This window comes from Ixodes scapularis, unplaced genomic scaffold (assembly GCF_016920785.2).
Source record: "Ixodes scapularis isolate PalLabHiFi unplaced genomic scaffold, ASM1692078v2 PGA_scaffold7__128_contigs__length_106722199, whole genome shotgun sequence".
Classification (NCBI taxonomy): Eukaryota; Metazoa; Arthropoda; class Arachnida; order Ixodida; family Ixodidae; genus Ixodes; species Ixodes scapularis.
In genome coordinates this window covers 48329510-48617867 of record NW_024609882.1, presented here as the reverse complement: position 1 = coordinate 48617867, position 288358 = coordinate 48329510, and the positions used below count along the sequence as shown (strand labels likewise).

General features: G+C 43.3%; 1 protein-coding gene across 1 annotated transcript; it reads left to right on the top strand.

The window, feature by feature from the left end:
- Positions 1–50135: 50135 nt before the first annotated feature.
- Positions 50136–282870, top strand: LOC8027808 (Down syndrome cell adhesion molecule homolog). The gene is made up of 27 exons (XM_042286222.1): positions 50136–50140; positions 50172–50221; positions 50280–50441; positions 122676–122822; positions 123370–123490; positions 140978–141153; positions 142840–143112; positions 145483–145583; positions 150336–150642; positions 153911–154066; positions 166176–166463; positions 185123–185242; positions 218259–218432; positions 226050–226197; positions 229378–229526; positions 230028–230159; positions 236038–236211; positions 237913–237983; positions 242327–242582; positions 244606–244701; positions 251696–251881; positions 257947–258243; positions 260139–260339; positions 269365–269550; positions 279091–279203; positions 281223–281298; positions 282860–282870. Exons 1-27 carry the CDS (start codon positions 50136–50138, stop codon positions 282868–282870), a joined length of 4176 nt encoding a protein of 1391 aa, XP_042142156.1.
- Positions 282871–288358: the final 5488 nt, after the last annotated feature.

Below are 288358 nucleotides of genomic sequence, written 5' to 3'. Positions count from 1 at the left end.
TACAGCTTCAAATAGCCGTTTTCACAATTCGTTTTATACGAGACCCAGTAGGGGACAACTGTCGGCATTCGTATCCCGGGTTATTTTGCCGGCTGCCGGCAAAATATCCACTACCGCGAGAAAATTTCCTTGCAGCGTGAAATTCGCGTAACGAGTGTCAGCGGTATGTTATTTTTGAAGAAACTTGTCCATGAAATGTGTGTCCACGAAAAGTTGTCAATGAAACGTGTTTCCACGAACAGCCGGGAGAACAAGAAAGTGAGTATTCTACCGGGAGTTGCATGATTCCAGGCAGCTAAAGGGAGGTGACTCTCTGTAGAATTTTGGAAAAATGATTGTCCCGGCTGGCCGGGAGAATAGGCACTGCCTAATTCTATAGATAATCTGAGAGAGTACCCGTAGAACAGCGGTCACTCGTTGCCAACAAGCAGGTTGCAGTGCACTTACCAAACAATGAGCGGACTTGGAGGATGTACTCCGAGAAATATGTGGATACGAGAACTGCAGAACAACCACTTACACACAGAAACAAGATGTTAGGGCTCCGTGAAGATTCAACACGGTGCGGTGCAAGCTGTCATTTGCCAAACCAAACCACACCACGAGAATTTGTGTGACTTCTTCGAAGAAATCGCTTATTGCCGATATACGCGTAGGACTTTTCAAACACTGAGCCACACAGGCCGCAGGAGGGTGCCTTCATGTGCGCTTTGCTAGGGTGATGCCATTCTTTGTAGTACCACTCGCCGACACACCAGCAGCCATCTTGGTTCTCGGCGATGATCCGTGGGGCTTATAACCCTCCCGGAAACAAGCACCTTATCTCACAAGTTCGGAGCAGCGTTGTGGAACCCACGGAGGGAGGATTAGCATTTTCCCCCTCGGATGGGAAGACCAATGGACACAAAGCCCACTTTCCAGCGCACGGCGAAACAATAAAAAATCAAAATGGCGCTGGGAGAGGGACTGGGAAAGGGAAACGGGCAGTTGGCATCACCCTATGCGAAGCGCACATGAAGGCACCCTAGGCCGCAGCTAAGAGTTCAGGGCCAAGGAAAGGAATGCTGGGAGGAGGAAGCAGAGGCGTTGCTGGAGAGGTGAGGAGGAAACGTTCCCCTCCCTCCAGCATTTCGCCTGCATCCTGCTTCTTCAAGGTCCCCAGGTGTGTGCGCCCACAAAAGGCTTATGTTCGACGGTCATCCGAACAATGAACAGAGCGAGAGGATTCGTCAGTGGATACTTTTGTCAGTTCGTCCCAAAGTTGATAGTGCAGTGGATGCTAGGTGAGTGGTGTACCAAGCAGCTTCCTTCAGGCAGGTGCCGTGCTCTGCCTTGTGACGCGCGTGGAGACTAGTTACGTGAGCGTAACCGGAGACACGCTTGGCCTAAGATACGCATAGCGTCTACTCTGCTGTCAATGCCGAGTAAAGAGGACAGCAGCAGGAAGGCTACTCGGCGACAACTTTTCTTGGCAATGCAGTGGAAAGTACAGGCCCGTGCTTCCTCTCCCATTTTGAGCGCTGAATAAAGCTGTGCGCGGGCTCTCCTCCTTTCCACTGCATTGCCAAGAAAAGTTCTCGCCGAGATAGTTTTTGGAGTCCCAAAGGAACTGCCCTTTCCAAATGGTAACCAGAAACGGGAGGTATGAAGATGCTATGTTTTGCGCCGTAAAACCCACACTCTAAATTAAAAGGCAAAAATAACCGCGTATTCTTTCTGCGCGTGATGTCCAGAAATGAACTGAAATTACAAGGAAAAAAATATTACTCCAAACTAAGCTGAACCGTACATTTCGCAGCACGCTAATAACAGATTTTTCGTTTCGCGAGGGTTGTGTAAATCTAACAAAAACTTTACCATTTTTTATACCATGTAGTCATAAATGCAACAAAGATGCAAGGATATTTGAAGCTGAAGTTAAAAAAAAAAACGCGAATCTAACAAAACGATGTCAACACATGGAGGGGTTCTGGGCTCGAAAGTGCTAATGACTTATTATATCGCATAATAATAATTTTAAAAAATCAGCAATAGCGTTTGCTTATTTGAGGAATTCGCAGAACAGTGAGGTAATAGGACGTCCCTAAGGTGGCGCAAAATTCGCGATTAAGTAATTAAACATTTGTTTCGGGTGATAAAGTGTTTTTATTGTATATTTCGTCGTTCTCGACGTGGACGTCGACGGACATAACGCCGCTGCTTGCGCCCCTGTCGAGGTGAGTACTACTTTTTACACGTTGTAACGACACTTATATCGCGCTATAGACTCGTATATTTGGCCCGCATGTAGCCTCGAGCGAGCTGTTTCGAATGCCGGTGCAAGGCCGAGCGACAGCGTAGCAATCGCGACATGAGAGCCGACCGCGACTCGATCTGGCCGATCGCGCCCGCTCTGCTGAAATGTGAGAGGGAATTCCGAGCACCGTTAGCTCACTGGTATTAACGTTGAGACCTTGCAAACGCCCGGGGGGCGTTCCAGTGCTTGGCGCATCTTCCGCGCAGCATCGCAACGTTTTTGGCGCCTGATAGGCCAAGAGAGGCCGTAGCATGTGTTGTGGTTCAGTCTAAGGTGAAGCAAGGTAGCCGCGAAGTACGTGGACCGTTGCGACGATGCGCGATGTTGAAAAATAAAAAAAATAAAAACTATCTCTCAGGTTTTTTCAATTTCAGATATGGCAAATTGAGACATGAATGCTCTAAATGGTCATAGAGGGATCAATTTGTTGACACTATTATTGTGTTGATTCGACTCGCTCTCTACACTAATGAACTGATCTTTTGATTTTCGAGACTTTCGCTTTTCTAAAGAGCTTCGTGACAACACCAGTCGTTCCTTGACGCACTGAATCTCGCAAAGCCAATAAACTACACCTAAAACCACTCTGCTGTAGTTCCGTGGAATCCTGGGGCCAGTGAATACAGTGAAGCGCCACAAATGTCTTAAATGTTGGTGGCCGCCTGCCTGTCAACCCTGGTCGGCTTGGACCAAAAAGAGACAAGGGGCGCCAAGAAAATCCGTTCCCTGGCAGTTTCGTGTAATTCCGGTGCCAGGGAAATATAGCGAGACGCCATATGCTGGCAGTTCACCGAATTCCCTGGGCGGTCCCGGTCCAGTCTACTTCGGCCAGGGCCCAAGCTTGGCCCCATAGCTAGCCTAAGCGAGTGTGTTGCCTGGGGTGTACCATGTTGTAAACTCCTTCATCAAGAATTTTTTCAAAATACAACTTTCCAATTGACGCCTTTGCCCTCAAATGAGTATTTATTAAAGTTTGCCAAATAGTTTTAATTAATGAATAGTTTATTTATTTACAGCATCTTCCTAGCAGCCTTGTTATCACGACGCCTTCATACAACAGTGATTTTAATTCCCTAGAGTACTTCATTCGTTTTTAAAGCTTGCTTCTAGAAAACGAGGCACGCTGATATCTTGCGCCAACATATTTTAAAGGTTGGTAACCCATTGGCTAAGACCGGCCAACGTTGGTCAGCCTGAGCCAATCGATTGCCACTGAGGGTAAGCCATTGGCTAAGACAGGCCGCTGTTGGCCAGTCTAAGCCAATCAATCGCAAACGTTGGTAGGCCACTGGCCAAGAGAGGGAAATGGTGGCCAGCTTAAACCAATCGATTGCCAACGTTGGTAACCCATTGGCTGTATTACAGTTTATGTTTCTGCGGTCGTTGTCACGACTGTGGTCATTACTGCAGTTTTCGTATTTTGTAGCACTTTGAAGTCATTTTTGGGAAAGCACACATAGTGACCCAGCTTCCTCTGCTTATGTATTGCGTGAGAACCTTTGTTTGCAAACTGAAATGCGCATAAACTTATGTCAACTCTACCTCAAACATACGGTGTTCAACGTGATTTTTTATTCGTGAAGACATGTAATGCTTAGTCAATCGCTAGATATCGGTTTAAGTTTTACTTTTTAGAGCGCAGCTCTTAGGCGCCCGTTTCCGGCTTGAGCGGCGTCGCCGTCGCCGTTGGCGTCGCCGTCGGCGTCGCCGTCGGCGTAACCGCGAGGTGCATTATGGGCAAATTTCCCCGCTAAATCTAGCGGAAAATTTCCCCGCTAAATCTAGCGGAAAATTTCCCCGCTAAATCTAGCGGAAAACCCCGCTAAATCTAGCGGAAAAATTTCCCCGCTAAATCTAGTGGAAAATATTTCCCCGCTAAATCTAGCGGAAAAAATTTCCCCGCTAAATCTAGCGGAAAAACTTTTCCCGCTAAATCTAGCGGAAAAAATGTCCCCGCTAAATAGCGGAAAAAATTTCCCCGCTAAATCTAGCGGAAAAATTTACCCGCTAAATCTAGCGGAAAAAATTTCCCCGCTAAATCTAGCGGAAAAAATTTTCCTGCTAAATCTAGCGGAAAAAGTTTCCCGCTAAATCTAGCGGAAAAAATTTCCCCGCTAAACCTAGCGGAAAAAATTTCCCCGCTAAATCTAGTGGAAAATTTTTGGTCACGTGACCCCGAGGGTCACGTGACCTGGGGAGTCACGTGACACCCCGAGGTCACGTGACCCCCTCCCGAGGTCACGTGACCTCTGAGGGGGCACGTGTTTGCCCCCACGTGACCCCACCAAGGTCACGTGCCCTCGGGGGGGGGTCACGTGACCCCCCCCCCCCCGAGAACACGTGGCCCTCAGTACCCTCCCCTCCTCCTCCTCAAGAGCTGCGCTCCAATTCGGCGTTACAGGGAGTAGTAAACGACTTTCACTTTTTTTACTAAAAAAATATAAGTGTTTTTTATATATTTTAATTTTGCCCGGTTGGGTCTGAATTATAGGCCGTGTTTTGCGGCTCAGCAACGCGGGTTGCTTTGAGATTTTCAAGATCCCATACAGCTGACAATACACGAGTGTCGTAGGTACTGGGGAGGTGGGTGGAGCATTGAGGGTTGAACCCTGCCACCCCCCCCCCCCCCCCACCCTCCCCTTGGAAACGTTGCCTGGCTGCGACGCTAAATGGGGATAAGAAATGAGGCACTATACTTTTTGCCTCATAAACATACACATAAATCGAAGGAAGCGTGCATTTTGTATTTCGTGTGGAATTCACTGAGCCTAACTACCATTTTTGGGATGATGCGCGTTAGTTGTAGTCGGTGACAGGTGGTAAATGCTCCTCCCATCTCTTTCAACTTTTGCAGAACGAGAGATCGGGAGGAGGCCACCTCATCCCCACCATTTACTTTTAACCCGTCACCGACTACGGCGTTTTTTTCGTGGACGTTCAAAATTGCTAGAGCTCGCAATGCATAGTGTTCTAATTCTGTTGCTAACTTCCTGTGCGTGTGAAAAGAAAAAAAACCATTCCCCTCCGGAGTCATAGCTACAGACCGTTCTCAGCGTGCGCGATCAGCACATTCAGAAAACTAAGCCCATTAATTTCAACGTTGGTAAGCCACTGGCTAAGACAGGCCATTCTTGGCCAGCCTAACTCGATCGATCACCCATGTTGGTAACCCATTGGCTAAGACAGGACAATGTTGGCCAGCCTAAGCCAACCAATTGCCAACGTTGGTAAGCCATTGACTGAAATCGGCCATGTTGGCCAGCCTAAGCCAGTCGAGTGCCAACCTTAGTAAGCCATTGGCTGAGATAGGCCAATGTTGGCCAGCCTAAGACAATCGATTGCCAACGTTGGTAGGCCATTAGTCAAGACAGGCCAATGGTGGGCAGTATATGCCAGGGTATCACCATTATTGGTAGCATGTTGGCCATACTGGCCCAATATTGGACCGTTATTTGCCAATTAAATAGCAATGTTGGCCGAATGTCGTGTGCTGCCTCTGGACAGTGTAAAGAACTTGAGTGGAAAAAAATGGTACGCCTCTGGTTGTTAAATTTCCTCATACTATGGGTCTGTATTGGGCAATACTTTTTTTTTGCACAAGTATCTCAGAGATCTAACCCGTTGCATAAATGATAAATTTATCTCTGTATCTGTATTCCGGGCTTTGAAATACTTGCATTTGTATTGCCGAATATGTTTTGGAGAATCTTTGCTAAGCCCTGGCCAGCAGTGGCTTTTCTTTTTTCTTTTTTTTGGCACACATTATATTACTTACGGTGTATAGTGACAAGATGATAAACTAAATGTACCTAACGATAACCTCAGAGATTTAAGTACTCGTTTCTTAGTATTTATTACAAATATAATATAAGGTCATGCTATGAAAATATATTTTTTTGTGTATCACTATACACACTGTTTAAGCAACTTCTGCAATTAATTAGTTTGCGGGGCTTAATCCTGAACCCTCAATTTATATCCCTTCATTAATTAACAAAATTGAGACTTACCAGAATTGAAAGTAAAATTGCATTATATGTCCTACGGTTGTTTATTCTAAAACAAACACTGGAGAGTTGAGGCCCTTGCAGCAACTACCTTTTTTCTTTGGTGGCAATCTGACCACACAAACAAAATGATCCAAAGGCAGCGCCGACTCATAAAACCACCGATGTAGGAGAGCGAATTTACACTTTAGTGAAGGCCAAAGGTGTAGCTGTTGAATTGGTCCTCATGTTTTTCTGGCATAACACGATTGGTGTTCATAGAGGTATGAATAATTGCTAGTTATTTTTATGTAAGAGAGACGGACACAGCAAACTCTGCCTGCTCTAACTATATCCCGAATTGGTATCGTGGCATAAATATTTCTATTAGAGGGGAGGGCCCATGTTCAGGAATACCAATATTTTATTAATCACGTGACGAGTCTACTGGAGCGTCAGTGGTTCTAAATATTTAGTTTAATATTTTATTTATTGTGTGGGATCTCTTATCTTCAAATTTTGCCTGGTATCAGAGCCCCTTCTTAGTTCTCGGTGTCTCCTACTAAAAGAACTTCTCTTTTTTTCTTTTATCAGATCCAAAATTTAGCAAGGTATTAAATTTTCAAGTACGCTTTTATTCTATTGTCGACAAAAACAATCGCCTTCTTTGCTAAGAATTCAAGAAATAAAACAAACATATGATCATTAAAACCACTTGTTTTGAAAATGTTCGCATCGTATGTCTTCGAAAATGCCGGAGACATTTATTCTAACGTTCCTCGTGGAATAATCAGAATTGAAGAGCAATCGGACGCAGGGCCATAATGGTAGCGGTACACTTCGAGCGATTTCATTGAGGGCACGCGTGCGTAGGATTACAGAGCGCGCAAACATAGGCAGCTGCTTGGAACAATTGTGAAGGTGAAGCGCACGTAATGGAAGAACGGAACACTTTTTTCTAGAGAGAACGGCGAGAATTCAATAATGTTTGCTCTTTTTTTTTTCATTCCTCAATCTCAAATAGCATTTGGCGCAAAGTGGGGAATTCTCAAAGACGAGCTGCTTCGAAGCCATCAAAGGTGAATGCAAAAAACTAAAAAATATGGGAGCCGCAAAAAAAAATACATGTTTTGAGGACAATCACAGAATTTGAAGACAACGCAAGAACAGATTTAGATGAACTCAACTGTTATGAAAAATGTGCGAGTCCCGTCTCCCTCTGGGTGGAACTCGAAGCGCGAGATTGTGCGATTTAAAGCGTGAAAAATATTTCTTTTTTTGCTTTTTATTAGTCATGTTTGTAAAAGCGGGTGTTTTTTTTTCTATCTTTTTCCTTTACTGTGCCGGAGCTTTTATCGCGTGAATAAACGCGCGCTACGGATGAAATCATTTGTCCGCTTCCCGCGGCGTCTAGCCGGACGGAGATAATCATGACGAAATGGAAAGCAGAAAACACAAAAAGGAAGAGCTAGAAACAAAATAAAATATTCGCAGCGTTATTCTTGACGACAAGAAGGTTTTCCGCACGCTCGTCTAAATTCTTTCATATTTCAGATGGCGATATCATTTCATTTTTTTTACAAGGAAAACTAACAGCATTGCTCGAAGCCTCGAAGCAGCCTTTCTTGTTGCTTGCAAAGTGAGCGCCATTATTATAAAGTTCGACGTTGAAATGATTGCTGAAGCGATAACGAGATATAATAAGGCGAAGAACCCCGTGTAATAATCAAAAGGACCATTTTACGGACAAAAAGAAAAAGGCTTTAACGCACGGCCTGTTTAACTTAGTGATTAGAATTTTATGCAAAAGCGTCTGATAATTGTGCGATCTTAATTGTATGCAAACTACGTATTTACGATCACTCTTGCAACGGCATCACTACAAATTTAGCACTTTTTTGTGCGTGATGCAGTGTGAAGTGCACTGAAAATGTTTTAACGCAATCTCGCTAAAAACTCATTATTGCTAGGTTTACGTGTGACCGCACTCTAATAAATTGAACCATACGAAGTCAATATACATCTACTACAAAACAAAATATATGAACTGGGGTTTATATTTTGCGAAATGCTAACCACATGCCTAATGCCCTGCAACAAAGAGTTCAGATGTGCCAGGCAATTATAAGGATACTGAGTGCCAATTGACTTTTTTGTAAATAGCATTGATAATATACATTTCTCATAAAGGGACGTTCACGCCTAAAACAATAGCTCTGCGTTTACGTCGCAGCACATATTGTTACTAAGGAACGATTCTAATATTTCGGGACGTCGACACGAAATAAAACAAAACATGCATCGAAACGCACCTAGAGACACCGGAGGCACTAAAATATACCAAAATGCCTTCATTCCGTACATAGCGCGAAAGACGATCAACATTCACCGTAAGTAATTAGCGCTCTTTTTATGGCGTCTAATTTGCTTTTAGTGAGGAGTGATCTTGTGACGTTTTTTTCTGTTTAAGGGTGGCGGACATGGACTACCTTGATAAAGGTTGTGCGGCGAAAAATTTTATAATATTTGCAATTTTACTTTATAATAAAACTTTTTAAAACCGCATGCTTAGATTTCAGCCTGTTCAGTACTGTACGTCTTAAATTGCCTAACGTCCAGCCTAAGGGCTAGAGCGACTATGAATTCTAATATTTGGTGGTAGTCTATTTAGCCCTGAGAGTTGTTAACTATTTCAGTCGACAAAACAATATTGCCAGTTCTTCCCGTGATTTGTGAAAGGATATATATATATATATATATACATGGGTGACTCAGCGAAAACTGGGAAAAAATCCTTAAATCAGTGTATTCCAGGTAAAAAGGTAGCTTCATAGGCCTTGCATCACTCGTGGTGGCGGATGTACCCTATTGAAAATTCCATCAAGATACGTAATTTGGGACACTGACTGCCAGTCAGCAGCCTTGGTGGAACGTGCCCTGATGGTCCATCAGATGTCGTCTGACTGCCACTGCGAAGGGAATTTCATCAGCAAGGGCAGCATTTATATAAGAGTAAAGTTATACGCACTCATAAAAATCGCCAAATGCCTCGACAAAACAAAATATTCGAGAAAAAAAACACAAAAAAGCAGGCCCGCCGCGGAATGAACCCGCGTCCACTTGCGTACAAATCGGACACCTTAACCCCTATGCTGTACCATCGCTTAGGAAACTCGATTTGACCATTCGTTTTATACGAGCTTAGCGGAGCGCGTATAGCTACTTCCGTCCGAAGTGCACTCGGGAGTGCTTATAGCTTTACTCTTTATATAAAGCTCGAATTCCGAGGTGGCAATCTTAAATGGCTATGAAACGGTTCACAAGCCGAGGTGGCCATTTTGCATGGCTGTGAAACGGTTCACAAATCCTTAAAATGAATGTAATTCATGACATCAAAAATCAGGAAAAGTGTGTACCCGTCCATTGTTTTTTTTTTTTTTTCCCTTTTGAAATTTGCGTTTTTCGGGCAGAAGGGAAATTCGTTAAAAAACGGGACCACATGCACCGTAGGCATGTTTCAAAGAAACGCCCTCGATGTCTGAACCTTTCGGGACGACCGTATGCACTTTAATTCGCAAAACCTATGCGACTCCGTTGAAGCTAGAGAGCAAGCATGCATGCTACGACTGACAGCCCTGGCTTCCACGGACGAACGCGAGCAGCTCCGACAAAGCGGTAAGGCCAATAGGCCATGGCAGATAGAAAGGTATGAACTTTCTAGCCCAAACCTCTCGGACCGAGTGAGGAGCATTTTAATATTGCAGCGGGAGATTCCGACAATGAGCGCATCGCTCTAAAGAATGGTTCGGCTGCATATGCAATTAAGCCCTCAGCATGTTATGCAAAGCACTCGTACATCACTCGCCGAACTTCAGTTATACTCACCTGCCATGTAGAGTACTTTCGCGTCGTAGAACGATCCTTTTGTTCGCGCGTCTCCGGCCCAGTAGACCTGGTACACCTTGTCGTCTTCAACTACACCGCTAAAGTCCCTTACATCGTCGGAATTCACAACAGGCTGGGTCTTGTCGAGCAAAATTTCTACTAAAACATAAGACATTGTAAAGCCCGGGCAGGATCGACAGGTTGGAGCAAGCGGGCAAACAAAACGAGTCGAGAGCGATCGTTCATGAAAGCTCGGCGAAACCTTTATGGGCGAAGCGAAGTGGCGTGTTCGGCGTTTCGGCGGGCTTCTATCAAGGTTGTCGGTCGGTTGCGTGTCATATCTCTAACATCAGCGGTTTTATGGGCTCACTTCCCGAAATCGTTTTCTCGTGCATAGATTATTTTTCGTATTCATAGATTTCACGAAATAGTGGTATCCGAACAAACTTTCCGTCCTTTGACCGTACGTCTGTCTGCACGTCAAACCTTTTTGACGTACAGTCAGAGACAATCGATGTACAATCAGAATCGCCACCAAGACATCTTGATGGCATTTCGCGGCGGCCGACTTCCACCAGGAAACCATCAGAAAGCCTACAAGCGGAGTCTGACTGGAGTTTGACTGTCGGTCAGAGTAACTTGTTGGCCAATCAGACATGCTCGACGTACAGTCAGGCACAGTCAGCGGTCCACTAGAAAACATTGACTGCCAAACAGGGTTACATTGATGGATTTTTCATTCGGGTAGGAACATACACTATATTTACTGATTAGTTGGTTAACTAATAAAAAGGACAAATTAACTTTTTAATTAGTCATAAACATATGGTTTCAATTAGAGACCTGCTGAACGTCATCGAAAACATCTAAATCAACAATTTTCAGAAAGACTTTGAGCACGTGCGAAGCGTAATAGTGCGCTAACGTTTCTACTCGACGAGTGTGGTACAAGGCTGGGGCTTTGATAAGAGAGGGGAAAATCGCGCGGGCGCCTTATCGTATCCACTCGCCTTATACATGCTTCTCACGCGCTTAAAATGCTTTTTGATAATGACTGATTTTGTAGCTTTCAAACTCACTCAGCAAGTTTGTAATTGGAGCCATATGTCTATTTTCATTAATTAAAAAGTGTATTAGTCAATTTGACTTGATTATCGAAGTAATTAGTGGGTATTGCGCACTTTCTCACGTCCTTCACTCCAGAGAAAATTATATTTCGTACCGGAATACACTAATTTTAGAAATATTTGTAAGACTTCGCTGAAACTCCCGGTATATGTACAGTGGCCCAAGTTTTTTTTTTTTTATAATCTCTCGCGAGCGTCGACCGCCGGGCCGGACAGCGCCGTGCCGCGGAGAGGTGCGGTGATACGGGAGAGATTAGGCGCGTGCGCACAAAGATCTTTCCGGTGCGAGCGTCGTCTACTAGGCTATTCCGTTTGCCGCACACAACCCCTCCTCCTTATCTGCTGGCAGAGCTAACCGATCCGAACAGCGCGCAATAGAGAGAGAGAGAGTGAGGGAAGTGGGCGTTAGATAAACAATTATGCCAGTCAGCACCCTGCGCTCCTTTGCTGCGGAGCAGGGATTGTGCGTAATTAACGGAATAGCCAAGCAGACGACGCTCGCACCGGAAAGAGCTTTGTGCGCACGTGCCTAATCTTTCCCGTATCGCCGCACCTCTCCGCGGCACGGCGCTTGCCGGTCCGGTGGCCGACGCTCGCTTGATATTATTAATAATTTGGGCCACTGTACATATATGTATATATGTATATATGTAACAGTTGTCACTTTCAGAACTTAAGATTTAGTTAACTACTTCTCGTTCTAAATAAGACAAGCAAAATGTTCTCTTGAGCATGCCCTCTCTACCAACACTTCTGCTTCCGTCCAGCGCTCGGATCCCTGAATACGGCTTATCCTCTTGCACCATGAGAGAACTCATACATCTAATAAACGCCGATTCCTCCAAAAGCACAACATTTCACTATCATGAATGACCCTCTTTACCGACTCCACTACATATCTGAAGGCCGGTGATGGCTCCTTAATTGCTGTCCCGTCCAAACTCCGTCACGTATTTCTCAGATTGTTGCACTACGATCCCACTGTGGGTCATTTAGGCCCCTTCAAGTGTTACGCTGAAATTCGCAACCATGTTTGTTGCTGTTTTTGTTTTCTGCCAGGCTTGTGTTGCAGTGTGTTGTTCAAATACCTTCGCTTGTGTCCACAGTGCCAATTACGCAAATTGTCCTCAACCTTTCCCACCGGGTAACTATAACACGTTACCCGCATCTCCACCTTTTATGAAGGTGTTTTAGACAGGAAGACAAGAGGTGGTGCTTCCTCCAAAAGAATGTATTCCGTGGAAACAACGCGCCGCCTTGCGGCTCAAGCTACGAACTCAGAAGCACGCCGGCTGCGTCATGCCACGTGCCGCGATTACGCTTTCATTTCAACACGAAGGCTTTCCTACGCGCGTGCAATGAAAAGCATGGCATGATTCCTCTTTACTACCCTCAGACCAACGGCCATACTGAGTTCTTTAAGCAGACACTTCCGTGCGTGATTTTTATGTTTGTTAACTCAAAACACTCGGAGTGAGACGAAATACTACTGTTCGTCACATTTCCCAATGATGCGGCAATTCAATCCACCAATGGCATCTCTCCATTTCATCTAGCGTACGGTCGAGACGCGGCGTCCACCATTGGACACTATCTTTTCCTCCCCAACTTGATACGACCAAGACGCGTATTTTGCTCAAATCGCCTAACGTTCCGAAACCTGTCGTCGACTTGCACGCGCCTGAACGCTGCAACATCAACAAGCCGTTAACATTCGTTTTGACGCACACCAGAAAGAGGCCCAGTTCTCGACCAACCACCTTGTCCTTTTATCCGCTCTACAGCGCCAAGCTGATCCTTGTAAAAAAATTTCTCCGCAAATACGAAGGAGCGTATCGCGTTATACAACAGACTTCACCGGTTAACTACATGGTTAATTCGACTACCCCTTCCCCCTATCACCGATCCCAGGGCCCGCGTATTGTGCACGTAAACCGAATCAAGCTATTTCACCCGTGCACACCTCTCCAGTAGCCATCTTGGGGCAGGATGGCCTTCTTCAGCGGAGCGGAACGTGTGGCAATGGAAGTGTCATCGCCGCACCTTACATGGCGCAGCTGAGGTGCTTTTAAGCTCAACGCTCAAAACGACCTTGTCCAAAACGACCAGGGGCGTTTATATATATATATATAATAGAATATTTCGAGTAAGCCGTACCTCTTCTCTTCCTGACTAAAACAACCTCACAATATTATCGTTATAATGGTGGTTTCATCGTTGATATTTTGAAGTATGTATGTTGCCTGCACAGCCAATTTCACAAGGCATGAAAGGAAGTCGGATTCGAAGCTGTGATAATGGATTATTTCGGAGTGCCGTGTTCTGGGTGTTTGTAAGCTCTCACACACGAGTTCTCTGGATTGAAAAAGAAACAAATAAGCCCAAATGTCAGTTGGTAGTTAATATCAGTTTTATTGCATATGACATTCACGGCTTTCAAATGCATAGAAATAATAGGGTCAACTCTGAGCACTCTCAGATCTGGGGCACGAAGCCTCAATGGTGACGTTATGCTGATGGCGCGACGGTGTTCACGTGACGTGATTAGCATTTTAAAAGGTTCGCCATGGCGCCGTCATGTGAGCACCGTGATGACGTCACGGTGTTCTTGTAACGTAATCCGCTTTCCAAAAGATTCACCGTGACGTAATTAGCATGACGATCGTGACTTAACGCTAATATCACGTGAAACCATGATGTCACGTGATTCTTAGCATCATAGTAGCACGTAACCTGGTGTGACGTTACGTGGTCGCATTACGTAACGCTATGTGATACCGAGACTAAAGGTGAAACCATGACGTCACAGAAGATCTTCAAAGCACTCTGCATTTAAATCACCTTTGTAATGCTCCAAATATATACGTTTTTTTTTTTTTTTTTTTAAATTGTGCTCGAGCTTTTTTTTTGTTTTCATTTATTGTTTATAAGCCTTACCTAAACAGTCTGTCCCCTTTCTTTGGCAGTTTTTTTTTAGTAGACTAGAGTTTTTCTAGTTTTGCTTCCTTGGCGCTATCCCGGCGATTTATGCTCCCGTGTTTGCAAACTTTCAGCCTCTTTACCAGGCCCCAACGACTTCCTCCCTAAACATAATGGTGATGGCTCAACCTTAGGTACTGGCGAGAAGGCAGTTTAAGCTTCCATTAGGCAAGCACCCGGAACAATGCAAATAGTATAACAAAACTCGTGCAAATAAGAAAAGAAAAATAAGGGAAAAAAATTACCTATGTATTTTCGAGCGTTCTAAGCACGTTGTTCTATACGGAACAACGTAAGAGGAGCTGCGAACGTTGTTGCGGTGCTACCATTAAAACAATTTTATGATTGTGAGTGGTTGAGGGCTAAATTGGCGCGAATAAAGAAAAACATATAACAATACAATACAGTATGCAATGCCATACGATATTTATTTTATGTACCTTTTATATATAACACAAATAAAAGTCCACATACGTCAACAATTTATGAGGGTGGAAATAAGTAGCCGCTACGGCTTCCTTACCAAGCTTAATATATAATAATTATCGTGATAATAGGAGAAAAAAGCATAAAAAACGTACTACTCGTCATGCAATTGGTATACATTACATAACTGCTGCTACGATATTTATAACATTCGGGTTTATTTTAATTTTACAAATAGCATGTTCAAAACAAGCTGAGTTTGTCTTATACGCATCTACATAACGAAAACGGCGGCACTGTTACAAATATTTCAGCAATGGCGAAAATGTGGGAAAATGTGCACTCGTGGCATACCATAAGTTTGAGAAGCAACAAGTGATTGCATTTGTTTTTATTTTTTACAGGTTTCTATTTTTAGCAATTACTGAACATAACTCTTTTTCATTGACCTTCAATTTATACAACGTGTTATGAGAAAGATGCGAAATTACTCTACATAGATAGTTCACAAACAAAACTGAATTTCGCCCACAAAAACCCACAAAAACATGTTTAACCAAACGTGGGATGTCTTCTTTTTTTTTTTTACAATATGGTTGGCGGCAGTTGGGATGTTTTCCTTGCATCAGACTGTAGTTGCATTGGAAGTACAGCGGAATATTTTTTTTTAATTTTATAATGTGTTAACATTTGAAACGTGGTTATAATCTTGTAAACCTCTTTTTTCCTTAGAGTTGAGTTTATCTTATTCATCCTAAAGCTAACAAAAGAGAAATTAATTTTAACTTCGAGTGGTGAATATTACTTTACACTATAACTAAAGATGTTGTCGCAAAAGAAGGGATACACAAAACGCAATTTGAAAGCTAGCCAACATAGTGCTGCATTGCGACTTCGGGAAAGCATCAGCTTGTTCGTCTCCTCATGTAAAAAATAGGGCGATATAATAAAAATAGGAGAACTACAGTCAACTAGTTTAGCGAAGTTTCCTTTCGCAAGCTGCGGCAACGAGCCACAGAACTTTTGATAATTTTCATGTTGTCTTGATGCGTTCTTTCTTTGGAGATGATGTTGATCGTGTTGATCGTTAAATTTCACTCCATGAAAGTGCAATATGCTTGGCTCAAGCTGTTTCATACAATTTATCCCTATATTGCATATATTAAACCGTGAAAAGCATTGCTTTGATTCGTGCAAAATATCTAATGGTAATCTCCGTTGCGATGCGAGTATTTTAAAACTTTGTTTTTTCCTTTAGCATAACGGGCTTAATGTTGCATTCAAAATAACCTATCGTTTGCAAATCATTGAAATGTTTGTTCCCAGCTTACATTAAACGAGGGCGTATCTATTTGACGTTTAAAATAACGGGTTTATATTGTAGCTACCCTTTTTTACGCTGTATAAGTCACGTTTTTTTTTTTAAATAGTTTCTATTGTACGACTTTCTATATGCAATTTTTTGTCTGAACTACGGAAATTTTTCATATAGGTTATACTATTTTTTTTTTCGATCCGTTCACGAGAATATTAAATCCTGATCTCAATTTCGCATATATTGTGATTGTTTAATACACATTGTGAGGACTTTTTAATGCAGTTTTGGTGCCTCCCCGCACAAATGTAATAAGGGGACTTATAAAAAAGATCGACCTGTTTGTGCACTTTCTCTTTAATAACAGCCATTTATAGCGGTGTAATTTTACACAAACGTTCGACATAATGAATAAGGAACGCGGCATCTTATTTTTCTTTTTTCTTGGCTGGCTCGCATTTTATTGCATTGCATTTAAAAGGAAGCTAATGTAGATTATGTTTTCGTCCGGGGCGTGCGTGTCCCATTTTGTTACCTGACAGCGGGTGACCTCATGACTCACGGTGCGAAATCTTTACATTACATAACATGTAAACAATGTTACTTCATCTAGTAACGTTGAGTGCCAGCGGTGGCCTGACGTGACGTCACGTATCGTTACGCCATGTTTTGACACCGTGACTAAATATGACCCAATCAAGTGACGGCAGGACACGTGAAGCCACGCAAGGTCATGATATTAAGATGACTGCGCCATCGAAAATAAGCTCATCAGAAACCGCCGTATTTCACGTAGTTCTTCTGCATATGACGGTTTTATTTGAAAATCACGATGCTGCTGCCCATTTTAGCAGCAGTTAATTTCTAATATTCCTCTATTTTTTTTTTTTTGCTTCAATTTAGTTACGGATTGTAAAATATGCATAAACCTTCTGCGTACTTACATCTCCTCCTCTTCCTCTTGCATATGTGTCGTGCTGTTGTTTTGCATTTGCGCATTACTAATATTGTTTTTCCTTGCTTTCTGCCAGGAAACGTTTGCTACATCTGTGCCGTTTTAGGGTATCGATGATTTATACTTTCCAATGTCTCGTCGCATTTGTTGTTCATCCCTTTCTCCGAATAATGTCCAGATCTCCTGCTAACAGATTGTTTGTTTTTATTTTTCTATGGTCATTAAGAAAATAAAAACGAAAGGAAAGTCCTTCAGTTGTTCTGCTTTTAGCGATTGCTTCCAACTTTTGATATCACATCGGCGTCTCTCCCCCTCCCCCTCATACAGCATGTTGTCATGGGCGGGCCCCCCTCCCGCCCCCCCGGAAACAAGATCCTGGCTACGTGCGCGATAGGAGCTACGGTTCAGACCAGCGTTACAACATGAGTATCCGCAGGCCGATCGATTGCACCTTAATCCCTCAAGTGGTCTTAAACTCTTTAATGTAAAGCGGAATGTGAACCTGTGACACCCGCTCCCCCCAATCACTGCCCCACCGGAGGCATTAATGCCCAACCGTTTACGCGATCTCATCTTGTTGTTACACCACTGATACGGAACACACGATCGCATCGGCGATAGTTCCAGTTTTCTGTTCACAACGCAACCCACTGCGATCCCGATGTTCCTGGTATGTTGCTTAGACGCAGAAATGGAGAACGGCGTTGATATTCGGTTGGCACTCGGCATCCGAAAACAGAACCAAACTCAGCACAGAAGGCACCCGGCAGCAAATTCTGCCTGTCTTGGACGCAGTTTCCGGGATTTCCATAGCGTCGTCAACGTCGGCACGTCGTTCCGCGTGGTTCCGCAATCCGGAGACGGCCATTTTAGCCCCGTGTACGCAGCGCTCCTGGCATTTCTCGGGAACTTCGTAGTTTCTAGCGGCTTTTTTTGCTCGTTTGACAAAATTAGTGGTAAAAATGAAAGATTACAAATCTCTGTAATGTGAAACTAGAGCGCAGTTCTTGAGGAGTAGGAGGGGAGTGTGTGGAGGGGAGGGTATACCCTCCTTTTCCGTACCCTCCCCTCGTCGTCCTCCTCCTCTCCCCTTATCTTCTGCCCTCTCCTCCCATCCTCTCCTACCTCCTATTGTCCTCCTCCTTCCATCCCCCTCCTCCTTTCCGACTCTCTCCTCCCACGCCTGAATTTGTTCATGGGTGACGTGACACGAAGTCGTGACGTCATTTTCCCAGCTAAATATAGGGTGAAACTGATTTGGTGTTAAGGTCACGTGACGTCAATTTCCCCGCTAAATTTAGCGGGGAAGCTTAAATCACTAAATTTGAAGGCGATTTTTTTTTCGCTACATTTAGCTTGAAAATTTTCCGAGTACATATAGCGGGAACATTCTCCCGCTAGAACTAACGAGAAAATTTCCAGCTAGAATTAACGAGAAAATTTCCAGCTAAAATATGACGGAACTTTAGCGGGAAAACGTTTCGTAATGCAACGCGCGCGGCTACGCCGACTCCGCTCAACCCGGGAACGGGCGCCTAAGAGTCGCGCTCTAAAATGTCATGGAACCGACATGTCCTGCACGTTTGGACTCGGAGACGGAATTACAGGCGGCCTTCGTTGCCGCTGAAGCTCGATCAACTCAGAAACATTTATTAAACAACGCGCGCGACGTGCTCGAAAACAGAAACCGAAAGAAGAGGAGGCGGGAAGGCGGAACCTTTCTCCCGTCTGCCAGGAGAAAGAGGAATGCGTGTTGTTCCACCCTTATCGTGTCTGCTTAAAGGGCGCGTCAGTAGAAGAGAGGGAAAACGTGTAGGAAACGCACTCAGGCGACAAGTTTCATGATGATGCACTTTTTGTGTTTCTTGATTTGCTCCATCGTAGTGTAGTCCGCTAAGTTTTACTTAAATTGAAACAGAGCGTATAAATGTCGGTTACGTGAATACACCTTACAATGATCTTAAAGGAGTCGGCGCGAATTCTGTATGTGATCACCGTTAGAATGAGGTCAGCGATAAAGTAAAACCTGCTACTTAATTTGTTTAATTTAAAGGCTTATGGGTCGCGTTATTGTTGTCTTGGCGGTAGTGATTATGACAGGTTAAACGAATTCATTGAATTTGAGGCAGGCGTTCGTCCATCTTTTTTTTTAAATATTTATTTGATCGGTGATGCGCAGAAACATGACGTACGCGTGATATGGCTATGATGTCATTTCCTGGAAAGAGTGGCGTTTGTAGAAACCCAAACGACACTCTGCCAAGTCAAACACGAGGTGTCGGTGGGGGTACCTTCATCTCCTATGCAAGATATTTGCAAAGGTTGCAGTGCAGCGCTTTCCTTGACCCCGAAAACATGAAAAAAACGCGACATTATTGATGAATGATTGGGTGAAGTTCCGTTGCATTTTTCATTGTTCACTTCAAGTTCATCTGCGTTCACGATAACTGTTTGGAAAACTTCTATTTCAACACGACAAACGAACCCACTTGTCGAAAAATGAATTAGCCAATAAACTCGACGGCCTGCCTCCATATACCGTCCACGGACTCTGATTAAGTGTTGGGTAATATCGTGTTTTAAATATATCGAGGTAGTATATCAGTTTTACCTGTAGCACTTATAGTTCGGTAATGCAGTGCAGGTTTTTGCTTTATCATGTACTACAAAAATACCGTATTGGGGGGGGGGGGGGGGGGGGGGGTATACTGCTGGCAACGCGATACTATTAGAGACCGATTACTAAACTGTCTGCTTTCCTTACCACTACCCAAAGTATGAGATGCTGAATTTCGCGGTAAGCTTCTTAGGATAACAGGAAACACATAGTGTTTATATAAAGCAATGTATTTCTTTTTATTTATTTTTTTCTATCAAAATGTATTCCGGCATTTGTATTTCCAAATAAATTTTCTTTTCGAATGGATTCGTGATGCGTATCCTGATACACTTTTTTAAATGTATAGAAGTGTATGTAATTTTGCAGACTTTGCCATGTATCCCAGCACCAGTATTTCCAATTAATTTTGACAATATTTCTGTCCAACCTTGCCGCGATAAACAAAACATAAAGACCGCACACCTCTTTGTTAAAAAAAAATCCGTCGATAAAGCAATTATCTTGAGAATAATGTTGAAATGAAAGATTTGGACACCACTACGGGTGAGAGCGGTTACATAATGGTGTATCAACACTGCCCCTGTCGATCGCATTTTTAATGGGCTTCGCTGTATATAATAAATGTTATCTTCATTAAAGTGACTTTCCATTTCAGTTGGAAGCGACGCTTCCATAAAAGTTGCATCTGCGTCGGTGTTTAAAGATGTTAACAATAGTATACTAAAGATAATATTAAGGTCATATCTTCATATGTGTTCTCATACTTAAAAGTGTAACAGTATTTTTTTTTAATTTAAATTTGCCGTATATAGATATTGATTACAAGCGTTGCCCCAATACGGCAGGATTTTAATCGAGCTTTCACCGTTCTGCAATACCAATCTGTTCAATCCCCGCCAAATGAAAATTGCACTAATAAAAGGTTAAATGTATCTGGATGGTTGCCTTTGAAAGTGAAGCGCCTGTCCTGTCGTCCGTGTTTATTTATTGTCCCCGTTTGTTCGCGTTTTTATACTTTTATTCGGCAAACAAAATTTATTTGTACAGAACTCTTCAGCCCCAGACAGTTGAGTAAAGAAGGCGGGCGTCGCACGACGGTTACCAGAGCAATTGCTCTGGTAACCGTCGTGCGACGGTTACCAGAGCAAAAAAAATAAAATGGAAAAACCATCATGCGACAGTTAACTGTCGCATGATGGCTCTTCCATTTTATTTTTTATCCCTTATGTGTTGGCGCTTCAGTTGTGTGTGTGTGTGTGTGCGTGTGTGCGTGCGTGTGTGTGCGTGTGTGTGTTTGTGTGTGTGCGTGTGCCTGTGTGTGTATGTGTGTGTATGTATGTGTGTGTGTGTGTGTGTGTGTGTGTGTGTGTGTGTGTGTGTGCGTGTGTGTGTGTGTGTGTGTGTGTTTAACGTACCACTTCTTTGGGTATGGCACTCTACGAGGTATATTTTAGTGTAATATATCGAGCTGATCGCCATTTCTCCGACAGCATTCTGAAACGCTAATGCCCAAGTCCCACTAGAGCAACAAACAGACACAAACAACAGCGACAAGGTTAAAACTAACCACAGTATTTCGCAATTTGACAGATATTGCAGAATAAAGGAGGTTATGCTCTAACACGGGCACCATGCAGGCGGGAGTAATATCGGCAGGCTTACAGTCACTCCTGCTTACTTCACGAGTACCGAACGACTAAACGCCTGCCAAAGGTACCATCGCGAGCATGCTGCATGCATGCGTTGGATGGAGGCTTGTCGATTTCGTTTTTTTTCTGTTTGTCGCTCTAGTGCCACTCGGCCATAAAGACAATTTAGAGCGACATTGATATTACGTTTCGCTTCATGTCAGCCCGAAGCTCACGCTACGAGTCCATGGAGCCAATCCAAGAAGCGCTGAACGTGGATCGTCACGGCACTGATTGTTTTAGTGTTTGCTATCACCGCCTAGACCAGGGGTCCCCAAACCACGGCCCGAAGGTCATACCCGGCCCGCGGAGTAGTCCTGGCTGGCACACGGATGGCCGCGGTTCGTTCCAGTGGCGCCCGACCCACCGCTCTTTGCTACCCCAAGGCGCTCAAGAAATGCGTGTATTACAAAGGCATCGTTATTTGCATTATAAGCGCTAACGAAAATATCAGAAAGAATGAGAAAAAACTGCATCGAAACGTGGGTTATATCGCCATAGTATGTCGCCTACTTCGCCATCGTCAGCGTTACTATTCGTAGTTCCCTCCTTCGTGTCTGTGTAACTATCATAAAATGCCCTCGCGTCCTCGGGTGTATCGTGCTTAAGTGTTCCGCGTAATAACTGTTGCAGATTGTGGTCATCGGATGTACCATTCTCGTTGGACTTGTTCCCTCTGTGGGGGTTCCAAAGTTCCTGTGAGCTTTGATTAATGCCTAACAAATTCTCGATGTCAGAATTTTCTTCTTTTTTTGTGCTGTTCATATAAAAACAGGGTACACGTATCGATTGACGTAACAGGTATTCTTGTCTCTTTGACCTAGTTTAATGTTCCGTTTGAAGCGCGTATTTCGGTTTCTTGAATTTAGTATTTCCTCATTAGTGTGCTCGTATCACTTTTCCGGCCCTCAAGGCAGAAACAGTTCCCCAATGCAGCACCTTGGCCTGAAACGAAGTTCGGAGAACCCCGACCTAGACCAAAGAGGCACAATAAATGCACCACTGTCCTGCAGCTTTTTTTTCTTTTTTTTTTTTTGTGCGGGACTTGTATAGTTATGGATGGCGTACCCACAAAGATAACTTGCGCCACGACGATGCAGTTTTGATATGTTTGATTGGTCCAGTCGAGCCGTAGCGTCGGCTCCGGTCGTACTTAAAGTATAACGGAGTATAAAAGAAAATAATTTACTTTGTGCGCTAGACTTTAGCAGCGCTCATCAACGGGAGAAAGCATACTGATCTGTGCAAGCATGCGCCACGTTTGAGATAACGCACATACAAAGCTACAGCATACGCTCAGAATGCGTTTTTGGAAACGTGGAGGCGCCCGTTTCCGGGTTGAGCGGCGTCGGCTTCGCCGTCGGCGTCGGCGCCACCGTCGGCGTCAGCGTCGGCGTCGCCGTCGGCGTCGGCGTAACCGCGTGCGTTGCATTGGGACGTTTCCCCGCTAAAGTTAGCGACAGGCATTTTTCCACTAAATTTAGCGGGAAACTTTTTCCCCTAAATTTATCCGGAGATTTTCCCCACTAACTTAGCGGAAAAAATCTTCCTCTAAATTCATCGGAAAAATGTCCCCGCTAAATTTAGCGAGGAAATTACCTTCACGTGACCTCAATATTAATTCAGTTTCCCCGCTTATTTTTTGCGGGGAAAATGACTTCACGGCATCGTGTCACGCCACACATGAACAAATTGAGCAGCAGGATAGAGGAGGAGGAAATGAGGAGGAAGAGGGAAGGAGCAGAAGGAGGAGGGGAGAAATAGGGAAGAGGAGGAGAAGGAGAGAACGAGTGGAGGTTACGAAGGAGGAGGAGAGACATACCAACCCCCCCCCCCCCCCTTCCCCGCAGCTTTCCCTCCTCCTTATAAAGAGCTGCGCTCTAGTTTCGCAATGCAGAGATTTGTAAACTTTTTCATTTTTTTTTAAGAAATCAAAATTACTTTCTTCTGAATTTCGCACATTCGTTTAGGTCTTCCTGGCGTTCCAGCTCCATTCTGCATAATTTTTATGAAGAACATCCTCATGTTTTCTGTAGAACGCTCCATAAATACAATAGACAGATAACCTTAAGGTTGATATTGGGCATACACGAAGAGAAAAAGCATTATTATTAATATGTTTCTCCATAAATTTCTGTGACGAAAACAAACGCCTCAAGTCCAATATGTTTCGTTGAGAGATCCCTACATTCTTCTCGCGAGTTTCATCTTAGATTAGGGTTGTGGACATAGCAAATTACGAGCGCCAATCACAGCTGTTATTTTCCCTCCACTTTGTCTTAACGACGAAAGAAATATGTCGACAAGCGTTAGTGTCTTTGGTTTTTATGTTTGTGCTTCCACAAAATCACTTCTGTGTGACACATAGGTTCTAATAATGAATGGAGCTGCAACGTTGTTGTTTCTAGCCTGTTGACGTAGTGGCCTTCTCAGAAGCAAAAATCAATTTGGCGTTTCTTTCGCCTTTGCTTAATGCCCTCATGTCCATTCTTTTTATATCACCCTCGCTATACTTTTTTTTCACTTTGTGGTGTACCACGGCGCACGGTACAAGTCGTCTGAGCCAATACAACGCTCCACGCTGCACCTTCTGCCGAGCCTGAATGGCACAAGACAACGGTCTGTTGAGCTATGGATTGGTTGCGGTGTTCCATAGAATCCGCGCCAGTACATCATAAGATGGAACAAAGTACACACTTCATTCAGTTGGGAAATGTTCGCCTAAAAGGTGGACCCAACAACTAATAGGAAACTGAACCAGAAAATCTGCCAGCGCCGCACTTTATCTTCGCTACGCTCACGCGACCAATATGTCTAGTTCCCCGAGTTGCGACTGAGGTAAAAACAGCGGCGCTGTAATCTGATATTTCTTGAATACCTCGGTGCTGGACTATGGGTCTGATCAACTTCGCTACTGCAGGCTGGTGGGAGAGTTTCTTAACCATGTTTTTCTTATGAAGTTTATTTAAATGAAGAGCTTCATTAAAGACGTGCATGGAGATCTTAATCACTATTACATTTTCCCTTTCATTAACAAAGAAAAAAGGCTCATCAGTATTCATGAATTAGCGCAAAGAAGCAGGCCAGTGCTAAGGAGGTATAGAAAATTGTTTTTCATGATGACTAATACCACACAATTCGGGATACGTTTGCAACAAATACGCTGTGAGACAAGATCCTCTAAATATTTATTTTAAAAAAGACACCAGGAAATTTCGCTATATATAGAAGAATCACCATTGGAACTCGAAACTAGTACGCTGCGTTTCTTCTCCAAAATCGAGTTCAAGCAAAATTAACTTATACTATAGAGGAAGACGTAAATATCAGAAATTAAGTTACAATAGACATAAAGTTAAAACTAGCAAAACAACATTTTCATAGTGTTACAATGTCCACCTCTTGCGCGTCAAGGCAGAATAAGGTTGCACTCGTAAAATAATGTAACCTCTAATGTAATCGAAGCATAGGTGTACATCAATAATGACATAAGTGACAAAGCGCTCTTAACTGCTAGACTGGACGTTCATTTCACTGGACAATATTTATAAAACACGCTGGTTTTCTATTACTACCGTCCCCAGAAATGTGCGCCATCGTATGCTTGCGCCATCTCTTGGCGGGTTACGGCAGCGCTCCCATAGAATCCCACGTCCCTTACCAAAATTATCAATGCGTTTCAATTGAGTATGTAACGTATCCTTTTAGAGTACGTTAGAAGCGCAAATTAAACAGCGACGGTTTTTGTAAAGGGTATCTGATATACAAACATGACCATATTTCTGAAACGTTACGTCTTGAACAATTTGCCATAATTGTTCAACTCCATTTTATCATCTACTGCTACTCTTGCGCCTAAACTTCAAGATTATGGCTTATAAAATGCAGGTTCCTCAGCAGAATGAACTTTTGGACGGATTTTCACTACGGATAGTACTGAAGTTAATCGAAGTGTGCAGTTCGTTCTAGGGTTTAGAAACCGCTTATGTTGCATAAATTAAGCATATCCTTTTTTTTTTTAGAAACTGTAAAGTTCAAGCAAGTACAATTTAAAAATACCGAAGATCCAAGATTTCCCTGACGACTGCAGTTAGCCATAAGAATTGATAATGTACTCGGGACATTTTGTTCCTTCTTCAAATTATTTTTTGGGCTCTACGACCGATTTGTCAAAAGTGGATTTGTCCTCTTTTACAAGTTGACGATTATTTCCAGTATTTTGTTACTGACATTAATAAACTAGCAAACAAACACAACTGTTTTATATTACGATTATCTAAAATTATATGAAATAAAGTTTGAAAGATTCTACCTCATTAATAATGTTTTATGATTACAATAAACCGATTTTTATTGAAAGAAATGGGAGTACTTCGGCGAATGAGCGAATAATGAGATTAAGATTGGTCACGTGAACTTAATGTTACCATGTTAAAATCTTTACCATATATTAATTATCACATTCTCACTGTACACAAACGGGGGAAAAATCAAAAGAGCGTTTTCAAATATCCGACCCCATATCACATTTCTCGAAGAGGGCTGAAGCTCAAGTTTTCGTAATGTCACCAGCTTGTAGTTGGCGGCCTTCATTTTTATATTTAGTCCACAGTTGATAACTTGGTGATGTCAAAACATTCGCGCACAAGGAGCGGGTCCGTGAATTCGAAATGATGAACTCATGCCTGAAAATAGCCGAACCATATCCACTCTGGGACAAGTTTTCTCGAAGATTGCTCATTTTAGAGCATTTGCCATATCGCAAGTTCGTATTCGAGGAAACATAAAGTTTGTATTTTGTCTCCAGTTAATAACTCCGCCGATCACGAAAATTTCCTGCGAGGCGCGAATGCTTGAAGTTTAAATGATGACCGAATGCCTGCAAACAGTCGACCCATGAAAACTTTAGGTCAAGTTTACTCAAAGATGGCTCATTTTAGAGGATATGTCATAACAGCAGCTCGCAGACGAGGGCCCGACATTTTGTATTTCCTGTCAAGTTTACGTCTCGATTGACCTAAAAAGTTTCTGGATAAGACAAATGTTCCCGAATGTCAAATAATGAACGAATGCGTAATAACGACCCGAACCATCCCCTATTTAAGGCCGTTTCTTTTGTTTTAAAGATTGCATTTGGAAGTATTTCAATATTACCAGGACGTGCTCTAGCGCAATAAGTTTTATATTCCGCCTTTACTGAAAAAGTGCGTTGCCCTAAAAACATTTCTGGCCAGCCGAGTGTGCCCAAATTTCAAAAGATGAACAATGCGTAAAAACGGCAAAACCAGAACAACTTTGAGACAGATTTTCTAACAAAAAAAAAACAAACAAAAAAACAAGGACTGATTTAGTAGTATCTGCTATAGTGCAAGGGTGGGTTCGAGAGTTCTACATTTTATATTCTGCCTTTAGGTATAGACTGAGTTGTCCTCAAAACGTTCCCTGGCGAGACGCGTGTGCCCAAATTTCAAAAGATGAACAAACGCGATAAAAACGGCCGAACCATCCCCGTTTTCAAATCGTTTTTTTGCTAAAAAAATATTCATTTTGAAGTCTTTACCGTAGTTTCAGAATGTGGTGGAGGGTTTTACACCTTATATGCCGCCCTTAGTTGAGGACTGGGTTGTCTTCAGAAAGTTCCGTGCCGAGGCACGGGTGCACTAATCTAGAAAGATGAACGAGTGCGTAAAAACGGCCGAATTATACCCACTTTTAGATAATGCAACTCGGCATGTGTTGATTTTTGATGATTAGGCATGAAGGACACGTACTATAAAATTTTCATTCGCGTTTTCTCGCTGCCAGCCTTGCGCCTTCTGCAGCTGTGGTACATTTCTCGCACTACCGCGTTTCCCATTCGCCGCAACTCTTTCCAAAATTTACTGATTTTAGTCTTTCAATGACGCCCAGTTGCAACCCTATGATCATTTTTACTAACTGAAAATAATTTGACACCATTTTAGAAAATTATTCAATTTATGGTAATGATTTGCCCCACATAGGTCTTCACTGGCCGTATAAAATTACGTCAATATACTGCATGAATGTAGACTTAAAGGGGCACTGAAATTAAAGACGAGAGGTTTTTTTTAAGGGCATAAATTAGACACGTATTTCCTTTAGTAATTTATACTCGGCAAATATTTTGTTTCCGCGCATATTCACTATATTACATAAACTTTAGGTGGTGATCACGGCCAGCTCTAGGCCCCGCACACATATCAAATGCCCCACCCGTTACTACGGCATTGGCGTGGATGCTCGGCCTCACACTCTAACAAACCTGAAGTACCCCTTTCGCAACATCCGGTGCGTCGCCTGGCGTCCATGCTGGTGTCGGACACCCCGGATATATTTTGCAGTAGGCTGGATCGCGGATGGGGAGTTCGTCGTTGGCACAACCGGCTGCCTTTGCTCAACGCCAGGGCCCAAATCTGGACACTTCGCGAAAAAAGCAGCGATGAATTCGGTGGCCAATAATGGCCGCCGAATTTCTCGTCGACTTTGTGGCCAAGTGTCCAGGCTGAAACCCCAGCAAATACACAAAAGTAGGAATATTGAAGTCTGTACGCCGTGCTTGAAGGCAAGTATGTTAGGACGTGCTGCAATCATTATATTGTGTGTTTGGAGATCAAATCGATAATTTTCAAGCGTCGGAACGCCAATTAGAAAGATCGACTATGCCGGAGCCCCACCGATAGTCCCGGCGTCTCTTGCTTCAGTTGCTAAATAAATGAGACGTTCAAAAAATTAACAACACGCTCCGAGTTTTGGTTCGTCACCGAAATCAAAGTCAAATTTGGGGGTTTTACGTGCCAAACCTACGAGGGCATCTGGCACGCCCCAGCGGAGGACTGAGGATTAATTTGGACCACCTGGGGATCTTTTCACGTGCAACCGAAAGCTCGGTTACCACGGCGCCTTCTCCGCAATAAGCCTCCGTCAGATTGCGGACACCTCGGTCGGGATTCGAACCCGCCACCTGGGGATCCGTAGGCCGGCGTTTTTGCCTCGGAGCCACCGAGGCGGCTCGTCACAGAAATCCCCACTGCAGTACAAACCAAAGGCTTGCACGACAAGTACTCTGTACAAGGGCTTGAGACGACGCGAATGTCCCCAGCAAATGCCTTTGATTTTATCGTCTGCTAAGGTCTGATGACTTCGCGATAACGAACGACTCCACATTGACCTTCGGCAACCCTTGTCTCATTGAACCGCATCACAGTATTCGCCCGAAAAATGGCCACTCTCGATTCTCGACCTAATACATATATTTAAACAAATTGATATTCGAATATTTTTGGTATCTCCGACCAGAATATTAACTGTAATTCTTGGAACAACACAATAAAAAATTCATCGTCGAGAATAACCTACTAAGGTAAGAAATTGTAGTTTTCTCCGTTTCTGGCATAGAGCCCAGTGCTCTATGCTCGTGTCAACCGATGGCTGCCAGCGGTGCCGCTCGACCCCAGCATCCCAGCGATTCAGCCTACTACAATAGAGATCCTGCGAGTCGTGCCAGCAGACGTCTGGCAGCTTCCGGCATCATCTGCTATTACTCAACCGTCTCTTCTTGTCTGGAGTGTCTGTAAGACGCGGACATGAAAGCTCTGCGTCGGCGTCCGTTTTCTCTTTCGTCCGTCTGCTATTCCGCCCCGTCTAAAAGCTTCTGCGATTCTCCCTAGACGGGACTATGAAAGCGGCGTTTTAGCGTTCCATCATGCAGGAGCCGCGGTCCAATACAATCGTTTGTCAGCGTCTGTCAATATATGCATGATGAAAGGCGACCGAAAGGACAAAAAGGTGAACAAAATAAATATAGAAATCATCCAGCTGTACACTTCTTTGATAGGTTCGTGTTATTTGTTCCCATGGCATCCGGGAGCAAGGAGGGTGAGCCTCATGACGAACAATTAAAACGTGACGTGAAAGTTCGCTTTGGCGAGACAGGTGAGCTTCTCCAAATTCGAGAGCAAATTGCCTTCAGAAGTGAAATGACGGAAACACACATGGACAAGCAGGACGCAACGCGAACAACGTTCGATTACCCCAAGCCAAATTGCTCGCAAGTTCGTACTTGTGTAGGTATCGCAATCACGACGCTTGCACACATCACATAGCAACGGGGCCGCTTTTTCATGAGGCGCGAAAGAAGAAATCCAGCCATATCAATCAAAAGAGTTCATTTAGGACGCTAGGCGTAAGCCCGTCCCACTACGAAAAAAGCACACGCACAGCGCTTCCGAAGGTGCTTACTTGCGATAGTTGTCTGCTGCAAACTGTGTCGGTTGAGGAGATCTTTCTCTACACACCTGTGTGAACTCAAAAGGGCTAGCACTCATGAAAATATAGCTACGCTCGTTCAGCTCGTCTATTTGATATCTATCTAGATTATTTGTTCCTCATACACACAAAAAAAAGACTGAACTGTCGATTAATATACTATTACTGCACGAAGATACACACTTTGTCAACCAACCTTTCCCACGTGAATCAACTCTCCATCCAGTGAGAGATATATACAAGGTGTAAGCACGGGGCGGGCCTTAACAGGCTGCGACGTCCACCTTCTGCACTTAAATTGCGTCTAACGGCGTAAATAGTGCTAAAAAAGTAGTTCTTTTATATCAGTGTTTCTTGAACGCATCTTTAAGAACGACGTGTAAAGCCTAAAATAAACACCCTGTATACTTGATATCAATGTAATGAATTCAATATTGTAGTACATAGGAACATGGTGTAAATGAACTATAAGAGACAGTTTCTATATAACACAGCCGACGCTACGAACTAATGAGACCAATCGTGATGCTCTATAACGCATCACGATTGGTCCCATTAGGTTGTACCGTCGGCTACGAGCCAATGCTCGCATGGTAACCGTGGAGACGGGGAAACGAAGGGACGTAGAACAGGCACAAAACTCCAAACACAGCGAAAGTTTTTATTTCGTCGTCACGTCCTTAAATAGACTTACGACCAACCGACACACACATAAAATATTTTGCAACAAAGCACCTACGTACGCAACGCGAAGCAGACACAAAAGGTTCCGCAACAAAGACCCACAGAACGATGACACATGATATCAGCAGGCATCTTCTAACAAAGAACCAGCGGAGGGAGGGTGCAAGAGATCACCAGCCATATCTCTAGAAAGACCACGCGACGCAGACACAAAAGGTTTGACTACGAAGACCCCCAGAACGAAGACACATGATATCAATAAGCATACTTCTAACAAAGAACCATGGAAGGAGGGTGCAAGCAAACCCTAAACACATCAAACAAAAAAAAAAAAACATAAAAAAACAGAACTGTTAAAACACGTTTAAAAAGGCAAAAAAATTAAGAATTTAGAAACGTTTCAACCGGATAACTCAGAATAAGAGGCACACAGCTAACACAACCATCATTAGTTCATTACTAATTACTATCAACGACTCTCTCACCAGACGTTTATCTTGCTCCATATTCAGGACTTTTGTCTCCCCCCAGTGAATGTTTCCATCAACACACCGGAAAACATGCTTAGCTAACTCTGAAAACTCATTATTGTTTTTAACCGCTCTCTTATGTTCACATAGTCGATCAATAATACGCCTCGCAGTCTGACCTACGTAACTAGCACCGCAACTCACAGGGACTTCGTACTGACACCCCAACCTATTTGAGAATAAGGGCGTTAATCTATCCAAACGAAAGTCAAATTTTAAAACCACGGTCGCTCCGAATCTTCGCGCAATCGCCTTCAGATTATGCGAAATATTGTGAAAAGAGGGCAAACAGACAAGCATTTCCTGTCTACTCGCACAACCTCCCACACGGTAGCACTATTCAGTAGCCGAAAGACCACAGCCAACAGAAACTCCTTATTATAGTTCGCCAAATTAATCCTTTGAAATTGTTTCTCCAGGCCAAAACATAAGCGGTGTGTACAAGAAAATATTAGAGCATTCACTTGACCACACCACTCTATAATTTTTTAGTGACAACTAAACCTAGAAAACAGAGGTTTCGATCTAACCTTTCCAGATTCCCAACAAAGGCCATTTTCAGCAACGAACCGTATACCCAAAAACTCCAACCACCCATCCTAAATACCTTCGTCTGAAAAGGATAGCTCTGGAGCTCCCTCGAAAAACCCAACCCTGACTCGAAGCCGACGATGATACAGCAAGTACAGAAACCTTACCACCCATGCAAAAATTCCCTGTGGTCGGCTATAGAAAATTCTTTGTATGGTCGGCTTTAGCTATTTGGCCCAATTATCTAAACAATTTTCTATGCCTGTCTCTAGCATATTTATGGTCGTCTCTATAGGCCTCTTTAGCTTTGTCTATGGCCCTATTACTGCCCAGCCAAAGCGCTCTCTAGCTTTTCTGATGGCTGGCTTTCTATAGCCAGTATATGCTATAGCTGCCCATGGATTTTCCTTTGGTGTCAACTCTCCTTAGCCAGCACACTCTAAAAAAATAAATTTCTTGACAAGGTTCCCTCGAGCTTGGGACCAATCATTTTGGACGCACATAGTGGAACATATACATACATCACTGAACACACAAAATACACAGAACACAAGCAGAACCACACACCCACACGACATCAATATCGCAGCCCCCCGACACCGGTCCCCCACCCCTCTTTTTTTTTTTCTTTATTGCCCCCCATCCCTCTCTACGTACGCCAAGTTCGCACTATCTCTATATATTACCGCGAGCGCAGCTGTCTAAGTAAGCAGCGCGATCGTGGCCCATTCCACTTCTGGCTTTCACCGAGTGCGGACGTGGGATGGCAGGCTCCGCCGGAGTAGCGATAGCGGCCCAGTCGGGCCGCGGTGACAGGAATGACTCTGCGTCTTCGGAGTATCAGATAATTTTGCCGCCTCTGCCAACTGGACCTACGGTGCTCAACACCGTGTTTCTTCACGCCGATGTCCGGGGACGCCCGTACCGTGTGGAGGACTTCCGCGACACCCTGAGTCGTCTGGCACTGCTCCCCGAGGTTCTTACCTTAGGGGCATACCAGATGAACCACGTCTGGGCTGTGACCTTCAGGTCACCCGAGGGTAAACGGAAAATCATCGCTGCGGGCGACCTCGTTGTCAAGGGACGGCGATGCGTCGTCGTGGACCCGGCGAATAGGGACGTCCGAGTCAAGATTCATTGGCTGCTTCATTACGTTCCCGACGACGAGGTGAGGGTGGCACTTGCACCGTATGGCCAGGTGTTTGACGTTGGAACTGAGAAGTGGCGGGTTGAAGGAGTCATGGGCTGCGGGTCGATGACACGCACGGCTGTTATCCGGCTCAAGCCAGGGATAGCGTTGGAAGACCTGCCCCACCAGCTGCGTATAGCCGGAGGACCGGCTCTCGTCGTGGTGCCGGGCAGACCCCCGCTTTGCCTGCGCTGTCAGCGGACCGGGCACATCCGCCGGGACTGCCGTGTGCCGAAGTGCGCAACCTGCCACCGGTTCGGCCATGACGCGGATCACTGCATCAAGACCTACGCAACGGCCACATGTTCGAGTGGACAAGACGCCAACGCCGAGCATGTCATGGATGAAGCAGACGCGCAGGAAGCACTGGAAGGGACGGGCCCCGCCACCAAGTCACCGGGAAGCACAGGCACGCAGGTCGACCGGGCCGCGTCTGAGCATTCGTTGAAGGTGGTCGCTGCTTCATCGGTCGACGCACCCACGGGAAACCGGGAAGAGGCGCCGACCAATAAAGACGAGACAGCGACAGGAAATAAACCATCGACGTCGAAGAATGAAGGGCCTGAGTTAAACACTGCGGTCCCACCGGTTAACGAGGTTCACATGGTCGACGCCAGCGGACTGGCTACGAAACGCCCGCATCCCGAAGACTCCGACTCTAAGCAAGTTGACGGCAGACCGACCCTGGCGGAGGCACCGGTGAAGGCGGCACCGCCTAAAAGGAAGCCGCTTCGACCCTCTCCGAAACCTGCACCCGAACCCAGGGAACCGGACAAACAGGCCGGTTGAAGCGTCCCCGGGCCAGCTCCTGGTGAGGATACGCAAGTCACTGACACGCGGGGACGTCTAGCCTTAGCGACAGCCTGAAAGTAGCGACGTTAAATGTTGGCGGGTTTGCCTCGCGTCGCAAGCAGTACCAGGTTAGAAGGCTGCTAATCGATAATGGCATAGACGTCCTAGCGATTCAGGAGACAAAGGTTGAAAGCGATGAGGCAACCGCTTCCCTGCTGGCCCCTTTTTTACATTACTTTGAGGTTTGCGTCTCTCGTGCCAACGGACTGTCCGGAGGATGTATGTTGTTTTTAAAAAAGTCTTTAAACGCGCGTGACCTCTCCCTCACTGTTGATAGCGAGGGCAGATTTGTTATTTGTGATTGCAGCTTGAGCAATGTTGAATACAGAATAATAAATTTGTACGCGCCAAACGATGTTAATTCTAAGAAAATATTTTTTGAAAGGATTTATACGTATCTAGACTGCCAAAGGAAAATCATTATGTTGGGTGATTTTAATTGCGTTTGTGACGTAAGAGATCGCTCTTGTAAAACACGGCAACGTGATATTAGCACGGGTATTTTAAATGAGATGATTTCCGAATTCACTTTATATGATGTTGCGAATTACCAAAGAAATGACCTGGCGTTGCGGTACACGCATTTTCAGGGCACAAGTCATGCCCGTCTCGACAGAGCGTACGTGTCGATTGAACTTTTAACTGGTTTCGATGACTACAGTGTGTCACCCGTTTATTTCTCCGACCATGCGCTGGTTTCTTTCTTTGTCGGGGGAAAGCAGAAAAATACCGGCTTCCAATGGGAATTGTGGAAACCTAATAATAGCCTGCTCAAGGATGACGTGTTTAATGAGTCTATAGATGCATTACTAGTGAGGCTGCATGACCGTACAGAGAGCCCCAGTACGAAGTGGGAATGGTTTAAACGGGAGGTCAAGCTAACTGCTATAGAACGCGCTAGTACGCTCTCATACTGGAAGAAAGCAGAAGAAAAGCTGCTGCTAGATGATCTTCACCGCATTTCTAAACTAGAATGTGAACATCCCGGACAATTTACAGATCAGCTGAGTTATGTGAAACAAAAAATAGCTGAATTTGAAACAGAAAAGTACAAAGGAGCACTCGTAAGAGCTCGAGCGGAGAAATACACTCTGGGTGAACAGCCAACCAAACGGGCACTATAAGTGCAGAAGCCAAATATGCAAAAACAAAAAATATCACAATGATAGAATACAATGGCCTATCGACTAGTCGCCCTGCAGTTATTGAAAAGTCTTTTATCGAATATTATAGCAGTCTGTTTCGGCGACGGCAGCACGGCAGTGACTCGCAGCTTAAAGATTATCTAGCGGCGATGCCCCGTCTAAGCGATGAGATAAAGGAATGGCTGGAAGCTCCGATAAGTGTGGAAGAAATCGTGCGTGCAATCAATGACCTTCCGTCGAAAAAGTCTCCTGGGCCCGACGGTCTGACGGCGGCTTTTTATAAAAAGTACAAAGACGTAATTTCAGGCCCCCTTCATGCAGTAATAATTGAAGCTTGTGACACAAATACGATACCACCGTCTTTCTTAAACACACACACTGTTCTCATACCCAAAGTTGATGATGAAGAGAATTTTAAAAATATAAAAAATTACAGGCCAATAGCCCTTGGTAATGTTGATTACAAGGTTCTAATGAAAGTTTTAGCCCGGCGGTTGCAGAACGTTATTTGTAAGATTGTGGGTGAGCATCAGACTTGTGGTATCAAAGGTCGTTCAATTCTGACAAATGTTCACATTGCGCGAAGTATATTAGAGGTATGTGACGAGGAATTAGATCAAGTTGCCATGATTCAGATCGACCTAGAGAAGGCCTTCGATCGTGTACAGCACAGTGTATTGTATAAAATATTACATCACGTTAGAGTAGGCAAAATAATATTGAATTTCGTTCGCTTGGCATATACAGGATGTACTACCCAGCTAATAATTAACGGGAAGCTTACAACGCGTATTAGTGTAGGGTCATCCGTCAAGCAAGGTTGCCCACTGTCCCCGCTGCTATTCAGTTTATTTCTCGAGCCTTTTTGTAGAAACATAATTAAAAATAGACTTATAAATGGGTTTTCTCTCCAAGATATAGAAGTAAAACTTCTAGCTTATGCCGATGATGTTGCTGTTTTTTGCAAAGATAAGAAAAGTATTGTCGAAGCGGTGCGTGAAGTAAAGTCCTACTGCGAGTTAACCGGCGCTGCCGTTAATTGGCAGAAATGCTGCGGCCTCTGGCATGGGACATGGGCCACGAAGCCCGAAGTCTTTGAAGATATCTGTTTTATGTCAACGCCAACTGAGTATCTTGGTGTTCCATCGCAACATTATAAACGATCAAATGAATACTGGTCAACGGTGATTCAAGAGACGCGAGAGAAAGCGGGTAAATGGGGTGGGTGGGATATGTCAAATTTTACGCGTGCCACTGTCTGCAACATTTTCTTAATTGCAAAATTTTGGTATGTACTTCAAGTTTTGGCTTGCGCTAGAGTAAATGTACAAAAATTACACCGTGTTTTTGCTGTATTCATTTGGCGGTCTGGGTGGGAAAGAGTATGTCGCGATAATCTGTTTCGCTGCGTCAAGAAAGGCGGGCTGTCCCTATCAAATATATTTGTTAAGCAAGTTGTATCGCGGTTTTTGTTTTTTAGAGAGCAAACTAATCCTTTTCTTCGTGCTATCATTCAGACTAGACTCGCGGAGGAAATTCCTTCGTTCGTTGTTTTTACGTGTTACAAAAGGCAAAGGCGTATTGGTAGTTTTCTTCGCGAGGTGATTGACGCTTGCCGGTTTTTGACTGTACGGTTCTCTTTTGAATACTTGTCAGCTGTCACCCGAAAACGCCTTACGCGAGATATTATAGATGCTGTCTTTCCTGTTCCTGTCTACCGTTCTATGTTTCATGCTGGCCCAGGGCAGGACGTGTTATCAAGAGTTAAGAAAATGTCTATCCCACCTTCTGTTAAAACCTTCTTCTTTAAGTTACACACAAACACTCTCCCAGTAAAAACTTGGCTTCATGAGAAAAAACTGTTCGTCCCTTGGGGCGTTGACTGTCTGCTGTGCAAAAAGCCCGAAACTACAGAACATGTATTTTTAGACTGCTGGGACGCCTTTCTTTTTTGGGATGTTCTCCAGAGAACTATTAAAAAAGATTTTACTTTAACACCGTATGGTATCAGGTTCCTTCCTGTTCACAAAGACAGCGAAATTCCGGTTGACCTTCTTATGCTTCTGGGCCTGCATGCAATATGGTGCAGCAGAATGGCTGTAAGGCATGCTGATGTGGACGCGCGTCCCGTTCGATTGTATTTTACGGAATCTGTTAGCCGCCTGAAATCTGTGTACGCCACGTTAGAGTGTCCGCCCGACTGGGTGCCAATATTGGACGCTCTAGAGAACCTGAAAGAATTTTAACAATCATGCTCGAGCCTTATGTGTTGTGCACGCGTTTTTATCATTGTAATTATCATTGATTGTTGAGTTTGTGTTCACTGTCAAAATCGGCAATAAAAAAAAAAAAAAGCGCGATCGTGGCCTAACGGTTATCGCGCGTGCCTTTCACGCAGAAAGCCAGGGTTCGATTCCAGGCCGCGGGTACGCGTTTTTGTTGACTCTAAGGTAATGTTCTGGTAAATTGGAGAACCGTGTTTGGGCTGATTCGAGGTTAGAATGTTCTACGCGCCGAACTTTGCACGCCCATTATTCCAGAACCCCACGCGTGTACAAAAGGGGCTCCGCGTGGCCAGCCGGACTCAGTCTCCCCCCAATGCTCGATCCTGCGGTTTCGCCGACACCGACGCCCGCGACGCTCTATTGTTTTCCTCTGTTCCCTTTTTGTTTTGTTTGTTTAGGCACAAACAAGTTCGTCCCATTAAACGTTTAGTTTCTTCAGTTATCAGCGCCTCATCGATTGTCATTCGTGACATTATGGTGGAGGTGCGGGGTAACGCATGTCTTTGCAGCGTACCCCTACGAGAGCCCGCAGCCCAAGTCCGATTCCGAGCCCGTCTAGAAGACCGCTTTACGAGGAACGTGAAACTCGGTCCAGCCGCCGCATCCAGGGACAGGCTGCTGAATTTGGTTTGCGGTTTGCTGCCGGAGAAGCCCAAGCCGAAGAAGACGACGATGGCCAACCAGCCGCAGACCCTGGCCGCTTCTGCCGTCGTTTTCCTGCCTGTCGTACCACGGACGGCTGCTCCATTCCACGGCGAACAATAAGAAGACGTCGAGGACTGGATTAACCAGTATGAACGCGTTGCCCGCCATACTGGCGGGACCGACGAGCAGTGCCTGCACAATGTCTATTTTTCACTTGAGGGGACCGCCAAGCACTGGTACAAGAACCATGAGTCCTGTTTGACGTCGTGGGACATTTTCAAGATCGCTCTGAAGGCTACATTCATCAACCACCACCGCCGAGAGACAGCCGAGGACCTAGTGCGAACCAGAGCCCAGGGCCCCAATAAGATCGTCACCGGCTTCGTAGAGGACGTTCTGTGCCTGAGCGCCCGCGCCGACCCTCGGGCTACAGGAGGGAAGAAGCTACGAATCCTCATGCGCGGGGTGAGAGTCGACATCTTCGAAGGCCTTGTCCTTAACCCGCCATCAACCGTCGACGCCTTCGTCACCGAGGCAACCAACATCGAGCGCACCCTCCAAGCGCGCGCTTCCCACTACCAGAGGCATCCAAGCGTCACTGCAACCGCTCTGCCTAGCGGCGAAAACACTCCTGGTACGGACATCCGCGAAATTATCCGGGAGGTCGTCCGGGAGGAAATCCGCCGGTTGCTGCCAGCCGCAAGCCGTCCAGCGACACTCTCCATCACCGAGGCCGTGCGCGAGGAAGTACAACAAGTGGTCCACTCCGCAGTTCCCATCAATACGGCGACACCGGAAGAACCGACGTTAAGCTACGCCGCTATGGTTCGACGAACCCCACCAGTCCCGCGTCCGCACATAACGCCCCCCCCCCCCCCCCCCCCCGAAGTGTGCCTCCAGAGCCACAGCATTCCCGGCGCCAGGAAGATCGGGTGCACGTTCGTCCAAAACAAGTTGTGCCAAGAAAGACCGACGTCTGCAAGATGGCCGACCGACGTCCATTGTTTTCCGCTTCTCTGCGTTGAAGCGGACATCTACCGACGATGCCCCTACCGCCAGCTGGGTCTACGAGGGTTTGCACCCAACGACCGTCGACCACGTCTTGGAGTGTGACCTCGGGACATCGAGGACTACCCCCGCCGCTCTTCATCTCCTGAGTCGTCTCCCCGCCGAGGATTCCGTTCACCGCCCCCCCGACGCTCGCCATCACCCTTCCGCCGGTCTCGCCGAGACAGCCTCTCACCCATCGCTTCCCGTCGGGAAAACTAGGCGCGGTAATGTCGGGAGGTGGTGTTGCCAAAGACGAACGATGCCAAGATCCTCCAAGATCGTCGGAGCACTCCCACTCTAACGCCGCAACGCCCCGAAACGACGTTTCTGCAAGAGTGTCGAATAACCTCAACGTTATCATCGACGGCCACGACGCGACGGCACTCGTCGACACCGGAGCAGACTGCTCTTTTGTTTTGAGTGGGAGGCTCTCTCGCTGCCTTCGGAAAGTTGCGACGTCGTTGGACGAACCGCAGATACGAACCGCCGGCGGACATCTCATCACACCGGTTGGCAGGTGGACCGCTCGCGCTGAAATCCACTGTGAAACCTGCTTTGTGTAGTTCATCGTTCTGCAAGACTGTTCGAGGGACGTCATTCTCGGAATGAACTTCTTGTGTGAATACGGCGCCATCACCGACCTTGCGGAGAACAAGTTGACTCTTCGGAAACTTGTCCCATCGGCGGAAAATTCCAATGCGATGTTAGCTACAGTGCGAGTCCTTACCAGCCACGTAAACCTGCCGCCGCTGTCGAGTGTCCTTGTGCCCCTCGGGACCGAAGAAGCCACCTGCGGTGTAGCACTGTTAGAAGGAAGCGTCCAACTTCTCCTTGGACGAGGAATTGGCATTACAAGAGGCGTAGCCGAGCTCCAGGACGGGCGTACCGTAGCCCTTGTCCCCAACTTCCGGCAAGAGTCGCAGCACCTTACAAAGGGTACAGCTGTGGGATACGTCGAGGGAATTCAGGACTCAGCCGCAATCGCCGCGATCTCAGAAGGCGTCTCTCCGACGAAGCACAAGAACCGCGCCGTCAGAGCTCGACATCGACCCGTCCCTCCCAGCCCCACAACAACGACAGCTCAGTGACCTTCTCGACGAGTTCAGTGAGTGCTCCTCCACGTCGTCAAAGGTGCGCCAAACGACGGTTGCGAAACATCGAATAATTACTGATGACGACGGAATCCCTGTGTATCGGCCAGCGTACCGAGTCTCTGTGAAAGAAAGGGAAATTATCCAGAAGCAAGTACAATAAATGCTTGATGACAACATCGTCCAGCCCTCAAACAGTCCCTGGGCTTCCCAAGTAGTCCTAGTGAAAAAAAACAAAAAACCTCAGGTTCTGCGTGGACTGCCGTCGGCTGAATGCAGTAACAGAAAAGGCCGTCCATGTGCTGCCCCGCATCGACGACTCCCTTGACCGGCTGCGCGACGCCCGATGCTTTTCTTCGATGGACTTGAAAAGTGGGTGCTGACAGATTGAGGTCGATGAACGAGATCGAGAGAAGACGGCTTTCGTCACACCGGACGCACTGTATGAATTTAAAGTAATGCCTTTCGGGCTGTGCACAGCGCCGGCAACCTTCCAGCGTCTTATGGGCACCGCTTTTTTCCGGCTTGAAAGGGCAGAGCTGTCTCGTCTACCTCGACGACATTGTCGTGTTCGCAAGCGAATTCGACGGGCACCTCAAACGACTGCGAGCCCTGCCACGGGCCTTCAAGGCTGCTGGGCTGACACTCAAGCCTTCGAAGTGTGGGTTCGTCTATGATGAGTTGAAATTCTTGGGCCACGTCGTGAGTGCTCAGGGTGTAAGCCCTGATCCTGAAAAGACGTCCGCTGTCGCCGAATTCGCTAAGCCATCGGACAAGAAGGACGTCCAAAGATTCCTTGGGCTGTGCGTTTACTATTGACGTTTCGTGTGAGACCTCGCATAGATCTCTGCACCGCTGACGCATCCGACGAAGGACGACGTGCAGTTCCAGTGGGGAGAAGAGCAAGAACAAGCGTTCGACGAACTAGATCGAAGGCAGCAGTCGCCCCCTATCCTCGGACATTTTGATCAGTCGGCGGAGACAGAAATGCACACGGACGCCAGCAATACCGGTCTCGGTGCGGTACTCGCTCAGCGACAAGAAGGGGCAGAGAGAGTAATCGCTTACGCAAGCCGGGAGCTGTCTAAGGCAGAACAAAATTATTCAACGACCGACAAAGAATGTCTCGCTGTCGTCTGGGCGATAAGCAAGTTCCGTCCGTACTTGTACGGAATCCCGTTCCGCGTGGTTGCAGACCAATACGCCCACTGCTGGCTCGCAAACCTCAAGGACCCGTCAGGACGCCTCGCTCGCTGGAGTCTTCGACTGCAAGAATTTGGCGTAACCATTGTGCACAAGTCTGGCCGCAAGCATAATGACGCCGACTGCTTGTCTAGGGCCCCAGTCGAATCTCCTCCCGACAGCACTGACGACGACGATGACGCCCGTTTTCTCGGAGCAATTACAGATACCGACATGGGTGCGCTTCAACGAAACGACCCGGAACTTCGCGCCGTGATTGACCACCTCGAAGGTCTAGGAAGTTCCGTTCCGTGAGTCTTGGCACGAGACTTGTCAAGCTTGGTTCTGCCAGGACGCCCCGACAGCTGGACACCTTGGCTACAGCAGGACGCTTGCCCGGATTTGTGACAAGTACTACTGGCCGAGACTCCCAAAAACCGTCCATCTTTACACACGGTCGTACCACGAGTACCAACTACTTAAGAAGCCTCCGGCAACGCCAGCAGGACTCCTGCATCCGATATCTGCCCTGACTACGCCCTTCCAGCAGGTCGGGATGGATTTGCTTGGGCCGTTCCCAACATCGACGCAGGGAAAGCGGTGGATTATTGTTGCCACCGATTTCTTACACGATATTCCGAGACGAAAGCCCTTCCATCGGGAACAGCGGTGGAAGTCGCCAAGTTTTTCGTCGAGTCCATTCTCTTTCGACACGGCGCACCTGAAATGCTGATCACAGATCGAGGGTCATCTATCCTGGCACTGCTGACTCAAGAGGTGCTTCGGCTCAGTCACACCAGCCATTGACGAACCACCGCTTATCACCCGCAGACCAACGGGCTAACAGAGCGGCTGAACGGTACCATCGTCGACATGATATCCATGTACGTCGACGTAGAGCACAAGACGTGGTCGAGGTGTTGCCGTACGTTACATTTGCGTACAACATACCGGTACAAGAAACCACAGGAATGACGCCGTTCCAATTGGTACACGGCCGGACGTTTACCACAATGCTGGACGCCATACTGCCTCACGTGCCAACCGACGATGGCAACGACGACGCTCAGCTGATCTCTCAACGCGCGGAGGAAGCTCGTCAAATGGCAAAAATCAAGATTCAAGAGCAACAGCAAGTCGGCGCACTCTAGTATAACCTTCGTCGCAGGGACGTCCACTTCTAACCCGAAGACCGGGTACAGGTGTAGACACCAATACGGCGCTGCGGTCTCAGCGAGAAGCTTCTCAAACGCTATTTGGGGCCCTACAAAATCCTCCGACGCTTCGGCGACCTTTACTACGAAGTTCTACCCGACGGAACGCGCCCATCTGCAATACACGAGCCACGACCCGAGGTGCTGCACGTCGTCCGGCTCAAGCCGTATTACGAACGATAGAACTTTGGGCTCTCGTCAACGAGTGAGCTGTGAACTGTGGAATGTGACTCGTGACTCTGCTATCTTTTTGTTGTGTACTTTTGGTTTAGCTTTATGCTGCATCGGGACGATGCACTTTTTTAAAGAGGGGAATAATTCCGCGATCGCAGGAGGGGGGCTGGCTAAGCATGCAGCGCGCTCGTGGTCCTAGCGGTTATCGCGCGTGCCTTCCACGCAGAAAGCCAGTGTTCGATTCCTGGCCGCGGGTACGCATTTTTGTTGACTCTAATGTAATCTTCTGATAAATTCGAGAAGCGTGTTGCTGATTCGAGCTTAGAATGTTATACTCGCCGAACCTCCACGCCGATTGCTCCAAAAGCCCACGCGTGTACAAAAGGGGCTCCGCGTGGCCAGCCGGACTCAGTCTCGCCCCAGCGCTCGATCCTGCGGTTTCGCCGACATCGAAGCACGCGACGCTCTGCTGTTTTCTTCTGTTCTCTTATTGTTTTGTTTGTATTGAGCACAAGTTCGCCCCATCAAGCGTTTAGTTTCTTCAGTTATCATCACCTCATCAATTGTCATTCGTGACAATATTTTTTTTTTATATTCTTATTATTAATCCGTCTTGGCCGGTGACTGCCGTCATTTGTCGCATAAACACGGAGAGGAAGAGAAAATATTACTCGCACTTTCTACATTATTTGAATTGTTTCTTGGAATAGCCCCCATCTCTTAATTCAACACCCTGAAAAAAGCAAATATAGATTATTAGGCTAATTACCTAAATTTTAACAATTATATTTTTAATAAATTTATGTGTCATGTTGACAATGCAGCGATGAAATGCAGTACACTGGTGCTGAAGATTGCAATCAAGCGCTATTGCTTGATTGCAGTGTTCGGTGCCGATTTACTCTATTTTCACTTTTGGGGAAGGGGGGGGGGTAATAATTAATTTTAATTGTTGCAGAATTATTTCATTGTATTTTTCAAACAAATTATATTACTGGTTTTCTCGACTCATAGCAAAAGCAGGAAACATATTTTGGGTCACGCTTTATCACCGGTATTACAGAAATTCAGTATTGCCTTAACTTTCTAACCTGGAGCGTTTTACCTAAAATGTAATTGCCGGTAGCGATTTTCTATAGGCGTAAAAAGAAAATGTATTGGTCCCTAGTCTTTAGGCTCGGGACCATAAATCTCTCTATAGACGGGTGAAGACAATTTATTGCGTCGCGGTATTTAGACTCTAAGCCATAGAATTTTCTATTGACGAGTAAAAAAAATTTAATGCCTTCAAATCTTTAGACACTGGGCCATATAATTTTCTGTAGGCGGGTAAAAAAATTTTAAGTTTTACCAAGCTTTAGACTCAGGGCCATAAAAATTTCTATAGGTGGGTAAAGACAATTTATTGGTTTCTATTTTTTAGACTTGTGGCCATAGAATTTTCCAGAGACGGGTGAAGAAAATGTATCGGTTCCCAGTCTTTAGACACAGCGACATAGATTTTTCTACAGCTGGCTGTAGCTGTATTTATGGATTTCTATGGCCGACACCAGAGGGCCATACGGGGTGATAGCCTGCCATATAATTTTCCATAGACGAACATAGATCATTTTTGTAAGGGCAGCACCATGATGATGTGCTTTTGACACTCTCTGATAGGTCCTATCAGCTCGCTGTTTGGTCTGCGCTTAAACTAAATGCCATAAAACATTTGTCAAGAATTATATAAGACACGTACTTTAAAAAAGATATACGAGAACGTTGTTTTTTTTTTTCGAGCAATACTTACTCCGTTACACGCAATCGAAGTTTATGAGGTAGAGCCTGCATCCCGCTAAGCCCCACCCCGTGCTCACTGGCTGAAGAGACGATTAACGTGTGAAGTCTTGGTTTTAAAATTTGATACCCGTGCCGTAATAGTATTTTGATCGGCAATGCTTTTTTTTTAGCTTGTAAAACGAATGATCTTGATAGAGTGATCGTTGTTTTCAGAAGTACCCTAATGTCGCCGTTTCCATATTCGTGTGGAGCGATGTAAGAAAAATGGGTACTGATGTCTGCGCAGTGCGAGCTCAACGAACGCAGCTCGTTGAGCTCGTCTATTTTTACAAGTGCGTTTGTTTGCATTTACCCAAGCGTTCAGAGGAAGGTCTCCTCAACCGGCGAAGTTTACAATAAACAGCTATCACAAGTACGGGCCTTCGAAAGACCCATACGGCTGCATATTTTCGTAGCGCGACTGCCCTAAGCCAAGCGTTTCACGTCTACTATGTTGCTCCATGTGGCTTAATTTGTTCGTTTGCGCGTATTGATGGTGAATCAGTATGTTGGTTCCTATAAGAGGGACCCCGCTGCCCTGTAAATTGTGCAACCGTCGTGATTGCAACCACGGTTTCATTGCCGAGACGACACCGACACAGGTAAGAATTGGCGGGCCATTTGGCTGGCAGCAATAAGGCGCTCGGCTCTTATTAGGTTAGTCCAGGTATGTTCGCGTCATTCCGCAACGAGGAACAAATTGGTCGCAAGGTTTGCAGTGCACCTAGCTTGCCAAAGTGAATATTTTTAGATCACGTTTTAACTGTGCGTCGTGGCGCTCACTTGTTTGCGGATACCATGCGAAAACAAATAATAACAAGAACATAAAAGCTGAAATGACTGCATAATTATTTTGTTACTTTTTTCACATCTCGGGTCGTTCTTTACCGCACATCGACGTACGCCGACTGATGCTTGCATTGGACCATCGCTCCCGCATGATGGAACGCTAGTACGCCGCTTTTATGCTAGAGCCTTGCAAATGTTGTAGTTTTTTTTTTTTAATTCGGGGGTGTAGTAAGTAGCAGGTGGACGAAGTCGAAAACGAACCCCAACGCGCAGCCTTCATGTCCACGTCTACAGGCATTGCAGACGCCGATAGTCTGTGGTGAAATAGCAGGCAATGCCGGAGGCTGCCGCGCGTCTGCTCGCATGATAGCAGGTGGTGTGAAACGCCAGACTAGACGCACAAGATATCGTGAAAGGGAGACACTAGACTTCCGAGCGTGTTCAGTCAGGCAGCGAAGACAATCCAGTAGAGGTCGGCATTTTAGGTCGCCTTCACGCCCCCTCCCCCTCACAGCCACACTCACGTAAGCCCCTCACTCACCCTCACCCTCCCAGTCACACTCACCTTCAGCTCTTCACTCACCCTCACTGAACCTCACGGCCCTCACGCTCTCTCGCCCCTCATTCCACTAACGCACTCACCGCGCTCACGCCCCTCACGCAACCAAGGCCCTTACGCCCCTCAGGCGCTCACCGCCCTCACGCACTTATGCCCCTCACGCCCCTGACGTCCCTCGCACCCCTCATGCACTCACCGCCATCACGCCCGTCACACACTCAAGGCCCTCACACCACTCGCGCACTCACCGCCCTCAGGCACTCACCGTCCTCACGCCCCTCATGGACTTATAGCCCTCACGCCCCTTTGGCCGCTCAGGCACTCACCGCCCTAACGGCCCTAGCGCGCTCACACCCCTCACGCACCCATGGCCCTAACGCCCCTCACGCCACTCACCGCCGTCACGCCCCTAACGCTGTTATGACCCTCACGCCCCTCATGCTCCTCACGCACTCACTATCCTCATAACCCTAACGCACTCATACCCCTCACGCACTCACGGTCCCCACAGCCCTCACGGCCCTCACTCACCCTTGCACACAAGAATTCTGGTACAGAAAATCACCAACCCTCAAATCACCTGTTAAGATAAGGGTGAATGTGGGTGACTGAGGGCCCTCATCAGTGAGGTTGGCGGAGGTATGCAATCCAGTAGTAATGGGTGGGGCCATTGATATTTGGGCGGGGCTTAGAGTGGTCCGTGACCCCCACCTAAATTCTGCCTGACTGCTTGAATATTGCATGATTTTTGAGTGTTTTCATGGAAAATTAATATAAAATATGTGCCCAACTATGTTTTAATTTTTTTTTCATTGCAGTGTCTCTTTAAGGTGAAAGACGTGTATGCAATATTGTTAAGTGCGTGGCGGATTTGACAAAACATGCGGCTGTCACGCACAGAAATGGGGTTTGAATTCCGCTCTGCCCGGATTACTACTTTATTAAATCTGCACTTTTCTAAGAAATTCTGGCCCATATTCTTCTGCCATCGAGTTTTTTAGAGCGCAACTCTTATGCGCCCGTTTCCGGGTTGAGCGGCGAAGCCATCGCTGTCGGCGTCGCCGTCGCTGTCGCCGTCGGCGTAATTGCGAGTTGCATTATGAGACGTTTCCCCGATAAAGTTAGCGGAGGCATTTCACCGCTAAATTTAGCGGAGAAGATTTTTCCACTAAATTTCTTGGAAACATTTCCCGCTATACACGGTGGGAAAATTTTCCCGCTGAATTTCGCGGGAATATTTAACGTTACGTGACCTCAACACCAACTCGCTAATTTCCCTGCCAGATTTATGTAAACTTAGCGAGGAAATTGACGTCACCTGACGTCAACACAAATTAAGTTTGACCGCTAAATTTAGCGGGAAACTTTCCCCATTAAATATAGCGGGAAAATACTCGCTCAATTTCCCGCTAAATTTTTCGAATATTTTCTTGCCCAATTTAGCTGGGAAATATACCCCGCTAAATTGAGGAGCAGTAGCAAAAGAGGAGGAGGAGGGGAAGGAAGGGCATACCCTCCTCTCCGTACCTTCACCTCCTCCTCCTCAGGAGCTGCGCTCTAATTCGGCATTACAAAGAATTGTAAACATATTTCTTTTTTTTTAGAACATTACTGGGCTTGTCGCGTGTATGAAAGTAGCGATAACGTGCTGCCTCGAGTAAGTCACCCATCCTATTGCCGACGAAAAATACGTGGAACATTTATCTTTAAGTCTGTAAGCACACCTTCGCCTCATTAAACGTTTATTTATTGTTCTTAATTTGTTTTGTTCTTTCCATTGGTGAAAACCTTACACCAGGCGGAAAGCGAATATAAATCAATACGTAGCAAAATTATGTGTCTGAAATGCCTAAGCTGGCTGTCAATCCTTAGATACGTCCCGCACGGAATCAAGCTCTAATATTAACATATGATCGATGCCTCAAACTCACTCACAACACAGTTATCTCTGAAAGTACCTAACTATAACTAACTCTAAGACAACTATAAGAAATATAGAAATGCGTACGATGACTTCTGCGAAATTTTTTTAGAAGTTCCGATGTTTTCTCCTTTATCTCAGTATCGCCATGAAATGAAAACGTAGAATGATAAAGTTATCAGTATATTGCAAACGCAACACACGAATTTTGCCATCTTTCCTTTTATCTTTGAACTTACCGCTGCTTTTTCACTCCCCACAAACACCGATTTGGCGGGGATTATTACACACGTAAATGTTAATTGTGAATTAGCCACTTGGGGACATACAAGTCAGCTAAAAACGCGTGTCGCATATTTCTGGCCATGATTACATATTGGAGCATTCTAGGAGTTTAATTATAATGGCCTACAAACCACATAGAGTTTTTTTTTTAACTAAGAGAAAACAAAATTAAATTTGTGGTATCAGCTGAATCAAGCTTGGACTTTAATGGCTATTGAGCTCATCAACAAGATATGATCTGCAACGCTAAAAGAACGACATTTCATTGTCACTTCTATATATGTAATATTGCACAGAAAAGCGGTATCTTAACTTCTTTCATATTAATTTATATTTTTTTTTCAAGATAACTTATAGAACATATTCTTACTTACAAAGGTAGCCCTATATTTAATGTTTATGAATATATATAGAAATGAATAGCTTTCCATTTATACATCTTTCTAGCTTATTTAAATAACCGTAAAACTATATTATTCCTCAAGTAGGATGTTAAGACTATCCCGGTCATGAAACAAAAAGCTTTATATTCAATGCAAGCCCGTAATTTTAATCAACACTGTTTTTATTTTAAAGAAGAAACTGATGATTAAAATTCTCTATGAAGTTTTATTTATGCCGTTTTAATAGGCCGCTACTAAGGAAAAGTGGCAAAATTGTACGCAAAAGGTAAAAACGCCAAAAGCTGTTATGCACCAAAAGCGTTTCGAAGATTGATCGCAATGTCACAATTTATACAGTCGGGATTTAACAATTTGTCTAATTTATGTGAGTGTGTTGAAGCTAAAAAAAACATTTTATATTGTTTATTGTTTCTATACAAAATACTCATGCGTAAATTAATTTTTATATGTTTGTATTTTCAGCAATCGGCCGTTTCTTATGAAGCAGTGTATCAATTCAATTTTTACTACCAAAATAAAAGCGTCACGACAGAAAGTGCAGAAAGTATACATATTGAGGTCACCCGTATTAAAAGTACGCAAGTGAGAAATATAGTGGCATAATGTAGTTCATTTGTTTTTACACCTTTTAAGAAAAACAACAAAAAAATAAAAATAGGTAAAAAAATAAGACTCACGTTTCGAAAGGCGGAAACTGATTAGTCATTTCTGAGCAAAGCCTGATCGAGAAAAACAGCCATAACGAGAACGTACCTAAAACTGCTGTGAAACTATAATACGTAAACCTAAATATTAGAAAAAAAAAGGTATTTCTTTATATTTTCATTCAGTTCCCTACAGCGCCCTTGCTAGTCCATTATTGTAGGGGGAAGACAGAACCAAATTTTCAAATGCAAAGTATATACGTATCGAAAAACAGAGGGCTCTGTGATGCGCGAGGATTCACAATGACAGCAACAGCAAAATATGTGGATGATAACACGACAGAAATTTTACAACAGAAACACCATGAAAAGTCGATAACGAAAAATTAACACCAAACAAAGACAACTAATTTAACAGAACATTTTGTAGACATGTAGAAAAAGAGAAACGGGGAGCAGAGATAATTTCAGCAGGTATGTTGCTTTAGTCATGTATTGTACGGGGAAATGAACTATAATTATATGTGTTAATTCTGCACCTGTATTTGCGGACTTTCATAGGGTGTTCTGTACGGCGAGACACGTTGGCTGGTTCGTTTATGTATTGCACTTTTTCAATGCCATTTCTGCGATTGATTACGCTATAAAATAAGGAGTCTAAGATATTTTGGGCGGTCTGCAAGTGAAGGCCACCCTAGTTTATTAGATATAACAAACGAGCTAATCTAGAAATCATAGTCGCCTGACACAAACCGGGCTGCACATTTCTGTATACGTTCTAGCTCAGCTATACTTGTCTTGGTGTAAAGATCGCACGCTGTGCAAGTATATTCGAAAATCGGACGCACGTTCACCATATATAAAGTTTCTTTGAATTTTGTAGGTGCCTGACTAAAGTCATGTTTAAGAAAGCTGAACGTGCGGCTAGCCTCAGAGGACAGATAACTAACATGAACATTCCAGGATAGTGCGCTGGAAAACAGAACCCCTAAATACTTATATTCTGGAGAAACAGAAAAGCTTGTGACGCCAAGGGGATATCATGTGAGCAGAGATCCTCGCTTCTTAGTAAACCTGACTAGATGGCATTTGTTTAAGTTTAGAGTCATTGTCCATGCTTGGCACCACAATCAAAAAGGGTTAAGGTCACTCTGCAAAAGCTCAGAGCCCGTTTCACACATGAAGTCATGGTAAACACGGCAATCATCGGCATATAGTCAGACGCGACTATAAATATTCACTGCTAAATAATTTATGTATATTAAAACGAGAATGGGACCGAAGACAGATTATTGAGAGACACCCGACACAACGGTTACATTTGACGAACTCAAACCGTCGAGGACCACATTTTGCTTGCTTCCAACTAGATAAGCTTGAAGCCATTTATCAAGTGCATCTGAAATATGAATGGTAGATGACTTTTGCAGCAAGAAAGTGTGTGATACTGAATGAAATGCATTTATAAAGTCTAAAAAGACACATCGCTGCATCAATAAACTATATATAGTTTATTGATGCAGCGATATCATGGGTAAATCTACTAATAGTGTATCACAAGAAAATCTCGTTCCTAAACCATGTTGCATTAGGTGAAAACAAAATGTCCTTTAAAGGGTTTATCAACCGATTAAACATATAAATCCCAACGCAAAGAAATTGCCTTGTTAAAGACACTGAACAGGTCAGGACGAGTCACTGATTGTGGTTTTTCTTTTTTCCAGTGGTCCACCACGTTTACAAGCCACAGGTGTACGACGAGTTTGTGATCTCGGGCAACGTCGCAGTGCTTCGGTGCAGCGTCCCGAGCTTTGTACGAGAGTTCGTAGATTTTGTCTCGTGGCACCGGGACGACGGTCTGGCCATCACGCGAACATCAAACAGAGGTAAGCGACGAGGCCTATGTCAATATCATCTGTAGACACTCAGAGTGAGAACGGCAGGAAACCTCTTTTGTTTTCCAGCCTTGAGAACCAGCTTCCTACCTTCGAAAACGCTTAAGAGACTTTTTAACCTCGAGCGCACGCGATATTACGGCGGAAGACGCTCAGTCATTGTTGTTCTGTGAATGACTGCAATTCAAGAGCTGTGCCTTTCTCACCGCCCCCCCCCCCCCTCCGCCTTCACCCCCATTTTCCCCTCCCACAAGCGTCCTTGCTATACACTATTTCACTCTAAGTCTGATGTCAACAGACGTTAACATCAGATGAAGACAAGTTAGCCGCACCGAAACTACAACGTTATGCCGCTAGTCCTCTCTGTGCCTTTTCTCCCTCCAGCTAAATGAACCACGCAAAGCGAATGCGCTATGGTCCTGCGCGTTTTTCTGTTTGGCATTGGTTTCCTGCTTTAGCCAAGAGGCGCAGCGGAAAAACCGGCTTGTAGCGCCCTCTACGATTTGTTTATCGCTATTGGGTAGTACAAACTAGCGCATTTGAATTTGTTCCTCGTTAAAACGTTAGCCGGCGGCATGAATTGCCCCATTTGATTGTTTTACTGCACAGAGTCGAGCCAATTTTTAACGAAGAAGGCTCCTTTCGTTCCTCAACACCTAAGCGAAGAAACTCGTGATGCGTGCTATAGCAAGCTGCGCCTACGCCGTACAAGAAGCCGCAAATTTGGTGTAGGCGCAATGTCACTCACCAAGAAAGCGAGCTTCCTGTGATCTCGAGCTTGAGGTGAGCGTTATGAGACACGTTAACGTGTTTTGCCAGCAAAACCATTTCAAATTGTAGTCCCTCCCTACAGCTTACGCGAACAGCTGATGTCCAATCTCAAAAATGTGCGAAAGCAGACGGAAGCGATCGAGCGGCGACTGACCGTCTGTCGGCCCCGAGCAGGACATTCCTACTGCACGCTGCGTCTTGAGCTCTTGCAACTTTTCTTGCTTATTTGCGCTGTAAGCTTGACGCAGTGTAAGATCAGCAGTTGGAGCTCCGCCTTTAGCACATGCTTCTTGCCCAATTAAGTGCGTTGGTGCGCGCGCACGCTTGTCCTTTCAAAGGAAAGCTTTTGCTGGAGGCGGGGTTTTTGCTGCCGATCTCACGTTGCAAAACATGTAGTTCAATCGGATCGCTCCACTGGTCGGAGTGTATAGCGTGTTCCTCTTCGTAAAATTCGCATGACACACGTTTTGATGCGTGACATGGCCAATTGATCGTGTGGCCGTGCTTAGCAGAACAACCTGGCGGGCGAGAAAAAAATCGTATCTCTTACTCAGTGCCCCGGGCGGCCCTAGTATCGTTCTCTCCGCCCGACTTCGTACGGTTTCAATGGAAATCCTTGGAAGTTTGCGACGGGGTTAAGCCCTTCTTGCTCTTGACACTTGACGACGCAAAAGCACCGTCGATTGCAACGTTTCGATCGAGGGCGCGCTTGTTTTTTCCCGGTTTCGGCATGCTTGTATGAAGGAAAAATTACTAGCTTGCGGCGAGTTCAGGTCCTTGGGGTAAAGTGCGGTAACGACTATGAGTGACACATTTTGAGTCGTGACCACACGAACGCACAAATAACAGTGGCGTGCAGAAGTAAACAGCTGCCCGAACAGATTTTTTTTTCTTTTTTTTTTGTGGGGCGGCGGGATTTGTACTACTCAGACACTCAATTACCCGCCACCGGAGGGCGCCAGGATACGTTCGAGGCTTCAACGCACGAGACCTATTGGTTTAGCGGGTCCTAGCAAACGTACCAGTGCCGTGACAGACCCTTTTGTCGCTAACTGATTAAATCAAACGAATCGTACACTCTTAGAAAAAAAGGGTATATTTCACACCCTTGTCCTATATACGATACCCAATACTTCAGTACGACGTACAGCTCGCTAACGTCGAACCGACGGTCCTAACTTTCACGAGTGGCTTCGTAGCCGAGTGGTACAACTTATAAAAATAGCTAATGTACCGGTTACTGAATACAAAAAAGTAATGGGTGTTTTCTTGGCCCTACTGCAAGACCTCGGTGTTTTTGTTTGTTTTTTCTACTGTAATCATTTATACGTACTTTAGCTGTTTAATGAGTTATATATAACCGTCCTCAAGCCCCTCCTAAACGTTGGGGCCGTCTGTTCGGTGTCAGTGCCCTGTACGTCGAGCTGAAATTGTTCGGTGTCGTACATGAGACAAGGGGTGTACGAATATACCTTTTTTTTTTTCTGAGTGTGTAGCATCGGTCGAGTATAGGGGATCTCCGCAGTTCTAGCTACGTTCAGTCAGCATCGCCATGAGCCAACGTTCCTCAACTGAGCTAATCTAGTAACATTGCCATCAGCGTCTCATAATGAGCGCGACTCTAACCCGCGTCGACGAGTCTGCCCCCGTACGGCAATTCTAGTCGAGCTTTGGTGTGCTGGCCGCTTGGGGCGACTTGTTAATGCATTAAAGATGACGTCATATGCAGTACTTGTCTTATAAGGTGGATTTCCTATGTATCTAGCATAGGGTCCTTGCGCGAGAACATGATGCAACACTACTTCTGGCTGGAAATCTCAGCGGAATCTATATCCTTGACTTTCATGTGCCATTTTCCCAAGAGATTTTTTTTTACCTTCATAGCAAAAGTAAATTGAGCTGTGTCGAACACTTAACCTTATCTCAAAATTAGTGCTAGCGGTTCGTACTAAATGCCAAATTTGCAGAGCTCGTCAATTCCTGTATAAAATGTGCAAGCGATTTTTGAAAACAACTAACGGGAAAGCGGTGATCGACAAAGCACAGGGATATTAATGAACTTGAATGGGAGTGAGGTAGACACTGTGAACGGGCCCTATCTCCTGTTGTTACTTCTAGAGCCTCGCTTGGAACGTTCGAGTAACTTCGGTACCTATTCCAAAACACTAGCGCCATATCTAGGTGGAAACCCTTAAATTTATTTTTGCGGTAAAAAAAAATACTGTTTTTTTACGCAAACGTTGTATTTCTATGTGCGCAGGTAGAATTCTCCCAATCATCCGAGCTCTTTCGCGCCGTATTTGATTCATGCAGCTAGAGCAGTCTGGAAGAAAAGGAAGCACCGGGCGGTACTTGACTTTAATTTGTACCAATATTTAGTTGCACGAGCCTGGGCTCAAAAACTCACGTCATCCCTTAGAAAAACTATGAATTTCCGTTGATTTTCTAATTTACTCTATGAGAATACATCAGAAACTCATATGTAATTTGTGTATGGGATGCGCGTTCAAAGTGGCCTCGGAGAACACCGCACACAATTCCAGAGAGGATAAAAACGGGTAAGCTTAGATTTCACCATCCTAGATAACTCCGCCCTCGTTCTCGAGCTCCGTCGTAGACGAAAACGAATGCCTGCTTTGCATTTTACCGACATCAAAGAATACGCTATAAAAAAATCCCTTGCGTTCGAACGAACAGCAAGAATCGCGGAAGGTGCCACCGGCAATACCGCAGTCGGCTTCTTGGAATTGGATTTTGTAGTCTTCGAGCATGCTGCTACGACATTGAACTAAAAGTGGCGTCATGTACAGGGATTCAATTGGGTGGTGTACGGTGACTTACTTTCGGCTTAAAATGTCGCGAGAAGCAATGTTTGTTATCTCTCGGCGTATGTCTTTGTATGTGCGAAAGCAGTTTTGAAGCTCGGTTAAGTTACTTTGCCTCACGATCCATCGCTTCCTCTGAAGTAGTCAGCGACACGAAGGAGCGTCATCTGGCGCCCTTTTGTTTGCATACCTGTCTTTATTCGCACATACGTGGACCGAGAAGGCGACTGTCGGCGATCTTAGTGATCCCTGTAGATACGCCCGTGCTAATTCGAAAGGAAACCTATCGGAGTAGGTTTGGGTTTAAGCGGTCAAAATATGTTCCCGATTGTACTCATTGAGTTGTGCCGTTGACAGAACCACTCGCCATGCTTAGGCTTCTGACGAACACCAAGAACGAGGCAAATAAATAAGCGTGTGCTGGTAATAAAATCGCAAAAGGCGCGGACGCTGTTTGTTGACATGGAGAAATGCGGCTTACAAAAAGGAAAAAAAAAAAAGAGCGTTTCTTCAGACCAATTTATAAGTGCGAATGATTTACAAATACTTAGGCTTAAACGCGATACCTGCGCAGCATGCCCACAAGTTCGCGGAAATGCATTGAAAACAACAATCGCACGTAATCGACCCTTTCATTATATTCCATCATATCGCTGTTGTAGCGAAGCTTTTTTTTTTTTTTTGTAATTTTTAGTCAGCCGTCATTGATATGGGCCAGCGGAACTGCGAGAAACCAGCCTCGAAATCAAGAAGTTCATGCCTATCACGAGTGAAACTGCTTTATAATAGGTCGATCACAGCAGTTATCCGTGTCTTTAAGTCAGCTAATATGAGAAAGCAAAAACAGTTAGGAATGCAGAATTGCCATATTACTGGAAGCTAACTTCTATCTAGCGTTGCAAAAAGGGATTTAATCATGGCCCACCGCTGAAAACTTGCGCTGTGAACCCCGCCGGGCACACTACACAAATGTAAAGCAGAAACAAAAAAAAGCAGCAGCCAAGTCGTCGTGATTCTTCGAGAATGGTTCGCAATCTGTAAAAATTTTGAAAAACATGAGATGAGAAAAAAAATATACAGAGGCAGGACGCATTTACGCTGGAAGGCTTAGGCTGGAGGTAGTGTCCGATACGTTCCTCATAAAACGCATTCCTGCATATGTCGGTTTGACCGAAAAATATAAACAAAATTTCACTTTTTCACATCGACACCTGCACGTGAGAAAATTTCTGGTGAATCATACAGCCGCCATCCGCTAAAACTCCCGCTGACGTCATTAATCACACTATCGCTCCAACCGCCGTCACTACGGCTAAGTTCATAAAGAAAAAAAAAAGTTTCGTTCGCTGAACTAGATTTGGAAAACTGCAATATTTCCCTCTACTGCAAACGTCTTTACCAACAGTGCCCTAAACTCGTCAAACACAAAGTTGGAGCCGAAGATGATGGAGCGCACCGATTGGTGCTCTCCGTCAGCTTCGTTCCGTCCAATACTCTGTCAACTTAGTTACGCTTCAAAGTAACGACACTTACCGATCTTGCAGCCTAAATCATGTTTGCCAGTTATCTGAAGCTTGACCCGCAATCACGGGAAACGGTCATCCGTCCTCCGCAAATGTTCAAACAGTTAGTCACGGAGTAAATCACTATTAGACGAGCTTCCTGAGCACCGAATCCAATGCTGAGGATGTTGTCCTCTTGAGCCATGACGATCGGCAGATGCGTCTGCTCTGCACATGCATCAAAATGGCGGCGCCCACAACAATACCGAGAAACGGAGTGCCGATACTCTAAGCGTAGTTCATTTAGTGCCTCTAGATTGGACAATCACGACTATGATTTTTCGTTTTTGTCGCCGACATGCAGTCTGCGCGCTCCGCGAACTTTCGGCTCCAAAACTTTGTGTTTGACAAGTTTAGGGCCCCAGAGCTTTTGAATGGACAGTGACTAGCGTGATACTCGTTGTGGTGAGACGGTGGAAGACGCTAGGCGGCTCTGCGTAGTACCACTAGTGAGGAAGTTTGTGGACCTTGTCTTCTAGGGGGTATTGTATACATTCCATATCGTTCTACCTTCGATAACGCTTCGGCGTCTCGTAACACTCGAGTGTGCATACGACAATAGAAGACGACAAAGTGCAGGGAGTGCCTTGCTTGGGGGGAAACGAGGGGGGGGGGGGTTGAAAGAGATGGTGTCCAGAACCAATACCACCTAATACACAAGGATGGCGAACTACGTCATCGTTGTTGGTAAATCTGCGACCCGCTCCATGCGGCAAACATACTAGAGTTCGACCAGAGTGCCCGCAAATTAGTGGACGTGTCCATCTTGGTGTCGCCGCCGCTTGCATAGCGTTTCTCGTGAGACGCTGCAAGAGGGAAAGACTGAGACACTGACGCAGGACAGGCAACGCTGCGTGTGGATATTTATTTATTTTTGTTTTGACGGGGGGGGGGGGGGGGGGAGCTACGCTTCGTCAGGTATTGGCCGGACACCCCGTTTTTCCGGCGCATGCGCAGGACCATCCGAGCAGTGGAACTTGCACTCTGTGAGGCTAGAACTCGAAAATTGTAAGACAAGGTACGGATGATACATTGGAGCGAACTCGAGAGCGAAAGGGAAAACGGCGCATCAATCTTTGAGGCGCGCTCAGGATGCGGCTCATGAACGACAACGGCGCCAGAATATTTGACAATTACGCCAGCGCCGAGCTACTGTCACTGTGACACACGTTACGCGGTAGCATCTTTTTTTTTCCCGTTTTTTTTTTGTCTTGTGTGATGGGTCTTGACAAGACTTTGAAGCCCGCACATCCCGTTTTCAGTGCAATGTAATCCTGCGGCGAAAATCGAAGTATCGATGGAGCCGCCGACGACGATGTCACGGCGGCCGCAGTAGTGGGAGCCGTCATTTCTCACTTGGCCTCCAGCTTCGAACGCACCTCGCCTTGGCTTTAGTCCTTTCACTGCATCCCGTGCCTCGTAGCAGAAACGGATAAGCTTTTGGGCCAGCTTGTTTATCCATACTTTGTAGTCTTGTGCGAATAGTGGTTTTTGAGTTCGAAGTGAATTCGAAGCGAATAGTGGTTTTGGCCGACTATTTTCGAATCGAATATCGAATAGTTTTTCCACGCCTTTCACTACCATAACCTAATGCTTAGACAAAGTTCCGGCGAAGCTTGTGAAAGTTGTTCCATCTGTTCATTTATGAGCCAAGTTTAATCTATTTATATTTATGAACTGTGACCTCAGAAGGTCTGATATCTTGGGATGGTAAGTAAACAACAAGTTTGACATAAAATGAATTCGATGGAAATGGCCAACTATTCCCAATTGAGGGAATTTACAAATCTTAAATACTCTTTCTTTAATTTCGAGTCAAGAAAGAATAACTCGCGCATGATGAACGCAGGTTGTAACGGCATCTCTGCCCAACATATACTCTTGCAAAACAGTCAGTTTAATTTTAAAACTTTTACTACAATGTAGATAGTTATACACATTATCAAAGTTTCCATTTATTTTCATATACAGCCGACACGCGTGCATCATTTTGCTTTGAATGTATGGTTTTCGTCCAAGCACGCAACTGCGATATTCATACTTTTCCAAGTGTTTATCGCGGCGGGTTACTCCGTTGAGTGCGCTTCTTACCGAGCGTCGATGTAATGCGGAGAAGCAACACCCGCAAAGCTTGCTTCCGCGGGTATTGCTTCTCCGCAGTGCACCGGTGCTCGGTAAGAAGCGCACTCAACGGGGCTAACCCACCGCAATCAACACTTCGAAAAACGCGAATAGTAAAGTTTTTCCCGAAACGAATATCGATTAGTGTATTACTCGGAACTACTATTCGAAATTTCGAATATTCGCACAACCCTAATCATTTGTTTTCCTAAAAATAGCACGCGTTACAGAAGTGTCATAACGCGATTCTCATTTCGCCTAGACTCTCGAAAAATCTTTGTTCGTCTAGTTTCCCGCAGAGCACATGGAAAAACCATGGGGGAAACCTACTGAGAGTGCTCAATAAATGACATGGCCGAAAATTGGTTCAGACCAAAAACAGTCAGTCTGCGCAGTGACACTAAGCGTGACGTTGCCCCTTCTTACGTCGCGCTCCCATGAAACGTCGGATTTCTGTATTTTTACACCTAAACACATTATCAGCCTGTTTATTCTCCGAGCTTCCTTCATACATTGTAGCGATTGGATTTCTCAAGTGTTTTGGGGCGCGTACTAAATTTAATGGAGTCAGTTCAGGCACTGCGGCCGCCGCGTTATTCTTTTGGGAAAATTGTATCTAAACAAGTTACCACAACATAAAAATATGTTAAAAGGTCGATACTTAAGCAATTGGCAATTTCAACTTTAAAAAAAGAACTTAATTTCGCAAAAATGAGAAATAAAGCGGAAATCATAATGCATGCAAGGAGCAGACGGGTTTCATCCAGTTCAGGTCATTCCGAGGATTCAGAGCATTTAGGTATCGTCTCCAGTCTGAGGGTCGTAATGTAGCGATAGTGGTTTCAGAGTGAGGGCGGTTTGGGATTCCTCTCGGTTCTGAATCGAAATGAAGTTCTGTAGGTCGCCGAAGACTTGACTCCGGGAACACTCTTCAGGAGGATAGCGTGGAAAAAAAACGGCACCATTCTAGCGTACGACCTGGCAGCCCAGTCCTGCTTTGGAATATGTCTCAAGCGCCCGGTCCTGGCAGCCAGTCGCTGACTGTTCCGTCCTGACTTTTCCCCCGTGCCCTCGTTCACGTCATTTTCTCCTTCCTTCCGTATTCTTCTTCTTAAAATGTCCACATAATCAGAGGTGTGCAGAGCGCTTATGTGCGCCATTTTAATACTTCCTAGTAGTTGCCAAAGCATTTTGTGCCATTACATAAAAAAATCAATTTAAATATTCCTTAAAAATACGAATAAAACAAGGAATGTTATATTAATTTGGTGAATAAATTTATATTCCTTAAGAGCATTTAAAACTGAACGCGTTTTACTCATCGCTATCTTTTCATTAGTATAGCAGCGTTTTGTTCTTGACACACAAACTTTTAGTTGGTTTTGTGTATTTCTGTAAAGCGGTGCGAAGGATGATGCTCAGACTTGCTTGGTATAGTCTACGTCTACCAAATTGTTGTATAAACCGATAAAGTGTCTTCGCTAGTTCAAATACTTACCTTTTTCTTACATTGTTATTGGGCATCTCCGTAACACGATTTGATAGGTAAAGCGCTTCAGAATCTCTAGAAATTGGATAACATATGGTGCAAAGCGCGCTCATACTTGTTTATTTGTTTCAGCTACAAGCCACACACACATATATATATATACATATATATATATATATATATATATATATATATATATATATCACTGGGCTTGGCAGCAGCAAACCAACATGACGCCTAAACTGTTCTTCGTTCTCGTGCAGCTGCTGATCATGGCATCCCCGTGGCCAGTCGACTACCATTCTACAAGTCACTTCGTCCAAGGAAACAACCACGCTACAGCGCTGATTGTAAACGTACACTTGCCGCGTGTGAACTTGCTGTCCTTAAACTTCACGTCGTATCGACAACCACTCCGCGTGAGCCCCAGAGTTGCATCGTCACAAGTCACCAGACCATCTTCGACTACAGCGCCAGCGCCTCCGGGGTATAAAAGAGCGACTGAGGCCAGCATCCACCACTGGGCTTGGCAGCAGCAAACCAACATGACGCCTAAACTGTTCTTCGTTCTCGTGCAGCTGCTGATCATGGCATCCCCGTGGCCAGTCGACTACCATTCTACAAGTCACTTCGTCCAAGGAAACAACCACGCTACAGCGCTGATTGTAAACGTACACTTGCCGCGTGTGAACTTGCTGTCCTTAAACTTCACGTCGTATCGACAACCACTCCGCGTGAGCCCCAGAGTTGCATCGTCACAAGTCACCAGACCATCTTCGACTACAGCGCCAGCGCCTCCGGGGTATAAAAGAGCGACTGAGGCCAGCATCCACCACTGGGCTTGGCAGCAGCAAACCAACATGACGCCTAAACTGTTCTTCGTTCTCGTGCAGGTTGGTCAAATTGATTCTGACTCTCACAAAAGCAATAACATCTGTCTTTTACTGCTGCCAAGCCCCCAGGCATGTTCTGATTTCATATCCGCTATAAACTCCATAATCAAGTTGGCCTTGTCGGGCGATGTAGAACTGAACCCTGGGCCTACAACTCAGGAATTGCTTGCGCAGATTCTCGAGAGTCAAAACAAGATGGCTCAAGACGTAGCGGACATCAAAACGTGGAAATCGTCATTCGATCAAGCGCTTGCAAAACTTGATAATCGCTTAGATTCTATCGAACGGACGATTGAAAACCTGAGCATGGAAGTAAAGAAAATACAAGATTGCGAGGAGAAAATAACAGGTCTAACATCTTCCGTATCGCATATTGAACTGAAACTGGACGATCTTGAAAACAGATCGCGACGCAACAACCTAATAATTTATGGTATTCCTGAGGTAGCTCAAGAGACCTTTTACGGTTTAAAAGAGTATGTAAGTGTGAACATCTTCGAAAGCATGCTAGGCGTCACGGTAACTTCCATCGAACGCATGCATAGGCTAGGGAAAAATCAAAGAAACAAAGTGCGACCAGTTATAGTACGGTTTTTTGACTACAATGATAAGATGGCCCTCTTGAAAAATGTTACGAAGCTAAAAGGTACTAATATCGCTATTGGCGAAGATTACTCTGTTCGTGTACAGTCATTGCGTCGTAACTTATGGGAGAGCTCCCAAGCCGAGAGAGCTAACAAACAAAAGGTTAAACTCGTCTATGATAAGCTCCTTATCAACGGTGACGCCTATGTTTGGAACTGTGATACTGCTCAGCGTGAAAGGCTGCATGCAGCTTCTTCATTTTCCCAACCTTGACGTCAACTTACAGGGCCAAGTAGTTTTAAGCTGATTAACGTAAATGCTCGTAGCCTTTTGAACAAGCTTGACGATCTTGACATTTTGTTAGCTGACCATGACCCCGATGTACTGGTCATCACTGAAACATGGCTTCATAGCTCTATCAGTGACTCTGAAATTGTTCCCAGCGGATTTAAAATCATTCGAAAAGACCGGTGCTCTCGAGGTGGAGGGGTCGCAATAATGTTAAAAGATACGCTGAACTTTACGGTTATGAATGATGTTGATGGAACCAAGTCTTGTTGGGCTAGAATAAACTCATTTTCTCCTCCCATTATTGTTGGTGGTGTTTATCGTCCCCCTAATGCTGACTTGTCGTTTTTAGAAAATTTATACTCACACCTCACGCCCATTGTAAAAAAAAATAAGCACGTTATTATTGCAGGTGACTTTAACCTTCCCAATATTAGCTGGGAAAATCTTTCTCCTTTGAACCACAACTGTACTGATTCTGTCTTGTTAACTGAAATGTCGTTCAATCTAAACCTGTATCAAACCGTCACTACAGCCACACGTGTTCAGGGTTCATCGTCAAATACTCTTGATCTCGTGTTTGTTTCAAGTGATGTCGCGAAGCGCACCTTTTCATGTGAGGTCTCGGAAGGCATCTCAGATCATCGCATTGTTGTTTTTGAATATAATCCCTCTAGTGTAGGTCGTGCTAGTCCTGCTCGTAGGAGCACACGCAGAGTGTACGATATTAAGAACGCGCTCGACGAAAGTGTTATTGACCAATTTGCAATTAAACATGACGTTTTTCTTAGTCTGTACTCTTCGCCAGAAAATAATGTTAACGAAATGTGGCTGTATTTCAAAAACCTAGTTCATTGGTGTTTGAATCTTTATGTGCCTAAAAGAACTCTCCGCTCCAAAAATCATAACAAACCGTGGTTAACGCGTAATATTATTCACTTAAAACGCAGAATTCATAGACTGCGCAAAAATAAACACAATCTTCTACTAGGAGAATATACTGACAAGATGAGGGAGCAAAAGCAGGTGTTAAACAATTCTATACGCAAATCCAAGTATAACTTTTTTAACGTCTCACTACCTCGTTTTTTAATAACAGACCCAAGGAAATTCTGGCGATACATTTCTCCCAAGAAGGAACAGCTAGATAAAATAATTGTTGACGGAGTAGACGTAACTGCGGGGAAAGAAATGTCCACCGCCTTTAACCAGTACTTTTCCAGTGTGTTTTCGCAAGACAACGGTGTCGAACCGAGCTCGCCAGATTTTCAGTTTGCACAGTCACTGCCTGATATTGCCGTCTCTGAGGAAGGAGTGTTCGCTTCTCTGCTCAGTCTAGATACTAAAAAAAGTTCTGGACCCGACGATATACCGAATGAATTTTTAATGAGATACGCGGAATGGTGTTCTAAATATTTATACTGTTTATTCGAAAAATCGCTACGAGAAGGTTCAGTGCCAGATCATTGGAAATGCGCAAGAGTCGTTCCCATCCACAAATCGGGGAGCACCGATGACACTACTAATTATAGACCAATTTCTTTGCTCTGCACGGTCAACAAACTGCTTGAGCATATAGTACATAATCATATTTCTTCTTTTCTCGAAACAACCAACGTTATTTGTTCTGAACAACATGGATTCAGGCGTAAGCTCTCTACGACTACGCAACTTACGGAAACGGTTCATTATTTTTCGGAAATTATTAACAAAAGGGGGCAAACGGATGTAATATTTTTAGATTTTTCGAAGGCCTTCGACCGTGTGTCACACCCCAAACTTCTTGTAAAACTATCTAAATTATTACCAAATGGCAAAGTGCTTCGGTGGATTAAAGACTACCTATGCAATAGGAAACAGCTTGTTGAGGTAAAGAAGGAACGATCATCATTACTGCCGGTGCATTCAGGTGTTCCCCAGGGATCCGTGTTAGGCCCTCTCCTTTTCCTCGTTTATATAAACGACGTAGTAAAAGATAACATAAACATAAATTTTCGCCTATTTGCCGACGATCTGGTTATATTTTCTGAAATTAAAAATGGCGCAGATCAAGCTAATCTCAATTCGAGCCTGAAAAAAATCAGTGACTGGTGCCAGACATGGCAAATGCAGTTAAACCTTGAAAAATGTGTTTCGATGACAATAACGCGTAAAAAGTCTCCGTTGGTCTTTTCATACAGTTTAAATAACTCTGCTCTGCAACAAGTTTCTTCATTCAAATATCTTGGAGTCACTATATCTTCTGATCTCAGATGGAATGCCCAGATTGACTCGCTGTGTCAGAAGGCGATGTTCAAACTGTGGTATCTGAAACGGAACTTACGACACTCTACATCTGCAACAAAATTAATAGCCTACAAATCTCTCATCAGGCCACTTTTAGAATATGCTGACATTATTTGGGATCCACACACATTATCGAACATAAATAAACTCGAAAGAATACAAAAGAGGGCACTAAGATTCATTTACAACAAATACAAAAGATTAGATTCTGTGAGTGCCCTATACAGCATAGCCGGTATCCAGCCCCTCCAAACGCGTAGGAAAATTAACAGACTCACTTTCCTATACACACTGATAAACGATGGGTTTAGAATAGACAGGTCACGCTATGTCACTCTAAAATCTGCGAGAAGCACACTTAGCTATCATGCCTTATCACTTACAGACTATCAATGCCATACCGACTGCTTCAAGTTTTCTTTTTTTCCTAAAACCATTACTGAATGGAATGAGCTGCCTTTTGACATCGTAAACACGACTTCCATCCAATCATTTAAAGCCTCGCTCTTTTCATTATTTAAATAACCTCGAGGCTACTTATTGCTTATTGTTTTGATTTTGTTGTGACTGCTGTCTGTTAGCCAATTTTTCAATGCACTGCTCCTGAAATAGTTTGGCAGCTATATATCTCGAACTAAGTTGTGTTGGTCGTTTGTGTATATAACATCGTTCAATGTCTTGTTCGCTTTCTAGCGTAAATGCTAAAATGTACATGGCAAAGTGTAATGATGCTCACTGTTTCGTTTCATTGTTGTGCAGTATTTCGGTTGTCGGTTTCACGGTTTCTGCTCTTTAATATGTTCGTTGCACTGGCCTTGTCCCATATTGTACGTTTCAGTCATTGTTTAGAAGCCCGTCCTACAACGCCCTCCTTGAGAAGGCAGTAGTATCTGTAAATAAATAAATAAATAAATAAAAATATATATATATATATATATATATAACACTTCTACAGGGGTAGCGAGCCGCTAAGGAAAAGGTATGTGTACCTAATGTACCACAATAAAAATGTTTAGCTCGAGCAAACGAACACCAAACGTTCGTAGTAAAATACAGCTACGGGTTCCGTTTTATCACGACGCCGGTTTCGTTGTTCGTTAAGGCTAGAAAGAAACAGAAATAAAAATAATGACCAGCTCGGTCCTCTTTAAAAAAAAATACAAAAAAAACAACGCGCATAGTGCGCTAGCATCGATGTTTCAGAAATATGTATACTTGAAATAGACCAATTAAAGAAAAAACACCTTTTAGTATTTTTTTTAATCTACATCGATATCAATTTGGTTCCCTCTAAGTACACAAAAAATAGGCTTTTTTGTTGCTTATGAACAAGCCGGGCTCCGTGATAAATGAAGGCGGGTGGCACTCTGAATGCGGTAATAACCAACTGCGCACAGAAACGTTACAAATGACCTAATTTTTCCTGTTACATTTTTGTTCATTGTGCACTGCGTCGTTTAACACCATTCGAGCGTGATAATGCTCAGTTGGCTGAACGAGCAACCAAAAAAATCTGCTCATATTCTTGTGTTAATAACACGTTTTCCTTTTCCATTATTTGTTTTTAGTGTTATGCAGGAAGTATATTATTAATTTTGGTGTTGCTTTAGAGTTACACTGAGAAGCAGGAACGAAACTAAGAGATGGTCACGAATACGGCTGAAAAAACAGCTATTATGGATCGCCAAAATTTCTTAAAATGAAACATTTACTGCTACATTAATTCTGACACATCTCGTTCTTTTTAACGTAATACAATTTAAAAAGAAGGACGCTGTATTTTGTTTTTAAGTGGTGGTTTAAAAGAGTTCCAACATACGTAGAAAATAAAAGAAAACTTAGATAATTATAGACGGAAATCAAATTACCAAACGTAACAACACAAAAAAAGAAACCAATCGAGGAAATTGCGTGAGGCTAAGTTAAACCGTACTCATAATGTGAACATGTAGATTCACATTCTTCTTTCTTTCCAAACTTAATACGCCTGCTCACTCTGTACTGGACTTTGGTGTCTCCGTTCATTGGAACATTTATGGGAAAGCCTCTCAGGTAATTAATATCTCTGCTTTGACATTTTTTTTTTTGATAATAAATGTTGTTTTTTCTAATATGCTGTAAAAATATGTGAGCGTACAATGCGAACTCTATAACGTCAATGCATAAATGTGTGGATCATGACATTGTAAAAGACGTAGAAATAACACTGTTTTTAAAAATCATACCTCCCTCCTTTTTTTTTTTGTTCCTGGAGAGTATTCTAGCGACCATGTCTTAAAAATGCGAAATGAAGATCAGATCGGGATATAATGCGAATCTATGCAATTGGTTACACAACGTCTCAATTAAGCGTATCAATGAGAATTAATAAAAATAGCTGCCTCGCGAAACCTTTTGTATTTCCCAATAATTTGATAGAGAAAAGAAATCCGAAAATTCGGCTCTGTATCTTTCAGTCATTGATTTATTATACTGCACTTTTGAGTCATTTTGTCCGAACATTTTTGTTGTTGAACAACATCTTCGCTAAGATTAGCGGTCATCTCCACCAATATAATCTTTACGTAAATATGTTTTTATATATTTAAAAAAAACCTGCCGACCATGTTTAATTCTTTTTTAGAAGAACAAAATCTAGTAAATTTAACGCCACCGCTGAGGAAGACCTTAACGTTCTGAGATGGGCTATTGCTGTCAGGTTGATAATCCCAAGAAACTTTGCAAGGACATGTTAGCACGTGTCCAAGAAGGGAATCAAGGGATTTTCCGCCGCCCTGCAAGAGCTCCGATGTCTATCTGGGACCTGATATTAGCGCAGAACTGGCGAAATTAGTCAAAATGTGCACCAAGTGCGCGGAATTCAGAGTTCGGTTTCGCGAGCCTATGCTTAAGACGCATGCGCCCGAAAGTTCGTGGCAGGAAGTTGGCATTGACCTGTTTGGAACTGAAGGGATCTCAATCCCTGCTCGCAGTTGACTGCTGTTCTAGGTATCCTGAGACAACTCTACAAGATCCAGACTCAACATCTGCAAGAGTCATCAAGCGCCTGAAAAGTGTTTCTTTTTTTTTTTGTGCTAGGAGTGAATTACAAGAGATTGTTAGGTCTGACAACGGCCCTTAAGTCAGCTCGTCGGCGTTCAAGGAGTTTTATAAAGCTTACGACTTCCAACAGGTCACAAGCAATCCTCGCTACTCGCAGTCCGGCGTGGAGGCAGAGCGCACGGTAAGGACGCTTAAAACTTTACTAAAGAAGACTGACGGTCTTTACCTTGCTCTATATCTCTATCAGAGCACTCCTGGCCCTTCACGATACGGTTCAGCCCAATTGTTGGTGGGTCGACGTCTACGCTGCAGAGTACCCTGCCTCCCGAAATTACTGGAGCGCCAGACAGTGAACCACGCGGGGTGGAGACAGCGTGATGAAGGATGTCGAATGAGGCAGAAAGCTAACTTTGATCAACGTCATCCAGCAATGCCTCTTCCTACTCTCTCCGAAGGTCAGCGAGTCTGGCTGCAGGGAACGAGCTCCGAGGCCAGGGATCTCCAGCCGCCTTCAACACCGAGACCCTACCGTGTCTAGGAGGGCGGCAACGGTCTACGCAGAAACAGACGGCAGCCGGTTGCGGTACCTGGTCCAACAGCGAAGCCAAAAGTCTCCAAACAAGAGAGTCCCGTCACATCCCCATCTCGTGACCGAGCCCGAGGTCTCCCTTCGGCTTTATCGGAAGATAAAGACTCACACCGATTTGAAGACCAAGCAGCCAGAGGACTTCGCCATCCAGAAGCTCGGGACAGAACAGTACTATCATAACCAACACGACACCGTCTCGCCAGAAGCGACGATCTCGCTTCGTTCGCGTAGTTAGAACTCCAAAAAGACTTAGAGTTAATGACTCAGCGTTCTTATAAGTAAGACAATCTTTAATGTGAACGAGTTTTTGTGGAATAAGTTGTAGTATCATCCTACGAACCGTGTTTCGTGGCCCTGATATCATCAACACGGTACGATTGAGGCTGCATTTGTTTTCTTTCTTTTCGTTGGCACTGGAATGTCTAGAAGGATGGGGTCACTGAATAAAAAGATTTTTTTTATTCGCTTCTAAACAAAACACTTGTACGAAGAAACACCGTAACATGCTTTACAAAATACGCCCCAGGAGATATATATGAGATTTCCATGTTTCGCGGAATATTTTATATCGGCTAGACGGGCTGATGTTTTGAGGATCGTGCATGGGAACACGCAGCGACTACAGGATTACCCCGTCAGAATGCCTTGCTGCAGACATTACGGCCACCTTATATGTACACCTTCATTTGGTGTACACGAGATATTTGCCTAGGTCTCTTGATCGTGCATCTAGGGAGTTACGCCAAGTGTTTGATACTGAAAACAGACGTGGATTGTATAGCGACACGCTTGTTTCACTAACGTCAAAAAAGTTCGCTTTTCAGTTTTCTTTTTTTTTTTCTTGCTAAAGGGGTTTGCGTTGGGTGTAGCAGTAACTACGTATTTTACCACGAGTATACAAAAGGCCGGTTCCCAGTAGATATTATTTGCGAGTGCAGCCTGTTTTCGCCCCCTTTCCTCTTGATCTTGTGTAATTTAGACGCTTTGAACGTGATATTGTGTGTTGAATGGTTTAAGTTGGCTCTATCAGCACCTTGCGTCGTAGCGTCGTCTTAGCGTAACGGCCGCGAATGCGAACGCTGGGCATGGCGACGTTATGTAGGCGAGAGCCAGACACCCCAGAGTCGAGCGTCGACCTGGCACAGCCTACGTGACCGGCGCGAGATGGGTCTAGATTAAAGGGTGGATAATAAAAATTATTTTGATTTGAATCGTCATTTAAATCTGAAATTTTTAACGCGATGATTTATATCAAATCTTTTCTGCAAAAATAATCACTTAACTACTTTTTTGTTTGTGTATCATTTGCCATTTGATTGACTTTTTTTAGGTGCATTTGTGCTGTATGTAAGTCGAAGAAGTTTTAGCAATTGTACTAAGAAAATGAACACAAGCAAAAAAAAAAGTTTTCTTTCCCGAGCAATTCGGGGTGTTAGGCTTGAATTCTTGCTTCCACTTCGTTCGGAGGGTTATCTAATGTCCTTCTAAAACAAAATCAAAACGCAAAAAACATCAAAACGCACAAAATATATTCTTATTTTGTGACAATAAGAGTATACCTTATTGTCACAAAATATAAATGAAAAATATTAATAATCATTTTAACTTACCGAATGTCACGCTGTTTTTTTTTTCCAGTAAGGTAGTTTTTACATCAATAGAAAGGTTGTTAATTAAACTGAACACAACATTTACAGTATCTTTCTTCCGCATTTTTATATGCGTTCGGACGCATTGATAAATAAATCTGCCACAGTTAAAAATGCATCTAGTACTAACCAGTCAATATCTTCTAGCTAGAGCGATTTAAATCAACTTAATCTTATTCGATTCAAAATAAATGTGATTTAAATAAAGAAGGTGGATGACCAGCGAATTCGTGTAGCACACGACACAGACGTGACGCAGAATTTCGACAAAGGTACGAACATATTTACTTTCTTTATCGGGAGAGCAAAAGGAAAGGAAACTAGACACGCAAGCGCTTGGAACGACCACAAAGAGTGGGCGGTGTGAGCGTAGACATGGCCGACGAGGGTTTCGCAGCGGCAAATCTTAGAGAAACCTCTTTCTACCGGGATGTCTACTCATCTTGAATATGGTGCCTATTGATTACTAATCTACTGAAAATGAATATCCAACTGAGGAGGCGTATGAATTTTTTTAAGGATGATGGGATTTTGCATCAAATTTTTTGCCTGAGTTTTTGTTGACGCACACAGAAAATCAACGGAACCCTAGCCGTAAACCGCTTCATTGTAATAAATATAATTTACGCGATATTTTTCTCGAAATATTTATTTTCTTCCGATCTGGACTGTAGCCATTTCGCGATGGTCGCGCCGAAAACTCCGCACCACTCTCGCATTGCGCGCGCTTATTATAAAAAAAAACAAAAACAATAAAAACAAAAAAACAACAACTTCGCAAACGAAATTAAAAGAAAAAATCGCGCCCTTGAGGTGGCGTTTTGCGCTTACGCCCCGGTGTGAGCCCACATTTGTTGGAAAATTTGACGCAGGTTGAAGTGTAGACGGGAGCGTTTTTTGACGTGCGCGGCGTAATTGGCGTGAAGCAGCCGACTTCAGCCAGCGTTCACTTGCGCGCGGGAGACGCTGAAGTGAAACTTGAAATGGAGTATAGAGGGCAACCCAAGAAAGCTCCACGCAATATTTTTTTTTCCAGCTTAGACTTTTTCAGTGTTAATATTTCAGTGATGCCTTCCGTGCCGTTTCGTTCAGACTCGATCGATCCGACCAAATTACCCAGCTGGACGTCACGCAAGATGTCTGAGTTCACGGTAAACAACTGCCACAAGACATGAAGCAAAGCAACAAAATACGTCTCGGAAGATAACTAGCCAATTGTGAAGTACACAATACACGCCTTTCGCTGGAAATAACAATCCAATGGCCAATTCGTTTGGGCCCGCACCGCACCGGTGCAGTGCGGTTCGTGGTACACGAAAGGCTAGAGGGAAGAAAGGAGCTACCTTCTCTCCCCGCCAGTCTTTCGTAGACTAATGTGGAAAGAGTTTACTGCACTGGACGGATGCAGTCTGCCCCAAACAAATAAACAATAACGACATATACACTGTTAAGTGTGTTCTCAATTCAAAATGCGAATAAATTTTTTTCATAATTTTTTTACTCCGTCGTAACCCAGCAAACGTTGTGTCTCGCTGTGTTTTAGTGAAAGAACACGTAAAGGGGGAAATTAAAATCTTAACGAGATTTTTATCTTCTATTTAATTATATTATAAGCCAAAGCCTATTAATTAACCATTTGAGCAAAATGAACTATCACACAAACCGCGGGCCAAATAGACGACGAGAATATAGTTATCAAAATATAAATCTAAACATTCCAGTCACGTATGCATAATTTACAACAAAGATCGCTCAATTTCTGACAAAAATGCTATATTAGCCTTATGTCGATTTCGCATTTAAATATTTGCATACCTCTTCGAAATATAAAAGTATTTATACCCAAATTTCTTTTTTTTTTTTTTGCAATATGAAATGCGAGACGATTAGCGGTAATCTAAGAAACCTAAACTGAAACTTGTCATATACCTCTCGAGATCTATCGACATCCGTCAACCTCATCGCAGACCATTACGGAAGCCGTAGAGATCCGGTGCGCGTTGTCAGTTTGCCTCGTATTCGCACAAGGCGCCACTGCTAAGGTCGGCTAATGCACTCTACTACAGAGGTGGCCAAATTACTCATTTATTGTAATTAAACTATATTACTAATTACTATTCTAAAAACGACTGAACTGTACTTAAATTTCATTACAAATTACTACCACACGAAAGTAATGAATACAAAAAAATATCATCGCATAAAAGTAATGGAATTACTTTCCAATTACTGTTTCATATTAATTGACGGAGGAGCTAGACAAAAAGAAGGAACACACTCTGCTCTGCATTTGCAAAGTAACAACCGTCAAGCCCACACCAAGCCAGTGTGCAACACCAAATACAGATAAGGCGTACTAACATGCCCTCCCATACCGAATCGACTGCGTCTGACCTTGGGTCTGTCTGTGTTGTGGGTTCACGTTTTTTCGAAATACCTACTGCGCACCCTGTCGATCCCCGGATGCGTCTGGGTTCAGATTGCCTCGCCATTGATAATTCATGTGGGCTGTGTCTTTGTGTAAGTTTCGGGGCAAGATAATTTTCAATGGGGACAAAAACCATGTTTGGGAAGCCTATTCTTGGTCACAGCAAAACAAACCCAGCAGGAGTTTGGTGGCATGACCCTCTAGTCCGACCTAAAGTGCCTTGAAGCAACGCGCACATAAAGGCACCAAGTCCGCCCATCACTCGGGCCAGCGGCCAGAAATGAAAACCCCATTTGTAGTTTTATTTTTGGTTTTTTTTAAGCTTTATACTTTTTTTTCCTAACGCAAGAACTTTCTTTTTTGTTCATTTCCAGCAAAAAAAAAGCATGCCTGAAATATTTTATAAATAATTACGATTTGAATTAGAATTACCGCCACTCGGGTAATTCATTACCTCACTAAATTACCTGCATTAAAAAGTCATGCGATACGTTACGGTTTACTCTCGAAAGTAATTTAATTACTGTAATTTAATTACAGCAATTTTATTACTGCCACCTCTGCTCTACGATTCATTTTTCATCACGGATGTCTACGTCAAATATAAAATGTTTTAAACCATATGTCTACAACACCTTTCATTGATTCAGTCAAACGCTCCATCTTAAAACGTTACTTTACCGCTTTCACGACAAAGTTTATGTTCGCTGCGTTTCCTGGAACGTAGCTTCGACGGCGTGTTTAGTGTCCCATCCCACCCATACCTCAAAAATATTCCCAAGGGGACAAAAGAAAAAAAAAAAACAGAAACCACCGTACCATTCTGTTCGATGTCACGATCCCGGCGTTTCATGCTAGAAGTCCTGGCAAAAAAGTGCGAGTGAACGCGAGTGTCGTTCTCGTCGCGGCGTCCCAATAGGGAGCCTGGATTGCAGAGAAGATCCAACTCGAACCGGGGGGAGCGTTTGCAGTTTAATGGCGATCGCCTCTTGCGGAGATTGATCGCGAGTACGCGAGGACGGCGTTGTCGCTTGGTGAGGAGGACAGCAGGCGGAAAGGTGGTAGCGTTTGCAGACGGCCAACACTTTTGGCACGTCCTCGTCGCTCGTATTGCAAACGCGGCCCGTAAACCCCGTGACGCCGATCGAGGAGTTGGAAACTCTGTATAATACAGGCTCTATACGTCCCAACTGGCGGCTACTGAAGCTTCCGCGGTCTGTCATGCTGGGGAAAGCGACCAGCTGCAGAACAGGCGTCGGCCATATCCACCACCGCTGCTGCGAAGCCGCCAGAATCGCGGTCAGCGACAGCGTGATACTTCGATGACCGGCAATAGTTTTTTTTTTTTTTTCAAAACTTCAACGCACAACCGTCAGGAGTGCGACGTTATCCGGCATGACACTCCGGTCATAGCCTCCCTTATCTTGAAAAACCTGCCCAAAGGTAACTGAATCGGCGTCCGCTCTTTCATTCTCTCTCTGGCTATTTTTATAAGTGTCTTCGGGAGGCAGCGCCACCAGCCCGGTGTTTAGGGGTGGCCGGCTCGGCGTGGCGGCGTAGAATGGCTTGACGGCTTGACTAGCTTCATAACAGGCCAACGCGTAGCAAAGCCTGCGTGATGCTCTGTTCTCAATAAAGCATCGAAGTTTTCTACGCGGTTGACACTGTGCCATCGTCTACTATTGTGAGCCGAAATGTCAGTCCGATGCCAAACGGAAAGTTCAAGGCGTCTGGTTTCACGAGATTCCGAGCGACAACGCGCTGAACGAGACGTCGTTGAAAGCGATCGCCAGGAAGGGCTGGGTACCAAACACGACGTCGCGGGTACTCTGTTGTTTGCAGCCGATCCTTCTAAAGAACAGAATTTAAGGAAGGATGCAAGATGCGCAAGTCTGCGTTCTCCTTTTTTCTGAAAGTAAAGTTATGGCACGAACAAACAGTCCTTCTGAGTTCTCTTTGATTGCAGATTGCATCAAACTGATTAATTTGTTATGGGAGAATGCATGAAAAGGCATCAAAATCATCTGATGGGCAGGTTGTTGCACACTATAAAGTAAAGAAATACCATGAAAGACGAGGACAAGAGGAACACAGGGCCAACATCTGTCTTATTTCCCTCTTCTCGTACTGCGCTCTTCTTTTAATTTTACAGCGAGGCTAGATGCATGTATTTCAAAAGGCTGCTTTATGCGAGCCTCGGACCGGCAGCCAGCATTTCGCCAAAAGGCTTAGATCAGCTGCTGTTTTCAGATGTACTTTGTATTTTATTCTCAGGTCGATAACGTGTGCACGTGAGTGGTCTATACCGGGACATTCGTCTGTTATATGACTGAGGGAAGGGGACGAGATAAAGCGCTTATATTTGTGTCCGCGATAGTCGCATTACCGAGTCAACTGAGCATCTGATACTGTTATTGGACTTTTGCATGAATACGGAAGAGTTTAAACGCATCGTGAATCACTCTTTTCGCACCTCGTAGCGTGCGGCGGTACGCGCTATAGCCGTGGCGTCGTCTGCTGCTTCGAGGGCTGGTGGCGCCTCGTAGGGGCGCGCCTTGGAAGTAGCCCTGACGCCGCCAAAGGCTGGCGTGGCGCGCGGTCGACAATGCATTCCACTATAAAGGAAGCAATAGACCCTTTTAGAAATTCAGCGCCATCTACCGGAACGGTTGCAAAGCTTGGCAGGTGAGCGTGGCACGGCGTGTCTCCGCTATAAGCATGTATGGTCGCATCGGCGCTTGCTCAACCTGCGCTACACCACCGACACCACTGCGGCCACTGCGGCCACAGAAGCTGTTGCGCGGCTGATACTTCGCCACACGCTGCTTCTGCGATGCCTTTTCATTGCTGTGTGCCGCTGTGTAAGCAAAAAGGACTTGAGGATGCCTCTGGCTCGCGGTTGGGCGGTGCGCTCGCGGTTGGGTGGTGCACGCACGCGACCGCTGCGACAATCAAAACGGAAGAGATCCCGCCAGATTAGTAGCATGGAATGATATAAGCCGTCTCGTGCTGCTTCTCAAGTGCTAGCCTGACGGAAGGGAGCATGCACCTGCACCCTTTTCTTTTTGTAAAGAGAAGCGGTGTTGCTGGGCTTGGGGTATCGAGATAACGTTAACATTCGGGCATTTCGTGTGACCTTTCAAGACTTTTTATACATTTTTCTTCGCGGGTATCTTTGTTCGCCATCCCATCCGACCCCGCTCTCCGAAAAAAAAAATGGATTGTTGCGATAAGACGTGACGAAGGCAAGCACTTCTCCATTACGAAGTACACTAAGATTTGCTGAGGGCACTTTCGAGAGGGTGACTACATTCCGAACGGCGCTAGTCAACGTCGCTACCTCAGACAGGAAGCAGTGCCAAGCATCTTCGCCTTCAACCTCGCGAAAAGGCCGCCCAGAAAGAAACCACGAGTACGACAGGCGCCGCCGTCAACGCCGAAGTTTTGCGCCGCTGATGCCGGAGTGACGAATGACGCAATCGCCGATCCGAGCAGTCAAAATTCTCAAGACGCGGTGAGCGAACCCGCTAGTGAAGAGGCAAGCTAGTCATTCGCCGATCTGACCGGTGGACACACGGCACCTGGGGCGTCGAGCCAGAAGAATGCAAGCGGTGGAATCGTGACTGTCAACGCTATGGAAGACTTCACCGCTGACTTCGTCTGCCACGCAGTCGCAACTGAAGAACGCGTAGTGAACGATTGTAACATCGACGACTGCGTTATTGCTGCCACAGGCGCAGTCCTCGACCGGGCTGAAAGTCTGAAATGGGCGACAAACGTGTGGTCCACGAGACTGTTAGACTGCCAGCAGCAGCAGTGCTCGTACTCGCGATGCCGTACTACATGCTCATGGCGGCGTTGGCGGCGTCTCCCTCGTACAATGTGGCCAGCCGCACTTTTGAGCACCGTCAAGATGACAATGATGATAGCTATTGAAGTGGCCAGACTGAATTTCGGAAAGGGTCTATTCTCCGGCTTTTGTGACGTTATTCGTTAGAGCTTCGGCACACCTTGATACATGGAAGGAATGGTACGTTAAACACACCAGTCGGAGATGTGTTGCAGGCACCGTAGTAATGTTAACCCTTTCGTCCAACATTCACATATCCCCCTTTTTTCTTTCTTGTGTCACCCGTTTAAACACTTAAAATGTATCAATAACGCCCACGCTTCTGGGATATTATTACATGAATGTCATGGGTTTTTCTGTGCGTTTCTTTTTTTGTTTCGTTTGGTTCAGTCAAAATGGGAGCCTAAAGGGAGGAGCAGATAGAGCCTAAGCAGCCCAAACAGATCAATTGGACGGCGCCGTCTCGTGTAGCAACGTTGTCCTGTCGTTGTAGCATGTTTGAAAACTGCGCTATCGATCCCGTCATATCTGCCGCTAAATAGCGTGCGATGCTTAGAACAAAACTAACTTGCCTCATGAATCATTCGTTACATGCACGACGAACAAGAGGTTTGATTAACCACCGCATGATATCTGGCGTCACGTGCGCACTCGGAGAACGCTTAAACGCACACTACAGCACAGTGCACTCTCAGCAACAGTTACAGCTCTTCCTCCAACGAAACACTGAACTCCCGTGAAGAAAAAAGCAAAAAAATTATGTACACAGATAAGACGCGTATGTAACTCCATTACATATTCTAAAGCATAGGTTTTGGGGCAGTATTTACGTCGTGAAATAAGTTTTTGGATAGTAGGTTTTTCGAAGCATGCTTCTATTTGGAGCACTTTGATATAGAATCCTGCTTCAGTGTAACTCCTGTTTACGCTTAAATAAACGTTAAAAGAAGTTTTAAGTGTCTGGTAAATTGAGCCTACGCTACAAAATACACATTCATAATAGCAAAAAGTTTTTTATGTTGCGAGATTTATTTGAGCGATTACTAGTCATTTTTTCATTCTGGAATGTAAACCCGATCTAGAAGTATTCCGGCGGAGGAAGTGTTTTATGAAGGATTACCCAATATGTTTGGAAAGTCTATCCTGAAGACGACCGTGCAAGCGTGTGGTGGTAAAAATGATTCGAAATTGCCATAAAAATAAAAAAAAGTGGATATATTTATTGTTTCTATACCTGTCACGCGTGTCATGTAGTGATAAAAAAAGTTTTCCAGTTTAGAGTCATTTTAGTATCTTGAGCAAGATAAGGGAATATCACTAGAATCCTGTAACATCCATGCCGTCTCAGTTGCAAAGGGTAACAATGTTTAGCAGCAAAGTGAATCGCTATCGCAATGGAATTTAGCCTTGCCTTCTCATTGGCGAAAACAAAACAAAACAAAAAAAAAGTTATTTTTATTGTTTTATTAGTGAGTTGAAGCAAGACATGTAGGAGGGGTATTTTGCACTGCGTACACTTTGCTGCATCACAAGTAATAACGCAGACACAAACACGCATGATAAAAGCGCAAGGTGACGGTGCATGGACTACACGTAGCTAGTTCTAACCAATTAAAGCAGTCGCAAAACTACATGAGAAATGCTGTGGCGTTGCACTTTTGGCATTCCTTGATTGGTTACATCGGCTGATAGCGACGACAGCACTCTGACCTAAGGCGAACCGAAACACTTGGCTATAAACAAGCGTGCGCTTCGACCGTTCTTCACAAGTGGAAAGTCATTCACTGAGCACTCCGAGTGCAGACGACGCTAAGGCAGTCTTTCGTTCTTAAAATTTTAATTTAATATAAGGCACGAAATGCAATATCTTACATTACGGGCCTACCAGGCTGGATTTCGCTTCAATGTCACTAAGTTTGTGTGTGTTTCCTCCACGGTATAGACCTCCGTGTGTGTGTGCGTGCGTGAGTGCTGGCGTGCGTGCGTGCGTGCCTGCGTGTGTGTGCGTATGCGTGCGTGTGCGTGCGAGCTTGTACGTGCCCTTGTGCGTGCGAGTGTGTGTGTGTGTGCGCGCGTATATCTGTGCGTGTGTGCGTGCGTGCGTGTTGCGTGTGTATATGTGCGTGTTCGTGCGTGCGTGCGTGCATATGTGCTGGCATGCGCGCGTGTGCGAGCGCGTATATGCGTGTGTGCGTGCGTGGGTCCACGTGTGCCTGTGTGCGCATGCGAGCGCGTGTGTGCGTGCGTGCGTGTGTGCGTGCGTGCTGGCGTGCATGCGCGCGTGCGTGCGCGCGTGTGCGCGCGTGTGTGTGTGGGCGCGACCGTGTGTGTGCGTGTATGCGTGCATGTGTGTGTGTGTGCGCGTGTGAGTGCGTGCGTACGTGCGTGCGTGTGTGTGCGCGCGCGTGTGTGTGTGTAAATGTGTGTATGTGTTTCTATGTTCATTCCGCAATAATGTCTTTAGTTAAGAGCTTCCTCCAAGTGGCGACATTCTTTGAAGCGCCAACTGCGCGACGGTGCAGGTTTTAGGAAGCGAATGGACGGCGCACAGCAGAGGTTTGAACTGAATGCCGCCATTTTGCTCCAGCGGATTGTGCTTTGTCCTTTGTATTGGTTGTCGTTTCTTCTAAAAGAAGTTTCAAGCGACTCTATTCCACAAGTGGTGGAAGCTCCTCTGGCGAGCAAAATCGAGTATTTTTCAGTTGCGTTTCGGTTGCTCGTCATTACACGTTTTTACGTACATCGCTGTTGCTGTAGGCATAATTTTAGTGATGAATATAAATTTGTAAAAGAAAACAGAGTAAACAAGAACACTGCAAGAAAAGCATTCTTATCGGTTTGCTGGGACTCCAAAAACCCGAGATGCATGTGTTCACTATCTATGCTTTTTTTAGTTACTTTGGACACTCTGTTACAGCGCGTAGCGAAATCCTGGCACACGACTGTAAACAACCGTGGTTCATGCATATTCAAATGCCGCAATGCTGTTTTACTTAAAGCCTCTTTATATGGAAAAGTAGCCACATCCATTGAAGAATGTCGCCTGCTATCTTGGTCTGATCCAGGCGACGCTACCGTCGATACGCTAGAGAGCGTATCGACGGTACGCTCTCTGGCGTACCGTCGATACGCTTTTATTTCTTATATTTGTGCTTGTTCTATCTCTCGGTGAGTATTTACTCGTCCTTCCTTAGACATCTGAGGGCCAAACTTTTCAGTTGCTCAATGGAGCACCTGCTTTGCTGACGGGAGTGTAAACTAGGTTTCGAGCTAATTGCAAGACCAAAGAGAAGCGCAATATTAGATTAGGCTTAGGTGCACAAGTTTCCGGCAGAGCGTCTTTGAATCTTGGCTAATTGGAATGTAGCGTTTGAAGCGTTCACTGTTGCCTGTCCTTCCGATGAAAGGCGGATATCAAATCAGGTGAAGCGATGCTGAATTCATTATAAAATTACTAATTAACCTCAAAGAGGTGCGACAGTCTAGGTCACAATGCGGTACACCAGATTTGATATATAAGAAATGGTGAACGGAAAACTCTAAAAACTTGTGTGAGGCTACAAATATTGAGTGTAAGATGTATTTCCTTCGAAACATGTAGAGGCAAACACTGCTTCCATTAATTTTTTTTTCAAATCTCGGAGATTCAACACAGCTCTTTCCTGTTCTATTCATAAACAATTGGTTTGTACTACCCTTTTAAATTAAAATATGGCTACGGTGCTCTCGTAGTCTGTAATCTGTTATTTACGCCCGAGTTAATTATATTTTTGGGGGTATTTTTCAACGCCCGAACGCCGCTTTAGATTCATTGTACTTTACACGTGTTCATTGAAACCTCAGGATCGGTGGTTTGGTTTACAAATTTTCATCAGTATTATAATTATGTCACATTTAGTTAAACACAAAAAAGGTGGTGTTGGCTGCCTGCAATGCATCCCAAAACATTCTGGTTCTCAGTATGGCCCGATTATATTTATATACATAAAATTAATATAACCAACTGCAGTGTCCCTGGTGCACCATGAATAGCTACGGAGAACTTTAAATGCTTCTTAGAGGGAAGGTAATATATTATAAGAATTGTTGAAAATACACATTTTAAATGTTGAGCGACGTAAGTTATTAGGTTCGAAGAACTCAGTGTTTTCCCTAAGGAGCTAAATATCGACCTTGTGTTGGTTTGTACGTGCGTATAGGAACGCCTTTGAAGACCACAGAAACGGCAAGTTCCCAGTTATTATTTCATTAACAAGGAAACATGGTACATAAGTCCAATTTTGCTGCAAACCAAAAAAGTCTAAGTATGAGCGGAGATGTTACGCGTATGCACCTCCGTATTTAATTTTTTTTTTACTAAACGACAACAAACCTCACGATATTTTTTTTTCAATTAGAAAACATATTTAACGTCTCGCTGTTCGTCGACTTCATTTAAATTATTAAACTTAATTGTACACAATATTTAGTAAAATCATTTTTTTATTTGTTAGCGAGAATTGAAGAGAAATGCGTTTTTACGTCAGAAATCACAAGAAATTTGTCAGATTCAAGTCAACATTTATTAGATAAGTCTTCATTATTTAATACGGGTGGCTACTATGCAAGATAACATGTTACAATAATGTAAGTCGTTCAAAATTCAAATGCATATTAAGCGAATTAATTTGATGTATACACTCGAATAATCCTGTAGAAAGAGTTTTGCCTCTGTGCAGCATGCAAGAAAAGCAGTTCGTGAAGAATACTTTTATTTTTGCAGTTCTAGAAGGTTTAGCTTTGAATTTCTCTAATATTGAGACTAAAGCGACAAATGGCACGAAGACGAACATTTGGTACATGCTGTGAACTTGTGATGATTCGCATGATTTTATTTTTATGCTTACTCAAGGATTGCCATCATTAATAGAGATCTACATAGTATATATCTTTGTCGTTGATATCAGTGTTGTGGAATGGGCACCCGCATTAAACTCGAACTCTATTCCGGGAAATTAGAGTTTCTGACAATTTTATTCCTTTCGTCTCCCAGGAATGAATACACTGGGCCTGTTCCCACCACTGGAATGGCTGAACTCTGTCCATTTCGTCCCTCTGACTCCTAAACGTGAAAAATAGTTCTTGATAAAGCTACATTCTGCTACAGAAAAAAAATCTGACGGCGTAAAACGCAGAGGAAACGCCAACATTCTGCAAGATGCCTGTCCAAACCACTCGTTCCAACGAGCAAAGCGGTGGACGCACAAACGGTTTCGTGGCACTTGGCGTCCTTGCAGACATCGATCACGCGGTCATGCTACAAAGCTTGCGACACTCAAGTAAAACTTTTTTTTTTTTTATTCGCAAACGAACCGTATACCTTTCAGAGATACACGGTGAGCATGAAGTCCTTAAGAATGTCAAGTATGTGTATAAAGCAAGAAGAAGCGTTATGGCTCCCTGTTTCAAATACCTGTACAACAGCACCGCTTGTGGGGTGTCAGAAGCGACGGCACGTATAGCCATGTACCTGCCCCGAATCTGTTTGCAACTTCTTCAAGCCCAAACAAACACTGATAATGTGGAGTCAGTACAGTATAACGAGGGATTGTCCGACTATATTACGAGCCTGCCTTGAAAAGTAAACTTTTACTTTGCTGTACGAGGGTCGCGCTTTCCTATCATATAGAGTACTTTTTTTTTTTGTTTTTTTAGACACACACTAGAAGATCTGATGGCTTAAAACTGCATGCTAGTTGCGCGTGCTTGAAACAGCAGCCTTGTCGCATATCGCGGCACCAAGAATGACACCGATCCGTCTAAAACGTTTCAGTTTCAGTCGCTTCACTGGAAGCGCGCCACTTCCATCCTTGAAGGTGGATGTGTCGGGAAGACAATGAGGTCGTGAAGCCGTCCCTTATGTTTAGTGCCATTAAGCTGTTTCTATAGGCAGTTTTCCGATGTGCTAGCATTAGGCCAGCAGCCCTCCTAGCTGAAAGTGGACACAGACCGCTCAAGCACCGAGCCCATTCCATTTCGATCCTATTCCGGTGTCGCGAAAGTGCGGAATGATGCCGGAATGATTCCAACTCTGGAACTGCAACTACGCTACACTAGATGATAGAGTATTCCTTTTCTTTGTATGTTATGCCACATCAAGGGCAACGTGGGGTTTTGGATATACATTGCTCAGAAAATTCAGACTGATGTAAATTCAGACATATATAAATATTTTATTGTTGTTTCGGGCACCATGAAGTATAGTTTAGTGATTGATAAAATAATTTTTCAATTTGGATTTTTAGGTTCTTTTTTTACAAATATGTCTGAGAAACTATATTGAGAAATTCGATTTTCTGCCAGGGAATCTAAGAACTCCAAGAAAAACCTCTATATATTCATACGTCTTGTCATGTGACGAACGCCATTTAATGGGATGAAATAACTCGTTTTTGCTTTGCCTTTATTTATTTAGGATATCACCAATAATAACCTCATTTGCGTCAATTTTCGATTGTCAATCAGGTCACACTTACTTTTTGTTATATATGCAACGAATCAATATATACTATAACTTTTACTTTTGCCCTTTTTGGGACCCAATTCGATTTACTTTCTTTTTTAGATTCCAAAGCAAAATCTATTTTATTACTATAGAAGTATTTATTTCTGAAAATTTTATCCCTTGAATAATTTTAATCGATCGTATTAAATTATCACCGTAGAGATGTCACGTTCCTCCAAGACTCCATAATCCAAGATATAGTTAAACTGGCTTAGAGAAATGTTCCTTTGAAACAATCAACAACGCCAGTCCCTTATTGTCTCTTTATGTAAAGGAAATGGTAGTTCAACAACGATATGCTTATATCTAAACTCAGTGTTAACCAGGCACCTAGGGTCGCAGACACCATGTTAGGTGGCGTTTTAATACTAGGGGAATTTTTTTAGTCACATTTGGGTTATGACTTGTTCGGGCCCATCAGTATCAATCATTTATGAAGACAAACGGAAGAATAAGTGCAAACGTATTGTCTGACACTAAAATAAAACTCGTTCAAAGCATAGACTATTTATTTATGAAGTCGCCTAAACAGTGTACATTTTGTTAGCTCCCTGCAGCTGAAAATGTCAGACCCTTAACTGTGGTAAAAACCTCAATGTACGGCTACACGTTCTTTATGTTCATAAATGTATATCGCACACATCAGCTAAAACAAAAGTAGTATTTCCTTAAGTAACATGTTTTTAACGAAACTTCAGGCGACAGTGTTTACGGAAATCATAAAAACGAAGCACCCTGGTGAGAAGAGAGATGGCGTCTCCATATAACCAACTTTCGCCACTGAAAATGTCAAAAGTAAAAAAAAAACACAAGTCTCCGTTATTGATCAGTATTAAACTAAACTTATGGTATGTAGAAAACACGGAATTCGCATATGGTTTACCTCATTTTGAGCACGTGCTATTAGTTGCCTTAAAATGGTGCAAACATCACGTAAATGTCAGAACGTTCTTGTGGGAAAGCGGTGGTACGTTTCCACGCCAACTGTTATAGAATCGATGCCCTTAGTTGATTTCAATGGCTCCCAACGTCGGTTTTCTGAAATTAACAACATATCAATAGGATTGTGGAGATGTTTCATGTTCGCCGTAGTAGTAAACACGCATATCATACCCTATGCAGAAAGCAGGCGTAGTTGTGGACAGGCTTATTATTCTCAGATTCAAAAATATTTTTGGGGCCGATTTATTTCAGCTTTAGAGTGGTTAACACTTAGGCCTGTGCGTGTTTGCGGCACGATACCTTTTGTTTAGCCAATGGAGCTACTGCTCAATGCTTAGAGCATTAAGCAGTGCATTAAGTAAACCGCTAAAGCAGCAATACTGCCTATTGCTGCTTTAGCCGATTACTTAGCTTTCATATTGAATAATATGCACGAGCGATTAATGTGATTGCGTGGTTCAGCATCATTGGAAAATGGCGTAAATAGCTATGCACAGAGCATACTTTTCAATTTAGCATAGAGGCATATATCTGAAAAACAATTGCAGATAAGTACAGAAAAATATTTAAACATTCTATTAAAATAACCAACTCGCCCATGCGTCCATCCTTTCATTACGGCAATAAATACCAAAAGTACAACGAAGAGGAAAGGGTTCGACCCTCTAATAGAAACGCCTCTGATAGGAGGTCTGAAATGCCTAGTAAAAATAATTTCAATCACGATGTTTAGGAGCCTCTGTAAAATATTTATCGACCCAACTTTACTTGTTCGTGTGACGAATTTTGCACTGCAACTATGCTTTCTTGGCTTTCGTTCCAAATCAATCCCCAACACCTTTGTTTCTGCTGATGACAAGATAAAATTAGAATTTAATTTTCAAACATCTGTGCAAAAACTTTATAAGACTTACCAAACAACCGTTTTCAATCCTATTAGGCCATATAATGTTCACAATATACACACGACATAATTGCAAACTTAAAAAAAAAGGTTTATATTTCCACACAAAACAACTTTTATATATAAGGGTGTGCGAATAATATTATTTTTGAATACGAATCGAATACGAATAGTTCCATTCGAATATTGAATCGAATGTCGAATAGTCCAAGGCAGATGCATTTATTCACAGCATTTTTATCTTCACGTGTCAGAACTGCAATTACGTTGTTCTTTTTTGAATTGCAGAACTGCAGTTGATTTTTCTGCATGACAACTTGTAATCTTAACGAGAATAAAAACACAAAAAACAAAAAAAAATCTAGTTGTAGGGAAGATTGCGAGTTGTCATGCAGAAAAATCAACTGCTGCACATGGTCGGGTAGGAGGCGCTTTCTTCGAGCCGAAACGACACAGCCTGCCACAGAAAAAAACGCTCTCACTCGGCCCTGAAGTGGCAGGAGTTGCCAGGTATTTGATGCAAAGCATCGCCAGACTCAAATGTCTTAAGCACCCGACAGTTCGCCACCACTCACACGGGTCACCCTCTCTCTCCGTCTCTTTAGCACTTCCTCCTCCTCATACGCTACAACTTCCCATTTTGAAGCTGAAAGCACATTGCTTTCCATTGCACTTTTGGCTAAGTGGTCAAATGCTTGCCGAACATCTGCTGACGGCGTTGAGCCTTGCTCTTGTGACTGTGTTGCAGTTTCCGGCTGGTTTTCTTCAGTGGCATCACATGAGGCTAGCTCTTGCAGCACCAGAGCTTTTAGCCATAACAAATTTTTCCTTTTCGGCTTTAAAAACAGTGGACTTGAAGCGTGGGTCCAAGAACATAGCAAGGCATGCTTCCTTGTCTTCCTCATACAGAGTGAACCTTGCCTTGATTGATCGTATCAGTTCTGCGGGAAATTATGATGCCCCTGTACAGTTATTTAGACAGCGGCGCATACCAAAAATCATAGTACCTTGGGGAGACAAACACGGATACTTCTCGGCAGTGGCAATAACAGTGGCATCAAACGATGGCTTAAATGCTTGTACATATTCAGAAGCATATTTCAATTCTAATGAACCGAGTCCATCGATGTCACAGTCCGAGGTAGCAAGCTCCACGGTGACCTCTTCTTTGAGTTCCAGAAGGCGAGACAACATAAGATACTGGATATTCCATCTCGTCTCCATGTCTTGCAGCAGGCGTAGTGCGTCCTTTCACATCTTCTCTTGGCACGCCTCTACCGTTTTCTGAGCTCATGAACTGCACCTTGTGATGTCCCACAATATTCCTCACTTTCTTGCACAGGCGATCAATGGCCGACGAACGGGATCTCATGTCACTAATTGCCAGTTGAAGCGTATGCGCGAAGCACTCTCTTTCGGTCCACGGAAGTCTAATATCCGCAGCACGGATGTTGCGCCCGTTATCCGTCACGATGAACTTCGCACATCATCGGGTATCTTCCAGTCATGGCACATATCGTTCGGAATAGTTGCGATGTTCACAGTACACTCTAAAAAAAAGGGAGTAGTACTTCCTTTCTTAAAGGAGGAACTCGCGTGTCTCATATATTGCTCTACAAAGGGAGGAAAGTTGCCGCCTATTTTTGCTCGAACACGTTCCTCACCTAAGAAGGGAGGAAAATTGCCACCTTCAAGACCGCGGATCCGGCCTCCCTCCCCCACTTCGCCCCGCAAACAGAATGGAATGTCTGTACTACCCTTTCTTCCAAGTGGACTCTTACCGAATGAATAGTTGACCCTGTCTGCCGGATCCGTTGCTTCGTTCCTTCGCCGAATCGTCATTTCAGTGTAATTTCTTGTGCAAAGCTTTGGTTTAAAAAAAAAAAAAAAAAAAACGCGTGTTCCCCAAGCCGGTCGTGGTCCCGATGTTCACGGACTACAGCGTGTGTCGGACGCAGACGCTCGCCACAACGCAGTGCTCGTTCCTATCGACTGGATATGCTATTCTGTTTTACACAGAACTGCAATAAACGCCGGATGGATTACCTTTCGCTTTAGGGTACGTACGCTTTATATCAAGAGTATATGTTTATCCTGGAGGTGACGGGGGCTAGGAATCTATAGACGTGTCGACTCGAATAGAGCAGTGATCTTAGCAGCTATGTGATCAAGCAAAAAAAAAGAAAGAACATTCACGATTATGACGATTATTTCTTGTGCGACCTACTTGTTCCTAAAGTTAAAGCAAATTGGCAGGGGAGCTGGTTAAGGATAGATAGATATAGTTTTGTGTCTGTCCGTCCTTTTTTTGTTCCCTCGCTCCAGGGTAACTATGTCTACTTGGCATGTAGCAAGTAACGCGACGACAGCGGTCGTACTTGCCATGCCAATGATAAGTCGCCACCTGTACTTATCGCTTCTGCAAGGTTTCATCCACAATGAATAAGTGCGATCCCGAAGCGGACACATACGGCGTGATTCTTGCGAGACACACGCCGCGCTACGCGCTTCTCTTTTTTATTTTTATTTTGCTAGATTAGTGTACCTCTGCTATACTTCGTTTCAGCTTAGGTCCAAGCGCGGCCGATGTTATGAGCCGAAGGGCCAATCAAACAGCGAAAGAGGCACAACATCATGGAGTGCTCTCTGCAGTTTATAGGACCAGCCGGTATTCGCCGTCTCTCTGTGCGTCCTCCTACGCCGGCTATAGTCCCATCAAGCGCAGATAGCACGCCATGACGTTGCGCTTTTTGCGCTGTTTGATTGGACCTTCGGATCATAACATCGGCCGCGCTCGGACCTAAGATGAAACGAAGTATAGCCCCCGCAGCTCCGCTTTTTCTCTCCTCTCACAGCGCATGGCAGTACTGGGATTGCTCTAGGTGACGGTAACCAAGCCACCATTGAACATGTTCGCGGCGGCAGCGGCGGTTCGACCGCTGCTGCCGCCGCGAACATGGGGGAGGAATTTTCGTCCCTTTTTCAAACGCCACCAGGTGGCGCTGCATCTAAATCGGTGAAATGGAGGAACGGGTGCGATTTCCTCCCTTCCGTAGGCGACAGGGAGGAACATCGCTTTTTTCTCCATTTCTCCTTTCTTTTTTTTAGAGTGTACTGTGACTGGCAGCCATGTGTTGATTGTTCAATATGAACCGCTTCAACGTGAATTTTGGAGTGAGAAGATGCCAGGTGAAACTCACGTAACTTTCGTTAGCGCGCGATGTCCACATGTCGCTTGTGAAGGAAACAACGGTAGTGCCGCTTTCAAAGGCACTGTTGAGCTCTGCTTTCACCTTCTTTCGAGTGTCGTCATACATCCGTGGCACAAGCACGCGCGAGAGTGTAGAGTGGAATGGTAGGAGATAGTTGGGAACGGCTTCTGTCAAAAGTCTTTGAAGCCGCGCGGTCTTCCACAATGCTGTAAGGCTGTAAATCAAGCACCACCATGGCGGCCACCTTGTTATTTAGTGCTCGCACCCTCTTTTGTGGCAGAGGCTCCGTGCGGCGCACGAAGTCCGTCAGCGTCGGTTGATCTTTTCTTGGCGTATACCAGCGGTATTCCCATGATACTCTTTGAACAACGCAGCATGTACTTTGAGATGGTAGACAAAGGGCGTTGTCGTACCTGTGGGCGTTTTAAGCGTTGACTCGCATGCCGTACATTGCGCAATCGATGCCTTCATTCTAGCAAAATATTTCCAAATAGCACTCATCTCTCTTTGTTTTGGTGCCGTTTCCCCCTTCGTTCCTCCGCTTCGCAGACGGTTCTCTCAAACACCTCCATCCACCATAACAAGGGTGGGCGAACGCGAAGTGAGCACAGTTTAAAGGGGCCCTGCAATAACTATTTAACTAATTTTTAATTTGCACCCAACCTGAGCGCACTGAACGTAGTAACGTTGTGAAACTTTTCTTTTCTTGAAATTCCCATTATCTTAAAAGTTATAGGCAAATTAAAATTACAAAAACAAGCAAAAAATAACCTCCCTCATGGCGTCCTTCGTTGCTACAGAGTGGCCGAGAACTAGAGGAGAAGTAGTGAGCTCATCGAGCGCTCACCGCTGCCGCACTCCGTGTCGACGGCGCGAGAGGGCGCCATTAAAGCGTGTTCTGGATAGGCTGTAGGCAGCGGGCAGCCAGAGCGGCTCTCATTGCATTTTCTGCGCGATTAAATACTAATTCGGCATGACACTTCACCGGCCATAAACGACAGCGAAAACGGGGTAAAGATTAGTTCAGAATGGGAGCAACTTTGCGCTGCCAAACCGCGAAACGGCCAAACTGCAAGACAAAGCTTCTCGCCGAAGGCCTTTGGAACGCTCGGAGCCGGTCGGATCCTCCTGCCCATACGACCGCAGCGCCGCCGCGTACATCCGGGACTTTTCCGTGTCGGCGCCTGATCCCACTACTCCTTCCTAGTACGCGCCGCCATTTCCACCGCTTGGTGGCGGGTATGTCACCGGGTCATTTCTTGTTTCCGTACTTTGTGAACTGCATTCGTTTCTTTTTTATCTAAAATACTGAACAAAAACTACTTTTATAAATAATTGAAACGGTTCGCGCCACTTATATTTTATATTTCGACCAAAAAGAAGCCTTTAGTGGCTCTGACCAGTAGTAAGCCCAGGACCAAAGACGTCACATTTTGTGCGCTTTCGGTACCGCGGGTCGCCCTCGTCGGTGGAGGAGGTTTCCGCGTCGTCCGGTTAAAATATGACGCACTGATATTTAGTTACTCTCTCCGTGCCCGCTGGCTTGCCCGAACCCCAAGAGACGTGGAAGCCGCAAAGAAGGTAGACGCTTAAATATGATTGCAGGGCCCCTTTAAGAAGTCAGGAGTCACATGGGAACAGAAACTCGCAGATTACCGCTACCGACGCCAACAGTTTAGTTTGAAGCCGCCATGCAGCTATGTCGCTGTCAATGGGCCTTGCTTACCGAAATTGTAACCGAAAGCAAAACTTACGCATGCGAATACGTTCTTGAATATTCGAATAATTTCGAATATTCGTGTTATGACGACTGTTCGAAAAATACCAAAGACTTAGTTTACGAATCGAATAGGAATAATAAATATATAATATTGGATTCGTATTCGAAATTTCGAATATTCGCCCCCCCTCCTATTTATATAGTAATAAACTTTTTTTGTGTCCAAGATAACTGCTGTCTAAATTTAGATTTAGCAAATGGTTTTCGTAAAATACAAAAAAGGTGTATATTGGTAAACCGTTATATATTTGTATTTTATACGCGTTTGCTAGGTTTTTGTGTTTTGGGGACTGGGACAATTACCAATATCTTTATGTCCCATATTGCAGACTTGCCCCAGTAATAATACATATAGTCTTAAGGTGTTGCTCGTTGCAAATTTGAGTAGATCTACCATGTTTAATAACATGATATATTATTTTGTACTTCTAAGAACGTCTCACGTTTAATGTTAACTGTGTGTTGCTAAAACATGTTTATTTAAATTATCTTTTATTAATATAAATACTAAATATAAGCCGTAATCATCAAATAGAAAAGCTTGATTTTCGTTTGGGTAGTTTCAATTGAAATCTATCATGCGTGTCGGTTTGGGAATTTTTCTCTGCCTAAACAAATATACATAGCAAGGCCGGTTCCGCAATGGAGAAAACCGTTGTTCAAAACGGTGGCTGATATTTGGGAGTGATCAGGCATATAAGGCGTAAATGATTACAGCCCTTTGTACTTTTCACACGCTTTAAACGTCTCCGACAATCCAACTTGGAATAGCATCTGTGGTTTTGAACGGGCTGGTGAGATCTAATAAAGCTTTACTTGACCGCGTCACAAAAAGCCTATATGCATAAGTTCAGATAGTTAATGAGCGAGCCATACACTTATTACAGCGCATATAGCTACTACAATATAGATTATATATTACCGGGTGCCCACTGCTGATATTTTGTTTCTCTGCAAATATTTGCACAAAAGTATTGAGTATCCTCAGCATTTATGCTTGATTTTGTAATGCGTGCCACGCCACAGAACTGTCTACTAGCGCATTTTACCCACATAAGTTAAATAAGTCTAATCCTGGCACCCGATCTCAACTATACTCCGTTTCACCTTCCGTCCGAGCACAGCGGACGCTAGGAGCCATCCCAGCCAATGCGGCGTTGAGGAAGTGTCATGCGACCTTGAGCTCCCTGTGTCGCCCCGCCCCACCGGCAGGTCACGCGACTTTCTCCCGGCGCTGGATCGGCTGGGATGGCTCGTGGCGTCCACTGCGCTCGGACTGAAGGTGAAACGGAGTATAATCTATAATGATTTTGTCGAAAAACCTGATATATTCGGCGACAGCAATTCAGGGATTTGCGCGCCATGAAAATTACTGGAACACAGTTGACTGTGGTATTGTTACTTATATTATAATGATTGTGCTACGGTTGCACCAACAATAAATGGGTAAATGTATTTCGTTTGAGTGACAGACAGACATACAGACACAGACAGACATACAGGCAAACAGACAGACCGAACGAGGGACAGACACATACAAACAGAAATTCACAGACAGACAGACAGACAGACGCAGACGGAAAGACATACACAGACAGACGGAGACAGACACAAGTAGGCACAGACAGACATACACAGACAGACAGACACAGACACAGATAGACACAGAAAGACAAATACATACGATACCGAAAGACACAGACCGGCAAAAATGTTATTGAGTGCCTGCCAACTGCCTAGTGGCTTCGGCAGCAGTACGGTATCAGAAAGTAAAAATGCGTACAGTGAATTCAAACAAAAAATATCATCGTCAACGAAAAAGACATCATGTGTTTGTTGCAGGCGGTTTATAGAGAGATCGACTGAACATCGGGATAAAAAGTGTCTCGGCTCTTGGATGTCCGCCCGAATGGTTCTCGAAACATCAAGGCCATCAACAGCTGCGCAATCAACAGAACCACGCATAACTTAATGCAGACATTGCATGTCTTTCTAATCCTTCTGTCATGTGGTGGATCCATAACGAGGTCAACAAGGAGACAATTATAGTTGTAAAAACGACGGCCGTAGAAATTTCCGCTGGGCGCTTTCAATTAGGTTGCTCTCTGACATCGCAATAGAGACTTATCACAGACGCGAAGCCAAGACGCCATCTTACAAGTGCACAATACAGGGTTTACAAACATTCAAAGCAGCAAATGTTCTAGTCACTCTCGAGCTTGCGCCCAGAGGGCGCAGTCCCTGACCAACAATTCGGGAAACATGCGTGCAAGCATTGAAACTGGAATGTGCAAGAACACAAAAATCGCACATTATTTTCTAACCGTGTATGTTCACTATACAGAGTATACTTTAAAACTATGGTCACCCTCTCCTTATCAAAGATATTACTACCGTATGTTTTTATATTTAATTGTAGTCTATGTATCAAACACCATTTCCCAAAAGAGCGGATGTCACTTTGCATATGAATACAGTCATTCACAGTGTCAACCCCACGGAACAATTTTAAATGATCGGCGAACATTCAGTATTTTTTAGATTTTTACAGGACGGTAAATCATTAACAACCAACAAAAAAAAATGAATGGTTCTAAACTAAACCATTGTGGCACTTCATATGAGAATGCAAATTGCTCGGATACACTATCGAAAAATCTAACGTGATGGTGTGTATACTTATGTGCATTAATGTTTGCCTTTACTAATTGAGCGATATTGTCTTTGCGTCACCTTTTTAGCAGTTTTACGCCTTTTGACGCATTTATTTCGCTCCTTTTTTATGGCATATAAGTGTTTTTATTGTGTTTCAACAAAGAGGTTATCGACTATTCCTGAATACGCAATAACCACGGAATCATTATTATTATTATTATTATTATGATTTCGTAAGATGAAGACGAAACCACCCTTATACGCTATATTTCAAAATAAAAAGGCGTATAACTTTGCTTCGGAATTGTTACCGTCCAATACTTTGGATTAAAATTAACCTACCATAGCGAGTGGAGTTAAACAAACTGATAGACTCAAGTAACTACTTTTATAAACCGTGGTCATAAACCCTATGATCTCTGTTTTTTGTACACTCCTCATGGACCGATGCGCGAATGCCTAAAACTAAATTCGCTTTAGACAGCAGTTTCATTCCTTCTAATGCAATACCTCAAGTTGCTGCACAGAATGCAAATTATTTCCTGTTTTCTATATTTTTTTTAAGGACTGCAGAGATAAAATCCTTAAGTGTGCTTTAAAGATTTAATGAAACCTTGACGGTCACCTTTCGTTTCTGCGTCGAAAGTTTTTGCGTTTTTGAGAACTAGTCTTTTACAGTCCTAATATATATATATATATATTTATATATATATATATATATATCTATATATATATATATATGGAGAGGAAGAGAGAGAGGGAGAGGGAAAACGTAGCGCAGTATGCCGAAAAGTATAAACGACAGAAACACGTACTTGAGACGGTTGTTTAGAGTGTTAAAGCTCTAAATAGCCATCTCAAGTACGTTTTTCTGCCGTATATATACATATATATATACGTCCTGAGGCTGGACACAATGAATATACCGCGCTATCTTGAAAGACCGGCTGCCTAGGAGTTGGAAGAACTTCACAAATATCTCTTATAGATGCTCTTTTGGAATATAAAGGGCACAATGGTTGCTTTTTTCATACGCAGTTTTTTATTTAATAAATAAAGCTGCCGGGTAAAGCTGCAGAGTAAATTAAGAGTAAAGAAGTAACATATAAAATGAGCACAATTAAATTGTAAATGAGGTTAATATTCAGCTGTATTTTTTAAATTAATATTTTGTAGGAACAAACCCAACTTTACTTTTCAATGGTGTTCAGTTACCTTCATAACGCAACGTGATTAAAACGAGAAGCGGCAGGATTGTAAATATTCGTTCCCCTTTAATCTAGTCTAGTGTTATTTAGTTAGTGTTGTTAGGATTCCAACTTCAGACTTTGAATTAAAAAAAAGAACGTTTCTGCCTGAAAGGCTTGGCAACTATTAGGGGTAACCTGGCAAGCATGCAACACATTGCTTTCTTCTAAGACTAGATACCAAACTCACAGTTTTCTTTTCTTTTTTTGATAGGAAACGAAAAGTTTTCAAACTTGTATTCAGTTCAGTCATCTCTTGCCTGGGAAACATGAAAAACGCCTTAATTTAATTTAAAAAAAAACAACGTGAAGACACATTTTTTTTTGTTAAATACCTACAAGGCCTGAAAGGGCATTAGAGTAGGGAGGGGGGGGGGGGCACGCAAAAAACAGTATACTAACAAAAAAAATTATAACATGCAAAAACGTCGTGATATACCAATTATAAAAAAACACAACGTATTCGAATCTTAGAGTCACTTGAATATGAGATTTACACATACAACTGGATTTTGTCAAAACAGCTCTGGCATTCTACAAGCTCATTGGATAATTTATTCCTGACATGAATTGACCGCGGAAAAAAGGAAACATTTAAAAACATCAGTTCTACGTTTATATGGAGGAATTTTCGTTAAATTCTCTTATCTGAGAGACACATAAGCATGCTGTAGGAGGTATGTTGATTTAAAGGTACAAGCATTTTCGTGAAAAACTGTTAAATAAACATTTTAAACGAAGACATTGACGTCTCTCCGCGCCTAGTTGCGCCAAAAACGCGAAATCGGTCGAAATTACGCCATACTGAGCCAAAGTAACTTAAAAACTAAAGAGAAGTTTTCTCTGACGCTAGATTTAGCGGGAAACGAGAGCTTGGTTGGCAACATTCCATCTCGTCGTAGTACAGTACACGGCACGGATATAGGGTGCACACTAAACATTGTAACCCCCATAATCGCGTACAAAGGGTGTAAGAAGGGTGTAAGTGAGATAAAAACACATTTTTACACCCTTTTTACACGATTTATAAATATCGGTGGGTGTAAAACGGGTGAGCTGACGTTTTACACCTTTTACACGCCCTTTTTACGCCCCACTTGTAGCGAGGGTGGTTGAAATCGTGCAAAAAGGGTGTATGGGCGAATTGTACGCCCTTCATTCACACGGTGTCAAAGGGGTGTAATGGTGATGCTGTCAAATGCACCCACGATTTCATAGCCGTTCACGTTTATTGCTTTGGTGAAACTGTTGCTGATGTACGGCTGTACAAATATGGAGTATAATTAATCGCCACACGAAGTCACGTACCATTAGGAAGTGATAGATAATAGTTTTTTGCAATTTCGATTGAACTCTCCGTCCGACACGAGCCAAAGATAACGTGTCGAGCGTGCATCACTTTCATCAGTACAACTTTGATTTTTAAAAGGAAATAATCCCCGCTTGCAAAAAATGAACGAAGACGTGTAAATATACAACCCAGGCAGCACACAGTACCGCGCCGTTATGGAATTAAATCGAAAAGATTGTGCAGATACGATTTTGGTCTAGCCGATATCTGTGAAAAATGAAATGTGTCGCGCCGACGCCATCCCGGCATACGTCACGGGGCGCCGTTCTTGGTTAAGTGTCAAGAGCGTCCTGCGTGAATCGGCTATGCTGGCGAGGTATTTCTATTTCTTGACTGCCTAAAATTCGACTTTAAAAAGCAAAACAAAACAAGATTAAGGAAAACGGAATCTGCTTACTTTTAACCTAAGAAAAACGTCCTGCGCTGAAGCCTTGAACAAACTGTGGCGCCCTCATTTCGGGTGTTACAAAATCACCTAAATGGGTATCGCACCACTGAGATTTTATTTTTGTCTGTAGTGCTGAAGAAACATTGTCGCAAGACAATCGAAAGTGCCGGATTCATGACACCCCCCCTATGGTACGTGATTCTTCTCTCTGTGTGTTGACATCAAATATCTAGCGTCCCGACGTTCCTTTTTTTTTTTTTTTTTTTGTTTGGTACACGTGAAACCCAGTATCTTATTCTTTCATGTTCTCAGCGTCTTAGCTTTGACCCGTGCTTCGAAAGCGTTCAAATTTGTTCTTTTTTTGTATTTATTTTGTGACCTCGCAGTTCGCATCAGAACATGCGCTTTTACATGAGTGGCAGTTAGATACGCCCAAGGTTGTACTACGCAAAGCAAGTCTTGACGAGTCCAATTTCGCGTCCTTCCCTGGGCGGTGCAGGTGGAAATACAAAGCAGCGGAGGAAGATTAGCTGCTTTGTCCAACCCTCTTTGACCTCGCCTTCTGATAAGCCTATACGCCTTCTTTTGTGTCTTCTTGGGGCTGTGAGCGAGTGTGAAGGCCGCTTCTAGCAAAATAAGAGAGGTGGCGCGATACACGTAGGACAAAAACGCTTGGACGAAAATTTGTCACATGACTCGCTCTGACGCGGTGATGGGCTGCTGGGGCAGTATTTTTTGCCGTATTCCAAATTATGGTGAGTTGTAGGGGCTACTAAGGTCCGGTTTGCAAAAAGCGCCCATTAAGCGTCAGTGTTCTCCTGTTTGTTGTGCGTTGCAGTCGCAGCCGTGATTTTTTGTCTTGAATGGTGGGATACGTCAATGGTAACTTTTTGGTAATGGTCGTTTATTTTGTCGGAGTCCCCGTAATTATTATGCTGTGTTTCTTTGACGCGTTTTGACAAAGAGCTGCTCATCGGCGGCCGCCAGATTTCTGTTGAATGTGATCGTCCGCCTTCAACCTGTGTTTGCGTTGTTTTGTGCTGCCCGAAACGAATTACGCACTTATCACGACAGAGAGCTGCTCATCGGCGACCGCGAGACTTCCGTTGAATGTGAGCGACCGCTTTCATCATCGACATTGTGTTTGCGAATTGTTCTTTGCTGCCCGAATCGGATTATGCATCTATCACGGATTACATGAGATTGCTGTTTTATTTGTAAGTATTCTGCAAGCATGCTTCTGATAGTAGTCCAAGGGGGCTATGTTCGACAAATGTTTCATTTCTCCTAAAAAGAAACGGAAGCGGCGGAAGCGACGATATCGCGTTTGATTGGTTAGAAGGTCAAATGGCGAAAATAGGTAACTTTCGTCATTTGAACTTCTAACCAATCAAGCGCGATATCGTCACTTCCGTCACTTCCGTTTATTTTTAGGAGGAACAAAACATTTGTCGAACATAGCCTCCCTGCTTCTGTTTCAATAGACCATTTTACGGCTTACAAACATGAACTGCCGCTTACGTCCCAAGCAACTCCCGTTCGTACCGTCTTTGCAAGCCTGTCAGTTTTGCTTACGTCACCAGTGCTAGAAAGCATAAATACCGCAAGAAATGTAAAGTTCGAGATTTAACTACGGCCTTCGGTTGTACAATTTAAAGAGGTTATGAAACAGTATCCGGTTGGAATGTTCATGACCTTACATGCACGGAGCGCCACTGGTTCAGAAGCGTCTTAGTCGTGATAAAATTTTGAGAATAAAAGGGAACTATTTCTTTCAGTCTTTCCTTCGCTAAGTTTGATGACGTGCGCGCGAAAGTAAGTTTGCCCTTTGGCAAGCTTGTAATTGTACGCGCTTGCCCGCATAAGCAGAGACATGGCTGCGGCCAGATGACCTGCTTGCAATCGTGTATAGAGAATTTAGTAGAACCTGGTAGAACCTTGATCGAAAAATAAAAAGTGAACTACGTGTGTTTCGACTTATTTACAGTGTATCTTCATGCACACTTTTGCTTCCCTTTTTGGCGGTGGTACACCCAATTTAGAGGGCGTACTGCGCAGTCATAACACCCTAATAAAAAGGAGTACAGTGGAATCGCATTCTAATTTAAGGGTGTTCGGAATAACACCGTCCTTTAGGGGTGTCAGGAATAACGCCCTTTTATTATGGCGTTTTGCTGCACCAACATGGTTGTTAGGTATAGCCTAGGGCTCCATGTTTTCGGAGTTTATTTTTCGTGAAATTCGGAGGTGGTTTTTCGGAGTTTATTTTTTAGCAAAAATTCGGTGTTTATCGGGGTTCATTTTTCATAAATCCCCAATTCTCCGAAATTTGGATATTCATTTCGCAGTGTTTCCTATTAAAAATAATAAATAATAACCGGATGCAAACGTGTGCCAGATTAAAAATAAAACGCGCTTGTATCAATTAAGATTTCTTCAGTTGAATTTGTCGTTGGTGTCATTGGCAATACTAATTTGTCCCACGACGAAAGTCGCACACAAATGTGGCTTCGATAAACGTCGATACCTTAAAATCAATTAACTGACTGAGATAGCCGCAAGGAAGCTCGTAGTCATCCCATCAATCTATCCCGCTGCCGCGCGAGTGGATGTAATAGAGAAATTTCAACTGCCCCTCTTCCCTATTTTACACAATCTCTATGGTCCATAGCTTTCACTGTTGCCCCCAGAAACACACCCTCTCCTTTTCTAAATCCCAAATCCCATGGCCCAAACTGGAAACCAAAAGATTGGCTTTTGTCGTGACACAGATGGTACGATGACCTGTTTCCCTGAACCATCCTTGACGAGACAAGCCGTAAGACCCCCTTTTGACAACGGTTCGAGGCTTGAAAGATAAGTATGGTGTTATTTTCCCAGGACCATCAAACCTGCGCTGCCGAAAATGTAAAAAAAAAACAGAAAAAAAACTTCTAATTTTTGTTGTTTGGGGGGGAGGTGGGGGGGGGGGTGGCATGGGCACATAACAATTCGGAGTTTATCGGATAAATCCGAATTGCCAAAAATTTTACGGGCGGGTGTTTTTCGGAGTTTTTCGGATTTTTCCGAAAACACGGAGCCCTAGGTATAGGAAAAGCCATTTACACCCTCAAGGGCGTCTAGATGTTTAGTGTGTAGCGCAAGCAACCGCCGGATTCGAATTTTTCAGCTGTAGTACCCTTCTATACTTATGATACGTGGTCGTTCCCGTCTTTCCGCTGTCATTTGTGACTGCCTGCTACTGGCGCGCTGTCACGCGGTCTCGATGTCCGACCGCGGCAGGTACGACGCACAGTCTATCAAGATGAGCAAACGGAAGTATTTCTCTCGTTTTGACAGTAAACCTTTTCCTAAAAGTGTTAGTGAGCGCCTGCCTTGTGTAATTGTTCATTTTTTTCCGTAATTTTCTCGTCAAAATGGACGGCGCCGTCGCCGTGTGTACTTTCGTTCATCACACGTATGCTTTCAGTGCGCGAACAATCAAATGAGTCGGTCACATACCCGCATTTAGCGTGCTCGTGCTGCTCATAGTTTTTCTACAAATTCACAAATTACCTTGTGACTCAGTTTTGCGGGGAGTTTTTTTCTATCTGCACGTGCTTTCTACGAGCGTCCGATCGACGTCTGGTTGTAGTAAACCGTATTACCCGGTTCATGCTCTCGAATCACGGCTTTAAAAAGTTTTGCACTACAACTGCGCTTTGGCACTAGTTCGGATAAGCTTGAGGTACCTGGTGCCCACCTAACTTTACAGCAAGACTGCGTTTCTTGTCCTCATCCATGCGCATTAAACTCGCGTTTGCCTTTTCCGTTTTTTTTTTTTTTTCTTGTTATATTTTTTTCAGGTGCGTATCGGCGCTGATGATTTATTGGAACCAGAACCAGGGTGGAAAAAAGCGATTAAAAAGAAAAATCAGATTTGTGATTTAAATGAAATTTTTATGATATACATTGCTGATAAACTGCTCTAGCAATTTCTCCTCCTAAGCTGCTGCAAACTGTAGACTTCTTTACTCCGAGGTTGCTCTAAAATGCATAAACCGCTGCTCCAATACGAAAATTTTGTGCGCTTATGCTGCTCCAAAATCCAGATTTGTCTGCTCCAAAAATTGCTCCAAAACCTGTTTCACCTGCCTCACCCCTGTAAGTTGCTTTGGAGAGCAAACATGGCAGTGTTTGCCATCCAAAACATAAAAACTTATGTTAGAGGAAGCGTTTTTATCTATATCTTTAATATAAATTAAACACAAGTGTGGTCCTAGCACCGATTACTGAGGGACACCAGAACTAACATTTACATACAGGGACTGGGTTCCATTAATTACCGCGGACTATCTCTTGGAATTAAAGTAATCACCTATCCAACAAATAACGTTAGCATCAATATTAAGCTTCTTAAGATTAAACATGACGAGAGCATGAGGAACTATATCGAAAGCTTTTAAAATAAAGAAATAAAAATGCAGTTGACCTGCTTGCTTTTATCGAATGATAGTGCTATATCAAGATAGAATTGCGTTAACTACGTGGTGCAATGAAATCCAGAGTGGAAATCAGGCCCAGCCGGATTAAAAAATTAATTAGTGCTAGGTGATTCATGAGATTGCTGCAAATTATGTGTTCTATTGTTTTACAGGATTTGCTCGTGAGAGAGATAGGCCTATAGTTCTAAACCAGATTCTTGGGACGAAACATGTGAGACGAGACAGCAATCGCAGACTTCCAGTCAAGTGGAAAAGAACCAGAGTTTGAGGATACAGTAAATATAATGACCAAGTAAAAATAGATAATACCAGCACAATATTTTAAAATAGTGTTTGGAATACCATAGGGACCAGTCGCTGAACCGTGTTTTATTTTGGTTAGCAATTGAAGAGTACCTTGCACATAAAATGAAATTTCAAACATGTATACCATAAGATTAGCAGCAACATCCATATAAGTATAGTGACAAGTAGGGATGTCAACAGATACAGACCTAAAGTGAACATTGAAGGTGATAGCCTTTTTTTGTTACCTGATACAAGGTTACCATCAACGATCTCAGACGGAACACCTACAGTATTCTTGCGATTAGACTTAATGAACTTCCGGAACTCCTTAGGGTTCTGTTTGAGCTCGGCATTCAGCGCCGCGAAATAATTTGCTCGGGGGGAATTTATTGCACGTTTAAGAATCGATCCTACCTCTATTAGTTAATTAAATTATGCGCAGTCATTGCGTCTGCGGTATTGTTTCAGTGCACGTTTCTTTTTATTTGCAAGGTTCCGCTGCTCAGAATTAAACCATGGTTTGTCACGACGTCGCTTGGACGTAAGAACTCTAGGTGGGACAAAATTTTCAAGAAGAGTTGTTAATCTGACTTTGAAAACGTTCCATAATAAATTAGCACCACCCACTGTACCGATTTCTTCAAAGAGAGGAAGGAAGGAACTGAGGTTTTCAGATACGCCAGTATAATCACCTCCATCAAATAAATACACTCTTTTGGACTAAGCAAAATGGTCACTTAGACCGGGGATGACTGTTACAGAAAAAATCGCTGTATCAAGGTTGATAAAAGAAGGTCGAGCATGCTCGTTTGGCTGGCACAGATCCTTGTGCGCTCCTGTACAAACTGCTTCAGGCCGTAGTCGTTGATAAGATTAATAATGGCGGAATATCCACCAGAAGAGCGAACAGTCAAGATAATGATCTAACCATTGAACGTCGGGTAAATTTAAGTCACATCCGACCACAACAAAACCATTACCGACATTAGATAAAGCATTATACCAAAACAAGATTGGGTTAACGTCACTTGCCGGCTGTCAATAGAAACAGCCTATAGTGAGATAATCGCCATTTTCAAGATAGACACGGCCCCAGAGAGTTTCACATGATAAGCCACTGAAATCATTCTTGCAGCTTTTGAAACTTTCATGAATGAGCAAAAAGACACCACCAACGAAACCATATCTATCTTTACGATTGATGCACAGTAAAATTGGACGGAAAAACCTCTAGATTTGAGATAGATTTTTCGAGCCAGCATTCAGTCCCAATGACAATACTAGCATTAGTGATATAGACGAAAGCAACTAGGTCGTCTGCTTTGACTATTGACGTTTAGAATTACAAGTTTAATAAAAGCTGAAGTGGGGTAAAATCCAGATCTCTGTGATTATTAAATAGCGTTACTTTTTCCAAACTGAGTAATTTCATCAGCATATTAGGTCTGATCACCAATATGTAGACGATTATGCCTAAGCCGAAACTTGGCATTTTTGGCCTTTGCAAATTGAAAAGAAATTTGACATTCATTGTGTACCTTAGGTGAGAAATCTTCACTAAGTGAGAAACCAGTGTCCTTAATCCTGGACTCTAGGACTAAAATGTCCTGTTTCACCTTAAACGACACAAGCTTCGCAATTAAAGGCCTGTTTTGGTTTAGCCTAGAAACACACAGCCTAAGAGCACGTGCCAAGCACGAAGAATTCATTTCCACTCCTATAACCTCCACGCAAAATGAGACAACTGTAGCCTCAATAATTTTCGTTTACAGCTCTGAGAAATGTTTTGGTGTCGGAAAGCTAGAAATTGATTCAATGCTTCTCATTCTGACGCGCACAGAGCATCAAGAGCAGACCAACATTGTGTTCGTCATGTTTTTTATGTCTTTTATTTTCGCTGGACCTTCTATGAACCTTTTAGGCACAGCGAAGACCAAGTGATCTGCGCTTCCCTTGTGAAAAATCTTAAATGTATAGGCATATTTGTCCAATATTATCTTATAATCTAATGAGATCATATTAGAGCAAAAAAGAACCTTAGAACATAAACAGTATAAGAATATATATAAAGTTATAAAGAATTGATTGTTTTTTATAACTTCTTTTGTAACCTTATAATGTTTTATGTGTGCTGGTGTGCTTTTATATGATCTTATCGATAGCACTTATCAAAACAAGACATTTCTTAAACATATAAGAATTTCTACTTGCGCACAGTTCGATTGGTCCCATCGTCTCGTAGCGTCGGCTGCATCCGGGCGTATCCTGAAACAAAGCATAAGATTAAAAAATAGAAAAGGCTCCAAGATAGCATGCTGCTATTTCATAGTATTAATTTTTTTTAGCAGAAATGCATCTGGTAATGCTTGACATGAGGGCAAGCGAGGCACTGGACAAAGTAATGATATACCATACAAACATAAAAAAATTATGACCTGCGGTGAACCATGTATGGTTCTTAGATGTCTATTAAATCATGATGATGATGATAGTAATAGGATGTCATGATGCATAGGTATATCTATAAACAAAAATGATTACCCGTGAGCCATTCTTTAAAGAAATAAAACGACATTACAGCACACGATGAACAAGAAACTAAAGATAAACAAGTAATTAATTCCAAGGATGTAATAAAACCAATAACGTTATAAAAGCACATTATAAGTCAGCTCTTCACACCTTTCTTTAGGCGCCAGTTGTGTGAAAGGTTGGCACCATGATATAAGAAGCTATTCCGTTTAATGGGCAAGGCGAGCGAAAAGAACAGGCACATGTTGCACTCATCGACATCGTTTAGTAAGCTGTCAACGACTGTAGTTGGGATTGGATAGGTTCACATTGCATTAAAGGGCAACCCTGGCAATCTTGAACCGATCTGATAAAAAAAAAAATGTTGTCTATTTTTTAATGTGATTTGCTTTAATAAATCTCGCAAACAAAAAGAGCGAGCAATTTTTTTATTGTTTTTTTAATGAAATTATTTCGAAGTAGTTTTTTTTCAGATATCGCATACGTATCTATGAGAGTACTAGCGAACAAAATATTCACTCCGTGGTTTTGCATTAAAGATCTTGAAATGGGGACTCGATATTCTGGAGTCATAGTATAGTCTACGAAATATATTTTTTTATAACAAAGTAGTTTTGGTAAACCAATAGCGGAATTAGTGTTTCGTTAGAAGATACCAGTTTCCAAGACACATAACGGAACAAGCGCAGAACGCCGATTTTTCATGCCAAATTTATGTTGAAATGGGCTCTTAGCTAAATCAAAAAGGCGCCTGAATCTCTAAATCTCGCAAAGAGAGTCAGACGCCAGCATGTGCTTTTGAGAATGACTAAAACAATTGACTCTCACAGTCAGCGCACTGTTGAAGTCGACGTATAATACACTAGCAACCCTATGGTTACGTATGAGGGGTACATCCCAGTGTTGTACACGTTCCTCAAACAAAGGAACGAAAGCTCGTTCCTCGTTCCTTCTGATTTTTGGAACGCGTTCCCGTTACAAGTTACATCTGTGAAAAAGGAACTCGTTCCCGTTACAGTTTAAAAAATGGAACGTATCGTTACGTATACGTTACATTCGTATATTGCTAATTACTATATTTAGTTTAATCAAGCAGATTTGTTTTATCTATCCCTTTAGTAGTCAACATACGAGTTTGTATGTCGTCATGGAAGGGCAACAGGAGAAGAGAACAAGCGGAAGCACGGTTTCATTTGTTGATATATTCAAGTTAAAAATCTCAGCTTGTAACCATATTCATGGTTGTAGTGGAAGATTCAGACGAGCCGAATGTACTTTTACCCAACATTGTACGAGCGTTTTACAGCAACCTCACATGTTTCAATAGACCAAAGTCCCTTGTTTGAACTTAACAACAGTTGCTTCTCGATGTTGCTGTCCGCAAGACGAGCAAGTCGAGGAGATGGTAGGGTTTTTGGAAGGTCAGTCTTAAAAACTACAAATACTTCTTTGTAAGGTTGGCTTTGTTGTTCATTTTGAAGGTGGGGGCGACAAGAGAAGAAATAATGGCTATTTTCTTTTGTATATCTTTTAAGTGACCAATGTTCGGGATACAAGGGTGCGTTCGATCTCTGGCAGTTTGTGATCTTGTTGGAACTGTAGGTCTCGTTATGGAAGTTCACAAGTGGCTGTAGTCGGCCTTAGATTTCTGGGTGTATGAGGATACGTGGAACCAAAGAAAGTAGCTGAGCTTGAAACAACCCTCTTTCTTTGTCTTTTCCTACGACTAAAAGCCTTGCTTTTTGAACCGCAGTTTCGGGCGCTCAAAAAAGAATCGATGTCCACCAGCTCTTTTGCACGCAAAACTGTTAGCAAGCGAGGACCACACAAAATAATCCATAAGATTAGTAGCCAAAAAGGTAACAAGATCCTGCACTTCGTAAAGATATTGTTTTTGTACTTTCAAAATTCCCCTGTTCGAAACAAAATAAAAATTACCCCACTGGACGAAAAAAAGGAACGCCGTTACACTTTCCGTTCCAGTAAAAATGTAACGCGTTCCCGTTCCAGTTCCAGCGATACAAAATGGAACGGCGGCGTTCCTTCGTTCCTCCTAAAAGGAACGCGTTCCAGGAACGCCGTTCCTTGGAACGCCGTTCCGTACAACACTGGTACGTCCCAGCTACGATTTGAATGTCCGTTTTTTTTTTTTTGAGCGAGTTGGATTGTAAAGGAACCTTTCATGGTAATATTGTTCAATAACAAAAATGTAAGCTATTTTCAAGTTGAAATAATCGTTAACCCTCTAAAGACACATCATATCTTTTTTTTATTATTAACGAATGCAATTTCTTACAGAAGTGGCTGAAAACGGTTGTCCTTTCGCACCAAGGATTCGCCAGAAAAATACATCTCTCCATTGATTAGACTATTAAGAGCCTGGTTGTAAAGCCAGCGATGTCTGTCTGATAACAAAGCCGACTAATTGACGCAACAACCGACAGACGGAGGCTGGTAAGAGCGAGGGCGCAGGCACTGATTTCAATCGCAGGTAATGAGCATTAGTATAAAGCAGAGCGGCCTTTTTGACGTGTGCGTGACGTTGTCACTTTTCCCAAGAAAAAACGTTGAAAAGCAGAAAAACAAAAAAATATTTATTTTTGCGACATAGACCCATCTTGAAAGTTACGTACCGATTATTACAAGGTCGGAACCACTGCCCTATGGCCGAACAACTGTATCGAGGAACGTGCAAGTCATTCCTTAATATAGCAAACGTCGGAGCGCGGCCAACACTACGAGCCGACGAGATAATAATACAGAATCGAAAGTACAACGTCACTACCCCCATCACCTTTTTATGTGTGTGTGTGTGTTCCAGTGTGGCCGTGACATTGAGGGTTTAGTCCGCCATTGTGCGGGAATTTCACAGCTGCCAACATAGGGCAATATTTTGAAAGGGGTCCATTACAGCTATATTTCAACATCTCAAATCTAGAGTCAGCCACACGAGATTAATTTGCCTACGGCCGGAGCAGGTAGCAAATGCACGTCCTTAATTATTTACCATGTTACTTAATATATGTGACTCAAGTAAGCTGGGTGTTTGTTTTCTACACAAACAAAACCATGTTCGGCAACCTCTGTACAAAATTTCCACTCGATACGTTGAGCAACCGAATTATGAGGCCCCTTCGAAGTGCCAATCATTCATTCGAATCATACGGAATATTTCAATTTTACTAAGAAACTGAAAACCTCAAATGGGCTCCGGGACGATCAAAGGCGAAGGATGCTAATTTGATCGGGGGTCAAACTAGCAGGTTTTTGAAAATTCCCGGTGTTAGGACTGCTTCTAAGCCCCTTGTCATTACACAAGGAGAGAAAGGTGTTTGTGACGTGGGTCTGTAAAATAAGCTGCTACACAGAGATTATAAACCACATATGGTGTAATAAAAAATAGAGTTTCATTACACACTCATTATCAATCGCTCTTTCTAAAGGAAGGCTAGCATTGCCATATCACTGAGTAAATGAACGAACATATAGAGGCATCAGCCTTTTTTTTCTTTTTTGTAGTGCTTGTCATTTTTTGTTACAAAAGGTTCTGTAGGTCGGTTCTTATCTTTCCTTGCTTTGCCACTTAAGACGGAAAGCTGTAGGTTTATGAGAATTTTTGTTGAAATCAAATAGCTTTGCGTCATCCACAGTCTTGACAAGGCAAAGGAAAAACGAAGACGGCCAGGTCTTTTAAAAGTGCAGAAGCTAGGTATGACGCCGCGCTATTCGATTCGAACTACTATTCGCACACCCCTAGAAAGCAGCGTTCTTTAAGGGCGAAAATCCAGGTATTTCCTCGAGGTAGTACGTGAGGGCCGTTCCGATAACTTTCCGTGTATCTGCGCTTTCCCTTTCTTTTCTTTTTTTAATGCGAAACCATTAAATGTCCCACGGAGCAAAGCCCGCGTTGCCTGAAACATCGAAACGAGCAATGAATTCCCATTGGCTGCCACGCGTCATATCAGACGCTTCGTCAGGGAAGTCGGCGGGGCACCCCAGTTCAAAGCGGACGCGCCTCAGAAACAAAACACAAAGAAAAGCACGGAAACGCAGATTCATCGTTATGGAAGCCGTAGATGCGGAAGGGGCGACGTGCCTGCGCAGTGGGGAAGCGCGATGTCATCGCCGGAGCGCCTTGTGAGAAAGGAAGACGTGGCGCACTGCTTGTAGGAATGCGCTGCGTGTAAGAATGTTTTCGTGTTCTTACACGAAAGCAGTCTTAAGCGTATTTGACTAACTTTTTTTTTTTTTGCGAGCCAATCATTTTTGCGTGCCTGGCAACTAGGTAGAACACCCCCGTAATAGTGAAAACAGAAATTCCCAAGGTTCACAATGTGTTGCACCTTGCAACTATTCCGCGAAGTAACTGTGAACATAAATACAGTTCAATCTTGGTTGCGAAGATTGGATTGTACCAATCAGCAATTTTATGTGTTTTCACCGAGTGCACGCCGAGCACGCGAAACCTTTCCATTGCAAGACACCTACGTCTCGAAAAAAACTGGCAGTTTCTCTTTCTATATCTTTGTGTTTTTTTATTTTTTTGTATATATCAACTGCTGAAAAAGAAAACGAGCAGAGCCAACTCGGGAAGTATGGCCAAAAAACCTAACTGCATCGATCTCCGGGTTTGCGCCAGTCCGGGAAGGAAATAGTGGCCTTAGAGTTCGACGTTAACGGTGCGCCGGCCGTAACGGCTTCTCGAACCGAAAAAGATTATATTCGCCCGTGTCCCGCGGCCATCAGCATGCATAAGAGATGCCGGCCGGGTTTCACTCGGAGACTTCCCTTTTTGCCGCTATAGAATATATTTCACGCGCTGGACGGCGCTTTCGCTTCATGCGCCTGGGTCCGCGTGATGGACAAGAAAGGTGAGATTGAATGCGTGAATAGAACTTGCCCTGTGCACCTTGTGCGCAAAGTCCTCGCAGGCAAAGTTATTGCGATAACTAGAACCTGCGATCTGTATACCATAAAAAGGACAATCAAGTGCCCCGGACAGTTTTTAACTGCAAAAAGAATTTACGTAAATCACAATACAAATTTACCATAAAATATTTTTCAGTGTGATATTTACTTTTCCTGTCTCTTGTCGTATTGAATGCGATTTCAAAACGTGCTTAAATTTTAAAACGTTAACCTCGAAAAAAAAAAAAAATAGTTTTGTAAGTGTTGCAAGGGACTGAGAACTCCTCAAAAATATTTTTGGAGATCTGAATAAAGCACTTCTGTGACAAAAAATAAAAAGCTATTATGAGGAAAACATTTTCGCGTACTTTCCTCATCGTGACACTCGTTTTGAATTATTTGACAGGTTCTTTAATAATCGCAAAAAAAAAAAAAATACAAGACATTGGCGCCGCTTTAGCGCCGCTGGCTGCTCCTGATTTAGAATATTGTTAGTTAGAAGTTAGGTACAATCTGGAAAATTGCTCATTTCTTGAAACTGCGCCCCTGAAATAGAACTTTATTTTGGAATCCCTCAAATGAGTCTTGCAACTTAAACATGGCGCTAAAAAGGTTTTTTGAAGTAATATTATCTAACGTTATGCCTCTCCTACCGAGCCTTGGAATATATTTTGTTTCTTTAGTGTCATTTTAAGTTCTCACTGAACATATTTGTTTGTCCTGTACATGCGAATAAAATAATTACAAAACATTGGAATATATGGATCCGAAGCAAACCAATGCGTTCCAATGCAAACCAATGGAATGGGTTAAACCATCCATAAGAGGACAGGTTAATAAAAGAAAGGTCCGGTTCGAGCGGCGTTCGAACCCTCATTCCACCTCGTGGCAGCATCGCGCGCTGCACACTCTGGTAAGCTTGCGGCATTACGCATCCTCTGATAAACAATGACCGGCTGCTATTTCAAAGAGAAGCAAAATAGAAAGGCAATTAACCCCATAACAAACTGTTGACATTCTCACATTTCATCACAGTCAGAGTTCTGTCGGGCACTTGTCGTGGGAAGTTCGTTCTTGTTGCCGTTCGCAGTCAGCTGTGGTTGTCAGGAGGTACAAGAAGATAAAAATAATGTATTCGATTAAACAGCGAGTACATCCAACCGAAATAAGGTAGTTAATTTGATGTCAAACTTTTCTCTTTAAGTTTTGCCACACAAGTTGGCCCCATTTAACGTTTAGTTTTAGTTTTAAATTCGGTCAATATTTTCTACCCGTGATAATATTGAGCCGGTTAAAATTACCAATAGATACGCTTAACCTTATGAATGAGCAGGAAGAATAAACACAAAACAAAATTGAGAAGGGTGAACTTAAGATCTCACTTCTGGCCATTCCGTGCGATTTTTGATCAAGCACGTTGATTCACGGGGAGGGAAAACCATACTTAGTGATAACTTGTGTGGTCTATAGTGATAGTGGCAATGCTGTTTTACATGCTGACGTATTTTTGTTTCCGTATTACGAAGCAGACAATATTTTGAGGTGCAAACGTATATCTGCCTTTTTAATTCACCTACCTCCTTTCGTGAAGTGATCTGATTGACTTTCTAAACGCTATATGTCAAATCAGATGTACATAAACGATCAGTAAGTCCGCAAATTGCCTGGAGTAAATTTATCATATTGACGAAAAACCAAGAGACGAGGATAACATTAGAGACAAAGCGAACAAACAATTTAAGGTTCTTTCTATAGTTTCATTTTAATCTAATTTTAGCAAGTGTAGTGTTCTTCGTAAATATATAGACTCACATGCATTTTATACTGGACTTGGCCTATCTTTTGCTCTAAACAAAGCTCAATACAAGCAAAGTAGGTAGGAAGTGTTTGAAAATGCAATGATGCCGAAATTACTGCTGTCGTTACGCTGATTCTCTACGATATACGTTAACCTTTAAAGAAGGGGTTCCGACTCGACGAAAAATGCTAATTCCAACCTCGCCACAGTCTACGTTTTGTTGTCTTCGAAGATTTAGTCTGTTCCCCCTGGCATCGGCGTCTTCGAATGCAGTCTCCACAGCTTCCCGCTATCGCCGCCTACGGTCAGCACCTTCTAGATAAGAAAGCCTAAGTGCTGGCTTGTTCTTCGTCACTGAAGAAACCCGCCGTAGGCCTGAGATTGGAGACGACAACGGCGCAAGCGCTGGATTAAAACCATAGAGAACACGACTTCTAGCCGAACGCTGACGACGTAGCCGTATTTCATCTGTGCCTAGAGTGGCCTTATTTAGTGACGCCGGAAAACTCAGTCCTTGGTCATTTTGATCTTGGGGGTGTTGCTATGTTCCGCATACTGTTGTAATCGAAGAGCCACTCTCTCCTTACGGGTGCCGGCGGCTTTGCGCAAACGCCTTGATCGCTGTGCCTCGGTTTTACGTTTTCGCGTACGTTGTGGCAACCCCACTTCTCGATCACCTGCTCTCCCGCTTCCGCGGTGAGTCATTAGAAGCGCGCCAGAAGACTCCATCGTGCAAGAAAGAAAGTAGACGTGGCGACCGAAAGAACGGAGCGAAAGAGTACCGCGGATATCCAGCAGCGGAATGACGAAACCAGTCCAATCCAGTCCAGTCTTACCGGGACCACGACCGCCCAAACGAAAGACGGCTGCATGGTTGCCAACGTTTCTCCGAGAGTGCTAATGTACTGAAAGCGCAGCTGCTAGAAGAAGCAAAACATAACTGCCTGAGTGACCGAGCGTGCAGGCGCGCTTTCATTCTGTTTTTTCTCCTGCAGCTACGTTTCACAAAAGTTCAACACTTTTCGAAACCCTTACATAAATACCGCGCATGTGAGGCGTAAGGAAGAACACGAAATTAGTATTGAAGTAAACTATCATAAATGTAAGTAGGAAACGTTGTGCGGTCATATGTTTGTAATATTCGTGGTTTATTGACGTTCCATGGTACATGCGATGTCGACGCCTGCCCGGGCCACACCCGTGTCACGTGATCGTTCCCGTCGTCGCTCTCCGACGTTCCCTGCTTAGTGGCGCCCCCTAAGGGTACAATATTACATCTCTCTTTTCTCTTCTTTCTTTTAAGTCGTGAAGTTTTGGTCTGTGTACCGCGCAGGAGGTTTTGCTCTTCTAGTACTCTGTCTTAGCACAACCCTATTCCTCTGATGTGACAGTCCCTCCTCGTCCTGCACAATGTATGAGCGAGGTTGTTTTCTTGCGAGATCGATGGCTGGTGCCCACTGGTGGCTTTCCTGATTTCTGACGTACACAGGTTTTCCTGGTTTGAGATCAGGCAGTGGTACGGTTCCCCTGTTGTAGTGCTTTGCTTGTTTCTTTTTGTGGTCGAGTAGTTTCTCTGTTACTGTTCCTTGATCCGGTGAGTTCTTCTGCAAGAAGCTTGGATGTGCGGGAACTTGTGCTCGCATGTGGCGGTTCACGAGGCGCTGTACCGGAGATTTTAGAATTCCGTCCCTTGGCGTATTGCGCCACTCCAGCAGTGCGTCACAGCACTCCTGAGTCGCAAAACGATGCATGTTCATCAACTTCTTTGCTTTCTGCACTCCCCTCTCCGCCATCCCATTTGATCTTGGGTAGTATGGGCTTGACGTCACATGAGCGATACTGTGTTGTTCACAATAGCTGGCGGAGACGGAACTGTTGAACGGAGGACCGTTGTCCGTGATGATTTGTAGTGGCAGCCCATGTAGGGAAAAAGTAGCTGCACAGCTGTTGAGTACACTTAGTGCATTCGTCTTGTTCATGAGGTGGACTTCGTAGAAAAAGGAATAATAGTCCACTACTATCACGTAGTGCTTCCCTTGATGTTGAAATATATCCCCAACAATGCTCTGCCAGGGTCCCGTTGGGGCTGGATGACTCCGTAGGGGCTCGCGAGGTTGTTGGTGCTGGTACTGCATGCAGACTTTGCAATGTTGTACCGTTTCCTCAATGTCACGGTCCAGTCCTGGCCAATACAGCACCTCTCGGGCTCTGTGTTTGGTCTTCTCGATGCCCCCATCTGATACGTGCAGAAGGCAGAGCACCTCTGGTCGAAGTTTTCTTGGGACTATTAGCCGGTTGGAACGAAGCAGAAGTCCTTTCTCAGCATGAACCTCGTCTCGATAGGGCCAGTAGGATCGAAAACTCTCCCGAACAGGCATCTTGTCGTTTGGCCACTCCGCCTCTACGTACTGTAGCAGTATCTTCATGTCTTCATCTTCCACGATGGCCCCACAGAACTCCTCCAGCTTCTTGTCCGTGACTGGGAGGACTTCCAGCGTGTTCATCTCATAGTCTTCGTTGTACATGCCACTTGATGGATATCCCGATAGGGTGTCAGCTACGTAGAGTTCCTTGCCAGGTTTGTACTTCACCTGGATGTCATACTTCTGCAAGGTCATCCGCATCTTTTGCAGTCGAAGAGGGCACTGGTTCAGTGGTTTCTGGAAGATTGCTTCTAGTGGCTTGTGGTCACTTTCAACTTGGACGGTTCGTCCGAACATGTAATCGTGGAAACGTGTGCATCCGTGAATGATGGCAAGGAGTTCCTTTTCAATTTGCGCATAACGCACTTGAGTCTCCGTTAGAGACCGTGACGAGTAGGCCACAGGTTGACCTCTTTGTAGTAGCACCGCTCCTAGTCCATGAGAGCTGGCATCAACTGAAAGGGTGAGAGGCTCCTGCTTGTCATAAAATCGCAACACTGGGGCCTTTATCAACGCTTCCCGCAGTGCCTGGAAACTGCTCTCGTGGTGCTCGTCCCAGCTCCACGACACGTCCTTCTTCAAGAGTTCTCGTAGTGGAGCACCGAGTTCCGCGATGTGCGGAATGAACCTGTTCACATAGGCGATGACTCCGAAAAATTTTGAAGTCTTTGGTGTTTTGTGGCCTTGTGATGCTGAGGACGTCGCTCACTGGCTCTGGGTCCACCTGTAGGCCCTTGTCTGAAAAGATGTGACCCAGGTATCTTATTTCGGTCTGCAGGAACTTGCATTTTGCCTTGTTCAACGTCAAGTTGACGTTGTCAAGTTCAAGTCAAGTTCTGCAACGCTGCAGAACTGCCTGCAGTCTCTTATCATGCTGTTGTACAGTTTCTCCCCATGCCAAAATGTCGTCTACCATTACCTCAACGCCCTCAAGTCCTTCGAGAACGTGAAACATTGTCTTCTGAAAAATTTCAGGTGCAGCTGAGATGCCGAAGGGCATCATTGAGGAAACGGTAGCGTCCAAAAGGGTTTGCAAAGGTGCACAGGTAGGAGCTCTTCGTATCCAGCTGAATTTGCCAAAACCTTGTAGAGGCATCCAGAGCTGAGAAATACCTCGCCTTATGCACGCGTGTTGCGATGTCTTCTAAGGTTGGCATGCAGAAATGCTCCCGTAGTAGGACCTTGTTGAGTGTTTGGGGATCCATGCAAACACGCACCTTGCCGTTGCTTTTTCTTACCACTACGATTGGGTGAACCCATTCCGTAGGTTCCGACACTGGTGTGATGATTTTCTCTTCGAGCATTCGATCCAACATTTTTTTTAGATCATCCCTGATCGCTGCCGGTACATTTCTTGGCTGGTGAACTGCACCTTACGCGTCTGGCTTTAGCTTCATACTGTATTTCACGCCTTTGATTGTTCCCAGTTCCTCAACCACATCTTCATACTTCTTAGGAAGATCAGTTTTCTTTGGTTGGAGGGATGCGACTTTTCGAAGGAGCTGTAGTTCTTCCGATACCACTCCGTTCAGAGTCGTAGGCACGTCCTGTTTTACAACGTAGAAGTCGACGTCCGAGACACACCCCTTGTGCTGCACGTGCAAAGTGCTCTTGCCATTTGCAGTCTGCACATGCCCGAAGAAAGAACTAAGGCGTACACTGCATTCTCGAGCTGGGCGTTTGGTTAGAGTACGAAGCAGCCTCTCAGAGATTACACAACAGTCTGCCCTTGTGTCAAGCCGGCAGTTCACAGGCTGACCTTCAGTGGACACTTCCGCTTCCGAGGCTTTTCTTGAGTGTGCTACAGCACTAATCACGAAGGTGTCATCATCGTCACTGTCCTGTTCATGCAGCTGCCTGACATTCTGGTTAGCAGTTTTCTGTTTAGACTCTCGGAAACCTTGTTTCTTTGTGGTACGGCACACCCGCGCGAAATGTCCCTTGCGTCCACATAGCTTGCATGTGGCTGTTTTCGCTGGGCATGTTCCACTTGTGTGAGGGGTGTACCCGCACTGAGAACACTGCTTTCGTCCTAAAAGCCCGCACACTTCTGGCGTCGCTGTTGCAGCCTTGGCCGCTTGTATCTCTCGAAACTGTTCAGCTCCTTTTTCTGCCGTTCTGCATTGCTGGATCACTTTTTCCAACGTTGGATCTTCGTTGATGAGTTTTTGCTGTAATTTCTTGTTCTGTGTTCCAAGGATGATTCGACTGCGCAACATCCTGTCGTGCGTTGACCCGAAGTCGCAGTCCGCGGCAAGCGTGCCAAGCTCCGTCAGCCAGTCGTCGAACTTCTCTCCTGGTTTCTGATTTTGCATTCCAAAAACGAACTCGCATGTACCATGGAACGTCGATAAACCACGAATATTACATGGTGCCAGAAGTGGGATGAACCCACGCCCACATTCGTGGTTTATTGACGTTCCATGGCACATGCGATGTCGGCGCCTACCCGGGCCACACCCGCGTCACGTGATCGTTCCCGTCGTCGCTCTCCGACTTTGCCTGCTTAGTGGCGCCCCCTAAGGGCGCCACTAAGCATACCTTCCCAATTTTTCATCACAGGTCTGTGGAATTCTACAGAATGCCAATGGGGCAGAGTTTGGCTAGAGAGCTAATTGCCAATATAAAACTAATTATCCCTCGAGCAATATATATGGGAATTAACTATTCTAAGCAAAAAAATTAGATATACCTATCTCAACATGATTAGAGCATGAACGTGTCTGCGCTTTGCGATTCACCAATCGAAAGTTTTCACCCTCACGTTTTAGTGATGCCAGTACCGTTACTGCCATTCTGGTAGTGGACAGATAACTCAGTGCTCTGAAAACATATTAGATTGTCACGATTCTATACCGCGCCGTCAGGAAAAAGAAAAATAAACCCATGTGGCGGGTTCGAATCTCGGCCGAGCTGCCCGCAATCTGACGGAGGCTTATTGCGGAGAAGGCGCCGTGTAACCGAGATTTCGGTTGCATGTCAAAAGATCCCCAGGTGGTCGAAATTAATCCTCAGTCCTTCGCTGGGGCGTGTCAGATGCCCGTCGTTGGTTTGGCACGTCAAACCCCCAAATTTGACTTTTTTAGGAAACAATAAAGCAGCTGCTCCTATAGAAAATGCCGCTTTTACTTCGCCTGCCTAAAGGCTTGAAGCAGCCGAAGCTAGGAGCTTATGAATCAAATCAGACAGCGCCAAAATCACCCAATCGTGGTTTTCACCATATTTCCGTACGTGTTCTGTTATCGCTGAACCAATTAAAAGCAGTAAAGACCCAGTGACTTGCGATTTTGACACTACTTTATTGATCCCACTAGCTCGTAGCGTAGGTTGCGTCTAAACGTAAGCTGAGAAAAAGTACAGTTGGAACATTTTTGGAGCAAACGCAAGTGCTGTGCGTTTCCGAGAGCGTTTCGTACACCACACAGCGCATGCCCATCGTCGCCTTGCGCCAGTTCAAGACGCAGTTTGGACACCGCAGACGCACAGTGGTGACGAGGCTGTATCCTTGCTTACTGCAACATATTCGCATACGCTATTTGTAAACTCATGAATGATGCACGTTTGTCATAGGCTAAGCTATCTAACGTCATTTAACTGGGATTCGTGACCGTTTCTCCGCGTGTCCTCCACAATGTTCTAGTCTTCTTTGCACAGAAACTCACCATTAAGTTCACCTGGAGTCGATTAACATTTGTAATAAAGCGTATTTTTGGCTCTGAAGTCCGTACTGTACGCAGATTTTTGTTCTAATGCCTGATAAATGCAAAGTGGCAAAGTGGGAAACGTTCACCTTAGCTGCATATTATATTGCATTACGGCATTTGGAGCAACTGCATTACGATGTGTTTTTTTTTAATTATTTTTCTCTGCTGAAGCAAAGCGCGTTTAGAAGCTAGATGGGAAAAATTGACTCATAGTGTCTAAAAATTTAAACACAGGACCACGTTACCCAATGTAACAATTAAGCCCGAGCTTGTTGTTTTAAGGTTTCCATCGTATATCATTAAAGGGACGCTGACAGGGTATTTCCGCTCGCCAAATTTTTTATTTATACTTGACATATGAGAGCCCAAATTTTCAGTACACAATTTTCTGCTCCAAACCCTTTTTCTTTCCGCCCGAAAACCGCCGATTGAGAACTGGCCGATTTATGTCGCGCAAACTTTATTCTCCTTGGTCACGTGCCGTTTACTATTTATAGACGCGCACACCAAATATAATCAAAGTCGTGGGTCCTTAAAGGCACACACTCTGTACTAAAAATTGAAAAAAATATGACGCCAACATTTGTCGCTTCTTAAAAACTACAAATACGCTGACTAAAAAAATAAATAAATAAACAAAGTTTCACGGAGAGCCGGGAGCACTCTGTGCATTCTTAACATGGTGTCGTATCGCGGGGGTCACGGACTCGATAGGTGAACGAAGCGGACAAAGCGATGGCGGCGGAGGACGCGCTTCGAAAATCTACGTCAGAAATGTTGTTCACGGCACCGGCGAATCTGTCTAGCTTCAAAAAAAGAACTCGCTTAGCGATCAAAACAACTTACTAACACGAATTGGTAGAAGCGTAAAAAACGCGCAAAGGTCAGCACGAACTGTTTGACTTTTGCGTTCTTCGTGTGACGTGCGACGTGCGCGAGTTCCGCTTGCTACGCACTGCCGAAAAAAAAAAAAAAACGCGTTCGGGTGTAGTTATGTGAGTTCCGGCCAACTCTCTCCCTCTTATACATTTCTTCTTTCTTCCCAATTCGGTTTTGGTTTTGAGCAGTTGCGTTTTTGAACTTTAATAAAAATATACGTGAGGCTGTAGAAAATATCGATTGAGTATTCTTTTCAGACCATATTAACAAGCATAACAAAACTAAATATAAAAAATTTCGGCGTGTCAGTGTAATCTAAGAAAAAAACTCGCCATTCAACCACACAAATGTGTACTGCAACTTAGCCTAGAGATCTGTGTAATAGAAACACGAATAAAAAATGAAAAGACGTTTATGTGAAACTAGAGGGCAGCCCTCGAGGAGGAGGAGGGGAAGGTACGAAGGGGACGGTACGCCCCTCCTCCTCCCCTTCTCCTCCTCCTCTTCGCTCCTTCCCTCCACTTCCTACTTTCCTCCTTCTCTCCTCCGGCCGCCGGATTTGTTCGTGGGTGACGTGACAGGAAGTCATGATGTCAGTCTCCCGCTAAATTTAGCGAGGAAACTGAATTGTTTTTTCAGCTCACGTGACGATTGCCCCGCTAAAGTTTGCGGCAAAATGTCCCTGCTAAATTTAGCGTGAAAATTTTTCCGCTAACTTTAGCGGGCAAACGTCCCATAATGCAAGGTGCGCAATTACGCCGACGGCGACGTCGACGGCGACGCCGACGATAACGCCGACTCCGCTCAAACCGGAAACAGGCGCCTAAGAGCTGCGCTCTAAAATGAGAGAAAAATTTGAACTACACGAAGTATTGCGAATATTCCATTTGTATTGTTGGTAATAGGGGATTGGTGGCCGAGTGGACTAGCACACACACACCAGCTCGGAGCACGTGGAGTGAAAGCTCGCGCAGCAGAATCGAGGGATTCTTGGTTCAATCCCCTCCCCTGCCTGGTTCAATCTGGATGAGCATCGTACCGGTGTGTGGTCGTGTATCACTACTGTGTGATGCACTTTAAAGACCCCAAGCTAGCGGCTGTAGTGAACTGATTAAATTCATCACCTATAGTTGAGAGACAAGTCGCCCGTTGAGGCAGACTAATTTCAGGCTGTTTAAACATACACACACCACAATTTGTTTCTGTCTTTTATAGATGGGTAAAAATACAACCGATTACGGCGTAGGTTGAAACAAACTGGGTAACCTTATCCCGGAAAGACTGGCAGTGAGAAGTCGTGTCACTATGAAGCCCGTTGTTCTCGACGTGATCCGTCACGCTTTACATATACAGCTGTTTCAATTAGCCGGTGTGTTGCACTCATGAATTCTCCAATCCCTCAGTTGCGTGTTTTTTTTTTTTTTAATTTTATTTGGTTGCGTTTCTTTTCTCGAGAAACAGTTAAATGTCGCCTCTCTTGGTTGAGCATTCCTTTAAATTTTTTTTTCTATTTCTCCGTGTGGCGGAACGACTCTTGTCCAAGTGTTAGGTATGGAAAAAGTTTGAAACCCACCTTCTGCTATTGACGGGAACCACTTCCACATGGTGACATGCACAAGCAAGGAGATTCGGCTAGGTTTTAGCAGGACCAGAAATGTATCGCAGTAATTCCGAGTTTATACTTTTATTATTTGAATAAACTAGCATGTTCGCCTAATCTTGGTAGTAAGAAGGAAACAATGAGGAATAATTAATCAAGCAAAGGAGACCAATTTTGAATTTATAGTTTCTTTTCATTGCACACTTCTAAAAAATATTTCACTTATACTGCAAAGTGTTTTATTAAGCTGTATCGGCAATGCCTGCATAATTTAATTTCTCTATGATCTTCATCTTGGACCTCATATTTCAGCCGATTATGAGATTTCGCATAACTGGTGTACGACGTGAATATTGGAATTAATCGCTCTGAAAGTGCATGGGAACCATTTATCAAAGATATATAAAAAATAGAACCAGTTCGGAGGGCGGGCAGTCAGTTTTATTTGTGATAAATTCAAACAATCCTACTCTTCCTCCTCACTAATGCAGAGAAACAAAATTGACTTGTTACAGGAAAGAAGAAAAAATGCTAGACTCAAGTTTTTTTAATCTTCGTGCACATGATAGGCTTTCTATTAATCGAGACTGATATATACAACCCGTTAATACGAAACAAATCATTCATTATCAGCCACACTTACTGCCTCCTTACTTTGCTCGCCCCAACCTATTTAAATGTACTTCTTTCCCCAGAACAATTAGTGACTGGAATTCTCTGCCCAATGAATTAACCGCTTTCTCCCACTTCACGACTGCATAAGTTTTCACTGCTACATTACCTTTTGCTGTGGTGGCTACTTATGCTTCGTGTAAACGTCCTTTATTTGTATTTCCTGTTGAATTTATTGCTTGAATATTGTCGAATGCTCAATGTAGTTTACTATCTTGTATTCACTCCTGCTTGGACATTTTTTTGTCTGCAGTATGTTTTAAATAAATAAAAAATAAATAAATAAAATTAATTATACATTACAGCGCAGAGCGATGATAGAAGCCATTGTGAAACGATAACAAAAAGTGAACCTATAATTAACTTTTTATAATTTCTCGTAATCATCAAAACAGTGGTAATTATATGTAAACATTTAGAGGGTCTCCAGCCGCGACGTAGCCAGTGAGCAACAATAGCCGATTCTTCCTTTTGACTGGTTCGGGCTGAAACGACTTTCAGATATCATTGCCGATTTACGAATGTCGCTGCAATTCATCAAATACTCTCAAATTGAAGATGAATTTTGTCTATCTCGGCAGTCTAATATTTCAAGTTAACTTGCTTGAATTATTAGACAACAGAAGTTCAGTCGCTCATGGGATTGTGGCAAAACATTCCTCTCTAGATTGGTAAGTTAACAAGCACATAACGACCGCTAAAGTGTTTTATGTTGTTTACTTGAATCCTCCAGTATTAACAAAGATGAGCGATGGTCATCCAGATTTAAAAAAGAGCGAGTGGAGGGAGAAGGAAGGACATTTAATGAAACCCTAAATTAATCATAAAGTTCTACAATCGATGCTTTGGCTAAACGAGCTACGAGTGGAGGTGCGCGAAAATATTTTATTTTCACTGTTGTTCATCTCATTTCTTGCAGAACATAATTAATCGCAGCGGAGTTACTACATCCTGGTACACGGACCGTACATTGAAACACCTCTGAATTTGCGACTACCTTAGTGTTTAGCTGGCCAAATTTTAAAACAATTCCTATATTTGTTGCCAGCATAAGAAACTCAGGGCCTGTATTATTATCGTAAGGTTTTTTTGTTTTTTTTTAAGTGATCTGTGTTTCAGCGTTTCTATCACTTAGTGTGGCAACTCCCCTGGCTGTGCATCAAATACAATAATCGGGGCTCGCCAAAACCTGTATTTCTTAATTTGTCTGTGAATAGAATACTATAACTTGAAGATACGTTGTATTATTGGTGTTGAATCTCATTTTCAGTTGCAGAGGGATAGAGGCAGCGTTCGGGGGCGCAGATCTTTTTAGTCTAAGTTTCGCTGGCCCTGCTCAGCGTAGGGCAATTTATCTTACGAATGATTACTTGTTTGACCTCGTTTTAAATTCACCATAGACGCGCATTCGCATTCGTGGAAAACGAAAGTATGTCACGCAGGTCGGACGTTTGATTTGGCAAGTCAGGTTTGCATTGCTCGTTATCATACTTAAAAAATTAAAACAGCGCAAAAAACCCTTTTAACTTTTTAAGTATGTCATACCAACTCGCCCAGGCTTCAAATTTAGCGCTCGTTATCACTTTTGTATATGCAGTTTATGGTACATAAATGCCAAAACGTATGAATGTTGTGCTGTCTCACTCAAAAATAGTGTAAAAAGAAAGAGGAAGAGGTATCGGTCTGCTTCCAACACTGACGTCATGTTTGCTCTTAATTGAAGACGTCAAGTCGCATAACAAAAGTTAATTATCAAATATGTCAAATTAGCAGTGACCGATGAAAAAGTCTAGATATCATGCAAATAAAATGGAGCTTTGGTTGACTCTTAATACTCAAAAAAAGTTTCCTATTGTATTTTAATCAGCTGGCTTGAAGCGCACAAAAAATAAGGCAATGTAATAATGGTCAACATTCCGACAATCTGGAGCACGTTACATCATGATGGTAAAATCTGGATTCTAGTAGGATACGAAATTGCGCGGTTACAGTTTTTTTTTCAACTGGTGTATTGTATTAACACCAAGACAACGGCCATATACATTTTATGAACGAGGAGTGGGCATGATATAGATAGGCGTCTGCTTACCAAAACATTTAAAAAATATTTTGAAAGCACTGGAACGATAGTGCTGGGCAGTTGCAAAAAGGACTTGAATTCATCAGTTCTACACAACGTTTAATATTCAAAATATATTACACGACTTTTGAACGTGAAGGTTATTTAAATTCTTGTGTCGGTTTCATGCATCTTTCTTAAGATGTCTTGGCGCACTATATTCACTGACGGCGTAAAAAATGCAAGGCCTGGAAAAATTCTGAGCATCATAAAGGGAAGCTGAAGAGGTTCAGAAGAATACGAGTTATCGTATTTGTGTTTCGCTAAACTGTTTCTAAAGAACGTGCTGGAAATTCACAATTTTAGCGTATTTGTGCCCTTGAGCCCTTTTTACCACTAGAATAATGTTGAGATCTCTGTAGAATACGTCACGATTCCCTCCATGCACCGAACGCGACGAGAAGGAGAGCTTCAACGCTATTTTGAAAAGCACTGCTGTGGCTGCTTGGCGCATAAAACTGAAGTATAATGTTGATATTCGCAAGCCTAGAGGCCGAATAAACACGATTAAAGAGATTGAAGATAATTTTTTTTCTCAAAATAGAATTGTTTTAGATTTCACTAACGATCTGTAGCCGATAAAATTTCCGCATTAGTATTACATTAGTATTACAAAGGAAGGAGCCTGAAGATAGAAGCCGCGCTCTGCGTTTCTTTAGTTGTCAGCGGTAATATAGTTATTAGTCAGTGAGAACTTTGAAAACTAAAACATAGACTATAGTGAACGCGCTACTTGCTTTGCGATTAATGTTTTCAAGCCTGCATTCATGTATGTGTCCGTAACTACAACGTTGTATACGTTTGGCATCATGCTCCAGCATACCTCTTTATCAGGCAATAAAATCTTCAAATTCTGAACAATCGCTTCCGCCGTGTCGATCGATCCGAAACCGCTACCGCGTACACGATGCAGACGCTAAGCCAGCACCAAAGTCAAACCTCGGCAAACGACCAAACACGATCTCCCTCTCAACTTCCACGGCTCACCGAAGCCACCCCCCAACTCCACATCAACGCCCGCGTACGGACATCCATCATAGAAGCCGCGACGCTTGATAAATGGCCGAGTACGATGACCGTGTTTGAATAAATCATAGGGCCATTAAGGCGTCAGCGGCCCGACGCCACGTAGACCTTGCAAACGTCGGTCGAGGGGATGTCCTGCGTTGACTTCTTTGAGGAACGTGGTCCTCTGCCCGACGATATCATTTTTCTCTTGCGAGTTGTTCGCGGCGTGTCTGGCCAATGTTTCGCTGAACTGTTTCTAAAGAATGTGCTGGAAATGCACGATGGACCAGTTTTCAAGAACCACTGTCGATGTTTGCCGGAGGTAATCGAAATTGCGAGGTTTATTCACAGAAGACTGAACTACATTAATGGTGGAAAGTTTACTACTTATCAAGTAAGAAAATTAACTTAAATATAGGGTTTTCTAGTTTTGCAGATAAGACAGGACATACAGAAGGCGCACCGCGTTTTGACCTTGGCTCGGTGCTTGTGTGAATGTTTCCGGCAGTCACGCTAAGTTCTGCAAACCTTAGCTGGGGCACTTCCCTGTAAATAAAGAGGGAAGATAAATTTATGGAGACTCCTTCACAAATGCGGGTTTTTCAGCTAAATCTAGCCAGGAATCAAGCATGTCAACTTTGAATTTGCTTTCATGGGTTTGTCATGCACACTCATTGAACTTACGTTTCTATGCTGTAGAATTGAAATTCAGGTTTCTACAGATTTGACCTGTGTCTTACATGTCAGTGCGTTCGTGGAGAAAGCAAAAATAAGTATCTTATCTATTTGGTTGTGTTAAGTGTTCCGAAGGTGACGTGCGCAAAATGGGTAGTGGAGTAAACTGCATGTTCTGTGTTTTTTGTCTTTTTTGTTCTTTCTTGTCTCCGAGCTCAGGCTTTTTTTAAGATTACTCTTTTGTCAAATACATTTCCAGCTGTTGTGCAAACTTCGTTTTTGCACTTTTTTTTAATCTTATTCGTCGCTGTTTTTTTTTTACTCACATTCACTTTGTATCAACTTCTTTCTGCACTTACCTTTCTTTGATAGAGGTATTTTGCTGTGATACACATTTTGTAGAATTTATTTTTATGAAACCTTAGCCCTAAACAAGAGGAGCTGGATGAAAAAACCGATGCTTGTGTATGGAACCAAGAAAAGAACAAAAAAGGGGCACTCAAATTGTTAATTTTTTTATGTCCCTCCTTCTCCCTCGCTTTTGCGCGAGAAATTAATAAAAGTTCGCTAAAAGGTTTGTTGGGGCTAGCTGAATATTTGACATTTTGAAATGAAAACAGCGCAGCTGGACAAAGACGGAGAACAAGAACAGACGGGTCTAAACGGTGACGATAAACTGATAGTTTCATTTCGTTTCGCCCATTATATATGCACTTAAAACGCGCCAAAACAATCCACTCTTTTATTGCGTCGCTTACGTGTATATATGTTAATTGAAAACAAAACAAACAATCGGTTGGCAATCTGTGCTGAGTCTTGTCTGTTGTTCTCCGTCCTTGCCCAGTTGCGCTGTTTTTACCTCAGTAATTTATATTAATTTTGATGCGTTCATAATGGTCTACTGGGGTAAGTGTAGAGCCCGTCATGGACAAACCTAACACGGGTGTTACTGGTTTTTTTATCTTCTCTTGTTCCTGAAAGAGTTTCAGCAAAATTAAAGAAACCGAATGTGCGCAAGTGAGGCACAACATTAAGTGTCAATATATGTCGTTCTGCCCCGATCGGCGTAATTGAAAACCTTAAAATATTGAGCTTTATTCTGTTTCACAAATCTGAGCGCATCGGCCGCTGCGTTCCGATGGAACAAATAAAGCACTGCCAAAAACAAAACGCCACGGTGTTCCATATGTTTCTTTGCACGTGTTCTATTATTGAACAAACCAATGACGTACTGTGAGGTGCAGTGCTGCGTTTTGTTCTGTGGTTGATTGGTCTAGCCGTAGATAAGAAACTCACAAAGAAAATGAGCGCTGCTTAATTTGCTCCATCGGACTGTAGCCTCACCAATGGCCATGTTAAATTTAAACGGAATATAGTACCTCATATAAGGAAAAACGAGCTTAGCCACTAATTACGTATTCAAAAACAGCGCGAATAACACACGGACAAGGAGGAGAGAACACACAGGACGAGGCGTGTGTTCTCTCCTCCTTGTCCGTGTGTTATTCGCGCTGTTTTCAATATGGATTCCTACCAACTAGCCCAACTTTCCATTCTACTAATTACGTGTTTTACAAATTAGGTGCTGTTTTTGGTTGCTTCTTTGCTGATGAATTAAAAGAAAGGCTACAAAGGCTGAGTGAGCAAAACTGTGCAGCTGATAGACTGAACATCTGCTTCCACACTAGCAATTATAGAAAGCATATTACATTTATGATTTGTTTGTTGTTGCAGGGAAATACAGCGTTCTTCCTACAGGCGAACTGTATATTAGGAATGCTGGACCCAGCGACAGGCTAGGAAGCTACCACTGCAAAACGAAGCACCGCCTCACCGGTGAAGTGGTCACCAGTGCCTCGTCAGGAAGGCTCATCATTCAAGGTATCATCGCTATCATCTATGGCTATTGTGTTTGCTATGGCCAATACGATTGAAGCATTAACAATTTCAAAAGCCGTAGGCAAGACGCCGCTCGAACTAACATTTAATATAATGTGCAAGCGTCAATAAAAATCAGCTTTTATTGGTGTTTTTTAAGCAATAATGTATTGCTTAAATTTGAGTTCACGTCGTAAGTGACATTGGTTACTTGACAGTTGGTAGTCACGGCGCTAGAAGAGAAAAAAGTAATATAATAAGTGAGCTGGCACATAAATTTTGAATTAATAAAGCTGAAAAATGGTAAACTCTCTCAATTATATACGACTCTCTGCGAGAGTTATCTGCAGTTACAGACGCATGCTGCTATAGATTAATGCTGCCCCTCAGTGGAAAAAAACTGGGCAATTAGATACAAATGTTTAGAATGTTTTAATGAAAAAGAAAAAAAAAAAGCTCCTACTTCTCAAGTTTAATATTTCAACAACAGTAAAGAGCATACAAGTACAATCTTGCTTTACGGCGCTATTTGATTGCATCTTTTCCACAGCTCCTCAAGGCGCCGTCGCCCCCAGGATGACGGACACTCACCCAGTTGTCCTTGCTGTTGAAGGACAGGATATTGTTGAACTTGCGTGCGCTGCACAAGGATTTCCTGTACCTTCCTACCGGTGAGTTTGCTCGCCATACTGCGCTTATTTTTAAGTAATGGCTATTCACTTTTGTCACCTTTTATTTCTTTCTGATTCAGTGATTTGGCCATGTCATTTGCTTTAAAGTGATTGCTCTCTCTGGGAGCCCTGTACGGATCTTTCTTGCTCGTATTCTGTTCACAATAGAAATCAATCAATCACTTCATTTTCTTGAAGAACAGGAAGGCATTACATAAAGGGTGGATATGAGACGAGAAATGTCGTCCATGCCACATATTGTTTTATTTATTATGTGGTGGGTGTCGTGTTCAATAAACGTTGATGGGAAGGTGATGGCAGCAATCTGATGAAAAAAGACGTTCCGATCCGAACCTGTGCAGGGAAGAAATTTGGTGAGCGAGGTAGTGGTTCGGCGGCGTGGACGAGGAATTTGAAGTGCACGATCTTTACTTTGTGGTATGTGAGCAGGGGCTGTAATGCCCGGTGCATGGGCGAGCGAAGAATAACAAAACTTATGAAATAAACAGGCTGACGGTGTGGTTACGACATGAAATATTTGATAGGCCAAGGTGTCCCACGTTTCGATGATGATGCGCTGAATTGTAGGAAAAGGATGAATGCATGTATTATGTGGCGCAATTAAGTAGGGCTTTGACTGCGTTACTAAGATAGACTTGATATGGGCTCTAAATAGAATACGCGTATTCTAGCTTTAACCGTACGAGTTATTTTTTGGGCCAGTAGTTTTACGTGTTAAGGGGTGTGGTCGCGATGCTTCCGGAATCCCAGTGCTCTGTTTTCAAATGCGGTAATGTTGGTGATATGCGTGTGCCCCGATAAGTTGCTGCAATGTGTGTCACCAAAGTATTTATAGGATGCCACTAGTTCATCAGAGATGTTGGCGATGGCATATACGAACACATGGAGGTGGCGGCGGCGAAAGAAACAACAACCTGATTCGTTAGAATTAAGTTTCATTAGCCAATGTAAGAACCACTGTTGTTATTTGTTAAAATCATATTGGTGGTAGTCTGGTCAAACGCGTTAGTGACTGAGCGGTAAATAACACATGAATAGTAAATACAATATTAATAACAAGTTTATACAGCAAATAGGGCAAAACAAAAAAGCAGGTGTGCCTAAGCCAATGTAATGCTTGTGTGGCGTGTACCGGGCGGTGGAAGCACATACTTCACTTTAGTAACAATAAAGCATCAAGTGAACTGATGGCGCTAAACTTATGAAATGTTTTCCCGAACATTCTACAATTTCTTCAAGTGTTTTTGGAGTGCAATTTAGACTTCGATAGAAACGTGTAATCTGGAAAGGCGTTCAAATCCTTGTAACAAAAAAAAAAAAAAACACCTCATCACAAGTTTTATGTGGCGAGTACATATTATTCGTGAAATTAAAAAAAAAAAAAAACGTTTTGCTTATTTATGCACGGGGGGCAATACTCTCCGTCTTAAAATCACTATTTCAAAAGTTACGCTGCACTAGGGTGTGTAAAAAATTATGTCGAAAACAGAAAATGATCCTAAAGTATTTAATTGAAGGAACATACTGACTGATAGATATAGCTATGTGGGTGACAGTTAGAGTCGCGCAGAAATAACTGTTAAACACTGGATTTTTTTCAGGGGCTACGAATGCAAACAAGCTCAGTTGAAGATTTCACACTTTTAAAATTTTCTTTAAAACAGTTCATGAACGCGATTGCATAAGTTTTTAGCATTTAGTTGGCAATTTCAATATTAGTGTAACTGGTAAATAACAGTGTTGCTTTCATATTGTAATATTTTAGTATTGGCAACTGCCGAGATGCCGTTCACATAAATACGGAATGAGATACGGGACAGGATAGAGCCCTGCCGGACTCGAAAGTTCAGAGGGACGTTTGAACTACGAACGCCTCAGAACTACACAAATTGCGGACGTGATAGTAACCAATCTTTAAGAAATATGAAAATAAGGACCTCTGAATCCGACATGGTGCAGACTGTTAATCTGCGTTCTCTTTTTTTATTAACGGAGTTAAATGAATTTGCACTATTAACAATCAGGACGCAAATAGGACCAAAAGACGCAAGACGAAAGCAAATAGAACGCGTCTTCTAGGGACGTTTTCCCTCGCCCAACAACACGACCGTACTGCGAAGAAAAGATCCAGTGTTTCTCAAGAAAACGTCTCATGCATGCTAAAACTTGTTTTTTCTAGAATTTGCGATATACATGGTAGAATCTAAATTGGGCGGAATCAGGACAACAGATGACGATAGACTCGGTTGCAAACCGGTGCTATTATCGTTGTCTTCAAACCCTCGGATTGGCATCCAGTTTGAATTTTCTGTTAATAAGTGTTACTGGGCTTCTTTTTTTCTATCGGTAGCTTCTCAGATTTCTTCGAGCGATACCACCCGATATCATTTGAGTAAGGTTAAAGTTGAGGCAAGACTCAATTTTCTCTCTTATTTCTCCGTTATATATAGTTAAAGGTGTCGGGCTTGTCCAGTCGATAATCGGGTTATTAAAGTCTCCGACATTAAAGGATCTGCGCGTCGGGGTTTTCCATGGTGAGTTGGGTTAAGGTGTAGTTAAGCTTAAGTGAAAAATCGCAATAGCCGTGTTTGGGTTTATAGGAGACACTCAGCATCACAGGATGGAGGAGTCATATTATTTTGTGGTTTAATGCAATGTTGATCAGAGAGCACGAAATGTTCTTGCTCAATGAAAATACCTTCCGTTTGCGCGCCTTTACAATCGTTTCGGAAAATAATAAAATTTGAAAAGCAATTTAAGACCTCAGCACCAGTGAGGTCGCCAGTCAGCCGTGTTTCAGTTAGTGTCAGTATATTGCTATCTGATAATAACATGAGGTTTTACACAATTTCTCGTTCCGAAAAAAAACTGCGTATATTATACTTCATTTTAGCTTAAGTCCGGACGCAACGGGCGCTACGAGGGAACGGTTCCAATCAGGCAGCGCCAAAAGCGCAAGTCACTTGAGCTTTCCTGTTTCCGACTGGTTCAGAGATAATAGAACACGTACAGAAATGAGACCAACACCATGATGGTGCACTTTTCATGCCTTCTGATTGGTCCCATCAGCTCGTAGCAGCGGCTGCGTCAAAACGTAAGGTGAAACGAAGTACAGTGGATATTACTGAGAGCGAAACACTTGATACAGAGCGAGAATGTGGGTGGTTTTTGTTCATTGTTTTTGAGGATGCAAATGCTATGCCTGTTTTTTAACAATTGTGAGATCTCATAGATTATGTGGTGTTCTTGGTTAATGATTAGTGTCTTAAAGTGCAATGAAAATGGTGATGATTTAGTTCTATCAAAATCAACTGGATGATTCCTTACTTTCTGAACAGGTAGTCTTCACAATTGCTGGAATTATTCGCTTTATTTACCAAACTTTTTGAAGAATGGAAAATTTACAAACATTCGACGGCAGCGGTTAGGTGTGTTGCGCCCGAGACGGTGTCCACGCTTTATTTTCGAAGGGCTCCAGTAACGTTCAACATATCAGAGCAATGTTGAAGTATTCTTTGTTCCGATTGGGCAAAGGTGTCAGATGAGGAAAGATCAGGAAACTCTAAGATATCAAGTTATTGCGGCGCAAACAATTCCCGGCATCGTCCAGACGCGCCTCCAGATCGTTGACCTGACCACCCGTCTGGGCGGTGTCGGCTCAAATGGTGTCAAGATATGTTCGCAATTTCGCAAGGTTTTCACAATGGCTCTCTAGTATTGACATCTTTTGATGAGATCAGATGGGTATTTTTTTTTGCCGGTTTCATGTTGACTTTCGAGCCCTATCAAATCAAAAATTAGTTGGATTTGTACTGTTGTTAGCTTCTGCAGCTATGCCAGCAAATCCCCTGAAGTGAGACATCCTGAGGTAGCTTCAACGTCGCCCGTCAACGAGAGCAAGGAAAGAATGAGAATAACACATTCGGTGGAGATGGAAACGAAACACTGCGTGCTCGGCAGCTGCACTGAAAGAAGCAATTCATGGAATTTTGAATAAAATGTCCATATCATTTAGAAACATGCATGGCGAGGACAAACGGATTAGTGAAATCCGCTGATGCACAGACACCGAGCCCCCAGAGTTCCGCGAAAGTTGGGTTGCCTGCATACTTAGGCAGCCTTGATGATAGTATGCCCCAACGGGTGGCTTGTCTCTTAGCTGTAGATAACGAATTTAGCCAGTGCAGTACAACCGCTAACCAGGGGTCTTTAACGTGCACCAAGCAGTAGTGATTACCGGAACGCGTGTCGGCACGAAACTCATCCACGTCGAAACGGACAGGGAGTGGGGATCAAACTCAGAGGGTTCTGCAGCGAAAGCTTTCCAACTTGTTTCCAAGGTCCAGTAGCACAGTGATCACGTGTTGAATGGTGGTAAATTGCAACCTCATACGTTTTTTTCGGGGGCATCAAAGTGAAAGCCGTGGAGTTATGATCAACGAATCAGACAGCAGAGAAGAGAACAGCTCATGGGTGATGACAGAGGCCAAAACCTGCATAGCGCGGACAAGCGGATTAGCAAACTGCGCTGATGCACAGCCACCATCTCACCGCCCACAGCCACCGAGTGCACTGTTGCAATATCATGGGAGGCAGTGTCAGGAACTGGGCGCAGCTTTGGTCTAATGCTATTTCGCGGGCGACCAATGGCGTAGCCCCGCGCAAAGCTTGAAGAGTGGGCGGGGGAAGCGATGTCCTACTTCTTTTCACCTCCACTGCTCGTTAAATTGGTTTAATTTAGACAATAGTTCTAGGGTAACAGGGCAAAAGGCAGATTAACTCTGCTTGACGTGGCCCTATCAACCGTTTACAATGCTTGGCAGGCGAAAACAAAAAAAAAAAAAAAAAACATTAAGGGATTACAAGAAGATACAATAGCACATCAGCCACAATCAACACCGCCTGTCTGTACAGAGCTTATACAATTGTTAGTGCACTTAACACTTTGGAAATAAATCAGGCGGGTAATTCAGCTCATACCTAATGAAAATATAATATAAAAGTATTTACTCAACGTGACGTGACATGCTTTATACTAATTTTAAAGCTCTGTTTTGATGCACAATCTGAGATTGTTTCTCGAACGGCTGGATGTGTATTTAAGAAATCAGCTGTCAAGTTTGCTAATTGGTGATGTCCATAAATCGTCCTAGACCAAGGTATTCAAAGGAGCTGTGTCGAAGGCTGAATCGTGTATTACTAGGAAGAGTTACGTCAAAAAAACGTGTTGGACACTGGGTATTTGGTTATAGATATGAATTGAAAGCTTAAGAATAGTTGACTAATGACAGAAAACTGTGTTTAAAAAAGCAATGTGCTGCGTGGTCAGACTCAGTACGCTGAAGGTCTTCGATACAACATACTGCTATTTTGCAAAAAAAAAGAAAAAAAATCAATATTTGTTTTCGTCGTCAAACCCCAAACTAATAAACAGTAATGAACGAGAGATTCGCACAAAGTAGGAACTGCGTATTAGAGCTGAAGCATTTTTGTTTCATTGAGCGAAATACCGAATCCACAGAATTTTTTCGTGTTTTACTGACATTGCCAAGGCCTCTGATGTCATCTTTCCTATGGACCATTCTGCTTCGCTCATCTCAAAAAGAATGCTACAAGCGTATCTTCTTGAAGTAAACACCCCCCCCCCCCCCCCTCCCCTATTTTTTTTCCAAAGCATGTTAGAAGCAAAGTGAGTGATAAGCTTTGTGATGAAGGGAATTAAACTAAAGCAGAAATCCCGTTGCTCTTTTTTTTTAACCCACTAATATTTTGGAGTTCTAAAAACGCGAGTCCAGGAAAGCAGCAAATCTGTATATGTTGAGTACAGAAGTCATCGCCAAATCCTTATTTTTATTTCTCCCGACTTGATAACCCGATTCCAAAGAATGCGCCAAAAATCAGTTGGTAGAGCGTTTTAGTCCAAACACAATAAAGTCGTGCATTTCAATTTTTTTGACATTTCAAGCAGCCGCCTGACCGTAGGGCGATGCTTCTTGAGTGAAATGTGCTACTTCCGGAATCACCCCAAGGTTTTTTCACTTAAAACATAGTTTCAAGAAAATTCACTAGGAAGATCACGTGGACGCAACCGTGAACATGTATCTTGAACACTATTCTTTTTTACGTGTAGAAATCTTTCCGTATCAAACCTTATATTTAGAGGTCCGATTGTTTCAGTAAGTGCCGGTAAACCCCGGAAATCAAACCCCGAGATCGTTTTATTATAATCGAGGAAAAACAGCAAAAGCCATTTTTTGCAGCGGACCTAGAGCAAGAAAGATGTGAGCTTTACGTAAGAAAAATGTTTATCTACTGCCTCATTTTATTTTAACCAAAAATTCAGTGCCCATTAAAGTGTCTGCCAGGCTTTTTTAAGTTTAACCACACAGATTATCTTGATATCTTACCTTATGAGTGCGGAGACGTTTTCCCAGTATTAAGGTCATGCGTATGTTCCGGGGAGGTTGAGGAGTACCCATGACCCTATACAATACTCTTAAACATGATCCCGAAAAACTATGATGTTTTGTCCGACGCCGAGTTTAGATACCAGAAACCACCCAATTTAAGAAAAATTTAAAAATAAAAGCTACCTTTGAAAGCGAAACCAAACATTTCGAGAACATGGAAACGTACCTCCAATATCCGCCATTCAAAAGACGTCCACATCAAAGCTTTTACAAATAATGTCCCAGCCAAAATCACTCAAATCGTAGTACAATTAAAATATGTTGCCACGAATGAAATCATAAACCGTAGGCTGCGCATTTGAGCATCAAATAGAAAGAAATGAAACCGTTAGTTAAGCAATGGGGACTTGTTTTTTAACGGGAATAGCAGGATCATTAATGAAGCTCGGACGTTCGTCAAAGAGAAAGTGAGGACGATTTGAGCAACATTTACCGCGCAGCTAAGTTGATGAACAAAGCTGACAATAGACATATCGACTAACCGACGTTCACATCCAGCAATCAGTTTGTCATTCGACGTGTTTTAATCCGAGTTGACTACGCTTTATTTATATTTACCAACAATAAAAACTCTTAGACTAAGAACAAAATCACCGTTTTCTCAATCTAAGAAGTGTGATTTAAAGAATGACAACGTAACATTTGCAGACCGAAGAGCTGTGAGCATAGTAGCCGATTAGGAACTTGAACTTCAATTTAAGCAGGTTCATTTACTCCTCCATCGGATCACCAAAACCATAATAAAGCCTCAAGCGCCATTGGGTATTGCCTGTATCCTGTATCCTGTATTGTATCCTCTAAAGACAGAGAGCGCCGAATCGCCCTTGCATCTCAAAGCTCCATTGATGAGAGGCAAATCATACCGAACTAGATCTAGAACGAATCAGAAACGGTTATGTCATGAATTAAACAAATTCTGCGATCGGAGCAGATGAAAACGATATGAAAACGATTAGTTCGAGCATTTCGATATCACATTTGAATAATTATAATTGTACATTTGTTTATTCGTATACCTTTTTGTTGTAAGTCGTACCCACAGAGTTCTTCAATAAAGCAAGCAACCATGCATGTTTTACTTCGCGTCATATTTCTTAAAGAAGGCTTAGTGGCACAAAATTAGAAATAAACATTTCATGTTATTTCAAGCGTATTATGCCCGTTTCTCTGCAAATCGCACTTCTTTAAAATCGGTCTGACTGAAGTCATGCGGGCTAACGCACGCTCTGATAAAAATTATTCTCGCATAAGCCGAAGCTCGCTCCGTATGCTCCGAAGAATAAATCCCCTGGAAGGTTATTTCGGACTCGGGAGTTCCCATCCAAAAGTATTTCGGCACGACACTTTGCCACTAATCTCTTTCCAAAACCTCTTTCATTTCGAAAGAGGAGAGCAGCAATAAAAGTTTTGGTTCGAGTGGAAAAATAAAAACAAAAGCTACTCTTGAAATAAGTTCCTCGTCTCTTTAATCGCTGAGAAGAAAAAAATAATCACCTTTGAACCGGACCGCAAGTGCTTTCATCAAGTTAAACCCTCGTGGACTTTTGCTTTCGGCGTTAGCGTTGGAACTTTTCCTGGTCTCGGGTTACCGCTGTATCAGGTTCCCAAGCGCGCTCGCAGGTTTCTGCCAGCTTTCTATCTGACTTTGTCCTGTCGTCGATGCTATATTACCAGCGTCTTTTCATTAGTGCTGGGTGACGAACTCCGCAAGATGTCGGGTTTCCGCGAGGCGCTGAGTTGAAAATGTGTGGGTCTTCAAAACGACGCTCGATGTAAGTTGTGTTACTGTAAACTTAAATTGAACATTTTAGCATAGTTTCAGCTTACTTTGAAAAGTAAATGACGTTACGACCTACTACTTCATGGCAGTTTTGTGCTCAGCGTAAAATGAAACTAAACAAGATGTTGATAGATTGATCCGAACGTTTTTGAACTTTTAGGAAAACACTGTTTAATTATTATTGTTTATTGCAAAGAAAAAAAAAAAAAAACTCAACGGCGAAAAGTGCGGAACGCGACACCAAGGCATTGTTTCTGTTCTTTATTCAAATGTTTTTCTTGACAGGGAGAATATTATTGAACGACGAACCTTAAAGCGTAAATTAACTAATTCTAGTCTCCCTCAACATTGCTTTTTATTCGCAATTTTACAAGTTGCACGCGTGCTCGCGTTACAGATCCTTGTTAAAGTTTTTTGCCATACACCTATCCTCTTTAAGTCAGAAAGTAGCCGTCGCAAAAATCCGATGGAGTCAATCAAGCGTATCCAAAAGTGCATCCTCATTGCTCTCATCGTCTCTGGGCATTTGCTATTACCAACTAAATTAATCAAGTATACAGTAATTGCGGAACAACTGGGCATTTTCTTTAAGGCGAAGGCATTAACTGTCCCCTGAAGCAAATCGTCGTTATCAGCTTTTGAAGTCGCGCAAAAAGGCACCTAAAGTCCCCTGTCCGATGGAGCGAAGCCTCTAGTCTGGAGCAGAAAATTGATGAAAGGACTCCCTTTCGCTGGCGCACGGCATAGTTCCAAGGAACGCCACCCCACTGCCTTGGCGCAGCGGCCCGGCCGCCGGTAAGAGGGAGAGGGTGTCCGGGCTCTGTAGAGCGTCCCGCCGCAGAGCCCGCCCGGGCAGCATCCGCACGGGTCACCCGGCCGGGCTCAGTTCGGCGCGCAGCTTGGAGGAATACGCTGGGCATACGAATGCTTTCGCATTTCGTGTGCGCGTTTATGTGCCTGGCTGGTTTAGGTGGTAATTGGCAATCCACAAGGACATGATGATGCACCTTTGCCGCTACTTGATATGCTCCATCGGATCCTAGCAACAGCTGCGTTTTGGACTTAAAGTGCAATCGAGTTATACGGAGAACTAGTATTTTCAAACGGATATTCGGTGCACCGGAAGGTCAAAAAAAGGGAAACACCCAAGCGCGCAAAGAGGCAGCAAGCGCGCGCTGCCGTTACTAAAGGTCGGGGGAAACCTAAGCGCGTGAGACCATGTGAAGGTTAAAGAAACGCACGACTTGCGCTGCGATCATAAGGATCTTGCACGCTGTGGCTTTTTTTTTTATATGCTCCGCTCGTCGTCTTGTGTAGACCACTGATTGAAGAGCTTCTTGGTTCTAACGATTTATTTATTTGTCAGTCAGAGAACTTTCGCGGGGCCTATGAAGACATCCCTTTTGGTCGAGAGATTGGCTCTCAGTCATCCGTATCCTTTGTCGCTGCGACGTCGGAGGCTGACCGAACGTAAGGGAATGACCAGCATGGCTGAACACGGCTCTCCGAAAAGGATCCTGAACTCACCACATATTTTAAGTGCTCGGAGAGGACACATATCTCATAATGTTGACTCCCCTTAACCCTCCCCTCAGCCTTAAAAAAAGTATTTTTTAATAGTAATTGCTCAACGTTTCGATTTCAAGACACTATTAGAGCGGGAATGAGTTTGATATTTCGGTGCGTCGACATGGAGTAGAAGCATATTTAAAAATTCCTTTCCAGGATACTAAGAGCAGTAAAAATATTTGTAAGTGTCCAAATCTCAGATTTATATCCGAAAATTACGTTTTCCAGCAGGAAATAGAATTAGCTGAACATTTATGCCACGAGACTCATCTTGAGGAAGGAACAAATCCTCAAAGTGCTTCTTGCTTTTCCTGCCGTCCCGAAATAGACGCAGAAAATAGAAGCATGTTGCGAGTCACAAAATGAGTCTCGCAACATAAATGCTGCGCAAAAAAGGTTTTTACTATTACTTGGGGTTGGGGAACAAGAACGTTTTGGGAGTTACGTGTTCCACTGAAGCAACGTTTTTTAAACCGTTCAGTTATTCTTTAAGAGGTAACCGCCTACACCCTAAACAATCCAGTGGCGTTCAAGTACGTAACTCGCCAATTCACTCCTAAAAACGTCTTGATTCCAGCGAACCAATAAGTATATAATATAACTATACAAACTCGTCGGAATCACTTATTGTCCCGAGCATATAGCAGGATATTAAAAGAAAAGGAAAAAGACGCGAACGCAGTTTTTCAAGTGAACGTCGTCATGTGTGCATGTAACGATGTATTGAAGGCAAAACTAAAATTATCTATATGAGCATTCAATTATAGTGTCACGTCTAGTAGACACCTTAACGTGTCAAAATGGAAGCTGCATGTTTCCTGGCAAAAAATCTTGGTCACTAATTGAATCTCAGAAAACCGGTTCGCAGTGTGTGAAGCCTGATATTGCAGATGCTCCACTCCTCAAACTGAAGTAACCGTACCAACAATAGATTACACACCTCTGATGGAGTTTCACGTAGGAACATTTATGTATTTATTTATTCATTTGAAAATAATGTCAACCCACTGCTGAGGGCAAATACAGAGAGTGAGCAGGTTACAAAAATACAATGTTTTCTGCCGTCCTCTGTCTTTATATATAAAAATCTTTCTAAAGTTACATCATTACCACCGCGCTCACCAGCAAGTATACAAAATACAATGCGGGAAACAGTCGACAAATAACATATATTTGCAAGCAGTACAAGGAATTTCGAAATACGCAGTTTAAAATCAATTCGTCAACAATAAAAACCTATTTGATACGTCCGTCTTTTCAGTAATCTCCAGCACAATTCATTCTAGCTAAGCGGCGATTATAAAAATATCATAGACACCAAAGGTACAGCGTGTTTTGAGCTGTGGCCTGCTGTTTTGACACAGAAACGGTGTCAGGGGGCGCGCTGTCACGTGATGCAACAAGCAATCACGTGATCATGTCACGCGACATTGTGTCACGTATCGTTGAGCCACGTGACGTCAGGTAACGGGACGTCTCTGCATCGCGAGACTTTATGGTCTCACATTTTTCGAGGATCCTAGTCATTAAATAGATTATGTATCAAAAGAAAATGTCGAGTATTTTGTTTTCTCATTCAATGCTTCACCCGCCCTTAATCATTGCCTTTAGACACTTTCTATTCAATGCCTCACGGGCAGCACAATGAGGCAGAAGCTTTCAATCAGTCTTTTTTTACAAAACTGGCCTTGGACACGTGATTAGTTGCAGCACGGGCAACCTTCTCTGTTACCGGAAGGAGCAGGATCCTCAATGATTGGCTCTTTCATCTCTCGTTTGTCACTGGGAACATCCGAATGTCTTTACGTTCTAGCTGTGAAAAGGGGGACACGCTCAAGTAGAAAAAAGAGGCAACTTCTCAAAATCTAATCTGAACATAAACACACATACACAAAAACATTAACAAAAACTAAAGTGTGAAGATAGGAAGACCGCCCGGAGCCTGCTGAAAAGTTCAATTAATTATTCCTCCATTCTGCGGATGTGACGGCTGCCTTAACGAGGTTCGTGCCGTGGTTGGAGCTGGGGTTGTAATGAAAACGGGAAAGGGAAAAGAGGAGGCGAGAAAAGAGGAGGATAGGGATGCGTCCAGAGTGTGATTTATGAAAGGTTGGTGGGGGAAAGAGAGAAGCCCCTGCCTGGCTTTGCAAATGGAGGCACTCAGAATATCTATATTGGAAGCCTGTGTGGATATATCGGGAGACTGCGTGCTCGATTTCGATTTATCACTCGTGAGCGCGGCCGCAGTCGTCGTGGTAGTTCCCTGTTCCCCTTCCCTCCTCCTCCCCCTTTTTTTCCCCACTGGGGATTTTGGGATCCCAATTCCAATTTCCTTTCCAGTCGAGGTGCCAGTACCATTGATAGCTGAGGTGGCTACTTCAAAAAAAGTGTATATCCTCTGCGGCTTGTGTCATTGTATAACGCGGCTGCATTTGCTCTTTTTTGTTGCTGTCCGATTCTTTACACTCAAATTTTAAAACGGGTGTTGTTGTTTTGATGTGTTCTTTTTTTTTTTTTTTGAGGGGCAAATTGTGAGCTTGACCGGAAGTATCGGGTGAGAAACCGTTTTTATGGAGGAATTTCTAGCGCGTTGCGTCAAATGTCCCCGCCAAATACGTCGCTCTCTCGGGAAAATTCGGAGAAAAACGATCTGAAGTTGATCCCGGCAGTATTCTTCTAGGATATTACTCGAATTCCACGGAATCTAGAACGCGTTGAATATTGTACGGGCTTCCCATCACTCATTATGTGAGCCTTACATCCTTTAGGACATTAATCTGTGAGTGATATTTTCTTAAACACGTGTTGCCAGCAACGACATCATAGTTTCTAAGTATTAGGGTGAATACTAAGATAAAATGAACTGCTTTGGATTTGAAAAACATAATAGAATTAGGAATCAAATCTGTCTTTTTTTTAAGCGTGTTTGCCACATCATGGCATATTTAGGAGTAGTTAACGGAGTTAATTTTGGTATTCGAATAACGATATCTAAGTAGCGCGAGGCGTATAATAAATATGTATAAATAATGTATTGCACTTCGCCGAAAAAAATATTTGATTCTAGTGCATTCACGTAAACATAATGAATCATTTTATACTTTTAACTTAGTTACTCTCTGCAAAGCCATGAATAGGTACTTACAATACCGAGGTGCAAAAAAACACAACAGAATACGCATCACTCAAACTGACTCGAACAAATACACAGGTTCACTAAATACACAAACACACTACCTGGAAAATTTGCCAATTTAAATTAGCATTATTTTTTTTAATTTTAATAAATTGATTAAGGCTTGTTATGTAGGCAACCTCAGAAGACACCTCTATTTACTCCTCTTCTTACGGGCTAAAGATGTATTGCTGACAGGCGGTTGAAGTTATTTTATTTATTTATTTCTTTACAAATACTGCCAATCCCTATCAGGGATCGTATCAGGGTGCAAAGTAACACACAACGAAGCGTTAAAGTACCGAAAAGTTACTCATTCAAAACACAAAGCGGAAATAGATGCACTTACAGTCTTGGTTAATAACTTCGTAAGGAAGCCCATTCTATTCTAAAATCGTTCGAGGAAAACGTGAGAATTTGAAACTATTGATATGCGATTGGTAAGGTGAAATGATAAGTGGGGTTCTTCCTCGGGTACCGTTACCAGTAGAGGAAGTGATATATTCGTAAACGTTAATTTTATACTGCCCCTTAATTAATTGAAATAAAAAAAAACGAAGTCTGCATATACGGTTTCGTTCTTGAACCGGGACAAACTCCAATTTTTTTTTTAAGCTCGTGAATTTCGATGACGGTATTATTAGTCTAAACTTTCTGCCAGAACAAATTACGTCGCAAATTTCTTAATTTTGTTTGTCATTGAAAAACGTTACTCAGGGTATCCGATACCTATATCAGCCGTCACTCCAGAATTAAATAGGGTAGAGTACAAGAAAGGCTAACGGATCAGCAGCACTACTTTCCGAGTTTTTATCATGTACTTTGTACGCATTGGTTTCTGTGAGCACAAGAGTTTCATGTACGGCCTATTTTGATTAACTCTGTCTAGAAATTCTCTTCAATGTTATGTTTTTTTATGTTGTTGTTTTCGCGGTTTTTTTTTTGTAAGTTCTGCGCAGACTGTGGTTTTCTTCAGAAAATAACAGAATGAAGAATTTGTATTTTGATCTTTAAAGTGTTTATATACCTAGGTATATGTATACATTTGACAAGCCGCCCCCGGCAAGAAAATGCGGCAAACGAATTTTCGGCAGACTGGGCCACTATACCCTCCTCTTTTCCCGGATTTTGCTGCATATACAATCGTAATAAATGCACGTATTTACATAGCAGCACAATATAAAATCCCTTTTGTGTATATCCAATATTGATATTGCAGAAGCAACATGATATTATGCAAATGTGCCCTAGCAATTTTGAAAGGTCACTAGCATTATTTGATACAACAGTGGGAGGCAAAATCACCATGCACAATAATTATGGTACTCACGTGGTTGCCTATATCAAGAAAGTACAGAAAAGAGGTGTTAAAGTGCGCACAAATACTACTATGTAAAGATTTAAATACAGCTCAATTTCTGCAACACGCCATATATCTCGAAGGTCTTCAAACCTTGCTTTTATAGTTGTGAAAAATTAATCTGGAATCACTCTAGGATTTGAAAATACGGAATCATGCAGGAATCCCACTAATTTAATTCCGCGTTCGTTTAGAGCAAATGCATCCTTCCTCATTTCATTAATTAATTCATTAAGTTTTCATTTTAAAGATATGATTTCATTCTAGGGCATAAGACTCACCCTATTATTTCCCGAACATCTCTAACCTAAAAATCGCATTATATGTAAACAGTGAAAACGTTTGCTACAAATAGCATATTTTGCGCGGTCATGTTGCATTCTTGCAGAATAAATACCGGCAGATGGTTATGCTTTTTTTTTGTATAAAAAAAAGCCGCTTTTTTTTTTTAACTTACGAATTATTGATATTTTCTACACAAATAATTAAAAGTTGTACATTTTATACAGTCATAGTTGAGCTCGAATAAACATGAAACCTGTTATGCTAATAAATAGGGGTTACTTTAATGAGCCTCGCGAATGAGTACAACCAGGATAACCACACGTAAACAGTCCCACAGTGCCAGTGCGTAAATCTGGCCACACAAAACACGAAATAAAAAACGATCACACAAAGCGTACGGCGATTGACAGCGATAGCTGCTGCGTTGCGAAAAGACAAGTTGAAAATTTGCTTCAGTCACTGTGCTGCATAGTGTTTTCAAAGGGTTCCTTGCTTTCAGTGAAATTGATGTAGCAGACGTGTGTGAGGAGATGTGTGTTTTGGTGGAACGATTGGGAGAGCTGTGTGTGCTAACAAAAAACACGAAGTTCTTTTATGCTTATTTATAGAGCCCTGCATATCCGCGGATTATCTGCAGATATCCGCGGATATCTCCAGTAAGCGGGCGGATGCGAATAAAAATTGGACAAATTTTGGCGGATTGCTAATCGAATGCGGATGTCAGGGGCTGCAGATGCGGATATCCGTGGATCCGGATCTAAATTTTTGCCCGGTGGCATTCAGTTCGTCGACTGACGTTTGGTCTACAGATCGTTTCATAGACATGCGACGTTTGATTGAAAGGCTTCTCGTGTTCGTCTCATCGAAAAACCTGAAACGTTTTGTGGCACACAACCCTGCTATTTTCGTAACAAACTTTTCGCGTCTCGCCTGGATTACAGGGGGGAGGGGGGTATGGTTTGGTTAAGCACGACTTAGTGAATCGCGCGGTAGCTTTTTGCGGCTTAGTGAAGAAATGCGTTGTTAACAAAACGTCCCAGAGGCATGCGCCCACAAAACGTACAGCGTCGACGAACCGTGTGTCCACGAAACATGTTTTTCCACAAAACGCGGTTCGAAGAAACATCAGGGATCCTAAGAAAGATCTGATTCTCACTGAAGATCACTTCAGTTTGTGCGTTTCCTCTCGTCAAAAATGCTATCTATAGAAAAAGTAAAGAATGCAGGGCTTCAATCGTCCCGATAAAGCTAGTACATTGGCAGAGAAAGAGCGCAAACTTTCCCCGGGCAAAGAAAACCTCAAACGTACAAGTCACAAGAAAGTAGAAGGAACGTCCCCCTCTCCGCAAAGAGCAATTTGGTCATGATTTCCAAAAACAAAAGAAGTGTCTCAACATCCTTTTTGTGCACTTCCTCTGGGCAGTGTGTCGCGTACTCCTAGGGCGATCACCGTAACTCAGATCATCTTTCCTTAGACGCGCAGTGTCTCGGGAAGGCTGATCGCCTTTAATATAAGTACGATGAAACTGATAGCGATAAAATGACATCTCGTTTGAATGGTGACCCAACGATTTCTTTGTACAAAGATAAGCAAACAACTTGAAAAGTGCTTTTTGTATATTTTCTTTTCAATCTCGCTTGATGTTATGATATACAATTAATGCCTGGATTGTGAGTCGGATCTGGTTTCACATTTTGCGGATGCGGTTCGGATACAGATACAAAGTATGCGGATGCGGATCGGATATGAATACAATAGTGTGAAAAGTTCGCGTATGCGGTTCGGAAGCGGATAAAAAGTCAGCGGATGCGGATAATCAAACTGTTATCCGCGACGGGTATTTAGAACGGACGGGCCCTTTTCCGCGCCTGCGGCGTAGGAAGCGAAAGTAAGTTCACGAGTTATTCTGTTGAGGCACGGAAAGCACACGGGAACGGAACCTGGGCGACGGGAGTGAAGAAGCGAGGGAGCGTGTCCGCACAGCTACGACCACGTGGGTATTTCGCAACCGCGGCTGCCGGAGGGGTGAGGAGGAGGAGGTTAGGGGAAGTGGGAGTGTCGCCGGATCACGAACAATGGCGGCCTGCAGGAGGGAAGGGACGGGGTAGCGAAAGAGTGCCTTGCCGCGTGTGAGAAACGACGGGGGGAGGAAGGGAAGTGCCAATGCTGTAGAGCGAAACTTTGCGTTCGTGCAAGAGCTTTTTATCTTTTTTTTTCTTTTTTTGACGGGAAATGGTATTAATAGCACAGCTGCGAATTATGTAAGAAAGCAAATGCAATGAGAAGCTCGTGTCGTCCCTTAACTTGTAGCTTAGTAATTCGCTTGTTTCATCACTTCCGCCAAAATGCTTATCAGTTCCTTGAAACAAATGTATCACTCTTCTTGATTTTACAGCCTTCTTGACCAGGGTAGCTCACTCTCCTCATCCCCTGAGCTGGTATAAACAATAGCACCTCGAAAACAAGTACTGCGAGTTACGTCATCATTAGTGGATCCCCGTCCCACCCCAAGCGAGAAATGTGCTGAACCTTGACGAGAGTACGCCGTAAAGCGCTGGACGCGTGCGTCTTGGCTTCTCTATGTGCTAGCATCTCGTTTTTAGACGCTTCAAGACGCACTGCCGGTGACGCGGACATGAGACAGACGGCGCCGCCTGAATGCAGTGGTGACGACATTTTTTGGCGGAAGTGGTGGTAGTTGAACACAGACCAGTGTTACGTCTGCGTTGATGGTTACAGTCCGAATGCAGGTGTTCTTAGTTATTAGTTGTATACGAACATCACCACAGTTGGACTAACAATCCCTTTTTTTTTTCCCGCCTTCAGCTGGTATCGGGAGCTTGACGGGCGGCTGTCGGACCTAACGCGGGATCCGAGGACGGCCCAAGTGGAAGGATCTCTGTTTCTGTCCGGCCTGGAGGTGAAGGACAGCGGGAAGTACTTCTGCCTAGTCAACAACACCGTCGGCGAAGAACAGGTCCAGACAACGCTTTCCGTGACAGGTGGGGCGAGCGCTGTCGTTCCTTTTGGCGTCTAGTTTGATGTACTCAGAGCCACTTTGTGTTGGGGGTCTACATAAATGTGTATTTATTTTGGCTTGTACCGCTGTCAGGGGCATCAAGAGATGTCTGCAAGAAGAAAAAAAAAAAGAAAGAAAGCGGTCCTGACATGCTTTTAATAAAAAAGCATATATATCAAAAATATTTATAGTAAAGGTAGAAAATAGACACACGGAAGAACGCCAACATCCAACGGATTTAATGTAACATCAAACATCGTCAGACTGTCGATCAACAATTTCTATAGACACCCCCAAGCAATAAGATGAAGGCTCCAATCACTAATCAGACGCAGTCATCAAGAAACACTTCTTTGTTCTGCAGATAAAGGGATGGCATGCTTACGGATGCCATCGTTTTATGCAGGTAGTAGATAGCGGCCATTTTTTTTTTAAATTGTGGGACACCTTGTGCAAATATGGAACCACCTACACTGGCACTTCGCCTGTTTTTTTCTTTTTTTGCGAAATTCGTCGTCGCCCTCGGGTTTATTTTTTATGGGAGCCTTTCACACACACTCGACACTAAGCACTTCGGGTAACCGGCGCACTTGAGGAGTGCCGGTTTCCCGAAGTGCTAAGTATCGAGTGTGTGTGAAAGGCTCACACAAAAAATTGAACGACAGGGCGTCTGGAAGCTACTTCGCGCCACAATACCCCTCAAATGTCAATGACAGACGCCTTTCTGGGAGGGAAATGAGACAAGTTCACACTTTCGGTGAAGGCAGGTCTCGCACTTGTCACACTGCAAAGCAGCGACGGTGTCGTAAAGAGCTCGGCTGCTACGGGGGCACGCAGGACGTGAGCCAGAGAAGGACGACATCTCGAAAGCAAAAAGCAGCAGCAGTAAAATCTCTGGCTGGTAGATGAGGGCGGATCGATTCAGAGTTTCTTTAGACTTAGGGCACAGCCTGCGGCCAAGCTAGTCGAAAGAATGAGAAGCGTAGCCCGTACATGAAAATAATCCACGTAATCATTTGTGTCTCATCGCGATAAGTGAAAAGGCACGGAATTAAAGCATGCCCACAGCACAAAACAAAACCATGAGACACGCAAACGCTGACGTGCGGCGTCTAGGCACTGAATGAATATAATAAAATCCCCATCCCTAATTATTTTTAAAATGAACAAGAGTCGTTTTAAGATATTCAATGAACGGACGGCAATCTTATTTTAAGTTTTTATCTCCATCCTTACAAAGTGATGCAGCCTATATATGTGGGACATCGTTTTTCTCTACCGCGTTCGGGGTTTAAAAGTTGCTCAGCTGTGTGTCAACGGTCAGCACCCTGGTGCAGTCCTGGCTTTTTAAATGTCCCATGAGTTAGCGGAACTCAATTAGGCAAACAACAGGGGTATTTTCTTTGCTGGTCACTCTGTAGTAGAATGAAACTCCAGGATGAAAAATACAAAAACGTAGAGGGAAACGTAGTACTGTTTCATTCTTTAAAATTGAATGTGGCCAAAAACTGCTTTATTTAGATCCAAGAATAATTTCTGTCGGAAACGAATAAGCATAGTGGCACATTACTCAACAAAGTCACAAAATAAGAGATATTTAATTACTAAACGTGTATAATGTGTTGTCATTGATGGAACGCTCTCTCATAACTCCTCTCGAATGACGCAGCACCCCTGAAAGCCGAAGTGCACCCAGCCGTGCAGAAAGCGGACGTAGGGCGCCCGGCCACGTTCAACTGCACCGCGGCAGGTCACCCTGTCCGCTCTGTGTCCTGGTACAAAGACCAGACAAGACTGGGGTCGACCTCGCGGCAGACCCTTCTCGCATCCGGGCACGTTCTCCGCATCGACTCTGTGCTGCGGGAAGACGCAGGGATGTACCAGTGCTACCTGCACAACGAGGCTGATTCTGCGCAAGCGTCGGCTGAGCTCCTTCTCGGAGGTGAGTATACTACGTTTCACTGGAAGTACGAAGGCAGGCAGCGCTATAAATCAAATTCTAGCGATCAAGAAGCACAGAAACTGCATCATCACGGTGATCATTGTTTTGCGCGTTTTGTTTCACCAACTAAACCAATTGCGCCGATTGAATGCGCCGCAATCCTACGCTTTCTTCTGTGCGTGGTTGGTTTATCTGCATCGTGATGGCGATTCCACAAAGACAGCATTTTCAAATGTCGTGACGATGCACTTTCGGCGCCGCTTCAATTGCTACAATGAATCGTAGTGACGGCAAGCGGTCGGTCTTAAAGTTGAAACGGAGAACAGACTTACTCAGTTCACTGACGTCACGCCACTGAGGTGGCGCTGCTGTCGGTACTGCGCATGCGCAAAGGCTTCATTCTTCCCAATCTTGGTTTCTGCGCAAGCGCAGTACTTACATCTGGTGTGGGCAAAGCGGGCTTGTTTGGAAACACTGTGTTGGTGTGTAGACGTCTTGACTTGATGCATATTTCCCAGGGGTCGTCTACACGCATGCCTAGCTGTAGCAGACCCGTCCGTCCGTCATTTTTTATAGTGTCTACGTGACCGTATTAGTGGACGGTAACGGTGTAGAGCTGGTAGTAGTTCAAAGGTTTGATCTGGAACACGCCATACTTCTGCTTTGCCTTTGCTTCAATCATCAATGCAGGAGTAATAGATGAACGAAGAGTTTTAAAGCCATTAAAACCCTTCGTGGTTTGCCGACAGACGGCACTATGCATTTGCGAAAAAGAACCATTACGGTTTTCTTAACTACAACTTAGACATGTTGAACACAGAATATATGTATATATTTAAGAAATATTAACGCGGAATTCACATTTGTTACGTACTCTACTCCCCTTTATGGCTGGGTAACCGTAATGGGATCCTGACGTGTGTAACTAACCCACTACAATAAATAAAAAAATAACGCATATAATCCGGCTTCAATGACATTTCAACCAGATTAATAATTATATTTAAGTTAGGTCTTGTAATAAAAAAAAATATGAAAAACGACGTTTAGTGCCGACAAGCTTGAAGCTTGTGGGGCTCCCAAAAATATATATTAGCCTTTTTTCGTGCTGTCGAAAGGAGAGTTAGAGGCTTAGGCAGAACGATTAAAGTGCTGCATATTGATATGACTAATCCAGGGCTTCAGGAACGGGCGAAAAAATGTGCCCCAGTAGCGGAAGGGAGTAGACTTCCCTTCTCCCAATCTACCTCATTATACCTAGCTTGGCCCGTACACGAACTCTGCATTTCCCGTTTCTTGGCCAGTGTAATATGCAGCTTCATGCCTAAAAATATTAGTTTTTGATTGTTTAAGACGCGTTTACTCTTTAACAATAATAATGAATATTTATAGGGGTTATCTATTTATGATAGCAGATATGTGCAGGACGGAGTGCATAACTTCAGAAATAGTTTAATTTTTTTCTGGCGCTCTGTTTAAGTGACCAAAAGAATGCGCATTTGCCATGCCCATGGCCGCAGCGAGGTCGTAGTGTCCTGCTCCTAAGATCCGGTGCACGAGGTCACTCGGCTAGAGAACAGACGTGAGACTAGAACATATTGCTTTCGTTTTATGATGAATATTTATGAGGGACGCGAAGTCTAGATATGTTTCTCGTCGCACCCGCTGTCGCTTTTTCCGGTGTCAGAGCCGTTGCCCCGCAATGCGGGACTACACTAGGGGTCACGTGGTTACTTGGCTGAACATAGTACGTGTCATGTAATCACGTGACCACAAGATGTGCGTCAGGACACTCCAGGTCATGTGATGTCACGGTGGAACGTCATGGTGTTACGCGACGTGAAGTCACGTGACTCATGGTGCGACGTCGTTGCGACACGTGGCGTAGCAATTTAAAGTGATGGTATTAAATATCACAGCGGTGGGTGACAAGCCGTTGTGTCGCCTGATGCTGTAGTGTGAATAACATTAGTTGTTAACATTTGGTGTCACGGGAAGTCAAGATGATGTGGTATTCGAGAGAGTATTGTTTCACTTCTTTCTTTGTGTCGTCTGAACTTCGAGGCTGTCATGATTCATCTATTATTGTACATTTTACGCCACCTCGTTTATCAAACAATTTACCGTGGATCGTCAATTCAACTGATCATTCCCTAAGCACGTCCGACGAACCGGAGACTTCACGATTATGTTACGTCACGTGAGAGCGTGGCGTGGCATGGCGTAAGAATGTCCGGATCCGCGTTTGGCATATCGCTTATAAAATCTGCGTAGGGGACCTGGGGCGGAAGGGGGTAAGCCAAAAAGTCGTCTTATTAATAATATGTTTAGCTATTTGATTGTGACCCTCGTGTAACCGGACCCTTGTAGATGTGGCCCCCTTCCTGTCTTCAAGCTTCGCGGAGCAGACACTGTCTCCGGGAGCAACGTTGTCTCTCCGCTGTGCGGCCGTTGGAAGTCCAATACCACAGGTGATGCCACCTCAGTGTTTCCTTTTTTTTTTTCATTTGGTGATTGCTCAATAACGATAGCAAAGCTACAAGGGCTGCACTGAAACAAACAGGCGCGTAGAAAGCCATTCATGTGGCTAGTGGAAAGGGATGAAAGGATACTGGGCAGCCATAAGTGCTTTTCAGGATGAACATAGCGAATCTTAGCCGAGAAACACTACTGGCACCATATTGTGAGTATCAGGCCGTGAACTTCGTGATTGGTCTACTTACATTTAGTTTTAGTGCTATATCAGTTTATAATCCCCTAAAAGTAACACATTTTTTTCTTCGATCTGTGTAATTTTGTTGTAAAGTCAAATTCCGCACGCTTGCTCCTTCTTTAGTCACTTATTAATTATTTCCACGTTTATTATTTTATACTCATACACAGTGGTTCCTTCGTCATGATCCGGAAACAGTGAAATTACAGATTAGTCGAGAGCCGGTAAACGCAAAATTCTAATTTCAAATTTCAATATCCGCTGCACTCAGGGAGTTACACCAGTGCTATGTGTGGGATAAAGTGCCAAATAAGATGATTTGATAAACAAATGAAGCATAAGAAATTCGGCAAGCTGGCCTTCGAAGGCAAACACGGATGGATGACGTATGATCAGGCTCCTTTATACAAATAATTAAACCACCCTCACGCTGCTCTCCATCAGATAACTTCACAGGTGGCATGTAAACTTGATAGCAGTTCCTGGGTTAAAAATGGTAATATTAATGGTAATATTTTATTGGCATATAGAAAGAAGCAATACATGCTCAGGTCTGCCTTATCCAGGAAGGCTTGTGTGGCATCACTTGACTGTAGAGCCCATTCCTCACGGTATAAAACAGGTCACAGCGAAAAACACAAAAGTACTAAATGAAGTATTGATTTTTTGGTTGTCATTCAACAGTTTTTAAGCCTTTTTTAGCTTATAGTTAGGAGTTGCTAGCGAAATATAATTAGGTAGTTCATCAAAAATCTTCGGAATATAAAATATATAGTGCTTTCACCATAGCGACTAAAAATGCCCGGCGTTTCGTATCATCCAGTACTCCTAATTTAACGAGTGACTACTCTCTCAATTTTATAATCACTGAATCAAAAGTCTCTAACAACAACAGTTATAAGAAATAGAGAATAGAAACAAGGCAACTTAAAGGAATCGAACAAGATATTACCATGATCAGTTGCTAAAACATAGCGATTATAATCCCAGAAGAAGGGGGAAAGGGGGGACAAAGGACAAACACAAATCTGCAAACAGATTTGCGTTTCTGCTTTGTCTCCCATATTCCCCTTCTCTGGGGATTATCATCGAAGTTCTTGTTCAGCTCGCTTGCACCTTTGCATTAATTGCCTTTCATCAGCTAAAACATAGGCCGCACCAGTTAGCATTCCCTTCAAAATACTATCAATTCTGGTGTGCCACTGACGGGAGCATTTAAAACAAACTAAGAATTTTATTTTATTTTTATATTTTATATGCATAATTTGCTTTTGTGACATTTGTACCCTTTTGCTGATGTTTATTCTATGTAATGCCCCCTATGGGGGTCCCTAAAGTATATAAATAAATAAATAAATAAATAAATAAATAAATAAATAAATAAATAAATAAATATCTAAGAACACTGTATGCCAAAGCATTCATAAGCATTTTCCTAGTGCTATATGAAAGAAACTGTTTGAGGTTCCAGAGCAGATGAATTACACTACTCAGGCGTTTCTACACCGAGAAAAGGTGTGTATTTTATGACAAGTCGTAATAGATGTAGATTCCTTAATGCTTGACAGACGATTCATATTGAACAGGATTACCAGAGCACGCTGCATATTCAGAGCCGTCCAAACTGGCGCTGGTCGGGTTTTAAAGCCGGGCGGTTTTCCAGAAAAAGCAATACTCACCGGATAAGCCCATCAGAGGTGATCACGTGACCTTTCCACCATCCAATCTCCGCCGAACTTCGCGGTCGATATTTTTGGGCTGCAATAAATCTGAAGACCCCCTCCCTCCCTGACGAGCCAAACGAACGTTTCACGTTAAATCTGAGGTGAGCAGAAAGTGAGTTCGAACTTTCATTGTGCTTGTTAAGTTTTAGTCGAGAAGTGCAATCTCGCTAAGTTTAAGAGAAAAAAACGACATACAGGAACTTTTAGCAAACTGTTGCCGTGTACCGCGTACCACGCTACCGGATCCTTTGAAGCATGCTATGCAGCACGGTGTCACCCGGGCGCGCGCTTAAAAACATGTTTCAAAGTCGCCGGTAGTGCTGCACGCTGAAGAGGTAGTGATTTGCAAAAAGTCCTTAATGTATATTTATACATAAATGCCAATTTACCTCCGAATTGAATGGGCAAATTACGTATTACCTTTTTGTGATACATGTTTCAAGGACATTTTTGACACAGGATGTGTATAAAACTGGAGTTTCACAAAAACAAAAAAGTGCAACGCGGAAATGTAAGTTGAAAGCATAACGCCTTAATAATAGCAAGACTTGTTCAGCCGCTAAAATCAGCAAGCAATTCCTTTCCTGACATTTAGCGAAACGTAAGTCCGCTAATCTTTATCGAAATTATTGTGACTCCGGGGCTCAGAAAAAGTTCAGAAATCCGCACTTAGTGAATCGCAAAATACGTAATCACATTCTATGTCTCCCGGTTTTGTCCATAGGGCTAAGAGGCGTGTATTTTGTATTACATATAAATTCGGAGATTTCATGTGCTAAATTAACAAAGGGCTTCCGGCACGCCCAGCGAAGAACTGCGGATTGCTTTCGGCCAGTTGGGGATCCTTCGTCGTGTCACCAAAATCTCGGTATCGCGGTGCCTTCTGCGTAATAAGTTTTGATCAGATTGTGGGTACCTCTGTCGGGAAAAGAACCCCTAGGTTGGAGATTCGAACACTCTGAATAGTCTGAAGCGAGTACTATCCCACAAAACACTTGGGTAAGCCAATCGTTGCAATCTAATAAAGGAGCTAGGCGAATGTTGAAATTTAAGATATTTTTTGATCATGGAATCTCTTACACTAAGCACGATGAAACATAATAATCAGTATCAACTAGTTCCTTTTTTTTACATAAAACTTTTCTTCGTTTCTTTCTTTTTTTTTTTGCTGGGAGTTTCAAATTTTTTGAAGGTCAAGACGAAATCCTGGTAAAAAGCGTGGGCGGGAGGCTCGACACTGATTTTGTTGAGGGATGGGAGAGGAGAAATGAGGTAGGCGAGGAGGAGCTCGACCACCTGTGCGCACAGAAAGAGAAGAGCTTGAGAGCATGAAGGACTGGAAGATCGCCAGGTTTAACATCCCGACTAGCGGTAGTACATCGCTTCACCCTAGGAACAACTATCGAGTGTGCCCATGGTACGCGTTAAAAAATCTGATGAAGAGCGCCTTGAACACAGGAGGCTGGCGTCTGAAAACTCAGTGTGTCGCTAAACGTTTCGGATGCTAGAATGTTTCACAGATGCAACACAAGTGCATACAAATGTGCCACACAAGTCGAGCCATTTTATGATTCTTGTCACAAGCTGAGGTCCCCTTAGATTACATTGACTTGGTTTCTTAGCTGGTTTGCATAAAAAGTCGCTCAAAATATGTTTGCGTATTTATTTATTTATTGAAGGAGAAACACACAAAAACAAAAAAAAAGCAATTTGAGGCTTAGTTCATAGAGGATTAAAACATTGAAGGGTATTGGAAGCATTTTTAAACAGTTGATGATTAATAACGCGTCAAATAGAAGCAGGTGGATTTCTTCCATTAAATAAAATAAAATTGGGGGGACGAATGAAAGGAAAAATTACTGTCTAACAAATGAGGACACCCACTTTGAACTGTTGTTCAATGCGTGGTGTAATATAAAGCAGTGAAGAGAAAAGGCTTTGGTGTAAATATCGGCTAGTACGAGAAAAGGGAACAGTGCTTTTCGGACCGCGTAAATCAACCACGTACCTCAGAAACCTGGAAATCCGTGAGAATGTGACTCTGACCTGTGGGATAGAACGCGATCGCTTTGTGAACATGAGGTCACTGGAACAAACGATGAAAAAGAAAGACGAAATCTTTCCATGAGCCGACGTCCACCTAAGCCTCTTATCGTCGAAACAAGAAATGAGAGTGTGGGCGCCGGTAGGATCTATTCCAGCGAAAAAAACAATGTTGTCAGCTATAAATAAAACATATCATCTCTATTGCTGACAGGTGTTTTTCAGGTTTATAAGCAAATGCTACTTGCGTCGGCAATTTCAGATATTGTTTTGATGATTTTAGGCTGAGGTGAGCGTTGGCTCATAGAGAAATTTCGTCTTTCTCGATGGTTTGTTAATCCAAGTAACATCATTCTCTCAAACTTTCGCGTTTTATCCCAACCGCTAGCGTCCTTTCGCAAAGATTATGAGATTTTCGCGATGCATAGTTCATTAACACGGGACGAAAAACACGCTTCTCTTTAATCGCAAATGTCTGGTATATTGTGGAAAAACCAAGAGGTAAGCTAGTAGTTTTACGTCGAAAAGAGAAGTTAGAGATGAATATTTTTTTTACATGAATGTTACGCTTCCGGCGCTATTATAATTATAGCGTAGGTTGACGCTAAGCCTGAAAGCCACTGAGGCGCCCCAGCTCCCAGCTCTAGACATATTCTGCGTAATAACAAAAGTGACTTTGATGGATGTCTACTGTAAATCAATTTAGGGCTAAAAATCAGCAAACACCGTCGCACCGCGCCCAGGTGACCTGGAAGCTCGACGGTGGACCCGTGCCGGACCTGGCCCGCTTTCGTGTGGGAGACTTTGTCAAGTCCGACTCCGTGGTGGTCAGTTTCGTCAACGTCACCGAGATCCGTGTGGAAGACGGCGGCGAGTACGCCTGTTCGGCGTCCAACGTGGTCGGAGACGTGGTGCACGCGGCACGGATTGACGTGCACGGCCCGCCAACGGTGAGGTCCATGGGCAACATCACCGTGGTGGCCGGAACGCTCCTCCGGATAATCTGTCCCGTCTCTGGATATCCCATCCACGGAGTCGGCTGGTTCAAAGGCGAGCAGTCTTACCCATGCCTTCGCGCGCGCTTCTCCGTGGAAACGTGCACTCGTCGTCGTGTATTGATGCCCTAGCTTCATGAACGCACTTAACAGCAGTAAAGTGTTACCGAGGTCACACGTCACTGCCGTTAAATGTGCCTCTTTAACCAGCTTATCGTTGGCAGAAACTGCAGATCATATTTAAGCGTAACTGTGATTTAAGACACGAATCGGTCACACTTAACCTCAGTTACGTGTAACTGAGGCCACACTGAACTGTGGTTAAGGGTGCCCGAGTACCTTGGACATCATGGGCCCTAACTGCAGACCAAACTTAAGCTTTACAGCGGTTTAGGATGCCTGTCGTTGTCACAATTATCCTCAGTTAAGCGTAACTGAGGCCACGCTTAACTGTGATTAAGTTGCCTTGTAATTAAGGAATAATTGGCAGTAACTGCGGATTATGCGTAAAGGTACACTGCAATTAATAAATGAGATATTTTTAAAGAGCATAGATGGGACACGTATATTTTTCGTAATTGTTTCGCCAGAAGAAAGGGATTTTCGCGCAATGTTTTCGCCGTTAGGCGCAATTTAGTTGGAGGTCACGGCCCCCTCTAAGCCCCTCCCACAAATCAGTTGCCCCCACAAATTACTATTGGATTGGCTTGCCTGTTCTGCCGAACACGCTAACAAGTCTGGTGTCTCACTTTTGCGACATCCGGCACGTCTAGTCTGGCGTCTGACAACGCCTCCTAGTTGTTCGGTCAGACGCGCGGAAGCCTCCGGCATCGTCTGCTATTTCGCCACCGTCAATCGTCGTCTGATATTCCCGTAGGGTGTGGACATGAAGGCTGCTAGTAAGCGCCTATTTTTGTCTTCGGTCGTCTGCTATTTCTCCCCCCGTGTAAAAACATTTACAACGCTCGCATGACTTCACCACCAAAGCAGTGTTCCAGCGTTTTATCATGCGCGAGTGACGGCCGAATTCAAGAACCTGTCAGCGTCTGTCGATGTGTGGCAAAAAACAATCTAAAGAACTAAAAAAAAACGCAGTCGTTTTAATTTTATGTTTTTGTTATTTTTTCACATGTCATCCTCGATCAAGGTGCGAAAACGACATGACGCACAATTAAACCAAGACATAAAATTACTGGCATTGGCATGTCAGGTGAACTACAAAACTTGAGAGCGACTTGCCTTTTAAAGCAAAATAACGGGAACATACCTGGACCAAATTCATACGTATCGAACGCCCGATTGCATCCAATCAAATGGCCCACAAATTCTTACCTGTGTAGGTGTCTTCCCGGTGTTGGAATTATGGTCGCAATCACGATGGTTGCACGATTCACAGAGCAGCCTGGCCGCTTTTACGTGAACGAACATATTTATTCCGCATCAACACGTACAAAAAAAAGTAAAAAAGCCATATTTATCGAAATAGTTCACCTGAGACGCAAGCAAGGCTTGGACAAATCCTGGTACTAAAACAAGCATCCGCACAGCGCTTCCGAACGCGCGACCATTGCTTTCTGAAAAACTATGTTGGTTGATGAGATCTTCATTTAAACATCTCTGTGAACTCAAAATCACCCACACTCATAAAAACTGACAAGCTCAGGGAGCTACGCTCGTTCAGCACTCCTCAGACGCCCGTGGCCATGTTTATTAATGTTTCAAACAAAAGCACGAGAAGCTATCTCAGCATCAAAATTAATTGGGGGGCTAGTTGTTTGAACATTTAGACGGTGATTTTAAAAAGCGCTTTTTAAAACCACCGTCTAGAAGCAATCTCAGAATACATTTGAAAACAATAAAGATTTTATGTTGAACATTTGCTTCTCGGACATAGAAAATGGTCGATTAACATACTACTACGACACTGAGAGAAAAGTTTTCAACCAACCTTTCAGAAGTCAATATTGTCTCCGGTCAATAAGAGATATGAGCACCTTGTTAGCACGCGGTGCTACTTGGCGGTTTGAGACTTCAACATTCTGAAACTAAATTTCGTCTTAGGGCAAAAATATTGACAAAGCAAAATATTTTTCGTGGTAATTTTTGTTCCTTTAATAGATGGGTCCCTTTATGAAAAAAATGTTTTAATTGCAGTGTCCCTTTAAGCGTGACTGCGGTTTAGGACGCCCGTCGGGCAGCCTTAAGCTCAGTGAATGGTGACCTTAGTTACACCTAAAAGAATTTTAGGGTTTATTTCAAATTTGGGTGCGAAAGTAGGGTAAGGTTTACGTCCTAAATGAATTATGTCGCATAATAAGGACCGCTATTTTATAATACGCCACGAATGAAATCACGTCAAGTTATCTGTTATTTACCATAGTTTTAAAAAGAACCTCCAGCTCGTTTCCAAATGGTACCTGAGGACTCACTAAATTAATTAGAGAAGTCGATTAATAAAGACTATTATCTAAGCCTCTTAGCTTAAGCTGACGCCGAGTTTATTCTTTGCTAAGACAGCAGACTCCAACATCTGTGTTTTGAAAGAAACGCGGAATACGTATAAGACTGAGTACAGAATAGATTAGCAGTCATAGCATAAAACCCACTACCACAAAACGTTCAGACAGACTGACGGTCTTGTTCATCTTTTTGTGGGAATAGGGGTAAGTGCGGTGGCATATTTTCCACCTGAAGTGTTGGCATAAACGTGTTATTTACATTTTAAATGTATACACCGTAAACAACGCAATAAAAGCAACCTGCGTGAGCGCGTGCTTTCGTCTATACTTTGTTTCACTAAATTTGCAAGCGAAGCCGGCGACACATGCCCGAGCATGTTGCAGGGAACGGTGCTTGCACAGTACTACCGGAGATTCTGAAAGCCTGAGCTCGAAGCGGTACCTTCCGCTCAGCGCGAACCTTTGTGTAAAATGATACGCTAAACAAAGACAAGTACCTGTGCTATACTTCGTTTCAGCTTCGGTCCGAGCGCGGCCGATGTTATGAGCCAAAGGGCCAATCAAACAGCGCAAAAAGCGCAGCGTCATGGCGTGCTGTCTGCGCTTGATAGGACGAGCCGGCGGAGGAGCGCGCACAGAGAGACGGTGAATACCGGCTGGTCCTATCAACTGCAGAGAGCACGCCATGACGTTGTGGCTCTTTCGCTGTTTGATTGACCCTTCGGCTCATAACATCGGCCACGCTCGGACCGATGCTGAAACGAAGTATAGTTGCCTTGACATCGTTGTACATTATGCACGAAAGGAACTGGTTTCCCAGATACCGAAGTTATTTTTTTGTCGTTCTATATTTTGACGTCACAGGTGACCTCCCACTTCCGACCAATCACAGACAGCAGATGACCCACTCCACGTTGACAGTACAGAACGTTCAGAGGGCCTCCGACGAAGGCGAATACGCCTGCGTGGCCCGGAGCGGCAACTTGTCCGCCCAGGGGAACACCTTCGTACACGTTCAAGGTAATTGCACGTGAACATCGTTACCCGCGAAATACCGCGTGTATCTCTCTTCTCCGACTCGAGCCTTGTTTTCCCGGATCGCCGGTATGCAGGTTTGCGAATAACAAAAACGGTAAAAATAATAAAAGTGGCTGGATAGTTGTGTATTGTCTCTCCGTGCTGCGAGTGAAAACCCGTGAATAATTCAAACGTTCCCGCCTAGGATCATTTGAAGGCGCGTGACCCGGGTGTAGGTGCTTCAGTTCTTTTTTTTTTTATGTTTTTGGCGGTCTCTATTGGTGAAACCCGCCTTGTCTGAATCCCAAGGTAGTGTCCTCTCAAAAATTTACTTTTTTCTTCTTCATCCTATTCCACCCTTTTTATTTCTCCCTTCCTCTCTCTCTCGCTTTTTCTTTCTCTCTCTTAATATATATATATATTGATTCGAACCTATTTATTACAAAGCATTCGTAAAAGCTGCTCCAATAAGGTTTATCCAGGTGAGTAGTACGGCCAGAGGGACGATATGTGGGTGGCTAATCTTTGCGATAAGTCGGCTATGTAATTAAAATTAGTTAATTACCTGTTTTTAAATAATCAAAATAGACATATGATTTCAATTATAAACACGCTGAGCATAATTGAAATACACTAAGTCAACTCTTTTTAGAACGACTTGAAGCTCGTGGGAAACTCGGAGGCGCACCAACGTCACCACTCGTGGCAGCAGGTGCAAAGCTAGCAGTTGCAAAACGCGGATGATTAGATAAACATCTCGTTCCTCCACTGCTAGCTTTGCACCTGCTGCACGAGTGGTAACTTTGGTGCTTCCCCGAGTTTCCGCGAGCTTCAAGTCGCTCTAAAAAGAGTTGATCTAGTGTATTTGGATTATACTCAGCGTGTTTCTGATTGAAACCATCTGACTAATTTTACTTGTAAATAAAAAACAATTGAGGGAGTTTAGTTAATTATTCGACTTAATGCAAAGATTAGCCAACTATATGATGTCCCCCTTGCCGTATAACTCACTTCCACAAACCGTATTAGAGTATTTTTTACAAATGGTTTCTAGTAAATCTGGTCAAATTAAAATGGAACACACGGAGATATAGGGAAATATAAAGAGCCGCCTCGGAGAAAACCGCACGGATAGTTTAATACCGACCGCTACGCGGAGGCACTCCACACATACGCCATGCACCTGTCTCTCTCTCCCTCTATCTCCCCCTCTCTCCTTCTCAACATATATATATATATATATATATATATATATATATATATATGTGTGTGTGTGTGTGTGTGTGTCTTTCTCTCCCTCTATCTCCCCCTCTCTCCTTCTCAATATATATGTGCGTGTGTGTGTGTGTGTGTGTGTGTGTGTGTGTGTGTGTTTTCCTTTTATGATGTGAGTTGGAAGGCTGTCGTATAGAAGGCAGAGGAAGCTGCACACGGAAAATATGTAATAAGGTTTATTGTTTATACATTAGGGTGCGTGCCCGACTGAGACTGGCGATGGGCGGCAAACCCTCGTCTCGCTTTGAAATTTAGAATTCAAAGCGCGCCGAGACCATCCGACGGAGTACCGGATCTTGGCCGTGATTACCAAACGCGAGGGAGTGGCCGTCGGAAGATTTGTTTCACTTTGTTTTGTTTTTTTCACTGAAACGCACGTGATGATTAGAAGAGACCAAATTCTATCCTCAAGTATACCTGTTCTTTTTCCCCTTTTGGGCAAGGTTTACATTTTGCAGTCATGAAGGAAAGTACAAAATGTTTCATGATTTTCATTTTAGAAAACAGTGTGACTATTCGCAACAATGATCATTTGCAACGACGGAATATACTGTGGACTAATAAACAATGTCATGTTTACTTATTCTTTTCTCAAAAACGGATACATTCCCCGTAAAGAGGCTACTCGCACTTTCTCGAAATGTGTATTGGCTCTTTTAGCCATTCACTTTGTTGTCGGATCATCGCTGCATTCTTATCAAATCAAATCAGATCAAAGTTTATTTAACATCACCAAGAGACATCTCCCCTCATGTAATGCGTCCATTGGACGCCCTTGAGGTGAATAAAATGAAATGAAATTAAAGTACAAAGTACTAAACAAATGATGCAAGGAGCTCTAACAAAAAGCCGCAAGGGTGCGGCTTGACTGGGTCTGAGCCCCCTCTGCATATGCATAGTCCTATTGCAGTGTAAAAAACTGTTGTTTATACATTAGGGGGCGTGTATCGCTTTATATTCAAGAGATACGTGCCCTGGAAGGGACATACAACCATTAAATATTTTATGATGTAAAATATACCTACTTCTATAGCTACCCACTGCTTAAGAAAGGCCGAGCATGGATTGCCATATTCAAACTTGTAGTTCATCGATTTTTTTTTCGGTATTTTTATCGACTAATGTCGTTATCACATTGGATGGGGCTCGATAATGAGATTCTTAGGACTTAATCAATCAATCCGTAACTTTCTTATTTGCACACAGGGAGATGAGAAGGCATGAGGCGTGCATGGCTCGCAAATAGGCGACGACACTAGCCAACCTCCTGAGTTTGGCTAGTCTCGTCCCGACCTGGCGTTTCTGAAGCGATCGAGAGCTGCAGTATTTCCATAAGTATCGCCCGAAATCGTTTCCGATAGTGCCAGTTTCTGAAACACAAAATAAATTAAACACTAAAGCTAAGGTTTAGGACTTTTACGGGTATCAAATGTATAAGAACCGGCAGCGTTCTTCAAGGTTTGCGACTTATTTTGCAGCTGACAACTGACAATGTCGAGTCCTACACTCCCTAACTCCCGTAGTCACTGAGAGTTTAGTGAGCATTGAGCGTGGCACGTAGCCGAGCACCTTATTATCACTACGCAACCGATAAATCGCCGATTTTTTTTTTCGAATACTGCAGGTAGCGGCGTTGCCCAAGGAGGGGAGAATTGCATTGTGTGTGAGAGCAGCAGGTTTTCAGATGTGTCAGCGTTGATAAAGTCAACAGGCAACGACGGCAAGCTCTTTCATTGTTCCATAGTATAATCTAATAAGAGATTCAAGAAATGAATTACGCAGCAAGGAAGCTTCAACAAATTAATCTTCGCCTCGCGTGTTTTTTTTTTTTCAGCGGTCGTTTACTACAGTATGGACGATAAAAGGTAACTTCAACGTTATATTTAAACGAATAAAAAAAGACAGACAGCTGGGAAAATATTTTTATTACTGATTGAACTGGTAATTAAGCTTTAGATGCGCTTCTTTTTTGCTGGCGAACACGGACACTGGCACTCTGTGGTCAGTTTTCATTTTATTAGGTGTCACTGTACCCTATCCTCACATAAAATTAGGTTATCTCGGCCTTATTGCCAAGGGCGTTTTTGGTCCGCGTTTTGTGCTAATATATATTTCATGGCTTTCTCGTTTCTGTGTATTCTTCGTGTCTTGTAGTTGATATTTTACAAATTATCTGTGTTATGTATGTCGCGCGCTGTATTTTGAGTACAAAGAGATAATAGAAATACTCAACGTAATAATTATTCATTTTGGCTTAAGAAAGCGTTAATTTGCAATAATGCCATTATTTAGTAAGTACTAAATAAAGAGCTTTCTATACTCTCTCATTAAACCTCTAAGTGACAAAAGGATAGAACCGTGTAACATACCCTTGTCGATCAATAATACGGTGATGGCTTAGGCAATGCACTCTGAACACATATTATATTTCTGTAATCACAATATAACACTCGAGATCGTGAGCCTGAAGAAAATAGAAACTTTCAAGTCGAAGGAAGAGAGAAGAGAATATAATATATTTCACAAATTATTTGACAGATATCTTAAAAGCATTATTTCTTTTCTTGCTAGAAAAGTAACCCCACTCACAGGTTTTCTTCTTTCAATAAAGTTTTTCAAGAAAGGAGCATCTAAAAATTATGCAGTGTCTTCTCGTGGACGCAGCGAGTACAGACTTCTACAATAAAAAAAAAATAAACAATTTTTCGAGGGAGCTTATGTGTGCGGCGCTATCTACTCCTTGGCCAAACACACATTATTTTTAAACAGAACATTGAAGAAAAGCTATTTCTTTTCCTCTACCCAAAAAATGTGGCCTTGCCAAAGCGTATCCAGCACAGTCTCCTGAAACTGCCTCGTCGAATGAGCCTGTCGAATTGTCGTAGACCGCATATGACTCGCGCGTGACGTCGCCAACACTTGCTAGTGGTCAGTTCTAATTTTTATTTGCCTAGAAAAACAAATTCTAAGGTGTTCAAAGAATTGTCTATAAGTCACGCTCTGAGGGCCACTTCAATATCGGCTGATATGACGTTAGATCAAGCCATGTAAAGTTGGTTTCAGAATACGTGGGTCAAAAAACAAAGCTACCAGCACGATCATGTTCGTCTGATCGATGCTTGCACCGCACGAACTGGTAGATTTCTCAGGGACGCTGAGAGCGTGGGTCTGGCTCTGGTAGCTCCTACTACGCTTGCAGCATAAATTGAACGCTGTATAATACAGCGTTCCACAAAAAGGCTAATGCTCGGTCCGTTTTCACTGTTCGTTTGTACGCCACTTGCTACGCTAGATTTTTGAAGCGACAAACATGCGCGTTTTTGCTCTGTGGAGATCGCACGTTGTCCTATAGATTTGTAAACATCTACGGTGTATACGCTGCCTCAAAAAAAGACGTATGGAAGCTTCCATTATAAACATTGTTGCGTTCTGGACATGCTATCCTCGCTGGCCGAATAGACACACACACATTTCTCTTGACTGTTATTATTGCATGGTTGACGGTTCCTTTTTGTAAGCCATATAATGGTATACACATCCTTCTAGTGTTTACATATCCATAGCCAAGCAGCAATCCCCGAAGCCCGACACGCTCACGATCGTGGCTTCGGTAAACGAGCCTATCACGAATCATACGCAGGAACATTGGAAACGACTTCGTCCAAAAGCCTTCGATTGGAAACGGTCTATAGATCATTCAGGTATACAGGCATTTTTTTTAATCAATACACGTTTTGTGAAGTGAACTGAACAGTAGCTAATATCACAAAAACAACTTGTCCGCAATAGGCGGAGCAATCACCCGGCTACTGTGAAAGGCGCGCTCATTCGGTATTCGAGTGCGCGTGGCCTAAACGACTGACGAAATGGGAGCTTAATGTGGGCCACCTCCTCCGTGGCGGGGAATCGGTGGGGAAGTGCTTTAAGGGTCCCGCTCTGAACGGGAAAGCCGTTTCACTAACTCTTCCGTTCGATTGCCCGGAAGATTGGGTGAATCTCATCTTAGACGTCTGGCAATAAAGCGCTCCCTGGCCTCTCCGCGTCTGGGCTTTTCGATTATCGTGCGCTTGTCTTGGGAGTCACGTTGATATTCCCTTAACGGGAGAAGGGGACGTGATTTTTTCGGGAAGTATTATCGTTGCCACTGGGATCGGTTCAGTCTTTGCATTGGAAATAACTTCACCCGTATGTAAGCCATTTTGAGGCAGCCGTTACTTTTCAGTTCCTCCCATTTTAAGGCCTATGCAAGCACTCATAAACGAACATAAATTATTCCTCTTGTCAATTTTGTACATCACACGAAAAGCTGTACTACCATGAATGAAGCCCACGCGTTTCGGCGTTCCCGGTTATACTCTTCGCGATAGTACATTTGTACAAAGGCTACCGTACTGACAAGCAAAAAATCACCTCATAGGTCTCATATTCACTTCTACCGTACAAGGAACGCGTTTGAGTCGAACTATGAAAATTAATTATTTAAGTAGCGAACTTCAGAATTTTAAGTGTATCAAGATAATGTATTTTATCTTTTACACGTATTAGCCAAATAAAGGAAACATATTATTTTTGTGTTGGGCGCCACGTTGTTTTATTTAAGATATCGCTAATCGAGAACGTATTTAGGACAGCAGGAAGAAAGCACTTTCATCGCTCTACGACTGAAAAAAGTATGATACCAAGCTTAAAATTTGTCTGCTTCATCTTTACTGAGATAAATGCATATAATGTCATACCGTTCTTTCGTATGGCTTCACGAAAAATCGATTGTATCGGTGCATCTGTTTTATTTGCTTCGCTTTGTTTGCAATAGGGAAGGTACGGGAGCTACACATTATTTATCGCTGGTCTTACGTGACGTTCATTGAAACATAATTCCTGTAAAACAGCATCATTGTACGTTCATTCAAACATAATCCCTGTAAAACAGCATCATTGTACATTTTATGCAAAGCATACAATACATAACGTCACCGTTTATTGCAACTTATTGTTTTAAGAGCTGAACGTACTCGGCGCTCCCCACATGCCTTTTGTGCAATCCCGGTTAGAACGCCTCTAGACCAGCTCATGTTATAAACATTTAGTGAACCGTATCGTTAGAGCTTTGCGTTTCTAGCGGGAGCTCCTGCCGTCATTCCCAATCCTCGACTGAGCACGCGCCTGCTAAGGCCGCCATCCAGGATCTAAGGTCTACTAAACCTTTCTAGTGACGTATCCTGCACGTCTTCGGTTAGAGGTTACAGCTCGCTATGTGAAGCATGTTTAAGCGGTTGAAACAATTGAGAGGCGTATTATTTGGCATTGCTTTTATTGATGTAAAACGACTCTGGGTAAAATATGTCTTTTGTTTGTTTTTAAAAATATTTGTTTTTATTTTACATAAGCGATTACGCAAATTTTTACATAAAGCAAATATGAGTTCCACACACGCCACCACAACGTGACCTTACAGTCTACTATCTTTCCAACAAACATTTGGGAAACGACATAGATATAGTTCTTCACAGTGAAGTGAGATTCTCTCGGTATAACTTTTTTTTTTTGTTAATTGAAGAACGCGCAGCTTATCTAGATCTCAGCTGGAAACCAATCGTTTTGTAAGCTATCGACGTGTTTCTCGTTGAACGAACTTTAATTAAACCTATCACTCATTCGTGTTCATCTATAGAACCACTATTTCATTGTAAATTTTTACTTTTTCTGGACTTCCGCCATATGTGCCAAACATACACATCAATAGTTGATGCTTATATAGGTCCTTTTTTATCCTATGACCCGGAAACGTATGGATTAAACCTAATCTCTTGAAACATATGGCCGCCTTATGTTTGAAGGAAGCCGGGAACACAAAATCAGATTAAAAGAATCGAGTAGCTTACTGGGAAGTTTAAGTGCATTATTCTTTCAAAATAGGGCATTATTTTTTTTTTCTGGTCTTAGTGAAGCAAATTGATATCGAGCACCTATAGAACAGCGAATTTAAGTTTTTTTTATTGAATTCCCTGACCTACTTTTTGAGTGTAGTTCTATCTTTGTACTGCAATATTTTTTCAGGCGACACGACTAATGATAGAGGCAGAGGCATCAATCCTAACGACTGCTCAACTCTACAGATGATTTTCAACTGTTGACAGCTTTGTATTTATAGCTTAATTTAGGGTTTCGTTTTTAGTTGCTGGGGATAAGTGTTGGTGACTTGTTTTGCTTTTTGTTGCCACACCATGATGGATTATGAAAGCATATGTTTACCACATATTCGTGTATTTCACCGGAAATCGCCCATAACCCTTTAAACGCCAGTCAGTTTTCGAAAAAATGTAACCAAAATTCAATTTTTTTTTATTGCACACTTTGATAGAAGAATTTTTCCCTATTTCAAGCATATAAGACATGGGCATAAAAGTTTGACAACTAAAAACGAAAATTGACCTTATCTTAGACCATATGAGGCAAAAAAAATTAAAAATGGAAACCGAGACGGCATCAGGAATTCCATAGTTGAAAAACAAAGTTCTAAAAACTGGAAATGCAGACTTCTACACCCTTTGGAGATGAACTCTATAAACATTCAAAACTGTGCCTTGGTGTGGTACACCTCGAAGCATGGGATGGCGCACAGTCCCACGCCACAGTCCTTGCACCAGTAGCGCGTTTCTTTGCGCACCTTCTTGTCCCCACCACCTCGTGCCTTGCAGCACACGACGCACCTTCGTGTTGGCAGCTCCTTTCCAGGTGTCGGTGGGATGTAGGACACAAAGTGTCTGGCGGTCAGACGCAGCAAGCTGGTGTCGGACGGCCTGCCTCTCTTGAGGGTGCGGTTCGGATCGTGGTACTTCTGGACCATTCCTTCGACCAGCGCCAGTTTCCCAGGTGGCTCAGTTTCCCGCCTTGTTTCTGGTAGAGCAAAAATGCGTTGAAGACTGCCATGTCTAGGAGGTGACGGAAAATCTTCTTGTAATAAATTTTTTGTCGACTTCTGGTTGTAGGGTAGTAGGAAAGCATCTGATCACTCTTGTCAACACCACCCATGGTGTGGTTGTAGTCGATGACTACAGCTGGTTTCGAGACTGTCTCTTTCTTCCTATTTACCATTTCTGTCATGGTGGCATCATGCACAGTGGACAGCAAAGTCACGAGCTTTTTATCCCTCCACTAGAGTGCCATGCACTTTCCACGCTGGTATGCCACAATATCTCCCTTTTTGAGATTAGCATCTTTGAGAGGTGGCATATCTCTGCGGGATGGTCGCACAGTGCCGTAGACGTCAGTCTTGCGGCTTAGAAGTTTTTCAACCAACTCCGGCGACGTGTAGAAATTATCCACAGTAAGGCAATAGCCCTGGTCCAGCAGTGGCTCCATTAGTCTCATGACGACTTTCGTCCCCATGGCGCTTGCCTGATCGTCGACGTCAGTGCCCTTGCCTGTGCAGATGACGACGTCCCATATGTAGCCGCATGCTGCTTCACACAGCACATAGAACTTCACGCCGAAGCGGGACCGTTTTAGCGGAAGGAACTGTTTCCAGGAGAGTCGTCCCTTGTAGAGCATGAGGCTCTCGTCAATGGATATATTCTCTTCTGGCATGTAGCTTGCTTTGAAGCGCTCTTTCATGAACGACTGCACTGGCCAGATCTTGCGAAGTTTCTGACGCGCTTGCCCCACTTCACCAGCATCATCTTCGTTGTTTGCAAAGTGCAGAAACTTCATGAGCAGAATAAATCGGCTCTTACTCATCACCTCTCCGAACACTGGGGTTTCAATCACTCTGCGCTTTGACCAATACCACTCGACAATTGGCTTGTCTACTATTCCCTGTAAAAGCAGCAGGGCAAAGAAGACTTTCATTTCTGCTTCCGTCACCGGTTTCCACGCCTTCACACGGGAGCCCCTTGAGATCGGTGCGGTCGCCAAGTGTTTATCGGCATACCTGTTTGTTTCCTTGACGATCTGAGTCATTACGTCCGGGCTCAGAAAGAGTTCCAAGTATCCAACAGCGTCGAGGGTGTCGTTTTCGTCGAGACCAGCGGAGACACCCGGCGTGGCAGTAAACGGAAAGCGGAGAGGAGCTCGTGGAGGATTTGTCGTGTCCACCTTTGTCCAGTCCCGCGCCGAAGCAAGGACCTCATCGCCGCTAAGGTCCGAGTCACTGGAGCTTTCAAACTCTTCCGCGGACTCTCCGCTTCCGTCACTATCGTCTAGCGCAAAGTCATCATCATCCAAACTAGAAAACTCATCATCAACTAAAGATACGCGCTTCCGAGACGAGCGACGCATGCCACCACTCAAAAGAGACGCCATTTTTAAAAACCCATGTTGCCGGAGGAGCACGATAGATTCTCAAAATGATGCCAAAATTAGCGAAATTTCGGTTCGCTTTTCCTCCTGGTGGCTAGCGGGAGAACTATTCTCAACGTAAAAATAGACTGGACGAGCGTGCCTCGTCGCTGGCACTACAGACGCGGGCTGAAACGAGCGGACGAGCGACGCTCGTCCTCGGCATTTTCGGGACGAACTCCGTGGACGAGTCAGACTCGTCCTCGGCGCTTAAAGGGGCCCATAATTTCTATTGCACAAACTTAGCGTAGCAGGAAAACCGGATTGTTCCTGAATAAATCACTTGAGAGGGGTTAAATTAGCGAGCCGCGTATTGTTTCCGATAGTAAAGTTCTTAATTTGCTTGTCATAATTAATTCTTTGATTGGGAGCAGTGAACGTAGGGTTCAAACGAGAAACTTGCTGAGCGTCCTCGAAACCCTCTAATTTATTAGCTATTAGAAAGGTGTGGAGCGCGCCAAACGTGTGGTTCTGGCACAATTACGGCTCCTGCTGCAGTCCCAAGGCCGACATAGCGAAAAGTAGAATCAATAGAAATCGAAGAAGTGCGCGGACGAGGCGAATTTGCATGTAGTTTTAAGAAAAAAAAAATATAAAGTGCGCCATCTAATTATAAACATTGACTGATTTATCGTTTTTTTAATAATGCCCGTAAAATGTGTTATTGGAAATATCTACTTACTTTACCCAACTTCAAAATAAATACATTAAATGAATAAGACTTTCTTATCTCACACGTCATGTAGTTCAATAAATATTACTTTTGTGAGCGAACAATACGAAATCAACTAAATTCTGATGGATACGTAACTTTTGCACGAACGTTTTCTCCAGCGTTCGATCAAGACCTTGAAATTATATCTCCGCGTAAATCGTTCAAAAATAATATATATAAAAAAGGTATTGATCAGTCAACTTAGGCATGTTCCTTCGTGAAACTTATTTTTTTTCTCGAGACTGTGTGAGTAAAAATGTACAAAATTATACAGCCGAGGAGCTCGGGTACAGTCTTTGTCAGTATTCGTTAAAGCAAAATCTAGCTACAAAAATAAGCTCGTCGCCTTAAGGCAGCGCTTTTAGTCCTACCATACGCTTGCTCGAGAGAAACGCTCCAATAGTCGGCCACTATACTCAGTTTCAGATTAACTTCAACCGCATTCAAAGCATCGATCCGGTAGGGCAACTTAAGGAGCATTAGAAGCGAATAATCATTGCGCTTATCGTCTTTGTGCGATTGCGACCATATGATAAACCAATCACGCTAAAAAAAAAGCGCAAGATCATGTAGCATTGAACGTTCGTGCCTGGTTTAACCAATGATAGCCAAAGCGAAACGGCGGCGAGCGCCTTGACGACACACATTTGGCGCTGCCTGATCGGATCGAATCCCGTTGGCTGCAGTCGGGCTTAATGCGGACCGGAGTATTATTGCTCGTGTGGTTTCTGCGTCAAGTTCGCTTACATCTGTGATACGATTTAGCGTAAGTACTGCGCTCACCAAACGTGTGGCAAACATGCAAACGCTGTCTTGTCTTATGCGAAGGCGATCGTTACTGTGGCCAAAGAACTGCTTCGTGACCACTCGTTGAACAACCCAGGCAGGGGAGACCACTCACTGGACCGTGGACACCGGAGAAATATGCCGGCCTGACATGTCTGTACTTATCGTTATCTTTTCGTACGAAGATGCGACGGTGACTGCGAAAAATATTGGTGATTTCTGCTTCTAATATAAGGCATTCGATGTTTCTACTTAACCCTACAAAGAGCGTAGATGGCCTCCCAGGCAAAATTGCTAGGTCGGCCCCTGCTCAGACTGTTCCAGTAAACGCTACGTCACAGAGCATTTTTTTTTCTTCTTTATGCTACGCCCAGTTAGCGTTTTTATCATACATGTGATATTCCCGGTTTTTGGAGTTTATTTTGCGACAAATTCGGAGGTTGTTATCGGAGTTCTTGTTTTTCCCCAAAAACTTCGGAGCTTATCGGAGTTTATTTTTTTCGGTTCCCAATTGTCCGCAATTGGGAGTTTAATTTCGCGGTGTTTCGTATCAAAATTAACAAATAAATAAAAACTGTCCGGGTGTAAACGTATGCTAGATAAAAACTAAAACCCGTTTGTATCAATTAATGTTACTTCAGCTGAATTTAGAGTTGGTGCCATTGCCATTGACAGCACTAATATGTCCTATGGCAAAAAGTAGCACACATCTGCTGGTTGGATAAAGGTCGATACCTTAAAATCAACACACTCTTCGAGGTAGTCGCAGGGAAGCTCGCCCATCACTCTGCACTCATAAAGCAGCCCCGATTTTGAACATAAATAGAGCCCGAAAACACTGGATTCCATGCATTATGCGACTTTCAAAATAATGTTCGCTGGGAATGTTTCTTTTTCTTTGTATTTCCACTAGGGAATAGCGCTAGCGAAAACCTTGTATACTTGCAGAGCGGCGGTAAGCACACGTCTTGACATAAGTCACGTCCTCCGCGTTCCCAGTGCCTCCGGTGATCGACAGCCAGAGCCTGCCCGACGTGCTCACGGCAAACCAGGGCATGAACGTGAAGATGCTCTGCAGCGTGGTCCAGGGGGACCCGCCCATCTCGCTTCGCTGGTTCCGCGGGGGTAACGTGGTGTCTAGGAGTGCCTCGGTGTCCCTGCAGAGCCTGGAGGACTCGTCGGTGCTCACGCTCAAAGGGGTCGTGATGCGCGACAGCGGCAACTACACTTGCGTCGCGTCCAACCGGGCCCAGGCTGTCAACAAGAGCGTCACGCTGGTCGTCAATGGTAGGCTCAACGGAGTTCTTTTTTTTTATGCTTTTGTGGGTTGTTTGTTTCTGACACGAAACACGTCCAAGGCCTGGCTACTTTAGAGAAGAAATGGAGACGAAACTGCGGCACAGACGTGACGTATATAAGAGGCTGAATTTGGAAAGCGAGACAGTGCCTGCCAAATTTGGCCGACCGGTATCCCGCTAAGATTGGCGGTACATAAGCTGGCGTGACCACGTGACGGCCGTATCACCTATCGTATGACCTAAAATTATTTTATTTAGAAAACAACAGTTTTGTCAGGAAATATCAAAACGCCTTGCAACATTTTTAGTTCTCCCAAAAAGATAATAATAACAATAGTTGTAATAATAATAATAATAATAATAATAATAATAATAATATTTTAGTTGAAGTTCCTTATAACACCCCCACTCGTCGTTTAAATGGTGCACCATCCTAAAACACTAGAAGTAAGAAACAAAAATATACGTGACCACATATAGTAGTACAAAATAAACAAAAAATAAAACAGAAAAATAAGACAAGTGTGGCTCAAATGCACAAACATTAGATATCATGTTTAACCTTAAACTAAGGTTGGTCTGTTAAGTTGAGAAGTGCACCGTTTTTTCTTGTTCATAGTCCGCACCCGGTGTATAGACCGCAAGGGCGAATTCTGGGTCAAATTAAAAGTTCTTGCTTAAATAGTCCACACCCGGTAAAGAGTCCGCACGCGGCGCATAGCCCAAACTTGGTGCCTAATTCTAAAGTACAAATTATTATACGCAGCACACCTTAACAAATGCCTGCTGTATTAGCTCACAAAGAAGCTTGTAGCATACATAAATCACTTTTAATATGCTGTGCTAAACATAAAATCCTTCACGTCTTGTCACAGAGAGCAATCCAAGAACATACAAAACGTTGTATAGTCCGCAGCGAGTAAATTTTCAACTTTTGGGCATGTAAAGTCCGGGGATTATAGTCCGAAAAATATGGTTGTCTTATTCGAGATATGAAATAAATATTCAAGTAAAAATCCTCAATCTTCTTTTAATGCTGATAAACTTTGTATCAGCTTTAGGTATCACATAGTTTTACATATTAGATAACAAAAATTATAATAATTTACGGTTATCTAATGCTCCTCCTTATATATATACAATAAATATAGTAACTGAGCTGTAGAAGAGAACCGAACTTTTTATCTGCTGACATATTTTGGAAAGGTATTCTGCATAATATTTTATGTTAAATATAAAATAACATATGGCGCAATGATGATCTAAGCTGCCAAATATGATATACTGCGAAAATTTAAAAATTCGGCCAAAAATAGCCAAATAAAAAGTTATTGAATAAAAACTTAAACTCCCAGTCTGCAATGTTTCTAAACAAATATATCGAAAGTTGCGTGCCCACCCAACTTCGAAACTAGCGGGTGCAGAGAAATGCACGGCCGGTTGGCTCTCCGTCCATCCCATTTTTTCCGCTGGCGATGGTCTAGCGGCAAACTCGTTCAAAATTTCAGAATGAAAAAGAAATAAAAAGAAAATTGAGCGAAACCATCAGCTCCGGGCTGTATACGGTACATTGCTCGGTGGTAAATTCGGACGTGGTGCGTGAAGGCTACTCGAAGCAATCATCAAAACTGCGAGCCGCATCTCATGGTTCAGCGGTGGCGGTTGCGATGAAAAGTTTTCTCGAGTGACATAATTCTGGAATCGTGTTTTTAGCTCAATGCATAACGGGTAATGCAGCCTGACAAAGCAAAGCTTAAAAAAGGAAGTACTGAAAAGTGAACGACTTTTTGCACGAACTCCAAGAGCTATGGTCAGGGACAAGTGAGTATCTATGGCGTATCTCTATACTCGATTCAGACCAGCTTTCAAAGATTGCTACTATTAGCTTTGGAAGTTGTACCCATATTCAGGGTATATGCATATGTATGAATAAATATTTGAACAAGTCAATCGGACTTTTTGAAGAAATCTCTACGGAAACGACGTTATTGGAAAGCAAAAATGTTTACAATGACTTTCCCAATTAACCTAATATAAATTATAAATAAAACAAGTCACGTCTTGTACCATTTTAAATATTCATTTGAATTTATTCTTATCTGGGGTAAACAGATGCAGATTTTGATCAGTACTAGCAGGTTAGAAATTTCACGACCCCAATTAAAACACTAAAAACAAGCAATGAAGAACACCCTTACTATATGAGGGAGTAGTCTTCGTCTTTTGTGCATTTTTTTTTTCTTTCGAACTGTGAACACATTCAGCTGTCCACCGAGTCGGGTGACTTTTGACCTAATTGCTAACTTTGCTGTCTTCTTCTAACAATCAAGATGCTAGACTACTTGGCCGCTTTTAAATTCTATAACAAATGTTTCAAAGGGGCGTTTGGAAAGCGGAGTGTATGTAAATGCGCACAGAACAGTTAACTTTGACAAAAACATTAATGTAAGGAAGCGCTCCAGATAGAAGGAACATTGAAGCCCTGCAGGTCCATAGAATAAACGCAGGAATTCATTTATCAAATTTTGGTATTTTCACGGAAATCCGACTATAGCCATGTGGTTTACATTTACATCACGTTCTCAAGTCTAACTCTTTTTTCTTTGAAAGTTCGCATAATGCACATTCAACCGACGTCACAGCTCAAAAGATTTTCCCTTTCTGAATCATTTGAAAAAAAAAACACACACACACACACAACCAATTTGAACTTGTAAAACAAAAACGACAAAGTGCACGGACTGACTCTTTTTCTAATCCAATTGGCACCCATTATTTTAAAAATAAGCTTTGTTTTTGTTCTTTTTTGTGTTTAGAATCAGGAGAATCTTGAGTAAGCAGGGCAGTCAGATTGCGCAGTCATTGTGAACAAATTAGATAAAGAATGTCACATATAAAGACAACTAGCCCAATACTTCTCACCGAGTTTTAGTGCGCTCTAATAACTGAATTTCTCTTTTTAAATATTATTCGAGCTGATTTTAGTTTTGTTGTAAATATATTATACATCTAATTTTCGTATTGTGCCAAGAGAACAGTTTTCGATCAAATGTTTTGTTTGAATTTCAGGCAGATTCTCATTACCGCTAATAATAAACTTATCCACAAACCGATGTTACATATAACCTTATTATTGAAGGTAATCAGGATCACTTCATTAAAAAAATAATTAATGAATTCATTGCACGTTGTTGTGATACAAAAGAAGCAACTTCTTTAGTATCAAAAATATGCTCGGCTGAACGCTGCTATTCATGCAACACTTTGAATAATCAACGTAAAGATGAAACACCACGCTAAACGTGATTGCGCTGTCATCACTATTGGGGCCATTTTACATTACCACAGCGAAACGTACACACCTCTAATCCTCGATTAAAGACGCGTAAAAGAAACACAAACGCACAACAAAGGCATATTTCCCGAAACGCAATTTTAAGCCTTGCGCAGCGTCCGCGGCATCCTCAAGTCCCGTAATTAACATCTCCCGTCCCCAGTCTTCTCCCCTTTTTCTTATATACGCCTCAAGAAACCATTTCAGGAAACACGACAGCACACCCCCCCCCCCCCCCCCCCCCCTATTCCCAAGACTCTAATGACACATTCTTGCAAGCAGGCACACAACTTTCCACATGACGAGGCTTTCCCCGCTGGCTCATCCTTCCCTCTCCCTCTCCTCCTCCTCCCGCTCCTCCACCCTCAGGGAACCGGCCGTTCAAATCCGACGTAGTACCCGGCACCGTAACATTAAGGCCCCCCCCCCCCCCCTCTTTCCCTCCCCCCACACACATCGTTTAGGATCACAACCCGCGCCGTCCTTTGCTGGAGGCGATGGTGGCGCTGGGCTGCTTAGGAAGCGAGATGCCCAGACCGATATAGTAGTGGCTATGCACCATTTTACGTTACGATGGACCGTAGTGAGAGCTACAAGCCATCTACGCCAATACAATGCCGTTTGAATGTCCCGTGGCTATCGGTAAAAGCCGGCAGGGAACGTGATCCCATGACACGTTCACTTCACGGGATTGGCTGTAGGATTGGTTCTAGCTTGTGTCGCGGTTCATCGCAAGGCGAAACTAAGTATAGCTTGGTGGTGGCGGCCCGAAGCGGGAAGGCCCCGAGCTGCTCGGTCGACGGTCGCGAACGAAACGTTGTAGGGGTAGTGAGCGGCGCGGACCCCGGCAGCTGCATGCCCCGGGTTTGCAAAAGTGGCGTGATTTATTGAGGAATCCCTCCGCCGGTTTCGGCGCGTGGTGGTGGACGCATGTGTGTGTGTGTGTGTGTGTGCGTTTTCGGGGGGAGGTCGGTTGTACGTTTGCGTGTGTTCCCACTGGGTTCTTGTCCGCGGTTGGATGCTCTGCGCTGTTTCCCCGGGCATTGATCTGGAAGACGCCGCGGAGTGCTATAAGCGGGCTCGCGGTTTCTGGCCTGTGGATATGCGGTGGGGGGGAGGGGGGGAGGGGGGGAGGGGTCACGCGATTGGTTTGTGCGTGTCGTGGGGGCAAGGGGGGGGGGGGGGTGAGGGGGGCGTCGACTTGTGGGGATGACGTCGTCTTCGTTGGTCGGCTTGAGTAGGTTTGATTTACGCTGGCCAGTCAACAAATGGTAAATGCCTAACATGCGAGCGCAAGTTAAATTGCTGGACCTATCAATCACTGATCAGTTGCTCAATATAGAAAGAAGCTGCCACAAGAACGAAAACCTAAACCTGAACATAGTTCCGCAAGAAACCCTAGACATAAGGAAGCAACAGGACAAGCACGAAGTCTCAAACACAACTGAAACTTTAATTTTCAAAAAATCTTTTAAAAATATTCACAACAGGTAAGACCGAAATCAAGACAAACAAAACAAATAACAGAAAACAGCGCACTTTACCGCCCACTTTGCACACGTTACTGTTGCTAAAACCTGACCCAACCAAACTTTTTCTATTTACCTCGATTCCGTTTGGACCAACACGCGGTCTTTAGTTGATTTCCTTAAAAAAAGTTGCTCACTAAGCGTTCTCCGCATGCCTGACACGACCATAACTTTAGTCGACAGGAGACCCGCGGCAGTGCACGACAATGAGAGGCAGATGCAGGCGTTTCCGGAGGTGGTGGAAAGGGAAGGGGGGGGGGGGGGGGGGGGGCGGAGGCAGCGTATCCAATGTTTGGGATAACGTCCCTCATCCTCCTTTTCTTAGCCATAAAATTTTACACATGTAAAATTCACCCCCCCCCCCCCCCAAAAAAAAAAAAAAGGGGGTGGGAGCGTCAGGGCATTTGGTCCCCTCCTCTGTTACACCCCTGAGGACACTGCTCGTGCGGTATCGTTATTTGCTCGTGAAGACCCGTTGCGGGGTTGTCCCACGTGCAGAGGGACTAAACTCCCCTCAATGGATAGCGGCAGTGGAGGCGTCACAAAACTTACTGCTCAGATCGCTCTCTTCGGAAGCCGCAATCATTCGTTCCTCGTTGCTCCCCAATAGTTCTGCTCTGAAGTGCCGTTTTTAGGCTAATAATTGGGTTGTATGCATGTCTATACAGCTGTAAATGAGCTGTAAATGAGCAATTTAACCAGTGCAGCACAACCGCTTGCCTGTGGTTTTTCACGTGCACCACGCAGTAGTGATACATGACCGCACGTCGGTTCGGTGCTCGACCAGGTCGAAGCGGGCAGGAGTAGGGGTTAAACCCAGAATCTCTTGGTTCTGCAACGGAGCTTCCCCTCCTCATGCTGGGAGCACGTGAAGCGTGCTTTTTGTGATTTCTTCCGCTTTGATAATAATAAAACAATTATCTCTTTTATATTGATAGAGGCTACAAGTGACAAATCTTGCGCAGTTAGGTGCACTACTCTTGACGAACTTAGTAAAATTCTGACTTAAGGTACACTGACAAATGGCTGTACGAAACGTGAGCGCACGACACGAAAGCGCACGACGGGAGTGCGCCGCGACACGAGAGCGCGTGTGCCATTAGACCGCGCGTCACGACAGCACAAGCGCGCGCCTTGAGAATGACCCATATTCGAGTCTCCAAACATATGTTTTCACGGATCCAACGCTTTACGTCATTTTATTGGTTGAGTACGACGATTTGTGGAAAGTCTAAAAAATGCAGTTTTCGCCAACTCAAAATAAAGAAGCAAGATACAGAGTTTCGTAAATATAGTTGTTTATCGATTGCAATCCCATGGTATTAAAACAAGAAAACAAACAAAAAACAAAACAGAAAGACTGAATAGCTTCGCGACACCACGGAGGTAGTCTACTAGGCACATTTGGTCGTACTCTTCAACTAGCTTGCTGAGAATCTTGGCTACGCGAACGTTAGAGACGACTTTTAGAGCTCAGCTCTTAGGCTCCCGTTTCCGGCTTGAGCGGCGCCGCCGTCGGCGTCACCGCGCGGTGCATGATGGGTAAATGTCCCCACTAAATCTAGCAAAAAATTTTCCCCGCCAGCGGGAAATTTTTACCGCTAAATTTAGCGGAAATATTTCCCCGCTAAACTTAGCAGAAAAATTTCCCCGTCAAATTTAGCGGAAAAAGTTCCTCGCTAAATTTAGCGGAAAAAATTCCCCGCTGAGCGGAAAAAATTCCCCGCTAGATCTAGCGAAAAAATTTCCCCGTCAAATTTAGCGGAAAATTTTTCCCACCAAATTTTAGCGGAAAAATTCACCGCTATATCTAGCGGAAAAAGTTCCCCGCTAGATTTAGCGGAAAAATTCCCCCTCTAAATTTAGCGGGGAATTCTTCTGCTAAAATTAGAGGGGAATTTTTTTGCTAAACTTAGCGGGGAATTTTTTCCGACAAATTTTATTTAACATTTTTCTCTAAATTGGAGGCGAGCAGGAGAGGAGGAGGGGCATAGCCCCGTCTCCGTACCTCCTCCTTCTCCTCCTTAAGAGCTGCGCTCTAATTCGGCGTTACAGGGCATTGTAAACGGTTTTCATTTTTCTGTACATTTTCCTCGACTTCAATGTTCCCATATTTTCCGCCTCGGTATCGGGTCTGCACATTATGTGCACTCGGACGTGTTCACAATGTTATCTGAATTCACCATTCTAATAATAACTAAAGTTTTATGTAATTGAGTTGATGATTTTAGATCATAGTTCCTTCGTAAGCTTTGTTCTTCCTTCCCCGCTTAAGCGCCAGGTATTAGCTAACGGCAATAAGCTTCATGCATACTCTGGTTCTGTGGTGAATGGTGAATGGGATCCGAACAAAGTAGTCCCGGATAGAATGGTCCCAACAGCTAATCAGGAAAAAATTGTCCCAGTTGAGTTTATTGGTACTGTTTGTTTGATCTCCGCGGGTGTCTTTCAGGGGTGGGCAGAAATTTAAAAAAAAATGTATTTGGAAATGCAAATACAGGATTGCATGAAAATGATAGCTAAAATACTGTTCCCGAAATATGAGTTTAAAAATGTAGCGCGATGGGTATCGGAAATACAGTTTAAAAAGAGAAAACGTGTTTGGTAATGCAAATACAGGAACACCTTTTAGGCAGAGCAGAAATACAGATACTACAATGCACATTTCTTAATTTGTTTGGAACGCCAATATTCTTAATATTGGCGACAATATAGTCGCGAAGTGCAAGCTTTATCCACAACCGTTTATCGAAGATAGAGCTTTTGGAAAACGGAGACGGCAGTTTGATGCGTGGCTGAGTGCCCGGAGGTTACAGCCGAACCGTTTGTAGTGCGATTCTGTTCATGAAAATCGGTTGTTTTATTGTTATAAAGGCCGGTTCACAGATCTACTTTACTTACGAGAAAATTGACAGAAAGGACACAAATGGCATGAGACCGGGAAAACCGTCACACATGATTACTTAAAGGGGCACTGACAGATCCAAATTTATATATTTTTTTTTTATTGCAGAGCCGGTTAAATGGGGTGTCCTATACACTCCCAAGAAATTGCAACACGCCAAAGAAAATTCTGTCGCGCGGACGCGCCTTATGAAATTTTCCCTCCTCCACCGCCAACGCTTTCCTCCTCGCTTCTTTCTTTTTTTCGACATTACGTTACAAAATATTTAGAGACGTCGCAAGTTAGTCTTTTATAAAATTTATTAATGGCATTACAGAAACATGTTTTAAGGTAAATGAGAACGCCTCACGCTCATTATTTCTAAATTAAAAAAAAAATTGTTAATTTTTCTAAAAAAAAATTGTTAATTGAAAAATTGTTGTGATTGAACGACAGAGCTGCCATGTCCTTTACTTTTTTGTCCTCCCATCACTCCTCGTATGCGGCCGTATGGCTACGATCGGTGAACTAGATGGCGTTCGGATGAAACTGTCATTTCTGTGCCTGAAGACCTCACAAGCTTTAAAAAAGAGCTTATCGAGAGGTCAAGGCAACTAGGTTTAGTTGCATACGAAACGCCTGACAAACAGCACAGAGATCCTGGATGACGTTGCCGAGCCTTCAATTTAGACGTCTGCTCCGGATTTGGGGCGTGTCGAGACTGGCAAGACCACGAACCATGGGCATACATCGAGAAATCAGAGCTCAGTGCACGCCCCCAGTAGGATGCTTTTATTTTCTATTACGGGTCGTCTGCTAAAACTCGTGTCCGACGCGAATGGAGGACGCGCATGCGCGCTAGTAGCTGGAGAAACGACGCCGCCATCTTGGAATAGGGAGGAAAGGAACCCAGATGGATCCCCGCCTCTCCTGGCGTAATTGACGTCCGAGACATATTTGACGACCGCGACGTTTTCCGTGATGTATTTGACGACCGCGAAACGCGCGGAAAATTCAAATTTGGCTTTTCGAAATTGTTTTTTTTTCTTCGTTAATACGTTGTTTCCAGTATTGCAATTTTGAGGGTTGATCTCTGGACATCGCTTAAAATGGTTTTGGACAAAAAATAAGAATTATTTTTTAGGTGTGAGTGCCCCTTTAACAAAGCTGCTCCTTGCACTATCTGGTGTCGTTCGTGTCCTTTCTGTCATTTCTGCCGCAAGGAACGCAGATCTGTGAACCAGGCTTAAGAGTGGAAGATAAAATGTGCATTCCTGTAAACGACTCCAAAAGGTTGGCAGGATTGCAGCATCTTAAAAAAAATTGTTTCTCCATTCTAGTGTTTTGTTAAGAAAAAAACAAATATATGATTTCCCGATGTATGTACCTCTTTGAAAATGGTACGCACGTACCTATCCATTTTCACCAACACAATAATCGCATTCTGGCTGGATGTGCTATAAATATTTATTTCACCCTGTGTTGCGGCGTTGCGAGACGGTGTTGCATTTCGACGAGTTTCGACTGGCACCTCTTCTTGAGGGGAGCCCCGACTCGGTCCTATAACATCTTCATGGTCACGGTCGATACCTCGGAGCGCAAGGCGTCGATTGCCTACTGTTGGGAGGTTGTGACTGACCATGCGTCGAAACCTCCGGTTTTACGTTCAGAGGGTTTTTTAGCCTTCCTTTCTACCTCCAGGTGAATCGGGTCACTTGGACCGGACAACGACCAGACCTCCTCAAGGAAATGAGAATCAGGGAAACACAGCGATAGAGAACCTTTTGCTGACATTTGTTCCTACTTTACACCTGGGGACCTTTCCTCCGAGGAATTTTTCCCGGGGACATATTTTCCGGGGTCATTTTTACCGGAACCCCCTACCAACCAAGCTACTAGACTGCGGTACTTATAATTGCAACATGAACCATACCGCCATAAATTAAAGGCATAATTAGAGACTTTTAATTCATTTCCCAACATATTTTACCGTATATTGATACCTCAAACGTCCACCAACCTTGACCAGCACATATCGAAGACATCATTCACAATGCACCAAGCCCTACTTTAAACAAATGCCGTTTTGATACAAGAAAAAAACGCACTGTATGTTGCATATCAGTTACAATTTATTGGACAACTAACGTACGTGCAAAAAACTGCGCTATTCGAGAAAACGTGTTTGAAGACTCCAATATCGATCAATCCCACGGCGCGCACATGCGCTCTCGTGAAGCGCAATTTAATGGCACGCCCTCTCGTGTCGCAGCACTCTCCAGTCGACGCTCTCGGGTCGTGCGCTCTCGTGGCGCCCTTCCCCGACAAATACCTTCACTAATCAACCAGAGGAAAAAACGCTTTTTTTCATAATTGAATTATTTTATTATACTTCATTGGTTCTAAAATAGAACAAGTAACTTTCTCCAAAACCGGGATATTTAATTACCACATTTTATATACCGCAGCAGACATTTGACACATGTGTTTAGTAGGATGTATATATTGCCTAACCAGCATGAACTTTTTTTCCCTGAATAAGCAACACATAATGGCACTAAAACTTTGTCGACAAATCAGTGCCTTAACTATTCCTTCACTCACTGATATAGGTCAACCCAGAGCTTTTTTTACTGGGAGAGTTTGGCATTCTTATGAAGATGGCGAAAATCCAGCAACCACAGCTGGAAGGAAGGAAACCAGGAGGTGGCACCTTGCCTCCACTATTACGTGTTATCGAATTTCGAACTTACTCTGTATTAGGAACGCAAGGTATGCTGCGACCCACCATTGTAACAAAAGCGTTTATCGCTAATGTAAATATTTTGGCGCTGCACACGCAGTCAAAAGCTCAAACTTACGGATGTGCTACGATCTTTTAAAATTATATAAGCGTAAACTTATTCCTCTTTTACGAAAAGTGAAATCTGAATACTTTGAATATTAGTCCTCAAAAATTACCAACGCGAAAATTCAGTGCCGTGATGGGCGCTATCTAGGAGAGGCTCTGCGAGCCCTTGCGCTTAATCGCCAGTTTAACTGTTTTTTGAGAAAGACTATTTTTTCTTTAATACCAAAAGAAATAAAGCTTAATTGAAAGTTATGGTTTGTAGATCAATGAAGGATGGCCAGTGCTTCAATATAGTGAACAACTGCAGGCATGACAAAATGTTAGTGTTAAATTGTGTTCATAAAAAAACTACTAACCGCGCATTAGGAACAGCGCACGTGAGTTGCCAAAAGCAAAATGCCCTATTTTATGTTATCGTAAAGTCCGCTTGCATCTTTAAAAAATTGTTTCTTCATTTTGGCGTTTTGTTAAGAAACAAGCAAATATCTGATTTCCCGAGGTATGTACCTATTTGAAAATGGTACGCACGTAGCTATAAATTTTCACCCAACACAATAATCGCAATCTGGCTGGATGTGCTATAAATATTTATTTCACCCTGTGTTGCGGCGTTGCGAGACGGCGTTGCATTTCGACGAGTTTCGACTGGCACCTCTTCTTGGGGGGAGCCCCGACTCGGTCCTATAACATCTTCATGGTCACGGGCGATACCGATCGGAGCGCAAGGCGTCGATTGCCTACTGTTGGGAGGTTGTGACTGACCATGCCTCCAAATCTCCGGTTTCACGTTCAGAGGGTTTTTTAGCCTTCTTTTCTACCTCCAGGTGAATCGGGTCACTTGGACCGGACAACGACCAGACCTCCTGAAGGCCATGGGAATCAGGGAAACCCAGCGATAGAGAAACTTTTGTTGACATTTGTTCCTACTTTACACCTAAAGACGTTTTCTCCGGGGCATTTTTTCCGGGACATTTTTTTTTCTGGCACATTTTTTCCCGGGACTTTATTTCCGGGGACATATTTTCCGGGGACATTTTTACCGGAACCCCCTACCAACCAAGCTACTAGACAGCGGTACTTGCAATTGCAGCATGAACCACACAGCCATAAATTAAAGAAATAATTAGAGACTTTTAGTTCATTTTCCAACATAGTTCACCGTATATTGAAACCTCAAACGTCCACCAACCTTGAAGAGCACATATCCGAAGACATCATCCGCAATGCACCAAGCCCTACTTTAAACAAATGCCGCTTGATAAAAGAAAAAAAAAACGCCCTGTATGTTGCATATAATTTACAATTTATTAGACAACTAACGTACGTGCAAAAAACTTCGCTATTCGAGAAAACATGTGTTTGAAGACTCCAATATCGATCAATCCCACGGCGCGCACATGCGCTCTCGTGAAGCGCAAACTAATGGCACGCCCTCTCGTATCGCGGCACTCTCCCGTCGGCGCTCTCGGGTTGTGCGCTCTCGTGACGCCCTTCCCCGACAAATACCTTCACTAATAAACCAGAGGGCAAAACGTTTTTTGTTTCATAATTGAATTATTTCATTATACTTCATTAGTTCTAAAATAGAACAAGTAACTTTCTCCAAAACCGGCATGCTTAATTACCACATTTTATATACCACAGAAGACATTTGACACGTGTGTTTATTAGGAAGCATATATTACCTAACCAGTAGAAACTTTTTTTATTCCAGCATAAGAAACACATACTGGCACTAAAACTTTGTCAACAAATCAGTGGCTTAACTATTCCTTCACTCACTGATATAGGTCAACCCAGAGCTTTTTATACTGGGAGAGTTTGGCACTCTTATGAAGATGCCGACAATCCAGCAACCACAGCTGGAAGGAAGGAAACCAGGAAGTGGCACCTTGCCTCCGCTATTACGTTTTATCGAATTTCGAACTTACTCTGTATTAGGCACGCAAGGTATGCTGTGACCCACTATTGTAACAAAAGCGTTTATCGGGAATGTAAATGTTTTTGCGCCGCACACGTAGTCAAAAACTCAAACTTACTGATCTGCTATGATCTCTTAATATTATATAAGCGTAAACTTATTCCCCCTTTACTAAAAGTGAATTCTGAATACTTTGAATATTAGTCCTCAAATTGAACCAACGCAAAAATTCAGTGCCGTGATGGGCGTCATCTAGGAGAGGCGCTGCGAGCCCTTGCGCTTAATTGCTAGGTTAATTGTTGTTTGAGAAAGACTAATTTTTCTTTAAAACCAAAATAAATAAAGCTTAAATTTAAGTTATGGTTTGGAGATCAATGAAGGATGTCCAGTGCTTGAATATGGTGAACAACTGCAGGCATAACAAAATGTCAGTGTACATTAAATTGGGTTCATAAAACAACTACTAACCACGCATTGGGAACAGCACACGTGATGTGCCAGAAGCAAAATCCCCTATTTTGTGTTATGGCAAAGTCCGCTTGTTTTAGGTGGCGACGGGCTCCCTCATGCCCCAAACGTTCCCAGTATATAGGGCTCTGGGTCAACCATATTTTCGGAATGCATCAATCAATCAATATATGTGATAAGAGCATGAACTTTTTTCTGATCAGAGTCCTTTACTACATATCATTCGGGAATTTCAGGCGCACTCTCCACGGCATGCACTTGGGAGCCCCATGTTTTAAGCAAGAAACCAGAAAAAATGCCGCGCAAAATCTATATTTTCCTAACCCTTTGTTGTTTTTCTTTCTAAAAATTTGTAGGTCACTTTTTTTGTAACTTTCTATGTAATTTCAACAGTGCGTAAAACAAATCAAACTCCAAACATATTAAGACTATGCTACCCGTAATGACCAGAGCTTGATTTTTCGTCTGTATATCGCGTGATCACTGAAACTAGGTTAAGACTTACGGGTTGTTTATTTAAGCTTGTTTTACCATATCCCCAAAAGAAAGCTTAAGCACGTTCCTTGCGGGGGATGCTAACGACTGTGGCCTTTCATAACAGCAAAATCCTAGGGCTATTTTCTTGATCAGTGTTTCTCAAATGAGGGTGCGTGGACCATTTGGGGTCCGCGAATGTATTTTAGTGTTCCGCGAAGCCCTACCTCATCAATTAAGCCTGGCAATAAAAGTTCATGTTGAAAAACAGCGCGAATGACACACGGACAAAAAGCAGAGAACACACAGGACGAGGCGCTCTCCTGTGTGTTCCCTCCTTCTTGTCGGTGTGTCATTCGCGCTTTTTTTCAGAATAAATTCATACTAACTCGCCCAACTTTCTATTCCAATAAAAGTTTTTCTTTTTTTTTTTCAGATGGAGAAGAAATCTTTCAGTTTTCGGGCGAGTTTTCTGGTGTTTATGTGAACATCTCTGAAGTAGATCTCTCTTACTCACATACTCACAAGAAAACTCTCCCGAAAACTGAAACATTTCATTTCGACCTGAAAAAAGACAACGTTTATTGCCGGGATTGACTGATAAGGCAGGGCATCACGGATCCCTAGAACGCTTTCGCGGACCTCAAAGGGTCCGCGGGCCCACTTTTCAGAACCACTGGTGTATATCAATTAGAGAACTCTGCTTAACGTTATCCCTTAGTTATATATATTAAATAAATATTTATTATATTTAACCTATAATTTACCCCTTCCTTCACCACGAACGGAATCCTTCATCATCTTCCCCGATCCACAAGGGGTCCGCGAAACATCAATGGTTGATGTTTCGCGCATCAATGGCGGATGTTTCGCAGAGCAGCCTGGGTCACTGGTCTAGATAATGTTTAAAGTAAATATTTTGATGCATTTGACGCCCTTACGGTTTTACTGTCTACAGTTTTGGCTTTGCTTTACTTAATTTGAGTCGCAGATCTAAGTTCGTCGAATATTCTTTTTCTGCCTCCGGTTTTTATACGTCGCCATTTTACTATACACTGCATCTATATGGAACAAAAAAATGCTAAGCAGGCCACGGGCATAAAAAATAAGGTTGTAGTGAATTATTTATGTCCTTGCAGAATATAACGAATGCGGTGCTTGTCTTCTTTTGCGCAAGTCGTAATCAGTGAGCTCCAGATAAGCGAAAATGCGTCAATAAAATTGCGATTGCCATTATTGATCAGTTAATGTCCTATCCAGAAATCTGTCGTAGCTTCAACATCCATATAATATATGCGCTTCCTATGCTAATAAGCCGATGGTTTTAGTAGGTATCTGCGTGATGGATAAAACAAAGGTTACGTAAGGGTAAACAATTGTAATATATGTTTCATTATGTGCTTCCAGGGACCTGTTCATAATAAATCAGGCACTCCTCACCAGAGAATGCATCGATACTTCGATCATTCACTCGAATAAGAGGCGCACTCTAGAGAAGGAAGGATCGCACAACCTGTTGTCCTTAAAGCACGTGGAACTGCAAACATTACATTATACTAATAAAGTCAGACAAACTGCTAAACTCCATTTAAAAAAGAATTGATAGACCAGGGAGTTTGTTAGACCACTTCTTTCATATACTTTGACCTTTCCAGGTTTTTCCTGAAGGTTTCAATTAACTTTCTTGATGGTTTCCGGAAGTCGACAACCTCGATATGTATTCAAATTGGCGCGGCTTTTGTTAAGAGTGTACTGCTTTGACAATGGCATAGTCGGTCTCGAAAATTACCAAGCCTTCAGTTTCATAATCCCGCGTGCATGCGGAATTGGCAACACACGCGGCCGCCGCGCTGAGGGGCGGGTTCCGGACTCCGCTTCGTACGATTCCTTATTTAATTAATTTCTTCTCTTCTAAAAACTTCCAGCTCATTCTCGGTGATCAAAAAGTGTTCTTGTTGGGAATATTTCTGAATGTTGCACGAGTTTTTAAGCAGCAGTAACGCGCTCCTTCGGAAAAGGCTGTGTTCCGTCACCGACGCAGGATGCTCAATATTTTCTGTTTAGTTTGTAGGCACCATGTCAGCTCATTTAATATTTATATTCAGTTTTAAATTTGTCTACCATTTTCCGTTAGTGACAATAACGTATCATACCATAGGCATGCTAAGGGTTGAAACGAAGTGGCTCCAAGCGACATTAAAAAAAACACAAAAAAAAACACGTGTCTATCTATTCCAGAGCTTGAGGAACATGGCGCTCCCGCATACCGCCCCAATTTGAAAGACGCTAGTGCACCACGTATTGCCTCACCCTGTACCACCGCGAAATCCTCCGGAGGTAATGTACTACACACGGTAACGCGGAAGCCCTCGTTCAAATATCAAACCGATTTTGGGCACAGCCCCTCACACTTGAATTTCAAGTTCAAGTTCAAGTTTTATTCACCTCAAAGACGTTCGTTCAACGTATTACATGAGGAGGGGCGGGGGTAGAAAAATACAAACAAATGCAATGATACAATGGCAATCAAAGAACTAACTAAGGTTAAAAATTAACAACAAACACGAACTAAAAACGAACTATACAGAATTCCGAACAAAGTTTACACAAAGTTTACACAAACCGGGCGCAACAGGACTGGGGACACTGTGCGCAATTGATAGTAAACACAAGCAGACATGGCGCTGAAAACATATCATAGTACCAAAGCCGAGATTTTTCGCGGAATATTATTTCGTTATGTTCAGTGACTATGTCGTTTAGGAGAGAATTCCAAATTTTAATGGACATTGTAAGAGGAGAGTATTTGGAATGATCATGACACAAAGAAATGTATGAGCCAGGCTTACAATGAGTGAGCATTAATGATGGAATTTTGTAATAAAACTTGTGAAAACGAGTAAGGCGAGCGGCTGTCCGACGTGATTCAATAGAAGTTAAATTAGAAAGAACCTTTAGGTGGGAGACACTGGTTTTCGTACTGTAGTTTCGTAGAAACTACAGTACGACAACGTCAATGAGGTCGCCAGCAGGCCCACGGCGGCTGCTGGCGACCTCATCGACCCCAAGTTCTCATAACTTTTCAACGCCAAAACAATTGAACCTTCACTGGCGTATTAGGTAGGATAGGCGGCTCCTGAGAAAATAAAGGAAATCTAACGGCCCGGGGAAGCTCGCATTCATCGTTATGGAAAACAACAACCATCTATCCACACGTAAGACTCCGCGCGATGTCACGTGCACTTTACGTCACATTGCTTTGTACAGGGTGTCCCCCCTCCCCCGCCCAGAAAAGAAAAAAAAAGTCTTTCTATCACCGAAAAAAAGAAAAAAACAACACTCTCCATCGTCCAACTCTTTTTGCCCGCCAAGATGTAGCGCTACCGGTTCGAACCAGATGCAAAGGTTTCACAACTAACCGTTATCTTAACTGAAATTTCACAGTGACTTTAAGAAATGTGTAATGGTATAACAGGGCTCGTTTGTTCTCGTGTTCGGCAACTGGAGAAAGTCAGCTCCATGCATTTGAGAGCTCGGTTGGCCGCAATTTTCTCAGGCAAATTTATTAGAAAATCGCTTATAGTTTATGAATACGATGCTTGCTAGTTCTGGAACTTTGGCATCTATTTCGAACCGCAAGCGCTACATATGGACGGAGAATACGCGTTTGGTGATGCCTAATTCTTTTTTTTTTTTTCGTTGGAAAAAGCTTTGTAAGTTTTCTTGCACAGACTCTACGGTGCGCAACTTTGATGTCATGAACTGGCCATCACATGTTCTTTTTCTTTTGTTTTTCTCTGAGAATCTAAAGGCTGACATCATATAACAACGACTTGTATGGCGGAAATTCCTCATTTGGAGCACAAACCTACGCGATAAAGTTTTATGTTCGTCAGTGAAATGTACGAGTCGGATGCAGATGGGGTCGATATGTCGGCCAGTAATTAATGTCCAAGAAAACGAGGGTGCTGCTGAGTACAATGAGCTTGGAAACGAAATCGCAAAGAGTACATTATTGTCTGCACTAAAAATACACATGGACTGGAAGGAATACAAAAGTTTTCGGGCGTAGGGCGTCCATCCAAAACTTTTTGAATACCTTCCTATCCACGTACTTTCTTTTTAGTCTAGCACAATTATATATGTTTTGCGATTGCGTGTTTAAATAACTAATGTTTTCATTTTCTTAAGCATTCAGAGTGAATGGCACTCGTATTTGTACCTTCATTGGTTTAAGTAAGGTGCCCTGAAAATTAACACTTTAATGTATTCGTGAAAGTGTGTCAAAAAGTTGAAATGCCGCACAGCCTATATAAACCTATATTATAAAAAAATATAGACCCTAATGGCAGAAAACGTATGATTCCGGAAGACGTTCCTCTCAAAGGAGATGTAATTCTTGCTATAGTTTAATGGTTAGTGTCTTGAAGGCTCATATGCACTGCATTATATTTACTCAAGTGTCAGAAAATTGCACGTTAAGGGTAGACTTTTGGAGCACCACTTAATGAAATGTCGTGTCTGTCAGAAATGTACTCTAAGAAAATCCCGAAATCATTAACTGGTCCTGCTTTACAATAAGAATGAAATCCCAATCACTCTTTTAACTTTTTGAATAGGACAGGTATGTAAACAAATAAACATTCAAGGAAAAGCAACTTTCCGATTACATAGGTCGCGAGGCTAATTTTAAGTTGGAAGCGGTTCCGAAACACGCTTTTATTACGATACATCGTCCCGCCGGAACGTCTTCTAAATGAAATAGGTCTTGCAAAGTAAAATATTGTGCCGTTCCTTTTTCTTTTTTTTTATTTGCCACGTCGGTAGTTTTTAGGCAGAGCGCCTGCCTACAAACCCGAGGAGGAAGGTTCAAATGCCAGTCGATATGCTCGTAATTTGACGAAGGCTTGTTGCGGGTATGACCCTGACTTCGTTTGCACGTAAAATGATGCCCCGGTCTTTTAAATACGCCCTGTTCTCAGCTGGGGCGTGCCAAATGCCCTTCGTTGGTTTGTTACGTTAAACGGCAAAATTTGATTACTTTCATTTTTCTTTTTTGAAGAGAAGTAGAAAAGTATTTTTTTGTTTTTCTGGCATACTTGTTTTATATAAGTGCTTGAAAAATGGTTTGTTCAGCGTCTTTCTAAGCACAGACACACTCTTAACGGGGGGCCAGTTCTTTTTCAGTTCCCCCAGTCTGGACAGCCGAGCCATCCAGCAGCCGTGTAGTTCTTGGAGACCGCGTGTCCCTCGACTGCAGCGCCGAGGGCTCGCCGACACCCCGGATCGAATGGAAGAAAGCCCGAGGTAAGATAAGTGACACTCTAGTTGTCTAAATTTTGTCAAACAACGGCTTGTCTGGGAAATAGGAGTGTCGTCTTTTTTTGTTTCCACATAAATAAACGACACGTCGCTTAACGACCACTTTCCGTCCAGATATATCGCTGGTGATCCTGACTAGAGTATATTTATATGCTTCGCTTGCGGAGCAGAGTATTGCAATGGTGCTCCCAGGGCTGCCCTCCAGAATCCAATGCTGCACTGCGGGAAGCGATCGACGCTTCTGCAGGAGCCCCGAAGGCACGGACGGCGTGGATGTCAGGCGGCGTTCGGCGGCGTGCGGAGCAGAGAAGATATAGTGTGGCGAATCGCCGTGCGTGCTCCGGCTTACCGTCATCTATTGCCTGTTTTTTTTTTTCTATGCCCTCGGTATAACATTGTACCGTCGACCCTTCGCAAGCCGTCGCTGGTCGTTGTTGTCTGCTCCGAGGAGTCCGCATGTGCCGATCGCGTATCCCAGGCAGCACCGAGTTCTGGGCCAAAACGTGGCTTGCGTCTGGCAGTTTAGGGCATTAAAAAGCCCGAAGAAGCCAAAGGAGTGCCAAACCTGACCTCCCTTGGCAACAGTCTGGGTACCTTGGCCCTAATTCGCCAAACAAGTGCCAAACTTAGGCTTCGCTGCCGGGTAGTTCGGTTATTATCTGGCATCTTCGGGCCTAAATCGCCTAACAAATGCCAGAGTTAGGCTTACTGCCCGTTAGTTCGGCAGATCTTTGGCATTTTTGGGCCAAAATCGCCAAACTAATGCCAAAGTTAAGCTTCACTTTTTGATAGTTGGGCTATCACCTGGAACATTCGGGCCAAAATCGCCACAGATGTGCCAGAGTTAGGCTTACTACCTTGTAGTTCGGCAGAGCTTTGGCATTTTTGGGTCAAAATCGCCGAACTAATGCCAAAGTTAGGCTTCACTTTTTGACAGTTCGGCTGTCACCAGGCACATTCGGGCCAAAATCGCCACAGATGTGCCAGAGTTAGGCTTACTACCTTGTAGTTCGGCAGAGCTTTGGCATTTTCGGGCCAAAAAGAACTAATGCCAAAGTTAGGCTTCACTTTTTGACAGTTCGGCTGTCACCTAGCACATTCGGGCCAAAATCGCCACAAATGTGCCAGAGTTAGGCTTACTACCTTGTAGTTCGGTTGAGATCTGGCATCTTTGGGCCCAAGTCGCCAAGCGAATGCCCAAGTTATGCTTCGCTTCCCGATAGTTTGGCTGTGATCTGGCAGCGACGGGCCAAAGGTGCCAAACAAGTGCCAGAACTATGCTTACTGCCTTGGAGTTCAGCTGATGAGGTATTTGATGTACGCGGGTGGTCTTCATCTTAATTAAATAGAAATCAAGTTTTATTCGGCTGGCAACTTTATCTTATTTTGGTTGTCTCTTGATTTCTGCAGTCCAAAGGTTGGCTGAATGTTTTGACGCGGCTGGAGCAGGCTTTGCAAACGCAAATTGTGCCAGATGTTTTACTCGCGCGTAGGTACACAAGCCAATATCGGGACGCGCCGTGAGACTGGTTCGACATTATGGCGCGTTCACACCGGCGATGCGATCTAGTCGCGCCATAACTTTCATCGCAAAAGCGACCATCGCGGGCAAAAAGTGACGGATTTTGAGCAGTCGCTTGCTGACCCGTCGTTTTGCGATGCACTCTAGTCGCGGAGAGGCCGAGCCAACCAACGGCGTTCGGAGCGAGAGTTTTTGAGACGCGACTCGCCAACGAAGGCATTGGACTCGCTCATCGCGCACGCCAAATTGACCAACTATTACTTTTTTTTTCTTTTTTTTTTTTTTTTTGCGATGCGATTTAGTTGGATTTCGCGACTGCTATCCCCGTTGTGAATCCGCCTTTACAGAAAGTGCTGCCATTGAGCTAACACTGCGCAAGACGGATGTGCGCACGTCTCAACAAGATATATCATTATTAAGGGGTGTCCAAACAGGGCACTACAAAACGCACGACTCCTACAAATCGTGAAAATTGAAGCGGACGCGCCCGCTTCAAGCCCGCTTCAATTTTCACGATTTGTCGGAGTCGTGTCCTGTTTGGACACCCCTTTAGGCGGCGCATTGCAAAAGCGAGCGTTGCTCTGTGCGTGTCTTGCATTGTGATTGAGCACTGTCAAATCCTAGCGATAACAAAGTGCGGAAACGACCGTGGCTCTATGGCGCGGTTCCCGCATCACACTTGGGGGATGAAAATGAAATCCCGGAAATTGTACTATTTTAGCGTGTTGATACTTTTTAAACATTAAAAAGTGGAGACACAAAAGGGACGATAAAGACAGGACAATCTTTGAAGTTTAAAGGCCGCTGTACAAACGGGACGTTCTGCAGAGAAGAACCTTCTCTCCCGAAGCTGGGGGACGGGGAGGGAAAGGTCAAGCGTTGGATTCAAAGAGGTTTAGAGAATGGGATTAGCCTCGGGGCGAGCCATCCTCTCGAGAGGGAGTGGGGACGGAACAAAGCTGCCGTGGGGGTTCCGGCTAAAAGGTGGAAGAAAGTTGAGCTAGTCAAACGGCGACCTCGGATCCGAGGACGGGCACGCCAGAGAATCTGAAAATAGCTGCTTGATTAGCCGGACGACCCAGTGCGGTCTACTGGTTCTAGAAGGTGACTCGGATGAAAAAAACTCGTTTTGGTCGAAAACTCTAAAAGCATTCTGGACGTGAACTCTTGCCACAAATAAAAATAACACATGCATGAAAAACTGCGAAGGCACCTAAGATTTCGCCTCTGATGTGGGAATGCGTGAGCATTACAGGCAGAGTTATGTTGGCGCAACTTGCAATAAAGAAAGAAAAAAAAAAGTTATGTTGGCGCAACTTGCAATAAAGAAAGAAAAAAAAGAGTTATGTTGGCGCAACGGATAGCGCGCTGGTTTCACGATCAAGAGGGCCTAGCTTCGAAACAGGGCTGGTTTTTTTTTCTCGTGTTCCTTTTTTTATTTCGTTTATTTTTTTTTTATTTTTTTTGTTTGGTCACGTGACAAGAAAAATCACATGAACAGAATTTTTCTCGGCCAAGTCACCAGAGATTTTTTTTTTCTACTTTCTCCTTTTCTTCAGTCTTTCTTTCCTTTTTTTTTTTCTTTTTTTTTCGGTTTACGTTTTCTATCGCAAAACTCTTTGCACCTATTTCGCGTTACATTGGCGTTAGCCAGATCACTTTATTTATGGCAGGGAATTCTGCCGTACGTATCTTATGTTCCTATTACCAACCCTGGATTTCGTCCGGCAACCAGTTTGGGAATGACGACGCCAAATTTGTGTTATAATTTCTTTGAGGTTTAAGGCCTCGTTATCCGTCGGTCTCTAAGATTGGCTCTTCAAGTATATTTTGGGAAAGAGTTGACGACAGGTATTTTTAAGGAGCACGTGTGTCGACCACATTGCTGAAGCGCCTCTAGTGTGATTTTGGCCGTAAATAACTGGAGGCCCCGGGCAAACCAACCCAATGGAGAAAAGTAGCTACCTTTCTGGTTTCATAGAGAGCTATGAAAGTCAGAAGGGACGAATCCCAGCCGAGTCAAACTACCGGCTTGCAAACGCAATCGTGTTGATAATAGCGAGAAGGAGTTTGTATGACACTCTGTGGCGGTGCGCAGAGGAGGCTATGACAGAGGGTAAAGGCACGGAGGTAATATATACTTTTGCCCAGTCACCTCGCGAACGGTTGGGTATTGGCTGCAGAGATCCATTTCGGGTTGTTTTATTACGGGATTATATCTTGGTTTCTTTGTTCCTAGTTTCACAGACAGAACGAAATCGCTTTTCTCGTGTGGTGTCACGGCGGGAAGACAGAAATCAATCAAGAGTACCGAAATTCGACGCTTGTGCTCGTTCTATAGCGCTTCTAAAAACCGTGCGATCACGGCTGTGTATCGTCAACATTGCATAAACTGCCGTTACTTGTACTCGTATTGCATCGTGAGGGAACGACTATGACTGGGTAAACAGAAATAGGGAGAATGGGTGCGTGTGATTTGTTGAAGTTCGAATCAACAAATCGAGCTTCAACGAATGCGATAGTATTGCATTTACTCAACCAGCTATATGAGTTTTCAGATCCTTCCAAGTATGCGATTCGTGTTCTGCCAGTGGTACCTCAGTTAAATTAAAAAAAAACAAATCCACGTTAAAAAAATAAAAATTACGGTGACTCGATGATTCGGCGCGAGAGCAACTCTCGCGCCGAATCATGTTTCACGTAAGCGTAATCTTGGGTTCGATGCACGACGAGGGGTCTTCAATCATAAAAATATTTTGATTACGATTATTTGCTGCGCTAAAAAATTGAAAGCCAAGCAGTGAAGACGATGGTGTTCTTATAAATATTATATACATTTTATTTTACACTGTTTGAATACGCTGCCGTCGTTATGTCCTTGAATTATTGGCTAGCTTGTGGCGGACAGGGAAGTCTTGCAGGACCATTATGATAGGACCTACACTAAACCTGCCGCGCTTCGAAAAATGTTAGTTCAATGCATACCAGCTTGTTCAAGGCGGACGAAGCGTTACGCATCCGGCAAAGCGCATTAAATTGCTGCCCGCGACGTTTTTTTATTTTTTATTTATTTTTTATTTTTTTATTTTTTGTGCAGCGAGATAATTTTTAGTCAAGCAGCACGCCCCCTCTACGGCGGGTTATGCCGGATTAACGGAGGCGTCTCCTAATCCATTCTCCGTGTTGGTCCCTCGGGGGAGGGCGGTGAAGGGAGGAAAGGAGGGCAGGAGAGGAGGAAACGCAAAAAAAAAGTGGAAAGAGCGAACTTTATTTTCGGCTTCAACCTGAAAACCCGCCCGCTCCATGGGAGTACCGGAAAGAGAAATCTTGGCGGAAGGAGAGGAAGCGAAGGAAGTGTACGCGATCCCCCTGTCCCGCGGGACCAGGTACATCGGGCAAACGGGGCGATGCCTCAACCACCGACTCCGAGAACATCAAATGGACGCCGAAAGAGCTGCTTCGGAGTCCAAGCACCCGATCGTCATTCACGGGAGAAAATGTCCCGGTTGCGCTCCTAATTTATGTAATAACAAAAACGGCTTGACATAACAAAAATAACAATTTAATTAAACGTCGCGCCTCCAATGCGGGAGGCATCTTCAGTAGAGCACAGAGCGAGTGAGAGTCGCACAAAAAAGTTCGGCTATTTAGGCATAAAGTTTGTGTACACGTTCGGCAGGGGGCCACGGTTCTTCTATACCAGCGATGAATCACTTCCGCATTTGTCATTCTGGATGAACCAAGATTCCAGCAGCTTCCTCGGTCCCTACCTTATATATCTCGCCATGGTCGATGCCTTGCCAAAGTCAAATTGGTGTCCTGACGTCCATGCGTGGTCGACGAGTTCGGACTTGAAGCGGGTGGCGTTCGTGGAATTGGCGACATCCCGTGCGTGTTCTTTTAGTCTTGTTATTCTTTTTCGTCCCGTCTCTCCAATGTAGGAAGCGTTACATTCCTTGCAGTGCACCTGGTAGATCACGCCTCTTTCTGCCTCTGGCGGGGTCAGGGTCTTTTGGCATGGAGATAACATTGACAATAGACCGATACCACCAAGCGAACTGCGCAGGCACGCGCATTCCGGAAGTATTGCCGCCGCCATGCTTCTTGTAGTCATCGCTCTCCGGCTTCCCGGCTGAAAAGGGCTCATGTGGGCGTACATCATAGTTTGGGAAGCCCTGGTGTTAGCTTGGATTCTCCTGCATATCAGTACTTTATAAGATTGTGTTGTGTGTGATGTCTTAGTTTGTCATCAGGCGCAAAAAAAGTTTCAGTCGTCTTATCGCTTTAGAATCGCTTTGTCGTCTGCTTCGTCGTCGTCCGCTTCTTCGCCTTCGTGAACGCGCGTGAACCCACTGCGTTCACGCTGTGGTCTTACTGCAACAGCGGCAAAAACAACGAGGCCCCTTCTCCCTCGAGCACTCCGGGTGCTCGTACGTCTCAATAAACTTGGAAGCAAGTGAATATCTACCTCAACGTGAAAGAGCACAAAATTCGAGGGACCATCGGCTCGGTGTAGCACCGCGGAACAGCGTCAAACGTATCGGTGAAACACTGAGCTATGTTGTGCGCAGGCTTGGGCATAACTTTTATTCGACAATGATGTAAGACGAGCTCAATAGACATTCTCGGAGAGCAATAGTTTTCTAAAACTCGTTCTATTCTGGTTGAGAGCCTTTGCGACAGGGTACATATGAACTGCGGGGGGAAGCGTGCACACAAAGAAACGATCTACAAAAAGAGTCTGCCTGACGAGCCGTAACAACTCGCATTTGTCAAAATGAAACGTAACCATGAGAGATATGCCTGAGAACTTCGGGTAGAGATGAGCTCTTGTGTACAGTTTCTATTCAATTTTATTTGATTTGCCCAAGCTCCGAACGGTAAGAGCTGACCGACGGGGAATGCTTTTTTCCGCTGTGTCGATTGGTGTTAATACAGAATGGATCAATAACGCCAGCAAAATCAGATTGTGGCATAATAGCCCACTAAAAAAAATTAAGTCTGATATTGAAAAAGTCGTTCTATTTCAAGTTATATATATATATACATACCGAGAATCGCTGCTCTTTCTTCGGTGATTGTACTGATCTTTTGAAGCACAGTTGTGCTCAAAACATGTCGTATCAATAACAGTTGTAACCACCAAAATGCATCAGCCAAACATGGTATTAAAAACGGTCGCCGCAAGGCAGTGTGGAAGTTCCGATATACCGCTACGGAGCGAGTGCTCTGAAAGATTCCAACGTACGGAACACTTTGGTACGCCCTACTACGTCTCATGCCCTGAGTAAGCTTACACTCTTTAGTTATCGTGCAATGGGGTGAATATAAATTATGAATCAAATAACGAAACAAATCTCAAAATGCTTTTTCCTGCCGCTCTTCTACCGCTCTCTTTACCTGTTTTAGACGCTCTTTTTGTGGGCTGCTTTCTTCCGGGAAGACATAAAAACCGATACCCTTTTGCCTGGTGCTGTTATTGTAGCACCTTGACACAGAACGGGTGAAGACACCCATTAAAAACCGTGAGTAAACGGCCGACTAAAAGTTTCGTGCTAACCTGAAAATTCCCAAACGCCGGACGTACAACGCGCCTTGACGCGGCCAGAAAACTGGGGAGGACTACAGGTACCAGAATGCACCGCGGTAGCGGTGGCGTCGTGCAACTCCGTGTGAGATCGGTCTATTGTTCTTTCGTACCCCCAACGGCCTAAGGGCGCGTCCCAATGCCTCCGTGATGCACACGACGTCACGTGTTCGTTCGGCTCGATCCGGGCGCCGACGGGACATTTGTTTCTTAACGCGATTGAGAAACCAGTCGGGGTAGTTACGTTTTTTCAAAGCCTCCCGCATATGACTAAGTTCTTGAATGCTAAGTGTTGACTTAGATGGGACAGTTTCTGAACGATGAAGTAACGATCTTACAACTGAGCTTTTGTGTTGAGTAGGGTGATGAGAGTGGTAGTCAAGAAAGTTTTGTCTGTCACATGGTTTACGATATACGGATGTCTCCATCTTAAAAAAAGGTTCACTAGTTCTATGGACACGTACATCTAAACGCGGCAAGGTACTATCGGTTTCATGTTCGCAGGTGAACTAAATTGAGGGGTGGACACTATTCAAATTGCGGTGAAAATCAGTTACGTTCTCTCTGTTAACCATTACAAAAGTGTCATCGACATAACGACGGTAGAACTTCACGGGGAAATCAATGCCAGACATTACCTTTCCTCAACATATTCCATGACGAGATTCGAGACGGTTACGGAAACTGAACTCCCCATAGGGCATCCGCTGACCTGATGATATAAGTCCCCATTAAAACTAAGATTACACTGGTTGAGACAAAAACGCAAAAGGTGTATAACGTCTTCAACAAGGAGGGTTGTACGAGTGGACAACGACTGGTCTGCCAACAACCGGTCACAGGCGACATCAACCGCCAGGGCGTTGGGGACATTAGTAAATAATGAAATCACATCATAGGATACCATAGCCTCGTGCGGTAGCAGGGTCTGAGCGCGTATAAGTTCAACAAAGTCATGGGAATTCTGGACGCTAAACTCATTTTTTCTTGTAAGAGGGCTCAGAATCATAACCAGATATTTGGAAAGGCTGTAAGTGGATGAACTAATAAAAGATACAATCGGGCGTAGGGGGCAACCCGGTTTGTGAATTTTGGGGAGTCCATACATCTTGGGTGTTGCGGCGTCAAAGGAGAAGAGACGACGGTATAGGTCGTCACTGATGCGTCCTTTCTTTTTCAGCTCTCGAAGGTGGTCAACTAACTCTCTTTCGGACTTAGCAGCGGGATCTCTTGATAGCCTCACGAAATGGTGACTGTCGTTTATAACTTCATACATCTTCTTCATGTAGTCATCCCTATCAAGCACAACGGTTCTTTTTGCTTTGTCGGCCTTTAAGACAGAGCTGTCTGACTTCAACTCATTAAGAGCAATGCGTTCTTGTTGACCAACAAACAAATGTCCCATGGGCGCCTGGATCGAGCCGAACGAACACGTTACGTTAAGGGTTTCGGGGGCATTGGGACGCGGCCTTAGGCCGTTGGGGGTACGAACTGTATACAAACCCTACAGAACAATCGCCAATGTTATCTCCAAGCCAAAAGACCCGACCCCGCCAGAGTCAGAAAGGGTCGTTATCTACCAGGTACAGTGCAAGGAATGTGACGCTTCCTACATTGGAGCGACGGGACGAAAAAGAAAAACAAGACTAAAAGAACACGCACGGGATCGCCACCCGCTTCAAGTCCGAACTCGTCGACCACGCACGGACGTCAGGACACCAATTTGACATTGACAAGGCATCGACCTTGGAGGGGGATAAAAGGTGGGAACCGAGGAAGCTGCTGGAATCTTGGTTCATCCAGAACGACAAACGCGGAAGTGATTCATCGCTGGTAAACAAGAACCGTGGCCCCCTGCCAGACGTGTACACAAACTTTATGCCTAAATAACCGAACTTTTTTGTGCGACTCCCACTCGCTCTGCGCTCTACTGAAGATGCCTCCCGCATGGGAGGTGAAACGTTTAATTAAATTGTTATTTTTCTTATGTCAAGCCGTTTTTGTTATTACATTTATCACGTCTTCGCCCGGCTTCTGGAGTATTTTTGAGCTCCTAATTTCACCGGCACGACAGCCATGGGAGGCCACTGCGAGCAAATGGGGAGAGAAATAATTGAGGCCTATCGGATGGCAAGAAGCCCGGTAAACATAACCACCCCGTCCATTTCGCTCTCAAGAAAGGAGATTATCTTTCTGAGGCCCTCAATGGAAGCCGAACGCTGACAGACTAGGCAAGGAGACGAGGTCACCGAAAGAAAGCGGCCTTTCGTTTTATGCGTTGTTGATGCCCCTTCGACCTCGCCTTTTGCAAATCCTCCCCACCTGCTTTTGCGTCTTCGTGTGGCTGTCAGCGAGCGCGACAGCCGCTTTAAGCAAATAAAAAAGATGAAGCGAAACGCGTGACTCAGCGTGACCTCTCTACATAGGACGCGTAGGACAAAAACGTTTGGACGAAAATTTGTCACGTGACTTTCTCTGTCACGCTGATGGGATCTCTGGGGCTGTCGTTTTCGCCGTTTGCCTAGTAATAGAAATAAGCAGGCCACGTAGGTCCGGTTTTCGAACTGGGCTCTTCAGTGTTCTGTTGCTTTCGTGCGTTGCAGACGCGGCCGTGTCTTTTCGTCGTAAACGGTCGGAATACGTCCATGCCAATTTTTCGGTAACATTCATTTTTTGCACCGGAGTTTGTGGAATACTTGGGATGTGTTTGTTGGACAGGCTTCGACAAAAACTGCTCTTCGCCGACGACGAGACGTCAGTTGAATGTGTGCAACCTTCTTCCTCGAATGTGTTTGTGGGGTGCCCGAGTTGGATTATGCATCTATCAAGGATTACATGATATCGCTCTTTTATTAGTAAGTGCACTGCAAGCATGATTCTGATAGTCGTCCTGCTTTCCTTTCATTCTCCGCGGTTTTACGTGTGACGAGTTTTGCTTGGCATGAGGACAGTGTTAATTGTATTTTATAATTTGCTTTTCGTTTTACAGAGAAGTGTGACCTTTGTAAATATGTTGAGAATACACTGTGTATAATGATAGTTGTTTAATAAACTTCTGGGAGCGATCGAAAAAAATTGTTTGTCCGTATAAGTGATTGGATATGCAACAAATGACATGCAACGTACACATACTTGCACGACGTTCGGCCAATACGAAGCAGACGCATCGTAGAGTTTTCGCACAATATTACGCGAACGCTAGGCCGGGGCGAAACAGATGTACGGCAATACCTGCCGGGTATCAAACGGTGGTGCAAAACTGGACAGTTGAGTGATATTGGAACCGACTTTCGGCCGGCACTGGCACGATACTGCAAAGTATTGCCGTGCTGCTTGGGAACGAAGGTGATGACATCTTACTATCGTGCTTCCAACGCTTATTTATTTTATTTCTCTTCTGGGACGCGTAAAAGAGCACTTCTGTGACACACCAGAGATATTCGAAACTTGGGCTGGCCTCTCGGCTTTCTTTGCCACTTTTGGCACTTATTTGGCACTTCAGTGGGTAGCCAGAAAAGAGCCAAACTTCGACATGCCCCGAATCGACAAATTAAGATTTACTGCGGCAGTTATGGCTCAAGTCTGGCACTTACTTTGGCACAACTGTGGCGGACCAGAGAAAAGCCAAACTCGGCGAGGCTGAAATACCGAAATTAGGCGTTGCTTTGGTAGTTATGGCTCAAGTATGGCACACTTCGGCACTCCTGTGGCGTATCAGAGAAATGCCAAATTTTGGCGTGTCCGAATTACCCAAATTAGGCGTTGCTCTAGCAGTTATGGATGAATTATTGCATCAACTTTGGCGCTCCTCTGGCGGACCAGAGAAACGCCAAGCCTTAGCACGTCCCAAATACCGAAATGAGGCGTTACTCTGGCAGCTATGGCTGAAGTATGGCACCAACTTTGGCGCTCCTCTGGCGGACCAGAGAAACGCCAAACCTTGGCACGTCCCAAACACCGAAATTAGGCGTTGCTCTGGCAGTTATGGCTGAAGTATGGCACCAACTTTGGCGCTCCTCTGGCGGACCAGAGAAACGCCAAACCTTGGCATGCCCCGAATTCCCAGTTTAGGTTTTACTATGGCAGTTATGGCTCAAATCTGGCACCAACTTTAGCGCTCCTCTGGCGGACCAGAGCAACGCCAAACTTTGGCATGTCCAAAATACCCAAATAAGGCATTGCTCTGGCAGTTATAGCTCTAGTATTGCACTACTTCGGCAATCCTGTGGCGGACCCGAGAAAAGCCAAACTTTGGCACGTCCCAAATACCGAAATTAGGCGTTGCTCTGGCAGCTATGGCTGAAGTATGGCACCAACTTTGGCGCTCCTCTGGCGGACCAGAGAAACGCCAAACCTTGGCACGTCCCAAATACAGAAATTAGGCGTTGCTCTGGCAGTTATGGCTGAAGTATGGCACCAACTTTGGCGCTCCTCTGGCAGACCAGAGAAATGCCAAACCTTGGCATGCCCCGAATTCGCAGATTAGGATTTACTATGGCAGTTATGGCTCAAGTATGGCACCAACTTTGGCACTCCTCTGGCGTACAGGAGAAGAGCCAAACTTTGGCATGCCATAGGATCGCCCAACTAAGGCTATAGTTAGGCACCGTACTTTGGCACTGATGAATGCCATGGTGCAAAAACCTAACTGCGCCAAAGTTGGGCCCTTATGTTTGCCAGACCTTTGCCCAAGTTGGACATTCCTCTGGCGTGCTACCTGGGATCCCTCCGCGAGCACCGCAGACGTGAGCAAGGCGATCGTTTTCGGTTTCATCAGGTTCCCGGGCTTTCAAAGTTGTTTGAAACATTGCTCGCGGTACAACACAACGCGATTAAACTGGATCCAGTGGCTACACATGATGCTCATTGGTCAAACAAACTTGCAGTACGTTCGATTTTAGTGTACGGTCTGTATTTCGCAAACGCAAATCGAGAAACAGGCTCTGCCCGAAACTTGGCGATTGGTAGGTTTTTTTCCCTCATGATCGTTTCATTCAGTTCGCCGCACATGACCGCTTCTCCGACAATACTGAGTTGGCGGCGCAAGAAAAAGGGACATTGTACTCTGGTTTTGCTAGCATTGTCTATACAGTTGCTCTAGTTCGGACAAGATGCCAATGGCTCAGAAGCTACCATTTTTTTTTTTTTTTTTTTGCTTCGAAAGTAACATGCAATTTTCGGAAATTATCACTAACGAAATGGCGGCCAACGTACATTTCGAGTAGGTGGCTAAGTAGCTATAAATGGTGTTGGTAAAAAAAAAATTACCTTTTGTTTTTTATAAAATTTCCAAAAATCGTTTGTAACTTTTGTATCAAACGACGTTCAGATCTCGGACTTTGGCAGTCGGTCCCAACCGCTAGATTTACATTTTTGTGAAATCCCGAGAATTTCGGGACGCGTAATTGTATTTTTATGGGTACAAATTTTTTGTTTGTTCTCTATGAGCATTGTTCACATAGCGTATAAAGGAAGCCTGGCACTGGGAGTGTAGATAGTGATAGCCATTAGGGTTGTCGGCACAGCCGCGAGTTTCTTGTCGTCTTAAATTTTCGATTTCGTATAAGGAGTGAGACCGGGCTGATAGATAACGAGATACAAGTGGAACTTTCTAGAGCCACCGAGAACTAACAAATCGCAGGGAGTGGTGGGATCCCAGCTTTCTACGTATGGCCGCATCTGCAACAAGATTACTACGTTAGCCAATAAGAATACCTTGGAGCGAATCACTGTACAAGAAGCCCGAGCATGCTGAGCCGCGGACTGCGTTTTGGCAGTTGACAGTGAATAACAAAATACATTTTTCAAGCACAAAAAAAAAGCGAAGGAGATTGCATAAACTTATTTCGTTGGCCTATACTCCGTGTAAATACTCCGTCTCGGTATGAAGTATGACTGCAGCCGACGCCACAGTTCGATCGAGCCAATCGAGCATTTCCCAAAGCACCCACCTCGTCACGGGGCTCGTTTTTTTTTTTGTGCGCTTCCTATTACCGAATAAACCAATCAAGCACAGTGAATGCGCCAATATCAAGCACAGTTCTTTGAGCACTTATTTTTTTCCTGGGTATGTAGGGCCCAAAAATGTCCGAAAGAGCGGAGGTACAACCAAATTATTATCATTATTCTGTTTTTTACTGGGGAGGGGGGGGGGGGGGCAGAGTCTTGGTATCTTGGCTTTATATTCGCCGAACAAGTGTCAAAAGTTAGACTTCATTGGTGGTAGTTTGACTGCCATCTGGCATCCTTGGGCCCAAATAGTCAAACATGCTAGCTAGTTTGGTCAGAGCCTTTGGCTTCATCGCTGGTTTTTCGGCCTATTCCTGGCATCCTTGGCTCCAGTCTAGAACCTTGGAAATTATGTACGAGTCGTAGATAAGTCAAAGAAACGCCAAAGAAAGGTACTCGGGTACTAACAAACGGCTCGGAGCAAAAATATATTAGCCCGAGTTAAGTCTTCAGGATTGCCAAACTTGCGCCAAATAAGGCGCGTGTCCGTGGCGTGCTATTGGGGCTATACGTGGGAAGAAATTATCCACATGCGAGTCTTGAAAGAGCGTTAATTTTATAAGTAACCAGGCAATTATTGTTCCTCCTTAAGCTTTTTTTTTACAGTTCTTATGTTATTGAAATGTTTCAATTAATGTAAACTCTGATGGATCACTTTCTGCTGAAGATCTTAGATACCAAGTATTGTTTTAATCTTTAAGGGTATAGACCAGACATGTACATGTTACTCAGAAAAAGTAACAAATACCGTAACTCATTACTCGCTCGAAAAGTAACTAAATATGATAATCATTACAGATTGTCCAGAAAAACGCGTTACGTTACCTTAAAAATAGCGAGTTGCTTTTCTCGTTACTTTCACGACGAAATGCACAACTGTTTTTTTTTTTTTTTTTCATGCTGCATTGCTTTCTTTGGAGTAGTCTTACTTTTTAAGCAGTAGCTGCTTCTCCAAGTTTTCGTCAGTTATCTTTCCCCGCTTTCCTATGAATACATCTCCGGCGACGCTAAGGAGTCGTTCTACTGACGCGCTCGAGGGAACGGCAGTGTCGGGCTTCAGGAAGAGCTGGGGAATCTGGATTCTCCTCCCCCTTTTGTTCTCTCTGCTTCTAATGTTCCACATTGACAGTGGTTCTTTGCCTTCTCGTGTTTTCAAGGTCCGGGTTTACATTTGGTCTGTACATGATTAAAAAAAGTTTAACCAGCGAATATTATTGTGTTCTCTTGTTAAAGGACATTTGAAGCTGTAGAGTTCGACTGACATGTACAGCGATAAACGCTGCTATACTGTCATAATGTTTAGGTTCTTCTGGGGGGTTGCCTATCTGCCTTTGTTGCGATAGACGCATACTCAGGTTAGAATTAATAGGAGGCTGTTTTAACAATGTTGTACACGTTACTCCACAAAAGTAACGAAACACCTTTACTCGTCACTTGGCCACAAAACTAAGTGGGTTTCTCGTTCCTTTTCGTGATAACTAGCTAAATATGTTATTCGTGACGGAAAAAGTAACTAGGTAGAAGCAACTCGTCCCTAGTAACGCCTATTTCACGAGAGCACTCCAACATTTTTAGCACTTTATTCGTGTCAAATTATTATATTTTAGGAACTTAAATTCAACGGTATGTACGAAACTTAGTAAAATTATAGGGTTATGGTTGTAGTTTATTTTAATTGAATAAAAAGTTACCATATCAGGTGTCTTTCTCAGGAGGTGTTCATGGTGTTTTTCCAAATTTATTTTCGAGTAATGTGAATCAGCAAAAATGATACCTGGCCTTAACTTCGTAGGTTAGAGGGAAACGTACACAACGATACATTAAAATAAATATTTAGAGTTTGGCCCAACGCACAAATAGAAATAGAAAGTTAATACTCTATATAGTTAAGTGAGATGAATAAAAGTTACCTTATCATTAATAGTCAACGAGTGAAATTTATATTCTTTCGTCGATCTCAATTTTATACACAATACAAAGTTTAGAATTGTAATAAATCTGTAGAATTTGCCAGAATGTATAAATAGACAAAAATCTCGGTGATTTAAACTTTTGTCATAAATATTTCCCGAAATATTTTTGTCAATCGCTATTTACTGCACAATATAAAATTCGCAAGCTTTTCTACAAAAAAAAAATGACCTAGACAAACAGCGAAAAGTAACTTCACCTCTAAGATAGGACGGAAAAGGAAGGACTAAACAAGAGCCTCTAATATAGATTTTGTTCGCCTGTTTGGATCTGTTGCAAGCGGGGAATTCCAAATTTGTGAACATAAAAAATAAAATAAAAAAAAGGTTGACCTAACTTGAAGGGGGGGGGGTGGAGAGGGAGAGAGAGACGTGATTATATACATGATATTAATATTGTCGAAAAATTACAAAGCGACAAAGAAAAAAAATGTTTCACTACAATGTCACCGTTCACGACATCTTAAAACTTCATGGCTCAAAGGGGCCCTGCAAACATATTTAAGCTTCTACCTTTTTTGTGGTCTTCCCGTCTCTTGGTGTTCGGGCAAGCCAGCGGGCACGGAGAGAGTAACTAAATATCAGTGCGTCATATTTTAACCGGACGACGCCTAAACCTCCTCCACCGACGAGGGCGACCCGCGGTACCGAAGGCGTGCAAAATGTGACGTCTTTGGTCCTGGGCTTACTACTGGTCAGAGCCGCTAAAAGCTTCTTTTTGGTCGAAATACAAAATATAAGTGTCGCGAACTGTTTCAATTATTTATAAAAGTAGTTTTTGTTCAGTATTTTAGATCAAAAAAGAAACGAATGCAGTTTATGAAGTACGGAAACAAGAAATGACCTTTCGACGTACCCGCCACCAAGCGGTGGAAAAGGCGGCGCATACAAGAAAGGAGTAGTGGGATCAGGCGCCGACGCGGAAATGTCTCGGATGTACGCGGTGGCGCTGCGGTCGTATGGACAGTAGGATCCGACCGGCTCCGGGCGTTCCGAAGGCCTTCGGCGATAAGCTTTGTCTTGCGGTTTGGCCGTTTCGCGGTATGCCAGCGCGAAGTTGGCTTCCATTCTGAACTGATCTTTACCCCGTGTTTGCTGTCGTTTGTGGCCAATGAAGTGTCATGCTGAATTAGTGTTTAATCACGCAGCAAATGATATGAAAGCCGCTCCGGCTGCCCGCCGCATACAGCCTATCCAAAACATGCTTTAGTGGCGCCCTCTCGCGCCGTCGACACGGAGTACGGCAGCCGTGGGGCGCTCGATGAGCTCACTGCGCCTCCTCTAGTTCACGGCCACTGAAGCAACGAAGGACGTCATGAGGGAGGTTATTTTTGGCTTGTTTTTGTAATTCTAATTTGCCTATAACTTTTAAAATAAAGCGAATTTCGAGAAAAGAAAAGTTTCACTAAGTTAGTACGTTCAGTGCGGTCAGGTTCGGTGCAAATTAAAAACCAGTCAAAAAGTCCTTGCAGGGCCCCTTTAATATTCTCGTATTTCAACTATCTTACAGTAGCGTTCAGCGTTTCATTGTGTTTCTGTACTTTCTTTTATTAAAAAAATTGCTCTCGCCTAGGGCGTTTGTTCCACTTTAAGGCACATTCTCGAACACTATAGTTTATAGCGAAAGACTCGCTATTTTGGCTGAATCTCTCAACAAAGTAGCTCTTTATTTACATTCTCTCTGCAAGGAAAACCGTAGACAAGCTATTTTCAAAAGAACGATCTCGAACGGCCGAATAAGTTGCGGCGCGTCATCCGGGTTCCACAAAGCGTCTATTAGAGGAGAACCCGAGAGAAAACTCAATCTCAGAGCCGCCCTACGGCACAAAACACCGCACTGCCGAGCGCGTGCGCCTACCGCACTCTGTATCTTTCCTACTTCGTCCGATACGATACTCTCGGAACAAAACAAAGCCCCCGCAGCGTCGTAAGTTATTGCGAGCTAATAAACACCGACCGTGCTCGCGCAGAGCGCACAAAGGAGCGTCCTTAAGAGCGTCATGAGCGCGCGTTAGGGAACAAAACGTTAACGGCGGAGACAGCCCTCGGTTGCCGTTCATCGTATAAAAGCGTCGAGCTGAAAGTTCCCATTAGCACAGAGCGGCTTAGGATTACGGAAGGCGCAAAGTATACGAGGCCTTCCCTCCTCGGCATCTCGCAACAGCCGGCACAGTCGCAAGGGTTTATGGCCACGAGCGCGCGCTCTGCCCAGCGCGAGCGGTTCTCATTAGTGCGTCGGCAAATCAGGATCGCAAACAATGCGCTCTTCGAATACGGGACGGCTTTAATTAAAGGAACCTCGCCTGACCTCGCTCCATCTTCGTTGAGTGCCACTGAGTTTTTCGTTAGATTGTTGCGATCATCTTATATTTGTGATTTATTCGAGCGGGGCTTTGATGTCTACGCAGTGCGCCGTTATATTTACCGTGATGTTTTCCATCGCTCTATATGTCTTACGTATGTTTTGGTTTTCTTCAATTTTCTCAGCGTTTTTGCGACGTTGTGTGTACTATTGATCGTCACTTTTTAGCTTAATGTTCTGGTGATACTTTTTTTCTTCGTTCTGGCACCTCCTAAATTTAATTAGTCTATTAGATTGTGAATATAATTATTCAATTTTATTTTTTATATCCCCGTTTTTCAGAATTTTGGATTAACCATTTTAGAATTGTCGGCTGACTTCTGATTTTTACTTCTGGAACAAGCTCCGCTATGCCGATATTAATAATCAACCCCGTTGCCGTCTATTGAAAGATTACTCCGTCTCTCTTCTCTCAGCTATATTCCTATTTCTGTCTTCTTCACGTACATCAATACATTTTTGAATCTTATTCGAAATATGCCTTCCTTCATTTCATAATGTCTAGATTGTGTTTAATATGACCGACTATATTCTACAAATTTTCTCTTTCTTTTTTTCTCCTTCGTTTTCACTCTTGTTTCAACATCTTTCTAAGATATTTAGTATGTTCTCGTGTTTTATTTCATTTATACATGGCAGCCTTCTCCTTCTCTCTTCCTTTCTCTTTTTCTGTCTGAATCTCTTTCGACTTTTCTTGCAGTTTGCATCTTTGGTTTGTACCTTCATCTTTCATCCACCACTTTTCTTTATTATTATTTTATTCATGACCCCGCCCCCTTTTGCTCACACTTAATTTTTACATGGTCTTCACAGTCCTCCTAGCTTCACTCCCTGAATTTCTTTCAATTTATCTATAAGTGCCTGTGGCGGTGTGTGTGCATGTTTGTGTCCTTCTTTGTTTTACTTTACTATAGTCCTGCCGTTATTTTTTCTATTTCGCCCTATTTCTCTTTCTTCCTCAATCATTTCTATTAATTCGTGTCGTTTTTTATACTCGTAATGTCCGCCCTTTCTTCATATCTCCTACTCTTCATGTATCGTCTGCTCTATTTCTTTCTACTCTGTATATCTGTTTTTCATAGTTCTTGATGTTTCCCATGCACCTCTCCTTTTAACTGTTATCACTCAGCAGCCCACTATTCCCATTCTTCAGTCTTCAGTTCACTACGCTTCGCTGACGTTTTTCACATCTTTCTCCAAATGTTGCATGCTTCTATTTTCAGCATCATTTTTTATTTTCGGTCAATATCAATTTATTGTTGTTGATGCTAAAAGGCGCAAAAATGCCGCGCGTTTTCCAAAAACAGAAAACTCGTAGCTTAAAAAATAAAAGAATATTACCGCTGAGTGTTTATCTATTCACGAAATCGTCGAATTAAAAAAAAATGTGCAGAGTCTGCTGCGCCGCAACGTTATTTGGCATCTTTCGGTATTACTTTTTCTTTACCAAGTACGACGCGTCATCACGTAAATTCCTTGAAAATAAATCAGTTGAAAACGGATACACTTAGGCCTTTCCATTATAACTTTGAACTTTCAATGCCCGAGGTGAAAGAAGCCACTAAAATATTTTCCCTGATCAACAAACCCATAAAAATGCAAAAATAGGGGACACCACTTTTGTATGGTGCTTTTAATCTCCAAGATTAACCGAGGGAAAATATATTGCAGATAGCGAATTTAAGACCCAGAATATAAGCCTTCGGTTCTTCCCAAACGTGACGCCCGACCTGAACTGTTGTCATTTTATGGATTTCTTGCTACTTAGCACCTGATATTTAATGCTGTAACATTAGACACCCTAGAATACGACCACTTGTATTTGATTAAATATATTTTGGCTTATTTAAATTTTCAATGTAGATGACTATGGCGACTTAAAACTTGTGCGAATCTGAGCATTGTTTATATTCGAGACACTAAATAAAAAAGTATATTCAGGATGTGGATAAAAGCTACGTTAAATTGGTTTTATTTTATATGCAAAATGGGCAGCCCCCAGCAATTTTACTGACGCATTGTAAGTTTTATTTCTCCACACCCAAAACAAAAAAAAACTATATATGTTTCATGTTTGCAGTGCAAAATTACATGCTGAGTACCAGGCACGCAGTTAGTATTTTGTGTGGGTGTGTGTGTGTGTGTGGGGGGGGGGGGGGGGAGAGCCCATGACAAAATTCTTCAGGAGGCGGAGGGGGATGATGAATCCCTAGCAAAATGAAGATTTCGGGGGAAGGGGGAACGAAAAGGCAGCCCCCCCCTCCCCCATACGCGTCTGTTGAGTACTCTCGAATAAAAAGTATGGCATTTCATGATTCTGGGCAACGAGCATTATTTTTTTGTTACCTTAAGTTGACAATTTAATTTGTACGCAGACATGTGTCTGTGTTGTCCCCTTTTTTCTTCTTTTTTTTTGTCCTAAGTCTCGGGTTTTACAATGTTGAAAGTTCCCCAGCTCGCTTGCATCTTTTCTGTAATTTCTATCCTTAGTAAGAGGTCCAGTTTCGATGTTTATAAATGCAAATTCTTGTAGCTGGGTAAAAAAAAGGCATTTATTAAGCCTTATTGTATAGATTGTAAAATAACTAGATGATATAACTAGTTAAAGCATGCAAAATGGGTTTAATGGGACGATGCTCGTTTCTGGATCGCACTGTGGCGGATAAGCCAAAAAAATTGCTGCGTGCTTCTAGGGCGGTTCTCGTGATTGTCGCCGTCTTTTCTCTTTGACCGATCGCTGTTGAAGATATTCAACAGGATGCCGCATCAGGTATTTGTCCACTTGCCAACTTTAAGTCGCATGATCAAACGTGGAAATCCCGACCTGTATGTAATTCCGTTATCCGTCCCAGTTTCCCCATCGTTTTAGGACGCATTGGCTGGTGAATAATTACGATGTCTCCGACCTTTAGTGCATTATGTTGCTGTGTCTTCGCATGGATGTGCCGAACGAAGCTGCAGAAGGTAGTCGGCCATCCATCTTTTCCAAAACTGTGCCACGAGTAGTTGTCGGTAGTTCCAGCGTTTTCACAGTTCATCTGCCCTTCGTTGTAGCGCCTCAGCGTCTTTGAATGACGGCAATGCTGTGAGTCGCTTGCCGATCAGGAAATGAGCAGGAGCTAAGGCTCTTGGCTCGTCGTGCTCTCAATGCATTAACGTCAATAGTCGTGAGTTCACCGCAGTCTCGACTTCTTGTGCCAGAGTGCTGAGCTCGTCGAAGTTTAGTTAACTTTGTCCAAGAATTTTTCAAAGGCAGAACTTCAAGCTACGAACCACCCTCTCCCAAAAACGTCCCCACCAGGCTGCCCGCTCAGCGCTAAATTCCCAGGATACATGGTAGTGGGCAACGTAATCTTGGACGTTCTGTGGCGTAAAGCTGTCCATACCTACTTGATGTCTTTAAACAACCTTTAGAAGGTGAGAGCGTTGTTCGAGTAGATGACCTTTGTAAGACCTCTCCGCGCTACAAAACGACGTAGTGTTAATAAGAAGGTGTGGGAAGACATGCTTCATATGACTTCAAGGTGGACCGCTCTTGTCACTGCGCACGTAAAGAGAGCTATGAAAACTTTGTTCGGGGTCACGTTCTTGGTATAAACGGGTTTGTTGACTCGACGCAATCAGCAGGTAGAGGAGCTGTAGGTGCTGACAGTTGCTAGAGACGATATCTGGAGCAAGCAGGGCAGTTCTGTATACATTTCTTTACCAGTTATTTGCCTCGAATAAGCCAAAATCTTTCACGCAGTTGCGTTAGTGTCTCAGGAATTCCTCCTTCTAGAACTCGGATGTGTGCACTTGAGATTATCAACTCCGTTATGCGGTGGTTGGCCGGTAGACTGAGAGGATGTTTTACTTCTTCTGTGAAACGCAATGCTTTAAGCCTTCCGCCTACTCGCAACGCTCCATTGTTGTCAAGAAAGGGGTTAAGCTCAGCGATCTTCGAGATTATATTTACTTGCCGTTTTTCTGTTTTTGAGGCTATCTCTTCAAAGAATACCGTGTTTTGAACATGTGTGATCTAGTACAGTTCTGTTTAGGTTCCTTCGTCTGCTGAAAGGTGATTTGCTGACAGCTTTTCGCTTGAACAGTATTACGTGAAACGAAGTATCCAGGCAGTAACTCGGATTACCTTCTGCAGACTCCTGTAACGATGGAGATCGAACAACGGCTCGAAAAAGCTCGTTCAAGCTGGTAGCACAGCAGCAGTTATGCAGCCTTCCTCCTCTTCCTGAGCTTCTTCAAAGCAGTGGCCGGGCCATTCAGAAATGGGTCTCCGGAGCCACACTGCACCTTCCCACGAAGCTTGGGCACCCTTCATTTTTTTGGCAGGAATTCCCCTAGTCAGAAAATTGACCGGGTTATCCTTTCCTGGACAATACGTGAAGTGGGAAATGCTGTCAGCCATTGAATCTCTTGAATCTCTTCAACGTGATTAAACATGAGGAGGATACATAAAAGGGGGGACGGACAACTTCGTTGTCCGTCCGCCCTTTCTATGTATCTTCCTCATGTTTGATTACTGTTACCAACATGCTCCTTTTGTACTTCAACGTGATTTGCGACAAACGTTTCCTAGTGCTGCAATTGTCCTTGAATCCACTTCAGAGTAATCATGGAATCTGTCCACATGTAGCAGGTGAAGTTCTTTGTGCCAAACGTCTTCTGGACGTACCTCAAAATCCGTGCTCCGATGAGTGCTGCTCTCAGCTCTAACCGTGGAAGCATTTGTTTTTTGAGTAGAGCAAAACGAGCCTTTGCTAGTAATAGACGAGAATTTACGTTTCCTTCATTGTCAGATGATCGAATGTAAACTGCAGCGCCATATGCTTGAGGACTGGCATCCATGAACACATGCAGTTCGGTAGACCGCTACAATCCTCGCAATTCATTGAATACCAATAGGATTATAGCGAATGCTTGAAGCAGATGAAGTTTGTTGCATCATTGCTCCAATCATTGCTGATCTCCACAGGAACCTCAACGTCCCATAAAATGTTTTGTTTCCAGAGCTTCTGAAGTATCCCTTTCGCCCGAATCGTGAATGGTGCATTTAGACCCATAATATCGAAGATTCGCACCGATGCTTGGAGAATGAAACTCTTATTGTTGACTCGTGACTTCAGTAAGCCTAGGACGATTTCCAGCCACACCCTAAAGGTGTCTTCGGACCTGCTCCATACCACACCTAGAATCTCTGTGTCTGGTGTTCTTTCTGCGGGTCCATAAGGAATCTCGTCACCATCTTCAGTGAAACGCCTTTGTAAATCCTTGTAGTTCGATGTCCACTTCTTCATTCTCATTCCAGTCGCTTGCATAATTTCTTGAGTTTCCGTGTATATTTTAAAGGCGTCATTCTCATGTATACGGCTCCAGTAAGGAGGTCATCGGCATATAATGACTGAGGCTGTCTTGTCCCTGTTTGTGTAAGGACGCATCGAAAATTATTCTCACTTACGTTGTTGCGGACTGTTCTCTCACTCCTGCATGATGTTACATATAGTAGAGATGTTCGGGCTCATTCATGGTGTCATCTGCTACTGCGTCGAAAGCCACTTCTGCTTGACCGTCTTGCACGTACTGACGAATAGCGCTGTCGTCGTTCTCTAGAAGCACCTTGTCCCTCTGCAGCTTGCTGACTTGTGCACGCAGCCTAGCTTCTGCCAGGTTCGAGTACCTCGTCTTCATAGGCTGACTTGACCATAGTGCCTGAACTTCCAATGTGCTCCAGGTCCCACAAAGCTTGCAAGCTTCTTGGGACGCTTGACTGGTTAGTGAAGGAATACGATGCTTCCGTCGGTTCTTGAACAGTTTATCCAAGGCGCGTATTCACAGCCACGATTGATTTGTCTGTATTTCGGATGACTTCTCCCTTTACAATTTTCCAAAGCTGGTCGGGTCCTGTCAACAAGCTGATACCTTGAGCCGAGTGTGTTCCTGCAAATAGACACGCATCTGCAAAGACTTTGCCTTGTTCTTGCAGAAACTGTATAAATCCAAGTTCTACTTGGAGCTTTTCGATGTCGTTGCAAATATGTGGTCCACCCACCGCTTCTAGGACGTACTCTGTCTGATGGTATTGACTCTTCAATCTCACATCAAGGATCCGTCTTTGTTCCTTTCGCGGCTGGGTTGATCCAGAGATTTTAATGTTTAGGTTTACTTCACCGAGCACCAGTATCTTGCATCGACGAGAAACGCCTTTTCGGACAAATGTCCGTTGACTCTCACCGTCTTTAATCCCCCCGCATAGACGCAGACTCCGTTACCGGCGACCCATGACCTGAATATCGGCACCAAGACTTGCGGCTTCTCCTTTTCTCTGATGCTGTCAGCAGTGAAGGCATTTAATGCCTCGGAATCTTCCTCTTGAGCGCTGTCCTTTGCACTCCTGCGGAGATCGCACATGTTGGTCGGGTGCCTCCCTTTACATGTGCCACACGATATACGCCGTCTGCGATTCCGTGCTTGGTGAGCTCGCATTGTACACTTGTAGCAGCGCCAGTCTTGTGCGAGTTTGTTTTTATTTTCTACTAAATACCTTTCTGTGCCTCCCTCTTCCGGCTTGTGCGTCGGCGAGCCGCAGAAGAAGCAATCTGTAGGCGACGGCTTCGTACGATTGTGGAATACTGCTGCTGATGGCATCGAGTATAGTATTGCAGTGGGTTGAGGAGACCCACCGCTGTCTTTTGTAGCTCGGTCTGAACCATGCCTCCTCTCTCAAATCTCTATTTGGACCTTCTAATATCCCAAAATTTCACCTACGTTGCCACTTCCCGTTGTTGTTGCCGAATTGCTTGGGCCACCGAAGCTTTGCCGCTGGTAATACTCTATAACAATGTCGCATAGTAAAACCTTCAATAAAATCTCGTACAGCATAATTGAGTACGAAATGGCGTCGACTTCTAAAGCTTTCAGCCCTCTGATGTGGATCTGAGCCAGTCGAATAAGTTGCGCAGGGCGAATATGTCGCTAAATGATTTAACATTTTGCAGAGTCCTGAGCTTAGTTAGGTGATCTTGTATTATATAAGCTTGGTGTCGCCAAATCGACTCTTAGAATTTCTACTACGTCGGGGTAGCAGGAGTTCGATACTTGAATGCCATTGATAGCCTTGGCAGCAGGGGTTTCCCCAGGATTCTAATCAAGGGGGGTGCCCCAATGGCTCGGGGGGAGGCGATGCGAGGCGAGGCTAGATAAAATATAAACCTGTTTCTTTTTTAGTCCACTAGCTAAATTACAGACGTCTATCAACCAAATTCTCATACCCGTAATGTATGTTTCCCTTTCTCTATATATACACCTGAGAGGTGGTGTTTTCTACTTAATTTGAAAAAGAATTATAATTTTTTTTTTAGGTTCAAGGGAGGTGTCCAGTAAAACTAGGGGGGGTCTCAACCCCCCCTAGGGGGGTCTAGGGAAATCCCTGCTTGGCAGCTGTTCCGGTGAGAAGTGATCTCAGGTATTGAAACTTGTCTATGTTGCGCAGTTGCCTTTTTTTATGGACGGTGTTGGTGAACATACCCCAGATGGACTGCCAATCTCCGATACGCCCATCGAATTTAAGCATCTCCAGTTACGGTAGCTTCGCCACCAACGCTGGAGTTTCCTCGCGATGTCGTTCTCCCGTTTGTGACGTCGCTGGAGCTGCCGCAACTGTCTGCCTGCACTTAAGCCAGTCAATTTGGTGCATCAGTGTCACTAGAGCGCTGGCCACTTGGTCTTCGTAATTACTTACGCTCGCATATTTTTTCTCTAAATTTAATTCGCCACGAATTGTTCCCAATTCTGATTCAGGGTCTTGAGCTCCTCGCTGCTGCGGCTCAATCGTTCGTGCAACAATATAAGGTCATTAGACATGAGGAAGATACATAGAAAGGGGGACGGACAACGGAAGTCTTCGTTGTCCGTCCCCCTTTCTATGTATCTTCCTCATGTCTAATTACGGTTACCAACACGCTCGTTTTGTACTTAATATAAGGTCTTTCAGGTCGTAGGCTTCGTTTGAAAATACTGTACTCACCGCATTGATTAGCCGGGTTGTTTGAGCGCGACGAACCGCCCGTTTTGTTCTGATCCGTTCCATGTCGTCAGATCGTCCTCCGGTTCTGCTAAGGGCGACTGATGAGGCGACGAGTTCCCGGGTTTCGGCACCAAATATTTTATAAAACAACTGGACGATATTACTGGTTACTTCTCTTGGGGAAAGGAGTCGGCGTTCTCAGTGTATGAGGGAGCTTTATAATAGACGCACTGTTGAGCTTGTGAGGACCTTCCGTCAGAAGGCTCAACACCTTCGATGGGCAACACTGTCGGCCACTTCGAACACCTCTGGTACCTAGCCGCAATCACTGCCATCTTGGAGGAATCCTCGCCAGCGCAGCAGAAGAGCACACGACCCTCTCAACCCGACGTCTATCCCGAGCTTCAATCTCCAGAACATTAGCAACTTGTTGAGCTTTTTGCCGAATCCAAGGACTATTTTGCGACGTCGTGGTAAGTGCGCCAAATAGCGCTTGCGAAGCATGGCTTCGTTACAGACGACGATGCGCACCCAGTCCACCAGTGGCCTTACCGTTTTTCCATGAAATTGAGCAAGGTCATCCAAGAAAGAGTTCAATAAATGCTTGATGATGACATCATCGAGCCGTCAAGGAGTCCGTGAGCCTCCCCTGTTATCGCGGTAAAGAAGAAGAACGTAACTTTGAGGTTCTGCGTAGACTACCGTCGACTAAACGCGGAAACAAAGAAGGACGCCTATTTGCTTCCCGGCACCGTCGACCACTAGTTTTTGTCGCTTGACTTGGAGAGTCGATACTGTCAGATAGAAGCCGATGAACGGGACTGTGAGACGGCTGCCTTCGTCACGCCCGATGGGCTGTACGAGTTTAAAGTAATTTCTTTCGGACTTTGCACAACACCAGCAATCTTCCAGTGTGCCTTAAAGATGGTGCTGGCTCACGTGATATGGCAGAGCTACCTCGTTTTCCTCGACAATATTGTGGTATCTTGTCGAGATTTTGACGAACACCTGAGACGACTTCGAGCTGTGCTGCAGGCCTTCAATACGGCTGGACTCAGGCTGAGGCCGACGAAATGTCGGTTTATCTACGGTGAATTGTACTTACTGGGTCACGTTTTGAGCAGCAAAGGTAACACCCTGATCCTGCGAAAACATCCGCCCGTTGCCGAATTTCCCCGCGTATCAGATAAGAAAGCGGTTCAGAGATTTCTTGGAATTTCCACCTACTATCGAACTTCGTTCGATATTTCGACAATATTTCGCCTCCCCTAACGTATATTAAAAACAGCGCAAAAAGGACGGGACACAAAGTCAAAGGAGGACGCAGGACATACGCTGACTAACAATCAAAGGTCGTTAGTTAGCGTTCTTGCGCGCTGACTAACAACGCTTGCGTGCTCGCGTGGCACGCGCAAGCAGAGAGCACGTCCTTGCGCGTGCTACTGTGTGCGAGTGGAAGTTCTAGTAAACCTTTGGTTGTTAGTCAGCGTATGTCCTGTGTCCTTCTTCTACTTTGTGTCCCGTCCTCTATGCGCTGTTTTTAATATCTCGTTCAACCAACCAGCGCAGCAAACTATCCTGATCCTCCAACACACCTCTCAAAGGATGCCATGAAGTTTGAGTGGGAGGAAGAGCAGCCGCACGTTTTCGACTAGGACAAGCGAGGCCTCCAGACACATCTAGTCCTCGGCCCCTTCGACCAGTATGCGGAGACAGAAACTCCCACGGACGCCAATAACGCAGAACTAGGTTCGGTACTCGTCCACCGACAAGAGGGTTTAGGGCGAGTAATCACCTACGCATGTCGAACGCTGCCAAAGGCTGAAAGAAATTATTCCACGACGGAGAGGGAGTGCCTTGCCAGTCGGCTAGGCGATAACAAAGTTTCGTTTATACCCGACCGGAAGTTTCTTTTTTCGTGGTTACCGACCATCACCTGAAGGACCCATTAGGGCGTCTTGCACGGTGGAGTCTCCGACTCCAATAATTTGTGATGCCTGTGGTCTACAAATCCGGCCGAAAGCACGGTACCGCCGACTGTTTATCGAGGGAGCCTGTCAAGTTGGCGCCCGAGCGCACTGGCAACAACGACGGCGTCGACGACGTATTTCTTAGCGCACTGAACATCACCGACATAGCAGCACTCCAACGGAACTATTTTGAGCTACGCGCGCTCATCGAGCACCTGGAGGGACAAGGGAATGCAGTTCCACGAGTATTTGTGGGAGTCCTGACAGCCTTTGCCGTTTGTCAAGGTGTACTCTACATATAAAACCTCGGCGCAAACAACTCAACATGGCTGTTGGTTATCCCCTCGAGTTTGCGAGTGGTAGTCTTCTAAGTCCGTCATGATGACCCAACGGCTAGACACCTGGGTACAGCCGACGGCTGGACATCTGGATAGAAAAGAACGCTTGCAAGGATTCGCGACAAATACTGCTAGCCCTAGCTTACAAAGACCGACCGTTTCTACGTCCGATCGTGCCACGAGTGTCAACGACGCAAGAAATTACCAACATAGCCAGCAGGCCTCTTGCAACCGATTGATCACCGAACTGCGCGCTTCCATCAGATCGGAATGAATTTGATTGGTCCCTTTCCACCGTTGACGAAGGGAAACCGCCGAATATTGGACACAACGAATTATGTCACACGGTACACCGAGACGAAACACCTGCCGTCGGAACTGCAGTACAGTGGAAAAGTTTTTTTGTTGAATCCATGGTCTTCCGGCAGGGTCCATGAAGTGCTGATCACAAATCGAAGGTCCTCGTTCTTTGCTCAACTGACGCAAGAAATTATCCAATTCACCCACAAGATCCATCGTCGCACAACTGCGTACCTCCCGGAGACCAATAGGCTCACGGAGCAGCTAAACAAGACCATCGCCAACGTGATCTCGATGTTTGTTGACGTAAAGCCAAAAACGTGGTATGAAATTTTACCGTACGTCACGTTCGCCTACAACACTGCGTTTTTCGAGAGACCACTGAAGTTACACCTTTCCAGCGGGTGCATTGCTGGAAGGGAACGACTGTGCTCGACGCGACGCTGCCCCCTTGTAAGTAATTCTTCGCCTTGTCCATTGTCCTTCGTGACAAAATTAGTCTTGGTGAAAAAGTATCCTATTAGTTACGTGATTATTTTAGATATAAAGTAAATGGGCGTTACTTGAAAGCGTAACCGTTATTTTCCGATTACTTCAAAAAATAAAAACAATAATTTTCCGGTTTGAAAACGGGATTTTTATTCTGTTTATTATCGGATTAGAATAACCGAACTGTAAGCTAATTATGTTCTTAAAATGCCAATTTTGGTAATCCATCCTCTTGTACAAGACTTCGTTCGAAGATTTCATGGTAGGACACTTTTAAAAACAAAGGGCGCCGTTAGGAAGGGGAGTTCAAAATGGTGTCATTTACAAGTAATTCTAATACTTTGAAAGGTGATCAGTTTACTTTTGGGATTAGTTCCTAAAAATAAATTGAAAGTATAACAAAATTACTAAAAAAATCGTTTACTAGTTATTACTCGTAATGATTACCCTGCACGTCCGGTGCCAAGGTACTTTATTTTATAATAATTTGTCCCTATCTGGCAAGAGAAATATAAATGTCTGATTGTTTTCTAGTTCATCATATACAAGGCAAAGTGCACAAAATTTCAAGTGAAAATCGAACGAACCATCACTGAAGTATTATTCTGTCATTTTCTTCTGCGCAGAGGCCCAATAAATCTAAGTGACAACCGGAGAACCCATGTAGTTAAATATGGTCGTTGGCAGGGGATTCTGACATACGCCGACACTTGTTTGGCAATTTAGGAGTAACTTACACGGACTCTGGTTTAATACAAATTGGGGCTATACCTTGACTTATTTCGGCTTTCTATGGCCCGAAATCGACAACCATAAACATAATTTGGCCAAGTGCAACTTTGGCTGGCGAAAATGTTAAATGAATGACTGAAAATCTGTAATATATTTCGCACTGATGCGCGCTGTAATGTGATATTCTGATAGGCTCAATTTCTGTCCTTCAACGATGTCGCTGGGGAACGAGAGTGCTTCGCTGTTGCTTCATTTCAACACCGCTCGAGGGAATGGGCCCATTTCCGTTCATACTGATATGGCAAATGCGCAGTGAACATTTCCGGGAGGCTTCATTTTTTGTGGACATTACTTTGACGGATAGGTGAAGAGCACTAAACATCAAGCTGACAATTTGGGGTTTCCTTTTTTTTTTCTTTTTTTTTACAATTTGTTATGATAAACATCTGCTCTGCTAAACCTATATATTTTATTTAGTCACATGTGGAATCTACTTTTTTCTGTTTTCCCTGCTTAATACTTGTACAATATATTGGTAAATGCGGCGTGTTTATAGTGCCGAATGATTTGTGGCTTTCGTTCTCTCTACTTATGATGCGCTCAGCCTTTATATATGCTTGCAGCAGCTTTATTTCATCATAAGTGTGCGTTAGGGTTGCTGAGTTTTTGAAAAGGAAGTGCACTTTTACATTGTGGAGGAATACTTAAAAACGCATGTTTTTCCCCTAGTACCATTTGCAACCTTCATACTATAGAAGGCGTGATATTATGGTCGTTTTGACGCAGCTTTACTGTAATGTAACTGTGAATATCACTTTTGTCTGATGGGAACCCAACGAAATAGTTCGGTGGCTCCATGTGTTTTGTGTACTAGGTGTAAATATTTGACCTAAAATGGTATTTTTTTGTAATACTGATTGCTTACTGTGAGTGTCTCAGTCAAGTGTACCACAATAAAACCAGCCAAATTTGCTTTTATGCCACAACAGATCTGTCCATTTCTTCAGATTCCTATGATTTGTTATGTGCTTATTCTCTGCACATATCAATCTGCGCAAAGTGTCGGGCAGCTTAAGTAAGAAGGAAGGGTAAACAGAAAAGAGGATTAGGCTGATTTTGCGCAGTTAATCCTTGTGAGACCATCAACATTCCTAAAAGATTTCTTTCCGAAATTTGTTCTTGATATGTCGCCACGTAAACTGTCAAAACATTCTTAAAACATGTTTTGTGATTTTGAAAATAAAAGTTTGATTCTCTACGGCAAGAGCAATGCCGCCTGGTGTAACACACAAATCTTGTTGTTTGCAGATAACGACTTTTGTCTACGAGTACGTTACACTGCTCCCATAAGGGCAGTGGCCATCGATTTAAAAATTTAACTTTAAAATTACTTTTCTTTAGGTCAAAGGTTACGGCCACTTGGGATGAAGGGTCAAATTCCAATACTACATGGTGAACTGATAAATGAAAATTTCACCATCGCACATTTTGAGCGGAAGCAGGTGCCAAAAAAACGTAATCTGCCTTACTCTATTAAGGGTTTCCAGTTCAGTATAAAACTAAAAGTCACTATCACTATTTTCGAGATCACGCTGTTAACAAAAGAACGGGATAATTAATGTGAACAGTGCAATATGGCCAACAAACGAAGCACGAGAAGATGTAGTACACAGAAAATGCGCTGGATCTCAACTGATTCATTTTAGAAAAACGAAGTCGACTTGAATCGCGAACAATTAAATACATCAAGTCATCTGTTCCTGCCACGTGGAAAAACTGTTTAAGGAAGCCAACTCTTTGTCAAGCAAGGCAATCGATGCGGAACTAACACGTATGTGTGTGCTTCGTAGTGAAAACGGCGTCTAAATTTTTTCTATTAATTCGTTGGCTGTCACGTCCTAAAAATTTCGTTTTGTTTAATACGGGGTTACAAACGCGCCTGTTAAAAATATAAGTTGAAAGTCAGTGCTTCGTTTGTGTACTTCAAAATAAAATAAATGACTAAAAATTGAGAGCCTCGTGTGTGTACTTCATCGTCTCCTCATTCGTTTTTGTGGCACTGTTTTTTTATTTTTTTTTATTTTTGACTGTTCAAATGTATTACTGACTCGACCAACTTTCCACATTATGGCGAATATCATTACTGTGAAGAGGACACAAGCAGAGTGGTGAATCTTTGTGACCATCTCTACCTTTTTTTAATTATGAAGAATTAGGAAAGGAAGCGTCAAATTAGGACATTTAGTAATTTTTGTTATATTTCTGGATAATGTAAGAAACCCTTCTAGGTAGCTAATTGTTGAGGTCGCTATTCCTGTTTCGAGTATCGGCTACACAGTAAAAACTTAATGCAAGGAGGAGGAGGGTGTGTTTTTACTATAGTGGATGCTACGATAGGGCAGAACTGTAAATAATCATAACAATTAAAATAACTCTTTGCGCTTAATATAGAATTTTTGCGCACCCATATTTTTATTCATAACTGTCATACGCAGAAATAATAGGAAATGAACAAATGATTAGATAAAAACTGGCTTTAAAACAAATTACGTAAAAGAGAAGTGAGTTCTTAAAAATGACGAGTATGCGACAGAACAAAAACTCAGAAAGGTATTATCCGCATTTTTTCCTAAACAAACTCCGAAAATCAAGGGCCACACCTAAAGGCCAAATTCTAGTAACGTACCTTAATACACGATTTATGTATTAGCATTATATAAGCTTCCTTGCATATGTATTCACAATACTCACTAGGTCACTCTTTCCTTAACCTCGGCGCTGGCAGCCGACAATTAAAAACAAAACTAATGCAAACACGAGAGGAAACCTTTTCTCTCTATCAATCGGCATATCCGGAATTTCAAAGAAAAAGAACTTCGATATAAATGCCGTTGAGATGTATATCTGTCTCATTCCAATGGGACTCAAGATGGCTTCAAAAGTGCAAAGGAAGGCACGTACAAACACATCTATAAATGTGCAATAAAATGGCTAGTGGCGTTTGTAATGATCCTTGTCCTTGTCCATAGCGCTGTGTTTGCTGTGTTTACTTAACTTGTCCAGCGGTTCAGCATAGTAGAAGCAGAAAGGGCAATTAATTTACACTAATAATGAATCCCCGCAAATAATATATGCTTACCTAATTTTCTCTTGAAAAACACCGACAGACCTCATCTCTACTTTGCTACTTTTGTGTAGCTGTAGTTTGTTTATTGCTTTTGTTAAAGTGGACAACTTAATCTTAAAAGAATTTAACAAGGTAAGAAAAAGGCAAATCTGCCGCAGACAGGCAAGTGCACTTTAATTAGGCATACCATTCGTATATACACTAGACGAGGACATAAAAATTATTAGTGTTAAAGTGACCCAACAGAATGCACATTTTTTTATAAATGCGAAGGCGAATTAACGATTTAACACACTTCGGTGATTCAAAAGATGAGGGTGCTTGGGTGACGGGAAGAGTAATCATTCTTCTGTTTATGTAAAATATTACATGCTTTATTAAACCACATTTGCTAGTCACATGTGACTCCTTGTCTTACCTTTGTGTATTTTTCAAAATCGTTGAAGTTGTCCACTTTACTAAAGCACTTAAGTTTCCTCGTCATTTTTAGAGGATATGTCCTGCTCATAAATAAATTAACAAAGTTCAGGGTTCGAAAATATCGGAGTTTCTAACGCAGGCGCATTCATTTCCAGGTGCCGAACCGAGGAACTTCGATCTGGTATCAAGCACCTATAGAGTTCAAATACTCAGCAACGGAAGCCTCGTTATACAAGACACCGAACTCGGCGATGGAGGGTACTACCTGTGCGAGGCTCACAACGGCATTGGCGTTGGACTCAGTAGGGTTATAGCCCTCTCCGTTAATGGTAAGCTACACGATCGTAGAAAAAAATGAGACCTCGTTTTGAAACAAAGAAAAACATTCAACTTTTTACATCTCTAAAATGCGCTCTAAATGCGTAGCGTTTCAATGTGCTCTGTGACGTCATGGTGCAGCGTGACGTGCCAGTCTCACTTTTCGTCACGTGATTTGACGTCACGTTGCTTTTTCGCATCTCGTAAAGTGACGTAGCAGCCTGACATAACGTCACGGTGTAACGTGACGTCATGGTGCCTCCGATGTAGCTTCTCAATGTCCCATCATGATGTCACATGACGTCCAAATATCACTTGAAAGCTTCACATCATCGAGGCTTCATTCAAGGCGTGGACACGAAAGCTCTTAGAGCTGGCCCTATCAATCCAGAGCATTAAACAGAGGCTATGCTCGGATGAGTGGATGTCGAACGCAAGTGTTTAAATGTAATCAAATAACTAGCGTTAACATTTTGAAGAGCAACTCTTTGGACCACTCTCGAATGAGGCATTTGTTGCCTCATGCATGAAGTCATAATGCTAACTGACGATTTCGGTCAGGGTAATTATGTTTGAAGCTAGCTTAAAAATAAATGCCGCTGCGCCCACCATTTAATAAAATAGAGTACATGTTTCGGTCTTTTTTTTATTATTATAAGTTATAAAAATGACTTTCTCCCGGGTAGTAAAGCGTTTCTTAGTCTCAGAAATTCATGAGTGTAACTTAAGCCGTGGCGCTCACCGAAAATCAAGCATTCGGTTTTTTCATTCAATTAAGTCAATGAGAAAGACGATCAACTTGGTTGAAGTGTAATGCCGTTTCAGTGACAAAAGAGCGTACTTCTTTGGCCGCTTAGACTTCTCTGGTGCCCAATAGCGCTCGGGCTTCTCATTCGTAAAATTGCGATAAAAAAAACAAAAAAAAACTGACAATATGTTATCGGGGACGTCACGGTGCATTATTTATGTAGCGACTTCCAATACTTTTGCACCACCGTTCAATAAATTTACGTTTTGTAAACTTTTATTCGTTATGCCTTGTATTTATGTATAGGGTGTTTTCAATACGTAGGCTTGTTATGAAGTCGGCTACTAACGTCGGCGATTTCAAGTAGCGACTTCAAACTTTGATCAAAGGTGTACTTGAGTATTTCAATTTTTCTTGTTACATTTTGAGGCGTAGCTCCTTTTCTATAAGAAATGAGACCATCACTCTTGCCACGACCAAAAACGGAACATGACGTAGAAGACCGAGCTGTTGTGCTTGTGGCGGGTTGTGCTTGTGGCGGCATGGGCCCAATGGGCACTGGGAGCAAATGATGGCGTCGTCAGCTTTCAATTGAGTGCGTCGCCTGCTTCTCGCCCCTATTAGGAAATAGAACCACGAGCACCTCCCTGCACATGCCTACTACAAAAACCACAAAAGAAACAAAAAAAAAAACCAAAAAACAAGGGGGCTGGTGGCAGAAGGTTCGTCTCTGAGGACCTTATAATTTACTAGATCCCAAAATAGTACACAAACAAAGCACGTGTCTGCCCGTTCAAATCGGGAAGAACCACATCATCAACACCATCATCATCATTAATGATAACGTGGTCGTCTGCGTCTTCGTCCGCCGTTGATCACGTCCAGTGTGTTGTCCGCATGTTTTCAGAGGTACGAAGCTATATCTTGAAATTTCGCAAGAACACATCCACCACTAAAGTACACCGAAACCACAAATTTGAGATCGCTGTGTGCAGGCGCCGATTTTTGCGTCTGATTGGCAAACAAGATCTCCGGGGTAGATAACACTTTACATTAACCTGAAACGTTCTTTCGCTAGTTGCTTCGGATTTCGAGAGGCCGGATTAAAGGGACACTGAACGGGTATTTATAGTGGTCAAGGATTTTATTTGGACATGACATATGAGAGCCCAGCTACCCAGAATACAATTTTATGCTCGAAATTCGTTTTCTTTCCATCCGAAAATAGCCAATCGAGAACTGGCCGGTTTGAGTCGAGCTCATTCCCTTCTCACTTGCCGTTTGCTATGGTTTAGACAAAACCACCAAAGATAACCACAGTGATGGTTCATCGAAGGCACACACTCAATACTACAATTGACAAAAAATATATGATACCCATTCTCTATGGCTTCTAAAAAGCTGCAAATAGACTGATTGAAAAGGAAAAAGAAGCACAGCTACGTCATTGCTGGTAAATTTCTCCTCCCCTATACTTCTTCGTCCCCCCGTTCAGTTTCCGTTTCGGTTGCAAGCCATTGCGTATTTTGACTTAATTAAAATATACGCAACGCTATAGCAAAATACGGATAGGGTAGTGTTCGGACACAATAATAAATCGCCTTACAGAAAAAATGGTGGGGGGGGGGGGGGTGTTAGTGTCCCTTTAATGTGCAACTCTTCTCACGTCCAAACATTTTAGGCTAACATGTTATTATGTTTACGAAAACGCAACTAAACAGCCCTACGTCTTCGGATTCGCTAAATGGGAATAATATTTGTGTAATCTTAGTTTTAACATCAGCAGATACCGAAACAGAAACTTTGGTTGCGATAGGCAACATTGGTCTCGTGTCGTAACAGTCATGTCCACGTCACGTCGAGCCACGTGGTACGAAAGGTCACGGGATCCTCTATGCGGCAGTGGGTGACCGTAGAGAAAAGCGCAAGTGTCATCTGCTTCGCAATTTTCGGCAATGCAGTTTGCTATAACATCCAGCGACGTCTGCACCACTGCGGCCCCCACTTGCGCTTGTTTTGGAAAAAGTGAGTTTTCTCAAAAGCATTTTTTGGAGGCATTTGTAGAAGCTGAGGGATACTAAGCAACACCTGCATATGCACCAGCATGTCACAGTCAATTCTTGAAGAAACAAATGAACTATAGCAGAGTTAACAGCGTAATGCATTCGCTTGTCCTAACGAAAACATTGATGCAATAGTAGTTAGTCAAAACAGCCATAGCAGCCCACGAAGCTTTGCTGTGTGAAGCGACGATCAAAATATCGTTCCTCCTACAATCGACAATAATGTGTCACCGAAAGTTTTGAGACAGCAAAGCTTTTGATATGAAAGAAACATCCATATTTTCTGGACCTCGCGCGAAGGAAGTCATTATTATTACATTATAAGCTCGTAACAGGGGGATAACTTTTGTGCCATTGAAGCAGAATATGCGGGTCAGTGTCGATCAAAGCTGTGTACCACATTCCTTTTTTTAAATATTCCATTATGTTCTGGAGTATAGCTCAGCCTGCGCATACCCTGTTGGCGGGATGGAATGTTGACAGACGTGACAGCAAGTTGACGCGGGCTCATTACCGCGTAGCGCCGTGTATCCGAGATATCAGTGGTCCAAATTATTTATCAGGCCCCTGGTGGCGCATGCCAGATGCCCTTCGAAGGTCTAGCGCATAAACGTCCAATTTCACATTTGTATTCCCGAAAATAACCGAGTCTTAGCGCCTTGCTTCTACAGGCACAAGACATATACAGGGTGTTTTTTTTTTGTTTTTTTTTTGTTTTGCTGCATTAAATTTTTAATAAAAAGGGACGTGAGATAGAGTAATTTGAGCCATGGGGAAGTTTTAGTGGCCATTGCGGCCTCTATAAAAAAAGGTGAAATTAGGTAATTAGTTAGCTAATTAACTAAAATATTTTAACTAGCTTTTTAATTTTTCACTTGAGGACGCATGTTCTAATTAGAGGATTGAAGATCGACCACAGTATGGTCAAGCCGTGTCGTCAAATTTGGATAAAAATATTTCTAGTAAGCGCTACAAGGTCGAGAAATGTAACTTCGCTAAATGGCGTCAAACCGAAACTAAAGAAGAATGAGCGCCTGTGAAGTTATCGCTCCGGTCTTCCGGGCATGCGATTCGTCCTTATCGCGGCCGGCTCGCCTAAGCAAGTGGAGCCGGCCGCGATAATGACGAATCGCATGCCCGAAAGGGCGGAGCAATAACTTTACCGGCTCTCTTTCCTGTTTAGTTTTGGTTTGATGCCATTTACCAAAGTGACATTTCTCGACCCCGTAGCGCCTACTAGGAATTTGTTTTACCCAAATTTGACGACACGACTAGACAGTACTCCGGTCAATCTTCAATCCTCTAAATAGACGATGTGCCCTCAAGTGAAAAATTAAAAAAGTTAGTTCAGACATCTCAGTTAATTAGCTAATTAATTACCTAATTTCACCTTTTTTCTAGAGGCCGCCATGGCCGCTAACACTTCCCCAGGGCTCAAATTACTCTATCTCACGTTCCTTTTTTTCTAGAATTTGGTGCAGCTAAAAAGAAAACACCATGTATACTAGTACACAGGGAAACGCCCGGCGCGTACTGTGATCGATGCGGTCGTCGTTTGACCGTGCTTTTGTCTCCTGCTTTAGTAGCCCGAATTGTGTACCATTATGAAGCTTTACGACAGGCTACACGTTTGTTGTCAATAAGAAAATCGTCAGCGTAAATTATGAATGCCGTGATAAGTAGCTCCAGTGCACATTCGTTTGGTTTCACAGCGCAAATGATATTTTCGCGCAACTCTTTCTATTTAGCTAGTAACAGCAAATTAGTTAGTGTTGTAGCGGCCGTGTGAGCCGGCTTTCTCGTGCACCACCTGTCAAACACTTCTGAAGGTGAGAAAACGAACAATTGAGAATGTCGTCGCCGCATCAGCACGCGACGAATGTGGCCGCTGCAGAGGAAGAAAAAAGAACCGTTTTTAGCAACCCAGGAGTCGGAGGAGTTTTGTCCTTATCTGTTAGATTTAGAACACAGCCCCTACGAATTGGTGACCCGGACGTGATGATCGACTCCGAGCACCTGCCATCCAAGGGAACGTTCTCGGCGACACGGGACACGGCAACGGCTTGGAATTTCGGCAGCTATGCGAGAACACATCTCTTTCGGCCTCAGCTCCGGAAACCTCCGACACCGCCTCTGCCCCATCGCGTCTGCAGCTGGCTTGTCCCAGCAACGGGCTGCGACCACCTCACTCACCCTGCCGGCTCAGCAAGTCAACGTTCTTTGGCTTTTTCCACCACTGCCACAGTCGTTGGTGACGCCCTGGCAGTCGTGCCCATTTGTGTGGTGTGGTGCTGGCCTGGTACGGTCGCGTGCTGCCACAACATGTGGGGCGAGCCGCACCGCGCCACGCTGGGGCATGGCAAGTCACCGCAGACCACACTGTTCTTGACAAGGCACTTCGCTAACCGACCAGAGCTTCCTTATCACTGGTCAGGTATTGTTCTCCGCTCGGAGCGTCACCACCGGGGATGACGCTGTATTGGTCCCACAGCTGACCGCCATGTCCCCTGAAGCCCGAGCTGCGATCGAGCCTACTCCAGATTGGATCCACAGCACGAACGGATCGTTCTGCCCTTTCTCTGCTGCATCATTTCTCTAATAAGCCTGACTTCAGCGCCAACTCCCTGTATAACTCGCGCTGGCTACCTTCTGCACCGCTCTCTGCCACGTCTTTCGGCTCGTATCAAACGCCAACGGCAACAGCCCAACTCACGTGCTGCAGCCGCAACCAATCAATCGCTCTGTCCCCTACAGGCTGCATACCTGCAGGCGACGGCTTTAGGGAGGGGGAGCTCTGTGGCGGTCCATCGGCCTACCAAGCCGCAGATAAAAGACAACGACGTTACTCGTCGATACGACCCCGGTGGCACGAGGAAATAAACAACGTTTCACCTAAGCTCGAAGTCGGTCGCAACATCTCTTCCGTCCTTAACATCGAACGCGCCACAGTGGCGTTAGTATAAACAATCAAAACACATCATTGTCCGGAGACTTGGCGGAAACGGCTTCCCAGAGTTCTACCGGCAAGGGATGTCCGTCCATAGATTCAGATGCGCCCTGCCATGGGAAACTTACGAAAGACAACTCCCAGGCTGGTCAACTGCTAGTTCGAGCAGGCAGCAATACAACATTCTGAGCCTATGGATCATTCGCATGTACCGTATTTACTCGAGTAATAGCCGCACTATTTATGAACAAGGCCCTTGCGTCTACTTTCCCGCAAAGCACACATACAGCGAATCATCGCGTTGCGCATAAATAACATAGCGAATAACTAGACTGAGGACATGAGTCTCCATACAAATGCAATCTTCATAGATGGTACCTTCGCGTGAGGACTTTATCTCTGTCCTGTAAAACGCTGGAATCATGCTGTCTATCGCGGTGATTGGCAATCCGCATGCTGCGCGGAAAAGCGAACCCTCAGGTTTTCGTCATAAACAGTGCGGCTATTACTCGAGTAAATACAGGAGATGCGGCCCGCGCTCGTATATCATAAGCAAAACGTCGTTCTCAAACTACAACAGCGGCGAGACGAAACAGACTGCTCCCAGGTCTCAGCTCCGAGAAGCGCGCAGGGCGGTGCAAACGGGTGCATCCGTGTTTTGGTGATCACGTGGACGCCGGTGAGCCAACACCGGGTGGAGAAACTCATGACCTCATCGTTCAAATTCTCTCTGAGCAGTAAAACAAACAAAACATTATAATAATGTAGACATGACTCTGACGTAGTGGCTGAAAGATTGCTGCTCCAACTCTCTGGTATTGACTCCGCTGTTGGATGCGCCTCACGTCGAATGCTAGAGTTAGCAGATTTCGGCGACTTGGCTCATTTGAAAGTTTGCTGGCCAGTTTATTAAATGTATGGACGGAATTAGATCCTAATATTTGATGTGTGGTCTTCCTAAATGATACTGAAGCGGGCCTCAATATCGAAAACGAAGCTGAGTTGCCCTTTAAGTGAAGGCGTGGCCCGTGACGTCACAAGACTTTCGTTTCACCACTAGATTTAGCGAGAAATTTTATGTAACGTGACCTTAACACCAATTTTATTTCTTCCCTATGTTCAGCGTGAAATTTTACGTAACGTGAACTCAACTCCAATTCAATTTCGCAGTTAGATTTTGTAGAAACATTGACGTCGCTTGACCACAAGAGCCATTCAGTTTACGCGCTAAATTTAGCTTGACAAATTACATCACACGACTTCGTATCGCGTGACCTATACACATATTTAGTTTCCCCGAAAGATTTAACGTGAAAATTTACGTCACATGACCAGAACGCTTATCCATTTTTCTCGCTGAATTTAACGGGGAAAAGAATCTTACATCTTAACGTATCCTGAATTTTTTTCCGCTTAATCTAGCGGGACAATTTCAGGATATATTAAGTCGTAAGATTTTTTCCCCCGTTTAATTCAACAAGAAAAATGGATAAGCGTTCTGGTCACGTGAAGTAAATTTTCGCGCTAGATTTAGCGGAAAAAATGTCAAGTGACCTATACACAAATTCAGTTTCCCTGTCAAATTGAGCGGGAAATTTACATTCCGTCACACCGATTGCATATCGGTGCGGCCACGAGGTGCACCTGCTCCCAGTAGAAAAAGTCGGAGAGCAGATCTTGTAACGCATACGTGAAGCTCGGAGAACAACGAACAAATATATACATAGTACGCGTTAAAATGTCAGATGAAGAGAGCCGTGAGGGTATTGCTACACGCTTGTGATGCTTGAACGTTTCAGGATGCCGCACAATTACCTAGCACTTTGCCTTACAACTTTTTTTTGTTCACATGGGAAACCTGGCACGCCAGTTCCACCCAGCTTCTCGACGAAGTTTTCGAGCCACAATGTGAAGAGGGGACAAGAGGCTGTGCTGCGCTGTGAAGCAAAAGGAGACCCCGACCTTGAAATTACCTGGGAGAAGGATAAACATCCGATGGATCTCACAACAGAGAAAAGGTACCTTTTATTCCTTGTACAACTTGTTTACTTCATTTCGTCGTGCTTGATCGCCTAGATTGTTTTCGGTGTTGGGCGATGTACTTAGTCACAACGGTGTATGAACATTGTATGGGACTTCTCAAAACGATAAGGGGATGTCAATAAATAATAACTTACACGCAATATGAGGCTTTAGCCTAAATCAAAATATGGCTGTCGGAAGCTGCACTCAAAAAATGTTTGTAAGTTCGCGATTTTATAGAACAGAGAGACAACCAATCTCGGCGATCCATAAAATGAACTCAGCAAATAAAGAATCTCAAAGTGCAATTGAACAAAACATGATAGACGTATGCAATCCTCTGTAATGCCGCATTAGAAAGCAGCCCTTGAGGAGGAGGGGAAATGAGGGTATACTCATGTGACGTCACGAGGGTGACGTCACTCGTGACCCTCGTGATTCTCGTAACGGTTGCGACGTCACTCGTAACCCTCGTGACCCTCGTGACGTCAGACGTGACGTCACGTGTGTCGTCATTATGAGAAGCGTCCCATAACGCAACGCGCGGTTACGCCGATGGCGACGCCGTTTAACCCGGAAACAAGCGCCTAAAATCTGCGCTCTAAAAAAAAAAAAAAAAAAAAAAAAGTTGATGTTAGCCTGGTTAATGAGCATAACGTTCCTCTTAACGGTGTTCCTCGCGCTGATTGCATTCTTTGTGTAATAATATTCTAACCTTTGTAATTAACCCTGACCGTTTAGTTGCTCTGCATGAGTCGGTGCTCCTTTTTCCAGATGTAAGTGAACTCCCTGGCTCCGTTTTAGAGTGTGTAATATGAGTTGCTAAATATGGTAAAGTCACACCGCTCTACTTCTTTCGATTTTTTTGACGAAATGCACGTATTGCTACATTCCCTCATTAAACGTATTGTACTTTTCTGGAAGCTTCGCATCAAGAAGGTTTTAAGCCTAAGCACTGTAAAAAAGAGATAAATAAACAAACCACCCAGCTGTGCTACATTTCAGTATATAATGGAAGTTTGGGGTTCATCCCCAGGGTACGAAATATTGTAACCATGCTATATAATACAAGGCAAGCACAAGGTGGTGTTTCGAATCACTGAAATGCATAAAAGCGCCAATAGTGAGACTACGCTCCATTCCTTGTATCTGCACGTCACTTGTTCCACTGTATTGATATTTTAACATGTCTTACAAATCTCCGTTTCTGATACGTGGGTCAGAACTTGGTAAGATTATCAAACAAAATTTGAATGGCTTAATATAAACTAGAGTGGCTAGAAATCGAGTCCTATTATCAGGGCTAGTAGTTTGGAGAAAAATGCTCGTCGTTCAGGTACACAAAAGCACTGCGGGGTTTCCGCACACTTCGTTGTTCAACAGTCGTCAAACCAGTCGGAATATCTTCCCGTGTAGTGCTACCGAAAAAATATGGAGGCTAGCAATTGGTCAACCCTACCATAATAGCTCAGTTGGATAAATGACATAGGAAACTGCTTTGGAGAACTGGCGCCAACCTGTGCTTGAGCACCAAGCTAACTGTGAATCGCATCGATGCCATTTTTCGGGAAGCAGTAATCCAGGGTACTATACTTCGCTTCACCTTAAGACTAGACGCAACCAACGCTACGAGCTGATGGTACGAATCAGGCAGCGTCAAAAGCGCACCATCATTGTGTTCTTCATGTTTCTTTACTTGATCTATCCTGGCTGAAACAGTCATAAACAGAAAGACTCAGTTACATGCGCTACTGACGTTGTTTGATTGCTCCATTAGCTCGGAGCATCGGCTGCAATCAGACCAACATTACTAAGATTACCTCAGTTGTGGAACTCCCGCGGAAGGTGGTACCTCCCCTTACTCACTTCAGTCCGTACCCCGTTTTTCGAAGCCCCATCCAGATTTCCGTTTACTGACTGTGTGTTCCATATAGTGCGGTGGAGCGCTGTCTAGACGCTCCGCTTCGAAACGTACGTATCCGTAGAATACACTGCAGTTACCCTAGCAGCCGTCCGGCGCGTCAAACGACTGGAGGCGAGTCGTTGTGGGTGAGGGGGGGGGGGGGGGGGGAGGGGTTACTGCTCGGGCATGCAGCCTCTATGAGCAGTTCCGTAACTGAGCTAATCTAATAACGTTGGTTCAGACTTAAGCTAAAACGATGTATCTAAATACTAAACCGAAGAAGATACGACGGCTGCACCGTGATGTTGCTTACTCGCACCGAAGAACGCAAGGGCAAAAGTAAATATCGCCTGCGTCAGCAAAGCGAATTTCTGCGGACCCCGTCCCGCTCTTGAAAAGTTATTTTGTTCATTCAACTAACTAGCGGAATCATGTAAAGGATTTACGTGTTTTGACAGATAGAAAAACAGCTGCACTGGAATGGAGTCTGGTTTGCAGTGGCACAATGCCGGTGAACGAGAAGGCTCGGCGTTTCAAGCACATACTTCACAATTGAGTTTGTCTAAAGGCGCTGCCCCTTGCCTACCTCCAAAGCCGTCAGAAATTGGAAACTGCGGTCTGGCGCTAAGCACTTCCAGTGGTTTGTTATAAGCATATTGATATATATCGTCTGATTCTGTCTAAATAAACGGGCTATCTTAGGAAAAGGGCAAGATTAAATGTTCTTATTAAACATATACTTTATTAAACATCCTGACATGTTTATCAGCCACCAACCGTACACCATATTATTATGGAACGCAATAAATAACAAGTGTGCCTCATGACTCCCCTAGCACATAATACGTAGTTTGGCGCTACATATTCTGCTCGTGTGATCTTACGCAATGGCGACAATTGTCCGGTTAGGTCCTGTGATTCCACAAAGTAAGGTTTTTTTTTTTTATGATATGCAAACTTTCGTGTCTGTGCCAACAGGCCACGAAGAATCTCCTGAGCTTGAGGAAGATATTCAACCCACCATTGGGGACCTGTGTTGCAATCTTGCGCATATGTGATCGTGAAATTCGTTAACAGAGGTTGTCTGTGGCAGCGCTGCCGCGGGGAAGATTTGATCGATATTGTAATCAAACATTAATTGCTGTAGCATACTTTACATTTAAATAAAAATATGGTAACATTTTGATTAAATTACGCTTTTATCACTGAATTATAAGTTCTAATTTTAAGGCTCAAAATAAAACATGGTTCTACTTTTGTTTATCTAATTCAGGTACTCACTCACGGAAGACACCTCAAGGAATAAGATGTCTTCATCACTCAGAATATTGTTGACAGAAAGGCGGGACGGAGCTCTCTACAGCTGCATTGCTCGAAACCCGTTTGGCTCCGACGAAACTAACATCCAGCTACTTGTACAAGGTAGATATCACTCTAATAATATTGTTTAATATTTGACGTATAAACAGTACACCTGTATCTCTTGGAACGTTCATCTGAATTTTTCTCTAATGTAAGCACTTGAGAATTGATACGTGCAAAAAATTATCCCAAAGAAAAACATGGAGCTCAGCGTAATCCTAAAAAGTGACTATCAATTGATATCGCGTTGTAAGTTACACGAACTTATATTTGCTCATCTAACGACTCAGAAAAATATCAGCTTTTCTTGCGTATATTAGGTATCCTGAGAGCAACATTATATTCACTCTAACCTATATCTATAATATAGTTTCATTGCAATGTTTATTGCGTACTTTAGAGAATTAAGCCACCATTCACCTTTAAGCCTTTTTTTTCTTTAACAAATAAATTCAAACGAATGATACACTGAACAGAATATTGTTAAAGGAAAATACTAGTGTGTTGAGAACGCATTTCATGTTGTGTCAAACATATTTCTGGTTTTTGGTATTTGCACAGAGGCACCCTCCGCTCCTGCTGAAGTACGAATTTCGAAGGTCGCAAGCCGTACCCTGGAAATCTCATGGTCACCGTCTTACAATGGAAACAACCCTATACGAAAATATCACGTTCATTTTACAAACTCCACATGTAAGTTCCTTTCAATATACTCAAGTACGGTAGTGGTTTGGTTAAACAGTTAAACATGATGAAAAACAGCCTCAGATAAACAGGGACCTAGAACGGGTAAAGAATACGACAGGACAACGGCTCACTCGCAACTGAAGTGTATTAAAAGAAAAGTGCACCAACGAAACTTGTTAAACAGATTACACACATACAGATTAAGAATACACGCCCACCAGGTGAACAAATGTGCAGATTCATCGCCTCAAAACTTCACACTCATGTTCGAATGCAGATACAGTACCTCCCTCTCAGATAACGCCACCGATGGCTCACTGATACATTTGAAAGCCATTTACGAGATAATGAACACTTCGATTATCCCTCTAGTCATTTTTTGCCGCTGTCTTCCCTCAACAGTTACGTCACGAAAAGAGGGGAGACAAGAACATTCTCTGCAATGTAGAGGTAGAAGTCCCCCTAACGTTGCTTTAAGGGAATATGCGTGCTCTCTGCCTGTCGTTCAAACACCTTCCTGTTTGACCGACATATGATCTTCCACAAGATCCTATGTCGGTAGACGACACCCGTCGTACAGTCGCCGGCCATATGAGCTCCCCCTTCCGAACGCCGACAGGAGCAGCGAAAATCCCGCATGCGGCGCGTCGAGCGTTGCCGCGTTCTGGGAGCCGGGCTATTGGTACCAAACCATTCCGTTATCAAAGGGGTGGACGCAGGAAGTTTAATAGCATTCCGCGTTTTGGAACGTGAATCTGAAGCACGGCCGATTACAGTCCCGCTTCCGGTTGTAGGTAAACAGAGACGGCTTATCGAAATTCTTCACTGCATAATATCTCTGACGTGTTATATGCTACTTTTTTTTTATTTGCAAAACCGGTTTGTCATTTTAAATATTTCCTACCCGAAGAGTAATCCTACGCACAAGCTTTCTTACAATCTTTCTTAAACCTAGACTAGACAATGACAAGCGATTTTGAAATCTGTTATTTAATCTATAGGGATATGCTATAGATAACAAAAAGAAAAAGATTTGTGTCGAAGCAGAATAAAGATTCAGGCACTTTTCATGAACGCATTTTATCGAAGAGACTCTATTGTTCTGCGCTCAGTAGCGCGTTGCTTCGCCAAGGGTAATTATCTACACGATGACTTTGCAGATGGCTTCCTGGTCGGCCACTTCTTGCTTGCCGAATGATCATTGTTGTCATGCCTAATATCATATCAAACATAGGGTATTTACATTTGTAAGCATCTATCGCACACTGCTGCTTTATCTACGCCTAAAGCAAGCTCCAGTTTATCAGCAGTTATACCATCATCTCCGAACACTTAAGGCCGACACCCGAAGACGGCAATTCTAATCGGCCATGTTTTCGTGATTCACACTTCTAAAGGCTGCAATCCCGATAAAAGCTATGCGTCCACCCCTTTGATAACAGAATGGTTTGGTCCCAATAGCCTGGTTCCCCAAACGCGGCTACGCTCGACGCGCCGCGTTCGGGATTTTCGCTGATCCGGTCGGCGTTCGGCCGGGGGAGCTCATATGGCCGGCGACTGTACATTTCGCAAGCGGTGTTTGGAGCTTCTTTGTGAACTTAGCTTGCGGACGCTTTTCCGCACCTGCACCAACCTCGCGCATACATGACTCATTTTTTGTGGCGCTGAAAACAAAACAGGGATCCCGTATCGTCCTCCAACCTGTTTCAGATTGTGGGAAAGGCGATGAAAGGACGGGGGGGGGGGGGGGGGGAACTACCACCCTCCGACCTCTCTCTACGGCTGTCTTTTTCTTCTCTATGCCTTTTGCCTGTTTCAGCAGTGAGCCCGCAAGCTCAGCCAAAAGGCTCAACGGAAACCACGACATCTTGAGTCTGTTCACTTGCCCTGTGAAACTGCCTCCCATCGAGTGCACACATAACTTCCTGAGGGCCGACCCCAGGCATGAAATGGCTATACACCTCTTTACTATTTTTGAATGTGTGGACTTGTAGTCAAGTATTGCCTTCCCTGACCTCGGACGGAATGACCAGCGAACATGTTGTTTTTTTGGGCAGCGAGAGATCAAGAAACTGGATGACCTCTTCGTTGGGTTCCTCAAACGTAAATGTAAGCCCCCCCCCCCCCCCCCCCAACCCCCTTCCACAATTTTCGACAACCGCCGTAACATCAATCCTGGTGCTAGCTTTATCCGCGCGCTCGTACACGACCAGAAAATCATTCACGGAGCGAAACACCTTCCTCAAAGAAGTAGCTTCAAGAGCACCAGCAACGACAGAATCCACCTTTCCAAGAAAAATATTACTTAGAATTGGAGCTACACACGACCTTAAGCACGCACCTGTTTTCTGAAAGTATAACCCATCACGTCAGCCCACCACCATCGAGTGCAGGTACAAAAGTGGAAGTTCCAAAAAACTTTCAACGGACACACCGCTTGCTTTGCTGAATGCAAGTTCACCAGTGACCTCGATACAACACCTCACTGAGAACAGCAACTGGTTAAGAGGTGAGGAGTAAAGCATGTCCTCAACATCTACACTGAACGCCGACCAATTATCGTAATCAATGCCCCTACAAAATTCAGACACCGAATCAGAGTTGGCAACCCTAAGAGGGTCCGCAATAACCAAACAAGACAGCTGTTTTTGAAGGTATACGGCCATGAGTTTTTGCCACATACACTTCTCTGTCACAATCGCCCTAAACGGTCAGGAGTCTTTGTGTGTCTTTGCTCTGAAAAACACTTGTAGGTGCAAACTTCTGTTGTTTTTTTTTTATCCTCGCTGCCAACTGACCCAAGGCTAAGCTCTCGCACAGCTCTTGTGCTCTGTCCTTAGCCTCTTTCAGTACACCATTCACCCTCCGGAAGTTTTTTTATCGACGGCGGAATCGGCTTTTTCGCCAAACATACCTTCCGGCAACACCACAAAAACCTGAGTTGTCCCACCTGTTGTCCTGGAGTTCTGAGACTCCAGGACAACCCCACAACCAGTTGCTGTCCTCGGTGAGGCCTTGTTTTAAGGCCGATGGTGAACTTGCGTTCAGCAACCCATGCGGTGTGTCCGTTGAACCTTTTTTTTGGAGCTTCTAATTTTGTACCTGAGTTCGATGTTGGTGGGCTGGCGTGATGAATTATACTTGCAAAGAACAGGCGTGTGTATAAGGTCGTGCGTAGCTCCAATTTTAAGTGATATTTTTTTCTTGGAGAGGTGGATTCTGCCGCTGCTGGTGCTCTTGAAGCTACTTCTGTGAGGAAGGTGTTTCGCTACGTGAATAATTTTCTATTCGTGTACGAGCGCACGGATAAAGCTAACACCAAGATTTAATGTTATGGCGGTTTTCGATTTTTTTTTTTTTTTTTTTTTTTTGGGGGGGGGGGGGGCTTAAATTTACGTTCGAGGAACCCAACGGAGGGGTCATCCAGTTTCTTGATCTCTCGCTGTCCTTCAAAGAAAAACATGTTTGCTGGTCTTTTCTTCCTCGGTCTAGGAAGGCATTACTTGACTAAAGGTCCGCCCATTCAAAAGTAGTAAAAAGGGGTATAGCCGTTTCATACTTGGGGTCGGCTTTCAGGAAGTCAAGTGTGAACTCGATGGGAGACAGTTTCAAGGGGGGCAAGTTAACAGACTCAAGATGTCGGGGTTTCCGTGGAGCCTTTTGACTGAGGTTGCGGGCTCACTGCTGAAACAGGCGAAAGGCATAGAGAAGAAAACGACAGCCGTAGAGAGAGGTCGGAGGGTGGTAGTTTCGTACCTTCATCGTCTTTCCCACAATCGAAAACAGGTTGGAGGACGATATGGGATCCCTGTTGAGTTTTCATCGCCACAAAAAATGAGTCATGTATGCGCGAGGGTTATTGCAGGCGCGGAAAAGCGCCCGGAAGCTAAGTGCACAAAGAAGCACCAAACACGGTTTGTGACATGTACGACGGGTGTCGACTACCGAATACCCCTGTCTTGTGGAAGATCCTATGTCGGTCAGACAGGAAAGTGTTTGAACAACAGGCTGAGAGAGCACGCGTATTCCCTTAAAGCAACGGTAGGGAGACTTCTACCGCTACATTGCATAGAATGCTCTTGTCTCCCCTCATTTGGTGACGTAACTGTTGTGGGCAGACACCGGGAAAAAATGACCCGAGAGATAATTGAAGCATTTATTATCTCGTCGATGGCAGACAGATGTATCAGTGTGCCATGGGTGGCGTGATTTGAGAGGGAGGTACTGTATCTGCATTCGAACATGAGTGTGAAGTTTTGAGGCGATGTATCTGCACATCTGGCCGCCTTGTGGGCGTGTGTTTTAATCTGTATGTGTGTAATCTTTTTAACAATTTCTTTGGTTCACTTTTCTTTTATAAACTTCAGTTTCGAGTTAGCCGCTGTCCTGTCGTAATCTTTACCCATTCTTCATCCCTGTTTATCTGAGTCTGTTTCTCATCATGCTTCCTTTCAATATAGTTTATGAAATGCATATATGTAATTTTAAGTGCCTCTTGTTAAGTACCCATTCGAATTTTATATACTTAGATGCGTTTCTTATGAGCTAACAAGAGCTGTAATTTAAAAAAAAGCTATAAATGTATGCTTTACTTAAAAACCAAATAAAATCAGAACTAATCTTGGCTTCATCGGCTTTATAAGAAAAAATTCGTATTCAAATTTGCTATACACTTCACAGAACAGAGAGTTTTGTTACAATTTCATAAAAACATGGTTTAAAATATATATACGGGCGCCCTAAAAACAATTCGTATTTCTAAGAAATGAGTACAGTTTTCAGTTCAAGAAAGGGTTGCAATTAACGTTTTATAAAAGATAATGGCCGTTGAGATTAATTATACAACTACGGATGTTCGACTCATAAGACAAAACAATATATTTTAAGTGGAATCTCCCGTAACATTGAAATATTAAACCTACGCTCTTTTAACCTTTTTGTCGGAATAAGACATATATCTAAATATAAAAGTTATCGCTCTCACTATTCTAGATGTATTTTTATGTATTAAAAACAATGCACAATCTTCATTGTTACTCTGAAATAATGCGCTTAAAAGCTATACTACTTAAGTGCATCAGTTTCCTGTTCCTTAATTTAAATCTGCGGCAAACATTTTGTTGTAAATTTCGAGTGACTTGGAGTTGACCGATATTGTTTACCTTAAAAATTGTCCTATTACAAAAAGATTTGTGTAAGCTTGTGATACTTATTTGATAATACTCTTGAAGCACAAGTCTGTATATCGAGATGAATTTCATCTGAAAAATACCACTACTTAGGTGGCCATGACCGATCTCCGTCTCAAAACCTGAGCGCGACAGCACGCATTTCTTTTATAAGCATGGCTTAATCTAATAATTGACGATATTTGTTTTTGTAAAAAAAAATAAAGCTGTCTTGAAGTAGCCTTCATAACCTAGCAGACACGTGATATAGTTTTAGCGAATTCGACAAAATTGTAAACACGTTTGTTGTTCGTTCTTAAATATTAAAGGCTTGATTTTTTAGATTAATATTCAGGTAAACCTATCCCTTTTGCTTCCTCCTCTGCTTGCATAGACAAGGTATGGAAGTCTCTAGAATGACGTACAGATTGAGAACAGTACGGAGGTGTTTCATTTTCTCGCCTCTCTTATGGGCTTCCTACCTTCTTTAACTGCCCTGTGTCTCGTGAGGCTGGAGCGTCCACGCTGAGCCAAAGCACGGCGAAAGGCAACAAGCGTGTGCGGAAGATGGCCCGTCCTAATGAAACGCCCAGCTTTTCTCATATTATCAGGATAATACAAACATTTCTATATTTCTAGGTCGTCCAACTTTGCTGGGTCGCATTGAATAATTGATGTCACATGTTTAGTGTGTATTTTGGGTTGTATTTTCGCAGCAAGCTGGGATTCCACCAGCTCTCGCCTGCAGCTCTCTGTACCTGGTACTGAAACCAAGGCAACGATCCACAAGTTACATCCAGTCACGACCTACAGAATCCGAGTAACAGCGGAGAATTCCTTAGGACATAGTCCCCCGAGTGATATTGTGGAAGTCACAACGAGAGAAGAAGGTACATTCTCGACAAATCAACAAATTTTACTCTTTGTTTTTTTATCCGCTGACTTTGTTTTTAGCGTTAGAATATCATGTGTATTAAAGCGCCTCGAAAGTCAACATTTGGTAAAGTGTATAGGGGTTAGAATCCGGGCAGCACTTGTCAGTTTCCTTATCGAGCTTTTCGAAAATATTCGCAGAATCTCAATTACTTCTGTTGTCAATCTTTTACCACAATTATCTTCTTTTGTACTCCGCTTCAACACGTACTAATTGATCCATTTCTTAAACCAGGCGATTTTTTTTGCGCTTGTCGGTGTCAAATTAGATACTTACAATTAACCCGTAAAGTGTCAGAAGAGTTGAAGTGAGCATAGAATCGATTATATCATTTAGCTACACATGCCAATAAATGTGTTTATAGAGCAAACTCTTACGCTTAAAATTATCAATCCTACTGCCGCGCAGCTCGTGGAAAATGGATAGGAATTAGAACTTGAATTTAGAAACAAATCACGGCTTAATTAAGGTACGTGCTTCTGACTAGATTAGTGCGCTCGAAGTTTTTCAATTTCTGGCGTTCGTAATTGAAACGCGTTCTGACATATGCTCTCGGTGATATTAACTACTGCTGTTACTAGCTCTTTATAAATTTAGTCATTTTTATTTTATTTCTTTGGTTCCCAAATGCATACCTCTTGTCATAATGTTTTGTTTTTAATCATGTGGTATTCTGCAGCTCAATGCTCATATTGGCTCGCACGTGAACACTTGCTTCTATTTAACGCCGAACTGAAAAATAACTTCCCTGTCTCCAGGCAATTTTACTTTTACTTTGTTGCGTGTAAAGTTGAGGCGAGAGATACTTTTTTAGCTTATAGGTACGAAGTAAGTATATTCCGCAGTTTGAAAATAAACATAACATTGGATACAAATTAGTTAAGTTTGATTGTCTAAACGCGTGCAGTGAGCCTTCTAAAAGCGGCTATCAAAGCGTAGTAAATCGTCTTATGCTACATTCACTCTGGCAGTTAATTCGCATTAGCAATGCGGTTTCAAACGCGGTTACTTCAAGACCCAACACAACTTCGCGCGCATCTGATCATAAAAAAAGAAGCTAATCCGCTTCGCGGTTGCTTACCGAACGCCAATGTGAATACGGCATAATGGTGCATTCAAACTTGTTCGAATCTGTACCGCAAAGCAGATTTTCTCGTTTTCTTAATCAAAAGCATATGAAATTACACTAATACTTTAAGCAACCGCGTTTTCAACCGCTTTACGAACGCGGCTCAACCGCCAGTATGAATGCGGCGTTACGATTGCACAATCTTATAACACATCTAATATTCCTTCGAGTTTTACTTTCAGTTTCAGAAAACTAGATTCTAACCATGCATTTCGGGGAGGTTGATCGGGCACTTATTTACTACGAATTTACCAGACTCGATTCTATATTTCGCTTCCATTCGGGAGTACAAATTTTACGCAAACGAAATCGTTATAGTTATATAGGTATCGTAGCACACAGAGTGTGCACTATTGTCTTTTTTTTGTATCATGTGTTTAGATACTCTTTCAAAATGCAGACGGCTGATACTTCCAGTGTTTTTTAATAAGTTGCAGTTAACACTCAAATAATAATTTTTCGACCCCTCAAACTTATAAACTGTTTTTATTGATATGAGGAAATAATTGAGTTTTCATTTTATTACAGCGCCCGGTGGTCCACCTCTGCATGTCAAAGTAGAACCTACGGGTTCCCAATCGCTCAAGGTGTCCTGGGAGGTGTGTTGCCTTCTCTAATTTCCCGACGTAGAAGGTATATTTAACAAAAAAAGATCAAAGAGTTTTACGAAGCCATGCCCGTACGTTTTGCTTGTTTGTTTTGAAAGCACCAAGATTATGAGAGTGTCTAGCAAATCATATCGGTTTACACATATAATGAACGACGTCTATTCGTATTTAACCTTGTTTTTCTATTTAAGACGCATTCAGTAGTCAATTAGCCTTTAAACATTTCTAATTTTACATCTAAATGCATATTAGGTGGAATTGACTTCTAAGCTGAAATGAACTACTAGCTCAAATCGTTCAATTTGATACTCCCGTCGTTTTTCACTCGACCGAAAGCGAGAGTTCGTAATTTCCACGAAGGAAAGCTTAATGTATCTCAGATTCAGTCGCTGCTGCACCGTCACGATGCTATGCCGCTTCTGAAATAACGTGCGTTGCCATTAACCTTTACTATAGGTGTTGAATAAGAAGGAACATACCTTATACTTATAATGACGATATAAAAAAAATCAGAAAATATTTTAGAAGCCTGTTTACGTGTGCTGATCTTCATGCGCCTGTCACCTGTTTTGCCGCATTCGTTAGCTTAGAGTAGACGTGTTTCCGATTTTTAAATTAAGGAGCTGCTTAAAAAATTGCAAGATCTTAAAATGATTTTAACCATCGAATAATTCAACGTACCTGTGACGCGGGTCATACCTGTAGCAATTCATAGTTTGTAAAAATTATTTCCCGCTGTCTAGCTACACGGAAGCTGTTACGCTATGAAATTTCAAGATGTTAAGCGGCACCTTGCAGGTTCCTAAGAGCGGGCGTTTTTGCTGGGCTATTTTGAAGCCTACTGAAAAAAGTGTGGGCACAATATCTGATAAGTATTTTGTTTTGCACAATTTATGATCGTGTTGCAGTTTTTCAATAGACAGGTTGGTTTTTATTTTCGAAATAGAGATAGGAACTCTCGTAATATAATTATCTATTCAGCCATTTCAAACTCAAGAAGAACAATAGGCGTACAAAGCAAATAACACTTATAAAGTGCGAACAATCAAAACGTGTGTTTTAAATTGGCAGATGAAACGCAAACGAAATGTGCATTCGCTACGCTCAAAAGACGCGTAAATTACAGTATTCACTAAAAAAAGCAAAGCTAGCACGCAAAGCAATCATGGCCTACAAGCATCTTATCATATTTATATGAATTTATATTGAAATGACATATTTTGTTGTATAAGATGTTTTTATTGTTATCCCTCATCTGTGATGCCGAGAGAAAGCACCATTAGTTTCACTTAATCTGCAACGATCTCATTAATACATGGGTGGCACTCCGTTGTCGGCGGGTACAGCAATGGCAAATGGCTTCAATTAGTCGAGGGAGCTTGAAAATTGTGAAGCCCTAAGAACACCGTTAATACTTTACACTATGTCTCCATTGTGACAAAGGAAAAAAATCACTGATTTTCTTTTACTTCCCCCTTAGGTTAAGTAATCGGTTACTGTGGACAGAAGTGGACAGAAATGCACTTTCAGTGTGAGGTCGACGCATATTTTGAATGATCCGCGGCGTTATCGTAGTCTTACGGACCAGACGCGAAACAGGAACCAAATAATACGTAATAAATTAAAAATATACCAAGGTTGTCTCGCTTTCTGTTAACGCGAAGGAGAATACTTCGACAGTATAAGATGCAAATTAGACGGGAAAAAACGAGCCAAATGGAATAGACAGTGTTAGAAAATACTTTGAGGATATTGTTTTTAAGGTTCCAATTCAAGTATAGTTCAGACACGTTGTATTTTTGGTTGAAGTATATTCTCTGAGTATGTAGTAGAACCTTACTTATAGCATTTTTTAAGTACTTTACAAGGAATCTACAACTCCCGACTTAAATGTACATTTCCCGAATTTCGCCTCGTTAATTAGAAAAACAGAATGATGCTTTGCCAAAAAAAAGTCTTATAAGGTCATTAGGTTAAATAGTTTGTCAAGGAGAGTAAAACAACTCTTATGTGGCCAGATGACTTTATCCAATATTCACTTCATTTCCAAACAAAAGATATTGATGCACTCCCGAATACCTCTGGAGCAGTGTACACCAATTTTTCTTTTTTTTTTTTTTTAACGCAATGTATAAAGCAGACAGAGACATCATGAAAGATTGAGTTAACAAGTAATTGTACTTTACTTAGGGAATTCGTTTCACATATAGTACTTGAGTACAGGTACATAGCGCCCGGTGCTTTTACCACTTTACTTAAAGTACGTAACGTTTCATTCAGTATGTACCATACTGTAAACGACTAAACTTTCGCGGGGACTTAACTTTCGCAAATTTCGCGAATCGCCTACAATTCCCGAAAAATACGCCCCGCGAACAATCCGGGCAATATATGAACGCTACGAAACCTATACTCGATTCGCGACAATTAGAACCCGCGAATAATTTCAAATTTCCTGCTTCGGCCCGATTCGCGAAAATTTGAGCCCGCGAAAATTATGTCGTTTACAGTACTTCAAGTACTTTTTGTATGCACTTGACCCAGCACTGAGACTATATTTTATGTAATCAGTTCAAACTAGCTTACTCTTTATTGCGCAATGTTGTACAAACGACCTTTCTTGCATAGCCACTGATTAAGATACGCAGGGTGTGGTCTATTATGATCACGTTTCTCGCTTTGTTATATGCTCTAGATTCACCAAGCACTGCGCTTCTTGAGCGGCCAGTGACTATAAATTTATATATTTTTGCTCTCTCCTCTTTGTTGCTGAGTCTATGTTTTTGCTAGGGGGCCTTTAATTCATGTCATAGAATTCAGAGTGTTCCGCCTCACACAGAATATACAATGTTAAATTCGTCGTCCTGCAATTGTACATCGTTCCCCTTCCCAAACGTATTTCATGATTTTTATTTTATTGCAGAAAGAGAATATGCGTTGCGAAAACGCTAATTATCCCCATAAATGTAGCGCTACCGGTCCGAACCAGATGCCAATGCTGGGAACCTAACCGCTACCTAATTCAAAACAAATGATACGTGGTTTTCTGCCAATATCAACGGAGAAATGGGCCCCGTCCTGGGTAACTGGTGACACTCAGTTCCACTTATTCGAAGGTTCCTTTGGCCGCCATTTTAATATTGACAATTTCGGAAGTTTTCGAAGACAATCGTTTTAACATTTTAATAAAATAACGGTTAGTTCTGAAACATCGACATACCATTCGGAACGTTAGGGCTAGATTTTAGTAGGTAATGCGCGTTTGGCGCTGTGTCGTGAATTTTTGCGGTACAGAAAAACCCTGCAATATATATATATATATATATATATATATATATATATATATATATATATATATATATATATATATATATATATATATATATATATTTGTTTTTTTTTCTGGGGGGGCAGCTTTTGAAAAGAAATATATTGGAAACAATTTCAGAGGGCGGCATTGATTCTACTAACCATTTTTATCAGTTTTCTAATAGTAAAATATGCTGCCAAGGGTCTGCCTATGTTAAATTGTTTTGTTGAAATTGATAAGAGGAAAGCTTTGCTTCCCCAGAATGATAGTACAAGTAATTCTTGCAAAGGACACAACAGTTGAGCATTTGCGCTTTCGTGTCGCAAGCTTACCGTATGATGACAGTCCTCATCTTTGTATACCGCTCCGACACATATCGATATTCAGTATAAAACCAAAATGACATTTTTGCAAGGCTGGCGCATATGGGTCGCGAGAAATAAGGGTCGATTGTATGCTAATGCATATGTAAGGGTATGGGACTAATTTATAGCTCCAGAGACACACTATAAAAAAACGACTCTTAGAAACGCGTGTTCCGCTCGTTGAACGTCCCTGCCGATTTTCTGAAAAATATTTGCCACTATATAATAAAACTAAGAGGATGAAGTCCACCGCATCCGTGATTTAAACCGATATAAACCGCTGGGCTAGTTGGTTAAACATAAACGTGAACAGAAATACTGCTACGGACAAGTAAAACTAGAAACTATTGCCTGTTTTTTTTGTGTCCAGCAGATTTATAATTTTTGACCTCTCTTCCTTTATATGGTCCTCCATTGCGCTCTACACAAAAAAATAAAGAAAATTAAATTAGGGTGATCACGATTGACCACATTGTTTCACTGTCGGTTCACTTTTTTTGTTTTATTACGCACGTTGCTCGTCATATTTGTTCCTAACATGGGAATGTTGGAACTCATTCATAGAAGTAGGATGTTAAAATGTTTAATTACAAGGCTTAATTAACTCACTATATATTTTGGCAGTCATGACCACGTACGTTACATTGTGTCCTTCGCAGCCACCAAGGAAAGACCTCCACCACGGCAAGGTCCAGGGTTACTACATCGGGTACAAGGAAGTAGAGAAGGAAGAGGCGGAATTCCAGTACAAGAACGTCGAGGCCCTTGACGTCACATCCGGTGCGAGGCTACACCAGATGAGCCATCTTACCAACCTGAAGCGCAAAACGAGCTACGTGGTAAAGGTCCAGGCGTACAACAGCGAGGGCGCAGGCCCAATGTCGGATGACGTAAGAGCAACCACCCTCGAAGCTGGTAAGATCAGGTGCTTACTTTATGAGCGAGTCATTTATTTAACACCGACTTCACCGGGAATTATGCAGATGAGAATTGGACTAAAAAAAATGTTTTCTATTTCAACTTTCGGTGTCCAAAAAATGTTCCATTGCACACAAAGCTATATTCACAGCCTGCGTGCTAGAGCTTAGGAGAATTATTGCAACAGAAAGCGGCTTATTATGAACACGCGTAAACAAATTGACGTTGTCACTTTGTTTACGCTTTGCTTGTTTACGTTTGCTTAGGGGGGCGTACTATGGTCGAAGTCGATAGTTTTAAATACTTGGGTGTTACAATTTCTAAAGACTGAAGTTAGAGTAAGCACATAGATGAAATATGTCACAAAGAAATGAAAAAGCTTTGGTGTTTAAGACGAAATCTGAACTATGTTCCGCCTCAAGTGAAGTTGATGGCCTACACAACGCATATTAGGCCAACTTTGGAGTACGCAGCATCGGTATGGGACCCTTATCGAACAAATAAAATTGATGAACTCGAAAAAGGTCGGTTTATTCTATCCAATTACAAGCGACTTGATTTTGTCAAAGATATTTTGAACAGCCTCAATCTCTCCTTACTTTCGGTCCGTCAAAAAAAAAATTACTCGTCTAAAGTTTGTCTTTATGTCTTCTCATCACCGGTATAATATTCACCTGGATTCTATACTAATACTTCGCGCATCGAGAGAACTGAGATCCGTTGGCACTAATTAGTTTGAAGTGCCCAAATGTAATATTAAAGCTTATAAGTTTGCTTTTTCCCTAGAACTGTAAAAGATTGAAATAATCTTTAATTCAATATTTCATCATCGGACTGTTTAGATGAATTTGTGATCGCCATAATGAATATCTGTAAGATTGACTGAAAAATGGTAGTTCTAATATTTTTGCTAAGCAGTGGATTTTGAGTGCTGAGAATTAATTTTGTTGATTTATAGATAACATATTTAATATTTGTGCTATTTCAGCCCCTTTATTATAAGTAGATCTCGCTGAATGACTATTGTATTGTAGTCCTCGGGTGGTATGTTTAAGTGTTCTCTTATACCCCACACCTGTTAAAGCCCCGTACTTGGTTTGAACAGTAATCACAAATAAAAAATCTGAAGATTTTGCATGCTGAGCATTTTATTAGTAGTATTTTTAATTTGTGTATTAATGCGAAACACAGATTATTTTGTAGAAATGTCTTAATTGGATAGCTCTAATGAGGTCGAGTATTATTCTGTCAAATCATTTCCTGAAGTATGATGGGCAGAAGCATACAGTATACGTCTGGGTGAATGAAGGTATTCATTTAAACACTGAACTGAGATACTAATGAGTCAACATACATCTCAAATAGGCTGTTTACGCCAGCTAGCCCATATCAAGTTAAAGAATCATTTAAACGAATTATATTGCCCCATCCAAAGGTGAACAAATGGCTTGGTCCAAAAAGAGTAGCTTCTAATGAACGACGAGTGGTCAAAATTGCAATGCTGTCAGAGGAAACGCGTACTGCCTCACAGGACAAACACGGGCTTGCAGCTATGAGTAACGTGATCGCATGCTACATATTGTGGTGCCCTGGCTTTCATCGACGCAGATTGTTTTACTAGCAAAACACACCCTACTTTACAGACTCTAACATAAACAAGGAGAGGTGTATATCTACCACGCCTCGACAGTATGACACAGAGCCGGAAACACAATCTTGAGTGCGGCGTGCGAGAATTTTACATGAATCGAGGCAGTAGTATTATTTTCTTAACGAATTTGCCTCTCTCAATTTTCCTTATTCGCGCGTTTCTCATAGTCAACATGAACAAATGGCGGGCTCATTTTCAGGACGTTTAGTCATGTCCGTAATTAAATATTTTATGCAGTCGGGTACACCCACTTTTCGGTTAAACTCTTTTGCCGATTGTAGACAAAATTACTTTTAAAGAAACACTGTTTAAAGGTGCATTATTAAGGTGCAACTTACGAAAAGTACTCTACTTTTTTTACTTCTGTAGTGCCGCCAACATCTCCGGCACTGATGTTCAAGTCCAGCACAAGTGATTCAGTTACTGTGGAGTGGGAGAGCTATCCGGATGACACGACAGCAAGAGGTGCGTAGCTAACGTACTTTAACATGCATACGTTTCAGATAACCACTCTCCCAAGCACGTCGGGTGTGTCCCAGGGGTTGGTTTTATGGACATTTTGATGCATATTAACGAAATTGCTAACGATGCTGATCCCAATATTACTCATAAACTTTTGACGGGGGACTGTATTTTCTACACCTTCGTGAAAACAGTAGCTGACCACACTAAACCGAATGATAACCTAAAAAAATATCTTAAGCTGGTTTGGTGTCAGGTTCTAAAGCTGGTTGGTTTAGGTTCTAAACTGGTTGGTGACAGCTGGCTCTAAATATTAACAAGAACTCCGTTCAACAAGTACTAAAGTACCAGTTTTGCAGTATGCGTGCATTATTAGATGAAAGGTAATCATATAATAATTTGCATATAGGTACCTAGAAGTTACAATCACTGAAAATTTTAATTTGAATGAACGCAACGTAACGTTTGCTCTAGCGTTATTAGTGGAGAATCTGAAGTAAGCTTTTAAGAGACCCAATGCAAGTGAAAAAGACTCTTCGGCTTTTGCCTAGATTACACATCAATTGTATGGAACGGCGGACCGCCACAAACATAGCTAAACAAGAAAAAATTAAGATGATTGCAGCTAGGTTTACTTGCGACAGTCAAATTAGAGGAATTGATAGTTTGATTGAAATGATTAGTTTACTTGGCCTTGAAAAGCTTGAAAGCCGGCGTTCAAAAGGTTAAGTTTTTTATAGAGGATATATAGCGGTTCGGGCCTCTAGTAAATCACTCGCTTTAAGTGACTTCGGTTTCACGAGCAAACACTACTCGAAACGCGCACCAAAAGAATATATCATCCGGGTATTCGCAACGCCAGCCTTGCGGGTGCTGCGCAAGTGGTGCCTTTAGCGCATTCCCGCGCTTCAGACGTGCTTTCAGTTTACCCCAAGTTCAATGATTTGTGGCTTTCGATGACGCTCACACGTTTGTAATTGAAATCAAATCTTTATTTTCCCTAATTACAAAGTTTATTTATAAAATTTAGTTAACTGTGTTTCTTATTAGTATCTACCTTGCACTCCCTGATGTCCTTCACGGCTGACAGTTCCTTGCTGAGAAGTCTTTTTGTTTAACCTCAAAATTGCTAGGAATTTTTTTACTCATCGTCCAAACAACCGGTATAACGCGATCATCTTGGATATCCAATTCATAAATTTAATCGTGTCTAGCATTTACATACAATTTTGTTAAGGACAGAAAAATGATGTATGGGAATTCTCCCGAGAATTTTGAGTGAAAAAGAGCGATTAGATCTGAAGTATGCGTACGTACACATGTTTTACTTGGACGCCAGTGGCACGTACTATAGGCCCCAAGGCTCTGTATGGTGGCGACATCAAGTCTGATAAGGTTCAAGCTTGCGAGTGCGCCACTAACCTTTCGATTAGGTCCGCGCAGCGGCTTTGAAACAGTCTTTGATGCGAGTCCCTAGATGGCGCTAGGTATACCGCAACTCGACCAACATCGACGCACAGCTTAGCGGGAGAGCGGATAGATGGAAGCACGGACTGCCTAAACTAGAACTTCTGTGCCTAGATTGAAGAGTGCTGCCAACAACTCGATCTGGGCCACGTGATTTATGGATCTCCTTCGCTATACGAGCTGAGAAAAGGTGCTGAAAGCATTGATCGTATGCGAACGTCTCCCCTTGTCTGCCGTTTTTTCTCCTTGCCACTCGGCGAGGCAGCGCATGCGCATTTGCATTGCGACCGATCTCCGCCGAAGGCGCCCGCCATTACATTGCAAACGCTCCCTGTGACTTGAGTTAAGCCCTCACCATAATTTAGGCACTTTTACAAGAATAGTTCATATGGGGCAGCATTGCAGACAAGCCGGAGAATGGACTGCAGTCAAGTTTAAACTATTTTAGTTTATTTTTATATGAGTACACTTCTATTAGTGATAAATCTATGGGGCCACTAGCTAAACATTAAACGGTTTTGGGCTGTGTAGATAAGTATATCAGTCTTTTGACTTTCCCTAGAATTAAGGCACGGGCATTCGAATAATATGCGCTTGTAAACCTTTAAACGTCAAGGTTGAGATCACAAGTTTGCAGGTAGAAAAAGTGTTAATCGAGCTGTTTGGGAAACGACATAGTTGACCCGTCAGACGTTTTCTCATTATATCATTATTTCTCCTCCTCAATGTCTTGAGCTCCGTTAGTTTGCGAGAATACTTATACATGTTCTTTAGTCTCCTTCTATTTAAGTTCGATGGTTACAAACTGTCAGGAAACAACCTGATATTAATTTTTTTCTCATTTCTTGGGTTCTAATTTGCACAAGTTTTTGGCAGGACGTTACGGACAGCTTCTCCCCCCAAAATATTTATAGACCAAAATGGTCTGTAAAAATAAAAGACTTCACATATCAAGCTGTACATTTTAAGATGAACGTACGTCCGTGCTTTAATTAAAGTGCTAAAATTTCAATTTTCCAGTCGTAATAAAAAATGACACTCCAGAAAGTGATTTTGTTTTGTGGTGGAGCGGCATCTCTCGGAAGGAGTAGGAACGGTGGCCATGTTTGCCCAGCTTATTCAGAGATGCCTCCAACGCCGGCTGCGCAGGTGACCGGATGCTTTGGGGTGCTTAACGTCACCAATGCCGGCAAAAATATACGCCTCGTGTTTCTTGAGAAGACCCAAGGTGTGAAAGCCAACGCGAAAGTAAGAGTCAATTGTTAATAAGCGTAAATGACTGTTAAGCAACATTTCGTCTCTATATATGGGTATCTATTGCGTGACGCTCGCCATGGTGAGAATTTGAGCCGAGAATTGAATTATTAGCTTGCGTTTTCGCGGATATCGGAAACACGAAGCGAAACGCGCGGCTAAAGGGGTTATGACACGAAAATTAAACGGATAGATTAGTCTTGAAATGGAATGCTCATATGATAGTTAGTGTATGCACCAAGTTACGTGATTTTTAGAGCTCTGGTAATTGCAATATTCAATTAACGAATTTTCATCACTTTCATCTGGCGACCAGGCAACACTGCCCAAGTTAGCCACAGCATGGTGTGCATAAACCACGTGACCATGAACTCTCTCTTATTCTAGGCGCCCCCATGATCGCCCAAGCTCTCCTCGCTGCGGTACGATCAAAACCGCACACGCAACTCGGTAACCCGAAAGCTATTCTAGCTCTCGCCCCTGGCCCGCTGACCTTCCACTCTGCATGCACCTGCAAGATATTCCCGGACGACGGTGACCACGGCGAGTTCGTTCGTCACTCGTCGTCGCTGGAGCTGGTAGATAGCGGGTCGCAGTCAAAATGAACAGCTTCCAACATAAATTAATAGCAATCACTCTCATCGCTGCTGCGATCAGTGTCGAACACTTTGACAAGGTGAGCGATGCCGTAGACGGAATCGTCAGGGACCGCATGCTTGAAACCCGGGAGGTAAAGGAGGAAGCTGAAGGCTCGAGACGCTAATAGAGCCAAGTCTGTGAGTGCGTGCAAGGAGACACCGTGATGCTGGTTACGTAGCCCGCCTCCAGCTCCGCCCGGTCCGCCCCTCCGAGGCACCCGCTTATAAATCGATTTATCCACGAAACTACCGCGCCATTTTCAATACCGATTTAGAGGGATTATAGGAACATACAATGGGTCCTAGCAGTATAGTTATCTCATATTTTATTTTTGGCGTGTCATAACCCCTTTAAAGGAGAGTTCCGTGCGAAATCCGTCACCCTGCGCACAATGCGCGGCTTGCCGGCATTGGTGACGCTATCTCTGAATAAGCTAGGCAAACATGGTCGTCGTTATATCTCCCTCGGAACTGAGAGCAGCCGCTCTACAATTAAAGTACAAATCACTTTTTCAATTATCATTTTAGTTTTATTGTTAGTAGATAATTAAAATGCGATTGTTTTAATTGTACCTGTACAGTACCTATTTGAGGATGTTACAGCTCGGTATGTCGAGCCTTCTAATCTTTACAAACCAATTTAATGTGCATCTTTTTTTTTTTAGCGGGGGGGGGGGGGGGGGGGGGGGTTGGGAAGGCGACATGTTGTATATTAAGGAGACGGTTTTTAAATTAAAATTGTAGCCGTCTCTGAGAGACTTTTGCCCCTGTAATTTTACTTCAGCAAACATGCACTGCCGCCGTGCCTGCATTCGACTCTGGCAATACTCCACATGGTTAAAGACGCGTAATTTTCTTTATCGGGATTTTGACACCTAAGCGTTTCTTCATTGTTGATTTTTCCTATTTAATGTTTACCGGAAATTTTGGTTCCTGCCTAAGCACGTGAAGTAAAAATAAATACATTATGGTGAACCTTATAAAGACACAACTAATAAGACAAAACCAATAAATGGAATCTATTCTAGGCATATGTTAGACCCTTTTCAAAACTCCTTCAACGAACATTGGCTGCTGCCATTTTTGTGGAATGCAAAGTGTATGATTGAATCCGACTCCTAGCTAGCCGAGCGCTGACGCAGCTCTTTTTTTGCATACGGGTTGAGTCGAGTTCACGGCGAACGCCGAACGAACCATCGTTTCAGACACGCGCTCAGAAGTACCTGGCGTCCGCGTGAAAACCGAGCCCGGTTTTTCGCACCGCAAAAATAAAGTAGACATCCCGGCGAGTGCACAGACCGTCAGAACGTAGCCCCCAGCAGTTCGAGCAAGTTGCCAAAGTTTCAGCACCAACCGTTATGGCATTCAAAAGTTATCAGCGATTTCGGAAACTTTCGAAGAAAATGTGGCGGCCGATGCAGCCCTCGAATACATGATCTATTGGGGCAGAAACCGAAAACGGGTGAAATTAGGCCCCATTTTCTCATTGAACATTTGAGAAAAGTACTTTTAAGTTTTGAATTAAAAAATGGTTGGGGCTGAAACTTTGCCACCTTGCTCGAACGGCTTAGGCTACGTTCTGACGGATTTTGAGCTCTCCTTCATGTCAAGTGTATTTTTGCGATGCGAAAAAACAGGGTTCGGTTTTCCCCAAAACGTCCGGAAAAAAATGGCGGACGTGGATATTTGGCGGATCAGCTGATAGGGGAAGCTCATTTTCAATTTTTTTTTTTTTTAAACAGGTACTGATAATATATGAATGGTAACCGAAGAATTTTTGGCATCAAAACCGAACTTTGACGAGTGAACAAGGGGATCTTTTAGATGTACGCCAACGCGCGGCTCTGATGTCGCTCCGGCTGCGGGGGTACTGATGTCTACACGGCGCATGCGTACAGAGTTTTCTTTTTTTTTTTTTTTTTATCCTGTCGTTCTTTGTCATGTGGGTTCCGTATCTGGTATGCTGGACGAAAAAAAAAAACCCACATTTCAACCATGAATATTCGGAAAAATAGAGGTGAGGCAGAACAAGAATGCGTTACAATCACGCATTTTTCTTAAACACCTTCCAGCGACGTGGATAGAACAAAAGGATGTTTTAGCGCATACCTGATGTGACGGCATGCAAGATGACTGCGCCCTTGTAGAAAAAGTGTATACGGGTCACTTCACCCGACTCTGGTGTGTAAACAGCACGTTCGTATATCAACGCGAAGAAACGTTCGGCTATATTTACTTTATAATTGGGAACATATGCGTGAAGCCTGATGCCGTGTATTAAGATTCCAGGGCGAAATCGGAGCTATTGCACAGACCTTTTTGTATACAATTGATGTGTTCTCCAAAAACGTATTTATATATGTGTATACTTAAAGGGGTTGATGCGGCCATCTCGTACTTTGAAAGAATTTTCAGATTGTTTTTATTTTTGTTGTGTATCTAGCCACACCTCAGACAAAACCCGCCACCTCCCTCAAAATACAAAGATTCTCCTGCAGAAAAAAAAAGATCGTTATTTGTCAATTTGCAGCTGCGTGTGCAAGTTAAGTTGATGGTGCCCGTCATATAGAGTACAGTGAAGTCTACAAAACCAGTCCCCTCCGCAGGCTACATTCTCCATCATCCCCATAGCCAACCTTTTTTTTCTTTTTGAATATTTGTTGCGAACATCGGCGAGGGTAATGCTTGAAAAGTTGAGAACCGCAGAGTCAGTGGTTCTGTGCTACGAAGACAGAATTTAATGGGAAACCAAGTGGTGCCTCAACAATTTCACTCGCCAAGATGGCGTGAAAGTTTCGGGAAACACCTACATTACTTTTTTTTTTTTTAAATCAAACGTAGCACCCGCAAGAACCAATGATCTTTTTCCCTCAATCTATCGGTGACAGATAATTTTCACACTAATTTGGCTGAAGTGCGAAAAATGTTGAACCACTTCTTCAATAATTAATCTGTAAACACTTGACCTCTTATAATAACAATAATAATAATAAAAAAGAATGGTTTACTTTCCAGCGCCCACAAACAACCTAGCGGTCTACTGTGTGGTGCACAAACATGCGTGAAGTATTATAGATATAAGACAAAACACAAATTATCAAAGAAGAACAAACAATAAACTGACCCGGTAACTAGCCCAGCCAGCCATGCGCTATAATAAGGAAATTCTTTTTTCAAAATCTACTAACCTAAAATATGCTTGTCACTTTTATATTATTATGCTAATTTCACATTTTAATGTTACTACTTCTAGTGTGGTAATTTTTGTACAGGGTGTAATAACAAAAAAAAAATTAATCAAACACTGAATATGGCTTTAGTAATGCAAACGGGCCTAACTATTTCTTTTAGTTTGTCTTCAGGAAATAATGTTTTCAGTCATATCTACCCAAAGTAAAAAACTTAACCCCGTGCTCGTAATTCAACTAGAAATTTTCAGCTTTATCCTCAACTGTGACAGCCCCCCCAAAAAATACACCCCCCCCCCCCCCCCGAACTCCGTACTCGTTGTATTGTGGTTCCGGTTACAACATCCCCCTAACAAACTTGTCGATCCTCGCGTGTGATGCTCGTTCATTTACGTTAAACTTGGAAACATATCTGGTAGCATTGGAAACTCGCCCCACAATCTTGTGCAGATTACGTGCTTCACTACCAAGTGAAGGGCGGAGACTGGCAGCAGAAGGCCTTGAGCACCAACTCAAACAAGTACACAGTGGAAGGACTGAAGTGTGGGTCCGTCTACAGTCTCTACATGACGGCTACCAATAGTCTGGGCACCGCCGAGCCCCGGGACATCATCTACGCCCGAACCAAAGGTGCTGGTAAGTAATCGCTAGCACGCGGTAAGGCGGAAAAAAACAGGCATGATGAAGCTTATTCGAAAAAGCACGAAATTGATACTGTCGATTGACAGCTTAATAAAAAAGGGTGTGCGGTGATTTCTAAGTTTCTTACTATCGCTCTACAGCCAATGAGGTTGCGGCATCTGCCGATAAGAACGCCAAATAACAAAAACGCGAAAGAAAATGATAAGGTAGGCCCGTCATTTCTTATGCGCTTTGCAAGTGGGCCCATTTCGGTCTTCTGCGCATGAGTAAGGAGATTTGAAGGTGGGAGAGGAGGTTACACTAAGCTCCGCCTCCTCGAGAAGGGGGAGGGGGGGAGGGGTCGCATATGGAAACATTCTGGCGTCGGGCAATGGCGGACGGGCTGTAGCAGTTGTGGCTGTAGCCGTGAGTCCTTCGCATTATTGCTGGTCAAAGAAAAAGAGAGAAAAGAATGTTCTTCTTCTGTCCTGTGTGATTTAGAGGTCGGCTCCGATCAGGCGCTTTCCAAGGGGCAGTGTTACCAGGGAAAATGAAAACGTGCTGCGTGTTCGGATGTGGTGGGCGCATTCACGGCGGTGTGTCGCATTTTACATTTCTGGGAGGATTGACAGATTGAGAGCTCTTTCTTGATACGGTGGATGAAGGTGCATGTTCGTTCTTAGTTGGTGATTTGTCTGGTTAATTCCGACAACGAACGAGACTCTTGCCTACTAAATAGGTGCGTGGTTCTCTCCACCTCGCACCTTTCTTAGAGGGACAAGAGGCCCATAGCCGCACGAAACAGAGCAATAACGGGTCTGTGATGCCCTTAGATGTCTGGGGCCGCACGCGCGCTACATTGCATAAAGCAGCGTGTTTTTATCCCTGTCTGTTAAGACAGTAAGCTTAGAAAAAAGTGGCTTGAGCAGATACAGAGGGCTGATTGAAGTCCATCGGATTACACCCGAGCAAGTGTTCGTCTGTTTAAACAAACGGGGCAAAGAAAAATAAGTTTCCATAAAAATTTCGCCAAAAATAAAAGCAATGATTACCTTTTGGTGTCAACGAGTCTACGGCAAAACTTCCGCGATACACTCGACGCCGCTCGGATAGCTCGATCGATCTTGCTCCGATTCTCTCCAACGGATTAGCACGGCTTTTCAGACTTTTAACACTTAGGTTTGTGCCAAACATACATACCTGAATACGCTAATTGAAAATAGACTTTTAGTCGCGCGCGAAAAATGTGACAACAACCAGCGATCGAGCATGTTTGGGCTATGGTATGCTCACAGTAGCGATCACAGCCGCATTTGTTTATTTTCAGTCACTGCATCGGCTGTCCTCTGTCTTTAGCTGATTATCTTTGAAGAACTCATCAAACGCGAGGTACCCATTCTTCGCTCGCTCGTTCCCTCCTGGATACGTCTCTGCTAGTTGTTAGACAAAAGCACATCGTACCCCTCGAGTTATTTCGTCTGCCCTCCCTGAAAGGCGACGGCGAGCTCGTTCGTAAAGGTGAGACAGCTGTTGATAGCAGACGACGTTGCAAAGGAGCAGACGACGCTCTGGGGCCCTAATCTGGACACTTGGCGCAAAAGCCGGCGAGAAATTCGACGGCTATGATTGGCCGGCGCCAAGGTCAAGTGTGGCATTGGCCAATCGGAGCTCTCAGATTTCTTGCCGTCGTTTTCGCCAAGCGTCCAGCTTAGGGCCCCAGATAGTGGGTCGCGGCGACCCGCTATCTTTCTAATCGAGCCAATCAGAGCTCGGCGTTCTGACGTCACCGCAACCCCTGCGCAAGAAGCAGACGAACTTGCCCTCCGCATACTTACCGTGTCTATTGGTAGGAGGCGACACGTATAGAAGGCGCGCCGCTCCCCCTTGGCAGATAGTTGGCAGTGCCATCAGTTACAGCATCCACGTTACGCCGCATAGTGAAGGGCTACCCCCGCCATCCTAATCTAATGGTGAATTCGGGTGGTCGCCTCTCGCCTCTGATCTTGATTCAACAGAGCGCCCCCTCCTCGCCGCCAGATGTACTCCAGATCCTTTTCAGCCAATCATAACTGCTGGGCTCAGAGCGCTCGAACATTCTCGAACCAGTCATGGAAGTAAAACTTCTTGACATTCGTAATAAAAACACATAAAAAATAGAGCATATGATGGATGATTGAGTAAATTTACGCTCAGAAGGTGATGAAATAACGGTGTTGATGGACGATACGCTTTTTGCCCTGTAAAATAAAATAAAAAAAACAGCAGCATGCGACTCAGTTTTCGGAAAACGGAACGAAAACCAATGTTCGAAATTAGTTGTCATCCCATCGCGTTTATGACAGTGAATGCGCTGCGATAGCGGTCATGCGGACGGCAGAACCGGCAAATATCAAATGGTTAATAAACCGTATTTTTTGTCGCGGTGGAATATCGTGAATAACCCACAGGAAATGACATGTGTCGCCATCCGACACAAATCACAGTGGATTACAGTCGACTCTCGCTTTGTTTCACACCACAAACCTTTGAACGCCCTTTAAAAAAAAAATTCCTTGAAGCGTTTACAAAACCCGGTAAAGGAGCCGCGATCTCTGCGAGCTGTTTCTTCATCGGTAACGCTGAGCGGTTTCACCGCCGTGAGATGAACAATATCGTAAGAGCACCGGGAACACTTCTCACGTCAAGTTTTCTTGTCACGGTGAATGCCGTGACAAGAAATGTCACAAATGAATGCCGTCCCGTCCGTTGTAATTCTCGCACCGTCAAAGGTACAAGCACTTTGTAGTACCAGATATTTATCGCCGTCATGCAAGACCCTGCAGACCACCGGAGACCACTACCGGCCATCGTCCACAAAACCACGTGATCCCCGCCCAAGTACCACGTGACGCCTGCGCCGCTCCTACGGCTAGAGAAGGAGTGCTAGGGAGAGCTCTGAGAGGGAGGGTCGCCCACGGAAGGAACCAGCCGATCAGTCCACCGCACTCCGTCTCCACAACCCGATCTCACGCGCTCTGGATAGAGCACTCAAGAGCGCGCAGAAAAGAAACACACGAACTCGTCATAATCCGTTTGCAGCGTCTTCGTCGGTTATGCGCCTTCCCGCGGCCCAATTTCTCGATCTAGCTCCGGAGTAAAGATTTGACACATTGACATTCGAATCTTACCCACGTCGAGCATTGCTCTGTGTGTATTTTCCGTCATTCTACCCGTACTAGTTGACCCTAGCTCAGGGTCAATCGTGTGTCGAGAAGCTGTGAATGGCAACCGCGGCAGCATACCGCCATGTTTTTCGTGTATGTGTATGGTATGATATGGCCCTACGAAAGGTTCCTGTGTTCGACGGTTCCGGAATTTTTACTGCACGACATTCACCCGTTCCAGTAATTTATAAAATCTACATGACAAGTACTTTTTGTTTCACTTATAATCGGACTGCTCTTCGCTCGATTTGCATATCGAATAGATACACTGCAATTAAGTGGATTGCGGCGCTTTTCACAAGCGCATGGAGGGGATAAGTCTTCTCAATTTCCAGATCTTGCGCTAAACCAATTAGCACCGGCTGCGCACCGGAGCGTTTTGTATAGCCCCGTGCTCGGATAAGCTGACCCTCATTACAAACTAAGGTTGGCTGCTACACGTAGAATGCACATGCCCGTCCGGCCTCGTTCAATGCAAAATGCTTCTGCTAGGAGCCACACCGTGGCGCTACTGTCGTCTCGCACGCTTCCAATGTAGTATTTCACAGCTTAAGAAATGTAGAGCTTGGCTTATTTTGTGCACCCTTCTTACACTTCACTGTGCTCAATCAGTCTTACTGGATACCCGACACAAAGAAATGACACAAAAACAGTTTCACATGATATCGACAAAAATAGCAATGTGACATTTTCGCTTGGCACTCGGCCAACGAGTTTCCAAGGACTGCCTCTGTCGTGTGTTTTTAATGCATAGAGCACGAGGTACACGCGTGACAAGGCGCTCTTATCACCCCAGTGGTCAAGAGTGCCATGGCTAGCATATCCGGGCGTAAGGCAACCAAGGCGACCTTAAATATAGGAGCCAGCAGGGTCCCCGCAGCACGTAGTGGTAAATGCTGACGCCCTTCAACGACAGACAGAGATCCAGATGCGTCCCGGTGATATCGAACCTATGAAATCGCTGCATTCCTGCAGAGTAGATGTAACAGTTCAATGAAGACCATCATGACGCGTGGCTTACTGGACCGCGCCATCCGACAAAACAAACGGTCTTTGTCCGGCCAACACCTAGGCAACAAGGACGGAGGGTCGAGCTTTCAACGTTCACAAAAGAGGCAAACACGGGGCAAGGTTTGGTCACGGCTGCTGCGACAGCGTTCAGCTGAGGCTCGTCTCGATCCTTTGAGGACACGACTCTGCCAAACACTGACGCAACACTTGTGTCTAATCCGTGCTTCTCCTTTGCTGATTTAGTTGACGTTAAAAATTCTGCCCTCCTGTCTAGCTATTAAGAGAGGTTGGTTCAACTTGCACGCTCTTTCAGTGCCAGCTTGAATTACCAGAGCCCGTGCACTGAAATTTCGACATTATTTCAGCGAAATTGAGCGCACACTAAGAGTGGACACGGGTGCTGGATTAACGATTGGCTGGGCATCGTGTGCAATCGATGGGTTGAAGTATGCTCGGTGTTAGGCTCTGACCCAATAGCTGGGTTGGTATGGCCCTAACGTTACGAAGTTACGCGGAAGTCGCGGAGGTTGTTCAAGGGGTTTGAATTATCTTATAGTGTCAAGAAGTTACGCGGAAGTCGAGGAGGCTGTTCAAAGGCTTTGAATTATCTGGATAGTGACGGTCTCCCCTGTCACGTTGCAGAGGCAAACTCCGTTTGATTTCGTTTAAAAGTGCAATTTTATAGTGAGCAGCGGAATGCCAGAAAATGAGAGTAGGTCCCTGTAAAGGAGATAGGTGCATAGAGGCACCGCAGGCCCACGAGCTGGAATCAAAGATGCGTATAGTGCACGGTACCCGGTGGCATCCGTCACATCCGTGCGCCGAGCGCGAGGAGGTGCCATCTGGAGCCTCCTTACCAGTAGTTTGTTATCAGGTCGTTGGGTCGCCTCGCTCCACAGCGACCACCCCGTGACCCCCCACGGGCCCTCCGCGCTTCCGACCGGGACTTTGTTTACGCATTGCTGGCAAGTGTCTTGTGACCTGCTCTTGTTCCACGAGGGAATTTGTTAGTCCGTATTTGAGAACGGAGAAAAACGAGCTTCCCCACAACACCCTCCTTACCACGCTCCGGCAATCAACGCGCCGATATCCTACACTCTATTACTTTGTAACCTCGCTCAATTTCATTTTTTAGTTTGATCATGTTTAAATAGATTTATTCTTCGCGAACGTCCGAATGGTTTGGCGGCCTGCCAGCGAAGTCACACGAAAAAGCAGAGTTGCTGGACGTCCGGAGTTTATTCAGCCAGCAACCCCCAGCGACGACACACCCATCGTCAAAGAACGTCAAAAGTAACCTTGAGTCCCCCCCCCCCCCCTCCATCGCTCTTCCCCATAAACTATTGAACAGCTTAATGAACATGAGGAGTGACGGTCTTCAACCCCCACTCCTTATCTAGACCTGCTTACGGAGAGGTATTTTCTCGTTTTTTTTAAAAGTAGAATTCCATTCTTACTGAAGCTAAATCTGATATAGCCTTAAAACGTAGTGTTTCCGGTGAAAGACTTGGTCGGCTGCCAAGCACAGGCACCCTCGAGCTTTGCCGGCCACACGCAGGAAGTGTGCGAGAAAGTGAACAAAAACGAAAATGCAAAAAGAGGGAGAAAAGCAAAAAAAGAAGAGACAATCGAGCAGATCCTGAGAGGATTCAAGAGGACTTCGCCAGGTGTATAAATATGCAAAACATCACACACAAAAAACAAAAACGACGCTAAAGGAGGACCTAGCCACTCTAGATACGGTTTCGCGTGCCTGTAAGGCTGGGAATAAAGTTAGCAACCACTGTGTTCTTCATAAAAATCAATTTCTCATATGACGGTTTGACTGATAGTTCGAATTAAAGCAGAAATTATTCGTGAACGCAGCCCCAGTCTCGTCCAAGCTCGAGAACTTCGTCGTTCTAAACTCGACCTTCGTCACTCTCAACCTGGCAACGTGGCAGTCTGGTGGCTGCCCAATCCTCCACTTCAGCGTCCACCTGAAGCCTGGCATTCAGAAGGAGTGGACTCTGGTGGCAGACCAGGTGTCCGCTCACCAGCGAAGTCTGGAGTTGAGACACCTCTCGCCCGGGAAGGAGTACGAGCTGCGTGTGAGCGCCTACTCAGAAGCCGGTATCACGGAAGCCGACTTTACCTTCAGGACCCACAACAGGACCTACGTTGGTGAGTGCACGAAGCAAATATTGTCAACGCAGCCTAACAGTTTTATCAGCGGTTACTTCAAACGACACTAAGAAATGCATCTATGTGCTTCCGTAGCCCTGATTTAGTTTTCATGTTATCGACAAGAAGGGGAGGCTATGAGTATATGTGCCGCCGAGGGAAGGTACGTAGGTGCACACAAATAATTGTGAAGTGCCGGTGGATTTACTTTTAATGATGAAGGTTAAATTTAGAGGGAAAACACTAATTCAAATTTATCATTTGACCATACGCTGTTTTGCACAAAAAAAAAAGTGAACAGTTGGTTTGAAGAGAGATCCAGAGAAAAACTCCGAAAGCATGAAGTACTGCATACGCAGTACTTCATGCAGGCAATAGGCAATATTTTCAGGGAATATTTCGATTGTACGTCTTGTTTATAAACCGAATGACCACACTTAGATTTTATATCAGGCGTCGGTCGGTTTCTGCAGTTTACAATGTAAACCGGACTGGTGTGTAACTCAGTGGTACTTTATTTTACGCCTCTCTATCCTAAATTGAGTTTTATGACAAAGGATACGAATAGTTACCATCTCGTAAGAGTGAAGTTTTTACGTGAACAATGATATAAAATTTCATGCTAGGTAAACCCAGAAACAAAAACAATATATATCTCAGCTCCGAAACTTTAAAGTGACTCTAGTCACTAGCAACATGAGAAATGAAGGGCTTAGTGAGTTCCAGGCATTTTATTATTACTTCGCAGCCCTTACGACCTCAGCATTTGACAATGAAATGACGAATGACAAATAACGGAGCAAAAAGGCCACTCCCTGGGCTTCTTAGAATGCCACAGATTATAAAATACACCTGGTTTCGTTACATCCGGGTAATTTGTTTCGGTATCTAGCATATTAAGAAACGTGGGAGGTGGTCCGATTGAAACACGAACTAAAGTTCTGAGCCCAAGGTATCAGCAAAACTCAGTTACTTGACACATGTAAACAGAACTATAGTTTCCGACAGCCTAAGAAACTAAGGATGTCTCGCATTCTATCAACCGATTGCTAGGGTCAATAACATTGCAACATTAGCATATAAAAGCACGCACCATATCCGTTCACAAAGAAAAAAGCATTATCAAAAGGTCCACGCTCAGCATTTTTTTATGCTTGGAGTGACTAGAATGTCGGTGTACCAAAAATACACATGGAGGTACCTTTTTGTGTACCTTTCTGTGTACCAAAAAGGTACACGAGCGTAGGTCCCGTGTCGGTCTTCTGCTTTGCGTCCTGTCTTTTTCCCACTGTATTTCACAATGTCGTTCAACGAACCAACCAAGCAAGCTACCCTGTTAACAAAAAGGTGGTATTCAGTTTATCAGGGAAAGCCAAAAGTTCATTTTAGACAACAAATGGAACGAGATCCCCAAGCATAGCGCAGTATCGCGATACAAGCGACAGATCGCAAATGTATTCCACTGAAGAAATACAAAAATATGTTTGAAAGGTTTCTTTAAACAGACATGCAGATTCTCGAAAGTAACCTTATCACAAGGACCACTCCCAGCATTTTTTAAGCTTGGAGTGTCTACAACTTCCGTGTACCTAAACGAACTCAATATGTCCGATGAAAAATTGGTTGTGATCCAAATGGACCTTATCCCGTCAAGTTAAGAAGCTCATACTGTGACTAGACGTGAAAAAAATGCTATGTATGAAGGGACAATTATAAAGCTCTTTCTCTAAGAGCGCACCGCGTTTTCTGGACCTAGTCGAATTCTGAGTTTCGTCATTTGCCGGGATCCTTGTATTGCTCGCCCTGTACAGCTGTCTTTGTGTTCTGCAGAAATGTGAGTTTACATAATGTATTCATTGTGTACAATGTTACGTATCGAGTTATCTCACTTCCAGCTGGGGCAAGTTCCACTCACGGGTCATCGGAGATTCAGCAAACCGGAAGTGAGGTCCCTCTGTACCGGAACCTCTCTATTCTGCTTCCGGTGGGTGTATCAGTTCTGGTGCTGGTCATTGTCCTGGCGATGGTCATTGTGTGCCTACGGAAGCAGAACGACGTGTACAGTGCAACGGGGACTGTCGAAGAAAATCACTTAGGTGAGCTGACACCTCTACGAGCCTCTATAAATAAGTTAGCATAATAAAACACAAGCGTTTTCCACGACCGTCAGCAATGAGTGTGCACTGCTACTCCAACGGTTGGTGTGTCAGTGGCTAACAAGCGAAATACTAGAACTAGCCGAACCTAACTGAACATAGAATAACGTAACCTTGCCTAATCTAGGTTAACATAACCTAATCTATGTTAACCGAGCCTAACCTACCCTACCCTAAAGTTGACTAACATAAACTAACCTCATCTATCACAAAGCTAACTTAACGTGAAATATCTTAACCTAGTCTAGCTTAAATGAACCTAAACGAACGTAACCCTAGGCTAATACCCGTGCCACACGGAAACTCGAATGCCATTTACAACGAATGACATTTGTGTGATCGGCGAATCAGCTCGCAATCTGTCGCGCGAAGAATGCGCTACGCCCGGAGTGTCGTGCACTGGTTGGCCGTCCGCTCAAATGTCATTTGTTGTAAATGGCATTCGAGTTGCCCGTGTGGCATGGGTATAACCTAACCTTGCATAAAATAGCCTAATCGAACCTAGCCTAACCTTACCGAACCGAACCTTTTCTAACCCACCATAACCTAACGTAACCCAAGCGCACCTAACTGATGCGTTCCAAATCAAATTGAGTTAATCTGAACCGAACATAGTATAACTTGTCCTAACCTAAAGTTACCTGACCTAACCGAAGCTGACCGATCTGAACCAAGCCAATCCTAACTGGACCGAACCTAACCAACCAAACCGAACTGAATCAAATCGAGTCAAACACAGCCTAACACCTCACCTAACCCAAAGTAACATTTTTTTCACCTCACATAACCTTATCAAACCTAGCCTGACTAAACCCAACATAACCCCCCAACCAAACCTAATCTAATCTCAAGTCTTGAACCATTCAAAACAAAGCAGCTCGCTTCATGCGGAATCATCACTCACCTGAAGCTAGTGTCTCCTATTTTAAAACTAACATGAAGTTCTTCTCTTAGAAGAAAAAATATTGTGTTTTTTCACGAGGTCTATTACACATATTCCAATTTAGTTTATTGCCATTCCGTCAAATTCCCATCGCCCAGGTTAGATCACTCATTTGAAATTGAACCACTTTGCCGCCGCGCTCACATTTATAATATGTAACCTTTAACACTTTGCATTAACGACTGTAACAATTTACCCAACCATAGTTTAACCAATCTCAATGAACTTTCATGTAAATACCAATACAAAAGAATTGTGCAACTGCTGAGCCTGATTTGTATTTCATTGTATCATTGCAGGGCAAAGTTGTCAAATCGTTTTTCTTTGTGTGTGTGTTTCTTATTACCATTTCACTGAGAATCTCTTACTCGACTGCAAGCCGGTATCCCTTCATTGTGTTTGTTTTGTTCACTTTTTTAATGCTGAATGATAAGATATCTGTTTTCTGTGTTTTTCCCTCGTGTAATGCATCTTATGGATTCCCTCGAAGAAAATAAAATGCAATGGAATGAAGCATACAAATATTACACATTCTATGGAAAATTGTGTGTGATGCCTGCGTTGTTTATATTCTTGTTTCAATGGGGGACTAAAATGAACAGGCATAGGTACTATAAGAACGGCCCGTGCGCCGGCGTTTTCAGCTAAGAGAGCGAGCCCATCACTATGATCTAAAGCGCTTGTTCAGCAAATGTTGTGGTTAAAACATTAATTTAAATAAAACCTGATCTGTTCAGAAAATACTGAACAAAGAAAACGCCATGCCCCCTGTCTCAACGAAGATGCCGCTTTTGGAAAAAAACAAAACAAAACAAAAAACGTGCTATTTGTCCTGGCATTTGTTGAGCGCGCCCAGTGGATTCCAGCGATTAGTGGAAAGCGTTCTCTGAGTGAAGGTATCTGAATATATATGTTTTAACCTCCTTAGACTTTTTTACCTTCTTGTATCTAACGGCTTTATTGTGTGGAAATATTTATCGATCCTATCTCAATAACCAGCAGCAATATGACATCAATTTAAATAATGATTTTGCATTTCTCATCCTGTATCCTTCCCTGCGTAGCCACCTGCGCAAAGAAATTTGAACGAACGGAAAATTTTAGTTCAATTAAGATTCTAAATAAAGTTTGTTCAGAAGAAGGAAATTACTAGTGGGAAACTATTAAACTAAAAACTAGGACATTCTCTGGGTTCATTCAAAAGGGGGCCACGAGTGTTTATCTGTGATTCTCTTTAACCCAGGTTGCTTTTATCAGAGTGACATATACTTTATTTTACCCTCATTGAATTCTAGATACATTTATAAGAAGTCAATTTTACTTTGTGAGAATCTCCGTTCACAAACACGTGAAAAGGCCCGTGTTCATATTATATGTATGGCCTCATTCAATAACAGCACCGCCGTGATGTAAGCGTCATGAGCTGATACCACCAATTTCAGCTCCATGATCTCGGGAGCTTTCGTTCTTCAAAAATTTAGAGTAACATATGTCGGAAATAAAGTTCTCAAGAGACCCTTAAAATTTGCTCAGGCAGACTTTGGTGCGATAACAAGAAAAGGAAAATAATCTTCGGGGTGCAATTCTTGAAATAGCATCTACTAACGTCGCATGGAGCCAGGTATGCGCCGTGAGAGGAGCTTATGTTTAATAAACTGCCATCAGCGACGTGCTCCTTTCTAGCTTCCAGGCATGTATACGTGCTCGGTGCATCAAACGTGTACGCAGATTTGTACTCCAAACATATCGTTTTCAAAGCACCACAAAAGCAAACGCTCGCCTCAAGAAATATTCGTGCAATGGGCGAACACTCGAATATTCATTCGAACATCACAACAGTCAAGCAGAGAAACGTCTCGCGTCGAACTCAAAATTCGCCGCTGACGCCACGTCCTCCCGCGTGCAAAAAGACGCTTCACGTTTTTTTTTTTCTTTTTGCATGATGCTTTTTTTAATGGTTGTTATGTTTTTTCTCGATCATATTTTTAGCTTTCGAATCGCGTCCCCGAGAAATTCTGAAGACAATCCCTTAAAGTACAACGAAGTTGACGCGCCTAAAAGAGGAGCGAGAACCCCATTTTGAATGTCATTTTAATTTTGTCAAAACTGAACAAGGTTTCTATTTCTCCGGGTATTTTAGAGGATAAAAGGATGTTGTTTGAACATCGTGCGAGAGTCGCTGAATATAAACAAAGCGGCTCACGCATTCTGCTACCTGAAAAGCACGCCTCCATCTATCTTCGTCTATTTTCGTACTTTTGGAGTCAGGAAGCCGTACCGGTGACTATATCGTGCACGACGAAATTTTATTCCAAGCGTGTGGCACGTCCGTTGCGTCCCCCCAGTTATTTCGGTTTGTGGATGCTTTCGAGAATGCTTGGCTTTTCCATGCTTCCAAGCACTTTACAAAAATTAGTTTTGTAAAGATACTCTTTTGCCAGAGGTCTACTTGGTAATAAATATGTATGGCCTTTTTGTCGCACAAACTTGATATGCTAAAAATTCAGTTAAAAATTATTTATTTTTTGTTTAATTATTTTTTTAATAAAATGGGGTAAAAGAGAGGTAGAAGCAAAAGCTGCCGTCCCAGCTTGACGAGTCACCGCCCCCCCCCCCCCCCCTCTCTTTTACCCTCACGAATCAGCTTTAGAACAGGACAACGTCAAATTTAAAGGGCAAAATTCAATTCAGTTATCAAATATCTTGCAGAATATTAGAAATCACTAAAACAATGCTAAACGCGGAAAGATATGGACGCTATAATATTTTGCTTTTGACTTCAATATCCACTTTTTAAATTAAAGCAATGCGACTATAACCACCAAGAACGATCTGTTGTTTTTTTAGTGCGAACTACACATTGAATGCTGAAATAGGCTCCAATTTTATCTAAAAAAAATAACTTTATAATCTCGTTGTGTTTTGCCGCTGTTGTTTGTAAATATTTGTGTTTTCCGGTTGTGGTTTATCAGCGTTCAATCTAAGCTAAGAATCATTGGGTTTATGAGCATCTGTTTCTTGTATATCAGCTGGAGCACTTTAAAGTAATCTAATTACTTAAATCTTTACTATGATACATTTCTGAAAAAAATTGCCTTTGCATAAGTCTAGCGGGTTTCCACAGAAGTTATCATCAAAGATGCCGAATGAGTCCTTTTCTTGCAGGAACATTGCTTGGTTGTGATTCATCTCACGTCATATATGAAATTCTCGAGCAGCATAAAAAAATAATTGAGTATTTTTTGAGCCAAGCTTGGAATAGTCTATGAATTCTACCTAGATGAGAATGCCTGCGCGTGACGCCGTCATTATTCTACCTCATGGGGCCAAGTTGCGGCAAGCATGCTGCAAAGATGCGGCAAAAGATACGGGAAACATGCGTCCCATGCACCAAACAGGCTGAAGCTTGTTGGGAGTAACCGCACCGGGGCAGGCACGTCTGTCGAAACGCTGACGACCGAATCGCAAAGCAAGGAACGCGCGCATCACAGATCCCGCCGTGCCTTTCTTACGTCGACGGAGACCATACGGTAAAAACGAAGACAATGGAGCAAGTAAAATGTCGTGCTCTTTGCCCCCGATCCGTCTTTCACGTCTAATTGTATTTTGAGCTTTTCATCATGCGCAGGAATTAATTAGTTATTGGAAATCACCTCCTGGGTCCATGTTATGTAGGAAAGTGATCTTCAAGAGTGTATTTTTTTATCTTTTAATATGGAGGGTGACAAGCTAAAGTGAATGACAGATCAGAAACGTATGCGTGCTTTATTATGCTCATCATTCCTGCGCGGTGGTATGTTCTCCGGCGTTATGATTGTCTAATGCACCGATGTGTTTTAAATATTTGAGTGATACTAAGTTTATAGAGACAGGCCACGCTTCGGCCTTCTTAATCAGCGACTATAGTCTAGAATAGTTGCAGATATGACGTCTGGAGGGACTCAATTAGAACCCCCTTTGTGTTCCTTATTCCCCTCGAGCTATTGTTGAACAGGCAGTCTGTCTATCCCTCTTAACAACTACAAGTAGCTATTTCTTGTGAGTCTAAAATGGTCATTAGCTATGTCCTCGCCAATAGCACATTTGATCTAATGGAGTATTTTGTGGAGCGTAAATACGTCAAGAACGCGAACAGCTCTAGAGACAGCGAGCAGAAAATAAAAATAATATTTTCACCGACAGCTAAAACATAGGGCGTTCCTTGCGATGTTCTCACTTCTTACCTCGAGATATGTTGCACATCCTTCCCATCGGCGCATGCCACAATTTAATTGGCTATGGTGAGATAATAAAATTGTCCGAACTTCCCACGCCCTGCGTTTCTTAAGTTGTGTTATAATATGACGTTTGTTTCGTTCACTGGTTCCTGTTGTTGCAAGAGCGTAGCGTTCTTTCAGCCATTAATTTTTTTTTTTAATTTTATATCTTACAATAATTACTATCATCCTCATCTGATTATTATGTGTGTTCATGAACACTGAAATCGCTTGAAATAATATACAACCACTGGTTGGACCCACACTCAAAGTTTAGTCAGGCTTCTAACAGCAACATATAATTTTTAAAGCGGCAAATAATTTAGTTACGACATAGATAAAAGTTGCATCACAAAATAAAGGCACTCTAAAAAAATCTACACTTTACCATATTAAAGTAGAGGGTAACAAGTTTATGATCTTAACGTTTTTTTTTCTTTTGAAATAAAACAAAAAATATTTCTTCGCGATATTAGAGTTACTTTCTGGTTTCACGTTGCATGGGTTTATCTTCCCAAATTAAGCTACCTTAAACTCAATCAATCTTTGTATATTCAGGTATCGCGGCATATGTTGATAAGTTAAATAGATTGCCGTTCGCGCTCGTATGTCGTACCAAAGTATTGAAGAAACGTAGAGGAAGTTGGTTCATGTATTACATTCTTTTATTAACTGTCTGGACAAGTTTAGCTTGTACATAAAAGAAAGATATAACACGCGAGCTGATCAGAAATAAGGTTTACTTGGGACAGTAGTTCTTGAGTATCCGAGAATCCTTAGAACCCCTTTTCACATGAGAATAATCGGTTCTAGGTATCTCAAATATACCTGCCACCCGAAGATTCTTCTCATTAACTCAGTTGACTGTGCCCAGACGTGAAATAAAGTGTGCGCCTAATAATTACTTCGAAACGCTCCTCTGCCTTTAGCTAGGTGTAACATATCTAAGGAACCCTTGAGTTCTTGTTATGTTTACCCAACTAGCCAAAAATTTTTATTGGTAGAAAACAAAAGCTAATTGGTGCGGAAATAGATGATACATACTTTATAGACCAGGCGTCGGCAACCTTTGTTAGTGGGAGGACGAGTCGCCACGAAGCCGACAAGGAGTGGGCCGGACGACAAGTCGCGAAGGGAAGCCGGGGGAGGCAGTCGAAGAAGAGGCAAAAAATAATTAAAGATGCTCTCTTCCCAAGTATGGGACGCAGGACAATCCTCATTAGAGGTCAAACCCGGTGTTGGTGGTAACGTGCTTGCCTTACTTATTTCCTTATTTCAAGTAACTGGTAACGTATCCACGTTACTCGTTACTTATTCCCAAGACTTCACAAAAATTACACTTTGCATTTTTTTCGTGTTTTTAGGCGCCAAGCTTTGTGAGATTATGAGTTTTTGGCGCTTTTCATTGCGTTCTCTTGTATTTATATCAAACCGCAAAAAAAAGATCAATTATTTGTGTTCAGTTTTCCATAAACATGTTTCTTGAAATTTGGCGCTGATGCATACCTATGTAGAAACATACATATGTAGAAAAGAGTAACGCAGCGGGTTCATAAAAACAAAAGTAACTAAAAAATAGCGCGCGTTACTTTTTTCGGTAACGGGAATGGTAACGCGTTTCTTTTATTTTGATGCAACGTAGCCGCTATAAGGTTTTTTTGTTTGCAAGTAACGAGTAACGTATTTCGCTACCTTTTTATTTGGTAACACCTACAACACTGGTTGAAACTGTCGTGTGGTTCTTCAATCTCCGTGAGAAAGCTGCAGAGAGGGGGGGGGGGGGGGGGGGTGCTTTTTGATGTTGTGCCGGCGGCCGCATGAAACTGTCTCGCGGGCCGTGGGTTGCCGACCCCTGTTATAGACCATGTGCTTGAAAAATGTAGGCATGTTATATTATGTATGAAAAGAACACTAGAGTTCATAGTTATACTTAATGGTGCCATATTTGATTTGTCATATTACATTGTATTCTTTTGAAAGTATTTGTCTCTATAGTCACAAAAAAGGGTGTGTTCTAGTTTTATAATGGTTCTTGCTTCCTGATTGGTTCATCGGCGGTCTTATCGTTTGATGCCAATATCTTATTGGCTTCGTTGAGATGACTAGTTTTCTGGCGCTCGTCGTGCCCTGTATTTCTTAAGGTGGCCTGTGACTATAGTCATTGGTTGTGGATCCTGATCACGGCATGTAAAAGGAAGTACAGAGAAAAGAGACGCGCTTTTATCGGACCGGGTGAATCAATCAATTAATCAATTAATCGATCAATCAATCAATTCGTATTTTATTGTGCCCAAATCAGCTGGTAAAGCTGCTTGAAGGAGGTAAAAGACAATCACACTAAAATATTTCACACTGGAAAGTGAGCCTCAGTATTACACTTTTCTAAAGACATACAAGGGTTGTGAATAGGTTTATGTCAGGGTTAAAACACTTGTCATACGTGGTCTGCATTAAAGTTAGAAGGATAAAACATTAAAGCCATTTACAACTCACTGTAACGCCGAATTAGAGCACAGTTCTTGAGGAGGAGGAGGGAAGTGAACTGAGGGTCACGTGTTCTCGGGGGGGGGTCACGTGACCTTGGTGGGGGTCACGTGACCTCACGGTTACGCCGACAGACGCCGACGCCGCTCAAGCCGGAAACGGGCGCCTAAGAGCTGCGCTCTAAAAAACCTCGACCGGTTTTCTCGCTAGAAAAGCTATACCTCGCAATAAGTGTGAAGCCGGTGAGGGTGATATCCTAGCGGTTGGGATACAACGCGAGAGTATGAAAATGTGAAGTTACCTGGAACAAAGGATTGTCGAGAAACACACAGTTTATCTATGAGCACACATTCACCTAAGCCCAATATTGCCAAACAAGACCTCACATTGTGGATGCGTGTGGGATTTATATAAGTGAAAAATAAATTCCGAGGGACACCTAAGCACTCCTTATGAGTTGTGAATTCAAAAGCATGAATTCCGTTTTTCCGCTCCCTTACTTCGACAGCAGTGTACTGGAGTGGACGGCCACGCCTCGCTACTGCGAGGTTGCCGAGCGCGCACTCTCGTGAAGCAGCCGCAGATATCCCCCCCCCCCCCCCCCCCCCCCTTGCAATGCCTGATACTAGAGTGGCGACCGAGCGCACGCTCTCGTGAAGCGGCCGCCAACGGCCATCTGGGAGCCTTTTTGGTCAGCCGATGGGAAAAGAAGCATTTCTTTCACGTTTCTTTTTTTTTCGGTTACAGACACCGCCACTTTTGCTTGATGTGATAGTTGATGCTTTGGCATTAAAACTTTTGTTGGCCAAAATATGATATTCTTTTCCTTCTTTCCGGTAATTTTTGTCACTAATATAGATGCCTCATGCGCCGATAAAGTATTTTCTTCTCTTGAATATATTAGACTTAGAAAATGTCGGCTCAAAAATAAATTTCATTTTTCTCGATCTTCTGATTTAAATAACATCATATTCTCCAACTTCCGCGTTCTATTGCAAACATCAATGTCACATTGCCACGCGTGGGATGTGACGCTGACGATTGCGATAGAACGCGATAAAACTCAAGTTTCTAGGATGCATAGGTCATTTACACAAGCCAAAAAACACGCCTTATATATTTTTTTTTTTTTTTTGCTCGAGAATTTTTAGTATTTTTGTCTGTATTTGCTTTGTAAAAATAAAGCACAAAGAAAGTGAGAAGTTCCCTGACTTGCTTGTTTTTGTATCCAGTTGAGGAACACGCTTACTCTTCTTGGCTTTTTCTCGCTTCTTCTATGTAGACGACCCTCTAAGCAAGTGCCGTGGCAGTGTGGACAACATGGGTATGGCCGAGTTCTGCGCCATGAAGCAGCGCCTTCAGCAGCAACAACTCCGCCACAAAGAGGAAGAGGCCTACTCCAAGGGAACGTCCTTCTACGCGTCTCCCGCGCGAAAGCCGGTGCCGGTGTCTTCAGACCCTAGTCGAGGTGAGCTCAGAGGCACCGTGGCGTTTAGAGAGCACGTTCGTCCGCTTCTTGTTGCAGGGGTTGTGGCGACGTCGAAACGCCGAGCTCTGAATGACTGTGATTAAAGAATAGTGGGTATCCCTAGAAGCAAGTTTGCTCAATGAGGTCTATTCACTATCCTTCCAATCGTATAAACAATCTCAGAGCTCGGCGTTCTGACGTCACTACCACCCCTGCAAAAAGACGCAGACAAATGCGCTCACCGCATACCCCAACCTTACAAACAAGACTGCGTTTGGCCGCACAGGGTGTGGGCAGTGCGCTTTCGCAGGAACCGGATTCGCACGAGACGAATCATCTGCGCATGCACAGTGACGATAGCAGCGCCACCGCAGTAGCGTGACATAGGAGAGCCGAGTTAGTGAATACTCGGTTTCACACATGTCCAACGACTGCCGACGCTACGACGCGATCGATCCAATCGAACACCGAAAATAGTGCATAGTCACGGCGCGCGTCGTCTTTGCGCTTTTGCTATCGTAGGTGGAACCAACCACGCTAAACAAACGCGTCGTTATGTGGCGTGTTTTTTTTTTTTTGCGAGTTGATTGGTTAGTTGCTGATACAAAACGCACGAAAACGTCGGATGCTATGACAATGGCCTTTACCGGCTGCTTCATTGGTTCCTTCGAATCGTTGCGTCTGCTGGGCTTGGGCTTGGAGTGAAAATAAGTATAATCCCTAAAACCTGCGGCTAATGTTCGCTTTTTTAGAGGTATACTAAATTTCCTGTACAACTTTTAAAGTCTCTGGATATGACACGATCTGAAAAAAAGCTTGCGGATTCACGGAGACCGCTAACCACGGCGAACAACGCAAAGATTTAAGGGAATCGCAAAGCTAAGCCGCCCATATATCTCAATAATGCGTTGGGTACAGGGACAATGAGCATCGGAACCATCATGCGTATTTTCCCTGTGCCTATCCCCGTTTTGTTTTGTTTAATCGTGTTGGACGAAATCGCGTTCGCTACGTTATATATTTTGTTCGTTGTGGTAGACTGTCTTTGTGTTCTGTAGGAAAGTGAACTCCCACACATTTGTTTTTTTTTATATAGCAAAAATGCTAGTCACAAAATAAAAATACCAACACACCCTCCCAGAAAAGGCATTTATGACGTTGCGACATTTTTTTTTAGTAATTACCATACATCCTTCGATTTTGTGGCTCAGGTATTGAAATTTAAGCATGTTTATGAATGCTCCTTCCTCAAAACGTGCCTTGGGACGTGAATATCGGGCTATTTTTGATTTCTTTTTGTGATGGATTGTTTTTTTGTGTGGTTATAGCTTTTTTATTTTTGGTTTTGAATAAATTGTTACAAATATCGTTTTCTTTTTAAAGAATGCCTTCCTGTTTTTGGCCGTGCAGTCTATTCGTTTTGCCAGTCATTCAAATTTATAGAGCACATCGACAGAACGGCAAATATTGAAAAGGCGTCCAGGCTCTACACCGAAACCTGCTCTGATGGAAAAAGGTGAAATGAGGACTCGGGGCTCCAGAAGGGTTGTGTGGAAAAGAATATATATTATTAACAAAAATATAATAAAATAGCAAGAAGCATTGGAAGCAGAGCGAGCTATATACAAGTCACATAAAGTGAATCACTCAGGTTCCGCTTACAAGGCGTCGCCCGTTCTTGGGAATCACAGCAGCCTTGATCCTGGATGTTGATTCTTCAAGGCGATGAGTCCGAGCAGACGGCAGATCCCCAGCAAGCCTGGTTTCAGCCCTCACAGGCCTTTCGAAGCCTGTTTAGGGTTTAACTTGGTTGTCAGGTTGACCGGTGTCGCGTTGCGTTCGATCTCGATCACTGCCTTCGGTGCTTTGCCCCGAGCGCATCTCTCGGGCGCCCCCCACTGCCTCGTCTTCTTCGCTTAAGTCCCGTTCATATTGTCACAACTACCCCCCTTTCAAGACAATTGTGTATATGCAAATACTAATCACAGAATCTTTTCAAGAAAATCACAGTACTTGAGTGAACAAAAAACAACTGTTCGAAATACAACGGATGTACACGAGTACGCCATGAACGACAAACTAGGATCCCGGAAAATCTCAGATTTCGCGTGAACTGATTACGAGTCATTGAAGCCCTCCCGTATGATGCGGCAGTCCGCTCCTGAATGTCCTCCAAAGACTCTTGGGACCAGCGCTGGCCGTTCTCAATCTGCTACTCCTTGCGCCTCACATTCTTCAGCCTCAGAACTTCCTGGTCCTTCTCGGCCTGCGTCCACCTGCGCTTAAGCAGCTCGCCGTAGAACTTGGACGGCCCCTGTCTTTTGGGCCTTGAGGTCGATGACCTCGAGTACCCCCGCCATAGAACTGGGCAGTGCGGCTGTCCTTGTAGATGGGGTTGCAGTCCAAGACCATGTTCTCTGACGCAATCCAGTCGAAAAAAACTTGCTGTGGTTGAGGAGCTCTCTTCTTCTAGAGGATCCACAGTTAGCGCTCCTTGATGGTCTCGAACTCCTTTCCCTTCTTCTTCTCCTTGTGCTCCTGCACCTTGTCCTTGTCTTTCTCATCCTCATCTTCCGAGAGGCGCTCACTCTTTCGCTTCTGCTACCGATCCTCCCAGATCGCACGCCTGTCCAGAATCCGGTCCGGAATGTCACCTGTGCTGCTCTTGGCATGCACGCAGAACAGCTACGGCTTCTTCCTCTCCTCGTTCTCGTCCTTCACCCTCTCCTTGCTCTCCTTGTCTTCTAGGAACGGTCTCTGTCCTTACACCTCTCCTTGCCGTGCCCCTTCTCTCGGTTCTTTTTTTTTCTCTGCTACGAGGCAGAGACCGTTTATTGTTTTATTCTCGAGTGTTTCCTGTGTTCTTTGCTCCGAGACCAGCGGCGTTTTTCGCGTTTCCGGCCGCGATCCAACAATCTCTTGAGCTCCACCGAGCTCGCTTCGGACTTGGTCTGGAGGCGGTTGTCGACGTCCGAGGTCATTCGGTTCGCTCTGCACCACACCAACAGGACCCTCCAGACGTTCAGCTGTGCCACATGGCGCCGAACCTCTCCTTGGATACGATCGGTGGTTACCTTCGTTTCCTGGTGAACCGCCATAATTTCTTCATGTGCCCCCCCCCCCCCTCAGTATCATCATTCGACACCAGTTGGAAATGAGTGTCGAATGAGGGTTCTCGTACCTCCTGTAGAGAACATCCTCACGTAACACAAACTCAGATACGTGAGATTTTACCGAGACGAACTTCCTCCCAACGGCCGCAAAGCATTTCCTCAGCATTTCGTAATTTCTCTGTGCCGTTTCCAGATTGGTGTGGTCTATCTCTGTGGGTTCCAGTGTTACGACTGGTAGCTCAGAACTTGTCGTCTTCCTGGTTGCTTTTTCCAGCTCCCCCGCACATCCTCCATTTCTCTTCAAGACTTCACAGTCTTGTCTCAACTTTTTCTCACTCACGGCGTGTCTTCCAGCAGTCACGCTCTCCTCTGTCGTCCTCCTAGAGGACCGTTCCTCTTTGTCCTCTTCAGACCTTGTCGTTCGCTTTCCTTTCCATTTCTCATCGGGATCATCAACCCTCCTCACTCCACTGACGTTTCCAAATACCAGATCATATAACGGATCCTCCATGCACATGATCGTTATGCTACCCGTAAAATACGGCGTTTTCGATTCGATCTCAGCCTCCGGTAGGTATTTAATTGTCCTATCAATGAGGAAAACTGGGTTAATAACGCCGTTTAACTGATGATCTGAAACCAGATCCCTCCTCAGTATGACCGTGTTGCAACCACTGTTTCTTAATACGGTCATTATCCGGTTCTCAGCTTCAGCTCTCACTACTGGCATAGTTTGCCCCAGAAACCGTGGGGCCTTTTCTATTGCCGCATTTAAAATTGGCATCTTGTCCCCATTTTTCAGGAGGACAAATGACTTTTCTTTTGGTGTTTCTTTGTCAACATCCGCAATCATACGAAAGCCTGGGGCGCCTTGTCATCCTTTTCTTTTGGCTTCCAGGTACACGTCTCTGACTTGTGCCCGGCCTTTCCACATATTCAGCACACAGGGCTGCGTTTGTTCTTAGATCTAGTCCAGCAATCGGCCATTTTGTGACCGGGCTTGTTGCACAAAAAGCAACGGCCCGCTTCCTTCGTTTGAAGCTGCGGTCAACCATCTTTGTTCCATCCTCCGCCGTTGTGTCCCACTTCCTCTTCTCTCATTTTAGCCAAACACGTTTGTCCCTGCGCGTCTTAGAAATGGTCAGCTGTTGTGGCCAACTTCTCAAGACACTTGCAATTTCTCTCCTTTAAGAATTTAGCTAGTTTGGTACTGCATATTTTCAGGAACTGGTCGCCAACTATCGAGTCTCGCCCGCCTCAATCCAGCGGTCTAAGTAGCCAAGGACCCGAGCCGCAAATTGCTTCCCCGTCTTTGAATCTTCTGGTTTGCTCTCCCGGAATGTTTCACGATATCCCTCGGTGGTGTAGCGAAACCTCTGCAAAAAGCTGAGCTTGACCTTTGCATAGACAAGTGACTCTTTTGGGGTATTCTGCCAACAACTGTCAGCACCTCGCCGGTGAGACACAAACTTAGGGACATCGCCCGTTGTCCCTAAGTTTGGAACCTATGGAACCGCTGCAACAAGTTATAGCACTACAAATGTTAACATAAAGCCACTAGCGACTTTTTTAGAGACTAAAGCTCACTGAAAATAAAAGTTACTAAAGAAGGTCTTAGTAAGCTTCTATGAGTCTCAGTATCACGATATAATCTTCATACATGTATTTAGCTGAAGCTAATTTTACCAAAAAGGTGAAAGAGGTGTAGAGAAACAAGCTGCTGTTGCAGCTTGAAGAGGCCCCAATGTCCTCTTACAGATCAGTGCTGAGTTAGGCATCATCCAAATCAAAGCGAAAAGTTCAATGAAACTATCAATAGATATTGTACAACGTGAGATCTGTTTAGTAAAATAACAAATACAACACAAAATGTTTATTTTAAATATTCACTTTACATTCCAAAATATAATTGTTTTTGAAGAACGATATCATAAGACCATAAAAACTCTGAGTAATATGTACAATTTTTAAAATTGGTTCCTTTGTGAAGAAAAGTATATAACTATTTAACAACAAACAGGCGAATACTATCCAATTTGACTCAAGCGTCTAGACATAAATAAAAGAACTCCCGGAAACGACCTCCACTGCTGCTGCTTTTGTTGTTTGCGTTATGAGCACGCTCTTCTTTCTTTCGTAATCTTGACCTAAAATAAAATGGAGCAGAATTTTCTCGGACCCGCTCCACCGCTCGCTTATGTCGGTCCTATAGACATTTCCATCGCTTATCGCCCAGGCGAAAAATGTCGAGTCACTGGACTGTTACGCAGGCGCGGCGTACGATTTTTTCGCAAGAGGCGCTATTGCGCGTGTTTAGAAGGCGTTTAACAGTCCAGTAAGAAAAGATGGCAGCTCGCAGAAGGCGTTTGTTGGAAAGGTCTATACTCACGTCTTAAATGTCCTAGGAGAAACACTTTTTTTTTTTTTAGTTCACAGAGCAGATTGGGAAGATGTTCCCCGTCAACTTATATCTAGCATGTCACGAACCTACCGCCATGCCAAAGTCCTGGAAAATTTTGGTCCCGGCTACTCATAGCTGCGGCCATAAATTATCCACCACTTGGATCAGTGCGATCACGAAGCGGGCATGTCACCCTCTTTTGCGGGCGTGGCTAATACTACCTAGAAGACGTGCAATCACGTTAAAGCTGGAGGATAGTTACTGCAAAGCGGTGTGCGCGTTCGTCTTGGCGTCATCGTGCGCTACCGTAAAGCTCGTTCCAAGACGTCATGACTAGCACTGGCGATGACGCTGACGTGGAAAGAGGACGCTACTTGTATCCACTCGCAATGACGCTTGGGGTTGGAAAGACGCAGGTTATAGTTTTTACCGGGCGTTTGCCTTTCTCTCCCTTTCTCCGCTAAATTTAGCGGAGAAAGTGACGCCACATGACGTCCCTTGTCGTCAAGTGATGTATACACCTTAGAGAAATTTACGACACGTCACCTATTCGTCAACTCAGTTTCGCAGCTATGTTGACCCGGAAGATTGACGTCTTGTGGCCAAAACATTAACTCACTTTCTCCGATAAATGTAACGGGAAATTGACGTCGCGTGACTTGTTTACACCAATAAAGTTAGCTGCTGAATTTAGCGGAAAAATTCACGTGTTGTGCCCTAGGCACCAATCCAGTTGGCATCTAAACTTTGCGGGAGAAATAGAAGTCGCGTGGCATGAGATTACGTGACCAATGCAACCATTCAGTTTCGTGGCTCGATTTTTTGGGAACATATATGCCACCTTGAAAGACCGATTCCCTCACCAATGTCTATATTGCACTTCAGGTATTATAGGACTTTGAAGGTAAATTTCGCTGCCAATTTTTCTGTTTAATCTTTACTCGACTAGACATTTGTTCGGCGAGATGCCGAACTAATGGACCATTCATGTTACCTCTTTTATATGTAAGAGAGCTGCAACTGACTTCATTAAAAGGTTGATCAAATGCAGATGCCATTATGCTCCACAAAAAGTTTCTAAAAGAGCTTTGTCTCTGAGGCGTACAAAATACAGTCAGTCCAGCCCGTTCTTCATTTCTTTTGAACGCGTTCTACAGTACAAACAAACGGAGCAAAACAAGAATCATCAACGGGGCAGCGTCAGATGTTAGTGCTTTTTTGATCTGGGGGATTTCAAAGCGCAAAGAACACGGACGAAGAAGAGACACATCAAACACAAACCGGCGTTAACTTTCAACTGATCTGGGGAAACCACCGAGCACAAATGCGTGAATAGTCCCTCTTATCTTGCCAACCTCCTGTGATGAAAGTAGCTCATAAACACAAACAAAAGATGTCAATACTTTAAACATTCGCATCAGTTCGACGTCTCCACACAAAACCATTTAGAAAAGAAACTACATTGTCATTTAGTGAACTCGAAGGCAGTTGTCACCTGAGGACTTCGTAAAATACGCTTCAATTATTTCCTTTTAAGTTTTGTTGTTTTCTTTTTTAATAACCTTTGCTAATTCTAACAGTGGACCATACCAACACCACCTAGACAGAAGGTCTCCGCATGGTCTCCTCTCCCTCTATGAAGCGTCATCAGAGTCTAAAGGCGCTAACTCGGCTATTGCCCCCGAGCCCGTCCTTCGAGACGCTGATTGGAAACGAGCCCAGCCGAACACTGAGCAGGACTCGTGCCCAATCTCAGGCCTCGATCGATCTGACTGTGATGAAGCGTCAGGAGGCCTTCTGTCTAGGTGGTGTTGATCACACCCGCACCGCATGCCGTGTGCGGCAATGTGTCCCCCCGATTTGTTACGAACCGCTAAACGATGTTCACGAGCCCGTTCATTAAAACACCCTCCGGTCTGTTCAATATACAGGCGCCCGCACTTCAGTGGTATCTCGTAAACAACATTAGAGGCACAAGCTATGTATCGACTGACGAGCTTTTTCGAGCATTAAACATGTTTCTGTCTAGTCATTATAAGACAAACTTTCGCCAGCTTGAATGGAGCGGAGAAAGTGACATTGATAACGTACATAATTGCTATTTTATAAAGGTGGTGCGACACCTTGTGTAAGTCATTGTTTCTGAGTGTGGCACGTGGCAAGTGCGGGCTAACCGATTTTTACAGCAGCATCTGAGGGGGATAGCAAGCAATTATTCTTTTTGGCTCAGAGCTCAAGGGAAATAGTGAAAGTTCTACAGATGGGAATGCCGAACGCGCATTCGATATTTAGGATTGATGTAGAGGATCTGTTTTATTCGGTAACACACGGAGGACTCTTTAACGTTGTTCGGGACAATATCAATTAATCTGAAGAAATTGTGCTTCAAAATTCTACAGGCGTCAGCAGCGACAGCTTTTTAGCATTTTTGGAATTTTATCTCCGGTCGACGCTCATGAACATTAATAGTATGTTTTAAGTGCAAAAAGCGGATATTCCTATTGGTTCCTCAGCAGCCCCAGTATTGTGTGATATATTTTTCGTATCCATGGACAAGCGCACACTCGAAGTCCTTAATGACATGCATGTGCTTAGAATTTTTAGTCACGCAGATTTTATGGTTTTGTGGATGATTACGCGCAGATGTGTTAAATTGAAGTGGTCACAAAGGTCGTCAAATTGTTTCAGGCTATATCGGACGGATTGAAGATCACCTGGGAACTTCTCATAGACAAGTGTATTCAGTTTTTATACCCACAGCTTACTTTTACAGATAAACACGTGTACTGGTTGTACACATCGTGTTCAGAAAAGAGACCCCTGTGTTTTAATAGCGCTTATTCTAAGCTGATAAAGCAAGGGATTGCTCCCTTGTTTTCTTCAGGCTGCTTTGACGAAAAACTGCCATCACGTTTTAACGACTAGCTTTAAACTTCAGGTAGAACGCTTAGACAGGGCGGGCTGCCCCGCCTGCTTGATTACCAGCGTGTGCAAAGACCTCCTACAAAATATCAAAAGTAAAGGCAAGAGAGAGGACGGTCATTGAGAAAAAGTTTCAAAATCAAGACTTCAAGTGTCTTGATTTTGACTCAAGGTGTCTTACAACCTTAAGGAGATAGCAATTAATTACGATGTCAATGTTGTTTTCTCCGCTCCATGCAAGCTGGTAAAAGTTTGTCCTATGATGACTAGGTAGAGACGTGTTCATTGATTGAAAAAGTACGTCACTCAGTCCACAGCTTGCGACTCTACTCTTCGAGATCCCACTAACTTGCGGGGCGTGTGAATTGGACAGACTGGGCGGTGGTTTAATGAAAGGGCGCGTGAAAAATACCTAACTATTTGTAACAAATCGGAGGGCACCTTGCACCACACTGCATACGGTGCGGGTGTTGATCTCCTGTTAGAATTAACAAAATTTAATAAAAGAGCAAACAACAGGACTGAAAGGGAAATAGTTGAAGCGTATTTTATAAATGTCCTCAGTTGATAACTGCGTCAGCACGCCATTGATTTTACTAAATGACAATAAAGTGCCTTTTCCAGATGGTTTTGTGTAGACACGTTGAACTGAAACGATTGTTTAAATCAATATCATCTTTTGTTTGTGTTTACGAGTTGCTTTCATAACAGGTGGTTGGCCAGATAAAAAAATAGTGTTCAGGCATGCGTGCTGGGTAGTTTCCTTTGAATATATCTGTTGAAAGTTAGCGCCTGTCTGTGTTGAACGTGTCTCTTCTTCGTGCGTGTTTTTTTTGCGAATTTAAGTTCTCTAGATCACAATGAACCAATTCGCCCAATCCATAGTTCTAGCTTTTTTTTTAATTTGAACTAAAATGCTACGAATAAACTGCGGCGCGGCTATTTTATTCTTCCCGTGAATATGTGTGTCAATCTAAACTCAGGAGTGTGTAGAATCGGTCTACATTTTGTCTCCGTATATTCAGTTGCCACTTTTGTTCTGCAATATATATATAAGCATGGTTAGTTCATTGGCAATAGTATTGACAACCCTTTCTATCCCAGCTCGGAGAGGGGATGGCCACGAGTACGCGGAACCTTACTCTGCTCTACAAGTAAACCAGCAGAGGACTTTGGATGACCCTGAGTGTACAACAGCCATATCCTTAGCATACCGGGTAAGTCCATGCTTCGACGAATTCACATTGCTTCTCCAGAAAGTTTCAGAAAAATGTTAATCTGCACTGCACCATATTATGTCCTATTGGAAGTGAAGCACTAATAAAAATAACACATTACAAGCTTACCCTCTTGAAATCAGCGGTTGTTTGACGATATATAAAGTTATTAACCGATATGAATTAGTGATGCAATAACGCATTTAAACACAATCAATAGAAGTAATAAATATTAACCCAATGGAATTATTTCTGATATTGGTTTTTAATCAAACTTGGGAAATTGACTGGCCTCAAATATTGACCATCGTTGTTCAGATGTGTCTTCGTATCGCAATGACAGATAATCTGTGCAGTTCAGAGAAAACATTCTGAAATCACATGTCTATCGTATTAGGTTGAAAACTCGCTATAAGGTTATAAATGCTAAAAAATACTACGCTTAATTTAATCACGCACCAAGTAAGCGCTTGCACAAGTGCTCAGGCAAGATATCTTATAAGGTACACAATTTTACCAATGTCAAAAGTTAAGATGGCATAATGTTTAATCATGCTGGCAATTTCAATTTTACGTGCCTTTGAACAAATTTGAAGCGACGTCATACTAATACATTGCAAAACTCATTTAGAAGTAGAGGTCTGGTAATATAGCATAGGATTTGCATATTTTTGTTAAGTGTTTATTGTGAGGGAATCCTGTCAAGTTAGAGCTGAAGTTCTCTTCCAAATAACCGTGAGCTTATTATCGCCTATACCGGTTATTCGGAGGGAAACAACAACAAACATGGCCAGACTTCAGGGGGGAAATGTCCCTTCCGGTTCGCTATCGGTTTTATTTTTCTTGAGAGCCCGCAAAGAGTAGAGCGTACCTTAAAACTCTCAACCGGTGAAGGCCAACTGCGGTAACATCTAAAATTTACTTATACAGGATAGACATGCCTTGACGATCCCTTCGATGAAATGATGGAACAATTGTTCCTAAAAAAATTACAAATATGCCGAAGGTATCGCGTGCGCATCTTCACGACCTAAAACCCACAAGTCCCTAAGCTCGTTCCACTGCTTCGTGAACGGCTAGGCAGCGGCGATGGGCACCTACCTCCCCCAGGCACCGAGGATTTGTGCCGAGATTCCCCACAGGGGAAGCCGAGATTGGTCTTTATTTTAGCAGACAATCTTCCCAAAGTGTTTATTACACTTCCCTTAGAGCGACTCGTATCTCTACATTGCACAAGTTTCTAATGTTTTGACTTGCTTGCTTTGGAATTCTATGTTTCTTTCTGAGAGAACTGTGCCCCTTTTCAGGCCCGGTAGGCATCTATCGTTGTAGGGAGATGGTCAGTCGAGGCGCCGTCGGCGCGGCTGGCGCCGGACACTCGCGGTTGTCGCATTGCGTCATCTGTCGTCAGCACATCGAAGTAGGTTAGCACCGTCTGGTTATGCCGCCGCTGTGCAATCACCTAGGATCGGGAGCGTCGGTTTCGTCCCTAATCTAAAGATAATGAACAAACTTCAGACGTGATATTTGTGTTCCTGCAGGCGCTCTTCTGCCACTTAAATACACGACAGAGGGGGATTTCTAGACCCTAGCTCTCAAAAAAGTGCTCCGTAGAAAACCAAGTGTCGTCGCACACACACCCCAACACGCGTAGTAAACATAGCAGAACCAAAAGTATCTCCCTCCCCCCACCATGCGGCTGGAATTGGCGCTAACACCCCGTTTTGCATAGGCACAGTGTATGCTAATAATTTATACATCATACATACCAAATTTACCTTTATAAAACATTTTGTATTAAAATTATAAAAAAGCTAATATATGAGTTAAGATCCAAACATTGTCCTCATCAACGCAATCTAAAAATTCCGAAGAGGCTACAGCAGTCTAGCGTTGGGGGGAACCGATTGAACTCTTCTAAAATTTCATTTTTCAAGACAAAACTTTCTGCCAGATCATCTCTGTTTGATACTACTAATCTTTTTGTCTATTTATTATTGTCTGTTTTATATATCACAGGCAAGATGTGACGGAGCTCCGTACGCGACCATAAAGAGGAGTCCTCCAAGGCCACATACCGCGGCGTTTTGCCAAGGTAAGAAAAAAACCAACGTTTTCTTTTTAACTATATTATTCTTAACATTACATATATTATATTAGAAACTAATAAAAAGTAATTCTGTGAAACCTATTAGCTCTAGGCAAGTGAGAGATAGAGCCTGAAAATTTTAACCTTGCAAGTAGCCATAAATGTAAGTGATTATTTAATGAAAACTTTTGTTCCGGCAACCAAATCTTACAGAAGCAAATTTTAGTTCTAAGAAGACTAACGCCATCTGCTCTAGAAAAATATATTAAAATGTTGCTTTTACCACCAATATTGCATAATGGGTAATACTTTGTTTTCTGTTATAAAACTTCGTACGGTTTATTTTGTATTAGGACATGTACAGAACAGAAATGCCGCATATGGTCTTCGGTTTAGGAACGAAGTTTTAACTAGAACTTCACTTCCTTTGACTTCCTTGTTACGGAGTACTTGGGTAAAACCTATCAACGGCATAACCATTCACTTCTTGAAAATTCAGACAAGCACGGCGATGTTGTAAAGTAAGGGTAACACTCCCCATATCGTACATTTCTAAAAGTTCTCGTACGACTACTTTCCCGCGAACTCGTCAAGAAAAAACTATTTCCAAATGACGAGGCCATAATATAATAAATCAAAGGTTGGTATTTGTAATGTCCCATTAAAAACGACGAGGTATGAGAACTATAGAGCTCAGTTTCACATTGCAGTCATTATTTTATAACTAGACCTATTTCGACCATGTCACTCACTCAATTCACTCCACAGATTGCAGGATTGACTCTGGAGTAGATGCAAAAACAGACTTAATATTGCATAAATTGCAACCTTTGTCATCCCATTGCTGTTTGTTTCATTGTCATCCCTTTTTAGAATAAAAACGAAACACCTTTATGAAGTACGTTTTGGGAGATTTTATGTTGCGGCCAATTTTACATGAGAGTACTCAATGTTTTTATTCTTTTGTAGTAGTCAATATGGCTAAATTGTAGGGTAGGATCGGAGTTTTTCCAAATATGTAATTTGTACATTATGTACGCCGGAAGTACTGAAAGACGACATTTTATAAGGTACCTCATGTTTATATTTATCATGATATAATTTGCCACTGGGTGTTGAATGAAAATGGATATGCACTAGTAGGTAAAATATCAATTAGTATACAATTAGATGTGCTAGACTAGTGCGGGAAATAAAACGTTCCAAATATTCATATCGCAAGTATACTTTGTATTTCTAATTTAACATGCGAAACACATACGGCTATAGTTTGATATTGTGTACAATATTGTATAGTACCATTCAAATGTTACGTTTAAAAACGAGGTTTTTATCGCGTTTCCAACAATAAATCATTGTTCTGTTAGCAGTTGTAGTATTCATACTATGACAAAGTATAATTTTTATAACCTGCATAAACACAACATTCCAAATAGTGCTTTTATCAAAATATTACGAATTACCACACATTACTATACTTATTCTAGTTAAACAAATCACGCATTATACCACAATTATTCTTGCTAAATCAGTGGATCTCTTTGTAATCGTGTATTTCCCTTGACAGAAATCTCTTGACAGTGGGATGGCTGCAACGATGGATCCGTGCAATGTCTGGTATAGCAAACATGAAAACGTGAGAAACACTCTTCTTAATCTCATGATCTTCCGCTGTACATCAAATAGAGTTTTAATATAACTCACAAACTTTGTATTCTAGTTTTACTAGCTTTAAACGCCAAAACTAAATTTGAGCAAAAAGATATTTTAACTGAGAACAACAAGGCGGTAAGCTGGGCGAGTTGGGCGATCTTCAAACGTGAAAATAGCGCAAATATTTGACAGAGGATGAGTGAAAGAAGTGTACGGACAAATGCGAGTAAGAAAAGGGTCGTCCAACTTAAGCAGAGACACGTGTCGCTGAAGAAAAGACGATACCTGGAGCTGCCAAGAGTCTTTCTGGGTAACAATTGCCCTGAACGGTCTGAGCTTCTTATGGGTCTTTACTGAGAAGTAAAGGCCCATTTGTCCGTGACCTTCTTTCAGTCATCCTTTGTCAAATTTTTGCACTGTTTTCACGTTTGAAGATGTTCAACTGAGAAACGTAAACATTATTGTAACAGCAAGTAAATACTGTTTTACTAATATTCTGAGAGAAAGCATATGATACTGTCAGGCGCAAGCCCTAAGTAAATTTTTTTTCTTTATTTGCGTCCGAGTTATAGTTTTGCAGAGGGCCTAACGCAAAAAGGCGTGGTTGCCTGTCAAGGGCTTCTCACTCTTTTGTGGGCTCATGCCAAATATGAAATTATATTATACTTACGTGTTGACACTACTAAGTCCCCTGTTTGTTCATGCCTTTCAATTTTGTCACTTAGATTGGAGGCTGTTCTATTTTTTCTGTAAATTCAATCAGATCAGGCGCTAAATGTGTCTGACAATATTTGCGAAGTAGCAGTATTTTCAGTGTATTTGGCACGTTCTATATATTCTCACAGATATTTTAAACACACTGATTTTTACGGGTACTTGCGCACAATATACACTTATATATTGCAGTATTTCAATTCGGTTATCTAATAAAATATCGTTTGATGCCTTCCATAAAAGACGACACCCTTGAATATGCCGAACACACAACCATGTAAACCGTTAGATAACAAATGTGCAACGTGTTTGCTTTCATTCCGGACATATTGCTTTTAGAGGAAGCGAGAGTTAGAGGAGCGCCGTCTTCACTAAGGAAGTGTCAGACTTGGTGGACATTAGATGGAGAAATATTTGTCATGATAAGTTAGCTACTTAACTCAAATCTGCTAATTACCCTTTTAATTGTTGGGCTTACGACTCATATAGAAATTTCTGTATAGATGACAAATACTATCGAAGTTCCGAATAATTTAAAGAACTGGCACACAGATACATTTTTAAACATTCATCAGTATTTATTTTTCAGTTTTTTTTTCGGTGGATTTTAAAATATCGCTGAAAGAGTGTGCATGCAGAAAATGCTGCCCACACTGACATTCCGAATGGTGTAGTCGTTTCAATCATTTCGTTCATACATTGGAAGTAAACGTTATTAGATTGTCTCAGCTACAGAACTGCCCATAGACTCTTCTTGGACAAGCATTACACCCTCCCTCCCCCCTCTCCTCTTCCTCTCCCAAAACGGCTTGCGTTCTTGCGTTTGAAGCGCCACCGTTTTGGGGGAGGACGGCTGCTATGGTCGCTGCGGTGTGTTCTCTGGAATGCATCAGTTTTGAAGCTCTAGATGGTGTTTCACCGCACTCTGTTGAACACAGTTTTGAAAAGAAAATAGGTGGCGCTTCAAACGACAGGAAGAGGACTGAATGGAGTGAGGGGGTACCCCCCCTCCCCCCTTTGCGAGAGTTCAGGAACTGAGGTAATCTCGTAACGTTGTCGGCAGCGTGTCCTTGGAGAGTGAGCCGGCGACAGTGAGGAGGTAACTAAAGTGACTAAATCACTCTTCTAAGCGTTATTGTGGTCAGTGCTTGAGGCGCTCTTTTTGGGCACAATTCTATAATCGGGCAAAAGTAAAACGCGGATTGGAAGATTTTTATCTAAAGAAAAGTTACATGTTTGCCAGTGCTTAAAACTGCGATAATAACTGCCGGTAGTACCGCCATTGTCACGATCCCTACAACCAATAATTCAAAAGTTAATTGGCAAATATATTTTAATTAGTAAACTTACAATTAGCATTATATCCTCGTCTAACGGCCATCGAGTTTATGAACACATGGTGAATACGACACTCGTAAACGTGTCACCCCTTTTTTTGAAGAGCTGATTTAAAAACATACTGTATATGTTTATTGTGGGTTCTTTCGTGGTACATTAATTACAATAATAATTTTACTAAGTATAAATATCAACCGATTTATTGCTCTTCATATAACATATCTTCAATATCGCACTTTAAACGAACTTTGAAAAATTCCAGATATTTTACAAAATATTAACCCTTATTTTAGGAATGAATAAACATGCTCAATAAACTTACTTCTTTGCCTCCTAATAAATCTAAATTATTGTTATCAGGAATTTAGAACTCAATAGTTTCCTGTAAAGTTAGGAAATACTACAGTGAATTCATATGTGTAAGTTTAGTATTTTGTTTTGAATTGAGATATTATTTCGTAAGTTCTATTTCATGATGTGTAATTTACTCATTACTTGTAAAACAGGTATATACAAAGTAATCAGGAAAATTACTTTAGATATTTTAGCAATCTAATAGGGCCAGGCTAATCCTCACCCTTCCTGAATTATTCAAATGTGCTTTTATATATTTCTCTGACTAATATTAATTACAATATCCCTATAATAATTTATAAGTATCGCGTAGGGTGGCCAAATATTGACAATTTTAACCGGACGAGACCCCACCCTCTTATACAATCTTTATGATCATACATTTTTTTTCGTTTCAGGATATACCACTGGACTCCAAGAATGCATTCTCGCATCCACCGGAGAGCCTAATTTTTGCATAATTACTTTTACCTGCGATGACTTATATGTAATGTCATAAAACGAGCAAAAATGCAATCGATTCTCAATAGTAAACAGTACTTGAATAATCATTCAAGTATAGAAGAATGTCTGAAGAGTGCGTTAATTACGATGGAAAATGCTGCCAAATCTCTAGTGTAGCACATAAGGCCCGTGGATCGGTTTTCATTATTTCCCACTGATGTTACATGCAAAGCTAGTGATTATTTTAGCTCAAGCTATTGACTGCATTTTGTATAAAACGTGAAAATTGTATCGAGACTATCGTGTAGTACAACCGACTTAATATATACATATCAAGTGCCTGCTTCTATACATATATTGAGATACCTTCTTTAAGTCATACATGAAGGCATCGTTAACTAAAAATAACACCCAGTCTTAAAATAAAAGCTACGCCATTATAGTCGAAAAGAAACCGGTAACAAATGTATACTGTTTGAGATTTCTACTCTCAATTATTTGCACGTAAATAAAAAAAATCACTTAGGGTTATTATGACTCGAGTTTAATAATCATGAAGGAGTCTTGAAGTTTAGTACGCATAAAAATACAATACATATGTTTTATATTTATAGTGCATCTGCAGTAAACTGAGCTGTCTAGGAATTTAAGTGATCGCCGATTGAGAAATAGTCGCAAAAAGTATTTCGCAAAAAAAAATATTTGACGAATATTTAAAAAATTGTGCATAGAATTGTGCCGATCGGTATATTTGGCCATGTATATGGTTTAGGCAAAATTATAGTACGCCAAAAACATGCGTTTTATAAAAGCTACACAATATCCGATACACGCATTGCAAGGGGTCTCTGAATAAACAAAATACTAGAAAGAAGCTCTGTCAAAAAAACTGGAGTAGGCCATTTACAATCAAAGGGGTCAGAAATGGCAATGTCTGTATCCATTATACCATTTTCAATAGAACGTTAATCGTATTACAATCTTTCTCGTTGTAGGTTCCTAAAAAAACAATGCGTTATAAATGGGATCTAAGGAAAGGAGATTAAGACGAGCGAATTTTAGTTATTCTTAATATAAAGTATTCGGTTGAAATAGCGTAAGATACAATCAACTTCCTTAACTCTGGCTCGAGTAGTGTTGATCAAGAAATACAAATATTTAAGTGCCCACTTATTTCTTCTTTTTTTACGATGTGTGTTCCTACATATTCCCTAAAATATTTTCCCAAACTTTTTTTTTTAATTTAACTATCATCCTGTACTGAATCTTTTACATTATATTTACCTTACACTTGCTTGACGACAACGATTGATTACAAATAGGTGCATCCCTCGTATATTCCTCGTGAAATACGCACTCTATCTCTACTCTTGTTCATAACTCTACAACGTTCTGGATAACAAATTAGAGCATGCACCACCTCTGGATTTTAATAAATATGTGTTTATGTCACTGATGTCTTTCCTTTTGGTCGACATTATGATGCTTTGACTCAAGGATATGTTATAGTAACACCTGCATGTTAACAAGCGCGTAGTGCTGGATTTTCTATGTCAGCTACCAAAAGCTAAAAATGGGCACATATGGGACGCGTGCTGCATCAGCATTTGACGTTGGACGTTCTCACTGATTGAACACAAGTTCCTGTCGTGCACTGACGCGGCACTTGTGTCAGACCTGTGCCCCCTGCTGGCGGTCGGATGTTGGTGTATAAACCCAAGCATTACAGAATATTTATCTCCAAGTTAATGGTTGTATCCGTCTTGCTTGGATAATAGGCTCAAAACTGATAATCACAAATCCTATGCAGGATTTATGGCGCAATGACATTGATATTTAGCATTGATTTGCGTGCTCTAACAAGGTGACCACTCCCTAGTTTGTCAAATTTCAAAAGCACATGTGCAATGCTGGATACTTTTGTCATTCAGGTGATGGACCTCAAAGCATTCATTCATCTATTCATTTATTCATTCATTCATTTGTTCATTTTCTGCGCTCATGAACAGCTTGACGCCTTGGTAATGATGCACAACAAAATATTCAGAGGTGAGTTACAAAAGCTACGAAATTTGTGTTAAAAACATCAATATCTGCTCTAAAATCATCTGACGGGATAGTTCGGTAAACATAATTAAAAAATAGCGCAAGGACGACGGAGGGAAGAACGAGAAACAGGAAAGAGCCCTAACTGACAACTACTTTTTGTCTTCTTTTCTCTTGTAAATAAAACGCCAGTTGTTAGTTAGCGCTCTTTTCTGTCTCTCGTTCTTCCCTCCGTCGTCCTTGCGCTATTTTTTAATTATAATTACAATATGTGCGCCTTTGAGCGTATTGTAGAAGTGTTGGATACGGGTCATGGGACTGGTTTGGATGATGTCATCAACAAGGAAAGTTGGAGAAACCTGGAAAACTCGACTCGGAACGTGAACAATAATAGCAGATGTGAGATCTGGGCTATCAATTAATCCATTAATACATTTGTATAGGAAAACAAGATCGCGCTCACGCCGTCTGGAACTTAAGGTAGGGCATTTGCATCGTTGCAACAGTCTCGCATAAG

What these genes read in the sequence shown, in the direction of transcription:
- LOC8027808 (XM_042286222.1), top strand. An exon ending in TCATTTTACAAACTCCACAT is followed by an intron (nt 230,160 to 236,037) that starts GTAAGTTCCTTT and finishes GTATTTTCGCAG; the next exon opens with CAAGCTGGGATTCCACCAGC. An exon ending in GGATGACACGACAGCAAGAG is followed by an intron (nt 244,702 to 251,695) that starts GTGCGTAGCTAA and finishes AATCTTGTGCAG; the next exon opens with ATTACGTGCTTCACTACCAA.